This window comes from Sphaeramia orbicularis, chromosome 10 (assembly GCF_902148855.1).
Source record: "Sphaeramia orbicularis chromosome 10, fSphaOr1.1, whole genome shotgun sequence".
NCBI lineage: Eukaryota > Metazoa > Chordata > Actinopteri > Kurtiformes > Apogonidae > Sphaeramia > Sphaeramia orbicularis.
This window is the reverse complement of record NC_043966.1, coordinates 14,885,626-15,173,983: the sequence shown is the minus strand read 5'-3', so window position 1 is coordinate 15,173,983 and position 288,358 is coordinate 14,885,626. Positions and strand designations below refer to the sequence as shown.

General features: G+C 37.5%; 4 protein-coding genes and 2 long non-coding RNA genes across 6 annotated transcripts; 3 read left to right on the top strand and 3 right to left on the bottom strand.

Moving 5' to 3' along the window:
- Positions 1-38,606: 38,606 nt before the first annotated feature.
- Positions 38,607-42,674, bottom strand: spry1 (sprouty homolog 1, antagonist of FGF signaling (Drosophila)). The gene is made up of 2 exons (XM_030145999.1): positions 42,037-42,674; positions 38,607-40,634 (listed from the first exon to the last, which is right to left on the bottom strand). Exon 2 carries the CDS (start codon positions 40,577-40,579, stop codon positions 39,491-39,493), a length of 1,089 nt encoding a protein of 362 aa, XP_030001859.1. The 5' UTR covers positions 40,580-40,634; positions 42,037-42,674; the 3' UTR covers positions 38,607-39,490.
- Positions 42,675-48,801: 6,127 nt separating this feature from the next.
- afg2a (AAA ATPase AFG2A) lies at positions 48,802-238,593 on the bottom strand. The gene is made up of 17 exons (XM_030145122.1): positions 238,361-238,593; positions 236,308-236,429; positions 235,983-236,140; positions 234,274-234,332; positions 233,105-233,752; positions 232,044-232,173; positions 229,072-229,128; positions 228,627-228,750; positions 225,762-225,863; positions 224,394-224,547; positions 204,424-204,578; positions 193,122-193,331; positions 185,737-185,790; positions 185,388-185,467; positions 177,608-177,734; positions 89,546-89,710; positions 48,802-49,174 (listed from the first exon to the last, which is right to left on the bottom strand). Exons 1-17 carry the CDS (start codon positions 238,536-238,538, stop codon positions 48,995-48,997), a joined length of 2,703 nt encoding a protein of 900 aa, XP_030000982.1. The 5' UTR covers positions 238,539-238,593; the 3' UTR covers positions 48,802-48,994.
- Positions 59,572-75,134, top strand: LOC115426893 (uncharacterized). The gene is made up of 3 exons (XR_003936398.1): positions 59,572-59,585; positions 68,068-68,071; positions 75,038-75,134. It is a non-coding gene; the product is annotated as an uncharacterized LOC115426893 (long non-coding RNA).
- Positions 238,594-241,071: 2,478 nt separating the features above from the next.
- Positions 241,072-270,329, top strand: nudt6 (nudix (nucleoside diphosphate linked moiety X)-type motif 6). The gene is made up of 5 exons (XM_030145124.1): positions 241,072-241,378; positions 246,024-246,227; positions 259,601-259,656; positions 266,424-266,478; positions 269,094-270,329. The coding sequence occupies exons 1-5, from the start codon at positions 241,126-241,128 to the stop codon at positions 269,474-269,476; spliced, it is 951 nt and encodes a 316-aa protein (XP_030000984.1). The 5' UTR covers positions 241,072-241,125; the 3' UTR covers positions 269,477-270,329.
- Positions 270,330-270,522: 193 nt separating this feature from the next.
- LOC115426892 (uncharacterized) lies at positions 270,523-270,784 on the top strand. Its single transcript, XR_003936397.1, has 2 exons — positions 270,523-270,575; positions 270,626-270,784. It is a non-coding gene; the product is annotated as an uncharacterized LOC115426892 (long non-coding RNA).
- fgf2 (fibroblast growth factor 2) lies at positions 270,609-285,080 on the bottom strand. The gene is made up of 3 exons (XM_030145126.1): positions 284,404-285,080; positions 277,812-277,915; positions 270,609-271,568 (listed from the first exon to the last, which is right to left on the bottom strand). Exons 1-3 carry the CDS (start codon positions 284,579-284,581, stop codon positions 271,383-271,385), a joined length of 468 nt encoding a protein of 155 aa, XP_030000986.1. The 5' UTR covers positions 284,582-285,080; the 3' UTR covers positions 270,609-271,382.
- Positions 285,081-288,358: the final 3,278 nt, after the last annotated feature.

Genomic DNA, 288,358 nt, shown 5'->3' with positions numbered 1-288,358 from the left:
TTTGTTTGTTTTGTTTAATTTTGAATGTTGAAACTTTTATGTCTTGCTTTTTCCCCCCCCTTTCTTATTATGGTGTCCTTTTTATTTTCTTATTTGTGATTATTACGTCATATTTTGGGCACCTCTTTTGTAATCCTTTCATAATTAAGAGAATCAAGTCCTCCTTGTAGATTTGAACTCGGTAGTACTAGTGGGATAATTGGGGGGGTAAGGCGAGGTGGTTGGGTGGGTGGGAAAAGGGCATATTCTCCTTATAGTTGTCTTCATTTAAATAATGTATGTATCATATATTATATTATATTATAAGAGACAGATAGAGATAGAGAGATAGAGAGATAGATAGAGAGAGAGATAGAGAGAGAGATAGATAGAGAGATAGAGAGATAGAGAGATAGATAGATAGATAGATAGATAGATAGATAGATAGATAGATAGATAGATAGATAGATAGATAGATAGATAGATAGATAGATAGATAGATAGATAGATAGATAGATAGATAGATAGATAGATAGATAGATAGATAGATAGATAGATAGACGTACACACACACAGGGTGGGGAAGCAAAATTTACAATATTTTGAGGCAGGGATTGAAAGACAGTGTATGACCAATTAGTTTACTGAAACTCATGAGAATTTATTTGCCACAAGAAAATTGACATAATAGAAAATGTTTTTATTCATGTGTCCTCCTTCTTTCTCAATAACTGCCTTCACACGCTTCCTGAAACTTGCGCAAGTGTTCCTCAAATATTCGGGTGACCACTTCTCCCATTCTTCTTTAATAGTATCTTCCAGACTTTCTCCTAACAGTTTTGCTCATAGTCATTCTCTTCTTTACATTATAAACAGTCTTTATGGACACTCCAACTATTTTTGAAATCTCCTTTGGTGTGACGAGTGCATTCAGCAAATCACACACTCTTTGACGTTTGCTTTCCTGATTATTCATATGGGCAAAAGTTTCTGAAAAGGTATGGATAATAGTGTTAGGTATGATTATGACATCAATATATGTTTGGTTTCAAAACAACTGACGTAGTGCCTGCTGAGAAAAAACAAGTAAATGTTCATTGTAAATTTTGCTTCCCCACCCTGTATATATGTATGTATATATATATATAATTTTTTTTATTTACAGAAACACTGTTACTGTATATGTTCATTGAAAACTTTAATAAAAACTGTTAAACTTAAATGTATTAACCCTTTCATGCATAGCGGTCACTACAGTGAACAGCTATTCAAAGCTGTTCTCTTGTATATTCATGAATTTTATTGTTGTTGTTTTTTTTGTTCCATATCAGCCAACACAGTGGATCATCCCATACACTGACATTCATATCATTACTGTAACTTTACTGTTCTTCATAAACCTCATCTGCACTGACGTGTTTTAATGTAAATCAGTTGCTTGTTCTTATTATTAGACTGTGTTTAACAGTTTTTTTTTCTTTTTAAACCAAAAGTTATTTTTTTGCCTATTATCTCCATAAAGTGATTAATAACTAGTATTAGAGTATGTTCAAATGTGACATCAGAAAACATCAGATTAGCAGCATTTAAAAAAGAAAAAGTTCATAGTTTTCACACAGTATGCCAGTAAATACATGTTTGTTTCAAAAATTAAACGCATGGTGTCCAGCTGAGTGGACATTTTTGCAACTCCATGAAAAATAGGTTCATAAAAAAATGTTCAATCGCATTGTCTTTTTCATACCTAAAGAGGAATAAAAACACTCAGGAACAAAATCTTGATTAAGGTTCTCATAAATCATGAATGAAAGGATTGAATGATCTTTCCCTATTTGTCACAAAGATCATCCACTGTCATGTGTTTTAATGGGATTCTTTCATATCTAGTAGCCCTTGATGTTTTGCCATTTTAAACAGGAATGAGGAATTTCTGAATTGAAAGAATCAGATAAGGTCTGCACAACTTATGAGCTCCAAAAAAGTTTTATTCACCACAAGTAGTGATGTTTTGGGCCACAGCCCTTCATCAGACATGTTGTTGTTGTTGTTGTCTGATGAAGGGCTGTGGCCTACAACATCACTACTTGTGGTGAATTACACTTGTTTGGAGCTCACAGGTTGTGCGGACTTTATCTGATTCTTTCATCCACTGTTTCTTTGGGTTCCTGCACACCTGTTAGTGACTGGATGTGTGTGTCATGACCCCTTTTCATGAATTTCTGAATTGACCTTTTCTTCTTTGCAAATTTGAGCCAACTTACTAGGATTCTTGAGAAGTTAGAAATGAATCAAGCATAACATTCAACCGCTACAAGTAATTTTCTATTCAGGACTGCAAGTAAATAACTGTAATTTTACATTTTAGTCAAGAAATATTAATGTACTTTACTCTTTTTTCAGGGTTTTTTTTTTTGCCAAACAGTAAATTTGAACATTCACAGATCATAATAATAATTATTGTTTAGCATTAAAAACTATTTCAGTCAAAGAGCTTCTGCATATTATTAGCATGTATTAACCATTACAAAAACATTACACATATTTTTGCTATTTAGTAATAAATCAGAGCAGCTGTGGCAAAAACCTTACATTGGGTGGTGGTCAAATAAATGTAAGCATGTAATTATGATTTACATTGATCATTGTGTTTTAAAACCCAAACATATCAATGTTATTTCAGGTTTTATTATATCTATAATAAATAAGGTTATAAACTTTAGATAAAATATTGACAGTGATCATTGTTGAACTTTATTATTAGTTTTAGAATCCCTGTTTTGGGCCTTTTCAGCCTTTTTATCCCAATTTAAACAAACAAACAAACAAACAAACAAAAAAACAATCAAAAAGTAATGAAATACAATGTGAATTCATAATTCATATGATTATTGACATCGTCACATTTTAACAGGGGAACGAGTAATTTGCATTCTGATACATTTCAGTAGTTTATTTCTCTACATTACAAATAACTAACCTCCCTACATTTTAAAGGGGAAAACAATAATCATGTATCATACCAGTTTAGATATGATCCCACTCGTCTAAACTTCAAAGCAGAACAGTTGGATTCAGGCCTTAAGTAGTAAATGATGGTCAGTTGGTTCTTGTCCTTGCCAGAGCTTTAAACCTGTCTAGGACCACCAGGTGGCGTCCTGCAGATTCCACTGCATTTGGTGCCATTTGGCAGGATACCACCAACAGTGGCTTACCAGCACAGATAGGATGAAAGTTTGGCTTAGTGCTGATCGCTGGCAAGATACACAGCTGCTTAGCAAATGGCCCATTCTACAGAGAAAAACTGCAGCAACTGTGTATTTCTGCCAAAGCGTGAAACTACAGCATTTTTTTTTCCTCTTTTCTTTTTGGTCAATTTCTTTCATCTGTTGATCAAAACCATGGTGGGCTCCTGATATGAGGAGGCTGAAGGACTTGGTTTGGTTTCAAAGGGTTTTGTGGATAAAGTTGGACTCCTGTGCAAAACACAGTAACAAAGTGGCTTAAATTGTTGAGTTCACAACACAAATTTGCTACAGACAGAGGGGATAGATTGGAACAACAACATATAGCCTTTAAAAATAAGCGAGAGTAAACAAATAAGATTGATTAAAACAGGATAAATGTTGGATAAGCACTCATTCTTTGGAACTGTCGCCCAAAAACAACCAAATCAGTGACAAAAGTATAATAATTTTTGCTTAAAGTGAGGTAAAAAGCAGCTGCAGACACTATAACAGCCATATGGATGCAGCAGACACATGCTGCTTGTATTGAGAAATAATCAGGCTGCACTTTTTTTCTGCTCTTACTGACATGAGATATGATCTGCAGGATGGAGAGGAAAAGCAGAGGGAATGGTTGAGAGCCAGAAATTAAATGTGCATGTGTGCCTGTGTGTGTGCGTCCACAGAGTCCCACAGTTTACTAGGTTTTTTTGTCCCGTTTTCCCCGTAGACTGAAAAAAAAAAAAAAGGACATTGAAAACTAAGGGAATAATACTGCAGGTTCTGTACTTCTCCACCAGCCTATCAAATATACAAAGTAGTTAAATCAAATGACTGGAAAGTGCACTTTGAACTCAGCCCCTGGCAAAAGTCCCATTCAAGCAGAAATGTAAAAGTTCCTGTCCTCTGTGCGGCCCCCTGTTCTGGGGTGTCCCCATAAAAAGACTTATAGCTGGTTACAGCAGCTTGGAAAGCAGCCCGTGGATGGCCCAACAAGCCTCAACTGGCATTATTTCCTACCGGCCTCTTTGTTTGGTGAAGTCTTTTTTTGGCAGGGTTCCTATTGCAGTGCTCGACTTCCCATTGAGAAAACAAGCCCCCCCTTCTTCACCGCCCTGCAACCACCACTGAGCATGGCACTCGCAATTCAGCTTCGAGCTGCAAACCCCAGGCCTTGTTTTCTTTAACAAATTACTCAAAGCTCGTTTATGCAGGTTGTATTTGTTTCATTTTTTTTAAAGCATCACATGCAACTTCCCTACATGCAAACCGCATATTTATTATTGATTCTTTTATTACAGGGCTTGCCCCCCTCTTGTTCAGTGTAAATGAGGTAGCGCCTCTTGGTTATTGTTTTCACTGCTTTTTATGAATGGGCCATGCAATCAAAGTTCACTATTGTTTTATTATGGGGGTAATTTATCAGTGTTCCAAGAGTTAATGGTTTCCTTGCCTGTCTCAACAGCTTGTAAAAAAAAACCGGAGCTCTTAATGAAGTTTGAGCAAAACTTAGAGTTAACTGATAATATAAAGTTACACTCTATTACCATACAAATTACCTTTAAAAAGGTCTGTAAACAATTATATTCAATCAAGTTTATTCATCCCCCATGAACATTTCGGAGTAAAAATGACTCTTGGACGTTGGACTCAGTCATTTGAAGTAAATGAGCCGCGGGGTTAAAACAGGTTGGCATGGTTTGGCATGTCAGCCACAGTCCACAAGCAAAGCACAGTAGCACCTTTCCATGTTGCTCGGCTGCCTGTCAGCAGCTACATTAAGCCATTACACAAGTGTGGAAACCGCCCCCGTGGCTGGCCCACACCGGCGCACATCCGCTCAGGGATACATACCATAATTATCCCCCCACTTCATACTCATCTCCCCTGGCAACAGCAATCATACAGCCCAAATAGCTCGGGCTAATTCATTACTTTGGTGGAGGGAAGTTGGCTGCCTGTAATGACACCAATTGCCCTGACCTAAACGCTGTAATAGGACCTCTCGGTACACTGGCGAGGAAATGGCTGCAATTGAGGCTCTTCCACTTCCTAGCAACCGAGGCTTGGGCCTACAATTTGAAGGGGGAAATGCTTTGCATTACCTGTGCCCCGCAGCTTGAAATGCAGCCTAATGAAGGCGAAATTGTACGAATTAAGCAGACTTCAGTGGGGGAGGCAACAAACAGAAAAGTGGAAGCATGTGTGTCAAATGGGTTTTCTCGTTAATTCGGTGGCTGTCTAACGGCTAGATTAGAGACGGCCGGAATTTGCCTGGTCGCGCAATCAGGAAAGACCAGAGGGGAAACAAACACAGGCCGTCTGTATACTGGACACAGAAGGAGAGAGGAGGAGGAAGGGAAAAGGTGGCAGAGGAGGCGAGGGGGGGGGGGGGGGGGGGGGCTGAGGTGAGGGGGGTGCTCTCACCAAGTTCCAAAGAGTAGAGTCCAATATTTAACAGCAAACTGCAAGGGTTAGTGTTTCGCAAGACTGACCTGGGTCAAATAATATTAGCAAATAGTTTTTATGATGTGTTATATACTGCTTAGGTGCCAGATGGAGAGGGTGCACCACACTGGACAATACAGGGGGTGAGGGAAAGTTTACACAAGCAGTTCAGTCAATGTTTTGAAAATTCTCAACATAAAATAAACAGCGTTTCCATGAGAGATGAAAATATATTTAAGTTCCGTAAACTGTCTTTTTTTTTTAATTCCTCACCCACTGTGGGATGAACGACTTTTTACTTGTTGTCCTTTTCTATCATGAGTCTGAAAACACAACTTCAATCCCTGTCTCTTTGCATTTGTTTTCATTTGTATCTGGTGTTATTTATTATTTTTTAAATGTAACTCCATTTCAAAATCTCAAATATATACATATGAAACTAAGTTGTTAGCTGCAGTAGAGCGTATTGCATCCATCAAATCAGAAAAAAACTCCCCGCTCCTTTGTTGCATAACATTATTATGTCAGGCTTTATCAGCTTCAGTGCCACCTTTAAACTGAGAACCTAAATAAGCAGAGTCAGAACAGGGCAAATGTGCAAAAACAGCATCTGTGTCCACTAAGGCAAAGGTGCAGCACAGAAAAGTAAACTAAGCTCATGGCCTCTGTGTGCAAACTCAACACAGACACCTTATCCCCACAACAACATGACTTCAACAAACAGCACAAAGCACAGGTTGGCCCCATTTTAGTACTGGATCACATCTCAGCGCTCCTATTGGTTGGCTCACAATAAAAGCAACGCTCTTTCTACAGGCTCATCTGTTGGAAAGACTACCTGTCGGATGAGGTATGGATCCAGCCGTTTGATTGGTCGGGAGATAATGTTATCTGGCTGATCTTCAGTCGGCGAAGATGGGGCCAAGAGATCGACGGGGCCAGAAGAGCGTTCCAAAGGTGGACTGGTGAGCAGATGGAGACCAGGAGAGTTCATCTTTCTCCCTGCAGTCTAGATGGAGGTCCAGGTAGACTGAATCCCCATCCAGAAACCTGTCAAGGACACCTGGTTAGAACCGCAACCCAAATCACTGAATTTACTCATTTGTCATTTAAATGGACGCAATAGAGTCTAAACTGGGCCAACATGTGTAAATTATCTGTTTATCTGACAGGGAAACATTTTTATTGAACGTCAGTGAATTTATTTTCTTCTGTGTAACATGAACAATACACTCACAACCTGACCTGTAGAAAACTACATTTTTTTATTGTAATTCTTTTAGAATTGTAAGTATTTTCATAATTTTGTTTTTATTGCACTAAAACCAATAAAAAAATTATACATATAAATACCAGATTTCTTATTTTTCTGTTTATATTTAAATTTGTTCACTGGTTTGTGTTTTTTTCTACCTGTCTTTTTCTCTGCATTTGTTTGTTGTACACTACAAACAAGAATATTTCTTTTTTGTGTCTTTTTTTTTTGTCATTTTGGCCATTTGTAAATAAAACCACATCTGGTCATTAAAAAAAGGTGTTTCAATTCAATTCACACAAAAAAAGTAAAAAGCACTGTGCAAGAATCCCAACTGAAAAAAATAGGTCAAAAATTTAAAAAATATCCTTAACTTTTTGTTTGTAGTGTATGTTGCTGCTGCTAACTGTGAAATTTCCCCTTATCTTATCTTATCTTATTTTATCTTAAACAACAATTTTCTTTTCAAAGTTACTCATGTTCATTAGCGAAATAAACAAAAGATGAAATTATTTTAGGGCTTACTTGCAGTTGTCTGGGTGTTTCCACTCCCCAAACACTCCAAACTGGGAAGAAATTGTCCTTAAAACCTCAGCAGGTGAAACTAATACTCATTTCAACCCATGGCCAGAAAAACAGCAACTGATTGACTGTTGAGTTCAGATAATTAACATAATATTGTTCATTACTCAGCTCAATTGATTGACTTCTACAGACTCTGTGCCACCTGTGAGAAAGAGACAATTTCTTCTTCTTCTTCTTCTGTTTTTCATGGTGGTTGCAACTATCTTGAAGGTGCATTATTGCCACCTACTGGACTGGAGTGTGAGCAGTAAATTGGCAGATAAATTAAAAGTAAAATGGACTCTATGCACAGCCTCACTACTTCCTGAACTTCAGGTGCGTCCTTCATTTCCTCTTTTTCATTACACTGGTCAACAACAAATTTATTGTTTAAGTTTTTTGAGCTGATTTAGGGTAATTTTGGTGTGCTGAATCCAAAAATCCCATTAATTTTGCTCAATCAGGTCAACTTTCTGAACTATGCTACATATTGGCTTTTTAACATTTTTGCTTACATTTATGGGCATTTTCACATCATATGATACAAAATTCTTTCATATTTCTTGCAATAAACGAGTTCTGAAAATTTTACTTTTGCCAATTTATGATTAAGGGATTTTTTAATATTACAGGTGAATGAAATGGCTTCGACTAGAAGATCTTGCAAAAATAAGCCTGACATATTCTGCTACCTCTGCGGTGAATACACCATTGTACCTAACAGGAATCAAGTCACAAGTTTTATAAAGTGTGCTTGTGAAAATGATTTTTTTTCTCTTAAAACCTATTTTGGGTGAGAACTATATAAAAAAATCAACTGATAAAGTCACAAAAATGTAATCAATTTTGTGAGAAGATCAAATTTTTCAAAATCAAATTAGCAAAAAAAAACCTGACCTGATTGAGAAAAACAGATGTAATTTTTGGATTTAGCGGTGCAAAATGGTCCTAATTCAGTTGAAAAAACCTAGACAACTTGCAAAAAACATTTTTTTTGTTACCCAGTGTTATTGGACACACTGCCCAGATAGCAAATATTTTGGCAGTATTATTGCATACATTTGGCATTTTTGTCTTTCTTTTGGCATTATGAAAACCTTTAGGCTTAACTGTGGTATGATTAAGGTTATCCATAACAGATATGGAGGCACCAGCAATATATGGCTGAGTTATGGCATATGTGTGGTTAACCAAAAGACTGGGCAAAGAGCGGGATCAAGTATAGGGATGGTATGGCATGTTTAAGGCAAGCCAGAAGATTGACTAAAGAGCGGCAACATCTTATTCCATATATGGATATGTTTTGGCATATTTCTGTAAAGCCAAAACACTGCGCAAAGAGCGGGAATTTCTGCCCAGAAGAAAACCCCACTTCATTTTAAAAGCACGGTCAACACAAATTTTGGGTGAAATTTGGCCTCTCTTTGGGTCCGTTTTGACTACTTTTTGGCTGGATTATGGGGATTTGGGGCTTTTCTGGGACAATTATGGCTATATTTTGGAAGTCCGCAATTAGTTTTGGGTGAATTTTGCCTTCCTTCTGGTTTGATTTTGGCTTGCCTATTTAGGGCCCATACATCTTTTGCCAAACTGGCATGCCAGATTTAAGCCATAATGATTTTGCTATCTGGGTGCTTAATCCAGGTGTGTCTGCTACTTCTTGTTGTGACTACTGATTAATTAGGCACACCTGGATTAATCAGTGTGTCCAATAATCAAAAACAGGAAATAAAGGACCCACCTGAAGTTCAGGAAGTAGTAAGGCTGTGCATAGAGTCCATTAGAAAATAATTAACGACCTAAATCCTGTCAAACAGAGAAAGAAACTTCCTGGATATGATGTATTTCCTGTTGAGAAAGGATGTTGGGGGCGGGGCATAACTCAGGTCTCAGGTGTCAACAGGTGTGAGCAAAAGCAATCAGTTTAATTAACACCTGATGTTTTTCTAAAGGAAAAACATCTAAGAAAAAAAAAGAAACTGTTTTGGTACAGCTTGAACTGTCCTGTTTCTGGTTGGAGACAGACATGAATACTTTATGGATAATGTGTGAACCAGTGTGTTTTTAACTGTAATTATATACAGGGTTACACATTATCAAATCTATGTATTGTAAACACAAACCACTTTGAAAAGCAGACGCAACTTATAAAATTAAACTGCAAACTTACAAATTCTTCACTCTATTGTCAATAATATAAACAAACTGAATATTATATGCAGATACATAGACATTTACTGCTTTACAGCTGATGTAATCATGGAAAAAATATAATAAATGAATAGAAACACAGTTTATTATTTTTTAAAATCACTGACTTTCAGGAAGAATCTGCAAAAAATTATAAGTGTGTTTCCATTAACATACATATGCGTTTGGCAATTGTTTAAGGAAACAAAATCTGAAAAATCTGTGTGAGATTAGTAGATTTTTTTTTTTTTTTTTTAACATTCTTGGTTAAAGTGGCTTTTGCCTTTTTTGGAAACAACACCACACAGTCTACTTCTCACCAAGCCATTTTATAACGATGCTATGTAATTTATATATCCTTTTCGTGCAACTTTTCATGTTTGCTTCAAATTCACATGACATTTTATTGAAATAGGTTAATGTGGCAGAGCTGCTCACTGAAAATAACTCCTCAGTCAGAATCGTTCATTCAGTCTCATCGTCGCTGGATATTTCCAGCATTTACTTTATTGAAATATTTCTCTCCTCATTTGTCAACAATTATAAATACAATAAAACCACATCACATTGCATATTATAATCCCAGTTTTCTGTTTTTTGACATTTGGTGCCACAGGTTAGATTGACTGAATGTTACCATAGTAACACTGGGGCCTTTGGTCTTAGGTCTAAGCTTCAGGTTAGGGTGGTAACTTTTTAGACTTAAAGTAAATCAAGCATTTACTTTTTTAAGCTGTCTGATTTTAAACTTTTAGCAAATCTAAGAGTGTTCTGACTCTGAATCACCTGTTTAAGACATATGAAAAAAATCCTTCTGTTACAATTACATTACTATTATTTACCTCTATTATAGTATTCAAGTTAACCTCTGCATCACAATATTGTAGCAGAACAAAAAAAAAAAGCACCAGTTAGGAGTTTTCCACCTTCAGGTCGAGTGTTTTATGCCACTGTGAGAAGTGGGTCAGAGCAGAGGAGCCCACCACCAGTCACTTTTGGCCGCTTCAAGTCACGTCACATAAACAATGGCACTTCATGGGGAGAGGCTCGTCTTCCTTCCTGCCTGGCTTCCTGTCGATCGTTCTGCCTGACTTGGCAAACTGAATGTGTCTCTTCCCCTCCCTCGGCCCTGCACCACCACCACCACCCTGCACCCACTCCCACCAGACTGCCCCCCCCCACACACACACACACACACACACACACACTCCCTCCCTCCTGAATTAGAACAGGCCAACTTGGTGGAAACTGTGGAAGGGAGGGTAAGAACAGAATGACAAAAAAAAGAGATGATAAACGACAACGAAGCTACAAGAAGCCTCTGTGGAAGTGCAACATGCTAAGAAAACAAGAAAAGTCCATTGACATGTAGATGTCAGTGGTGGGGGTGTGAAGGTATTGAAAGTACCGTTTGGCACCTACAGTGCACTAAACTTTTAACCCCGCCCACGACCTCCAGCTCCTTTCTCATGCAGACCCTCAGACCAGATTGATGATAGCGGTGCACTTCCTCTGCAGGGAGCGCGACCTCTGGTTGAATAATAGCTGACTGTTGATTAGCCCGTCTCATTAACATTCAAGGCTAGTTGGCTCTTTTTTTTTTTTTACTGTGCTTCCAGTCTGGAAAATGATAAATTGCTAAATCATTAATGTCAGCATGAGGTAAGAATTCACACAAAAGAGTGTAGGAAATAGGTTTCCTTCTGATCACACAGGTGTCCATTTCCAGCAACAAGTTTAGTTGGTTATTCACCCAAAAATCTGTATTCATCAGTATATGAGGTGACATTAAAATGCAGCCTTTTCACAGTGATACATATAATTTATCACAGAAGGACCTGCTACTTTTCAGCCTTTTTGCAAAAGGTTAGCCTATGGTTAGGAGTGAATTGTAGATATAAAAAAAAAAAAAAAAAAAGGTAGGGCTTTTCCAGCAGAAACTAAAGTTCACATCATGATGCCTGTAAGTTTTTAGTTTAGTCAGCCAAAAAAATTGGTTGAGTGTTTTGTCACGTAATGTCATACATTTTTATCATATATTTGCTTAGACAGACTTTTCTGTATTAAACCAAGACCTTGTATCTTTCCCTAAACATACAATTACCTCATCATAAAAATCATGAAATAGTTAAATATGTAAATTCTAAGAGACGTGGTTGAAAAGCAACAGAGGAAATAACTCTGACATACACAGAAATGTTGATATAAAACATATTTCTGGTTCAAAAACATTGATATTATGTAGCTGTGGGTGAAATGTACATGTACTACTGAAAGAAAACCAATGTTAGTCTTTTACAAAATCATCCAAATAATCTGACACTTTACTCATCATGACCTGTGTAAGTGTGTCATTCACTCTGAGGGGCTATAAACACTTACAGTGTTTATGGGGTGTACTTCCTGAGGATGTAAGAAAGCCTTATCTGTTTTATAGACCTATTTAGGTCAATACTGGATCAACACATCTGGTACATAGTTAGAGAAGCAGAGCAACCTTTAGCATGAGGAGTTACATTTTCACCTAATCAGGCCTGTTTATTGCCGCCTTAATGGCATCCGTACAACTTTGTTATCTATGACTTGGATCCCAGATAGTGGATGACAAGTCTTCAAGTCCAAAGAATACCTGAGAACAGCAGGACTGACATCATCGTCCCACATGTTCTCAGACAAGGGGAAAGCCGAAGAGCACACTGAAGAGGAGACAGGTGGTAATTTATGAGTCTGTGCAGTGTTGGAGCCATTCAGGGGCTTCACCTGTAGCGGACATTCATTCAAGAAAAGCCTTTTGTCAAGCAAAATGTCCCCTGTCTGCTCCTCTGCCTCTGTCATTGTCCTTCTCACATTGTCTCTGTGTGTCTCTTAACTAATGACAGAATGTCTGTTTTTAGGCCGAGGTCGCTTCTGAAATATCACTTTTTCAGCCACTGACCTTACACTTTACATTTACCCTCTAGAAAAACATCCTGCAGACTCAATTTGAAGAACATCCAGGAGTAAATCACAATGTTTTAACCCATAAAAACCCAAACAGCCACCAGTGACCAAACCCATCTACTGATCTATACTGTTCAATACCTGTCGACCCACTAATTCTATCAATACATGTACATAATTGGTGTAAAATACAGTTTGTCAACTTTCCATGGCCATATGACCCATTTGGACGTTCAGACAACCTGTAGTGAACGTGGAAACACTGTTATGTTCTGCAACACTGATTCACCAGTAAAACCCACGGAGTTGGATCAATGACAGTGGATGGACGCACTTTGTTTATGTTCAGTTATTGATACCTATGCTGAAGAAGTCACTTTTTCTTCAGTTTTCTCTGTTTCTGATATAATAACCCTCAACTTTAATCTGAAATTTTATGAATATCTGCATGATCAGTAAATTAATACAGGAAAATGCATGATTTACACTGAAAAAATACAGAAATACAAACACAGAATATTGTAATGAATGGTGATAAATTACTTAAGAAAGGTTAAATCTACAGACAAATTCATTTGGAAACTGCCACAAAAGTACCACTGGGTCTTTATGGGTTAATATTGTTATTTTTAGCCAATACTAATGCTTTATACTGAGGCTGTCGTTCCTGTAAAGTGTAAACTCCATAGCAGTTACAACAGCAACTTAATATAAACTTAAATATCATTTAACCTGCATATTAATATTGTTATTATTATTACTTTGTTATTACAGCCTTGCTACTTGTTATTTCTACTAGTACTTTACAATGTGCAATTACGTGTTTTTTTTCTATACTGTTTTCTTTTTTTCTTTTATTGTTTTGTTATTTTCTTGTTGTATTTCTTGTGTGTATACTTGGTGTTGTGCTGCTATTGGAACCTCAATATCCTGAGGGCTCTGCCCAAAGGATCAATAAAGTTCTATCTAATCTAATCTAATCTAATCTAATCTAATATAATATAATATAATATAATATAATCTTTTACATTTCAGTCAGAGGATGTTTTACCTTCACTTTACTTACCTGTAGGAATTCACAGAATTACTGCAGATAAGGTGCATTCAGGGATGCTGGATCTGATGGGACATTTCAGTTTTGGTTAATTGATGTCTAATGAGAATAAAAATGAGAATAAAATGACACATTGGATCATCTATTCTAATATTTCAACACCCAAATGCAAGCTCTAAAAGTACCTTTTTACCCAGCGTAATACAAATGATCAAATAATCTAAAATCAAGTAATTAAATGAGTGTTTTTGATGCTAAAAACTGCTTTTTTATAATTAGAATGTACTTTTTAGTGTCTCAAATCCACTGGTGCACCTTTAAATGTTACCTTAAACCAACCAAGTAGTGTCGCTCAGACTTTTTCATTCTCTTTTACACCCTTGTTTCCTGAATTATAAGTATCTCTGTCAAGTATAAAACACAAAAAAACCTTCATCCATCAGTCATTAAAACAGTCAGCCAACAGTACACAGAGTCAAAGCGCCCTGGCATCAGATGCAATAAATACTTCCCTGATCTGAAAGTGATCACATGAGAGAGAGGAGTGCTGGGAAAAGAACAGGGAAAAAACATAGAGGGGGGAGCTGTACTTTTTTTTTTTTTTTCCTTTTAACTGCAGGCGTCCAGCCAGCCTTAAATAAGAGCTCTTTTAAAGTTGCACCTGTACTGTATATGGTGGGGGTAAGTCTGGAGGCTTGATGTGGGCTCAGTGTGCTCCCTACCCCTAGGAGAGGAAAGAATTAGAGGGGTCTTTGTTGTCTCCACGAGCTACACCTCATATATATTTTAAAGGCACAAATACAAGAGAGCAGCCTGACTTAACCCCCTTTACAAAAAAAAAAAAAAAAAATATTGACCATGGCGGAACATCCCTGATCTTTCTGTAAAGGTAAATTGAGCGTTTGATTGTTGCCAAACTTGAACATGATTGTGAGCATGCGCTGCTGCGGAGTCGTAAAGATGAGGTACTTCCAGACAGCTGGTTTCACTTTTTTGTTCCGTCTCTCTTCCTCGTTCACTTCGCCTCACTTTCCTTTTGTTCGAGCAAAGTGTTCCTCTTTTGATTCATCCTGAGTAATGGTGTGAGATTCACAGGGCAGCTGAAGTTTCCTTTCAACTTCTCACACGACCTCCGCAGCTGGCCGTCTAACGGAGCAAGACCCTGGAACCTGGAACAGATGCAGGCGAAAAGCTTTAGGCCCCTGCGTGACGGCTATTTTTTTTTCCATCTGCTATGCATCCCCATTCATCTGACTGAAGTACGTATATGAGTAGGAAACAGTATCATTGAAAACGCAGGAACTGACAAGAAGTTATGCAAAATAATGCAGCCACGTACAACTTGGCCTCCAAATTTCAGACTTGATATCCAAAAATCTGCTTCATAAGACCACTGGTAGAAGAAGGATCCAGATTAGAAGGAATATCCACTAATAACACACTGTGAAAATGTTCCATTACACATAAAATCCAAGTAAAAATTTGGATTATCAGCAAAGTATGACAGTAAAAGCTGTCACATTAAGATCCTTGTCAGTGTTTTACTGTTATATATATGATTTCTTTTTATTTATATCAGTTTATATGTTGATACACTGTTGCCCATGAAGTTGGAATAAAATGTTTTTACCCTTTCTCATGATTATGACAATGTGATTTATTTCTAATTGATAAAGTGTAACTGGGACTCAGTCAAAGGTGATTATTGAAGTGTATAAATAGGAATAAAAAGGGCCTAAAAACTAAATTATTCCAACGTTATGGGCAACAATGTATGTTAATATCGAACTCAGTCCATTTAACTACTTCATGTATTTTATGCATGTTAGTTTAATCTACAGAAAAGCATAATAATCCATAAGATGAATGTGTTTACGTCCTGCTACAGGTGTTTCCTGATACTTGCCAGGCTGAAAATGAATAAAAACCTTTTCTAAATATTTCACCGTCACATCATAGGTCATCATAGGTTGAACTACAAATCTCTACGAACTCAACTTTTCATAAGTTCAGAAAGATGTTTGTGATGCATTTTCTAGCCAAACCAGGCTTTGTAAAGACTGAATTTAGCTTAAGAAGTTTCTCAACCCACACAAGAACACGTACTTTATCCCAAACATTGAAAATAAACACTGTTAAAAATATGTTTACACTGGGCAGGAAGGCTAAAGCTGTCAAATATAGTGTAAAAAGTAGGGTAAAAAATGTACCTGAGAAATTAGTACATGTTGGTTCAAAGTTTCAGTGAGGTAAGTTAGTAAGGGACTTTTCACAGATAAAAATCACAAAGGGCTGTTCATAAAATGGATGCAATAAAACAACATATGAATAATTTAATAAAATGAATATTTAAAAAAAAGGTATTTGCTGAGTGATTTATACTGTTCTGATGTAAAACAGTAGTTGTTAACACACCCGCACACAGCACGACGATGTCACCCCCCCCCAGCTGAGAACATTTCTTCTAAATCAACAACGATATTGGATCAGTATCAGGTACTGACTGATACGCACACCCCCAGCATCCCCACTGAAAAAGTCAGATCGGTGAGTCCCTGAACTATCTTATATACAGGCATGGAAAAAATTATTAGACCATCAAAATGAATCAAAAACAATGGTTATGCAAACAAGTACTAACTCCTGTGTGTATCATGTGACTAAAACAGACAGAAAAGAAAACATGGAATTCCTAAAAGCACTGTTTTTGTCAGTACGATGCCATAGATATTGATGTAAGAACTGAAGTGATTTTGGTTATTATCAAGAAAACCATGGAAAATGGCTAGATATCAGCTCTGAAATTCAACTCTTATGAGCTATTTTTGTTGTTATCATTATATTTGTCCAAACAAATGTACCTTTAGTTGTACCAGGCATGAAAATGAACAAGAAACTGAAGAAAACAAGGGTGGTCTAATAATTTTTTCCGCAACTGTATATTGAAGTAGCATTTTCATTGTATCAACATCTGCACTATGTACAGTCAACGAAGAATCAAAGGAGGAAATTTATAATTCAATGTCATTCCAACATTTACAGGGTGGGGAAGCAAAATTTACAATGAACATTTAGTTGTTTTTTCTCAGCAGGCACTACGTCAGTTGTTTTGAAACCAAACATATATTGATGTCATAATCATACCTAACACTATTATCCATACCTTTTCAGAAACTTTTGCCCATATGAGTAATCAGGAAAGCAAACGTCAAAGAGTGTGTGATTTGCTGAATGCACTCGTCACACCAAAGGAGATTTCAAAATAGTTGGAGTGTCCATAAAGACTGTTTATAATGGAAAGAAGAGAATGACTATGAGCAAAACTATTACGAGAAAGTCTGGAAGATACTATTAAAGAAGAATAGGAGAAGTTGTCACCCGAATATTTGAGGAACACTTGCGTAAGTTTCAGGAAGCGTGTGAAGGCAGTTATTGAGAAAGAAGGAGGACACATAGAATAAAAACATTTTCTATTATGTACATTTTCTTGTGGCAAATAAATTCTCATGACTTTCAATAAACTAATTGGTCATACACTGTCTTTCAATCCCTGCCTCAAAATATTGTAAATTTTGTTTCCCCACCCTGTATTTTTAGTCCAACTCTGGACTTTTCAGTTGTCCAAAACTTCCTCATATCCTGCTGTCAGAAACAGAGAATAAAACACTATTTGTCGCTGATTTACTCCGTTAAAACCTTGAGACCTGTACACAGTAGTCTACAAAAACAATTTTGGGTTTGCAGGGAAAATTACTTTGGAAATTTCTGTCCGCAGAGACAATTTGGGAACCGCTGAAGCGTTGTATCTGTTCCACAGGCTGGTGTGCAAGATTGCATATCTGCATACTAAGACTGAATACATAATGGTCAACGTCAAGCCTCACTTCTCGACACTGGAGCTGCTTTGTGCGTCCGACAGCAGCTTCCAGACCTCAGCAACTTAACACATGCACACACAACACTCTGGTTAAGCAGTGATGTGGAAAAGAATTTCTCCCGGTGGTACACCAGCATTTCTTTATACTCCCTCAGAGCCTGCACACATCCTACGAGATGCCAATCATGCCACAGTTGACCATGTCAGAGCCTTCCCAGAGGCGGTGATTGACAGGTCTTTTTCTATGAAGGGGTGTGGTTTTGAAGAGTCAAGCTGGGTTGTATTATAGAAGGACATAGTTAATAAGATCTACAGCAGGGAAAGTGCCTGCCCTTAAGGTGCAATTTCCCCTTTGGCATAATACCTCCATTGAAGAACACTGAGATAGGATCATACCACTCGCAGAGTTTGGAATTGAAATGTTAAAGACAAGGTTGAGAGGGAATAGAAATGATCCAAATCTAAGGGAGTTTCATTTGAGCAAAACAGGAAGAAAAAAAAAAAAGAAGCAAACTTGCATCGCAACATCAGAGAAGATGACAATCCTTGATCAAAAAGAATTTTCCTCACACTTATTCAGAACATTTATTTTCATTTTGCCACTTAAACACTCTTTTTTTTTACCCTACTTTCACTTTTAAAGCTATGATCTAAACTGTAAAACACCCTTTCCCCCTGCCCCCCCTTCGCTTTAAGTCCTGGAAGAACAAACGTATTAAAAAGGAAAAAAAAAAAAAAAGATGAAAAGGTTGAGATTCAATGATCCAACTCTGTAATTCCTTGACACATTTTTAGAATCCTGTGCTTGAGTGTAAGCCTAAAATCAACAACAGATAAGCCTTTTCTGTGTCCTTTCTCTTTGATCTGAAGCTCCCCACTCCCAAAGCATGGGGGTGGTATAAGGGGAAGGGGAGGGGGGGTTCTCCTCAGCTTCCTGTTCAGGACTCCCCCCTCCCCTTCTGTGGATTTGAGGCTGGAGACCCTGCTGGAGGGTGCAAAAGGAGGAGTGTATGGGCTCTGACATCAAAATTTCCACTGAGTATGATTCGTTTACAGTAATAGGTTAACTGTAAACACTCACTAATATGATTATTAAAGCATTTTGAAGGAATCCGATACAGAAGTGCCGTCATATGCTCTGGATGACGTCCATTTAGCTGAGAAACTGGGTGAAATATTACCACATGATGCTTTGGTGTGATTGTCTTTAGACAGGTAAGATTTGGAACAAATATCATGGGGTCAGATGTTAAGTCGAGATAATAAAGTTTATAAAATGACCCACTTTGAATGTAAATATGTTGTTTTTCTGATGACAGGAAGAGTTCCCACTTAACTTCTGCGCTCAAAAATACAGGAAAGGCTACGTTCAGACAGCAGGTCTTAATGCACAATTCGGATGTTTTTGTGAAATCCGATTTTTTGTGTGCTTGTTCATATTACACTTTAAATGCGACTTCTATCAGGTTTGAGTATGAACTGAACGCAACCCTGAAGTGATGTAATACGTGACCACACAGGTGTGTGTTTATGGAAGTAACACTCCTGGGACGCAGAATTGTGATGTTTGTCACATTTCAATGACGTAAAGGTCAGATAAATGCCATTCATATTGAAGTTTTATTGCAAAATATTGGATATGTATCAGATTTAGGACCACATATGAAGGTGGCCTGAGTCGGGTTTAAAAAACATCTGATTTGTGCTGGTCAAACTGTCTTTAACAGATCGGATACAGGTCACATATGGGCAAAAAACATCACATTTACCTGCAGTCAAACACAGCCTAAGTCACATTAGTTGGCTGGAAACATACACCTTAACATTTTCTATTTAAGCTACATAGCTCTAAAATGTATATCATGTTTATGCTCTGAATGGTGTCCATTTAGCTGAGAAGGTGGGTGAGATATTACCACATGATGCTTTGGTGTGATTGTCTTTAGGCAGGTAAGATTTGGAACAAATATTATGGGGTCAGATGTTAAGTCGAGATAATAAAGTTTATAGTATGACCCACTTTGAATGTAAATATGTTGTTTTTCTGATGCCAGGAAAAGTTCCCACCTAACTTTTGCACTCAAAAACACAAGTCGCATTAGTTTGCTGGAAACATACACCTTAGCGTTTCCTATTTAAGCCATATAGCTGTAAAATGTATATCCTGTTTGTGAGAGGTAGAAAAAGTAGAAGAGGGAGCGACATGAGGTCAGCTCCTTTATGGAGGTAATCAGAGTTGTCTTCCTGTCTATTCTCTCCTATTCACTCAGCCTGGCCTTCATTCCCAAAGTGAAACTGGACACCGAGGGTTTTGTTATGGGTTTACAGCTCCAGAGGACGAAGAGACAAACAAGACGGCACAGAAAGAAAAAGACTGTGTTTCCCCTGGAGTTGTTGCACCGCTGTAAAACTGACACTAAACTTAGAAAAACAGTTTACATAAAAGTTGGACTGGAGTTTTCTCTTTGTTGCTGCTCTGGTTCAGATAGTACTTTAATTACTGAGTCTGGAGCTATAAGTAATTAAGTTAGATTGTACAACCTTGGCGTGCAACCATAAAATAAAAAGAGACATCTGTGTACTATCAGAGTTCTTCAGCGTGAATCTAAACACTGAGGAAGTTTGATTCTCACATATAAATCACTCAGATAAGGACATCGAGTACATGCAGTGCAACTAATAGCAGACTAACCAAGTATGTTAAGCAAAGCACATCTTGCTTGGAACTGGAATTAATTTAAGTGTGTGACTCGTCGGTTAGTCTCCTGTTGTTTTAGTTTATATGTCTTATTTGTGTTGCAAGAAAATACCCATAAATGCATCCCAGGCTTCTTTTGAATTGAATTGAAAAATCTTTAATGTCCCTGAAGGTCAATTTGATTTGCAACAGAAGTGTACATATCTCATCACCAAAACAATCAATCTCATACAATACAATAAATGCAGTAAATAAGTCATAGTTAACGGTTCATTGTTCCCATTGAGCTTGCCTACAGGCTATTTAAAAACTCTTTTCTTTTTTCTTTTTTTTTAATTGAAAAATCTGGGTTGTTTTTTTTTTTGCAAAAACCTTGCTGTGAATTCAGCTCTAATATTTAATTACACTGGGTTACAAAAAAATGTTTTTTGCAAGTTGTCTAGGTTTTTTCAACTGAATTAGGACCATTTTGCACCGCTAAATCCAAAAATGACATCTGTTTTTCTCAATCAGGTCAGGGTTTTTTTGCTAATTTGATTTTGAAAAATTTGATCTTCTCACAAAATAAAATAATTAATACCAAAATAAGATTGGTAAGCACACTTTATGAAACTTGTGACTTGATTCCTGTTAGGTACAATGGTGTATTCACCGCAGCTGTAGCAGAATACGTCAGGCTTATTTTTGCAAGATCTTCTAGTCGAAGCCATTTCATTCACCTGTAATATTAAAAAAAAACATTAATCATAAATTGGCAAAAGTAAAATCTTCAGAACTCGTTTATTGCAAGAAATATGAAAGAATTTTGTATTATATGATGTGAAAATGCCCATAAATGTAAGCAAAAATGTTAAAAAGCCAATATGTTGCATAGTTCAGAAAGTTGACCTGATTGAGCAAAATGAATGTGATTTTTGGATTCAGCACACCAAAATTATCCTAAATCAGCTCAAAAAACTTAAACAATAAATTTGTTGTTGACCAGTGTAATTAACCCATAAAGACCCAGAGCTACCTTTGTGGCAGTTCCCAAATGAATTTTTCTCCAGATATAATTTTTTCTTAAGTGATTTATCACCATTTAGTACAATATTAGCCTCTGCATATTGTGTTTCAGTGTAAATCATGTATTTTCCTGTATTTAACCCTTTCATGCATAGTGGTCACTACAGTGGACAGCTGTTCTACTGATGTTCTCTTGTATATTCATGGATTTTGTTGTTTTAGCTCCGTATCAGCCAACATGCATCATCCCATACACTGCAATTCTTACCATTACTGTAACTTTGCTGTTCTTGATAAACCTGATCTGCACTAAAATGTTTGAGTGTAAATCAAATGCTTGTTATTGTTATTAGACTGCAATTTTTTTAAACAAAATGTGTTTCTTTTTGCATATTATCTCCATGACGTGACTAATGACTAGTATTGGAGTATGTTAAAATGTGAGAAAACATCAGATTAGCAGCTTTAAAAAAGCCTTTATTTCATAGATTTCACACAGTATATCAGTAAATACACGTTTATTTGCTTCAAAAATTAAACCCATGGTGTGCAGCTGCAACTCCATGAAAAATAGGTCCATAAAAAATTTTCAATCACATTTTTTTTAATGCCTAAAGAAGAATGTCTCTTGTTTAACTATTTCATGCGTGAATTATGAGAACCTTAGTCAAGATTTTTTATCTGAGTGCTTTTATTCCTCTTTAGGCATGAAAATAACAATGCGATTGGATGTCTTTTAATGAACCTTTTTTTTTTTTTTTTTGGAGTTACATAAATGCCCATTAAGCTGGACACTATTTGTTTAATTTTTGAAGCAAAGAAACACAAATCTAAATTGCAATATCAGAAAGTGATAAACTGTGTGAAAACAATGAAATAAAAACATTTTTATGCAGCTAATCTGATGTTTTCTCACATTTTAACATATTCTAATACTAGTTCTTACTTCATGGAGATCATTTTTTTTTTTTTAAATTGTTTAAGAAAACTGTTAATTACAGTCTAAAAACAATTAGCAATTGATTTCCACTCAAACATGTCACTGCAGATCAGGTTTATCAAGAATATAAAGTTACAGTAATGGTATGAATGTCTGTGTATTATGGGATGGTGCGATGTCGGCTGATATGGAACTAAAACAACAAAACCCAGGAATAAACAAGAGAACAGCTGTAGAATAACTGTCCACTGGAGTGACCAATACGCATGAAAGGGTTAAGGCTCTCGTAATTCATGCATGAAAGGGTTAATTAACTTTTCATGTAGATGTTCATAAAAGATCAGATTAAAGTTGAGGAAAACTGAAGAAAAAGAGACTTTTTCAGCAAAATCTATCATTAACTGATAGATCGATCCAACTCCATGGGTTTTACTGGTGAATCAATGCTGTAGAAGATGACAGTGTTTCCATGTTCACTACGGAGCCTCTGAACGTCCAAATGGGTCATATTTGATGACCATGAAAAGATGACAAACTGCATTTTACACCAATTATTTACACATAATGATAGGATTAATGGTTCAGAAGTTATTAAATATTTTATACCAGTAGGTGGTTTTGGTCACCAGTGGATGTGTGGGTCATTATGGGTTAATCTGAAGTTAATTCAGATCATGTGAACAGCATAGTCCATCTATTCATTATTCCTAATCAGATTCTGAATGTAAAATTTTATATGTAATAAGTGGAATTTACTGGTATCCAGTTAAAAGTTTCCATTTGGAATATGCATTTCAGTTGGGTTTTTACGGCAGTTTGTGACACATGAACTCATGTCTGTTTAGAGTCATTTCTGTGCCTTCTGTACATAAACAAACTAGCTGACAGATTTTCAGGCTCAGGCAGAAATGCATCCCCAAAACAAAAGCCTATCCGGGAAAACTCAGATATCAACATGTCTTAGGACGTGCATGAGTCAGTGGACGCCCTTTCAAACAAATCAGCCACTGGTGTAAAACACTAAGAAAACTATATTTTGATTCAAATATTCATTAATCAGAATGTGCATGATCACATGTAAAAAGCAAAATCAGTGGAGCATTTATTTTCATTTGTCAAGTACTCATATTGTCTTTTTTTTTTTTTATAAAGTCTTTTTTACATCCTCCTGAGACCCCGAAAAGTGAAAATTTCAGCTTTTTTACATTAAACAATTGTCTTGATTGGAAACTGCATAATGCAACAGTTTTTCCTGATACATTTTTAAAAATATTTTATTATTTATTTACTTATTTTTTAATGGAATGCCCCTTGCAATGGACAGCTTTTTTTTTTTTTTTTTAAGTAAAACTGTCAAGCTTTTGTCCCCTACAGAGGACGAAAATTCATTGCTGGGTTTCAGGAGCATATACAGTCACGGAAAAAATTATTAGACCATCAAAAGTCATCAAAAACAACGGTTATGCAATCAAGCACTAACTCCTGTGTGTATCATGTGACTAAAACAGACAGAAAAGAAAACATGGAATGTCTAAAAGCACTGTTTTTGTCAGTACAATGCCATAGCTCAGTGGTTCTCAAATGGGGGTACGCGTACCCCTGGGGGTACATGAAGGCACTCCGGGGGGTACGTGAGATTTTAAAATATATTTAAAAAGTAGCATCCATGCAAAAATCCTTAAAAATAATTACTGAATTAATGAAATATTTCTGGAAAATATATAAGTTCATAAAATGAATTTTATATTCAGTAGGCTATTCAATTTCATCATCCTAAAAACCCAGAGTCTCCCCCATACCAGAATGGTTCGACCCAACCTGTCATACGCCACCTACCATCACCTGTCAATCACTTGAAAACTCTAACAATGGAGTCGTGGTTGAAGCGTAATTCTTTTTGAGAACAGATCTTTACTATGAACCCAAAGAAGGACACTTTATGTTGATAATTATTTTTATGTGCACAAATCTTTATTTATAATTAAGTTAATTGTTTCTTTCTTTTTTTAGTTATATCATTTTATTTCCAAATAGTTCCAGAGAGACCACAACAAATGGAGTTCCAAAGTTTAATAAATCAGACACTGATGGCACAGCGCTCTGTTTTAAGTCATTTTTTTCAACCAAAAATGTTTTGTGCTGGTTAGGGGGTACTTGGCTGAAAAAATATTTCACAGGGGTACATCACTGAAAAAAGGTTGAGAACCACTGCCATAGCTATTGATGTAAGAACTTAAAGGTAAGTGGCTACATTTTGAAAATACACACTTCAAAAGTCCAAACCCCTTTCTTCAGACTTCCCCCTGAAGCCACGCCTCCATTGTATTGATTGTACTCAAAGAAGGGGAGGGACAAATGGCAGTTGAATTTGACAGACATGTCAACATTCAATCATTTCGATGGGCCAGTTAAAATGATTGGATGGTGTTTTTTTCAGTCCTGTCTGTTCCACAGGTGACTAAAATTTTTTATTTTTGCGTTAGAGCATTTAACTGATTGGTTGTAATTGGGGTGTGAAGGGGATTTTAAGCAGTATAGTAAAAATGCTCCAGGAAAACATCTCCTACCCTACTTTTAAGTGATTATCAAGCAAAACCATGGAAAATGGACAGATATCAGCTCTGAAATTAAACTTTTATGAGCTATTTTTGTTATCATTATATTTGTCCAAAGAAATGTACCTTTAGTTGTACCAGGTATTAGAATGAACAAGAAACTGAAGAAAACAAGGGTTGTCTTATAACTTTTTTTCGCAATTGTATGTATGTATATATACATATATATATATATATATATATATATATATATATATATATATATATATATATATATATATATATATATATATATATATATATATATACACACATACATACAGGGTGGGGAAGCAAAATTTACACTGAACATTTAGTTGTTTTTTCTCAGCAGGCACTACGTCAATTGTTTTGAAACCAAACATATATTGATGTCATAATCATACCTAACACTATTATCCATACCTTTTCAGAAACTTTTGCCCATATGAGTAATCAGGAAAGCAAACGTCAAAGAGTGTGTGATTTGCTGAATGCACTCGTCACACCAAAGGAGATTTCAAAAATAGTTGGAGTGTCCATAAAGACTGTTTCTAATGGAAAGAAGAGAATGACTATGAGCAAAACTATTACGAGAAAGTCTGGAAGATACTATTAAAGAAGAATGGGAGAAGTTGTCACCCGAATATTTGAGGAACACTTGCGCAAGTTTCAGGAAGCGTGTGAAGGCAGTTATTGAGAAAGAAGCAGGACACATAGCATAAAACATTTTCTATTATGTAAATTTTCTTGTGGCAAATAAATTCTCATGACTTCAATAAACTAATTGGTCATACACTGTCTTTCAATCCCTGCCTCAAAATATTGTACATTTTGCTTCCCCACCCTGTATATATATATATATATATATATATATATATATATATATATATATATATATATATATATATATATACACATGTATATATAGATTTTTCTTTTTTTTTTTTTTTTTTACATTTTGACAGCTTTGCCTGAAACATAAGAAATAAGGGGAGCCACAGTTCCATCTGTTTCACCACTGCACTGTAACGCTATGCTCAGCTTGTATCAACATACACATTCTATACATCCACCACAACAATGTCAGATAAAACCTCTACAAAACCAATTGTCACACAACAGAACACAATCTAAACAGCAAGCTCTTAAAGGGGCAAATATCTAAAATAACCTAACAGTCCAAGACCAGCGTATGTCACAAATAATTTCATAAAACAACAGACAAATACAATTAACCAAGCTAACACTAAGCAAATCCAACAGTACAACAGTACACTCTGAACGAGACACAGATGAGTAAAGATAAAATTTGTATTAAGACGATTATGGATTTTGTCTTACCTTTGCTGTTTTAACTTAAGGAATGAAGTTTCTGCTATTGTCAGTTGTTTTGTGTTACGCTGAAATGATTCCCACTAGAAACAAATGGCCCAGGGTTTAACAGGTTCCTGTCTTGATTAAAAATGATTTGGAAAAATGCATAAGTCTGCTTTGTGACTATCATTGAGCTTCAACAACTCTCCAGTAAGCTTACATATTTACATTAAAGACAGTCATTAAAACCCTCATCATCTCTCATCACATGTACGTCATATTTATATCTAGTTGTCATGTGTTTCTTTCAACATGCTTCGACGTCGCCGACTGTCTCTGCTGGCAACCAAAAGCATCTACTGATCCATCCATTCTCTTCCGCTTATCCGGGGCCGGGTCGCGGGGGTAACAGTCTAAGCAGGGATGCCCAGACTTCCCTCTCCCCAGACACCTCCTCCAGCTCTTCCGGGGGGATCCCGAGGCGTTCCCAGGCCAGCCGAGAGACATAGTCTCTCCAACGTGTCCTGGGTCTTCCCCGAGGTCTCCTCCCGGTGGGACATGCCCGGAACACCTCCCCAGGGAGGCGTCCAGGAGGCATCCGAAACAGATGCCCGAGCCACCTCAGCTGGCCCCTCTCAACGCGGAGGAGCAGCGGCTCTACTCCGAGCTCCTCCCTGGTGACTGAGCTCCTCACCCTATCCCTAAGGGTGCGCCCAGCCACCCGACGGAGGAAACTCATTTCGACCGCTTGTATCCGGGATCTGGTCCTTTCGGTCATGACCCAAAGCTCATGACCATAGGTGAGGGTAGGAACGTAGATTGACCGGTAAATTGAGAGCTTCGCCTCTCGGCTCAGCTCCTTCTTTACCACAACCGACCGGTACAGCGACTGCATCACTGCAGACGCTGCACCGATCCGTCTGTCAATCTCACGCTCCATCCTTCCCTCACTCGTGAACAAGACCCCGAGATACTTAAACTCCTCCACTTGGGGCAAAGACTCCCCACCGACCCGGAGAGGGCAAACCACCTTTTTCCGGTCGAGAACCATGGCCTCGGATTTGGAGGTGCTGATCCTCATCCCGCTCGCTTCACACTCGGCTGCAAACCGCTCCAGTGCACGCTGAAGGTCCAGGTTCGATGAGGCCAACAGGACAACATCATCTGCAAAAAGCAGAGATGAAATCCTTTGGTCCCCAAACCGGACCCCCTCCGGCCCTTGGCTGCGCCTAGAAATTCTGTCCATAAAAATTATGAACAGAACCGGTGACAAAGGGCAGCCCTGCCGGAGACCAACATGCACCTGGAACAGGTCTGACTTACTGCCGGCAATGCGAACCAGGCTCCTGCTTCGGTCATACAGGGACCGGACTGCCCTTAGCAAAGGGCCCCGGACCCCATACTCCCGAAGCACCTCCCACAAGATACCACGAGGGACACGGTCGAACGCCTTCTCCAGATCCACAAAACACATGTGGACTGGTTGGGCGCAAGGTGAATCTACTGATCAGAAATGGTTAATAACTTTTGAACCACTAATCCTATCAATATGCTCAAATAATTCCAGTAAAATGCAGTTTCTCAGTATTTCAGTGGGACCAGATATGACCTATTTGGACGTTCGGACATTCCACAGTGAACATGGAAACACCATCATCTTCAACAACATGGATTCACCGGTAAAACCCATGGACGTTGACAAATGACAGCGGCAGCACATACTTGTTTTTATGTTCAGTGAATGATGTAGTTAGTAAAAAAAATCAACTTTGCTTCAGTTTTATCTGTTGTGATATTGTTAGTCAAGTAAATAAGGGAAAATACTTACTTTTTGAAGAAAATTGCGATTAATAGTAAAGCATGTAGAAAAGGTTAGATGTAGATGAAAATTCATTTGGCAGTTAGCACAGAAATAGTTCTAGGTGTTTAAGGTGTTTAAGCTTATGGTAGTTGGTGCTTTTATTTCTGATGCATTTTGTAGAAACATGAGTCTTTAACCCTATATCGGGCAAGTGACTATTTTTGGTAATTTCCACATACATTACAAGACAGTGACAGCACCAGTTATAGAGAGGACAGTGAGTCAACAATCTCAGGTCCAATGTGGTCTACAGCACAGGTGTCATACATACGGCCTGGGGGCCAAAACCAGCCCGCCAAAGGGTCCAACCTGGCCCACAAGATGAATTTGCAAAATGCAAGTTAGGACATCAAACTCAAAAATAATATCATAACAACCTATAAATAATGACAACACCAATTTTTTTCATTTAACATTAAATTATGAAAATATTTACATTAACACACTATCCTTTAACAATAAAATGTGAATAACCTTAAACGTCTGAAGTAAATGAAGTGCAGTTTTAACAATATTCTGCCTGTTACTGAATGTTTTGTGCCTTTGTAGATCTGCTCTGTGATGCATATGTAGAAATGATAAGTCGAGGCAGAATATTGATAAAACTGTATTTTATATTTCTTAATGAATTTAATTTTTTCAGGTTGTTCCCATCCTTTTTGTTTGGATAGTTTGTAAATGTACATATTGGCATAATTGAATGTTATTTTTTGTGCTAAAATAATTTGGAGTTGTCATTATTTATTGGCTGTCATGCTATTATTGTACTGGTCCGGCCCACTTCAGATTAAATTGGGCTGAATGTGGCCCCCAGACAAAAATGAGTTTGATTCCCCTGATCTACAGGGTCTGTAAGGTCCACCTCTGCATGAACAGTGAGTGGACCTGCTTTGTTAGGTACCATGAAGTAATGGTACTAATGTAAGGAATGATGTTCAAAGGGATCATGTGGATGTGGACAGGGGTCTGGATCAGCACTTATGTTGGTCTAATGTTCTAAAATACATGTTCCAGTGCTCTAAAATACATGCTCTTTTTGTGTTTTTCTTGTGTTTTTAATATATACTGTATAAATAATTCTGGCATTTTTAGTAAAATTTTTGCCACTTATGGGTAAGGAACCAAATATGGTAACTTCATTGATTTTCTACATGACAAAAATTATACATAAGGAATAAAGTCTTGTTATGTCCTCCAATAAGACACTAAAGTTGGAATTTTGAATTTCAGAGTATTTCTGTGAGTGCCCTGTAAAGAGTTAACTATGGAAGCAAATCTGTCTCATTAGATTTTGAAGTACAAAAGCCACTGAATTTCTAGCACTGAAATTAAGTATGTGAATTGTTTGTCTCTGAATTCAACTATGTTCATAAATTTAGAATAAAAAAAATTCAGATGTACAATTTCAGTGCAAAAAAAAATACAGATATTTAATTTCAGAGCAAAAAAAATCAGTGCTAAAATTCAATGGCTTTTGTAATTCAAAATCTGATGAGACAGATTTGTTTCCATATTTAACTGGATAAAAAAATCTGTCTGATCTGAAACTGAATATAGGCCAAAACATTTGACCAGGAGCTGACAGAGAAGCAGATAAAAGCCTGTGTCTGTGTCCCTGGCAGATCATAAGAGTGGTGGTAGTGGTGGTGGTGGTGGTGGTGGTGGTGTGGGTTGGGGGGGGGGGGGGGTCATCATGAGGGCTTGGAGGGTTGAAGGGTGACCAAACCAGCAACTGGGAGGTTAACCATCCCATAGTGGGCATGGGATGGAAGCTCTGGAGGGCAGGGAGAGAGGGAGGGAGGAGGGGTTGCAACTTCCACCCGGTGACTGGCTGACTGATGGAAAGAAAAAAAAAAAAAAAAAAAAAAGAAAGTCCCTCATGACCCCCACCTCGTTGCCCCCCAGCCGAGAAGAGCCGGACGGGACTAAAGCCCCCCATTGTTGTCGCCTCACACAGGATCACCAAGGCCCTGACAGCGAGAGAGGGACAGGGGGTTGGAGAAGGGATGGGGCTGGTGTAGGGGGTTAGGATGGGGTGTGTGTGTGTGTGTGTGTGTGTGTGTGTGTGTGTGTGAGGGCGGGTGGGAGGGGGGCGGCAGTGATGGCGGTAGGGGGGGTGGAGGGGGAGTGTGTGGGGGGGGGGGGGGGTCAGCCTGCCAGCTCAAACACAATCGTGTGATAGGACTTGGCCCTATCTAATCAAGGGCAGGAGGTCACTTCCGAACAACTGGGCAATAAAAGATTATTTCCAGCCACATAACAGAGGAGCCGTTGGAAGGGGGAGGGGGGAGAAGGAGAGAGGGAGGGAGGGAGTTAGAGAGAGAGAGAGAGAGAGAGGGAGCGGGGGGAGGGGTGGCTGTCTGTGAGGAGAGGAAGTGAATTGAAAAAAGCCAGCAGACGGGAACCATCTGTCTGGATGCATAGTCTAATCTCAAAAAAGAAAAAAAAAAAAAAAAAAAGATGAAGAAGAAGAAGAAGAAGAAGAAGAAGAAGAGAGGGAACGGGAAGAAAACAACAAGTTTTCCCCGGTCTACCCTTCAAACCAAAACACCCTCGAGTCCCTCGAACTCACCACCAATCGATCTATCTTTCTAGCAATCTACCTCATGTGCATATGCGATGCTTTTTGTTGTCTTTGGTTGAGATATCAAAGGGGAAAACAGAACAAAAGTAGTTGTAGGGGGGCTGGAATGCAGCAAACACACAAAACTGTCCCCCGGGGCTGTTAAAAGAGGAACAAGGACGTGATCTTGTCAGAGTTAGGCTATGGGAGAAAAAGACTAAAAGGCTGCTCTGGGGTAACAGGGATACAACAGTATTGGCAGGGTTGTTTTTGACGCGTAATGTAAGGATTCAGTTTGTATTCTGTTAAAATATTATATATAATGTGTTTTTTTTTCTTTGCTGTTTTTTTACATTTGATTTTCAGAGTTTTATTGACATATTTTCTTATAACTATATCCTGTTGTATCAGTAGTCGCTTTTCCATTGGACATCTGCGCAAAACTTTAACAATATTTTCTAAATGTCGAAAAAACAGAAGTGCGTAATGTCGGTTTTTCCATTAAATCACAAATGTGACGATTTGTTTATTTATTATCGCGAGATGACACTAGAAGTCATGCCATAACATTGGTGACAAACGTAACTAGGGTGTTTATTTACAGATATATTCATTATTATTATATATTACCCCTCTATCTCGTACTAAATCAAAAAATGATTGGGTTTCCTGGTGAGTCCACACATAACGCAACATGTTTCTTCTTCTTCTTTGCTTGTTGTAACATCTGTTAATATCCATTTTTTAATTCACCTGACTCTAGTTGCAAAAAAAGGTCTTTCCATTGCAGTTTTGCATGATATACCAATTTTGCTACACCTGAAAAACCACCTCTTGCCAGCACAAAAACTTTTAATCGAAAAATGCGACTTTTGGTTAGTTATTTGGTAAGTTATTTTTGCGCCATTTGAGGGTCAGTGGAAAAGTGACTACTGTAAAATGTTTAATGGGTGAAAAGAAAGAAAAAGCAATCATAAAAAGTGAGTTACAAAAATATTATACTTAATGTGCTTTTTTTTATTATTTAACCCATGAGCAAAACCATCTACTGATATAAAATGTTTAATAACTTCTGATCCATTAATCCTATCAAAACATGTAAATAACTGGTGTAAAATACAGTTTGTCGTCTTTTCATGGTCATCAGATAAGACCCATTTGGACGTTCAGAGGCTCTGTAGTTACCATGGAAACACTGTCATCTTCTATAACATTGATTCACCAGTAAAACCCATGGAGTTTGACAAATGACAGTGGTGTTAAATGCTTATTTTTGTGTTCCATTATTGATATCTTCGCTTAAAAAGTCACAGTTTTTCAGTTTTCTTTGTTTTTTTAACGATACGTCTTAACTTTAATTTGAACTTTTATGAACATTTACTCGAAATACGGGAAAATACCAGATTTTCGCTAAAGAAAAATATATAATAAACGGTGAAAAATCATTTAAGAAAGGTTAACTCTAGAGGAAAATTCATTTTGAACTGACACAAAAGTAACACTGGGTCTTTATGGGTTAATATAACTTTTTTCATTTCAGTCCGATGATTTGAAAAGTTGAAAAGTCCAAACCCCCCCCTCAAAAAAAAAACATTAGATCTCTTTTCATGCAATAAAAAGCTTATCCAGTCCCATTGTTAGTCACCGCTTTTCTTCTCCATAATCATCTTCTACCCTGCAAATGTATTGTAACAGTTCTCACTTACATTTACTTTAGTATTTAATTGCATAACTACTCCCCACCACTTAACTACGCATCATAAGTGCCGTATTTCTGTCAAGTTTCTCCTTTAAGAGGTGTTTGTTGTGTATTCTGTTGCCGTTTTCCATGCCAACGCTTGTTTTAAAGTATCCAAGGTTATAAAAACTGTAATTTGGTATCTTCTGAACCACTCTGAGCATATTTGAGGATCAAATCTAATGACTCTTGACAGCTGGCTGTTTGCGGCAACAGTCTCAAATAAGAGAAACACTGAGACAAACACCCCTCTGATTTAATTAGCCAGCAGAATACAAAATCAAGCTTGTCTATTGGGTTCTGTGAGAGCTGGCAGAGGCTTTGCGCGAACTTTTTTTTTTTTTTTTTGCAAGAAGGAAGTGATACTTTGAATACAGATGAGTCAATTGCACTGATGAAACAGGGGCCATTGATCAAATCTGGTCTATAAACCAAAATAACGCCCGGCCATTAACTACAAAAGGAGCCTGAATGATTGCCAAGGTTCGTGTATTGTATTGATCCCCCTGGCTGAACCCCCCCCCCCCCACATACACACCCCCCCTCACCCCACCTCATGATCATCATCAGCCCCTCCAACGGCCTTTGTCCATATAATGTGAGACAAAAGAAAGAGACAGGAAGGGGGTTTTTGAGAAGAATGTGGTATCAGATAGCTGGTAATGCTGCATAGACAGAGCAGGTTAAGGAAGGGGGTGTGAAAGATTTACACTGGGTTCCTGTGGGTGGGTGTGTACCCAGGAGCAAATGCTTAAGAAGCTGGAGTCCCAATGAAACACCTCCATCTTGAATAGCCCTCAACACCTGATAAAACACCGGGTCGTCCCTACAGGCTCTTTACGGCCACTAAATGACCGTCTTCTGACACGCCACTCATCTGACAAACAGGAAGCGACTGCAAGCAAATTAAAGCGGTTTTCTTCTTTCCACTTTTTTTTTTTTTTTTTTTAACTTTAGCTGTGTGAATTACTTTGCTAAAGTTAAATCTGTCACATAGTAAGGCTCAAATACTGAAAAATCATCAGCCTTTATTCACCCTTACTGGTGGAAATATTAGATTTTCTCTCATTTTTTAGGTGAAATCATTTATATACAGGTAATGTGCTGCTATTTATTTATTCATTCATTATTAGATTTTTAACCCATGAAGATCCACTGGCGACCAAAATTATTCACTTATATAAAATCTTCAATACCTGTTGATCCACTAATCCTATCAATCCATGTAAATAATTGGTGTAAAATGCGTTTTTTCATCTTTTCATGGTCATCAGATATGACCCATTTGGAAGTTCAGAGGCTCCGTAGTTACCATGGAAACACCATTATCTTCTACAACATTGATTCACCAGTAAAACCCATAGAGTCTAACAAATGACAGTGGATGGAAACACTTATTTTATATTCAACTAACTGTATATTTTGCAGAAAAAAAAATGTTTTTCTTCAGTTTTCTCTGTTTTTGATATAATAACCCTCGACTTTAGACTGAGTTTTAATGAAGATCTACATAATTAGTACATTAAATATAGGAAAATATAGGGTGTCCCATAAGTCTCCATACATAGGAAAAATAAACGTTTCTTGACATAAACCATTTTTATTTATATAATATGCTCTATATGACTGCCGTTTTGTCGGGAACAAACTGATCCAAAACACTTCCTGTTTTTTTGAACTTGACATTAAGTTTTGCCACAGCGTCGTGTGTGATACTCGTCCCATGTTTTCTGTTAAATGCGCTTGCAACCATATGACTGCTTGCTGAACCAGCCATCAGGATGATTTCAATTCATTGCTCTTTATTCAAATGCATTCTTTGGGTTATCTGAAATATAAAGAAATACGTGTTAGAACCATATATGTATGGAATGTATTATGTCTTCTATGTATGGAGACTTATGGGACACCCTGTACTTAATTTTCACTTAAACTACTCACTTATAGTAAGTGGTGATAAATCACTTCAGAAAGGTTAAAAATAGAGGAAAAATTCATTTGGGAACTAACATAAAAGCAGCACTGAGTCTTTACGGGTTAATAGTTGAGGGTTGGGTAACAATTTTCATGGGCCCTCCAAACTGTCAAAATGTGTTCTATGTCTGTTATTAAGAGTGGTTGTGAAGCAGGGGTGTCAAACATATGGCCCATGGACCAAAACCAAACTGCCAAAGGTTCCAATCTGGCCCGTGGGATTAATTGATTTTAGTTCAGGGGCCACATACAGACTAATTTAATCTCAAGTAGGTCAGACCAGTTAGATCAGAACACAACAGCCTTTAAATATTGTTTTTTGCCTTTGTAGAACCCCTGAGATCTGTAATGCACAAGTATCACTGATAATTTGAGGCATAATGTTGTATTTGTCTTAAGAAATTTCAGGTTGTTCACATTTTTTTTTTTGATAGGATAGTTTATAAATGTAAATATTTTCATAATTTAATTTGGATTCTTCAACTGGGAATAGTGCAAATTTAAAACATAAGCAATGTACTTCCTTTGTTATGTAAAAAAAAAAAAAAAAAAAAAAGCATCAATATTTGAGCGTTATAGCTGTGATTAGAGAGAAAAAAAAAATAAAAAAATTTCCCTTTCTACTTGACACAATGTTTTTGGGTTTTTGGAGTTTTTCCTTGCTGAGAAGGAGGGTCTAAGAATGGGGGATGCCTGGGACATTAACCCATTTCCAACTGTTGTTTATTTTCTTATTCAACCAATTCTGTAAAAGCCCTGTGAGGCAACCTTGTTGTGATACAGGGCTCTACAAATAAAACTGAATACAATTGAACTGAATGTACTGTGTAGCTTAAGCTTTGCTTCTACTTGAGCCTTTTTCAGTCAAATTGTGTTATTTCTCTTTTCTTCTGTTGTTTTAAAATGCATATTTGACTGAAATAAACTCAGTAAAAAATGTTCATAATTTTACTGCTCCAGCCTTCTTGAGATCAAATTAGGTTATATGTAGCCCCTGAACTTAACTGAGTTTGATACTCCATAAAGTTTTAAGAATGTGTTACTCTTTTGTTTTGTTTTTTACATTTTCTGTACTTACACTGTTTTGACGTGAAGGCAGCAAGCACTAAAGATCAGTATCTGAAGCCACGACAAGTCATGTTTTTGCGGTGAAAAATAGAATTCAGTTTGTTTTATTTGTCAAAAGCTACTTGTGAGATGAATTGCTAGGATATTATTTTGGCTTTAAAGAAAGTTCTCTCTGAGATTTCCTGGAAAGGAACACAATCTTGTTCTGTAAACACTGGTGGAATAAGTACTGTGATAATATCCTTCAGTTGTAATATTGCAAAAGAAAAGAACACTGCACTGAAACGACTGCACTAAAAGGTGTGTATTTTGCGCAGTAAAATGCTCTTGGATGCATATTACTGGTGCATGAATGTGTGTGTTGTAGTTTAGTTTTTATACTTGCAGCATATCATAGCAGCTTTGTTTTCCTGTTTGTGTATGAGTATGTGAGAGAAGTATTTAGTTACATTCCACTACTTTTTTTTTTTAACACTACAAAAGTCAGCCAGGGTTATTTCCTTCAACTGATGACAGATGGATAGGAGAGCCTTTCCTGTTGTTGAGCCAAAAAAAGGTCTTAATAATATCATCTTTTGGGGTGAAAATATATCTCCAAGTTGGGAAGATTTTCATGTTTCAAGTGGAATTGAAGGATCACATGTTCCTCTGTGGGCTGAGGAAATTCTCCAAACCAGACCCCTTCAAAACCTGCAATGTAAACTCTTCAGGCACACGGTGGTGGAGGCAAACTCAAGGCTGTTTTTTCTTATTTACTAAGATATTTAGATTTGACATGCTCAGTACTTGTATAAGAGCTCCATCCAACAACAGCAGTGCAGTGTATTTTTCTAGCATTTTGGACATATTGAATTATAGCAGTGACTTTATCAAGACCTGTAGTGGAATGTTTTATGGCTATCTAATATTTTTTTAATGTCATTTTAATCCTGCGGAGGCCGAGTGTGGATGTTGGAGGAGTTTCCCGAACATGCAACTCTCACATGTTGCTCCAGAACCTTGGACAAAACCAAATATCTGAGGAGATAACTTCCATAAACTTTGGTCATCACGCCGAAAGTCCAAAAAAGCCATCTTTCGCTCCAAAATCCACCACCCCCACATTTCCCCTGATTGCTAATTTCTATTTATATGCCATGAGCGGAAATAATGAAAACCAGATGAGGAGGCGGAGGAAAGCTGAAGCAGACCTTTTGGTGATGAATGTTCTGGAGGAGGATGACTGTTTATAGAGTATCCTGCTCCATCGAGGCCGGGCCGGTAGCGGTGCCCTGGCTAAGAAAAGGACTGCCCCGGTAGGATGTGTGGGTTGGAGGTTCCACCATGACTCACTTGGTAGTCATGCATGTTTGCACAAAAAAAAAAAAAAAAAGGGAAAAAAACCCAAAAGCTGCAGCAGGGGACCCGCCAAGCCTGACAACTCCAAATAGCATTACGTGGGTGTGTGGAGCTGCTAAATTTACTCTGAAACAAGTGCAAAGAGGAGGAGGAGGGGGAGGTTGTGACCATTTATACCACTGAATTACTTAATACTGACTCAGATTTCATGTCTTCTTCTTTTTTTTTTTTTTTTTACAGCTTAATGGTAGCCCCGTGATGAGTAAAATGTGACGCAGTTACCGAGAAGTTCACGTGGCAGGGTGACTGAAAAATGAAAGACACCATTCAGACTTCAGAAATGTTATTTTAGACACCTCCGGAGATTAGATCAGAGATTTTAAGAGACATGTTAAGGATTGAACTGAGCCAAGTTCTGGAAATGGTGGGAGTAGGATCTGTTTCCTTATTTGGCTTAGGCTGGAAAATATCAAGTAAACACTGTCTTCCTGTTCACCGCCTCCTGAATACGGTTTAGATCTCCTCCACCCCCCCTCATCCGTACAGGGGAACTATAGTGAAACCTGAAAAAAAAAGAGGCCTCCTATTGTTTGCTATCATCCAGGAGCTAGGAGCAAATGGGGCTCGAATTGCAGCTCTGAAAGGTAACAGGAAATTGACAAATCGCTAATCCACTCTCAACTATTCAGGGCAACAAAAGGTACATTCCACCAAAAAGGGAAAGAAAAGCACATTAAGTGCAGACGGCCCATTTGGAGAGATGGTTCATTTAATGCAAACTGCTGACAAACTGGAATAAGTCTGCATACGAGTCAGTCTAAGTGAAGGCCTGGTTAGCTAATGACAAAAGCAACGAGAAACCCCCTTTGTGCTCGTGTTTACCATTAGCTTCTTATATGTGACGTATGTAAACCAAATCTTTTACAACCCCAAATTACTGCAGCAGTTTTTTGAAGAACCCGTGGCTCTTATAACTTCTAATTCAAAGATCCCAGGCCTGTTGCACATAGCACCTGAGGGCACTACCATCACATGTAGCTGATTATAGACACGGTTGTTTTGTTTTCTTGCTAACGCTGCAGCTTTCCAACCCTAAGCCACAGTATGTTTTTTCCTTTGTCCTAGCGAATTTCCTGGTCACAGTTTGCGTTTCCCCAACTGTTGGCATTTCTGGCTGACCAACCAACTTTCAAAGTGATGATCTCATCCCCTGGGGGCCCGGAGGTGGAGGTGGTGGGGTGGGTGTGTGTCAGTGGTGGTGGGGGTCAGCGGACTTCCCAAGTGATAAATTCACTGACAAAAAGAGGCGGCCAAATGGAGGGAGTGTAGGTCAGGGTGGGGGCTGCATTTGCCCCTGTCGTTGCCTTTAGTGCAGGAACCACACCATAAAAGCCCAGCATTGATAGCCCCGGTTTATTATCTTTGAACAGGTGGCCCCGGCTACTCGTAATGGCCGCTCTCATTTCTTAAGGCACACACTGTTGGGCTCCACAATATGGAGACCATTTGGGAGTTTGGGAACATCCCGATCTAGCCACGTTAAAGCCCAGGGAATAAACTACAGCGCATAGTTTTGTGGTGACTCGTTGGCAGTTCGCTGGAGTGGGGGGTTTAGAAGTAGACTTACTTCCTGTGAGCATAACTCATGGAAATGTGGAGGCTCTGTTGATGCTAGCAGCTTCGGGGCTAATCGTGTCAATGACCTGTATTGTTTAGCTTTCAAGGTTACCGAGGAGAATCGCAGCAAAGAAGCCCTCTAAGAATGTAAACAGTCACATTCGGAGCTACAAGCTGTTTCTACTCACTGCTGAAAATTTCAACCAGGAATTCCACACCCATACACACTCACACAGAAAACAGTGATTTGCTCTTGTCCAATAAACTCAGGACTTGGGGAAAACAGACCTGCATTCCCTGAAAATCAGCCACCACTCAGATCTTTCACTCCTCAAGCCAGTTACTGCTGCTCAACAGCACAATCAAGACACCAGACAGCACTATTTTTTCATTAATTAATATATTTTCTGCATTAAAGTTAACATAGTTTTCTTTTGTGCCACCCTTTAATTTTTCAGTAAGTATTTGATATTGTTATATTCAGACATGAGTAAATTTAAGACTGTCTCTTGCAATAAATATCATAAAATAATAGAGCTTCACATAATAAATATTTTTTACAACAAAAAAATGTTTTAACAGACATTTTTTCTTTTAAAAAATAGCCAGAATTCCTCTTATGGATTTTGAGCATACAATTTACACAAAAAAGAAAATAAAACAAACAAACAAACAAAAAAACATGGGAGAATGCCACAGAATGTGTATGAAAAGTTCAGATGGGTGGAAGAAGAGAAACATATCCAAGTGGAGGCAAAATACTATGAGATGGATGTGCTTTCATTAATGAAACATGGAACCACAGTTTTAATGTGGCAGCAACCGATAATTCAAACATACCTGCTTGCTATGAATACCAGGTAACAGCTACATAATTGCCCTATAATAGATCGTCCTTCACAGATTTGGTGAGAGGCAGCTCCCACCGGGCTCAGAGAGCCAGTGGAAACCACCTACCTAAAAACGGAAGAAAAACTTTTGATATATAAAAAATAGTGTTAATGAGGAGCTGAGGATAGACATAGAAACAGTTAAGGCAAACACTGGTCTGTAAAACATGGTCCTGATCCAGAAAAAAAAATAAAAATAATTGAGTGGTTTTCGTTACTCCTTTGCTTAGCTCCTTAGGGTTCCACAGTGAGGAGGGGAGGCTGGTGGGAGGTGCTTAAAATGTTTGATAAACATTAATTTGTGACTATCATCATTATTATTGTCATCATATCCAAGAGTCTCCCACGCACACGCATTCACAAACACACAGGGCCGATCAGGAGGGCTTCTCCTGGCTCTGTGGGGCCCAGCTCTCCAGTTTGCAAAAGACAGTGTTGGAGTTCTTGCAGCGACAGCCGGGCCTGTTAACCCGGTCGTAGCAGCCCTGGCATGCCTTCAGACAGCCCTTGACAGGAGGGTAGCATAGCAGACATGGAAAGAGTACCGACATTAATCCCATGCACAGGAACCGAGAGCAGCAGTGGGAGTGTGACAGTGAGCAGGGGTGGTCAGCACACGAGTCCCCCTCATCGTCATTCGAGCAGTGGTAGAAAATGCCCTTGACCAGGCACATGCACGTGCCGTGCTCCAGTGCGTTCTCAGCCGAGCAGAGGCACTGGCGGTTGCACGCCAGACACGAGGGCAGGCTCCTGGGAGCCGTGCACTCGCTGCACTTGCACTTCCCACAACGCTCACAGATAAACTGGTGCCCGGCTGCAGCCACCATCCCCTTACCAGAGCCCGGAAAGTCTGATTTCCCTTTGCCCTGAGGCTTGAGTGGTGCCTCTGGCGGAGGCTGGTGGAAGTGAGGTCCCTGCTGGGGCTGTAAAAAGGCCTTAGGCTTGGGCTGAGTCCGAACAGGCCGCTCTGCTCTGTGGTGGTGCTGTAAGCTCATGCCGGGCCTGGTGGGAGGTGAGCATGCCAAGAGTCCCTGCTCAGAAGAGGCACTGCTGTTGCTCCCTGAACTGGCAGCACTTCCTGTGCTAGTGGAGCGGCTGAGACCCGGGGCCCGGGACCCACCATACTGCTGTCCCCCAGGTACGACCACTACACTACCGCCAATGTGATGGTGGTGACCCGAGGGCTGATGCTCATAGTTGTTGTTCACATTGACGAGGATGACCTCGTGAGTCCTCTCCTGCTTGTCCTGGGGTCTGGGGGCCATGCGGGGCGCAGGGGGCCTTCGTACCACTGAGGGCCCCTCAGTGTACTCGTTGCTGGAGCGGATGGCCTTGATTTGCTCCAGGGAGAGAATGGCGGCATGCTGGAGCTCCCGCTCGTAATCCGACCTCTGCCGGCTCTCTAGGGAAGGCTGCTGGATCACCACTAATGAACCGCCGGGGCCATGTTGACTTTGGAGCTCCATCTGGGGGTATCACCACTTCCGACATTCACCGTGGACTTGGCATGCATCGGAAAACCTGCAAGAGGGGGGAGAGAGGCCAGGGAGACAAAGAGGCAGAGAGGGAGGGGACATGATCAGAGACAGCCAAAACATGGCATAACTGGCAAACAGACAGGGTGCAGAGAGAAGAGGGGCCCAGCACTCACTAAACACACCATGTGTACAGACTGTCACAGTAAAGCACAAGATCTACCACATACAGAACAGCAAACACCCAGAAAAAAGAAATGAGCAACAGTTGGAATTTATATTTTGGGCTGTATTCACAGTTTGGACAGACTCACTGTTTTCATCTTGTCAACGTGACAATATGTCACTTTTGATCCCTTTAAATGAGGCAATCCCGGAAAAAACGTTGACTATTAACAAGACTTTTTGTACCTTCCTCTCCAATCCGCACACATCTAAACTTAAGAAGGCCCTACAAATACTTCCCCTCCTCATTTACATTTGTATGACTAGTTAACATTTAAATGCACCGCGGCGACGAAATGAGGACACGATCCAAAGGAACTAAATGAGCTGCCTCACTTAGTATTCTATTACTACACCAAAAGGATTTCAGGGAAATGAGGACAAAAGTAGAGCAGAGAAACTAAGGTCAGAGCAAGTTCCGACAAAATCCAGACTTTAGTTGCGTAGAAAAACCCAAACCAGTGCATAAACATTGTCAGATGAAAACTTCAGTTTATGCTTTCAGATGAAATAAAGTGTAAAGTGTGATCCAAACACCATGGGCACTTTCAGAAGGAGCCTTTGGGGGATGTTATGAAGCAACTCCGACTTCCACGAGGCCAAAAAAACTACACGGTTTGCACAAACCAAACGTAGTTAGTGCGCAAAAACACACGTTAACGCTCCAAGGAAGAAAGTCTGCACACAAGTTTAGAGTTTGGTGCTTTGTGCGTTTTAGAAAAAGCTGCAAAACTCTTCATATTCTAAAGGTCTTGCGCGACAAAAGGACGCACTATAAATAGGATTATCCGCAGATAGCGCGATCAAAGGGGAAGACGTCCGCAATAAGAAATCCACGATCCTCTAAAACCCACAGAGCCGGAGATCAACAGACATTAGAGGACGCATCCAAACAGACAGGGAAAAACTTATGAATGAAAACAACCGCCGTGGGGGAGGGGTGTTTGTTACAGAAGAGCCACGGAAGGACACAGGCGTGATCATCCATCAATTTCATCTATTAATGGCGATGATCAGAACCCGCTGCGTATTTTTTTTTTATGTCGTGACAAATAAAACCACACGGAAAGAAGTGAGCTTCGTGCACCAGTAAAACAAAAACACTTCTAGGAGCACAGCGGCGCATACTACGGCGCTACGGACGCACTATCGGGGTTAGACGTAGCGTAAAAAGCCGATTAATGCGCGTAAAACAAGCGTAAAACAATCAAGAGGATACGTACCTATATGCAACCGTCCATAATGTCGAATCCATCAACCAAACAGCCTAGGAAAACTCCATTCAAGAGGAAGGGGCAATGTCCAGAGAGACTGGAAGTTCTAATGCATAACATTCACAGTCTGTTAATCCAAGTGCGAGTGTGTATCCCTTTGCGTAATTCCCTTTTCTTGGTCAGTTTTAGGAAAAAGTTTAGTGCGCGCGTTACGCATGCATTTGTCCCGTGATAAAAACGAAGTAAATCCACGTTGGAGTTTTGATGGAGAAGGAAAAGAGGGATGGAAGGCACCCCCGGAGAACTGCTGCGCACTTGGAGGCCGATTTGAACGTAAAGACAACCCAGTTAATAGTAGAAGTCCCGAAGGAATGGATGTGGAGTCAAAGGGAAAAAATGCGTAAAATATCTTGACGCGACGAAGAGGTTTATATCCAAGAGTTTCTTTGCTCGTCTGGGTGTCTGCGGAGAGTTCAGTGTGGGTTCTGGCTGTTACTATTGTTGCGTGGGGGACTCTGCGCTCTTGTGCGAAAAAAAAAAAAAAACAGCGTCGTGGGGTCGCAGACGGCGGTGCGCTCTGTCCTGCTCTGAGAGCCAGTTCTGCACTGAATGAATGGGAACGCAGAGCTCAGTGTTTGCTCGACAAGCCAACTCCCATTGGCCATTCACTCCACTGAAAAAGGATACATCGCATCCGCTCCTGATTCATTGGGCAGATGTGGAAGGCCGGGCGATAGAGATGTGTGCACTAGTTAAGGTGGACCGACTTTTTTTTTCATGTGCGTAAACTCAACGAAGGGCTGAGGAGAAAAAAGAAAAAAAAAAAAAGAAAGAAAAGAAAAACCCGACTTGTTTCCGTTCTTGTGGGTTATGAATAATGATGTGAATAAGGTTAATGTGACTAATAGTGACGCAACAAAAACCTGATTGTTTTTTTTTTTTTTTTTTTTTTGCGCATTTGTCAGAATTTAAAGACAACTCTCATTTAATAAACCAGTTAGAAGAATAAGGAGTGTTTTTGTTCTATTTCTGGATTATACACCAGTTTATAAAAGTTACAGACAACTTATATTCAAGTAACTAAGGACATTTTTATGTTTCTTTTCTTTTTTTTTTTACTAACCTGTCAGTTGTATCAAAATAAAATTATTTGTCTTATGTTTCTGGATTATACATTAAAACAGACCACTAATTAACATATGACACATGCTACAGGTAACTGATAGTGAAGTAAATAAGACTTTTTGCAATATATAAGTAAAAAATAAGTAAATGTAAACATACTCACTGTGACCTTAAATCACTACAGACACATTTTTGCTGGTAAAAAAGGGTTTAGAAACTCAAGTTAAAGTTTTCTTCTGAGCTCATTTGGCTCATTTCTGTGTTTATTATGACATATTGAGCCTTATCCCTAATAGTTTTCAGACTCAGATGAAAACACCTCTAAGATTCGTTCATAAAGTGAGTAAATTTAACATCCTCTCCTTAAGTTTTTAATCTGAATTCTTGTCATCCACACTTTTTGTCTTTGTGTGCGTAAACTTCTGTGCGTAAAAGCTGTGACTTGTGACCATTACGCAGGACATCAGAGGAAATAAAAGGATAAGCGCACATCTAGTCCCCCCCCCCCCCCCCCCCCGACACACACACACACACACACACACACACACACACACACGGACTCCTGGTCATACAGTTGAATGTGTGGACTTGAGGATGGAGCGGTGGTGGTGGTGGTGGTGGTGGTGGGAGTCACTGGTGTAGTCCCAGACCACCTTAAGAAAAAAGCAGCCCCGCAGCCAGGGGAAAGACTCCCCCCCTCCCCTCCCCTCCTCCCTGCCTCCCTCCCTCCCCCCCTCACTGCTGCCACCCCCTCCCCTCTGTTCCTGACTGTCTGGTTTGATTGGTGTCGCGGATGCGCTACATCCGGATCCATGAGAAAAGGAAGTTCAATACAAAGTCAATTTATCCCATTCAAATGGAAAAATCAATAGATGAATGACCCCCAGTGCCATTTCGGGTCAGCAAATGTTAAAAAAAAAGACACACACCCACACACACACACACACACAAAAAAAAAAAAAAAACTAAGTAGAGTTAACAGACTGTTAAAGGGAGTCTGTGGCGCAGATTTTAAAGCTGGATGCAGAAGTGGAGTTTGATGGTGATAAAGACAATCGTGTCAGGCCGACAGATGGCCGCCTGGATCCGCAGTCTTAGTGGTCGGAAGTGCGGACGGAAATCTCACGATTACAGCAATTAGCTGATTTTCCACGGATGGTTGTGATGAATTTACCAGCCGTGGCTGTTTTTTCTCCCCGTGGATCCAGAACAGCGGCTCTGCAAAACTTGGGGTCTAGGAACCATCAGGGGTCCGTGAGGGGGGTTCATGTTCTCATTAGAGGGTCCAGCTCTCAGATAACACTAGAATGAGTTAGAACACTTCCCCAAGTGTCTGAATGTGGCTCTAACTAAATGCAGTCATTATGTAGATATATAACCCATTGTAGAATAGAATAAAATAGAATAGAACAGAATAGAATAGAACAGAATAGAATAGAACATAATAGAACATAATAGAACATAATAGAATAGAATAGACTATAGGGTGTCCCATAAGTCTCCATACATAGGAAAAATAAACGTTTCTTGACATAAACCATTTTTATTTATATAATATGCTCTATATGACTGCCATTTTGTCGAGAACACATTTCAATGCGTGTCCTCCACTGCTGAAGAACTATAAAGAAGAAATATAAAGAAATACATGTTAGAACCATATATGTATGGAATGTATTATGTCTCCTATGTATGGAGACTTATGGGACACCCTGTAGAATAGAATAGAATAGAATAGAATAGAATAGACTCTCAAAAATAGAGGTACCAGCTTGTACTTAAAAGGGTACAAATGCTTGTCACTGGGGGTGTATTTTTTTGAGAGACATTTCTGTACCCTTTCGAAATGGTCCATTTTTGTACCTTAAGTACTTTACATAGAAAGAAAACTCTTGTATAGTTGATAATGCCATGATGTTTAAAGTTTGAACCGGTGGCCTAATTGAGAAAAAAAAAAAAATGGCATAGGCAAGCTACGACATCAAGACATGGAGGTGTGAATGAAAACTTGATAAAACAGAGATTATGGCAATAATCAGAGGTTCGAATAAGATATATAAATTATTAGGCTATTATCGTTGAGCTAATTGGGCTATTAAATTAAAACACAAATTATTACCTCCGCCAAGGAGGTTATGTTTTTGCCAGGGTTTGTTTGTTTGTATGTTTGTTTGTTTGTTTGTTTGTCTGTCCGTTAGTGTGCAACATAACTCAAAAAGTTATGGACAGATTTGGATGAAATTTTCAGGGTTTGTTGGAAGTGGGATAAGGAAGAAATGATTAAATTTTGGTGGTGATCGGGGGTGGGGGGGCCCACGGGGGGGGGGGCACTGATCAGCCTTGGCGGAGGTCTGCGCTCTCCGAGTGCTTCTAGTTATTAAATATAATATAAAGTAATTACAGTATGATATATAATAAATAATGCGCTAAGCCTAATGTTTGAACTCTAATTAGGCCTACAGTTCAGTTATCGTAGCCTATAGCCTATTCTCATGGTCTACACACATTTTTGACTGCTGCAGGGTACCTTATAGTACAAATTTGTACTTTACATAACTTTGGACCCTTTTTCATAGTCTAAAGGTGCAATTCTGGCCTCCTAAAGACCAATATTGTACTTTTGAGAGAACATTCTTAAAAAATGTACTTATAGGTACATAAATGTTCTGATCTCGTACCTCTATTTTTGAGTGTAGAATAGAAAAGAATAGAATGCCCTTCATTGTCATTATACTGAATGTACGAGATTGGAGAGTTTTTCCTTTTTCAGTGCAAACAGGTAATTATAGATAAAATATAAGGAGCAAAATATATACAAGATAAAGTCCTATACCCTCCTGAGACCCAGCAATGCATCTTTGTGCTCTGTAGGGGATAAGAGATTAACAGCTTTATTTATAAAAAATAAATAAACACAGTCCACTGCAAAGGACATTCCGTAAAAAATACAAAACCTATCTGAAGAAACTGTTGCATCATGTTTCTAACCATGACACTTATTTAATGTAAAAAAACAAAACAAAACAAAAAAAAAAGCCAAAACTTTTCCTTTCTTGGTTCTCATTAGGATATGCAAGTTAAAGTCCTAGGGTTAGGGTTTTCTTCTAAGTATAAACCATAAACCAGGGGTGTCAAACCGCCCCTCCAAAGGGTCCAATCCGGCTCACAGGATGAATTTCAGAAGTGCAAAAATTACAGTGTAAATATTTCTAGTCATGGTGTTCAGGGGTCACACAAAACTCAATGTGATAGGAAGTAAAATAATAATAACATAATAACCTATAAAATAATGACAACTCCAAATGTTCTCCTTGGTCGAATGTGAAAAAAGTGAAATTACATTATGAAAATTTTGATATTTGCAAACTAAAATGTACATAACCTGAACAAATTTAAAAAACCTGGAATTTCTCGAGAAAAATAAGTGCAATTTTAACAATATTCTGCCTTTTACTAAATGTTTTCTGTGTTTGTAATTGTGTTAATAATAAGCTGTGACACAATTTTGTTGGAATTGCAAATACTTTTCCAAAACATATCTCAGAGTATACATGCTTGTTGAGGTTATTCACATTTTTATAAAGTAATTTAACTTTCACACTAAAACAACTAAAATATTTTTGATTATTCTTTATTGGTTATTATGTCTATTATTGTATTGGTCCGACCCACTTGAGATCACATTGGGCTGAATGTGGTCCCTTAGACTAAAATTATTTTGACACCTCTGCAATAGATGTTTAAGAAGTTGCACTGAAATAAAAAAGACAGGTTTTGTTGTCATGTAGGGGACGGTAACTCCAAAAAGTCAGAATTAAACAGCTCCATTAAACTTGGATAATGCAAGAAGTTTTGTGCCTTTTTTTTTTTTCTCTTTTCTGGTGATTTTTACCTCTGCCAAGGAGGTTATGTTTTTGCCAGGGTTTGTTTGTTTGTTTGTCTGTCCGTTAGTGTGCAACATAACTCAAAAAGTTATGGACAGATTTGGATGAAATTTTCAGGGTTTGTTGGAAATGGGATAAGGAAGAAATGATTAAATTTTGGTGGTGATCGGGGGTGGGGGGGCCCACGGGGGGGGGGGGGCACTGATCAGCCTTGGCGGAGGTCTGCGCTCTCCGAGTGCTTCTAGTTCTTCATTCTTTCCTGTGCATGAATCTGCCTGTGTTTTACATGTCACACATTCACTGATGATTATAAGTCTGTTATTAGCATATAATGAGATCTGCATGGTGTAAAAAGACACAAAATGAAAATGAGTCTAGAAATAATGCATTTAATACATTATTATTATTCTTTCTGATACAATAAAACGTGGTACCTTTTCCTTTAAAACCTTCAAAATCAGAAATATCAACAAGTTGTCAGCTGCTATTGAAAAAATAATCTTTTCACCAAAATCAAACTTCATTCTTTTAATCATGTGACTCAAACATGAGACACATGACGTATGAAAGTTAACCCATAAAGACCCAGTGCTACTTTTGTGTCAGTTCCCAAATGAATTTTCCTCTCTGTTTAACCTTTCTTAAGTGATTTATTACCATTTTTTACAATATTATCCTTTGCATTTTGCATTTTTTTGCAGTGAAAATCAGGTATTTTCTATACTTAATTCACTGATCATGTAAATGTTCATAAAACCTCAGATTAAAGTTGGGGGTTATTATATCAAAAACCGAGAAAACTTAAGAAAAAGTTACTTTTTTTAGTGACTGAACATGAACCAAGTGTCTCCATCCACTGTCATTGATCCTACTCCATGGGTTTTACTGTTGAATCAATGTTGTAGAAGATGACGGTGTTTCTACGGTAACTACGGAGCCTCTGAACTAAATGGGTTAAATGGGTCATATCTGATGATGATTTAAAGCTGAAAAACTGCAATTTACGGCAATTATTCACATGTATTGACAGGATTAGTGGATCAACAGGTATTAAACAGTTTAGATCAGTAGATAGTTTTGGTCGAAAGTGGTTGTTTGGGTTTTTATGGGATAAAAAAGTTAAATTACACGACATTGTTTAGATCCACAAACTATCCTTTTACAAAAAATGTGAATAAACTGAACAAATATGACCATAAAATGTCTAAAGAGAAGCCAGTTTTAACAATATTCTGCCTGTTGTTAAATGTTTTGTGTATCTGTAGATCCACTGTGATCTGTAAATTGTAATACACTTGTGCATTGCTAGGATTAGTGGATCAACAGGTATTAAACAGTTTAGATCAGTGGATAGTTTTGGTGGAAAGTGGTTGTTTGGGTTTTTATGGGATAAAAAAGTTAAATTACACGACATTGTTTAGATCCACAAACTATCCTTTTACAAAAAATGTGAATAAACTGAACAAATATGACCAGAAAATGTCTAAAGAGATGCCAGTTTTAACAATATTCTGCCTGTTATTAAATGTTTTGTGTATCTGTAGATCCACTGTGATCTGTAAGTTGTAATACACACGTGCATTGCTAAGATTAGTGGATGAACAGGTATTAAACAGTTTAGATCAGTAGACGGTTTTAGTTGACAGTGGTTGTTTGGGTTTAAATGGGATAAAAAAATGAAAATCATATGAAAAATGTGAATAATCTGAACAAATATGAACACAAAAGGTCTAAAGAGAAGCCAGTTTTAACAATATTCTGCCTGTTGTTAAATGTTTTGTGTATTTGTAGATCCACTGTGATCTGTAAGTTCTAAAGCACATGTGTATTGAAATGTATTGATAGGATTAGTGGATCAACAGGATGTTTCTGGTCACCAGTGGCTGTCTGGGGCTTTATGGGGTAAATACTGTCAGACGTACAAAGAGAAAAGAACATCTTAGGTTTGAGAGTCGCGTTCAGAAGAAGCACAGGCCGCTGTGTCGCTGCTGATAGCTGATATACGACTGGATGAGAGAGTCGGGGATCCGGGGCTTCACAGTGTTCAGGGCACTTTCAAAGTGTCTGGCCTCGATGTGCCGGGCTTTGATGTCCTCTTGTAGGGCCAGGAGGGCAGCCTCTCTGCATACTGCTGTTATCTGGGACAGGAAACAGACACAGATATTCAGCTGTCAGGCAGAGTGCTCCGTCCACCCAACACCACCGAATCATGTGAGCAGCGGCAGCGGCTAAAGGCTGATCGACTTAAATGACAGGCTGTTCCGGGCAGATGTGTTACAGTAATGAAAGAGAGCTTTATATATTCCCGTCTGAGAAATGCCTTTATCGCACTGACATCAAAAGCACTGCAGAACTAAAGGCCAGTCACAAGCAGGACACACACACACACGCTGAAATATATCACGTTTAGAAGCATTTGTGTCCGTAATGAAAAGATTCATGGGTCAAAACTTCTACTTACCATTACAATGCAATCTGCAGTGTAATCTACTCTGGTAAAAGTACTAATACAACACTGAAAATGAACGACTACAAGTAAAAGTCCTGCATTCAAACCTTATTTAACCTGTTTAACCCTGACCATATTTTCAGGGGAAAAACACCTAAAAAGACATACCCAAAGTAAATGAAGAATTACTCCACAATAATAAGGTTCATATGAATGTTCTTGGTGTCTATGGACATTTAGAGACCTCACAGAATCTATTCCCATTGTCTAAAATATTGTATCTATTACTATGCCTGGGTAAACTGCAACAAACTAAAAGAGAAATTGGAATTTTTTATCCTCACCTGTTTTTTTTCGGCTGGATTGACGATGATATGCATAAATTAAGTGTTTGTGTCAGAGATTTTTAATAGCGTATATTTCACCCCACAAAGATTAAAAATCATGTTTGAACATTAAAGTTTGCACTAAAATACACCTTTGATGTACTTTTATTAACATTAGGGTCTAAACTTGGAGCAAAAGTTGAAAAAAACATCCATTGTCCTGATTTATTATATTTTTATAGTAGATGAATATTAATATAATTTTTTTGGCCCACGGGCAGGCCGATAGGGCTAAAGGGGTTTTAAAGGAGTGATATTTTGTTTTTTTTTTTCTTTTTTAAAGAATTATGCATTTTAAAACTTTTCCCTGTTGTCTATATAAACTGTAAATGCTATGCTTGGGTCGGAATTCTTCATTAATTAATATCCACTGGTCCATCTTCAACACTATTTCTGACTAATCACACCAGAAAGGTCATTTTTGAGCGCTGGCCCTTTAAATGCAAATGAGCCACTTCATGCCCCGCCCCTGACAGGTTGTTGACCATGCTTTCTGTCCCATTCAGCCACTTGTGTTTGTAAATACACCCAACAACTGAACATTTTAGGTAATTGGCTCGAAGTTCAGACATATTTTCAGTATGGACTACAACCGCTGCTGCTGCTAACAATTATGTCGTACTCGGAGAAATGTTTGTCGGAAGCTTTGACCGTATATGTGCAAATGTGACGTAACTAGTTATAAAACATAACAAATTAAGCAGGAATTGAAATGGGTTGTAGAAATCCACCCAGTTTTTTGCCTAAATGAATATAAAGATAGCTTTGCAGCACCTGGAGGGTTCAAATTCAAACTTTTGGAACTATTAGGTTCCAAATACACAAATAAATGAACCAAAGACTAATAAAAGTGGGTTGAGCAAAATATGACCCCTTTCAGTTAAAGTAGATTCAGATTCCTTATTTGTCATTTAAACATATCCATTACAGATGTAATGTAAAAACAAAATGACCATGCATTGGTCTCTAAAAACACAGATAAAACACGTGTAGACAGAATAAAATAGTCAGTATAAAAATATATGAACTGACTATTCAACAGATGAATGATGGAATGCCTAAAAGCACTGTTTTTGTCAGTACAATGCCATAGATATTGATGTAAGAACTGAAGTGATTTTGGTTTTTATCAAGAAAACCATGGAAAATGGATCGATATCAGCTCTGAAATTAAACTCTTATGAGCTGTTTTTGTTGTTATCATTATATTTGTCCAAACAAATGTACCTTTAGTTGTACCAGGCATTAAAATGAACAAGAAATTGAAGAAAACAAGGATGGTCTAATAACTTTTTCCGCGACTGTATAATACTCATAGAGAAGCTGAAATTGACAGGGTTCTACCATTAGGAGTCCCCTATGTTGGTTATCAAGGGAGAAGAAATCCAACCAAATCTGTCCTGGTTATCGCGTTCACACCAAGGATATCTGGTGGCGGTCGGGGTAAAACCATTATATCCCCAAAACTCGATTTTGGGAATATAATTATGAGCTTTTCACTGGAAATGCAGTAGAATTATAAATGCAGTATTTTACTCTGAGGTCCAGTGGAGTAGACGAACTGTTGAGTTGCTTAAAATGGAAATACTCTTATTTAGAACCGATATCACCCCTGTAAAACTACACTGTTTTAATCCTAACATTCCTGACATTTTAACTAAGTGTAATAAGGAAATAGGCACTTTGTTTCACTGTACGTAGACCTGTGAGAAACTTCAGAATTTTTGGACAGAGACTCTTAAGTTAATTTATTTATAGATTTATAGTATGTATTATCCCTGTGGATCCAAAATTGTGTATTTTGCACATCTTCCCTGAGCAGTTTCAAGTAATTGGGAAGAAAAAGGAAACTGTTAAATATTTGTTCATTACAAGTCAAATGAGTTATTTCTTTGAGATGGGAAGATATTCAAGGACCCACGGTGAACCAATGAATTAAAGAAATGTCTTCTTTAATTCATTTCTTTAATTCATTGGTTCACCGAATTAAAGAAATGTCTTCTCTCCCCTTCTTCTACCCCCCCAGCCCCACCCCCCATGTCAGGTCCGGCATCGAAATGTGGTTCAATAAAACTCATAATAAACAGTAGAATATCAAAGGGTGCTTCATATACTTTATGAAGTTACCCTTGGCAAAGCAAATTTGTTCAGCACCAAAAGGAGCCAGACTACCATCTGCAAAAAAAAAAGTAGTGTGAGATACAGGGTGGGGAAGCAAAATTTACAATATTTTGAGGCAGGGATTGAAAGACAGTGTATGACCAATTAGTTTATTGAAAGTCATGAGAATTTATTTGCCACAAGAACATTGACATAATAGAAAATGTTTTTATTCTATGTGTCCTCCTTCTTTCTCAATAACTGCCTTCACACGCTTCCTGAAGCTTGCGCAAGTGTTCCTCAAATATTCGGGTGACAACTTCTCCCATTCTTCTTTAATAGTATCTTCCAGACTTTCTCCTAATAGTTTTGCTCATAGTCATTCTCTTCTTTCCATTATAAACAGTCTTTATGGACACTCCAACTATTTTTGAAATCTCCTTTGGTGTGACGAGTGCATTCAGCAAATCACACACTCTTTGACGTTTGCTTTCCTGATTACTCATATGGGCAAAAGTTTCTGAAAAGGTATGGATAATAGTGTTAGGTATGATTATGACATCAATATATGTTTGGTTTCAAAACAACTGACGTAGTGCCTGCTGAGAAAAAACAACTAAATGTTCATTGTAAATTTTGCTTCCCCACCCTGTACTCCCTGGTAAAATGTCCAAATACAAGAGGATACACAAGCAAAGGTGTTAGAAAAATGGGCAATGATGACTGGGAGTACAGTTGGTGTCGGCTGCTGCCTTATGGGTACAGACAGCTGCCTGTCAGCCAGCTGAGCCCATAAAAAGAAAAAAGAAAAAAAAGAGGAAGAAAAAAAAGAGGAAGAAAAAAAGAAACAAAAATAAATAAATAAATAAATAAATATCTTCTACCCTGGCACTGGAAAAGCTGACGTACCTGGTTAAAGGAAAGGTCAAAGACTTTTCTAAGATCTGGACACCTTTTTTGCAACTTTTAAGTTTGTCAGGTATGTTTTGTTGCACTGGGAGTAGGTGCTATTGTGTGGGTGGGGAGTGGTGGTAGGGATTGTTTTGATTTATTTTTGTTTTTGCCTGTTCTTATAAAAATATGAACATAACAATAAATATATTTATGAAAAAAAAGGAAATACTCCAGTGAAGTATAAGTATTTGTCCATGAGTCCAGCACTAGAGTGAATGTTCTGTTCTGGAAGGAGCTGAACTTCAACTTAGACTGAGCCGAACAGATGACACTAACCTTTTTATGATGCCTTCTGCCTGGTCTAAAATGTAAATACTGCATACTCTCCTCTACAGTCCTGACAGAATTATGCAACGCTGACATGGAGGAGCGCTGCAGTCGCTGTGGGTGACCTTTGGGAGAGATTCTGCACACGCCAGAGCAGTGACTCACTTCCGAATCGGTGGCGATGGCTGATGAAGGCCAGGCACCTTTCCCAGCAGTGCCACCCTCCTCCCTTTCTAGAAGCACGGCTTTGTTCTGAGCCAGGCCGGCTTATACAACTCCCACCGACGAGGATCTCGCAGGAAGCTATTGGCCTGTAAAGCCACTGATAACGTCTGGTGGGAGGTTAGTGGGACATGGTCATGTGATGCAGTAGAGCTGTGGAATATTGAGCAAAGTATGCACGTCGAGCCATTTGAGTGGACGGAAATTGTGCACTGGAGCAAAAAGCTGATGGTCACCGCCCCTTATCGGCTGCACCGTGTTCTACGCTGCGTGACATGAAAGTAGATACTGAATACTCATACACAGTGTGTTTGGATCACTTTACAACTCTGCTGTGGCTTCACACTGAACGCAAAAACAGATTCGAAGATTTACACAGGACAAAATTATGAGCTTTTTTAATGCTTTTCCCTCTTCTCTTATTATGTTACATCTGTCTGACCTCACACTATCTGTATTTCCCTCATTGTGGACAGTGTTAAAGGCCATCGGGGTAATGTTCACATGTTCACTCGTCACTCTGTGGTGTTCACAGCCACGCCACTGTCTAAGGCCACAACTTTATCACATGTTCATTTACTTGAATTGTTTAACCCTTTAACAACTGCAGTGTCTCCGGCGCTGCATTTTACACTTCATAGCATTCAAATGACTGTAACTCCTGAACTGTTTGCACTGAGATCTGGAGCTTTCTGACACTACAGTAGAGGAAAAAATTATTAGACCATCTTTGTTTTCTTCAATTTCTTGTTCATTTTAATGCCTGGTACAACTAAAAGTACATTTGTTTGGACAAATATAATGATAACAACAAAAATAGCTCGTAAGAGTTTAATTTCAGAGCTGATATCTATCCATTTTCCATGGTTTACTTGATAAAAAACAAAATAATTTCAGTTCTTACATCAATAGCTATGGCCAAAAACAGTGCTTTTAGGCATTCCATGTTTTCTGTCTGTTTTAGTTAATACTGATGTCTAGGGACTGAAGTTAGTAAATGCGTCGCTCCTGTTTTTGACTTCATTTCCCATCATGCAGCGTGGTACTGCGCTTCCCGTCAACTGTCATGGGCAACCCAACGTGATTGTAAGGCTGTTGGATTCCAAAATTACCAATATCTCCCAAAATATTGGTCCCATCAACTTGGGAAACAGTAAAGACATGAAACCAATGTATGAAAAGCTGCAGAGAGCTAGGGGTGCTGGAGGATGTGTGGGGGGGTTGATGATGTCCTCCCCTCCTCAGGCTCTGTGTGCTGGGCTCCACCCCCCCACCCCCCATAGCCATATTAATTTAAATTAATTCATATAAACTCAAACGTATTGTAACTGATACAAACACATTATTACAAATATTAAATTCTTTAACTCATTGTTGTATTGTGGCTGCCTCCACCGCTAACGCCACCACAATAATACTAGCAAATTAGGCTACTGGTATTATTATTATTATTATTATTATTTTTTTTTTGCATATTATAATTATAATACAATTAGTTTTTTTTAACCCCTCTCTCTTTCTCACTTTCATTCACACTCCCATCTCTGCTCTTTACATTTACGATCTTTTTCATTGTAATATGATGTTGTCGTTGTTTGTCATTACTCTGTCATTGTTGTTGTTTTTGGTTTGTTTGTTTGATTTTCCCTTTGTTTATGTGTTGTTGTTGTTTTTCTGTCCACAATGTCTTGTTAACTATCACTAATTAAAAAATAAATAAATAAATAAGCTGCAGAGAAAGATACATTTTCAGCAGTATTTAAAAGTGAAGAACAAATGTTGTCGATAAAAAGCATCAAACATCTACCATCAGGTCAGAGCAAAGCTAGCATCAGCTTTTTGGAAAAAATAGATTAAATTCAGGATTAATGACCGATGGTTTCAATTATCATCTCCTTATCATCAGTTCAGGGACCATTATTATATAAGATAATTCATCTAATAAGTAAAATGGTGAAAATAGACTTTAAACTGCATTTAAGAAATAATGAACGAACTATTGTTTCAGTCTTTGCTTTGGCCTTTTTCAGTCAAATGCTGACTTATATAAAATATGCAACAGCTGCTCATCTCAGTGAATCAGCACCGATTTGAAGTGGTGCACGGAAAAACTTACACAATTTGCATTTTCTTGCGCTGACATTTGGATGGAAACCCAACTATTAGCAAATTCAGCACATAACGTAATGCAGAGCTGCAAGAGTCTTAATGAAAAACTTCACGATACTAAGTCTATTTATCAATATGTGGGAAATAACATCATATCTATGAAGGAGCAGGAATGAAAACAAGTAGCCGGGAGTATTTGTGATATTACCCAAGTGACGAACATGATGTTTTCCAAGGCCGGAGAGTAAAAATGAAGTGCGATAGCTGTTGGAGTGTGCTCTGGCTCCGTTAGCATGCACGACTCGGAACAGGTGCTTTGCAGATGTCAGGATGTGAACCCCCCCCACACACACACACTTCTTCTGTTTCAAGCCAATGAGCAACATGATTTAGGCAGGGTAAACACACGGGGCCGGGTTAATTTTGTATGAGGGTTTCCCATCATTCAAGTAATTTAGGCCTGTCAGTAATAATGATGCAAAACAATGAGGCCATGTATCCTGGTTCCCTGTTTACAAACGGATCGAGGGCAAGTGAGCGAGGGAGAGAGTAAGAGATATGCCACATGTTGAACAATGTGATGTAGTGTTGTTTCCAAGCAACATCCCTAAACAGGAACAGACAAACTGTGCAACACAATCAAACTGTAATTTCTTATTTACATTTAAAGCTGACAAGCAGGGCATGTTAGCCGCACCGTATCTCAATCTCATGATTCAACGGTTAATAATTATTTGGTTGTTTACTTCCACAACACCCCTTGGGTTTATAAAAAAAAAAAAAAAAAAAAAGAAATTTAAAAAAAGGGTAAGAAATGTCCGGAGCTGCTCTGAAGTACACAAACGACACACACACAGGCCCCCACATTCATACTTGTTGGGTTTATGAGCTGGTCTGTGAAGGCAATCAACAAGCCAGTGTTTCCCGCTGTGTGTTTGCCCGTACAGGCCTTGAAAAAAAAAAAAAAAAAAAAAAAAAAAAAAGCCACAAAGGCAAATAGGGCGAGCGAAAGAGCCAGTTTGTTTGTAAACGTGAAGGCATTCCTAGACCGGAGCCAAAAGTCCAGAGCCAACCCCCCTCCAGCACCACCTTGATACCCCTGAACACCCTCCCCCCCCCTTTCTACAACCACCACCACTACTGCCGCCCGTCCAACCCCCCAAAAAGGCAACCCACCACCCCTTAAAAATGGGCCCCCTGCGCTCATGAGAGGGGAAAAAAGAGGAGGAGAGGAAGGAGAAAACTGCAAATGCAAAGAAAATGAGATGTGTGCGGAGGGGGTCGGTGGCGAAGAGTGCTGACTTGTGGCAGGCCAAATAAATTATAGATCTCTTTTTTTAAATTTTATTGCAATGCAGACTTTATTTTTCATTCCCTTCATAAATTATGTCAGCAATCACTTAAATATATGGGGAGAGGGCCGAGCTGATGCATTGCAGTGGCTGCTCTCTGGTGATGTGGGCGAGCGTCGAGTTCCTGGAGGTGGCGCGTAGCCAGTCGTAAAAGGCAAAGCAAATGAAGACCGAAAAAAAAAAAAAAGAAAAAAGTAATCATCAAAAGCCTCTCAGTTTGGAGACCGGCTAAAAGTTGCTGACTCAAGATGACCCAAAAGTTGGCCTGATAGTGAGTCAAATTAGAGGTTCTGATGACGAAGCAAAAACTGTAAAGACGTGAAACAGTGAGTTTTTTCAGAAAGGCCTCGGACGAAATATTCTCTGAATCATCGTCTTCGCTCTGTTTATTTAATAGACGTTTGCAAACACAATCAGTGACAACTTATTCACCTTGACCGACAGGCGACTACTGGGCTTACAGCAGCCCTGAGGCCTTGCTCAAAGGCACAGTGGTCAGTGGGAGAGATCACTCCATAACCTGTTACCTTTTACTATCCTTATTGATCCATTATGTACATTATGTCATGAAATGGACAGAGTTTTTTTTTAATGTGTAATAATGTCACAAAATGGACAGAGTTTATTTTTAATGTGTAATAATGTCACAAAATGGACAGAGTTTATTTTTAATGTGTAATAATGTCACAAAATGGACAGAGTTTTTTTTTTTGATGTGTAACACTGTCATGAAATGGAAAGAGTTTATTTTTAATGTGTAATAATGTCACAAAATGGACAGAGTTTATTTTTAATGTGTAATAATGTCACAAAATGGACAGTTTTTTTTATGTGTAACACTGTCATGAAATGGACAGAGTTTATTTTTAATGTGTAATAATGTCACAAAATGGACAGAGTTTATTTTTGATATGTAAAACATTTTTGTGTTTTATACAGGCTTGGTCAGAATTTATGCTATGTATAAGATTTGTTGAGTTACTTTGGGGAGCTGACATTGGAATTTATGGTTAGTAAAAAAGAAAAGATAGGGTAAGGGGCAGGAGTATAGAAGTTGAACTTCACCCTGCTCCTTTTTGAATATGTTTTTCCTTTTTTTTATATGTTGTTTCTACTTGTATTTGGTTTTAAATGTTGATATTTAAGATAAAAACAAAAACAAAAAAAACTTTGTCCAGTGGAACAGTACAGGGATTCAGAGAAACCTGTCAATTCAATTAATTTCAATTCAGCTCTGGTCAATATAATAATAATGAATATATCTGTAAATCAACACGATATTTATGTTTGTTGCCACAATTTCGCCAAAAGTCTCATTTTTCGATTAAAAGTTTTTGCGCTGGCAAGAGGTGGTTTTTCAGGTGTAGTGCAAATGTTATATCACGCAAAACTGCAATGGAAAGACCTTTTTTTGCAACTAGAGTCACGTGAATAAAAAAAAAAAAAAACAGATGTTGACGGACGTTACAACAAGTGAAGAAGAAGAAACGTGTTACGGTATGTGTGGACACACCAGGAAACCCAAACATTTTTTAATTTAGTACAAGATAGAGGGGTAATATATAATAATAACACTGGGTTACAAAAAAATGTTTTTTGCAAGTTGTCTAAGTTTTTTCAACTGAATTAGGACCATTTTGCACCGCTAAATCAAAAATTACATGTGTTTGTCTCAATTAGGTCAGGTTTTTTTGCTAATTTGATTTTGAAAAATGTGATCTTCTCACAAAATATAATAATTAATACCAAAATAAGATTGGTAAGCACACTTTATGAAACTTGTGACTTGATTCCTGTTAGGTACAATGGTGTATTCACCGCAGATGTAGCAGAATACGTCAGGCTTATTTTTGCAAGATCTTCTAGTCGAAGCCATTTCATTCACCTGTAATATTAAAAAAAAACATTAATCATAAATTGGCAAAAGTAAAATCTTCAGAACTCGTTTATTGCAAGAACTATGAAAGAATTTTGTATTATATGATGTGAAAATGCCCATAAATGTAAGCAAAAATGTTAAAAAGCCAATATGTAGCATAGTTCAGAAAGTTGACCTGATTGAGCAAAATTAATCTGATTTTTGGATTCAGCACACCGAAATTATCCTAAATCAGCTCAAAAAACTTAAACAATAAATTTGTTGTTGACCAGTGTTATGAATATATCTGTAAATCAACACCATATTTACGCCATGTTTATGGAATGACTTCTCGTGTCATCTCGCGATAATAAATAAACAAATCATCGCATTTGTGATTTAATGGAAAACCTGACATTATGCACTTCTGTTTTTTCAACATTTAGTAAATATCGGTAAAGTTTTGCGCAGATGTCCAATGGAAAAGCGACTAATGAGAAGTAAATATGTATACTCATTTCAATGCTGCAAAAACAACAAACCTAGAGGTGGTCTTAGACTTTTACACAGTACTGCATGTTTGAATTTCCTTTAAGACTTGGTCATTAGTATCGTACTTTGTATTGGCATCCGGGGTAAAATTCTAGCGGTGCTGAAGGCAGAAGATTTCGGTCAGTGAAGTTGCTTTAATGGGGTAACGACATGAGGATTGGCACATGCAGGGCTCATTTGGCTCAGGGCTGCAGGCCTGCTCGCCTCCCATGCTTCCAGCCATTAGGGTGCCACAACATGAAACCCTGGATACAACAGCAGCCTTTATGCTCTATTGGTCACTGCACTGCACTTTCCTCTGTAGCCACAACTACAGCCTATATCACACTGCTTCAGCGCACACAGCTACGTATATCAAGTTGGATGTATATACTGTAAGTGCAGTGATATACTACAGCACGTCAAAGACTGTATGTGCGGTCCTGTTGTCCTTGTAAGATAAGACAACACGAAACTTTAATGACCCCAGAGAGGAAATTAGGCTGTTGTAGCAGCAAATGGTAACAAGATACAGCAAAGAATAACAGAATATAAATAAGAACATAGCAAAGTGGGGGTCAAATAAACACACCCGACACTTTTTAGCACTAGAACATGTTAAGCAGAAATATATGAGTGAAATAAAAACTTATGAGTTCTAACATTTAGACTGGGATGCAAAGAAGCTGCGGTAATAACCCTAAACGCTACAGAGGTCAAGGAAAATAAAGGAAAAATGTATTAAATGCATGTGTGGCATGGAAAAGTGACAAAGAACTGAAATGCACATAGATGTATATAATATAGAAAGCACATAAGAGAAAAAACTGAATATACGACATAAAAATGTGAGAAAGCATCCACAGGTGTAAAGAGAAATAGACCACATATACCATAAATAAATAAGCAAAATATATAATGAAGTGTCCACTCATTCTATATTTTTATACAAACACTTGTTGCTAAAAAGGAATTTAAAGAAAGTAGAGAGCTCTTGTTTCTTGTTTATAGGATATGAGGATGTCAAACATGTATTTTATTAGAAAACGAATCTCATTCTGAGAAATTATAATTTAATAAGATTTCAGGCTGAAACTGAGCTAAACAGGTTAAAACAATAATTTGCATAATATTCCAGTAGAGGAAGAGGACTTATTGTAAGAGTGAGACCACTTACACGGCTTTTAAGAGAAAGAATATTAAATCAGTTTTAAATAATTGTGTTTTTGGTGATGGTACTAAGCTAGCCTTATTTGATTCCTCTCCCCCAGAAGGCCTATTACGCTCTTTCAGTGCATAGACTGTTATTCTAATTTTGAGAAATCAAGTCAAACAGGATTTGCCTACCCCACGTTGCTTGATACAAAACTAATATGTGGCTGTTTTTTCAGGGTGCACACAAACATAACTACACACTCCAAAAGCTTTACATGTATCTTACACATTGACGGCAAAATAACCGTATAATTCCATATTTTTGCCAGTGCATTCCCTCAGAGTAGGTGTGCGTGCTATGAGACAACCTGTTCAGTGCGACGAAAATAAACCCTTCTGAGAGGTGGAGGGGGAGGAAAAAAAAAAAGCGCTTGCTGGCAGTGCATACCAACGTTCTCAGGTCAAATCTGTCTGGTGTACTTTTCGCTTCCTACTTCAACAAAGGCGCTCAGTGAGTGTATCAGACGGCCTTAATGAAGGGCTTGTTAGCCCGGCTACCGGCAGCAGATCCACTAGACCCAGAGTGTGTGTTTACTATCAATCCGCCCTTGTGTCTACAGCGGACTACATCCAGTCCTCCCCTTCCTCCTCCTTCCTCTCCTCACCTCACCCCCTCCCTCACACACAAATGGCCACATTTACAGGAGCGAGTCCCGATCCCGAAACTGCCCCCACCTCACTAAAAACCTCTCCTCCATCGCTGCACAATGCCAGCACACATATTCTACAGTGCACCGGCATGCACTGCACTTGCCCATGTAAAGTACATAATGCACTGAGCACACACTCACAACACAGTTCACTTGCAGGAACACATACTGTCGGAATAGGTTTAAGGGGCCGAGTTTAGAACTTTGGTGGGATTTCAAAGCTTCAACTGTAGGTAGAAGTGAGAATAATAATTATAATGCATTAGATTTCTATATTGTTTTTCAAGGCACCCAAAGCGCTTAACATCACAGATCCATCACTGGTTGCTTTTCCATTGGACATCTGCGCAAAACTTTACTGATATTTACTAAATGTTGAAAAAACAGAAGCGTGTAATGTCAGTTTTTCCATTAAATCACAAATGCGATGATTTGTTTATTTATTATCGCGAGATGACACGAGAAGTCATTCCATAAACATGGCGTAAATATGGTGTTGATTTACAGATATATTCATTATTATTATATATTACCCCTCAATCCTGTACTAAATTAAAAAATGATTGGGTTTCCTGGTATGTCCATAATTACCGTCACATGTTTCTTCTTCTTCTTCTTCGTCGCTTGTTGTAACGTCCGTCAACATCCGTTTTTTTTAAATTCACATGACTAGTTGCAAAAATGGTCTTTCCATTGCAGTTTTGCGTGATATAACATTTGTGGTACACCTGAAAAACCACCTCTTACCAGCGCAAAAACTTTTAATTAAAAAATGAGACTTTTGGCGAAATTGTCATTTTTCATTAGGTAAATTTTTATGCGCAAGTTTTGCGCAATTTGAGAGTCAATGGAAAAGCGACTACTCATACTCTGGTGGTGGTACTGTCAGTAGTAGGAGGTAAACTTTGGAATAGACTGCCCCTCCCTGTAACATACAACACTTTTAAAACTCACTTAAAACAGTGGCTCCTACACTGAAAAATTCTTCACCACTTGGCAGCCATTCATATGCTTTGTAGACGGTATGGTAGCTACCGACCTATCTGCATAACTCCAATATCTGTGTATCTTTTTGCTTTATTTATTTATTTAAACCTTGACCTGTACAAGCACCCTGTACAAGTGTCACTGTGTTTTAATCATTCGGAAAATGTAGCAAAAGAAGGAAAGCTACGAGAAGTGGATGGAAGGCAATGTCCATTTGCTGAGTACAGTCTTTTGAGTGTTTAAAGTCGTTCCTTTGAGTGTATTCATCTCGCAATCATCTGTCTGTCTGTCCGAATAAGCCGGGACCTCATCGAACATATTTGCTGAATACAATCTTTTTTGCGCCATTTCCCAAATAAGTACGCTCTTTTGAGTGTATCTGGCTGGAGCTGAGATGAGCATATTTGTCTCATTCCTACAAGTGCTTTACAATCGTCTGTCCATCTGAATACATTAAAAAGTGTATTCAAATATATGTAAATATGCTTAAAATATGCTTAAAACAAAAGCGCACAGGGTGCGCCCAGGGTGGCTGGGCGCACCCTTAGGGATAGGGTGAGGAGCTCAGTCACCAGGGAGGAGCTCCGAGTAGAGCCGCTACTCCTCCGCGTCGAGAGGGGCCAGCTGAGGTGGCTCGGGCATCTGCTTCGGATGCTTCCTGGACGCCTCCCTGGGGAAGTGTTCCAGGTATGTCCCACCGGGAGGAGACCTCAGGGAAGACCCAGGACACGTTGGAGAGACTATGTCTCTCGGCTGGCCTGGGAACGCCTCGGGGTCCCTCTGGAAGAGCTGGAGGAGGTGTCTGGGGAGAGGGAAGTCTGGGCATCCCTGCTTAGACTGTTACCCCCGCGACCCGGCCCCGGATAAGCGGTGGATAATGGATGGATGGATGGATGCTTAAAACAACCTGGATCTCGTTGAACGTATTCTGAATGCGCTCACAAGACATTCAGCGGGACTTCGAGCAGTCGGCGACTCTGAGTGACCGAGCCTCATTTGAATACATTTACAGGAACTTTCAGTTACCATGGAAACACAAAGCATGCAGATTACCAAGAATTCTTTTACACAGGTAAATAAATTCTTGATAATAAAAGTTCCCGGGTTGTATGGTGGAAAAGGAGCTATTGTACATCTCTGACATACCAGTTTTCTGTTAGCATATCTATTATTCAATGTTTTGGAGGTTTGGAGGGTTTTTCCAGATACTTGACTTTATCGACATCTAACTAACCTGTGGTCACATTAGATGTGAGCCATGACATCCAAAATTATCACTTAGTTTAAACATCTTTGTCTGAAAATTACTAATAATAACAATTAATGATGATGGAGAATGAACTCACAGGTCATTCTGAGGGCACAGAGCTCTGCCAAAGCCCAAAGTCCATTATTCTACTTGTTCCACAATATTATTAAACCACAAACAAACCACAAATTATGATTTATGTTTTCCTCCTTTTAGTCTTTCGGTGTCACTGATTAGAGTGACCGAGTTAGTGCAACCAAATGGAAATGAAGTCCAGGTTTTGTCCCTTTTCATGGATCTACTTTGCAGACCTACATTTCCACCAAGTTTTAATTAAATCTGCAAAGACATGGACAAATGAAAATGATCACATAATTTCTTTGTTGCGGTTCATAAAAACAAAACCAAAGAATAAGCAATAACTATATGATCAATCAATAAATCACTGTTTGTGCAGTTTTCTCTTCTACGTACAGCTTGTGTTTCATGAGGCCACAGTTACTTTGACCTCTGACTTTTGGAAACCAACATTTAATCAGTTCATCCTTCAATCCAAGTGAAAGTTTGTGCCAAATAAGAAAAATAATCCCATCATGTGATATTGCACTCACAGGAATGGACAGATCCTCTATTGTGCCACAGTGACCTTTGACCTTTAGACACCTTATCCTTGAGTCAAAATGAATTCTCCTCCAGAAATATTATGTTTTAAAGGTAACAAGGACAGACCGGTTTACAGACGTAAAATGCTGATATGGATGTTGATATTGTATATTTTGAAAAATTAGATAGTCCACTATAATGCTGTCCTACTTGTTTATTCTTTATCTTACTTGTTTATTTTATTTTATTTTTTACTGCATGCTTCTTACCCACTTCATATTCTATGTATGCACCAAACCACTGAAGTAAACTCCTAACAATGTGAACCCTGTTTACATACATGGTAATGAACATGATTCTGATTCTGACACTAAAGGTAGAGGATAAAGGTTAGAAGCTGTGAGGCATTCAGGTCCTGGTACAACGCTTGAACACATACCTTAAAAACAAGCAACACTGCTTTCTGCAAAAGCACAAACAGTTCACCTACATCTGCCTGTTTGTTTAATGAACAACATCCTGACAGTTCAGATAAATGTCTTAGTTTTTATGTTCCTTCTACAGACTCTGAAGGTAACAGAAATTTTTTTTAAGCTAAGAAGAAGCTTTCGACGCAGAGTGAAGTGACAAAACTGCTGTGTGAGTATGTTGAATCACACATATTCAACATGCCAGATTATACAGATTTGCAAAAAAAAAAAAAAGAAAATCTGCATTTGAGCTGGAAAATTCATTCATTCTTTTGTTTATTTGTTTATTTCGAGCATTTACAGAATACATGTAAGTTCAAAATTCCAAAATCATTCATTTACACTCAAAAAGGAGTGAGAAGAAGAAAAACTTATTTAATCCAAACCCCATTCTCATCATCAAATAACTTAATATAATATCATTTTAAATACTCACTCCTGTCCTTAGACTTCAAGCCAGAACAATGAACAAAATAGGCCTATACCAAATTAGAACAGACTCATTCAACAGTATTTACATTATATGAATGATTATATGAAAAATATAAACAAAGTACATTCCTGGTGGTGTTACCATGGGTAACAGTTAACTGTCAACTTTCATAATAATAATTACATACCAACAATGGTGAGAAAAAAACTACACTACCACAAATGGCAAATTCTGTCCTTCAAAAGAGACAAGTCATTTCTAGGTAGAAAAGAAACACTGAGAAAACTTTTGGACACTTGACATCTAATGTCATAGATGATATTGGCTCTAAAAGGAGCTCTTATGCAAATGGAAACCACACCAGAGCACTGCCACCATCCTTCTAACGCCATCAGTGGGAGAGGGAAAAAAAAGGCCATGCTGCACCCAATTTTCAGAGAGGAAATTAAATAATATATAAATCAAACGACATCGGGGGTGTAGAGCTCAAACTCTCAACCAGAAATAAAATGTTTCATCCTCCGAGAAGGCAAAGAGGAAGTGTCTGCAGTGACATGCCTCCGCCAAGAGAAACAAGGCCTGACCACAGCTCCATGTGAAACCTATTTAAAATTACAAGGCGAGAGAGTGACAGAGAGGGAGAGAGAGAGGGTTAAAGAGAGGGAGGTGAGGTTAAGCATGGAGGGAGGAGAGTCACGTGGGGGAAAAGGGGGGAGAACGGAAACATGGCACATGATCATAAATAGCAGAGAAGAGGCTGGATGTGTGTGTGAGCCGTGGATGAACGTGCACATGCTTGTGCTCTGAGCAGAGGAATTTAGATTCCACAGAAAACTCTGATGATGAAAGTGTGAGCGTGTCGGCTTTTCTTCGTCATATGTAACAGCTGAAACAATAGAGGCAAAGGGAAGATATTACACACGGACACAGGAACTCTCATATACCAGAGCAGAAATACTGCAAAAAAGGACCATCTGACCCCATTCAACTGGAAATGGAACACCTATACCTGTGAGACAGAGGTGGTAACCGCTGGAGCCACCCATACGAACTGACACAGCATCGAACCAGACTGAACTGAACGACGTCTGATCTGCATCGTATCAGAAGCAGAAAACTTTATCTGTCATGACCGAAAATCATCTTCAATGTGGCTCATTCACAATCAGACAAAAACAAATAATAAAAAAAACAAAACACAGCAGGCCTACACAGATACAGGGGTTGGACAAAATAATGGAAACACCTTGAAACATCAACAAAATATAATTTAATATGGTGTAGGTCCGCCTTTTGCAGCAATTACAGCCTCAATTCTCCGAGGTATTGATTCATACAACTTGTGAATTGTTTCCAAAGGAATTTTAAGCCATTCTTCAGTTAGAATACCCTCCAACTCTTTTAGAGACGATGGCGGTGGAAATCGACGTCTTACTTGAATCTCTAAAACTGACCATAAATGCTCAATAATGTTGAGGTCTGGGGACTGTGCCGGCCATACGAGATGCTCAACTTCATTAGAATGTTCCTTATGCCATTCTTTAACAATTCTAGCTGTATGGATTGGGGCATTATCATCTTGAGGTGAAGGTGTTTCCATTATTTTGTCCAACCCCTGTACATTACAGTATAAAAACATGATAAGACTGATTCATGATTAAAAATATAAATTAACCCATAAAGACCCAGCGTTACTTTTGTAGTAGTTCCCAAATTAGTTTTTCTCTCAAATTAACCTTTCTTAAATGATTTATCACTATTTATTATAATATCATCCTCTCTATTTTCCTTTTTTTTCCAGTGAAAATCCGGTATTTTTTATATATTTAATTCACGGATTGTGTAGTTGAGTCATCATGCTGAGATTATATTTGGACACAGTCAGGGGACTATGAACATGTTGGGTGAAATAAAAGCTTTAAGATAGACTTAGTTTGTCATTTGTAGCTGATACATAACTGTTAGGGAGGCCTCAAACCAACTTTACTGTTTCTAAATGATGTCTACAAAAAAAAAAAAGCCAATTGATTTTCATTGTTTTAAAAGACTATATTTGACATCCACATTGATATTTTTTTTTCTTATACTTTACTTGCCCACGAGAGTACTGGTTTATATCTCAACCTTAATGACTATAGGTTTTAAACATTACTGATCATGATTATGATTATTCACTCCAAGCATGATAATATTAACCCTTTCATGCATGAGAACCTTAGTCAATACTTTTTTTCTTGAGTGATTTTATTCCTCTTTAGGCATGAAAAAAACAATGCAATTGAAATTTTCTTATGAACCTATTTTTCATGGAGTTACAAAAAAGTCCACTCAGCTGGACACCATGTGTTCAGTTTTTGAAGCAAAGAAATGTGTGTTTAAAACACAATAACAGAAAGTGATATACTGTCTGAAAACAATGAAATTAAAACATTTTTAATGCAGCTAATCTGATGTTTTGTCACATTTGAACATACTCTAATTCTAGTTATTACTAATTTTGTGGAGATAGTATGCAAAAAAAAAAAAAAAAAAAAACTGGTTTAAGAAAACTGTTAATTACAGCCTAAGAACAACTAGCAATTGATTTGCACTCAAACATGTCACTGCAGATCAGGTTTATCAAGAACAGCAAAGTTACAGTAATGGTATGAATTGCAGTGTATGAGATGATGCATAAGTATCCACTGTGTTGGCTGATATGGAACTAAAACAACAAAACGCATGAATATACAAGAGAACAGCTGTAGAATAACCGTCCACTGTAGTGACCACTATGCATGAAAGGGTTAAATCATTTGTGCTTGACAGATCATTTTGATTACCAGCCTCGAGGACTTGAGAATTTACTTTACATGACCAGACTTCCCTTCATATTCATATCCTCCAATCCTTGACTGATAAATTTTTTTCACCAAAATTGATGGCGTTTCAATCAAATATATACCCGACACTATGGTAATGTTAATTTTGGCAACGTCAGGTGAAAACAGCAACTTTTGATGTTTTTCACAAAGAATTCAGTGAAAATGGCTGAAATTGACAAATGTCTTTGCATGGCCTCAAAGTACTAGAAATACCCTTTCCATTCATGTCTTTCACTTATAGACCAACTCATTATCATTGAAACAAACCTTTTTTTACCCTACGTAACTGCTTGACCATGCCCATTCGATGGTTCTTATATTAAAAAACGGAGAAAAGTCAAGAAAAGTGACTTTTTCAGTAAAATGAATCAGTAACTGAACATAAACCCAGTGTCTCCATCCACTGTCATTGATCCAACTGCACGGGTTTTACTGGTGAATTAATGTTGTAGAAGATGACGGTGTTTCCACGTTCACTCCGGAGCCTCTGAACGTCCAAATGGGTCATATCTGATGGCCATGAAAAGATGTCAAACTGTATTTTACACCAATTATTGACATGTATTGATAGAATTAATGGATCAACAGGTATTAAACAGTTTAGATCAGTAGATGCTTCTGGTCGCTGGCGGTTGTTTGGGTCTTTACGGGTTAACATTAGGGCTGAAAGACATATCGTTATCGTATCTACAGGGTGGGGAAGCAAAATTTACAATGAACATTTAGTTGTTTTTTCTCAGCAGGCACTACGTCAATTGTTTTGAAACCAAACATATATTGATGTCATAATCATACCTAACACTATTATCCATACCTTTTCAGAAACTTTTGTCCATATGAGTAATCAGGAAAGCAAACGTCAAAGAGTGTGTGATTTGCTGAATGCACTCGTCACACCAAAGGAGATTTCAAAAATAGTTGGAGTGTCCATAAAGACTGTTTATAATGGAAAGAAGAGAATGACTATGAGCAAAACTATTACGAGAAAGTCTGGAAGATACTATTAAAGAAGAATGGGAGAAGTTGTCACCCGAATATTTGAGGAACACTTGCGTGAGTTTCAGGAAGCGTGTGAAGGCAGTTATTGAGAAAGAAGGAGGACACATAGAATAAAAACATTTTCTATTATGTCAATTTTCTTGTGGCAAATAAATTCTCATGACTTTCAATAAACTAATTGGTCATACACTGTCTTTCAATCCCTGCCTCAAAATATTGTAAATTTTGCTTCCCCACCCTGTATATCGAGATATGAACATTCAAGATATTAATGTCGAAAATTTAGAAAATTAGATTTCCCCCGCGCTCGTCCTGCATGTACAGCTCTGGAAGTCACAACTAATTTCATTTTAATTTATTTATTCGTACTTTATGATAATGTTGATGACTGGCAGTGAGTTCTTATAAATAAAACTCCACTTTCTACATTCGTTTGTATTATGACGTTTGTATTTTTCTGAAAAATGCTTGGTTTTCACCGAACCCGTAGTCATATCGTATCATATCGATATCGAGATATCTGGCATGAATATATCGAGATATGAAATTTTGTCCATATCGTTCAGCCCTAGTTAACATAAAATCTCCATTATACTTAACTAACTAATGAATGATTGAGTAAACAGAAAAAATACAGGTGGATAGTATCTCATCAGCTCACTTGGACCTGGGGTGAAGGTGGAACTAAAAACAGTACCTAATAGTACCTGATAGTACCTTCCCTTATGTAATGGAAGTGCAAAGAGGCGAGTCAGTGGAAAAGCAGCATTAGTAAAGTGTTGGCTGCCAGTAAAACGTCAAATACACCCTGGTTTCAAAGCCTACACGTCTGAGATCTCTAGTGGAGGGATGAACACCATTCTTCCAAAACCTATTCCCTCATTTGGTGTTTTGACGCCGGTGTTGGAGGTGAAATTACAGAACAGAAACTGAAAAACCCAGTGCGCTGCGTGCTAATGGTAAAGCCTCATCATCAGATCACACGGGAAATGTTGATCAAGAAAGTGGAGGATGCTGCCGTGTTGTGACTCACAGGTGATTACAACGCTGTGACAAATAGTTTTCACATGGAAACCTCCTACAAAAGGTACCGGTACACTTCCATGCCAGGGTTTGACTGTTATCGTCTCAGGCCCCCATACTCACACTATGTTTTGGAAAGTGCCATGTGGGATAGCACCTGTGTTGGGGCTACACAGTGTCAAGGTTGTCTGTGTGTCTGTGTGAGTGTGTGTTAAAGGTGGGGGGATGGGGGGGGGGGGGGGGGGGGGGGGTATAGCTGGGCCTCGCCTTTAAGGGCATATTTGTCCTCGCCCCTTAATCAGGCGAATGAAAGCTCCACATTCTCCCTAGACTCGGGAAGGCAGGGATGGCATATTTACCAAACACACCCACACTGAAGTGACCTGGAGACTCAGCTGTGTGTGTGTGTGTGTGTGTGTGTGTACGTGATGAGTGTGCGTTTGGTAATGTCAAGGTAGGTAAAACTCCACCTGTGTGATGTGCTGCACTGAAATGTTCGTTTTCCTGTTTGCTTCACCTTTCATAAGATACAGTGCGTGCATACATGCGGTGAACATATACATGTATTAGGGGCATAAATGTACACGTATTGGATTTTTAACTGGTACAATTCAAGTCAGCTCCATTCAGTCTATTTACATACCTTTAGTAGGAGCTCAAGGATATTTACCTTTGCTTACCTAACTTTTCCTTGCTCTTTTCGCTTGATTTAGATCTGTGAATTATGTCAAATAAAAGGGACATTTTTCTTAGCACAGACACGATGGTGAGTTTTTCAGATTCAATACATCACTGATTTAGCGCCAAAAATGACCATTTTCGCTCAAATATACTCAAAAGTCGGTAAATCTATTAAGACCTAGAAGCATTTTTATGGTGACTTTAAAATGAGTAGTTCTGTTTTTGTGCTGTCCATTCATATATTATTCTCAGCCTTTTTTTTAATCGATTCTTGTATTTTATTCTTTTATTTAGGTTTTATTTGTTTGTCTGTACAGCACTGTTTTTTTTGTTTTTGTACAGTTGTTCTATGTCTTTTAATCTATTATTCTTATATTTATTTATTTATTTATTTTATTTATTCTTCTGTACAGCTCTTTGGTCCACTTATACTTTTCTTTTGTTCAGAAAAGGTATAGTTTTTAGATGTTACCTGCTTGACAGTCACTCCAGTCTTCCTCAGTCGAAACTGTCAAGCAGGTAACATCTAAAAACTATACCTTCTCTGAACAAAAGAAAAAAAAGAAAAGTATAATTACATTAAAAGAAGACAAAATGAACATCATTAGACTTTGGTCCACTGCGGTTGTTTTAACCCTATAACGCCGAACGTATCATATTTGATACATGAGTTTTGAAGCCCTCTACATGATCAGAATGATATTTTTTTCTTGAAAAACCTGATGTATACAATTAGATACATGCAATACATGGATAATCCACCAGGGGGGAGGAATTTGTTCACCAGAGGCCTTTCCAGTGACACTACAAGATTGTCACTGATGAGGAAGGAGGCCGAACTTTGCCAATTTTGTAAAGGAGTTACCAATTTGTTAGACATGTTTGTGTTATATTATGTTTTTGTTTGTTCAAAAAAACTATTTTTGAGCATTGAGACCCGATGTATCAAATATGACACAAAATTGAAACTCATACATGGAAATTGATGTTTGAAACAATTTTTTTTGGTTGTTCAGAAGGACCAATAAAGGCTCCGGTTTCAAAGAACTAGAACTTTCTGTCAGTGATTTAATGGTTCAGACTTTACAGGGTTTAAGTGCTTTATAAATAAAGTTGGATTGGATTTTTCAGTGAAAAGCAGGTATTTTTTCCTATATTCAATTTACTGATTATGAAGACGTTCACCAAAACTCAAAGGTTATTATATCAAAAACAGAGAAAACTGAAGAAAAAGTGATATTTTATGCAAAACATGTTAACTGAACATAAAAGCAATCATCTACAATCACTGTCATTTGTTCAACTACATGGGTTTTACTGGTGAATCTGGTGAGTGTTTATGGGTTAAACAGAAGGACTTAAAAACATCTTTATATCTCCTATAATTCAGGCAGAAATAAATTCAATTCACTGTTATATCAATGTATATTTTGAGCAGATTTTCTCTCAAATCATGAAATTGAATGCCACTATATCACTACGCCAAGGTTAATGGTGTTAATAGTGAATCTACAGTATGTTTTACCTACTTGAACAAAACTCGACTTTCATTCTCATAGGCTTTTCTACGGACCCCCATTAGACCCGATCAAGTCGTCAACTAACGAAAGGGTCAGAACTGACATGTTGAAGGCAATACATTATAAACTGCGCTAAAAACGTCCAAGCCTATGACTGAAAATTTTGGCGTGGCATTCTCTGACTGATGATCCGCCACCGACTTCAGCTTCTTTTTCCTCAAATCACAGTGTATTTCACAGCTCCACACAGAGGAAACCCGCTGCCATTTCTGCTCAGCCTTTCAAGAGTAATATATCACAGTTTATGAGCAAATTCCCTTTTATAGAACTGAAACGGAGCTAGCGGTGTATCCCTGTCTCTATGTATTTGTATGGTTTGTAATCTGTAACCTTCATCTCCTCTCTTAACTCCACATTTTGGCACCGTCTCCGTCTACCTTTTCTCCCACTTTGCTTCCACTCCATTCCTTACCTTCCTACTCCTCCTCTCCTGCTCCATTTCTTTCCTTTTTGGCTTTTGCTACCCAGTTCCTGTCTCCTCGTCTGGCCAAGGGAAACAGCGCGACTGGTACGCTCGAGGGCTCACATTTCCCAGGAAAAATTCAATTTGTGCTCACCATGTCCTCACACATAAACCACAGTGAAGGCTTTATATATAAAATGTAAAATTAGGCCCGATTGGAACCCATTCCCTCTCAATGATGTCTGTTTTTTTTTTTTTTTTTTTTTTTTTTTTTTTGCAGGCCACAAGGCTGGCTCACTGCTGCTACAATCAATGCGGGAAATGTTTTGTTTTTAGCCTGCAGTGTCGACTAAGAAAACAAATTAACAAAGACAAGAAGCAAAAGGCTTGTTGAAGAGGAAGTCAAGCGAGGTGTTTCACTTTTACACAGAGTCACGGAGGTGTGAAAAGCTTTTTCCTCGCGGCCTTTGTTGAGCTGCTGGCTGTGTTTTCCGTGTCGACTGTGTTTTTGTGAGTGGCAGCGTGACCGCTAACGTGGTCAGCCGCACAGAAAATAAAACACACACACACACACACACACACACATAGATATACACACTGGATTAGAGGTTAAACCATATTTTGGAAAATCACTGCCAGCTTCAGTCCCCATCAACCACGCATTCCACCCAAGTTGACATGTTTATTTGATAATGATTACAGATCTGGCTTCTTCTTTGACTGTCTCGGACTGATGGCATTTATCAGATTCATACTGTTATTCAAACAGCAACACGTTTGTTGATGCTTTTTTTTTTTTGTTCCTGTGTCCTTGGAGATAAAAATCTTTGCAACAACAAATACCGGGTCGTAAATCAGACAGACAAGACACCGAGCCAGAAGAGGAACAGTCACAACCACAACAGGTGTTAAGAGGAAACCATTTGTCTTCCTGTGAGGGAGGTTTGTACGTGTCTCTCAGTGTTATTGTACAAAGTCTCGTTTGTGATTAAAACAGCTTTTTTTTTTTTTTTTTTTTTTTTAAGACGGTATAATTGTTCCAAATATGAATCTTGTTTGCACAGGCTTCAGAAAAATACCCACAGTGTTAGATTTCAATTTAGATTCACAAATGTATAGATAGTGGCTTCATTTGTTTATTTGTTTTTTGTGGAACTGACTACTTGATATTCAGTTTTCATGCACTTTGAGGTAAGCTTTGATTGATAGAAGCTGAAAAAGAATGTGAACACAATATATACAGGACTTTCCAAACGCCAAAGGCATTTTATTCTTGTACACGATGAACCTTTAACATTAGAGGAAAATGAAAATGAAACTGATTTTATCTGTCACATCACTCGTGGTATTTTATATTTAGTTTTTGCATTTTTAAAAGCTTATAATTATTTGTTAATGCACTTTTTAAATAGTTTTAGGTACTTTTATGCTGTTTTTTGATAACTGTACTGTTTTTCCTCAAAAATATTACAACTTTATTCTCTGTTTTTATATTTTTATTGAAGTGTATACAAGAGAAACAAAGGCACTTGCATATACCAGGGCACACTGATGTCAACATTAACCATATTTGTATACATCATTAGATTAAGATTAGCATATTTTTACGAACAAATAACAATGAAACCTGACAAATAATACAATGAATAGAATACTGAGACATAGCACAACTTCATTCTAGTAATATTGTGATTTTTTTTTTTCTTTATTGTGTGTTTTTGTTCTTTGTTTTTTTTTTTGAACCTTCAGTGTGGCCCTAAATGTTCTTTGTAATGATGAATGAACCAGATTATTGTTTTTTTTTCACATTACTGTTTCATCCATTTAGCTTGAAATCAGTCTTGATGCTGGGAAGTTGCACAGTGTCACAAAATAACATAATAGTAAATTACCTTCAAATGTGTTAAAACCAATTTACTGAGCCCTATTTACATCTAAACATCTAAAATGTGGAAATTACTGATATTTGTGTTAAAATATAGGGAGTAACAGCAAAATATTATACAAAATAAATACTCAAGGTAAGTGCAGATACCTGAAAAGTCCACCCAAGTACAGTAATAAAGTAAAGTGGTGGAAAAACATTTTTGGACACTCATTTGTGCATTTGTGACATATTGCATTACGAATCACTCATTGTCACTGAGCTCAAAACTGGATGTTTCAGCATGATAATAAAACACATCCACAACATGATATGATGAAATTGTCAAGAATTTAGTTTTGTTATATTTTCTTGTTCAAAATAAACAAAAAAATCCTTTACATTTGTTTGCGTCTGTCTAATGCAGCCCCTTTTGAAACACAAAAAAGACATTTCTGCCTCAAACTGCCTGATTTTAGACGTACCAAATACACATCTGAAGACAAAAGGTGACAGATGTGTATTCTGTAGGAGGTCTAAGGCTCTGGAATGTTCTGCCTCATCGTATCACATGAGCACTTTAAATCTCTTTTAAAGATGCACCTATTTGCACTGGTTTTTAATACAAGTATGTGACTTTTTTTTTTGTTGTATCTTCTGTTTATGTTTTCAGATACTAAAGATAAGATTCAGATACCAATAAAAACCCTTGAAATAAATGACGAGATAAATACCTCATTATTTATTTCAAGTGTTTTTATTGGAGCACATTGTCATACAGTTACATGTTTACTGCATACACATTGCGTGCAAAATTTTTACATCCATAAAGACAAATGTGCAGTTAGGTCCTATTTGTCTTATTATTGTGTGTCTGTTTTATCAGTTTTAGTATATCTGGTCTTCTATATCCATATATTTTCATTAGTTTTACTATATCTTTTATTTTTACCTATATCTTTTTACAGCACTTTGCATTGTTGTAAATGTGCTTTATAAATAAACTTGATAATATTTAGACTGTGTCAAATTTTTTAACTTTTTTTCCCCATTACTGTATTTGTACAAACCTGCGGATATAACAACCCACCGACCTAATCATTACTGTAAAAATCATCAAATAACCCATTCCTTCTTGCTTAACTGAGTTGTCAGGGAGCTGCAGAGATGCTCAGTAATCTAGGAAAGGGCGTCACAGAGTAAAACTGACATGAAGACAGAGTGTTGATCTGCTTGATTTGTACATCCTGCTCTGGAACAGACTAGCTCCTGCCAGTGTGAAGAAAAAAAAAAAAAAAAAAAAGAGTTAAGAAAACAATTGCACTAGTGAGTTTGAATGGCTGTCAGCCAAGCATCTCAGACACCTGGGCTCGGACCAAACACCACCCCCTGCCCAACCCCACTCACCCCCCCCCCCCCCCCCCTCCCCTGTTGGAGGGAACAGACCCACCGCTACGGAGGTCGCGGTCGGTCAAAGGCATCTGTGACTGAACACAAAGATATTCTGATACGGCTGAACGCTGCAGCTCCAGGTTTTATTAAAATGCCTGAACAAGCGCCCCCCCACCTTCTAGTGAAATGGGTGTTATGACACTGTGGGATCCAAAGGGTGGTGGTGGTGGTGGTGGTGGGGGGGGGGGCAGCCGGCTTGGCACTGCCTGATGCTTGTCACCTCTACGTGTTTTGCATCTGAACAAAAACCCTCCAGCTCCGTCCTCACTGTGCTCACGCAGAGAAATCCAGACTTTTTTTTTTTTTTCTTTCATGTTGAAAACTTGTCAACATGCGCTAAGTGCTCATTGCTGCGGTGTTTTCGCATTGCGCCTCCCGGAGGTCACCTGTCAATCACGCTCTGCAGGGAGGGGAACGTTAATGAACGTGGTGTATGGAGAACACCTTCTATCACTAAATACTCCAGTCATTCTTGTTTGTTTCAAAACAAACTGTGAACTTCAGAAAACACATAAATCTTGAATTACAGAGGAATTTTCCAGTGAAAGGAGAAACACAAACGCTTTCATCAGCCGTGTATATGTTAGAAAGGCAGTATCAAAATAAATCATCATGTATGGAATGACACATACTTCTGCTCTGTGGTCCATTACTTTGACTAAAATTAACACAAGAAAACCTCCTTACTTTATTTTTGTCTCTTTTCACTATTTCTCCTGTGCTGCTTTTTGTTTTATATATGTTTAACATGCGACATTGATTTTTTTTTTATGTGCTATTTTGTGTTAAATTGTGCATTATGTGTTGTTTATGTAATGTGTTATGTTGTGTTGCATTTTGTTATATTATGTGTTATGTTACATTATATTATGTGTTATATATTTTGTTATGTGTTATGCTATGGTATATGTTATGTTGCATTTTGTTATGTGTTGTGTTATATTATACTATATTATGTGTTAAATGTTATGTTGTGTTATGTTATATTATGCATTATAGTATGTGCTATATGTTTTGTTGTCTTATGTGTTAAGTTGTGTCATATTATGTGTTATGTTATATTATGTGTTATATGTCATGTTGTATTTTGTGTTATGTTACGTTGCATTTTGTTATGTTATGTGTTATGATATACTATATTATATGTTAAATGTTATGTTGCGTTATGTTATATTATGTGTTATAGTATGTGTTATATGTTATGTTGTCTTATGTGTCATGTTGTGTCATATTATGTGCTATGTGTTGTGTTGCATTTTGTTATGTTATGTATTATCTTATTTTATATTATAATATGTGTTATGTGGTGTTGCGTTTTGTTATATGTTGTGTTTTGTTATACTATATTATGTGTTAAATATTATGCTGTTATGTTATATTTTGCATTATAGCATACGTTATGTCGTGTTGCGTTTTGTTATGTTACGTGTTACAAGTTATGTTGCGTTACTTTACATTATGGTATGTTACACTATGCGTTGTGTTGTACTGACTAAAAGATTTACTAAATAAAGTAAAAATGTGTTAAAAATCATAAAACCAAACCAGTATGAGCTTCATTTGAACAACACATATAAAGCATGTGGTGCTAACATTAACAACTATACACTAACAAGAAATTAAAAAAAAAAAAAAGTCTGACATGTTTAAAGTAGTGGAAATATCTGTACAAAATCCATTATTTTTCAGTGGTTTTGCTGTCAGTCTTGAGTAAATAAAGCTGTTCCATTTCCTGCTGGTGTTAATTTGTATGAAGTTATCACAGAGGAGATGGTAAAACACCAAAGACTTTCTGCAGATTCAATACTTCTGTTTTTCAGCACCAGATTCAATGTGTCCCAAATGTTTAAAGATGATCTAGATTTAATCTTTTCCTTAAACAGACAAAGACTGGTACATTTATTTATTTTAAATAAATCATATCAAAAATCTTTATGAAATATTTATGTCACAGTCAGTCTCAGTGATGTGTTATTTTAATCTTTTCATGCTGCGAATTTATAAGTGCTTGTCTCTGTGATGTTTTTGCATTGCACATCCTGAAGGTCATCTACCAAACAATAAAATAATACACGTTACATGTTATCAGTCAAGTATTTTGTGAAAATGCAAAGCCCTAAGTCAGTCTTACATACGTTATCAATAAAATGTGTTTAAAAAAGCTGTAAAAAACTAACTTCTTGAATTTATCTTTATTATGCAGTGACATTTTTGATACTTCCAATAAAAAGTTTGTATTGGAACCTGATAGGGCTTCATCTTTTCAGCGAGGCTACAAACAAGGCCTGGAACTGACTCAGTGTATGTGACAGGGTGCAATAAATCCTCCAGGTCTTTTCCTGTCAGGACTTGATCATCAGCAGAAAAGGAGAGTGAAGTGGAGTAGCATCGCACCTTCCTCCAGGAGCCAGTTAAGCCCTTCTTCTTCGTGACAACACTGCGATTACAGTATCAAATGTTGCTTCTGTTTTTGGAGGAGTGATTGCAGAGGTAAGGAAGCAGAGCCGCCAGCGATTTTCTGGGTTGTGTGCGAGTTAAAGCTGTGTGCCTTGTCAGTCGAGGGTTTAGTGGGAAGGTGAGGGTTGGGAAACCAGATGTCACTCTGGGCAGGTAGGAAGAAAGGTGATTTTAACAAGCCTCTAGCTCCGAGCTGACAAACACTGCGTCCTCTTGCGTGACCCCCACCCCCCAATACCACCACCACCAGCAGCACCACCACCTCCTCATCCTCGACCAAGCCTTTGTCTCCTCTCGAACAAGTCTGAAATCCCAGGAATGTAATTAAAGTCAAAGCTTCAGGTAGTCAGACCTCCGAGACTGAGGGCTGAATCGTGCTCAGGGCATCTGCTCATATCACCACAGGATCAACGCTGTTACGGCACCCAACAACATGAGACATGTATCAGGTGCAACAAATTTTGAACTAATGCCGTTTTTTCCACTGGCGCTATCAGATCAACTCGCCTCAACTCGGCACAGTTTCCATTTCGTGAGAGCGGGGGACCACCTGGTACTATCAGATACTACGTTTAATAACACCTTTGCAGAGGCTCCAAGCAGATACAGCCACACTAAACATGGTGTACGGTCATGCAGATCACCGCTGTGTTACTAGGAATGCACGTCTTTATGTTTTGGTTTGGGACACCAAGCCAAGAAAGAAACTTTAAAGCAAATGTTCAAGTCGGCTCGACCCAGATGAACTGACCAGAGGTTTGGATCTAAACTATCATACTGACTTTTTCCAGAAAATCAAAGTTACGTTTGTAAGTTTCCTCCTGTATAGTCTGTCATCGCAGTAAACCCATTGAAGATGTAGTCAGAAAATGTTTGCGCAATGTTGCTATGACGACCAGGGAAGTACCATACCTGCAGTGAAAATGTTACACATACAGTTGTGGAAAAAATTATTAGACCATCTTTGTTTTCTTCAATTTCTTGTTCATTTTAATGCCTGGTACAACTAAAGGTACATTTGTTTGGACAAGTATAATGATAACAACAAAAATAGCTCATAAGAGTTGAATTTCAGAGCTGATATCTCCACATTTTTCATAGTTTTCTCGATAATAACCAAACTCACTTCAGTTCTTACATCAATATCTATGGCATTGTACTGACAAAAACAGTGCTTTTAAGCATTCCGTGTTTTCTTTTCTGTCTGTTTTTGTCACATGATACACACAGGAGTTAGTACTTGATTGCATAACCATTGTTTCTGATGACTTTTGATGGTCTCATAATTTTTTTTTCGTGACTGTAAGACTGTTTTACGTAAAAAGTCCAATATTTACTGCATTGTGATTACTTTGTTGTCTTATTTCGCACTAAACAGATAGTATCTAATTTCTGCATCTCTCAATTAGTAGCACATTCGTTTATGATGTCATAAAATAGCAAGGGATCATGGGAGTTGTTTTCACCAGCATCGCCAATTAAAATCTATGGAGCATAATTCAGGCAGAATTGATGTGTACAGACAAGGTAATGTATTAATTTAATACATTTAATGTTAAATAAGACAATTAAGTAATCACAATGCAGTAAATATTGAACTTTTCACATAATATATTCTTGCACTTCTTTTAACATCTACAAATTTAAGCCCCAGACATGGATGGTGCAGCCAGTAACCATAACTCGGACCAAACCAATCTATATATCGGCACAAGTTTTTTGATTTTAGAGGCACAGTTAAGCACCTCTTCACTGACACCTGACAGTCTCCCATGGAAATGATGTCAGTGTCAACTGTGTGGTTCATAAAAGTCCACCTGCAATACTGAAAACAAGGAACATACATTTGAAATATTATTTCAATTCAGATATTGAAGTATTACAACACGTTAACACATTAATAATATTGTTAAAATCCATTAACTGTTGCTCGATAGCATATGACAAAAGACCTAACAGACAGTCCTCACACACCAACCTAAAAACTAAAGACTGCCCACCATTTTTAGTCGCTTACCCTAAATTCTACAAAAGTTGGTCATTAACACTTTCATTTCTCCATCCCTTAATATTTTTCTCTTCTTAAACTTCTTCATTAAGTGCTCTCTGGATTTGTTTGTATGTTTTTTGTGGCTTGTGCAATGCTGTTTGCAATGCTAATTCACTTAGACTACGTTCAGACAGCAGGTCTTAATGCACAATTTGGATTTGATCGTGAAATCCGATGTTTTTGTGTACTCGTTCATATTACACATTAAATGTGACTTCTATCAGTTTTGAATATGAACCGAATGCGACCCTGAAGTGACCTACATAAGCAAAAGAGGTCCTGATGTAATACGTGACCAGTGACCGCGCAGACATGCACTGTGTTTACAAAAGTAAATATATTTTCCGCCGCTCCTCCTCCTGGGATGCACAATTGTGACGTTTGTCACATTTCAATGATATAAAGGTTGTCCAGACTGAAGTCACATTGCAAAATATCAGATATCTATCCGATTTAGGACCACATATGAAAGTGGCCTGGATCAGATTTGAAAAAATTGGATTTGTGCTGTTCAAACTGTCTTCAACAGATCGGATACAGGTCACATATGGCCAAAAAAATTGGATTTGGGCCACATTTGCCTGCAGTCTGAACGTGGCCTATTTTTTGTCTTATTTACATGCATATCGTATCTCATCAGTCCTCTGTATAGTACTTGGTTAACATTACTTATTTTTGTAATGTGTTCTATAAATAACCTGGTTTAAGTATCTTTACTGATGGTGACACCAGCTGCAATAGACAGATGATTTGTGACAAATTGCTAAGCCCTGATAAGATAGACGGATTGCAAGAGATTGAAACACAACGCAAAAAAGGGAGATGATTAAAAGAAAGATCAAGAAAGTCGAGTGTGTATGCATTTAAAATGGAAACTGGACTCTGCTTAGCAGCCTCCCATTTCAATAAGCATTTGGCTGTTGATTTACGAGCTCCCCTCTTTCATACAATTCACTCCCTGGCAGCGGTGTCTTGACGCACGGTTGACCGATGATCGTCCGTTGCAGCTCACCCAGCTGCCTACTGCATTACCAGTGAGCATGCCAAGTCAAATATAATGCCTTAGTGCTCTGTCACGCTGACACAGAGAATCCAGCTACCCTCCACGGCCACACCAAGGAAAAAAACATCAGCAGTCGCAGTAGGGTTACAACTGAGGAGATGTTCTTGAAACAACACCAAACTAAATATTCTACTGGATACTGCATGATATAAATAATCTGTAATGCTTAGTCTTACATAAAAGTATTGGCATCATCATGTGCTGCGTTAACAGAAAATTGAACACATGAAAGAATATTATCAAAATGAAACCGATATTACTAGAACTGCATAAAAATTACGTTTGAAAGGTTGATTTATTTGGCATGTTAACCACATTTGCTACTGTTCCTTCAGACATGGTTTCTAAAAGCCTCAACAAGGTCGATTTAAGACCATTATTAATGCAATTTAACACGCATTTCATGTCAATACTGGCAAAAGGAGAAAAAAAACAGCATAAAGGAGTATCTTCTTGCAAAAGATGCAGTAGATTTCAGATTAGCATCCATTTAATGTCCTGTTGAGCCGCATTTCATTGAACACTCACTAAGTATAAGCAAAACATATGTAATTTATTATTTCTATCATCTAAGAATATTTTTTGATGACAGGATGTGCCATGTTAGCTTCATGGATCAACAAACAGCAACTTTGCAAAGATAACAATAACATATCATAATTTTATACCTTTATAAGCTTTAGAATCAAACTCACCCATGTAGAAGAAACACTGATTTCAGCATCAAACTCCATTTTTTTCATTTACAGCTGCGTCCAGTGGTGAAAACAACAACAGTGCTTCTAACTTTTATCAGTTTGTTAATTTCTTTGACTCTTAAAGTTGTTTCTTAGTGGTTCTCACCCTATCTGGTCACTTTCTGATGCTTTGGTCAAAGGTCCTGTGGTGTTCCTTTTCCTCACCATAGGAGACTCACTACTCCCTCTAGTGGTCACAGAAACCCCCAGAAGTTGAAATACTATATGTAGGTCCTTTTTAAATTTCTTATTTCTGGATGACACTAGAGTTTATAAGAACCTGCGAAAACCATACTCAGCGATGTTCACACTTTGTAACTATACTAAATTTAGCTAGTAACTCTCAAGGGGGCTTTTTTGAGTGGTCAGCATTGCACGATGACACGCTAAAAAATGCCATTGCAAGGGTATAAAATCCAAATGAAATTATCCGTTTCCTCACAAGAATCATGATTTGACAATGCATCTAGTATCCTTGAATCGGCTACATCTAAATTACAAGAACCTATCTACAATTGTCAAATAAATCTCACTTTAAAGAGCTGAGAAAATTGATTTTAATTATGATGCGAACTACAAGACATGGGTGCTTCTATGAAACTGGTCCCTGAAAACAGGACATGGGGGCTCAAAATTCTAACCAGATGTAGACTAATGTTACAAAGAACTTTGGGTCTATTTTGAAATTAAATATTTACTGAGATAACACAGAAACTATTTTTCAGTTAAAATATATTTTTCTATTATTGTTCTATAATTTTTATACAAAAATCTGCATGTAACATGGTAAAAAGGACCCGAAAATTATGCGCTGCTATTTTTTCGAATTTTTTAAAAATCTCTCACGGGTACATTTTGGAAATCAAACTAATTATGCAAGGCAGAGTGTTTCACAAAAATGACTGCTGTTGCAAAATCACTCAAGATTTATTTGTGTTTAAATGGGCAGGTTCTGCATGTAACACGAGAGGACACGATGGGTTACACGCGAAACCTGGAATGAGACTGAGATTCATGAAAAACCCACATGTCTGGATTAGAAAAACCACTAGGATTGTCAAATTTAACAGTGTCTTTATTTCTAGCGGTATATAAGACCATTTCAAGACATATTTTCCAAATCAAATGCACTGACACCTAGGAAGCTTTTCCTGTCCCAATTTTGGTCCTATTTTTGGCTCCAATAGTTGATTAAAAATTCATTGATTTTAGGATGGCTCGGAGCAAGAGTACAATTTTGTTGCATTTATCTGAGGTCATCATTAGGTACATCCCGGGGGGAAATATGTCTAAATTTGTATTTTATTATCGGGTCTAAAAAGCTGGTAAAGTGCCAGATATAAAAATAAACCCAGTTTCTTAGAAGCACCCACATGCAAACCTTCTTACACAGATGCATGGAGACACCAAAAAAAGAATAACACAAGGTGTGTGGGGGGTTTTTGTACTGTGGTTTAATCCTCCAAAATTACTGTTAGTCAAGATGTGTCCTATCAAGTCTAATCCGCTGTGTTTGGACATTTACCTGTCTATTTACCAGTTGATTTGTTGTGTACTTTTCCCATAAACACAACAGTATCTTTGGTGCATTATTATCTGTATCCTATTTTCTCTCAAACTTTCCCTCTGTGATCAGCAAAGTTTAGAGTTTCATCTAATCTAACTTGATCTATAGCGTTGGTATGTAAAATACAATATGTGCGCAGGTGTAACTTGGCTTTTCTTCTTCTCATGAACTCTTATCAGTCTGATTGTGGCACGTCTTTGAATTTTTGTGGAGGTTCAAGAAACTCAATGGCAAGTGACTGCAAAACTCCATTCCGCAGATGAGACTCTACACCAGAAACCCCGGTGTCAAACACAACACCCGATAGCCGAGGATTGGTTTCGAAGTGCATACCTGCTCCAGGTGTACGCCTGCTTTAGGCTGCCTTTTGGGAGGGGGGCTGCCTAGTCAGGAATCAGGCAGATATGTGTACGTTCAGGATATGAGGAGGCCCTATAGATAACCTCACACTGCCCTCACGTCAAAAGAAACAAGGACAGAAACGCCCTGACACCTCGCTTTCCTGATCAGACTTGACTGTACAGCTGATAACAGGTTTGAATGCAGGGTTATGTTCCCGGTCAAGGTAGTTCTAGTCAAACATTTCCACTTATGTTCAGCCATCATCAATTAAAAATAACAATCACTGTGCAAAACTGCATTAAATATGTTAAAACTCCGCTTTAGACTCTTTAGACTGTGTGTGTGTATGTCATGTGTTTATTCAGCAACACAATCAATTATAATCCACAGGTTTTTACAAGTTTTATTATATTTTTTAAAGGATGTTCTGATTGCAAATTTTTAACTGATACCAATAACAATATTTAATGTGACATTTTTCCAGATAGCCAATGCTGTTACTGATGTTACTTCCTGTTTTTTTATTACCCCACCCCCCGAAAGGAGGCAAAGGATATTGTTTTTGGTTCGGTTTGTTTGCTTGTTAACACTTTAGCAGAAAAACTATTAATTGAATTGAACTCAGCTTCAGATAAGAGGCCACATGTCCCAAACTGCTGTAAAAACTACAAGGTAGATGATATTCTGTAAGTATAAATGTCCAGATAATGCTCCTAAAACTAGAATGAGTACGTGCTCACATTTTGATTATTACTCTTCAGAGTCAATAGAAAATAACTAATAACTAACCTCTCTGGGACTGTGATTCACTGCACTTCATTTGCACATCTGCTATCTTATTTGCACACAATATTGCACACAATTGCATTCTTACTGTGCATGCTATTTACTGCACCGGACTATACATACTGTGTTTTACATTTTTTTCTATAAATAATGTACATAGTCTTGACATACACATTCTTGAGTGTTTATTTTGGGTTTCTGCAGGTGTCACCAAATCTAATTTAATGCTTTTCAATGCCACTTTAAACAGATTTAATGCCCATGTCCAACTGCAGATACAGTTTTATATATAGTTTTATGTCAGTTTACCTTCGACAGGCTTTAACCAGGTTCTGAATAGTTCCTCCTCCAATCACTTCTGCTGAAACTTACATTTTCCCATTTTTTCGACATTTGCTAATATTCCCTCCGCTCTCTGACCACAGCATGAGCACGCTCACAGCACGTTGCATTCCAAGCATCTGGTGTTGTGACTTCATGTATCAGCCATAAACAATAGCCAATAAAAGGGTTCCACCTGTCAATCATCACACTATACTTCAGATCAAAATGATTAAATGTTTATATAACCAAAGTAAGGCGTGAATAACAATGCTTTTTTTTTCTCCATCAAGTGTATTTGATGTAATTTAATGCCTCTGGACATCAAATCGAATACTTTTTAATGTCATTTAAGGGCTTAATTTTCACAAAATCGATTTAATGCTTTTTAATGACCTGCAGAAACCCTGTTTTATCTATCTATCTATCTATCTATCTATCTATCTATCTATCTATCTATCTATCTATCTATCTATCTATCTATCTATCTATCTATCTATCTATCTATCTATCTATCTATCTATCTATCTATCTATCTATCTATCTATCTATCTATCTTTTATCTAACCAAGAACTACCTCTACGCACGATTTCGTTATGTGCACATAATGACAATAAACATTCTTGAATCTTGAATACTGAAATAAAAAATAGAAAAAGGCCCCATTTGGAATATGCTGCTTATATTATATATTACATTCAGAATATTGTATATATATATATGGAATAATAGTGGAATATGAGTATACATGCAAAAAGATGATACAAGAGAGAAATACAGGATCTGTTGACCATCTAAATGATCCAGCTGCTGTCAGATTCTTATCCTCATACTGATAAACACTGACCATTTTGCGTTCACTTAAAACTAGGTCTTCTGGATCATCTCAAACCTAGTGACCGAGTTGTGACCCACAACTGGGATCGAGCTGAATTAAATTCACTACAATCAGGTCAAGCAGGGTGCAGTTGTGTAGTTTTAAGTTCAGGTTTGTGTGTCAACATGTCAAATACACAAGTGAATTTAAGTTGCCGCCCCACTCAGCTTTGTTCAGATTTTGGATGCGTTACAACTGTCCCAACAAAACCTGCAAGATGAGCGCAGACAGACAACAAAAAGAGATCTATGATGGGAAAGGATCTGCTACATCAAAACCAACCTGCCTCCCCAGGCAAACCAATGACAGAAAACAACACATCACAGATTCTTCTGTGCTCTGCAGAACTCACAAACATGTCACACAGAAGGCATGAGTGGGACAACAATGAAATCTGTGTATTTGCAGCTTGCCAAGGCACGCAAGCATCTGAACTGTTTAAAAACGCCTGTTTTCTGAGCCCGTCAGAAGAACAGCAGGATATTTCTATCATGTTCGCAACCTCTTGAAGTGTAAATATACGGGAAACATTTACATTCAGACAGAAACATATGCTGCATTTTACGGGAATGTTTTCATTTGTGTTGAATGATGTGCAGTCGCAGAAAAAATTATTAGACCACTCCTTGTTTTCTTCAATTTCTTGTTCATTTTAATGCCTGGTACAACTAAAGGTACATTTGTTTGGACAAATATAATGATGACAACAAAAATAGCTCATAAGAGTTTAATTTCAGAGCTGATATCTATTCATTTTCCATATTTTCTTGATAATAACCAAAATCATTTCAGTTCTTACATCAACAGTATCCATTACAGGATACTACCAACTTTAGAGTACCTGGACGTCATAGCAATGTTGTGCGTAACTTTCGTGACGTCTGCTCAGAGAGTTGATGATAAACTCGGTTGTTGTGTTGCCCCGTCAAGCTCACATTAATCTTTCCATCAGCCACCAAGGACAGAAATGTTTGAACCTCCTCGACCGACTATCGTGTTGTTTTGTGGGCTTACAGACCTATAATTACTTTTGTGGCAACTTGCAAATGATTTTTTCTCTACATTTAACCTGTCTTAAGTGATTTATTACCAGTTATTGTCAAATTTTCCTCTGCATTTTACATTTTTCTATGAAAATCAAGTACTTCATACACTGAATTCACTGATCACATTAATGTTCATAAAACCTCAGAGTAAATTCAAAGATTATATAAAAACAGAGAAAACTGAAGCAAAAGTGACTATTTGAGCAAAAATATATCATTAACTGAACATAAGAAAAGCCTCTGCAACCACTGTCATATGTGAAACTACACAATGTTGCAGAAGAACGTCTCTGAACGTCCAAATGGGTCATATGTGACGACCATGAAAAGCTAAGAAACTGCATTTTACCTGAATTATTTATATGTATTGATAGGATTAGCGGATCAGAGGTTTTTAAACATTTTATATCAGTTGATGCTTTTGGTCGCTGGGGGCTAGTTCTGTCTTTAAAGGTTAAGTACAGTACATGAGTAAAAGTACTCAGTTACATCTACTGGACATTAGACATGATTAGATTAGATTAGACTTAATTGATCCCACAATGGGGAAATTCAACAGTCAATGCAGCAGCAGAATAAAGTGCAAGAAAAAAATGTGCATATAGTGCAGATAATGTGGTCTTTTCGTGCACTATTTCTTAGTTTCTGTGTCTTGGAGACTGCTGTTCCTCAGGACAATGTGAATCACGCGGCAGACAAACGCTCTGAGACAAATCTGTCACACAAAGAAGTGTTTGTACGATTACTCCCAGTGCAGCGTGAGATCACGAGGGCGCTCCGTGACATAGTGCAGACACAACACACACATCATGGAAAAGCACAGTAACATCTCTCTGCAACGCAACGCAATTCGATGAAGGAATTACAGGGAGATGTGGAAGACATAGGCTTATGAGCTCAGGTCACTTTATATGTCCACTGGGATGATAAAATACTGGACAGTGAAGGGTGGAGAGTGGATGAGGATCTTCCTTCACAATTCAACAAAAATGGGACATATTTGTGGAAAGCATTGATCCCCTCAGTTCCTGATTTGATTCTCTGGAGACACAGATGCAGACTGTTAAAGCTTTTTATGGTAAAACAATAATACAGGGAAGAACTTTTCATTAAAGTAAAAGGGTGGGATGTGCAAATGGGGGTTTTATATTTCTTACTAAATGTATATTTTGTTAGTATTACTCAAGCTGAAACCAACTCTGAGAAAATGATTTCAGATGTAAAATGACTGTTACCACAAATATCTGTCTACACACTGTAGCGCTACTGATGGATAATTTAATTTTATAATATCTTCTTATGTGGGAAACAACAACAACAACAGATTTTCATCAGGTGCGACTTTCCTAAAGATCTTCTTATATTTCTATAGCCCACTTTTATAGGTTTTTTTTTTAGACATATATCTGTATTTTACTGTGTCGTACAGTGGACTGTCGCTGGCAGAGACCACCTGTAATTTCATTGCACAACCTGTGTAATAACAATAAAGCCTATTCTATTCTATTCTATTCTATTCTATTCTATTCTATTCTATTCTATTCTATTCTATTCTATTCTAATTTTAATGATGTTTTTGGCTGAAATGTTGCAGATAAAACAGACAATATTAAAATAAAAAATGACTCTAAATTCTTCTCTTGTTCTTTACCTCAGACAAGAAACTGTGCCTAAAGGAGATCGACGTCTTGTCAAGATCCTCCTGGTGGCCGAGGAAGAAGGCCATAACAAAGAACTGGTTTAAGACTGATGCTCTGTCTTACAAACAATGGCTTTCAATCATAGATGATACACATGTCATGGAACATCTGACATATAAACTGAAGTTGAAAGAAAATCTCTATATAAAAAACTACGGAAAATGGCTGACATTCAGGGAAAAATGTGTCTATTAAGGGACCTAAACATATTTTGACACAAACACAAGCTGTTCTGTTCATTTGTTTGTTTTCTGTTCTTTTTTTTTTCTTTTCCTGTGACTCAATCTGAGGAGATTGGATTGTATTATACTAATGAAAAATGAGAGATAAATAAAAATTGCAAAAAAAAGTATATACATATACATACATACATACATATATATATATATATATATATACATACATATATATATATATATACATACATACATATATATACATATATATATATATATACACATACATACATATATATATATACACATATATATATATATATATATATATATATATATATATATATATATATGTACATATATATACATATATATATATATATATATATATATATATATATATATATATATATATATATATATATATATATATATATATATAAATGACGACCTTGGAGGCAGAGATCTGTTTTTACAACCTTTTGGCGTGCACCTGCATACTTCAGTCTGGACGTGCACACCTTTGCATTCTCTTTTGTAATGTGATTATCCCAAGATGCTAGTAAGAGAAAAAAAAAACTTACAGGCTTAATTCTTTTTTACGATTCAGACTAATCTTAAAATATATGCCACGGGACAGAGAGATGATTTCACACGGGTACGGTTACTTGTAAATGTAACTCACCTCTGCTCCAGAATATTTGTCGGTCTGAGACACCAGGTCGTCGAGGGATACATTTGCAGCCACAGGCATGTTACGGAACTGAAGGGAAAATATTTCCCGCCGGGTTGGAGCATCTGGAAGAGGCACGTAGACAATTCGGTCAAGGCGACCTGGACGCATCAGAGCCTGTGTGATACAAGACAAACAGCTTCATTAATGATTATATTCGAGAAAATATTCAACACAAGTCTCCCAGTTGAGGAGTACAAATCAGTATTGAATAACAGATTTAAAAAATGCTGGAAATACATAGATTCAACAATGAAAAAAATTGATTTAATGCCTCTTGAAAAAAGTGCGTAAAAAACAAACTGTGAAATTTAAGTTTTCCACTTCTAGCAGTAAGTGTGGAGACAACGTTGACGTTATCTGATAGACCTTCCACTTCCTACAGATCACATCTCTGTGACCCCAAAACAGTCCTTGAACACCCAAAGCCTCTGCTGTCTCGCCTGTCAGACGTCATTAAGTGGCAGGCGCCTCTCAGACACAGACAGGCAGACGGACAGACAAATACGCCCTGTCTCCACTTGCTGTCCTCAGCCGAGCTGTGACAAGCTGTGTGATGGTATGGGACTGTTTGGTTTGGGTTGTAAATCCATTTGACCAGCCAGCCCAAAGACCAGCACGACTTGAAAATTAAAAAAAAAAAAAAAAAAATCCATTTCACCCGCCATGCACCAACTTTTAATTCCAGCACTGACGCAGAATAGAAGAATCAATAGAAAAACAACCAGATCTGACAGTTTCATTGTTGTTCTTCAGGACTCAGTGAAGCCTGGTTGTAAAGACACTGGAGCCCCTGGCTTTGGTCCAGACGGGACACAGTGGGGCTAAACCCCGTCCGGCAGGAGACACACGCAGACGCAAGCCATGCAGGAGGTCACGTCAGTAGTGATCAGTGAAGGCTGGAAGGACCAGACCAGCAGCCTTTGAACTGTTGTTTACATAGTCATCACACTGCAGGCCCAGCTCCTCTGCTCATACCATGTATCTCCTAAACCTCCTTAGTCCTCCTAAATAACCAAATGTTCAGCTTTAGAAGTAATTAGACAGCTGACAAAACCCATCAAGTTGCAAGTAAATGTGACAAATTAAACTGCAGACTGTAATGTATGTAAATGTCCATCAAAATCTGGCAAAACCCACATGAAATGTTGACTTTACAAAGTTAAGAAAGAAATGAGGTGTATCTGTAGCATAGAATGTATATAATTAGTGGACAGAGGATGTATGTTGTCACCCACTGGTTTCTGAGCTGCTCTTTTTTGCAATTTGGTTGTTGCCAAATTGGTGTTTGAAGGCATAAGTGACCATATTTGGACAGATGAGAATCAAGTCAGAAGTGAGCTAAATGCTAACTTACTAACAATAAAACAGCAAACTTTATAAACCATAATATAGTACGGTCATTTTACAGTCTCACTCATGGAACCTATGAACCACAACTACAACTGAGGTGCCTTTCAGGAAAAAATGTGTTTTATTAAATAAAAAGAAACTCTGCACACATCAAACATTAAGGATTATATTTGATGAAAGTTCTGATTAATGGAGTAAAAAACTTAAGATGAATACCAGATCATTTATTAGAGGTTCCAAATAAAAAGAATGAAACTGGAATGACTCCATTTATAGACTCAGTGCATTAGTATGTTTGGAGTCCAGTGGAAGTCTGGCTTTTTGTAGCCAACCCCATTGGCCTTCAGCGGTTTTACAACTTTAAGATATGTCATCATTTGCTTTATTTTGGAGCTGAAGTCCTTTCCTCTTGTTTAAAGTAATAACAAATTCTCAAAAACAACTAAAATATAAAAATAATAAAGATACAACTAGAGCTGCAACCGATTAATCGAGTAGGTGCTTTAAGTCAATGCAAAAAGTCCCGATTCGATTAATTGACTCGAATTGACTGAAGGGAGATACTCTATTACAGTTTTCCTGAATTGAAGTTTCTTTGTGTGTCACAATAAGCGTCTGTGTGAAACACAAGAGTGGAACCAATGTTTAACAGCAGAAAAATGAAAGAAACAAAGCTTTGATTCAGGAGAATTGTGGTTGAATGATTTTTTTGGATCACTTTGAGTAGATTAATCGGTTGCAGCTCTAGATACAACTGATGATTTGATGTTAAAAAACAATCTAGATCCGATTTTTATTCTAAAAACAGAAACCGAAAAGATCATTTAGCGCATATTATTAATATTATTGTACATTTTAAGACTTTTTTAAAGGACTCATAAAGATTGTAAGGTGGTCATCCTGTTTACTTGATGTATACAAGTTTGAATGTAAGTTAGCGTCTGTTGCACATAAACATCCACACTGGACAAAATCAAAATCTTACCAAGAGGATTTTTGCTTGTTCCATTGGAAGATTGTTTTGCTTGAATTAACCCAAAAAAAAATCTTGAATTAAGCAAAAAAACATCTGCCAATGGAACAAGTCAAAATTATCTTGGGATGATTTCTTGAAATAAGATTTTCAAGATCTATTGTCTAAAAATAAGTTCTTATATCTCACTGAAAAGTTACTCTTTAGGTGATTATGTGTTAATTTAAGTGTGATGAGATATTTTGACAAGAAATGAGGAAAAATACACTTGGTAAGATTTTGATTTTTGCAGTGCATAATCTCCTGGACATCTGTAAATGGAGAAATTCATGTCACCAAATCCCTTATGGATCCATGTGCAAAGGAAAATTAAGGAAATATTATTTTACTCAAACTGTAGTGACAATTAAAAGTATTGCTGCAATAATCCAAAATGCACTGAAATGAGTGAAGTAGTGAAGAAATAACAGACAATCTCAACATAATGAAAAAATAATTGTACTTCGCTTTGATGAAAACCATCAAATGGTCTCGCTGTTTTACATTTTATGTCCATCTGTTTGCAAAGTGTGCCGGATGCAATTTTAAGAGTGTTTTTTATAGTTGTCTTTATTTCTCCTCTGGATAACCAATTCCCGTTTACTGGGGCGATGGACAGTTTTCCTGCCTTTTATCTGTTGCTTTTTTGTGTTCCTGTGCATGAGTATGGAACATGAGAGGATGGAAACTGGAGACAAACATTAGTAGCTACCCTGAGGTAACCACAACAGAGCCATGGCCGACAAAGGAGCAATGGATCATGAGAGGAAATGTTCTTGTTTTTCAGGTCTCTGGATTCTTCCACTCGTCTGCAGAAGAGAGTCCGGCTGTGGAAGACGAACTGCTGTTAAATATGGATAAATAGGTAAAAGCGTCAGCGTGATTCAAAGTCAGGAAATGGTGGCGGCTGAACAGACCCACTGAGAGATAGATGGATGGTATGTTTGAAGGATGAGGCTGAAAATTTGACTCATGATGGTTCCAGCCTTGGGAAAAGTTGATAAGACTGGCAAGACAACAAAGCAGCATATGAAAGTTTGACGTCATGGTTATTATGATGTAGATGTATATGACGGTAGGAGATGGATGCTGTGTGCATAACAGCGGGGTTACTGTAGTTGAAGAAAGCCAACAGGAAAATGTAATATTGTGAAATGAAATGAAATAAAAACAAAAATGCCAATAAAATAGGGACATTGACATGGCTCAGATTGGAATGCATATACCTACCGAGCCTATTCTATTCTATTCTATTCTATTCTATTCTATTCTATTCTATTCTATTCTATTCTATTCTATTCTATTCTATTCTATTCAAATGACAGTTTTGTAAAACATTAAAACGACATAGACACCAGCAACTGACGACTTTCCACCAACACCAACAGTCCATCCTTCTATTTGTTCCTCAATCTTATTAAAATCACAAAGTAAACATAAATCACACCCATTGTTTTCACGTCTGTCAGCTGGTTTCAGTTAAATTCTGATTCTAATTCTGTGGTTAGTTTTCATATACTTTATAAAGGCCTTCACACAATGCGGGCATGGCAAATAACATGCACCTAACATGCAACACATGCACCTTATTTTTCTGAATCTACAGTCGCGGAAAAAATTATTAGACCACCCTTGTTTTCTTCCATTTCTTGTTCAGCCTTTGCATCTCCATCCATCTAATCCTCTGGTCCTCTACTCCTCTGGGTCTACGTCCAATATCCAGGTAAAAGACCCACATGGTGCAAACTGTACGTGATGCATATTATGTTACTGAACCTCATTAATCGCTTTTCCATTGGACATCTGCACAAAACTTTACCGATACTGACTAAATGTCGAAAAAAAAGGAGTGCATAATTTCGATTTTTCCATTAAATCACAAATTCAATGATTTGTTTATTTATTATCGCAAAATGACACGAGAAGTCATTCCATAAACATGGTGACAAACATACATACTGTGTTGTTTTACAGATATATTCATGATTATTGTATATTACCCCTCTATCCCGTACTATATTAAAAAATGATTCAGTTTCCTGGTGTGTCCACACATACGGCGCCGTGTTTCTGTTAAAACTCTTCTTCTTTGCTTGTTGTAATGTCCGTCGACATCCATTTTTGTGGTTCAAGTGACTCTAGTTGCGGAAAAACGTCTTTCCATTGCAGTTTTGAGTGATACACCAATTTCGCTACGCCCGAAAAACCACCTCTTGCCAGGGCAAAAAATGTTAAATCAAAAAACAAGAGTTTTGGTGAAATTGACATTTTTTCATTGGGTAAATTTTTTATGCGCAAGTTATATTTGTGCAATTTGAGGGTCAATGGAAAAATGACTACTATCCGGGGCAATATTTGACCTAGTTTGGTCTCAACTGTGCCGGACCAGTAAAATAATAGCACGATAGCTGATGCATAATGACAATTACAAACTTTTCCACAACTCTAAATAATTTTTTTGAACTAAAACAATCAGAAAAATTTGAGGTTGTCATTATTTATATGCAAAATGTAATATATTTTTTTTCACTTTAAACCAAGAAGAATATTTGGAGTCATCATTTATAAGTTATTATGCTATTATTTTACTTGAAAATTCATCTTGCAGGCAAGATCAGAACCTTTGGTGGGCCAGTTTTGGCCCTCGGGCTGCATGTTTGACACCAGTGCTCTAGTTGTTTAATGATGCTGCTCCTCCTGTGTCATTAACTTTATTATTCTTATCATCTGTGTCTTTTATACTAAATATTAAGGCTACAAATGAACAGATCCTGGTGCGTCATTGTTCTCACCTGACGTCTGTATCACATTAGTTATCCAGAAAAAAATGTCCTTGTTCCAAAATACTAAAATGTTGCTTTTTCACTGCATAATATTCATGCTCTGTGCAACATAAACAATAAAAAATAATGATGCGTGGAAAAAAAGAAAAAAAAAAAACAGCCCCAGTGTGCAGTTTTCTGTCAGTATATGGCTCCCACTGGTAGACCCAGTTCAGAGCAAAGAGGTTTGGATATTTAATTTGCAGTGCAGGTAAGGAACATTCTGCAAACATGGCATTTCAGACCAAACTACTTCTGGAATCAGATGCTTAATTGTTTCCATAGGAATGACTCTTTGTACTTTGGTTCTAACTGCTGTGTTTTCAGGCTTCTTTTGTGGCTGGATATAATATGAAGCATATTAAACTATGATGGAGGATTGTAAGGATGTTATTTACTCCAGTTTCATTCCTGGTATTAATAAAACAGTGCTAGATCTGTTGTAGACCGAATCTGCTGTTTAGTGGAGTGTCGACTCCAATAAGCAAACATGAACATTATGTAGACGGGTCTTCACCAGAGGAAGAGCTGATAATAACAGCACTTTGAGGTACAGCCCCTAAATAGTGTAAAAAAAAAACCCCAAAAACAAACAAACAAAAAAAAACTCTAAATGACCTTATGAGCTAAAACCAGCCATGAGCAATTCTATCAGCCAAGATGCATCAGTTCACATTACTACAACCTTTACCTGAAATGTTCTTTAATCATTTAGTCTCATCAGAAACAAGTATTAAAGAAAAACACTGCTTCAAAATTTAGAGTGTATGCTCTTTGCCCATGCCTCATCCCTCCGCCCAGTTTCATGAAAATCGGTTGGTACTCACGTAATACTTCTACGAGATGTATCAACAAATAAATGGGTGTGATCACATCACAGGAGGAGGCACAGGTAAGACAAACAAAAAGTAGATCTGCAGATGTGCTAGCTTTGTTTTTTCCACCTTCATTTGCATTTCCATATTGTTAAAACATGGTGCAGTTGAACACTGCTTTGCATAAAGTGGACTCATAATAAACAAAGCCTTTAACATATTACATACATTTCCTTATACCTGAAAATGTAAAACTAATGCTACAACTAAAAAAAAACCCCAAAAAACTGGACTATAACTTCTCAGTTCCTTAAAAATAACACTAAAACTACTTGTGCGCTCATAAAACTAATGGTAATTTCACAACTATAATAACTCTGCATTGCAGTCTGCAGTTTAATTTGTCACAGCAGGTTGAGCCAGTAGCAGCAGTGAATATTCCACTATACAGAGGACGTGCCAGGGACACTTCCTGAGTTAGTCTCCTTAGGAAGTATCTGGCGGCTGCATGCCAACACAAACCTGCTGACCCTCGGCTTAATAACACACACAGACGCTCACAATGACAAACAAATACACGTCGGCAAGTGTTCATGTAAGCACGCATAAAACGCACAGTTTTGGAGATTCAGCACAAATTGTGCACTTTTTTTTTTTGCTTTTTTCCGGTGCAAAGTAGCCACCCGCCACTTTATCAGCCTTTAATTCTCTCCGCACACATTATGGAGGAGTGCCCATAGCTTTCAGGCACTCAGGCTCCAAGGGTTCCAAGGCACTCCCAAAAAGCAGAGCCGACCCTCAGCTTTGAGACTGCTAAACTCATCTGACTGCCCTGGAGGGAAAGAAAGGCTTTTTTTCTTTCCTCTCAGCAAGAGCAGGGGGCCCATCCATCACTTAACAAGATACACTTCCTGTTCTCAAGGATCCAGAGGTGGGGGTGGGAGAGGTGGAGGAGAAGGATGGGGGGGGTATAGAAAAGGAGGAGGTAAAGGGGGACCCCCGAAAGACAAATACTTGGCTTGGCATGTCGGGCAAGCGTTGACGGGCTCTTTTCGTAACGGCATCATTCCACCTGAAGTTTTGGCACGACTGGCAGAAGGCAAGGGGAAAAGGAGGGAGGAAAGGAAGGAAGGGAATTCAGAGGAGAGGACGAAAAAGAGCAAGAGCAAGAAACAAGCCACTTTAAAAGGACTACAGGGCTAAAACCCTACAAACAAACACAGATAAGAGGCGTGGGAGACAGCAAAGCACCAGCAGCAAAATGCAGCTGGATTAATTATGTGTTTTTCTTACACGAGTCTGCATGACGGATTGCATCCACCTTGTTGCACATGATAGGCATCATTACACAAGAGCCATTAGTAATTAGAAATGCCCCTAGGTAAGAAATACCAACTGGCTTTAAGTCAACACCGAGCCATTTATATTCCGCAAAAACTGTGCACTGCAAGGCAAAACTACACACAATGCAATGGTGAGAAAGCTTTGAAAAACAAGTGGGGTCTACACTGAATCAGTCAAGCTGATCAAAACACACAACGAGAGAAAACAGAGAGACAGAAGAAGAGAGGAAAAAAAAAAAAAAAAATCTCATCCGCTCTCTGCGCCAAGTTTCACCACCGATAACAACAGTAATCATTCCAGGCATTGCAATCCTCCTCAAGAAGTGATTACCCCCTAATGACAGACGACTTCCTATCTGCGAAGGCCGGTACCTCTCCCTAACCAGTGAGGAATGCCGGGAATCTTCTCCTTGGAGTGTTGGTGCTGAGTGCATTCTTGGCCAGCTTCAATCTGACCTGCTCTCAGCTACAAACTGTTTACAAACGGATGCCCACGCAACTCAGGTGTCTTATTCTTAGATGGAAGTTTAGACAGTGCTTAGAGTGCAGCGGAGTTGAGATCAGGTCTACGGTGACTCACGCTCTCTTCAGATCAAATGAAAAACGATAGGAAGGATTTGGTCCGTTACACTGAACACGATGACTAACTTCATCCCTGCACAGCTGCTAAAATCTCTCTTTTCGTTTAGAGCTGTTTTTGTTGGTGCATTTTCCAATGTGCGGGGTGTCTGGCTCAATAAGTGCCTTGCCTGGGGAGACATGAGTTGACTTTGTTCCCTGCCTTAAGGCATTTGTTGTATGTGGTTTCCTAACCTGTCAGTCCACAATCCTCAGAGGCCGTGGTGAGTCATACTGACTGTAAGATGGGCCACCCTGACTTTATGCACATCACACACCAAACAAAACATGCACAAGCACAATAGGAACCAAAAGATCACAAAGAGGTCAGAATGTTCTTGATTTTGTTTTTGGGAAATTAATACTAAGTACTGACTGAGGCCAGGAAATGTTGACATTTGCAGGTGAACAACAGTCAACAGTCTGGTGGTTCAAATAGTCCGAAAAGCAGAAAATCAGAGGAAATGGCTGCTCGAAGGTCAGATATGATGGATGGATGGATGACAAAGTTATGACCTGTTAGGTACGTGCTTAAGGAGGCTTAATATGAAGGACAAAGGTGTAGAGAAAACAGTAAAAGCTTAAATCCAGGCACTTGTTTTGACGTTTGTTTTTTCCTGTGTAACACCTGTGAAATGCACACTTCAAACACGCTATTATTTTCCTTTCTCGTCTTCTATTTACCACCTAAAGTGCAATCTAGGTGATTCCATAACATTCAGCCAGACAACGATTTGAACATACTTCCTGTTCATTGTGTTTTTAATTACAGCTTCCACTACATAATATGACTGCTTACAACACCTGATATAGACCCAGTATATACGTATACACACACAAAAACCATTCAACACATAAACTGCAATTTATAAAAGAACGTGAAGCAAGAAGGTGCTTGCATCGCATTTCACCTGCAGAACCGACAGATGTTTTGTTTTTTTTTTTGCTGCCTTTTGTCTTTGTGGAAGTGAGATGTAAATAGCCAGAGTGTTACATAATTGCTTCTTATACTAACAACACTGCAAGCATGTGTGGTACAAAAGCAAGCAAGCCAAACTTTATTTATGTAGTGTAATCCATTCTAGATGGAAGCAAAATATGCTGCACAAAGTGTGAGGTACAAGGTGTAGCCTGAGAAAACTACAGAAAACCAATCAACAAAACATATAAATGAACAAGTGAATTCAAAAGAGCTAATAAAGTAAAAGACCAGCGGAAGACGATGGCTTGGAGCATAAAACCTAAAGGCCATATCGTGAGCATTCACAGACACCTTGGTAATAACCAGTGTTGGGAGTAATGTCTTACAAAAGTAATGTATTACAGTAACAGATTACTTTTTGCTCTAATGCAGTAGTGTAAGGTTGGTGCGCCACTACCAATTCTGGCCACCATGAAAGGTAAACATTGTGGACCCTTCATAAAATTCAGTATCTTGTCGATCTGTCTGAGTGGGGAGGGGGTATATACATGGGGGTGTGATCCATAACTAGCGTAACTTATGCTAGTGTAAAACAAAAATGAAACTTTACATGCTTTCAACGTCTGACTCTCGACTTCTATGCCTCTCTTATACACTGGACCTTTTACGAAATATTCACAACTTCTAACCTGTATCCACTGAACCCCTTCCACTGCTCTATGGGCCCCCCCACAAATGCTGGGCCCCATGAATTTGTCATGTTTACCCCCCCCCCCCCCCCCCCTTAACGGTACCCCAGGTGTAAGGCATTACTAATCAATTTTCAGTAATATTTTACTCGGTACATGTTCTATAGCGCATGCGTTACAACACACTTTTCACCCATAATTTAATTGCTCAAATAAAAAAAACAAAACAAAAACCGCAAGACCGTGAGACCTTAAGGAATCAAAAATGCGGCAGGAAAGTTCTATTTCCTGTTGGTGTTCAGCCACTGGGTGAAGACGGCAGAAGGCTCATGACTAACCCTAACCCTGCTTTCAAGAAGCTAGTTAGTCTATCCTGATCACCTATCTGTTTATATCTGTAAATTATATTGTCTTTCATCTACAGGGTGGGGAAGCAAAATTTACAATATTTTGAGGCAGGGATTGAAAGACAGTGTATGACCAATTAGTTTATTGAAAGTCATGAGAATTTATTTGCCACAAGAAAATTGACATAATAGAAAATGTTTTTATTCTATGTGTCCTCCTTCTTTCTCAATAACTGCCTTCACACGCTTCCTGAAACTTGCGCAAGTGTTCCTCAGATATTCGGGTGACAACTTCTCCCATTCTTCTTTAATAGTATCTTCCAGACTTTCTCGTAATAGTTTTGCTCATAGTCATTCTCTTCTTTCCATTATAAACAGTCTTTATGGACACTCCAACTATTTTTGAAATCTCCTTTGGTGTGACGAGTGCATTCAGCAAATCACACACTCTTTGACGTTTGCTTTCCTGATTACTCATATGGGCAAAAGTTTCTGAAAAGGTATGGATAATAGTGTTAGGTATGATTATGACATCAATATGTTTGGTTTCAAAACATTTGACGTAGTGCCTGCTGAGAAAAAACAACTAAATGTTCATTGTAAATTTTGCTTCCCCACCCTGTATATACGTGTATTTGTTTTTATTAGTGGTTCTCGTATTTTGAGATCCAGGTTGGGTTGGTATGGTGGTCACAGTTGGTTCGGGGGGGAGTTATACTTTGTGTGCCACAAAATCCTGTATCATAAAATGTGAATTTCTTTCTTTTTTTGTATTGTACTTTTGGAGATGCACAATGAAAATAAATAAAGAATTGATGACAAAAAGTAAAAAGAAGCTAGTTAGCATGATCCCTGTGATCAGCAATGACAAGGTAAGCAAACGTTTCCATGACTAATTACAATTCTTTAACTATTGTGGAGTTATCTGCTGGCATCCTCGGTGGCATGCCCCCTGTTTGAACATGTAAAACATTGAAAAAAAGGCAAGCGTTCCTGCTGGGATTTGAACATCATAGACCGTAGTGTTACTTACTGAGCTATCCATCCACATGTACTCCAGGGCACAGACTTACGCGTCCCAAGGCTCTCCTATGTCTTGTATTGGGGGGGCATTTATGATGAGACTCTTTATGTCACTCAAAAGTAGGTTACGATTCTGAGACAGTAATATTGTAAGGTAAGGAATTACTTTTAAATAACAGTAAGAAGTAATCTGTAATGGATTACAGTTTGGAAGTAACTTGCATAGCACTGGTAATAACCAGATGACTTGAGCGTTGTAGCTGTTTCGAAGCTAAAAAGCATGTCAGAAACATATTGAGGTGCCATGAAAGCCATGCAAAGCCTTAAAAGGTAAAAATCACACTTTTCCCTTGTATTCATTCTTGTCATTGAACCTTTCTAACTCAGGAGCAAGAAAAAGTCCTGCAAATGTGCATTGGAGTGCTGTGTATATCCATTTTTGGCTAGCTGTAGGGTGGAAAAGAGGATTGAGCACATGTGGCCAGTCCCACAACACTTGGGATTCATTAAAATCTGAATCTAAACAAAGTATTATGCATTTGTCCCCCAAACCTTATGGGAGACAAACTTCTAAGGTGCAAACTCTTTTGAGGTGAACCAGAGATGGATTATGCTGCATCCAAATTTGACAGCGGCTTTGATGCTTAAAATGTCCCAAACTCCTGGAGAAAATAGCTCGGTGAAGAAAAACCTCTAAAAATTCAAATATCATTTCATCTCAGCGGTTGTATGTCAGAGAGCAGAAACAGGCTGCAGTCCCTTCAAATTCCACATTATATTGACTCGCAACTAAAACAGATTTATATCCTCTACTGAAGAATTCTGCACACCACATCCCTGTAAAAACATGACATAATTCTGGAGGAGGCTGCGCTGTGTTCAGAGGGACACTGGACCTGCTTTATGTCAGTCCTGATTTTGATATGGGAGAGGATCAGAGGAGGAACAGAGTGTGGAGAAACAGGGAGTAAACCAGAGAGGGAAGGGAGGGGACAAGAGAAAGAGTGAAAGAGATGAGAATGACAGCGAGAGAGAGAGAGAGAGAGAGAGCGGAGTTGGCAACCAGTCAAAAACATGAGAGGCTTTCACTCTGGATTTTGCCCTTGAGTCAAACTTACATCCGGCAGGCGAGGCCACCGTGTCCAAGAACCAAATAACTCTAGCGCTGTTAACCCCCTACTGTCCCGCATAGCCTGCACAGCGAGGAGGAAGTCATGATTTGTACGTTCAAAATCAGGAATAAACCATTTGAACAGGTGCTATGTGTGCTTATAGGAATGCTCCTTCTATTCAAGATAAAGCACAAACAAAGACAGTGTCGCTAAAAATTAAAGAACTCGACGGAAAAATGGCGCACCCAGACATAAAACCCTAACGTTTATGAACCAAAAACATGTTTCCAGGGTTTGTACAAGTTAAATTTAAGACTTTTTACGACCGTTTTAAAACTGCTTAGAATAGAATTTAATACCTATTTCACAGCCATACTGGCAAAAATTTGTGACTTCTAGAATTTTGGAAAATGTATTTATTGACTCCAAAGCTTTGATTTCCACCATTCCGAGTCAATTCTCACCGAGGGCTGCAAAGTTAGCGATAATTGGTTCCTAAATTCAGAATAAATTGAACTGGAACAGGTGGAACTGAGGATATTGCAGCTTGGACATTTCCCATTCACATTTTGAACACAATACAGCAAACAAGTTTATGGCAACATAAGTTAAGACCTACCATATCAAATTTGATAACTTTAAATACTTTTTTAAGGTGTCAAAGGCAAATTTGTAAATTTAAAACTTTCAATATTTTTCAAGGCCCCGCAGGAACCCTAGTATCATATCAACATTGCAGTGTTTTAACGGCTAATGGGGCTTTTAAGATTTAAAGATTTAAGATTTTAAGATTTTTTATCGTCAATTCATTAGATGCACAAGACAGAGAGAATTTTAGTTGCTGTTTCTTGCTCACCTTAATACAAAAATACCATGCAATTTACAAAACAAAGGTAAAAATATAAGAATAAATAAGTAATTTAAAAAATAATCTATAATATATAACTATAATAATAGAAAATATATAAATAAATACGCTTTTTTCTGTTTTATTAGTGTATTCTATATTATTTATTGCTTTTATTTCTTCACACTTACTTTCCTTTTTGTTTTTTCAAGAGTGTTTTTGTATGCAACTGAGCTATTGTGACTAAGTAATTCCCCTTGTGGATCAATAAAGTTTGTCTAAGTCTAATCAAACCTATATACAATAATGGTGGTAGTGCAATACAGTAAGAGTTATAAAGTGAGGATAATGGAACAAAATAGCAGCAGATATTAAAATTACATCAACCGTGTCTTGCAGGAATGACCCACATATGTGTTTATTAATATTTAACCCAAACTAGAGACGCACTGTTGCACATTTTTCAGCCTGATCGGATTTTCATACCTGACTTTGGATATCTGCCGACACCGACACGAGAACAAATTACGCTGGAGGGCTTGACTGCTGAGACGGCATTATCAACAGCTACACTTTGCAGAAGGGATCTAATAAACTTGGGTAAATATACAAGTGGACTGTGAGATGATAAAATCTACTGAATCTCCGGCTACGGCACAAGTAAAGAAATAGTAATTTAATGTCATCAGTGCACGTCATCTACCTGTGTTGGAATAGTGGTAAGATAAGGTACTGATCGGCTTGTTCTAAAAATGGTATTTGTGGGAAAAGATGGTAACATGTAGAGCTGCATAATAAATCGTTTGAGCATCGTCATCGCATTGTACGTGTGCGCAATAGTCACATCGCAGGTCCTGCAATGTAGGAGGTAAATGAACTCAACATGTTCTCATCTAATTTCAACCTGGGTACCTGACACACACTGCACACAGCGATCCACCAATCACAATCATTCTTAATCAGTTTGCTGAAGCAGACCACGCCCCTGCACATGGAGTCGCTGGTAACAACATAGAAAAATAGGACTTGGTGCCAAAAAGAAAAGCAACGTCAGTTATCTGGAATTATTTCAGCTATAAGAAGGATGATATTAAAACACGAGTTCTGTGTTGACAGTGCCTTCCACCTCTTGACACAACGAGAGGAAATACAGCTAATTTGTTTGACCATTTACGTCGGCATCACACAGATATTATGTAGTCCTGGGTATTTTTTCATATCGTAATATATATCGCAGGGTTAAAAACAATCGCAATGTCAGTTTTTTCCAATGTCGTGCAGCCCTAATAACATAATAATAATTTTGCAAAGTCAGTTTAAGATTAATCGTTTCAGCGACATAAATATACATGTTGTGTTGATAAATATGTAATTTCTTGGTGTGTTCCTATTGGTTGTTAAGTAGACAGTAAGCATCTTTGGATACTTAGAAAAGCACTATATGAAACCAATGTATTATTATTATTATTATTATTATTATTATTATTATTATTATTATCATTATTTGACATACAGTAGTGGAAAAAAGTTTTCGGACACCCTTAAATTTTGTATAATGTCAAATATTATCATGAAATATTTACGAAAAAAATCTTTTTTGTGTTTCAAAAGGTATGGTTGCATCAGACACAAACAAATTCTTTTTTTACCTCCGCCAAGGAAGTTATGTTTTTGCCGGTGTTGGTTTGTCTGTCTGTCTGTCCGTGTGCAAGATAACTCAAAAAGTTATGGACGGATTTGGATGAAAATTTCAGGAAATGTTGATACTGGCACAAGGAACAAATGATTAAATTTTGGTGGTGATTGGGGGGGCACTTTTCTGCCTTGGTAGAGGTCTGTGCTCTCCGAGTGCTTTTCTAGTTTGGTTTATTGTTAACAAGAAAAAAATAACAAAACAAAATTCTTTACAGTTTCAATAGGTCATGCCCTGGATGTTTTTCTTTATCTTGCTGAAACATCCAGTTTTGACCGCGATGGAACAGAGCATGTGCAGAATATATCACAGATGCATCGGGTGTCCAAAAACTTTTTTCCAGAAGCCGTTACACTGCGAGATGGTCATCCTGACTCTCTAAAACTGTCTGAATTTTGTCTCAGTCTTTCATCACAAGACCAGAACGGCTGTGAAAATCCCTCACTGCGCAACACAGGACCACTATTTTTTTTTTTTTTTTTTGACACAATCAAAGATATACCCAATGTTTTCTTATCTTTCATCTAGGACAGAACCAGCTAAAACACTCTAAATAAAAAGCTTGTCTTTGCAGAATTACTGTTACTTATAGACAGCACGATGGCATAATGTTTATAACATCACATGGCAGTCATAAAAAAAAAAAAAAAAAAAAAAAAAAAAGAGCCGACACAAGCTGTTTTACTTTTCAAAGTTCTGTGCATAACAACACTAGCTCACGCAGTTGCAGACTGTTTCACATTCATGTCACAGCAGGTTCAGACTAAGGAATCTGGACCGGTACAAGAATCAGTAACATCAGTCCAATATCCGATGAGTGAATTAAATTAGCATTGGCAACCGGTACCAGCATTGGATCACGTCAGCCCCGACTCTAATCCAAATAACAATCTTTTCCTGACCCTAAGAGCTTGTATTACCTAAACCTAAGAACCTACAGGAGTCAGGATGTGAACTCTGCTCTTTTCTGTCAAATTTATGGGTTTTCTATGTCCATCATCCACCTCAATCAACTACTGACTATTGTTAAAATCCAAAAAATGCCTGTCAGTTAAGATTATTCATGTCTGCTGTTGACAAACATGTTCAACTGCAACACTTTCTAAAGCCTGGTAATGCTGCCTAAATCTGGAAATGAATAGAATCTTAAATACTTAGCACATTTTGTCCATATGATCGTATATTTTCAGTTTCAACCACATCATGTAGCTCTGTTGCTGTGCTCCCAGACCTCATCAACACAGCTCCAGGAGTTAACGTCACACAGTCAGTCAAAATCAAAGCCCAACATATTGGCAGGAAAGCATCTGCATGTTACATCCATGTAGGTACCAGATGTGCTTGGCCTGCCAGATCTGTAAAGGCAGGACCCTGAGCACATCTGGTACCTACTCCAGCTTCTCTTTTCATCTGCTGCAGTTATCCAAAGTGAACACAGTCAACAGTTGCTGTGGTCCATTCCTGAACGCAGCCTCGATGTGTGTCTTGTGGTGTGTAACGTCAATGTTTCAAGGACTCAAGGCATGGAAATTTTACTGCGGGTGGTGAATTAGATGAATTTTAGAAAAAACAATGCATGAATATACATTTTGTCGGACAAGTTTTAGTGGCTTCTACAAATGTATCCACACTTTAATACTGTAGTTAACTCTATATATAGTGAATTTACATAGCTGGGGCAGTTGTGACTACCGTAATTTCCAGGCTATAAGACACTATACTTTTTTTTCCAAATGCTGTGAACCCGCTGATCAAAAAGGATGCGGCTAATTTATGTTTTCTGGGCTAACAATTGATCCGGCTGTTGAAGAAAGAAACAGAGCTGCTGCACGTAAGCTTAGCATCAATGAGTCGATGGTGAGACGTTGGAAATGGGGTGGATGTGGCTTATAGTCAGGTGCGGCCAATAGTCCGGAAAGTACGGTAGCTACATACAAGTTAGCATGTATTTACTTTATCGTAGCACTTACCATTGCTTATGCCGATGAGCTAGCTTTTAAATGCCAGTGACAGATTTGTGATAATACTACAAAGCTAACTATGTATGCTAACACTTGATTTTCCATTCAGAGGGTCCCTATGTTTATTCTGTTCAAGGTTAAGTTTGTAAGATTTGTGTACACTTGTGTGGTGAAAAGAAGTTTACCATTTGTTGACATCTATTTCTGCGCTAATGACATCCATTTCTACGCTAATGATGAGGTGATTTCTACGAAGAAGAATCAAGTTCTTCAGTACCTGAAGGTAAAAACCTTTAAGACTCAGAATGTAAACTCCACTCTCTGGTGTCTAAAACCTGGATTTGTGTGTCCACCATGCAACTACAATTAACCAGTGTCTATTGTTAAAGCCAAAAATGTAACTTAAATTTTAATGCCAGAATCCACTCAGCTGACACACAGTCTACAATGCTAATTATTTACACTAAAAGTTGATTTTACTTCCATGGGAAATGTTGAATGTATGTAAGACTCAACGTGATATCATGGAATTTCGTAAATATACACGCCACATTTAATTGGCGTGTTATTTATACGCATAAGTTTTCTGCTTGTATGTTCATGCTGTATCAAATACCGTGCACTGAGGGCCAGGATTGGGGTTATGTGAACCGGAGATCTTGGCGTAAATTGACACGCGATCAGTTGGTGCTGAATAACACGTGAAAGAACGAAAATGCGTACTTATAGCACGCCAAATGCCATAAGAACTGGTGTGACATATAACACGATTTCATGAGATCAGTCTCATAAGATTTGTGAAACTGTTTGCAAAGGAAATTTGGCTTGTTATTAGATTTGAGCAACGAGACAGTTTTTTGTCTATTTCTAAGCTAATGATTTCTATGATTTTTATGTTTTGTTTTTGTTTTTTTTAATCCTCATGTTCATGCCCAGGTTCTTCATTTCCGTGCTTTCTGCTCCTCTACAGTGGTAACAGTGTGCAATACACGCTACCATTAGCTTAGAAATAGACAGACAACACAGACTCCAACACAAACCTCGCATAAAAACACTCAAATCTTACACATTGAATTTTAATTTTTTTTTATAATATAGCTTTTAATGGCTTTGGCTGCACTGCTTTCATTTGAGCTTGTCTTCCAACATGGTGGTATGAGTAAAATAAGCCATGTGATGTCTGGAGCTTTGTTCACTAGAGTACAATGTTATTATGACTTAAGGGAATAAGGGGGGAAATAAATAAATACACACGTTAAAAAAAAAAAAAAACTCATATATTTCTTGGTGCTTGTTTTCATCTTCAAGTGTTCTGAGTTAACACATTATATTTTTAATATGTGGAGCCCCAGCAGGAGTCAGACTCCAACCTGGCAGGAACACAGAGGTGTGAGCGTAGGGTCATTACAGAATTAGATGTCACACCTCTTTTACCTTTTATGGTGTGTATGTGTGTGTGTGTGTGTGTTTGAGGGTCACGATCATATGGCGACCAGGTGAAGGGGGCTGCGACGAGGGAGGGGAGGTGGGTGGAGGAGAAAAAGTAGTAGCAGCTGTGTTGCTTTCCTTTTGGGGCTGGGGTAGAGGGTGAGGAGGTGGGAGCTCACACCACTCAGCTGCCCTGGGGGTCACAATAAAGTTCCTGAATCTGTCAAAACAACCCCAACTGCCTGCTCCTCATGCCCGTGTAAAAAGGGGAAAAAAAAAATAAAAAATGGCCGCTGAGATAGGAATAGGTGGGCAGAGAACTGTACGTGAGTGGGGTGGTCGGACTTCCAGAAAAAAAGGTGAAGAAAAGCAGAGGAAATTAGACTGAGGCCATGCTGAAATGTCGACTCATTGGAGCCCAAAATAAAAAAAAAGCAGTAAAGCGGCTGCCATAAAATACATGTATGTTTGCTTTACAAAGAGGCGTTTCCTGTGAGCTGTCCACAGTTCGCAGTTTAATTCTACGGGGCCTTGCATTCGGTGTAAACTCGCCAGGTCTGGTTTCCATAATCTGCCCCAGAGCCCGTGGGCACCCTCCACGCTCCCTGGTTGATGTGCTGCCATGAACTAAACAGTAGTAACGAACAGCAAATCTTCTGATTCTATTGCAGGATTTCAGCAGGTTTCAACAAGTTACGATTGAGACACAGTAAGACCCTTTTAAGACGGTCATGAATCCAGTTTAAGACCCAACTCAAATCCAGTTGGGCTGTAGCTGAACTTTGGCGATACTTGTGATATGACGGCAGACCATGCATTTTCTGTTGTTTTTTTGTTTTTTTTTGGTTTGTTTTATTTTCACGTGATTTTTTTTTTCCTGATTTCCCATTTAACTTACATGCTTTTATTTATTTTATTTTAATAATGAAAGCTCAGAATTGCTGTGCTCTATCTATCTATCTATCTATCTATCTATCTATCTATCTATCTATCTATCTATCTATCTATCTATCTATCTATCTATCTATCTATCTATCTATCTATCTATCTATCCATCCATCCATCCATCCATCCATCCATCCATCCATCCATCCATCCATCCATCCATCCATCCATCCATCCATCCATCCATCTTAGCTAATTATTATAGTATAATTAATTGCATATAGTAAAACAATGGTAATTAGCCATTGTTTGCTTAAACTTCAATGTTTACTTGCAAACAAATGTTGTATAAGATTAGTATGAAAGGTTCTGTGCATAAGATTTAAAGGGATTAGGAAAATGTAACAGGAGAAGTGCAGTAGGATTTGGAAATAACAAAAGACCAGCCCTTTGCTTTCTTCTTTCTTCTTCTTCTTTTTTTTTTTTTTTTAGATCATTTTTTACAAAGTAGCATCCAGCCTTACAGTCCATTACTGTAACCTACTATGTTCGAGTGTGGATCAGACTTAAAAGTCCACAAAAAACAAAACAAACACTGGCTCTAAATGAAAGCTTTTTGCACACAAACACAAACATTACATTGAAGTTACAGTTTCATGAGTGGACAATCATTGGCATTTACATACAGACATATTTTGGCTTGAAGCACTCAGAAACACACGCATAAACACTCCCCTCTTACACACTCCCAGACATACGCTGCCCCCCCACACACACATACACACCCTCTCACCCCTCCTTTCCCCCAGAGACAGACTGCAGGTGCCAGGCCCACCTCGGGGTCCCTGCCGGGCTCTCGTTAGGTCTGGTGCCATTCAGACGGCTCCTAACACGCAACCCTGAGTGCTTTGTGTTTCTCTGACAGCCCTTGTCGTACTTGATAGAAAAAGTAGAAAGAAAAGAGGGGGACGTTGAGGATTGTGCTCTGAAAACTTTGATATTGCAACAGGACTGAGAAGCAGTGAAGTTTTAAGCACTGGTTTTTTTTTTTCTTTTTTGCATATCTAATTAATTTTTGCTAAATTACTGCTCTCACTAAGACTTATGTATGCATTTTAAATCTAAAGACTAAACATGACAAAGGTTTGCATTAATAAATGAAATTATTATTGTTGTAACAGAATTATTAAGTAGAAATACTGATTCAACTTGTTTACTGCAGTAGAAGTATAAGTACAGGTTCTAAAATGTACTTGGTGTAAAAAACAGGGTTCTTACACATTTTTCAAGGTCAAATTCAAGCCCTTTTAAGGGTCATTTTCAAATTTACCTTATCACCGGGGTGAAATACATATCTACAGGAATACATATACTCATGATTATTTTTTTCCTCCCTTTTTATCACAATGATGTACAATGTATTTTGCAATAAATCTCATACTGTCTGAACAAAAGGGTTAAAGAGACATGTTAAGTGCAAAGGGAGATCACACTAAATACGATCACGTAGGTTTATAGAACTTTTTTCCCTGAAATTTTTGTTTTTACTGCTGAACAGACTTCACATATATCAGATTGAATTTTAATACAGGGACCGAGAAATGCATGTGTGGTCATTAAAACTTCACTAATGCAACAAAAGTAAGGTCGGCCTAAGACTTTTGTACAGTACTGTATATATTTTAAAGGTTAAAGTCTTAACCCTTTAACCCCTGACGTGTCTGTGGTGAGTGTTCTGAATGTATGATTTATTTTAAATATTCATAAAAATTCCAGCATTTACTCAATAAGAAAAATTTTCAAACATGCTAATAGAATATATGTTGTTCTTCATAAACATCTGAGCATGCTCAGTTCACCCCCTATCACCTGTTGAATGGGGAATAAAACACAGAGCAGTGAATGAGACTGACTCACTATAAAAATAGATAATTTTGAGCTTTTGTTTTTTTTTAACACCATTTTCCTTGTGTTTTTTGTTTTTACTGTTGTTTGCAGTGTAGTGGTGATTTTGCTTATTTATTTATTTAGGAGTTTTGACCATGTAACTGCTTTTTGGAGTTCAACCAGGTGCTAAAAATCAGCTGATTTAGAAAAAAAGAGCCCAAAACAAAAACTACTGGGCCAAAACTCAAATAATTGTTGTTCAGTGTGCTCCAGTTCACAGTTCAGGTTCAACCTCCTAAATCTCTTATTGATGTACATTCTGAGTGTCTAATTTGGTAAAAAACCTGTAAAACTCCAATTCCTTTTTGTCTTTTCTGTTATTCCACCTTGATTTGATCCTAAAACACACAGTAAAGCAAAAGCACTGAAGAAAATAAACATAAACACATACTCACAGCAGCTTTTATGACACTGACCCAACAATAATTCACAGCAGCGCATTTACCTGGAATGACGTCTCAGGGGTTAAAGGGTTAAAACATCAAAAAACACAAGAAATCTGATAGATTTTAAGATCCTAGATCCAAGTTCAACTGCAGTTTTTGGTTCTCTAGTACAACAGGGCACCTCTATGTCCTCCATCAAACCAGTTTTACCATCACTGACATTATCACCTGCACTATTTTCACTACCTCCATCATCTCTATGGACACCGACAGTATCTTCACCATCTTTATGAACCCTGAGTAAATGTCTGTGAAGGACACCACCACCATCATGCCGACCTATGTGCACATCCCTCAGCCTCACACACAAGGACCTCATATTAAGGCATGTGTGCACGTGCAGCAACACACACACACACCCCCACACGGCCTTTAATGCTCACATATGCTGCCACTCACAGATACTTACCAAAGAGACAAACATAAACAGGCACGTTGCTGAGTGACAGAGCCGACTCGGCCGGATCAGTTTCCACTTCCGTGAAATCTAAACATTAGCTTGTTTACCCTCATCCTGAGCTGAGACCGGGACTGAGTTAAAGCGAGGAGAGTGTGTCTCTATATGCTAGGGTGTGTATGTGTCCAAAGAGGCAAATAAAAGTAGATGTGTTAATAGAGGAAGGTAACAACACAAGCTGGGGTAAGACAAAGATGGCACAGATTGGTACATTTTTGGGTAAATCATTCAATCATCATCATATATTTGGGCTGGTGGACAACAGCCAAAACCAACTTGTTGTATAAAACATACCCTGGTACATTTCACAAACCTCTTTATTTAAATGAGTCAAAGGCTACGTTCAGACTGCAGGCAAATGTGGCCCAAATCCGATGTTTTTTGCCCATATGTGACCTGTACCAGATCTGTTAAAGACAGTTTGAACAGCACAAAACTGATTTTTTCAAATCCGACCCAGGCCACTTTCATACGTGGTCGTAAATCTGATACATAGCTAATATGTTGCAATGTGACTTCCGATCTGAATGGCCAGGTCACATTTATCCAACATGCGTCAAACGTTACAATTCTGCGTCCCAGGAAGAGGAGCGGCAGGAAAAATGTATTTACATCCGTAAACAGTGCATGCCTGCATGGTCACATATTACGTCAGGACCTCTTTTGCTCATGCGGGTCACTTCAGGGTCGTTTTCAGTTCATACTAAAAATTAATAGAGGTTGATTTAATTTCTAATATGAACGAGCACACAAAAAAAATCAGATCTCACCAAAAAATCTGAATTGTGCATTAAGACCTGCTGTCTGAACATAACCAAAGTGTCTGACCCTCAAACTTGAGCGTGAGCAAATCTACGGCATCAATAAACAATAAGTAGTTTCTGCCAGTAAGGATCTTTGAATCAGAACAGTAATAAAACAAGGTTTAAGAGGTGATGCTGTAAAGTAGGAATATGGGAGTTGTTGTTCTTGCCATCTCTGCTGATGAAAATGTATTAGATGTGACTCAATCAGAAGTCATCATTAGGTGTTTTTTATTCTGATAATTGGCACATATTTGCGTCATTGAATTCTAATGAAATACCTGCAAACTATAGCCACTTTCACACAGAGATCCTGGAAAAAAGGTGAGATGGTAATCCCGCCTTTTTTCCACCATTAACCGATTTCCACAGCCAAAGGAGTAACAGAGGTGAGACAGGCTGGACTTTTACACAGTGGGCCTGCGTCCTGGAATCAAAGGGGCGGTGACGCAGCGCAGCGTATAGTGTGATGTATAACTTGCGCCTCGGAAATACACTAAGCATAGTGGTGTTGCTAACCTCTCCAGAATCACTCCATCTTTTACCGTTCCACAAATGTTAGCATGGACAAAATCCTCCACCTGAAGTGACAACAGCTTACGGATCTCGGCGTCTCCCCAGTTCGACATCTTTCTGGTCGTGTTGATATGTTTGTTTACTGTACACGGCCCATGCTCATTTTTAAATCCCCCCAGTGCAGGGGTCACACACAGAATACGTCATCAAAATGTCACATCTTAGTTGCAGAACAAGAGGCATTCCGGGATCAAGATTCTACCTTTATCACAGCTCTGTTACTACCTCCAGAGGCATTACAGAGCTGTGACAGAGGTGGGACCAAATGATCCCACCATTTCGTTTACACAGACGTCGTTTCGGAATAAAGGCGAAATATTCCTGTAATAGAAGTGCTGTGGAAAAGAAACTTATGTAACATTTCTTGCTTGTACATGATCAGACTCCTTTTCTCTATTCAGCAAACGAGGCAGATTCAAGCAACAACAGACTAAATGGGGAAAGCAAGTGCTGTTCATGTCAAAAAAGGCTGTTAAATGGAAAAATAAAATGTTTTCTGATTGTTTCACATTGGTTATGTTCTAACGTAAATAAACTCACATAAGCACACCTGACAATGCATAACTCTACGGGAATGTTCTCAAGGGAATATCGTCATCTGTCTGCTGTGTTTTAGGAGGCGACAGGACTGGGGTTTTCAGAATTTTTGCTTTGCCCACAGTTTTGTCTCTCACTTAAGTGATAACTGAATAATTGAGAGGGATTATTACTGTATGAGTGTATATATTGTTTGCTTTTTAATAGAACTTATTTTCCCTATAGGGATGACAGAAGTGATAAGACCAGGAACCAAATAAAACAGGCTTTTACATTACATATAATTATGGATTTGTCTGAATTGGAACAATCTGATATAATGTAACTAGACAAGTAGGCAAAATACAAAAGTTTAGTTGTTATTAGATATTTTAATGCACAAATGTTACATGATACAGTTTTCCTACACTCCACAAAACCAATATGAGCCGAGCTAAATGTAATCTACAACATCAGTGCAATTAGCCACCTACTGCAGGAGATAACAAGGCAGAGAAAGAGAGAGGGAGGGAGGAAGAAGGAAAAACCCCCCACCCAGCATGTGAAAACCTGTGTCAGATTTCGCCACAGACAAGGTCACCCTCTCATGGTCTCGCCTCAATTCCCTGGCTTGGTAACCGGATCTGGCGCAGGATGGTGACAAACCTGTTTTTGTCACAGCAGAGGTGCCCACTTTTACAAGTCCACTGTGTTTACAATACATTTATATTTTATTTTTTCCCCATTTGTCTTCTTCACCTTAAACGAGGCTTTCCTTCACCTGTGGAGGAAGTCTGTGCACAGCTGCGAACTCCCCTCCAAACTTTACGCTCGCACACACAAAGACATCAAAAAAGGAGGCCTGTCCCAATTCAAGAGCCAAAGCATCATCATTGGTGTTATGCTACACAGCCAAGTTAACACTTGGTATGTTTGTAATTGTCCTGCCTATGAAACTGCACAGTAATCCCTTCCAGCTGCCTCCCTCACTCACCCATCCACCCTCCTCTTCTTCCTCCTCTCTCCCCTTTTAGAGAAACTGTAGCTGCAGCTCTGAGTATGTTTTCCATGGACCCTGGTGGATTCATCCTGTTGACAGCGCCAAGCCTTTTATGCATCGAAAACACAGTATTCCCTTTCAGGTGGAGAGACGATGGAAAGGAGAAGGGGACCTGGGTTTGGGGAGGTGGTGGGGGTGGAGGTGGGGGGGCCAAGGACGGTCTCCTCAGCAGACTTCAAACTTTAAAATCTTGGTCCTCATCTCTTTACAAAAAAAGAGAGTGAGCGACAGACAGTGAGAAGGGAGGGGATGAGGGATCAAGAGAAGAAGAAGGGGAGGCAGAAGAGGAGGAGGGAAGGAAGAAAAAAACAACAGCGGCACAAAGGAGTGCGTAATTAAGACAGGAAATGGGAGAAGAGAGGAGGGCTCTGGGGGCTTTCAGAAAGAGGCTGGCTGGGGTCGCTTTTCCAGAGAGCGGAGGAGTGGGGCCGATACCCGAGCCGTCTGAATGGAAATCAGATAATCTGTTAACACAAGGCATGGCCCAGATCCTGCCTGCAGACTGACATGGATAGGCCAGTTCCTGTTCCAATCCGCTGCGGTGGCACAAAGTGTTTCCAAGGCAACCAGCTGTTCCAGCCAAACTTTGCCTCTCTCTTCAAGCCGGCGGCAAAAACGACAGGTGGGGCTGCGAGGCGGGTAGAAGCAGTACTGAGGTGCTTGACAAAACAAAAAGCTAGTTCAATGCTGGGACGACACATAGGTGGGAAGTTAACACCAGCAGCCATGCAAACAAAACGCTGCTGGCAGTGATCAATAAACTGGTCTCCATCTGAACATAAATGTTTGGACATGTTTTTATTGGACTAGAGCAGCATAGAGTCATCTCAGCCAAAATATATTAGAAAACAAGGTGCAGCACCTGAGCCCTGTGAGCACCAAAAACTAATTAATTTAAGATCAATGTGGTGAGCATCAACAAAAACCACATGACTTTTCCCAAATCAGATAGTTACAGTTGATTACCGCTGGAATTCTGTCAGTTCTCCAAATTTTGCCCTTAAGTTGCTCACTGATTATCTTCTACCTTTTCCAGACTTTCGTGATAATAGTAATGGTCCAAGATGATGACACATTATGTATCGTGCACACAGGTTTTCACATAAGCTTCAAGAAAACATTGCATTTGTCTAAAATTATGTGCAAATAAAAGCAAAGTCTTTAGTCCAATGATATTAAATTTTTTTGGGATTGATCTCTATATTCATTATTCAGTCTACTCTCGTTAAACCGCCCGCCGTTATACCGCCATTTTCGCTCACCGCCGACCAAAACCATTGCACAAAAATCCCCAATGCATTATTCCATTAGCTACCGCCATTTCCGCCTATCACCATCCGCCAGCCCAGTTCCATGCACAAACAACACTTATACCACTGATTTCCCGACCGTTATACCGCCAGCGTGATTGCCATCGAGTACACATAAATTTTAACAATGCACTGAAACAAACGCGCCAGACGCTGATCGCGACAAGCTACGAGTAGGTCTATGGAACGGCCACCATTCATTTATCGCAGAACACTCAGTAGGTCAGGATGTCGGGAAGAGGACGTGGGATTAAGCCAAAGCCTCAAGATGATGGGGTGTCATTTCCCGACACGGTATAATAATGCTTAAAATGTTTCCCCACTTTAAATGATCCCTTACAACATAACAGAATCAAGATTTATTTAGAAACGCAATTAGAATGGGTTAACGGAGGCAGCATAGACATCATATCGTAAAGACATGCACATTATGGACGCAACCCGTTGTAACGCCATTTTCGCTATACCGCCAATTTGGCCGCGAACGGAAGTTGGCGGTATAACGAGAGTAGACTATATCATATTCTGACTTAAAATACAGCACCGTATCGTATTATAAAAGACCATACGTTTTTAGTAGGAATGTGTTTATTAGCCAAAATGGTAAGCAGAGTAAAAAGTCTGAAAATGTGTTTAACCCAGTGGTTTACCCACTCTTTTGTTGGTCAGTTTTTCATTGCTTCTATAATTATTATTTTGGTTAGGGTGGGGGGCACTTGTAAACTATGAGAACACAACAGATCAACCAATCCACTTCTACTGGTTTGATCATTCAACAAAAAATTACTAAAATGCCCATCTATAGGGTTTAACATTGCTCTTGTGAGAAGTGAATATCTCTAAAAAGCCGACTTTCTCATTCACTGACTATTTGGAGATAAGTGGTTTTCACTGGATATCAAAGTGTCAATGTGTGGAAATATTAAATAGCTGCAAAGTACCTCAAAGGTTTGCTTAAGAACAGTCCAGTGCTGCAGATTCTCCAGTTATCGTACACCTTTTACTACAAATACTTCATCAAATAAGTCATCTTGAAACCTGATAACTTCTGATTGATTGATTGATGTATTTATTTCGAACATGAATGTCAAACAGAAGAAAACAAATAAACAAAACACTTAAACATAAGACAAATAATACATATTCGAAAAAGAGTGAGAAGAAGTACAACTTATAAATTCCCACCCCTTCTCCTTATATAATTAATAACAATAATAACCTTCCTAGTCTAATCATATCTATACACTATGCCATAATATGACTGATACTTACTAGTAAATAATTAGGTTCTCGCTTGATCTTGATTTCTTGATTTTCATAACTTTTTCTGTGGATTATCACAGGGAAGCAGATGAACATTTTCCATTTTCACATTTCACATTTAAAATCCTGAAGAGATACTGCTAAGAACGAAAAAGCTATTTTGTGATTTTGGAAGCAACAAAAATAAACATCGTCTTTCCTTCCATTCTAACAAAATATAGGCCCGATCAATAGCGGTCTGCTACTGCTGCTAACTAGCTGTATTATCCCCATCTGGCTATGTGATCACATTTTTAACACTTCTTCTATGATCTAACCCAAACACGTTCTACATTTACATGGCGAAACACTAAAAACAGCTTCTTCAGCCAAATCCAACAGTCTCCCTTTTTCACACTTCCCCAAATCGTAGATTTTACAACTTTATGCTCATTTACATTTTTGTGTGCTTTGTCACAGTATCATTTGCTCCTACGCAAAAAAGGGCCAAACCAACTGATGTACCTAACAGTGATCCCAACGAGGTGTTAGGATCAAACTCTCCCCGTTGTACCATAAAAGTGTTATTTACAATGGCCCGAACAACTTTATAGATTCTCGTGAAGGTGAACAGAAGGCCACGGCTCTAAATCAAGGCTGGTTAAACATGGCTATTTCAACCTTTTTTTTTTTTTTTTTTACAATTTAAACTACATTCATATTTTAAGAGCAGCGACTTCACAAGACTAAACAAATCTCTGGCAATAAAGGCCCACCACTTGACCCGAGTCGTTTCCCAGACTCCTCTGATTATCAAATATCTGAACGGGGGGTGAGATGAGAGAGAAGGAGGGGGGGGCTACACCTCCTACAGGACCTCCACCTCTGCTCCCACTTCAAGAGCGAGGCGGTGCGACATGCAGCGGCGTACCGCAGCTCAAACTTCCCCTTCCTCTTGAGGGGAAGCCATTTTATTGTGTTCCACTGAGATAATTGCCAATCCTTTAAATGAAAGGGTTTTCTCGGTGCTCTGGTAATTACTAGATACGCAGCAAGGGTCTGGTGAAGGAGGGGGGAGGTAAAGGGGTGGGGGGGGGAGAAGAAAACATGACAGGCAGGTATTAAAATTCAATGGGTGGGGCAGGAAGGAAGTCGAGAGGGATGTGTTGAAACAGAGAGAATGAGGGAGGGCTGGAGGGTGCTGCTGCAGCCTCCGTTTGGGGTTGAGGAAGGACATGTTTATGGTCTGAGGGCTGGTCCTTTTTTTTTTTTTTTTTTTTTTTGATCCGAGAAAGCAACCTTGTGCCAAGTGCCAAAGACACATCTGCTCCTGGGCAATCTTCTACCGTGGTAAGGTGATTTATGTGGTGTTCACTGACCTCTTTTCCTACATCACTGATCTTTTTTTAGGAACTTCCCATCATTTTTGGAGCAGCTGAGCCGAGCTGAATAATTCTTTCAGACAGCGCAAATTACATACTGCGCTTCCTACTCGGTGCGTTGAGGAATGTCTCTCAGTGATGATGGAGAGATTGGAAACCAAAGCAAACTGTAAATGCACATGCAGTTCCCCCTCAAAGCTTTCTAGATGCACTGGCCAAGTTTCAGAGAGCACTTCTGTGAATCACCTCAGGTAAACACACACACAGGCCGTGGAATAATTGTGGGGTGTGACTGTGAAGATAACATGTTCAAATATTACTGTTTAAAGTTTTAGAGATAAAAGGCAAACTTCAGCGTATAAGTTGCCACGGTATAGCAGAATACGACAAGCTGATTTTTAAGTGTTTGCTCTCCAAGAATTTAACCTTAATGACAGGTCTGAAGAGTGAACCTGTTAGCACATTTATTCTCGTTGCTCTGTTTAATTATTTGAAGGAACAGAAGAACAGTTACACAAATGACGAGCAAGACAAACAAAATGGATGTAAAATGAGAAAAGGTCTTGTAGCGCCATAAAAATTATTTTAAGATGTCAATGACAACAGTGCAGCTTATCATCATGCAAAAGTACAAATGAAAAATCTTACGTTAAGACTGGATTGACTGGGAAATTATTAATTATAATAGTTTTAATATGCAGGACTCTGTTGTGCAATTCAGAAATAATCTTAGGTTACGTTCACACTGCAGCCAAAAGTGGTCAAAATCTAACTTTTTTTGCCCATATGTGATCCATATCTGAGCTTTTATGATAGTCTGAACAGCTCATATCAGACTCAGGCCACTTTAATTTGTGGTCCAAAATGAGATACAGCTAATATTTTGCAAACCAACTTCAGTCTGAATGGTTATGTCGCATTTCATCTGACTTTTAAGTCACTGAAATGTGACAGATGTCACAATTCTGCGCTGGATGACGCAGAACCCAGCAAAATCTAGATTTAGTTCCGTAAACACACGTGGTGCATGTCAATATGAACCACCATGCCAAAAAATCTAACTGGAAAATAAATAAATAAATAAATAAATAGAGCAATAAGACCTGCAGTGTGAACAAAACATTGGTTGAATAAAGAAATTAAATAAATGAGGAAGAAGACCATATTCACTGTTCATATAAACATTAACATATAAACTTAATTTGCTGATTTTTTATTGGAATTAAAGACTGTCTATACATATGAATGAGTGTAAACTACAAGCTATTTTAAAGAGTAATCTCTGAATGAAAAGCTCAGATTGACACACAGTCACACAGTGCATATTTAGTATTTTTATTCTAAAAGGTTTTTTTTACTTATTAATTTGTATGTTTTGTTGCTTGTTTCTTTGTATTTGTGTTTGTATTTGCGTTCATGGTAGGACAGTAATACAGTCGCGGAAAAAATTATTAGACCACCCTTGTTTCCCTCAGTCTCTTGTTCATTTTAATGCCTGGTACAACTAAAGGTACATTTGTTTGGACAAATATAATGATAACAACACAAATATCTCATAAGACTTTAATTTCAGAGCTCTCTCTCTCTCTTCATTTTCCATGTTTTTTTTTTTGTAATAATAACAAAACTCACTTCAGTTCTTACATCAATAGCTATGGCATTGTACTGCCAAAAACAGTGCTTTTAGGCATTCCACGTTTTCTTTTCTGTCTGTTTTAGTTACATGATACACACAGGAGTTAGTACTTGATTGCATAAAAATTGTTTTTGATGGTCTAATAATTTTTTCCGCGACTGTATGACAAAGGGGGGTATTTAACTTCGCTTTAGGGATGAATGAAGTCTGCTGTTATGTTTATTGAGTGTGTTCTAGTGAAAGGAAATACATAATATGCATTACAGGTTTAGAGCAAAAACTAAAATAAAATGTATAGAGGGGTTTAAATTTAATAACTTAACATGAAATGGGGTTAATATTTGGGTTGAAATAATCCTCATCGGTGCAACAGAAACAAAGTGTAGTAGTTTTATAAGATAATGGATTTGCAAGATGTGCCAAACTGACAGTATATGGGCCTTTTATCTGCTGTATCCCACTGAGCCTGTCTGAGTTAATGTACCCCCCACTCCCACCTCCACCCCTTCCCCTCATGCTCTGCAATTGTCCTGTAGTGTTGACAGGCATGTCTTTCTATCTAGACCTATCAAATGATCTTTTTACATGCCATCAGGTATCATTTACACACTTTCCCCTGTGGTCCCTGACCTCAGAGAATGGTCCTTTAGATGCCCAGAGAGGCCCAGTGCTTGTCAAAGGACTTCCTGTTAAGGGCCTGCTGGCCTGGTGGAAAAAGGTGTGCTCTTAGCTTGTTATGTGACACGGAGGGGAGACAGGCCAGAGGAAGGTGAGGGGAGGAGTGAGGAACGGGGGAGGGGGCAAGGTACACAACAATGGCCCCTCTCAAGTTGGGAGGGCCCATCAGTTAAGTGTGTTTTCCTGCAATTTGAGAAAGTTGAATCTGGTCAAATAGGTGTCCTCTTGAGTTCCGATTGCATTTCTGTGTCCGGGGGGGGGGGGCAGAGGAGGGATGGGTGAGTTGGGGGGGTGGGGGGTGCTAGTACCTAATTGATACTTTCAGCTCCCCTGAAAGAGTGAAACCCTCAGTAGTGCTGAACAGTGGCATTCCAGGTCAGACTGGCTGTCTCCATGGCGACGACCAAGGGAGGAGGGCAAGCTTTGCCATTTGTGGATGAGATTGGATGCTGTAAATGGATACGGAGTGACAGGTCAGCGCCGTGAGCCACATAACAGGCCGCAGCCACAAGGTCACTGGGCGACTTAGACATCTTTCACTCAGGCAGGAAAAATTGATAGGGGGGTTTATCCAGGGGGTCAAGGGCCATCACAGCATCAGTCAGGGATATGCTGTATACGCTGAAAGCCACCACGGCAGACGCTTATGGTTAATCAATGCTGCTTGAGGGTGGCTCAGACAAACGATATCCTGAGCCAGGCAGATATTTATTAGAATTAGATCTGGGAAAATATGCATTTGTTCGGAGAATGTTCATCTCTTGGAAGGATGCTAATCTGATTAACTGCAGCTAAAAAGTGGATATGTAGGTAGAAAACTTAAATTCCAGGATCAGTTCACACTAATAAGGACATCTATTAACAGATATTTCCCCTTGCTTTTGTTCAGACAACCTTATATAATATCTCCATATGCATAGATGTTTTGTCTGTGTTTTTAACCTGTTTTTTAAAATGTATTTTATTTGTTGCTTGTTTGTATGTTTTTTTTTTAAATGGACTCCCGAGTCCCGAGATGATGATGATGACGATACTGTATATAAGAACATGAAAATAAATAAATAAATAAATAAATAAATAAATAAATAAATAAAAACTTGAAAGAGGTTGCAAAAGCATTTTATGTTGTTGGAGAAACTTGGACAAGAAAGAAAATATATTTTACAAAGATAAAGTAAAACTAAACTATTGAACTACAGTATTTCTTACAGTTATAACATTCTGTTTAATCGGGAGGGTAAATAAGTTCAATAAAAGACTGTTTCTCATAATTTATTTCATTATTCATTTTAGTGAGCGAGGCTTAGTCAGAGTTTGAGGTCTGTGGTAGTAGTTATTATTAAAGCAGAAAGACGTAGCATTTGCATGGCTAGTACGAACAATTCAGTGTTTACCACAACTCATATCATCAGTGCAATATTTAAAAAATTTTCACATCTTTTTTAGATTCATAATTTGGGTGTATTCCCTCATCCAGCTGTTTAGATTAACCCCTAAAGACCAAAATAGCTACTGTGGACCTAAGTCATCTACTGATCTAAAATGCTCAATAACTTCTGATTCAATAATCTTGCACGTAAATAATTGGTGTAAAATGCAGTTTGTCATTCGTGCTCATCAGATATGAGCCATTTGGACGTTGAGAGGCTCTGTAGTGAACACCGTCATCTTCTAAAACATTGATTCCCCAGTAAAAACCCATGGATCTGGATCAATGACGGGATGGATGCACTTGTTTTTACGTATCTTTGCTGAAATAGCCACTTTTTCTTCAGTTTTGTCTGTTTTGAAATAATAACCCTCAACTTTAATCTGAGTTTTTATGAACATCTATATAATCAGTCAATTAAATACAGGAAAATACATAATTTCAACAGAAAAAGCACAAAATACAAAGGATAATATTATAATAAATGAAGATAAATCAGTTAAAAAAAAGGTTAAATCTAGATCTTCACCCATAAAGACCCAGTGTTACTTTTGTGTCAGTTCCCAAATGATTTTTTCTCTCTATCAATCCTTTCTAAGTGATTTATCATCATTTATAATAATATTATTTCTCATATTTAGTATTTTTTCTGTGAAAATCTGGTATTTTCGCATTTTTTAAATTCTTGATCATGTACATTTTTATAAAAGTTCAGATTAAAATTGAGGGTTATTATATCACAAACAGAGAAAACTGAGGAAAAATTGACTTTTTTTGCAAAATACATCATTAACTGAACAGAAAAACAAGTGTCTACATCCAGTGTCATTTGTCAAACTCCATGGGTTTTACTGGTGATTCAGTGTTGTAGAAGATGATGGTGTTTCCACAGTCTTTATAGCGCCATATCTGATGACCATGAAAAGATGACAAACTGCATTTTACACCAATTATTTACATAGATTGATAGGATTAATGGATCAACAAATATTAAGCATTTTAGATGTGTTTGATTGCCAGTGACTGTTGGGGTCTTTATAGGTTAAATCGGCCATAAAGGTAGCACTGGGTGTTTATGGGTTAAACATTTAAGACTGACACATCAGATATTTTCAAATGCACACATGGTTTAGGACAAAAAACAAGAAAAAAAGAAAAGAAACATGCACCCACTCAAATCTAAACTCTGTCAGTATTGGTACTCAGTACACACATTAGAAACTGCACACTTGCACCTACTTGCCTTGCACCTACTTGTACTGAGTAATAAGAGCTGTAACTAGTGTTTCATGTCCTATAGACCAATACAATAGAACAAGATAACACTTGTTCTATGTGTATAGCCTGGGAACTACAACAGTGTACTTTGTGTTGTATCACAGTTTGTTGAGGAATATTATCACATGATGTACAAATAACTTGTGGGCTTATGTGGGTGTGGCGGCTGGAGCGCGTGATGCTGACTTAATATCAATCAATCAAACAGGAGCTGACCCATCGACAGGAGGCATTTAGAGATCTCCAAGTAATAATCGCGTCACACACGGTGCTATCTATTCAGTCAACTCAGCAACGCCCTGTTTGCAGAGACATATATCCTTCCTTTTACAAGAGGATATTATTTTACAGTCTCCTGACCTTGGGTACACGGAGTGAAACACAACACTGCCCACCAGTAAGACAAATACAGTCTATTTCTGTATTTGTCTTACAGTAAGCTACCGGTAATTGAATCATACTCTGCAGGACTATGAGACATGAATGGTGCTGTGGACGCGTACAGACTTAGTCACAGTGGTTAGGAAGTAGACATAATCTTGTGGCTCATGTGTTTAGCTTGTGTGACTCTAATTACATTTGGTTTCCCTTCGCTTTGTTTTTAATACTTAAAGTGCAAGGCTTTACATGCAGTTACGTTTTTGATCCTGGAAATCAAGTAATGTCTGTAAAAACGTTGTCATTGTCACGTTTGTTAATAAGCTCTTCGAGTGTAGTTCTTTATGATCAGATGCGCCTTACTGATAGCGTGTTCTGGGTGTAAATTACCAGGTAAACATGAGAAAAGTCCATGTCAGGTGAAAAATTTGGCATCTGTTTTATTTTTTCATGACTCACACCTTCTGAATGCAGCTTCATTTGAATGATGATGCCAAAATGGTGCAATATTAACCCTTTATAGGGCACTCATTGATATACTCTGTAGTTCAATATTTCAACTTTAGTGTGTTATTAGTCGCTTTTCCATTGGACATCTACGCAAAACTTCACCGATATTTACTAAATGTCGAAAAAACAGAAGTCAGTTTTTCCATTAAATCACAAATGCGATGATTTGTTTCTTTATTATCGCGAGATGACATGAGAAGTCATTCCATAAACATAGCGATGAACGTAAATATGGTGTTGATTTACAGATATAGTCATTATTATTATATATTACCCCTCTATCTCGTACTAAATTAAAAAATGATCGGGTTTCCTGGTGTGTCCACACATACCGTGACATGTTTCTTCTTCTTCTTCACTTGTTGTAACGTACGTAAACATCTGATTTTTTAATTCACCTGACTCTAGTAGCGAAAAAGGTCTTTCCATTACAGTTTTGCGTGATATACCATTTGCACTACACCCGAAAAACCACTTCTTGCCAGCGCAAAAACTTTTAATCGAAAAATGAGACTTTTGGTGAAATTGTCATTTTTCCATAATTTTTATTAATTTTATTAATTTTTATGCGCAAGTTACATTTGCGCAATTTCAGGGTCAATGGAAAAGCGACTAGTGATATCCTCATCTACCTCCTCATCAGTTAGCATTGACAAAAGCCTCCCTCCTCCTGCCATTAAACATCCAAGTAGCACTTGCTAAAAAGTAAACACATGCAATAAAACAACTGCTATAATAATAATAATAATAATAATAATAATAATAATAATAATAATGATAATACTACTACTACTACTACTACTACTAATAATAATAATAATGATAATAATAATAATAATAATAATAATAATAATAATGATGGATTAGATTTCTATAGTGCTTTTCAAAGCACCCAAAGCACTTTACATTAGTAATCCATTATTCATTCACTCTCACGTTCACACTCTGGTGGTGGTAAACTACATATTATAAAGCAGTGGTTCCCAACTTTTTTTGGCTCGTGACCCCATTTTGACATCACAAATTTCTGGTGACCCCAGAACGGAGACTTTTTTTTTTTGGTTTTTGATCATGTAATAGTTTGCTATACTATGTTGCAAATAAACGTTAATTTCAGACAACGTTTAGTCTATATAATGTCTATTATTATGGATGGAGGCAGAAAAGCCAGGTGTAGATTACTGCACAAAATGAGAATTTTATTTTCCTTGGTCAGGATATGTACAGTCAGTCCAGCTTGGATTTACAAGCCTGACTATTGATACTGAACAAACAAGAACTCAAACTACTAATTATGAAAGAGCTGCAGCATCTGAAACTGACCACAATGAACATTTGAAAGATAAACAGTACCACAGTGCTTCAGTTTCAGCTTCAGAGTTTGTCATGACTTTTAGATATTGTGATTGTCTCTCTCAACTCACAATATATTTTTTTATTAGTAAGTTTTTCTTAATTTTTTCAATTACTTGAAATTTCAGGCGACCCCATTTGAATTCCAGGCAACCCCACGGTTCAAAAACACTACTATAAGGTCATTAACTGACAAAAATCACTCATATTCCTTTTGTATAGCTTCCAAATTTCCTTAAAACCTCTCTGAATTACTGTACAATGTTATAAAAACAACAAGCTTCTTGACCTCACTGAGGCACAGGATTGGCCCCATATTTAATGTTAGCAGAATTACCAAAAGCAGTCACTTGCCTCATACAGGAAAAAAATAAAACAACTAAAATGTTAACTTGCAATACAAAAAGCAACCTTTTTAAAAAAAATTGTATTTCAATATGCATATGCACTTGAAATTGACAAATAAAGAATCGTTTCTCTACCTCAACTTATGTCATGTCTACTCTGTAAGAAATCCACAAACTAACCGCACCTCTGGTTGTGTAACGACTCCGGATCTAGGTGATTCCCTTTGGCAAGAAAACAACAACCCTCAGTTTCTAAAGATAGATAAACTGGTCTATTCGCATGCTGTCAACTGCTTAATCTTAAAACTAACAAACCGCAAACTGAAAGTCACTGCGCCTCCACCTTAGGTCAGTTTAAGAGCAACTAATTCAGCTAAGTATGCGTTTGAAATAACCTACCAAACAGGCTGATTCTGCTATTGGAGCGTGGAAAACAAAAGCGCCCATCAAAGAGGAATGATAACACCTTCATGGGGAATAAAAATAATTGTTATTATTCCCTGAGGAGGTTATGCTATTGTAGCTTTCACACTTTCTTACTTGTCAGTGAAGTTCATATTGAGATGTTTGCAAGAGCGATACTTATTTTAAAGGGGTCATATTTTACTTTTTTTTTTTTTTTAAATGGAATTATGCATTTTAAAACACTTCCCCATGCATGGTTTCAGTCCCCAAACCTGGATGAAGGAAGGGATGTTGGAATCCGGCTCAAAGGACCAAGTTGGTAGAAAAATTCTGAGATAGCATCTAAGACTCAAGACAGAGTCACTGGATTCTGGAATCAGAAGACTTTACTTGCGGCAAGGAGTCAAGTACATACAACAAGATGCAGCAGTTGACTGACTAACACCACTAAGTCTGAGTTCTTATGAAAGAATATGGATAATACAACCATTGGTCCAAGTGTCCAAACATAATGACGTTGATCAAGTTCACCATTGGCTTAGGTATCTAAAACATGGTGATGCATGACCGCGTTTGCACTCTTCTCCCACCTACACTATGGCCTGATCTCCCCATGCGTAACCACGAGACAGAAAACATGTAGATAGAGAAGAAATGGTAGACATATCCTGGGTGCTTTCTCATAGGATATGTCATCACGACCCATCCATGACTCGTGCTCTGGACACCTGGTATTTACAGAGAATAGTCTAGTCTCATATTTCTCTAACATCTGCATAAACTGTAAATGCTCTGCTTGGGTCTGAATTCTTCAGTAATTCAACTCCACAGGTCCATCTTCAACCCTATGTCTGAGTAATGACACCAGAAAGGTCGTTTTGAGTGCTGGCCCTTTAAATACAAATGAGCCACTTCATGCCCCGCCCCCTTCAAGGTTGTTGGCTGCGCTGCTCTGTCCTGTTCAACCAACAACTGAACATTTTAGGTAATCTGCTCGAAGTTTGGACATATTTTCAGTATGGACTACAACCGCTGTTGCTGACAAACAATTATAACGAGAAATGTTCGTCAGAAGTCTTGACCTTATTTGTGCAAATGTCGTGACGTAACTAGTTATAGACGTAACAAATTAAGTAGAAATTAAAACAGGTTGTAGAAATCCACGCGATTTTTGCCAAAATGAATATAAAGATAGCTTTGCAGCACCTGGAGGGTTCAAATTCAAACTTTTGGAACTATTAGGGTCCAAATACACAAATAAATGTACCAAAGACTAATAAAAGTGGGTTTAGCAAAATATGACCCCTTTAAAATAAAAATGTACCTGGAGTCACCATGAGAGCACTTGCTAATTTCTTTTGATATAAAGATTTATTTTTCAAAATATATCACCTCTCTGTTAGTAGTATTGGTTCAAGCTCTTAAACTAAAATTCAAGCACTTTTCAGACCTTGAAAACACAACATTGAAATTCAAGCATTTTCAAGGATTTCAAGCACCTGCACGAACCCTGAAAAAGTAAAAAAGTCATCTCTGACGGACCTGTTTTTGCAACATCACAACATTCTGACATAATGCAGAGTCGACTCTAACTTGAAATAAAATATAAAACAATGCACTGAACTTCAGTTTAACTTTCCACTGATATGTAAATCAGTTTTCAACATCAGAAACAGAACTTAAAATATTATCACACCTTAGACTCTGTGATCTACTTTCTGTTTTCTCTTCTTTGACTTGTTGCATACTTTAACGTAACTTTCATCATGTTATGTGTTCAAACTTTTGGAACTATTAGGGTCCAAATACACAAATAAATGTACCAAAGACGAATGAAAGTGGGTTTAGCAAAATATGACCCCTTTAAAATAAAAATCTACCTGGAGTCAACATGAGAGCACTTGCTAATTTTCTTTTTTGACATAAAGTTTGATTTTTCAAAATACATCACCTCTCTGTAGGTAGTATTGTTTATAATTGCCAGCACTTTCAAGCTCTTCTACTAAAATTCAACCATTTTTCAGACCTTGAAAACACAACATTGAAATTCAAGCATTTTCAAGGATTTCAAGCACCCGTACGAACCCTGAAAAAGTAAAAAAGTCCTCTCTGACGGACCTGTTTTTGCAACATCACAACATTCTGACTTAATGCAGTGACGATTCTAACTTGAAATAAAATATAAAACAATGCACTGAACTTCAGTTTAACTTTCCACTGATATGTAAATCAGTTTTCAACATCAGAAACAGAACTTAAAATATTATCATACCTTAGACTCTGTGATCTACTCTCTCTGTTTTCTCTTCTTTGACTTGTTGCATACTTTAACATAACTTTCATCATGTTATGTCTTCAAACTTGTGGAACTATTAGGGTCAAAATACACAAATAAATGTACCACAGACGAATAAAAGTGGGTTTAGCAAACTTTGACCCCTTTAAAATAAAAATCTACCTGGAGTCAACATGAGAGCACTTCCTAATTTTCTTTTTTGACATAAAGTTTGATTTTTCAAAATACATCACCTCTCTGTAGGTAGTATTGTTAATAATTGCAAGCACTTTCAAGCTCTTCAACTAAAATTCAACCATTTTTCAGACCTTGAAAACACAACATTGAAATTCAAGCATTTTCAAGGATTTCAAGCACCCGTACGAACCCTGAAAAAAGTAAAAAAGTCCTCTCTGACGGACCTGTTTTTGCAACATCACAACATTCTGACTTAATGCAGTGACGATTCTAACTTGAAATAAAATATAAAACAATGCACTGAACTTTAGTTTAACTTTCCTCTGATGCGTAAATCAGTTTTCAACATCAGAAACAGAACTTAAAATATTATCATACCTTAGACTCTGTGATCTACTCTCTCTGTTTTCTCTTCTTTGACTTGTTGCATACTTTAACATCATTGTCATCATGTTATGTCTTCAAACTTTTGGAACTATTAGGGTTCAAATACACAAATAAATGTACCAAAGACGAATGAAAGTGGGTTTAGCAAAATATGACCCCTTTAAAATAAAAACGTACCTGGAGTCAACATGAGAGCCCTTGCTAATTTTCTTTTTTGACATAAAGTTTTATTTTTCAAAATGCATCACCTCTCTTTAAGAAGTATTTGTTATAATTGCAAGCACTTTTCAGACCTTGAAAACACAACATTGAAATTCAAGCATTTTCAAGGATTTCAAGCACCCGTAGAAACCCTGAGAAAAGTAAAAAAGTCATCTCTGAAAGACAAATTTACTACCTGTCCTATCTACCTTTACTACCTGGCATAATGCAGAGTTGATTCTAACTTGAAATAAAACAAAAAAAATAATACACTGAACATTACTTTAACTTTCCTCTGATGCAGAAATCAGTTTTCAACATCAGAAACAGAACTTAAAATATTATCACACCTTAGTCTCTGGAATCTACTCTCTCTGTTTTCTCTTCTTTGACCTGTTGCATACTTCAACATCATTTTCATCATGTTATGTGTTCAAACTTTTGGAACTATTAGGGTCCAAATACACAAATAAATGTACCAAAAAACTAATAAAAGTGGGTTTAGCAAAATATGACCCCTTTAAAACATACATTACAGGGATGTTTTAGCTTCAAGCTGGAGAAAGTGAATATAAAAATATGTCCAGCAAAGCATTTCCAGCCCATTTTTGGAGCTTGAGAACGTCTAATTTGGACAATGCTGTTTTCCAATTGCTGCAACTACCCCCAAGATTATTGCTCCAGGATGGCTACAGCAGTTCCTATTACGGTTTGGTAAGAATACAGCTGCAGCGGTGCACCAATCACAAAGAAGTCAAACTTATTTGTTTGCTGGCTGCCATCTGCTTGCAATTTCAAGTAAAATCCAATGTCAGAGCAAAAGTCTTCTGAGATAAGCATCTTTTGGGGGGGGGACTTTCTCAGATGGGGGTCTCCAGTCTAATTTATGCCCATTATCTATATTTACATCCTCTGTAGTGCAGTTAAGTTAAAAAAAAAAAGAAAAAAGAAAACCTGCCTGATAATAGCATTTACAGTAATAGATAAATTCTGAGTTCACTTCTCTTGGGGGGTCCTCGCAATGTGAATGACTGAAAAAAAAAACAAAAAAAACCCAAAACGGTGCTATCAGTGTGCGTTCAGGTTTTGCAGGCTGTTGCAGCTCGGGTTGTGATTAGGGCTTTTGATAAGGCATTGTTGATGGGCTGTGGAAAAGCGTTTTATCACTGGTGCATAAAAGCGTGCATAAAAGCCATGAACCTGCGCTGAATAAATACCAAGCACACACCCACAGAAAAGACAAATGTGTGTGCATGCGGATACACACACGTGTTCGCAGCACCTTTCCTGCAGATTATCTCTGTGGAAGAATGGCGGGATCTAAGGGCTTATTTCCCCTCCCTGGATTTCTTTTTCTTTCTCTTTATGTGTGTTTGTGTGTCATGTGCCCCCCCCCCCCCCCCAACACACACACACACACACACACACACACACACACACACACCTCCTCCTCTTCCTCCTCCTTCTTCTTCCTCTCCCTTTCCTATCTCTTTCTACCCTTCTCTTGGCATGACCCTTCCTCTCTCTGTCTGTTTCTCCCTCCATGCTTCAGTGCAAGGTGAGGATCACAAAAGGAACACCTGGCAAACACGGATGTGGTCCTCCTCGTCTCATTGTCACCCTCCCTCCCTCCCTCTCCCTCCCCCCCTCCTCCCTCCATCGACTCCCTTTTCAGAAGAGCCGCTTGCAAGAATGGCAAACAAGGCTTTGAGCGGGAGGAGGAAGGAGGAAGAAGAAGAGGAGGAGGAGGGAATAGGAGGAGATGGTGCCCCTCACCCCCACCCCCCCACTACTACCTCCCTCCCTCCCTCCACAGCTTGCCTTTCACACGCCAGGAAGTGCTATTCAGACCAGGAGCTGCATGTACATGTCCCTCTTCACCAGTAACACCTCACTTCTTTTCTTCCTCACTCTGTATGAGCATGTTTGTTTGTGTGTCGAGGAATTACTGGGAGAAAAAAAAAAAAAAGAGTTAAAAAAATGGAAAACTAAGAGTAAAGCACAAAATTACACCTTCATTTTTATTTCAATTAATTTTAAAGAGCCTTTTATACTCGGAAATGCTTAGTTAATGTTAAATTGTATCCGTTTTAATGCTTGTTTTAGTCTTTTCCTGTGTTTGGGAACAGACAAAAAGGTCAGAAGAAGTGTTTGACTCGACAAACATTTTACCACTTAAAACGCCAACAGGACTCCGAGGCGTTCTCTTTTAAACAATTAAAATGCCTGTGTTGTCACGGCATCCTCACACTAAAACCATTAATTTCCTCAATTTAGTTTAGTATGGCCACGTCAATGCCGACTATAAAGTTTAAAAGAGAATGCCATGGAGTTTTAAGTCTAAGTAAGAGCACCTAAAATTAACTCAATATGAGTCCAGGAAATGTTTTTTTTTTTTTTTACAATATTTACCATTTTAAAAAGTGTGTTCACTCAGGGGAGTCAATCTGTTGGCGTTATAAAAAAAACAACTGGAGAATGAATTTCATATCCAAACAAAATATGCCACATTTAAAGTATTTTCTCTCAATTCTAGGCTTTTTTCTGTTTCTATTTCCATCTTTGGTGGAAGGTAATCAATGCAGAATAACGCTTTGCAGTTTATCTTGCATTTTCATAGTTTCAATAGCATAGCGTAGCAACTGCTGTACAACTTCTGCAGCGTTCAACTAATTTTTCTGGTATTTTGCGGTCTACGCTGTTACAAACTGAAAACCAGCAGAAGCAGGAAAACTCTAGATCTTTTCATTTCTGTCTCTTCTCTGGCCTGAAGAACAACCTTCACTGTGAATTCACTGTGTATGGCAACCTTATTATGACTGTAATATATCTGATAAACCTTTAAAGTGCACACAAGTCTCACTGATTTATGTTTAGACTGGGTTACATAGGGCCTTGGATAAAGGACTGACTCCATGCAGACTTTGCAGGGTCATATAAACTTGCAAATAGATATGATAATAAGAAACAGAAGATCAGACTAATATTTGGGATTTTGTTTGGTATTCACAATGTTTTGTCTGCAGAAAATGTTCTTCTGTATCTTGTTATGGACACAAGGTTATTATCGTTTGCCATTAACAAATAATAAAATTAAAAAAAAAAAAACTTGTGGATTATCATCAGTCTGGTGCTCATAAAGTGAAAACATTTGCAAAAAACAAGATTAAAGTGATGTAAACACTCAATGGGAGTTTCATCAGTCTGGCTTCTACGATATGAATGTGTCAAATATAGACATACTGATCCAAGAAAATAAAGTATATTTAAGAAAACCAAGAACTGCTTCGCTCTAAATCAACCAAATAAATATTCAGTGCACAAACATTCGTAACCTGAATGGATTTATGAGTTTGCTGCTTTTTCAAGAAAGTACACTGTAAAAAATGACTGTAGAATTAACACCAAAAAGTTGCAAAACAGCAACGTAAAAAAAACTGTAAGTGAAATACAATGCAAAGTTGTTTATGTGAAAGATTTTTGTGTTAATGATTAAATCAAATACAGCTGTAGTTTTTACAGGAAGAGTACATTAACAAAACCAGATTTGTATGTAGAAATGATGTATTTCTATTGTTTTGAGAAAATAAAACTGTAAATTTAAAAACAGCGTGGTGCTGTTTAAATTGCAAAACCATCATGTCGAAATAACAGCCTGTTTTCATGCTTTTTTTTTTTTAATATAAAAGTAATGAAAAAGTAAATTTAATATTTCAAAACATGTAAATATCACAGAAATCCAATGTTAAATATACATAAATATGGTTATGGTTTGATGTGTTTATTTGACAGTATTATTCTGGTAAACACAGGTACCAGTTTTTTTCCGTAAAAACGATGGGATTTTTTTTAAACAGTGTAATATCTCATGGTTAACTCAGAAAGTTTATTTGCTATTCTCTGAGACGCATGTTTGACACCCCTGGTGTAAAGGGTTGGGTATATTTAAGTCTAAAATTTCCAGATCTTCCAACCACAATGAGCATATAAGTTGTTTGTTCCTCAATGATATGATTCATAGGAGAATTTCTATCATCAGTAAAAGGAAATACCGCAGAAAAAAAAACGACAAATAAAGTAATATTTTAAAAAACACTGTTGCATTTAGCTTTTAACAGCACTACAGTTACAGTTTAGTTTGATATAAATGTACACAACCTGTAGATTTAAAGATAATTTCCTGGGTTTTGTTAATATTAGAACACCTTCATCATCATTATTACAATAATAAAGAGAAGTTTGGGTTTCACAGTGATCACAGTTCAAAGAAACCATGCATACTTTATGTTTAACAACGGCCGACCACGGTCTAAGTCCAAGCTTTGTTGATCCAATCCTTCACCTAAATGTTCTCAAAAACGTACACTTTGTTGCTATACATCTAAGGCATGTCACCCAGCTTCCTCTGTTTTACCACTTAAAATAAAAATATGATAGTTTACAACATCCTGCTAAGTAACAACATGTAATTATGTGTCGCAACAGGCTGGTTGGTTAAATGACGAATGGTTAAACTTGCTCCAGGAGGACGACTTTAAAACTGGATATGTACATGATGCGATTATCTTGTATACAATGATGGTGTGCACAGTGACCTTTGGGTATTAAAGGAAAATGGTGAAATGTTTTACCATCTATATTTTCTGAACAGTTAAAATGGCTTTAAGACAGGGGTGTCAAACTCCGGTTAGTTCAGGGGTCACATACTGTACAGTCCAATACGATCTGAAATGAGCTGGACCAGTAAAATAATAACAAAATTACCTATAAATAATGTTCACTCCAAACTTTTCTCAATGTTATAGAGTGAAAAAATAAAATTACACTATGAAAATGTCTATATCAACAAAGTATCCTTTATAAAAATGTAAATAACATGAATAACCTGACACTTCCGAAGAAAAATAAGTGCAATTTTAACAATATTATGTTTCAGTTTAAAAACTTATACATGTACATTACAACTTGCAGATCACAGTGGACACAAAGGTACAAAACACTCAGTAACAGGCAGAATATTGCTAAAACTCCACTTATTTTTCCTTAAACATTAAGGTTGTTCACATTTGTTCAGATTATTTGCATTTTTTGTGAAAGGACAGTTTGTAAATGTAAATATTTCCATATAATTTTACTTTTTTTACCCTAAAAAAAAAAAGAGAAAAATATGGATTTTTGAGTCATTAATTATAGATTATTACAATAGTAATGACAGGTTCAACTGTCAGTGCAGACTAAGCTCAATTCTACGAAGTAAACTCTGCACACAGAGGAACAGACCGGGATCTTTCATCCATTCATCAAACTGCCTGATTGGTGTTTCAGTAGTCTCTCAACTTGTTGGTGTTTCCTTTCAAGCAACTGATTTGTTCTTTATAATATTCACATTTCATCCTGGAATCTGAATCAGGAAGTTAGTTTAAAAAAAAAAGGATTGTGACAGTATTTCACTTGTCCGCCCACTTCAGAGATTCATCCTACAAGCCGGATCAAACACCTTCGCAGGCCAGTTTTGGGTTACGAGTAGGGATGGGAATCGTTAAGAATTTAATGATTCCGATTCCATTATCAATATTGCTTATCGATCCGATTCCTTATCAATTCTCTTATCGATTCTCCTTGGGTGAGGGAATAAAAGAGTACAAAGGGGTGTGTTTGCATTAACTGTTCATATTTCCATCTCTGCATAGAAAATCTACCATATACAGTATATACAAATAATAATAACAGATGACGCCGGGCCGGGTTCGGGGGGGGGGGGGGGGGGGGTACAGTGAAAGTGAAACTAAAGACGCTTTACTAATTCCTCTATTGCTGCATTTCTACTACGTGGAACCAGTTCAACTCAGCTCGGCTTGTCTCCTGTTGTTGTGCACCTCATTTCCTTTCCCTTCTTACCTTTGGAAACTTGTATTTGAGGAGTTACGACGTTTGTTGCCCACACCGGAACCGGCCCGGCATTCACTCTGCCACTACATTCACAAGCGCCGCTAAGTAGCATATCAAATATATACGATAATAACGATTCCAAGGAATCAAGCTACTGGGAACCGGTTCTCGATTTCCATCCCTCGTTACGAGCCATACATTTGACACTCGTTTTAACAGTTGATTCTTTCCAATTCTACTGTCAAGTACAAGATTTCTGGTGAGTTTTCTGTGGAAACTCCCAAGAAGGCACCCCCACATCGGTATCCTTTTTACAACCCTTCCATCTTTTGTAAAATCACAATAATAAAAGAAAAGGAGCAGACAGAACACTTGAGAAAAAAGAGCTTTTGTTCCTCAGTTTTCAAAGCCTGAGACATCAGAGCCCGAACATGAGCACCTCGGTGTGAAGTGGTCGACATGATTAAACTCTTTTCACACTTAAATACAGGTACCGCTATGTTTGTCTAATTTTCTTTAAAGGCTGTTTCCTTCCTCTGAGGACATCCGACCCCTCTCCGACCAACGATATTAAAGCTATCGGGGTGACTCATCTGCAGCACACAACCTGCATGTGCTGGCTTCCATGCAGGCCAATTGTGTGAGAGTGTGACAGGTTAGAGGACAGGTGTGTATACTGTATAATGATGGATTGTGTGTGTGGGTGAATATGCTTTCTTATATTTGACTGGTATGCACACACACACAGGAGGTTCAACTGTCAGTGGAGATGAAGCTTAATTCTACTAAGCAAACTTTGCAAACAGAGGAACATACTGGGATATTTCGCCCATTCATCAAACTGCCTGATTGGTGTTTCATTACTCTGCTGTCTACGCATCTCAACTTGGTTGTTTTTTTTACCCCTCGGTCAAGGGGCATTGTAATCGTTTTGTCATCTGTCTGTCCATTCGATGACATAATCACATTATCTGAAGAATGCATAGCACCAAATTTATACTGTGGATGCATCTTGGCATGGAGCAGAAGCCTTTTGAAAATAGGTGACCTTGACCTCCTTTTTCAAGGTCGAATGGCCTTGTGCAGTTATAATCAGGGTGCGATTTGTTGGGGCGGGGGCGGGGGCGGGGGCGGGGGGGAGGTATAGCAACAAAGTGTACATTTGTGAAAACATTTAGGTGAAGGATTGGATCAACAAAGCTTGGACTTGGACTGTGGTTGACCGTTGTTAAACATAAAGTATGTGTGGTTTCTTTGAACTGTGATCACTGTGAAACCCAAAGAGCTCTTTATTATTGTAATAATGATGATGAAGGTGTTGTAATTAGTGCTGGGCAAGTTAATGCGTTATTACCGCGTTAACGCATTCATTAAATTACGCCGATAATTTTTTCATCTCACGTTAATGTCATTTTATTCTAACTCCTATTCTTCTGCCTCTGCTTGTGTGCATGTAGCGATTAGCTCGGCAGATAGACAACAGGTTTCCCAAGAAAAGCTGGACGCCGAAAACTTCTCTCCAAATCTTTTACTTGACACTCACTGTAAAACTGCAACATACATACAGAATATGTCTCAGTTCTGCTCATTTCCTTAGTACATTTACATGTCATTATACATTTAAATGAATGGGAAAAAGATCGCTAGCTCGAGGCTAACTTGAATGGGAAAATCCATAGACACGCTAACAATTAGCATTAACAGATGAACTTAAGATTTACGTCTTTTTATCCAGCAACAAAGGTTCACATCAAAGATATTTTATACTATTCGTTCTTATAACAACTGAACATAAAATACTCCCAGGCAAACGTTTTTGGGGCCATACAAACAGAGTGAAAGAAACGTGTCTGTTAGTTCCTTCTTATGCCCGAACTGGCTACGGGAACACCGCAAGGACAAAACATACGTTACTGCAACTTATTCCGACCACTAGAGGGCCCCCTTTGCTTGCTTTTAACAACTGAGCATCACATATTCATTCATTCATTCATTTTCTGAACCCGCTTTATCCTCACTAGGGTCACGGGGAGCATCACATATTATTGGGCTTATTAGTATTAGTACTTATTAGTGGACTTAAGACTCCTGTCAATCACTCACAAGCGGAAATAAATTGGTGGGGACAAAAACATGGAGAAAAGTATTGGTCTTTTCCATGGACGTTTTCATTCTAAATGTCTTCGGATGGTGGGGTTGAGAAGGTCAAAGTTGTTTGTAAGCACTGCAATGTGGAATTATTTTTTATCCCTGGAGTACTTCGAGTCTGAAATATCACTTAAAGGCAATACACGCTGTTGATGCCAGCAACCCCCCATATAACTATGCAATTAATCGTGATTAATCACAGAAATCCACACGATTAATTGCGATTAAAAATTTTAATCGCTGCCCAGCACTAGTTCTAATATTAACAAAACCCAGGAAATTATCTTTAAATCTACAGGTTGTGTACATTTATATCGAACTAAACTGTAACTGTAGTGCTGTTAAAAGCTAAATGCAACAGTGTTTTTTAAAAATATTTGTAGTTTTTTTCTGCTGTATTTCCTTTTACTGCTGATGAAAATTCTCCTATGAATCATATCATTGAGGAACATAAACTTATATGCTCATTGTGGTTGGAAAACTTGGAAATTTTAGACTTAAATATACCCAATCCTTTATATCTGGGGTGTCAAACATGCGGCTCAGGGGCCAAAACCGGCCCACCAAAGGTTCCAATCCGGCCTATGGAATGAATTGCAAGATATTAACAGTCAATGGTGTTGAACTTACTTTAGTTCAGGTTCCACATACATTCTCAAGTAAAATAATAGCATTGTAACCTATAAATAATGACTACAAATTTTCTTCTTGGTTTAATGTGAAAAAAACAAACAAACATTACACTATGAAAATGTTGATATTTACAAACTATCCTTTAACAATATAATGTGAATAACCTGAACTGTCTAAAGAAAATTAAATTCAGTTTTACCAATATTCTGCCTATTATTAAATGTATAAAGAATATTACATCTTTACTGAAAAAGACAAAAACACTAAATTTGCTGTCCTCAATAAACATATTCTAATGCAGTGGTTCCCAAACTTTTTTGGCTTGTGACCCCATTTTAACATCATAAATTTCTGGCGACCCCAGACATTCAAAATGGTGACATTTTTTTGCATAAATTTATTTGTTTTTGATCTTGTAATAGTTTGTTAGACTATGTTGAAAAATAAACATTAATTTTAGACAACATTTAGGCTATATAATGTATATAATGCACCTTTTTTAAAATTTTTAAAAGGAAAAGTGTGTGGTGTTTTAATTATAATGACATATATATTAAATCATTACAACATACTTTTTGTAAGTATTTTTTTTTATCAATTACTAGAAATTTCAGGCGACCCCATTTGAATTCCAGGCAACCCCATGTAGGGTCCCGACCCCAAGGTTGAAAAACACTGTTCTAATGTGATACATAAGATTAGATTAGATTAAACTTTATTTATTAGATTAAACATTATTGTAATTACACATGTAAAAGGTAACGAAATGCAGTTTAGTATCTAACCAGAAGTGCAATCAGTAGACAGTATGTATATGGAAACATGGTTAATGGTGGTGCTCAGAAAAATGATAGAAGGATAATTCAGGGATTTTTCAAAGTAACTTTCCACTATCCATCTCAGTGAAGACTTACTGGAAACTCAACTCCACAACACAAAAAACACATTGGAGTAAACAAGACTTACATCATTTAATTCTAAATGAAATTGTTTATTCAGGAAGCTTTAGGCAGCTTTTATGGCTCATTCTAATATAAGTTTGTTGTCTACATTTCTCTAAAGTTAGCAAGACCCATTATTCAGACTAAAAACAAAAAACCACAGTAACCAAACTATATTTCCTGTTGTGTTTCTGTCCATTACTGAAGCTGTTTTAGACTTAGTCGAGTCTTGGGCCCAACTGAAGCTAATAAAAGTCAGAAGTAAATTAATGGCATATACGCAGCAAATGTATGATTACACTATAAAACTAATGCTTTCAAAATCTATTTGTGGCATGCAATAAAGCGTACATTACGGTCAAACAAGAGCCACCCATTCAACTTCCTGTTTACAAAGGAAAAGAAAACACTGTTTGGAAAATAGGTAAGAGGGGGCGGGTCCACAGTAGAGGGGGGATGGCTTGTTTGTGTGCGTATATACGTGCGTATTTTCATATGTGAGTACATGCTTGCTTCAGGAAGACTGTGACAGCTTTACTGCGCTGTCAAGTATTTATAACCTACAACCTTTTTCGAGCCCCTAACCCGGGACCCAGGCTGCCTCGCTGTGTCTGAGGCCCTCGCCACCACAGCGGGCCCCCACTGCACTGTAACTCCACAGCACTCTGGGCCCTGTAAATCTCTCAGTGCGGAGACTTGCAGTGTGTGTTATGTGTCTATGAGGTTCTAACTCCTGCTATGACAACAGACGAGCCATCACAGCCTTAAGAGCGGCTATTTGCCTGTCAGACTTAATCTTGGCTCGCAGTTCGACTCGAGGTGGCTTTTACTGTCTGTCAAGAAAAAGAAAAAGAGGAAAAAAAAAAAAAAAAAAAGGAATGTAGTGGATATTTCAGGGGTGGGGAGCAGTGCATACCATAAATAGCTTGACTTTCACAGCTAGGAATCCCATTTTTAGAGGGAGGCGAGTTTTTTTTTTTTTTTTTTTTTTTTTTTTTGGTCTGTGCGGAAATGATTATTTATGTACCAAACACTGTGATGTGTAATTTGGGAGATCTTGTTTCAAGCCATGAGTTCTTGCAGTTTGGATAATATAATACTTACTGTCTTATATCCTGTGGGTTTCTTACTTTCACTAACATACACACACACACAGAAAAAAAAAAAAAAAAAAGCGCACCCTCCCTCCTTCATTCCCTGGAGAACACAAAGTGCCGTAACTGCATTCAATGGCTTTATCTAACAAATAACTACCAAACATCACAGCATTTATGTTCTATAGTAGCAGCACAACAGAGATATTTATCATTATCAACTCTATTTACATCCAGAGGGGGCAAAAATATATACAGATTATACAAGCAAAAGCACAGGTATGTGTTCAAGTAAGCATTTTAGTGTTGGTCAAACTTCATCACTCAAGTAAAAATGGAAAGTACAACATATGGAAGTGTTAAAATAAAATGTATCCTCGTGAAGAACATTTCTAGCTGCTGTTTTAACGATAAGCAAGCAAAACCTCACGTATTAAAATACTGCAAAAATGATTAAATAAACAAAGTTGAACATAAAAAGCAAAACAAAAACAATATACTGTTGAAAATTAACATCATAATCACTGCAAATCAGCCTTTTACAGTTTCATCAGTTATTTTCTGTCTATTGCTATTTCTCTTTATATATTAATTATTTGTCTGTTAAATTAAAGATAAAAAATGAAAATGTTGATCACTGTTTCCTGAGTGTTTTGTTTCACAACCCAAATATTTTTTTATTTATTTATTTTTTAAATAAAGACGTAGTAAAGAAACCAAAAAAAAACACTTTTAAAAGCATTACGAAGCTAGAGGCACAGAATTTCTCTTGTACTCTTGTATTCAAACTGGCATCTAATCAATAAATAAACTAATTGTTACAGCTTTAATGTATTCACTATCTGTTTCAACAACTTACATTTGTCATGTATGACGTCCACCAAAAGATACTCGTCCGTTTATGGTGAAATTGGTCTTAATGTTAGAAAGGCATGTTGTGATGCAAAATAAAACTACTTGATAAACCCCCAAGCAGGACTAGGAAGTAAAGATACCCCTGTTAAAACATAGGGAAAATAGATAATCATGGACAGATTCCTGAAAATTTGCACTTCATTGCTTCCCACCTTTGTTTACACTCTGCATGACAAAATATGTTTGTGCAGCCTTATGTATGTGTAAGAGGACTTGATTAAAATGACCACTATGTGCTGTTTAAGACATTTTCTCTTCTATCTATGTACCAGACTTAAAGTTGACATTTTCCCTGCGTCACCTCCTTCCATTCAATGCTCCCTGAGCAAAATAACTTACACTTTTAGCCAAAAGTCCTTAGTCAAAGGTGTGCACTGTGTAAAGAGGAGCATGCAAACTGCTTTTCCAGCTATCTTGTGCATCTCAGTACTTCTCTGAGGGACGGCTCACAGTAACTCACCCGTGCTGACAGCCATATGGTATACTGCTCTGCTCGACACTCTGAAAACGTGGAGCCACCAACCAGGGGAAAAGAGGAAAAAAAAGAAAACCATATCCTGATGGGGCCTCTTTCCTGCTATCTCAATAAGAATTTGAATATTTTCAGACATGTTGGCAGCGACACACACATTAATATTAGAACCCTGAGTGAAATACAGTTTCACAAATCCACCCCTTTCCTCAAAACTGAAAGTGGTCTATGCATCTATAATTTGACCATACATCTATAATTTGTACCTATCGGGTAACATTTGTTTATCTAACCATTGGTTTCAACTGTGTTTGGGCATATAGGGACGATAATTGTATATTTGGTTAAGTGACTGTTTCAGGAAAATGGAACGGCATGCGCCGCTGCTAACAGAGGTGGAATGCAAAGTACATATTTGCCAGTTGAAATAACTGTAATATGGCTGGGGGGGGGGTCAGCTCAGTCAATCAAATTACTGAGTTTAGTCAGGAGAGGACAGAAAAGAGAAGTACAGCTTTAATTCAATTTGGATGGCATGCCGCCTCAGTGGGTTGTAAGGCAAAAGAAAAAAATTATACTATATGATTTAGGATGGCTTGTGCAGAAATGACCACTTTTGAGACTGGAAATATCAAATGTACACTGCTTCAACTATAACCTTGTACAGGACTCATCAACATGAGTCTGATTTTGTTTATATTTCTGAAAAAATACCCCGATCAAGTCAATAATTTGGTTCATGTTGGTCCTATGCACCTTGTTTTCCAAAACTTGCGCAAGAAAGTCGGTCTAATAGGAATATTTGTAACCTAGCGGTGTCAAGCTCTGCTACTTGTTAGGTTTTCACATGCTAAACAGATCCAATGGTTTTTACCTTGGGGTCATGGGAGTGTCATATGTCAAACTAAGTGCTTCCTGAGGTTAGCCATGTGCACACACCAAGTCAGTGTCACCTGTAAATCATACTTCACCGAATACCGAAAAGCATTCCATTGTAATCTGAGAGGAACAGGAGCAAATAAAAACCTGAAAACATGACACTACTGTACTTTTCAGACATTAAATTAAATTAATTAAACTGCACAAAAAGTATCAAATATGTTTAGATGAAGGAAGTTATTTTTAACATTTCCTTGACAAACAATTGTATTGCTGACAACTGAAAACTGACATGAAAATACGGGGTCTGACTTGATTATAAACATGCGTAATTAAGAACGCTATGTGCAGATGGAGATTTCTTATCCTGAAGCTACAATGTCGACATTCTGCACTAGTCAATATGCGGAGGCTTGAACCACAAATACGTGTATAACGTCACTTGAGGCAAAACCAACCAATAATGGCATGCTCAAAACTGAAGGACGTATTCCATCACAGAAAACCACTTGGCCAAAAGAGGATTTGTTATTCTCCACAAGTTTTGGTGTCTGTTTTCCAGCAGTTCATATTTTAAGTGCAGTGTCAGGACACAATCCAGGATAAATTGTAGTCAAAACTAACAAGGGGGTGTGCAAAATGTTGAAAATAGTGGTTGGTTTATGTTTAGCAACAGATTTACAGTGATAATATTCAAAGTCGTGTGTGTTTAAGTCATGGGTAAGTAAAAGTTAAAATCTAAGGAGTCACTTTTAAACTAAAAATTCACGGACATATTAAGACCCATTAAATGCAGGAAACACATCTTATTACCCCGCCCCCCAAAGGGGAGGCAAGGGGTATTGTTTTTGGTTCTGTTTGTTAACACTTTAGCAGCAAAACTATTAGTTAAATTCATACCAAATTGGGTTTATAGATTGAGAGTGACCCAGAATAGATGTGATTATACTTTAGGAAAAGTAAGTCAAAGTTCAAATTGTTTATGAATTAAAAAAAATATATATAAAAAAATCTCCATTTACTTATAATGGCCGAAATTTGTCTATGCTGTCTATGTCTATGATGACCTCAGTTGGATCGATGCCAAAATGAGCTACTATACATGCGAGGGGTGGGGTTTGTTGTGCCTGGTACCACTTGTTTATTTTGAATTTGCCAAGATGAGCAACAGCTCCAATAGGTCATCTCAGACTATGGCGGGGGACCAAATCCAGATCTATGACTGTACCTTGGTCAGGAACACCGACAGGAGAAATAACCTACATGTTTTTTTTTCACATTTTTAGGTTCAACAATCATGTTTATTATGTTTTTTTCACTACATTCTTTTTAACTGAATATTAAAGAGACTGGAGTATGTTTGCAGCATTGTATATTTATCAAAAGTGTAAAATTTCTACATTTTACTATTGAGGAATTCATGATTTTGCACAGGTATAGTAACACATATAAAGCCTCCTTGTTGCCATGGTAAAGTAATCACCTTCAACCCTATAATGCCAAACGTATCATATTTGATACATGAGTTTTGAAGTCCTCTACATGATCAGTGTGATACTTTTTTCTTGAAAAACCTGATGTATACATGAATAATCCACCGGGGGAAGGAATTCGTTCACGAGAGGCCTTTCCAGTGACACTACAGGATTGTCATTAATGAGGAAGGAGGCAGAACTTTGCCAGTTCTGAAAAAAAATTACCAATTTGTTAGACAGATTTGTGTTATACTGTGGTTTTGTTTGTTCAAAAATAATATTTGAGCAGTGAGACCCCATGTATCAAATATGATACGAAAATGAAACTCATACATGGAAATTGATATTAGAAAAAAAATGTATTTGGTTATTTAGAAGGACCAATAAAGGCTCCTGTTTCGAAGAATAGGAATTTTTTGTCAATGATTTAGTGGTTCAGGCTTTACAGGGTTAATTTCTGCCTGTTTTGCTGTTCTGCTTCATCTCATAAATATATTATATTCTGTCAATGATGTCTTTTTACATCTCAAAGCTCTCAGTTCTTAAGATATTTTTCATTTCATTTTTCAAAATGGAAATCTGGTGTGAGAGTCGGCAGCTGTTTTACATTGTTAAAATGTGAAACTGAGCAGAATCAAAGTAGGTTAAAGTGAGTTCATATTTTCAGAGGTTAGTGATTCAGTGTTTTGTCTGGTTGTGTATTTTATTGTGTAACAGACAGCTGATGTGCCTGTATGTATGTGTTTAGGTAGTTTAATCTTCATCACTGTGCACTGCAGTATCAATAATTTCAAGTGGAAATCTCCCAACTCTGGTCACCACAATATTTTCAAGTCATTACAAGACGATAGCGATCCAAAGCAGAGTCTACTATATATCATTAAACACTGTATATGTTTTACCACAAGGTGACAACTGTGGATTTATGATTATTATAGAGCTATAATTAAGAAAACGGTTGGCATTTCAGATGTCTTTATTGGCTTATAAATGGAGCGAGTAAAACTAGCTATGTGGGGATGGTTTGAAGTCTTCAACGTGAAAGTGCAACTTAAATACTGTAGTTATGTGTCATAAACTAAAAAGTAGTCAACCTTGAAAATACACAGAACATAGCTAGCTACAACAATAGCTAGGCTGTAATGTACATTTACATCAACAGTTTTTGTATTCAGTGTACTACCTACACATTTGTAATCATGATATTATTTGTGTTAAGTAAATAAACAAACATAGTAGTTGGCACAAAATTTAAACCAATCAATCTGAGGGTAGGTGACACTATCTGATTGTCCGAATGGTGTACGTGCATTGACCAAGCGAGAATACCTTCATTGTTACTGTCTTGCTAAAATATCATACAATGTAATTTGCTGTGCTACTCCAGTTCCTGTAAAAAGCCACAAGTTAAAAATGCAGCCTCCATACATTCATTCAGTCATCCACTGTTTAATTAGTAAGTAAATGCATGTATAAAATCATTCATATTTTACATTAATACATTTTTACCTTTCTTTTGTAACTCACTTTTTATTGTTTTTTTTTTTCTCTTTTCACCCATTAAACATTTTCCAGTGATACAACAGGATAGAATTATATGAAAATAGATCAATAAAAATAGGAAAATCAAATGTTAAAAAAAAGAAGAAAAAACAGCAACAACAATAGAGTACTGTCAATTTTGTTATACAGGATACGCTGTTACATTATAACTCTTTCCAGGTAAAATAAGGCCTGGTCAGGACAATAATATATTTACCATAATACATTGTGGTATTAGAATACCAATCCCTTAAGTTATTATAGGAATACCCTTTAAAAAAAAAAAAAAAAAAGGGATTCATTAGAGAGGAACATAAAAACTGCATTTTGCCTACCCATAGTCTAAGCCATTGTTACAGCTTACCAAAAATGGCCTTAGTCAAAGTCTTGCAGTAATGTCATAGCCATGCCAAACAGAAAAAAAAAGAGTAGAAGTCAATGTATCAAGTATCAAATCAAGCATACAACCCATAATCCATGCTGACCGGCTTGAATGTAATAACAAATTGGAGTGATTTTCAGCCAATCCTTGTGTGCTTCAAGATTTTTACTGTGCCTGGGAATTTTATTTGTTCGTTTATTTGTAAGCCTGGCGCCCCTACTGTCACCTCTAACCCCCCTCTAACCCATAGTTTCTGTCCATTTTTTGGCAGCAGTGCAGTGGCAAAGATGCAGGGGGCAGGAGTTGCTCTGCAGTTGCAGGGCTCAGTCCATGAAGTCCTAATTGGTGCCCCCACCTCCATCACTACTAAACCCCCAACCACCCACCCCTACCCGAAAACCCCAACCCCTCCCCCTTCCCCATCTTCTCCATGGTGTTTATCCACTAATTGGGCCACTTCCTGAGACAGAGGCCAAACAGAGGAGGGAGGAATGCATGGCAAAAGGCCACTCAGACAAGCTAGCGTCAGGGTTGGGTGGGGGGGTGGTGATGGGAAAGAGGCGGGAAGATGAGAGGGATCCACTGAGATAGAGAATACAATAGCTAGATGTTTTTCTTCATCTTTTTCCCCTTTTTTTTATGGGGGGCGAGCCCCTGTTCATGACATAACATTTCACAGGATTCCTGGAAAAGCAGATCCAAGGCTCATGCAGCCTATAATGTGTTCACTCTTAACTGTGATACATGTAAAGCCTTCGCCTTGACCACCACCATCGCATTTCCTCGACAAAACACCAGTTTCAATGGGGAGAAAATGCATATAAGTCATTGGACTGACAAATGGGAGGGTTCATGCTCATTTTTATCCCAGCTGACCATCTATGCGCTCGGTTTCGTTTGATGTGCAGGCCCTTTGAAGTTGGCCTACAGGGTCTATTGGTGTTTTCCTGGGGTTAGAAGTTGAGCCCCCACAGCATTTAGGGGTTTTCAGGCCAGTTAAGGGATGCCATATGAGTATTTTGCAGTCCCATGACACCGGTGTGTTTGTTTGTGTATGCTAAAGTGTGTGTGCCATGCATAGTCAAAAGAATGTACTCCATTTAAAAAAAAAAAAATATGTAAAATGCCTTAAAACAGAAACATTTGAAGGCATGAGAACACTGGCCCTTACTTTAATTAACGACCAAATGTCTACATCAGTCATAAAGCCCAGTGGGCAGAGTTGTTAGATGCTAAAGGTATTCCGCATTCCCATAAAAGCATTGTGTTTAAAAGTATTTAAGTGACTGTACTCATTAAATACAGATTAGTCCTTGCACAAAAAAAAGAAAAAAATACTTAAAAAATCATGCAAATCCCCTAAAATACAGATCTTGGGAAATTTCAATAATGATATTGGTGTGATACATTAGAGTAATACACAAAAATGTCTTAGAACAGTCCTGCCTTGGTTTATCATCTGTCTATTTCATTAGTGACAAAATACTTGAATGGCTCATGTAACATAAACACAACAACACATTATGTTTAGGATCTCTTTACTAATTTTTCATCAGTTCTTAATTGCTGATATCTTTCTGCCAGACATTAAGTCTTACAGAATAAGCAGCACTGAGAAAAAGCCTCACTGATAGCAAGTAGGCCTGAAAAAGGTCACATGGTGGCCATTTGGACAGGGAAGACTAAAATGCAGCTGGACTGGTGAGAATGACTCTGAATAAACAGACTAGGCCAATCAAGGAAGGAGAAGGGGGGGTTGGTCGAGACAGACACAAACCCTTTCCTGTTGTCCTAAATAGCAACAACCAAGTAAGCGCTATCTCCACCGAACTTCCTGCCCTATCAGCTCTTGGGAACTCTTGAGAACAGGGAGGGTCTGGCTGATCAAAAAGCGAACACTGTGTGACAGCACTTAATAAAAATGGATGAAGGGTGAGTTTGTGAGATGTTCAGTTTGATATGCTATAAAACATCAGGAAGGAAGAACGTAGTGTACTTGACAAACATCTGCAAAAATAAAATTATCATTGAAGAGTATATAGGAATACATAAATCTTAAAACAAACCATAATTTCCCAAACTCAAGAAGGGATTCCTGCTACATTTCTCAGATTTCAAAGTCCATAAAATGTTATGGCAGATATTTCAGCTCACATAATCTTTTTCTATGTACTTCATGTACTATTCCTTCAACAAAAGACACATTCCTCAAGGATTATATAATGTTCTACAAAAAGAAATGGATAACCATTGCAAGAATGGAGATACAAGTGGGGCCATAAAAAAAAAGAAAGTGTTGTTTTTTTCATGCAAGACGGTTGTTTGTGAAGCAATATTTAGGTTTCATGATGATCTGACAAAGGAGGTGGTAACTAGTAAGACAAAGAGTCATTATGAGTCGAACTACAGGAGGTCTGTGACGTTCAGATGCAGTCCCTGTTGGCAGATGTGATCCTACAGTCTGCAGGTGGCGTGCAACAGCCCTGATCCTGGCCGATGGTGCTCCATAACAGGATGTCTGAAACTCCCCAGGCTTGGGACTTCCTCTCCCGGAGCGCCATGGCCCAGAGTTCAGCCAGCTCCCAGCCCGGAGGAACGCATTACAGATCTGGCACGTGAAACAGTCTGCTGCTCGCAACTGAACACCACCCCCTCCCTTTCTTTGGCCCAATCCCCTCTTTAACAATTTAAAACTACAGAAATAGCCCCCCTGGTGCTTTTCCAGAGGAAAGAGCTCTTTTTTTACTTGCTTGGTTTTGCGTCAGCGAGGGCATTGAGAGTGCACCCTCCGCACCGTTAATGAAACTGGGCCTCCATGGCCAACGTGCCAAATTAAATCCAATGCAGCCTTTCCAAAAAAGAAAAAGGAGACGCAGCCTTGACATGGCCTACAAACAACAGTACAGTTCACATAGAGGAAGTGCGTATCTTTTATGACTGAACTGAACAGACAGAGCTCCCCAATGACAAAACTGTTGATGATCCACATTTATCTGCATCACAAAGTGTTCCGGATCGCAAAAGGATGCACTGAAGGGTTTTACTATCTTGCTATACAGTCACAACTACTTCTTTTTAAGATAACTCTGAAACAACTTGAGCTTATAAACTGGAAATACGTGGAAAAGGTTGAAATACGTAAATACCCCACCCTACACAAAAAGTTTTACTTTTTCTCTGAAGCTGTTTAGGCCTCATACTTGTGCAGGCTGTGTTCACAAGCATGAGCTGTGTTAATACCATCAGCAAAGACACATGAAAGATATATTTGTCTTTGAAGGAGTGGATGAAGCAGAGATGAGGAGATTCAAGAACAAAACTGACCACATTAGAGTAAAGAAGAACGTCTGCTGGGGGCGAAAGGGTTTGCAGTGTCTTCTGGCCTTTTAAAGGCAAACAGAGCTGCATGAATTATACCCCTTTACTACCCACCCACCCATCCATTTGGATCACAGTGACTTCATTAAGATGGCACGCTGTTTTGCCAATGTGGTTCCAATCGGGCCCAAACTGTACATAAACCCTGCAGGAAATGCAGCTGGGTGACAGACTGTCCAAAAATAAGGAGAGAGAGGCAGGGAAACAAGGAGTAGGGGTGTGTGGGGTAAAGGCTAGGGAAAATAAAACACATGTGAGGCGACGCAAAGGAGGTGGGGGCATGATTAACGATGCCGACACTTTGAAGACAGGAAGACACCTGGCGACCATCTTGTCTCCGTGGGCTCTGGACAGGCGGTAATGCTTTAGTGTGTAGGAATTAGGCCCTACGCATCTCCCAGCTTTAGCACGGAACCGCTGGCCAGATGGGGACTAAGCCGGGGGGATTGTAGGAGACTCAAGGAATGAGACACTACTTCTGACTCGACCAACTGCAGCAGAGTCTCCATTGACTTGGGAGCATGCTTAGAAAGTGATGGATTGTACGCTAACTGGTGAGCAAGTGTGCTTCCCTTATTGACTATGATTGTGTTAAATCCCTCCCATACGACCGTGTTTGGGAAGACTAATGAAGTGACTGGGCTATGTGTATTTTCCAGAAGGGATACTGTACACTTCCTGCCTTTGCTGATCCACAAACAGCCATTGTTTTGAAACAATAAACATCAGGCGCCTCCAAAGCCTCCTGTCTGCATGACCCTAAATATACAATATTAAAACCCAGGCTGGTGAATGACACACTGACAGCTAATATGAGCAAAGTTTGGAAGTAAACATCCTATACTTTCGGAAAAGCACCAACTATATTAACAGGACTGTTTCCTATTTGTGACTGCTGCCTTCCCTTGAGCTTTTAAGTTCAAACCGTATGGTTATATACAATTACTTTCCTCCTATTTTTTCCCATGAAACAGAAAAAAAAAAGACCCTGAAAACTATATTTGACAAATAAATTCATTGTAAAGTGTCAGCTTCCTCACACAGAGATGGCAAAAACAAAGTCTTAACAGGAAAAGTGGCGACACAGAGCTAGACTTGGGGCTGTGGAAGGCTTTAGCCAACTGTGGGTCAAGCTTTGGGGTTAGAGCCATTATGGTAAAAGGGCGGGTGGATGCAGAGGAACCGGGATTGTTCCTGTGGCTGCAGCATTGAGTGTCTCTTCCTTAGGTCGTCTTTGTAAGTAATTGGTCTGGTAGTTAGCCGCAATTAAGCATCTCCACAGTGGACCCTAAGGCCTAAACCACTAGCAACACTGTCATTACCAGAATCCCTTTGAAGATGCCAAAGATTAAGTCTAACTATTTGTTATGCTCTTTATGATGGTTCTGGAGAAGCCAGTATTGCTGCCGGTGACAAACCCCTAATAACAAATAACTCCAGCATGTTTGACAGATGCCTGGAGTATTAGAGTTTGACATGCAGCAGCTCTGGACCACATGTACACATTGCCTCATTGTCTTGATTTAAAAAAAAAAAAAAGACGGAGAGAGAGAATTCATTTTGTGTTAAATATAACTTGTGTGTAAATGACTGCAAATAGAAAAAAGCCATGTTGCCAATAATCCACAATAACTACACAACTGAAAAAGAACTGAGAAAAAAGTGACAATCATAATATAAAAATAAAGTGAGGATTAAGGTGCACACCATGAAATCCTCAAGTGTGAAACAGATATTTTATATATCATTTTAATACAATTCAGAGACAATCTAGATTAATAAACAAAAGGAAATATACTTTATAAAGCATGGTTTCAGTTGACCATTATATTGATTAGTAGGGTTAGGTTTAATGGCTATCAAACAACAACTGAATTTATTCTACTGTCCATCTATTTCGAGATAGCGCTGAATCATGCAAGGGTTGTATATGGAATGAAGCTTACTATTAAATTTACAAAGCAACTTTTATTTCCTTATATTTTGTTTTTGGCAGGGTTCTTGTGTACTTTAATTTCAGTAAAGCTTGAGTCTAACACCCTGGAAATGAATACCGCTACAGTACAATGTCTACACTAACATTTGGAAAAACAGTGAGCACTGGCAAGCAACAGCCTCATGTCCTTAAGAAAGAACAAGTAGTCCGTGTACATGTGTCATGACCCAGGCTCTATAAATATACACATGGTGGGCCAATACCCACAAAACATGCCACAAGAAAGAATGGTCCCTTGCAACGGGTGCAGCAGAGAAAGCAACAGGCCTTGAGCTCCGCTTCAAGCAGGTCTCAAATCAGCACTTGGGGAGAGCAAAACATATGTTAGCTATGTTATGGTTAGAATTAGCATCCCTGGTTTTCAACGGATGTGGGTTTGATCCCTTTGGCCTCCAGGCTCAATCAAGTCAATCTAAAATTAGTGGGCTGCCTCTTTTTTTCCGGAAGACAGATAATTTCCCCTTGATTGTGGAGAAGCAAAACATTGGGAAAAGCAAACATGGTGTGGAACGTGGAGAGTGGGTGAGTTTAGAGAGGCTCGCAACAGAGTTATGGTGTTGCCGAATATAGTGGCAGGTGCAATTACCAGCAGTTGCCAATAAACACATATATACTAAAAATACACTCGGGACAGGAACGAGAAAGCTTTGTGTGAGCTTCTAAAGCAGCAACTGGTTGTCACTGCGGGTGTACGGTTTTGTGCCACAGAGCTAAATATTTAAACCAATTATATGAGTCACAATGTTTTTTAGGAGAAAGTAGAGTTAATAAAATATATGGGGAAAGGGAGGTTGTTACCACAAGAAGTAGAATCTGCAAGGGTTTTCTTTGTATTTGGGAAACTAAAATTCTAGGAAAAAAGGTAAAAATACATTTGAAAAAATGCTGTTGCAATTACGAGAGCACTGGTAGCATAAATAGGCATCTCAATGCTCATTTTAAACGGGAAGTTGGTAGTAATAACAGCACTCAACATTTTATAAGGTTAAAAAAGTAGGGATACTTTTGGAGCAGTGGCCAAGAGCATGCATTCCCCGAACAATGTAGCAAAGCCAGTACAGAGTTTTTTTGCACACAGAAATTACAGATGTGCTCCCAGACCGACATTTCCAACAAGAAAACTAAATCTGACCCAGGGACAGTGAGACACAAGTGGAATACATTACTTTTTATGCTTGCATTGGAGTTTTCTTTCTCTTTGCTCCTTTGAAACTGGGATAAAATGAATCATTTTTTTTAGAGCAAATGCAAATCACAAATTTATGACAGAACAATCACAGGTTAAAGAGGATAAACTGTAATTAGAAATATCATATTAAAAACCAAAAAAACCAAAAAACAAAGTACCTAGAGAATTAGGAAAAACGTTGTAGCCTTGGTTGCTGATGTCACTGTGTTTTACTGTTTTTTTGTCTCTTAATAAAAAAAAAAAAAAAAAAAAAAAAAAAAAGGAAAACTGACACAAGAAATATGTTGTGCTGTGTTATCCTGTTTTGTACATTTCCTGAAATCCAAGGTGTAGGGTACAGGAAAAAATCCAGTTTGAGAGGGAAGGTCAGCCTTCAATGTTTAAGGTCTGGAAAAACCATTAGGTGGAATGGAAAGGGAAGAGACAAGGTCTAAGTTATTTCCTCTCTTTTTTTTCATTTCTCTCCATCATTTAAGAAAGGTTTTAAGTTTGGGGCTACTTTATCCTCTTTGGAGTGTCACAGCGGCCATTTCTAGGAGGGAAGTAATGACAAGAGGATCCAGGATACATTTGTGTATTTGCTACAGAGCAGGAAAACTGCTCATAGATGTGGAGCCACAGGGTCATGGGGTCATACCTGTTGTTTACCTGCCTTTTAGTCAGTATTTGTGCCATGCTGTAGTCAACTGATTACCTATGTTTTGCATTTAATATAATTAATCACTGGAATGACCAACTTACACAGATAACACACCTCCAGGAGTTTAGTTAATTCTGTAAATAGAAAATTAGATCATATGGGATGCCGGAGGCTGTTAGGAGTTTATGTACAATGGTTATGCAACAGCTTAAGGTGAAAAGTTGCCAGGAGGTGTTAGGTAATCAGCTGTAAAACAATGAAGAAGAAATAGATTCAGGAAGTAGAGCTTTATATAAAAGGGGAAAAGACATTTTTTTTGAAGCATTATGTCAGACTGACCCTTTTCATGTGTGAATAAATAAATAAAATACTTCTAGGCTCTTCATCATGGAAACTATGTCAAAAAGAGCTGTTTTAATTATGTAAGAACATCACCTCTGAAATGAAAAGTTATGGAGCAGGGGATCAGGCCAAGGGATCAAATAGTACAAGACTTGGTTTTATATGATTGAAGCATCTGCTATTGGCTAATCCATTGTTTTGTGTTACATTGAAATGAGTCTAACAAGAAACAAATGACCCAGAGTTTAATAGGTTAAAGTCTTCCCATATTAGCTAAATTATGGCATTGTTTTCCCTTAGCTTCCTTAGGGTTTAGGTAATGTGATAGCTTTTTTGGCTGTCACTATTTGCCCAAAAAGCATAAGCTCTGTGTCATAATAACTCAATATTTAGATAACAGCAAAAAGAAACACAAAATACCTCATTGATGTAAGACACAATTTTAATATTTTCATAATTGTGCACCCTACATGCATCTGTGACAAATGCAGTGTTACTCAGTTTCATAATGAGTTGTTCTGAGACCATTTCAACTCGTTTTCAGTCATCAACATGTCTCGGGCCCTGTATAAATGTAGCTGGGAGTTTATAAAAAACGATATTTTCCCACCTCTGTCTTCAATAACAACGCCATACACATGGTTACACAAGTTTTCATCTACACAAACTTGCTGTAGAGAGCTATCACGGTGTTAGGGTTTGGGTAAACAAAGGTCACAAAAATGAGGCGAACACCTTTTTTTGTTACATGCTGTGATGTTTGGGATGCTAAAACTCCATTTCCTCCTGTTCACATGCATGCACGAAAAGTATGTTTTCCAAAATGTCCAATTTGACCCGAGTCTTCAGAAATAATCCTTTTCTATGATCTATACCAGAGTTTTCATGTGGATAAAAGGCAAAAACACATGAAAAATAGATCTGTCTATGCATTTACATGACATCAGTGACAGTACCACGTAACACAAACTCGAATCAGGATTAAAGTGACGAAATTGGACACTTTGAGTGTTGACAGATGCTAGAATCTCTATCGATGGCCTAAAAATACTTCCTGGAATTGCAGTGTAAATGTTACAAACAACAAGATGCAAATGTTTTTATTGACTGGTACGTTGCACTTTTCATATAAATAATAGTGAAGTAGGAAAGTGTGGACTGTTGCTGTTAATTTAATAAATAATAAAACCCTAGTTTGAGTGCATGATTGCAAAAAACAGCTCTAAAACTGGTACATTCTTGTAGGAGCAGTATAAAGACAGTATTCATATAACATTCAACAAATGTTATATTGTAGGATCAACATCACTCATGTATTTTGAGTTCTGGGGCTCACCTATATAATGGAATACTATTTATCACATTTGTTGAAAGCTGCAGAATTATGTATCCTCGTCTTACAGTAAGAGGATGGAGACCAACATTCTGGGTCAGTCAGCCAAATCCACACTATTCCTCCTGGAACTTCTCAAGAATACAGGTCCCGGTCTTTTGTGAGCCCACTGATCAGAGCAACCCTGTGGCTTTCCTCAGGTGCTCAGCGTTTCCCTGCAGCTTTCCAAAGCAAGCGTATTGGTTAACCACCCAAACCACTCGAGCATAATGCAATCTCCGATTCACAACACACAAAATGTATTGGCAGCTATCCATGGAACCTAATCCAGGAAGGGGAAACATTTCTGCAAAGAGACTCTCGTTGAAAAAGTCTAATGAATGGTTTCTCGTCTATTCTGACTGTTGCGGAGTATCCAGGATTTTTCCAAATTTCCAAAGTTTGTGCTTTTTTGTTTTCCTCATTCCTGTACCAACAAGGGACAGAGGAAGGACAGTGCTGCCTCTGTGCACAAGGACTTTCCAAACACAGAAGGCAGCTGTCCTGGAATGTGCACTGGCGTACAAGCAAGCTCTGAAATTATGGCTCTGGCCATTGCTAAAGAAAATAAAATTGATGCAATCTGTAGAGCATGCAGCTTTTAATTAGTGGCTTCCGTCTCCTAATTGGTTTCTCTCCATTTCCCTCCGCCTTAATTCGGGATTGGACCAATTGGCCGTGCTGCATTTAGTGCGCTTTGTTTGTCTTGACAGAAACAGTACACCGTAATCAAGGCTCAAAATGAGCGTTTTTAAGGGCAGCACGAGTATATCGCCGCAGTGAACACTCAACCTCATTCTTTTTTTAGTTTCCTCCACTTTTTTTTAAGGGAAATAAATCAGCGTGGGGTGTGGGATGGACCATAGGAAAAGATTTCTATGTTGTAAACACATGCTCAGAAGATATGGAAGCATGAGGAGATCATACAGGGAAACATACTGTGGTTACATTCATGGCATTTTGAGGTTTAAGAAAGAGCAGGACCAAAAGTTCTAGCATCCAGAGCAGTAATATCAAGTTACATGTACAGTGATTTCATGATTTTAGAAGCAATATATTTTGATATTTAATGTTTTTAGCTTTTTAACTTGCATGTTCTACCAGTCTGTACATGGGTTGTTTCCTTCCAAAGACATGTGCTGTTAAAAGTTAACTGGTCAATCTAGACTCCCCATTGTGGGAATGGTATGTTCCATCCATCCATCCATCTGTCTGTCCATCCGTCTGTCCGTCCATCCATCCACCCATCCATCCGTCCGTCCGTCCGTCCACCCGCCAATCCATCCGTCCGTCCGTCCGTCCATCCACCCACCCACCTAGGCACCAATCCATCCATCCATCCGTCCGTCCGTCTGTCTGTCCACCCACCCGCCAATCCGTCCATCCGTCCATCCGTCCATCCACCCACCCACCCACCCACCCATCCACCCATCTACCTGCCAATCCATCCATCCATCCATCCATCCATCCAAACAGGTTTCATGCATAAAGAAAAAAACAACAGGTAAACATCAACACAACTCCTACATTGCATTTATACTGTCTCAATAAGCAAAGCAAACACTGGCTTCTGTAACTATTGAAAATGTTTTTTTTGTGCTACATTTGTTATAAAAAAACCTGTTCCATTTTAACAATAGAAAGCATTCCATTAAGCCACCCCTTAAAACACGAAGGTACTCAGCTTCTCCTTTTAAATAATGTTATTTTTTCCGGTGCAAACAAACTGGCATTGAGAACCTGTTTTGATAGGATGGAACGGTCTTTGTCCTATCAAAGCAACCCCAAAAAAAAAATCAGCAACAGCCTTTCTAAAGAAAAGGTTAATAAATCTTAATTACGACTCAAGTCATTCTTTGTTTGTAAAAGTTTTTATGTGTGCAGCACATGTTGTAAAACTATTTAGAGACTAAATAATGCCCCATTCATGTGGAAGCCAGTTTTTTTGTATATGTAATAAGCGTTCCCTATAATGGCTTGTGGAAAGTGCATTATCTGAACACAAATGTTTACCCGTGACCTAACGACTGAGTCATGTTTATTGCACGCAACAAAAGCTAACTGTGAGTGAAAACACACAGGAGATCACAAAGCTAAAGATTACTGTGGTATGTTTATAGCCAGGTATGTGGTCTTTTAGTGGTTTTGTGTCAAGGCGCAGATGAGTAAACACTCCCATGTAGCTTTCCATTCAAGGTGTGTGTGCATTGCATGGGATGCAGGTAAATGGACATCTGTCAGTTGGCAAACCAGGTGACTTCACTCTGACTTAGAGGAAAACAGCTGGAGATCAAGAGGGGTTCAAGGAGACGAGAGAGGATGGTACTGGTTCAGTGTGTTTCCAAAAAGCTGCCAGAGAGAGTGTGGGAATAAATGACCTAAAAGGAGATGGAAGTAGAAGTAGAAGCAGCGATCGTTTGAGGTCGACGGCAGGTTTGGTTGCCTGGCACAACTGGACTCTCACTTAGACACACACACTTACCGTTTCCACCAGCCAATAAAACATTTCCGAGTTACTGAGGCAACTTGAAGAAATTCACTCTTACGTAAAAATCACACCACAGCAATGAACGAACCTGAACTGCAATTAATGGTATGACTTTAACTGATACAGAGAATAGGAATAATAACGTTAAATGAATACATGTTGAGACGCACGGGGAGGTGAAAAAGGCATACTGGGTTGATTCCATTTAATCTTTATATATACACATATATGTGTAAAACCCACTGCACTGGTCTACACTTTCAGAACATCCTACATATGGTGTTTCTCAGAGTCAGATTGGAGTTTGGGAATGCATCTCGTCGATACGCTGCTTCTTCTTAATGGAATGATTTACTAAAGGACCTGAAACTGTCACAACTTGTTACTTTGGGAGAATTTACTGTAAGTGTATTTGAAAGGATCGAGAAGACAATACACTTGGTTGGTGTGAATTGGCTCTAAAATTGTTGTACATAACCATATACTGTATCAAATTTGTTTGAGTATGTAAGTATGTAAGTATGAAAGTTTATTCTTTCTAAAACAGATGTAATCACAACAAAGATTTCACTTGGTTAAATAAAGAACATAAATGAAACTAGTTTATAAATACACATACTGGGGCTGCACCTAATGATTATTACTGTTGATTACTGTTACTTAAACCATCTGAAAAGTAAAAGAGTCTGATTAAACAATCAATTATTTTCTCATTCATTCAATTAATTAGTAATTTGCTCCATAAAATGTCACACAACAGTGAAAAATGATGATTATTCCCAAAGGTCAGTAGGTCTCATCCCTTCAGTTTAATATGGCATGATTTAACAAAAGTTGATGACTATTATTAACAGTGTGTTATTTCTTGAAGTGGTCACCCTTTTCACATAATGATCAGACAGAACAACAAAGACTTTAAATTTTGGATGATTCACATTAATTTCAGGACAACTTGAAATTGTTTTTCAGGACAACTCTGGTTCAAGATGATTCAGAATGGTGAAAAAATATGATTGAAAGTCCTGTGAAAATAGACTAGAAACGAGTAAGTCAATTTTTTGCATAGAATTCCGATTTTTAAATCTGAGACTCAGACTTTTAATCAGCTATTAAAATACTTGCTGATAAATTTTATGTTAAAGCTGCATATGACTTTCACCACCAATTTTTCATCAAATCTGTAAAACCTGAGTCATAGCCTAAGTATCATGAATCCACAAGTCTTTCCATGCAAACACACCTGAATCACTCCCCTTGCGGTGAACAACTTCGAAGTGTACTCCATCACAAGTCGTCTGTTTGTGTACATACCATGGTTTTACAAATTTGATGAAAAATTGGTGACAAAAGTCATACGCAGCTTTAACAACTAATTACGTTAATCATTGAAGCTGCAAGTAAAGATTAAGAAACCTTCAAATCTCACATATTTAAACAACAATAACAAAAATGTATTTCTGAAAATAGCAACTGTGATCACATTATTATTGCGGTGGTGTATGTTTCATTAGACTTCTTAAAGCCAAATGTTTCACATATGAGCCTCTTTTCAGTGCTAATAATTTAGCTGTAATGACTTAAACTTAATAATAGCTACTTAAAACTATAAATAATATAGTTCAGATCACTTATGTTCAGCCTAACTCTACTCTGCTTAGCGTTTTCAATGCTATAAAATGAACCAAAAGACTAAAGTGAGTGTTGAAGGGTCAGGAACCCTGTGGCTGATGTACAAACATCTACCTCCATTTCTGGAAAGCAAAACAACATAACAAGCGTGTATCTGGGCTCTATTAAGTATTCAAGGGCGTAACATAATTCCATGCAACATTTAGCAGTGAAACAAGACACAGATCACCCATGGATGCAAGTACTGCCTGAATTATGAGGGGCAGAAAATAGGAAAGGCAGAGAGGGAGAGACACTACGTGGAGGTGGGTGAGTGGTGGTAGTGGTGGCGGTGGGGGGCAACCGGATGACTAATAAAGATGATGGAGATTATGAGAAGGAGAAGAAAAGGAGGAGAGAAGAGTCCAAAAAAAGACATGGCGTTAAGAGCTGCTCCATTCTGCGTTCTGTCTGCAACCAGTAGGTTTAATACTCGAATGTCCCACTCTCTCTCTCTTTCTCTCTCTCTCTCTTTTTCTGTCTGTTTACAATTACCGTGCTGCGAATGAATCTTCCACGAATGACCGCTCAACTGGCAGCCCTGACTAGTCAGGAACAAGGGAGCTATTAGTGGAGGAACTGAGGAAGGAAGGAAGAGGGGAAAGCCAAAGGGAAGGCAGTCCAGCTCAGAGGCCCAAGGGGGGGGTGGAGGGGAGGAATGAGGGGAGCAAGTGGGACGGCTACGAGGAGAGAGGGAACAAGGGAGGTCGGGGAACAGAACGGAGGGATCAGTGAAGGAATACGGCATAAGCGGGAAGGCCGAACGAGAAGGAGGGCTCGGCCACATCTCCCTGAGGTGAAAGAACCCTGAGGAGGAGGAGGAGGACTGTAGCATCCCCTCACCCACCTCCACCCCCGCAAGCAAGAAGAGGAGATGAAAGAGATTAGTTCTGGGGTCTGGCCCGGAGGACAGTGGACCAGGCAACCTCTGAAATTCTTTCATTTATCAGGCAACAGGATTTAGGCTGGGACCCCCCTGTGGCCCTTTGACACAAGAAATACATGAGAGCATTTTGTAGGTGTGACACATCCCCCATCTGACCCAAGTCAAGGCCTTTTTAGGTATGAGAGCGCTTCTGGGGACTTCCTGACAGCCGTAAATTACTCCGACTTCAGAGATGACAGGCAGTAAAATTTTCTTCAACACTTTCATACACCAACACACAAGCGCGCCATCCCGGGCCTAAAGAAACAGCCGCCTTTCACACGGTCATTCATCAAGAGGAGCCTGTGAAAGAGGAAATGAAATGACACTGCACCATCCTCTTTCTGATCTATCTGCCAAATCCCTGTAGCCTCAAAGACATCTGACTTTTTTTTTTTTTCCTCATTTCTTTCACTCCACATTAATATTCAAATATTACTCTCAATAGAAAAGAATCATGCACTTCTGTTTGGATATTACACAATAGGCATCATTTTGTATGTGAGGGAAATTCAACCTCTGTATTTATACTCACAAGCATCAGTGCATTAAACTGTGCTGATAGTATGCAGGTTTGGGTTCAGAATATGCATCTCAGTTGAGGTTTTTAACTGCTGACTTATGCCTTTTTACATTTATATGCATTGTACAGAAACTAACTAATACTTTGCAAGAATGAGGTCGAGATGAATGACTTGCTGGGGTACCTACAAGGGTTGGACAAAATAATGGAAACACCTTAAAAAATCAACAAAATATAATTTAATATGGTGTAGGTCCGCCTTTTGCGGCGATTACAGCCTCAATTCTCCGAGGTATTGATTCATACAACTTGTGAATTGTTTCCAAAGGAATTTTAAGCCATTCTTCAGTTAGAATACCCTCCAACTCTTTTAGAGACGATGGCGGTGGAAATCGACGTCTTACTTGAATCTCTAAAACTGACCATAAATGCTCAATAATGTTGAGGTCTGGGGACTGTGCCGGCCATACGAGATGCTCAACTTCATTAGAATGTTCCTCATGCCATTCTTTAACAATTCTACCTGTATGGATTGGGGCATTATCATCTTGAGGTGAAGGTGTTTCCATTATTTTGTCCAACCCCTGTAGATCCATACATAACATTATGTTAGCATGCTAAGCTAGCCCCACTTCTATTCTGAGCCTGCTATAAGGTCTTGTGCATTTAAGCTTATTTATTTATTTATTTATTTATTTATTCATCGATTTATTTCAAACATGCAAAGAAACAAAATTAAAAAAACAAAGCAAATTAAGACAAAAACAAAATAACATTTAAATGAACAGAATCTACCTTCAAGTACGTGCAAGTCTGAATTTTGCATGACTTTGTTTATTAGCATTACGGTTCTCACTGCAATAAGGAGTTAAGAATTTACGGTGTTGAAAAAAGCCAACCTTTCTGGTTTATATATTTATTACAAGTCGTACATATTTTAATTCAATGTACATTTGGGTGCTTCTATGAAACTGGTCTCGAAAAACAGAACATGTTGGCTAAAAAATCAAACCAGATGAAGACTAATGTTATGAAGCAGGTTTGGAAGCACTTTGGGTCTATTTCAGAAATAAATACTTACTGAGATAAAAGAGAACCTATTTTTCCGATAAAACACATTTTTATATTATTCTACATCATATTTAATACAAAAATCTGCATGTAACACGGTCAAAAGGATATGAAAATTACACACTATTTTTTTTTTTTAATATCTCTTTATTCTTTCACAGGTACATTTTGGGAATTGAACTAATTATGCAAGGCAGAGTGTTTCATAAAAATGACCTCTGTTGCAAAATCAGTCACGATACATATGCGTTTAAATGGCCAGGTTCTGTATGTAATGCAAGTGGACACAATGGGTTGCATACAAAACCTGGAATGAGACAGAGGATTCATGAAAAACCCGTATGTCTGGGTTAGAAAAACCACTAGGATTATCAAATTTAACACAGTGTCTTTATTTATAGTGCTATGTAAGACCATTTACAGCCCTGTGGTTGAGATCAAATGCACTGACACCTAGGTAGTTTTTCTTGTCCCAATTTTGGTCCCAATATTTTATTAAAAATTCAATAATATTGTGATGGCTCAAAGCAAGAGTATAATTGTTTGGCATTCATCTGAGGTCATCATTAGGTACATCCTGGGAGGAAATATGTCTAAATTTCTCTTATATAATTGGGTCTAAAAAGCTGGCAAAGTGCCAGATACCAAAATGAATCCAGTTTCATAGAAGCATCCATATCAATAGCTGCATATAATCAGAACTATTAGTGGAATATTCTTTTTTTTTTATCAGCCATGTAAACAGCTTCCTTAGAATATTATCTCCTTCAAAATAAGGGCAAAAAGCTGAAATATCTGCAAGGAAACACAGTCAATGTAATATCTCAACATGATTGCAGAATCGTTCCAAATTCATGGACCAAATCATGTTATTTTTTCTTACACTCTTCTTTACTACTGCATTTTGTGAAGTGGATTGGACACATGACATTAGCCAACAAGTGTTAGCAAGTTGAAGGCTTTCCTTTGTTGTGTAAATGACATACATCATGGTGCTGTGTCATACTGTAAAGTGGCACAAAGCTTTCAAGTGGAATCACATATCTGAGTCAAACATCTGTGATGGTGTGATTTATGATTTAGAAAGTGTAGAAAAATTCCAGCAGTACTTAGATACTTGGATTGTGGGGTATAATTGTGCAGAGTCAAAGGACGTTTAAACATTCATTTTGCATTAAAAGATGAGGTGAGGAAAAAAAACAGCTCTTAAAAGCAGCCTCAGTTACCAGTTTTAAACAGATTTTTATAATAGTTCAATTCTTATAGACTTTCCTTATTCTTTAAAAAGGAAATAAAGCAATGCAGGTGACAGCAGATTAACAAAACCAAGTATTTTGATGATAATGCTTTAAAACAAATGTTATCATCTGCTGTTTCGGTTTCTCAGATAAGGAGATTTCCAGTTTTTTGTTGTTTTTTTTTTCAGTTATATTAAGTTTTATTCAAAGATGTCACCTCAAGCTCCAAGAAACATCTGCTTATATTTTTGTTCATAAGTTTAGCATCGAAAACAAAAGATTAATCAGAAAATAAAGATAACTATCAATAAGGTAAATACTCTTTAGCTGTAATCTGTAAATTATTTTCCGCTCTCTCTAAACTTAAGACTACTTAACCCTATGTTTAACTAACACTGATGTATATACTGTACATATAGCTTCAGCTCATAGAAACCCAACTCCTACACTGACAGCCAAATGGTGTTCGTCACAGAAGGCCTGGTGGGATTGATTTCATTTCAGCTTCGAGTAACTTAAATCTTGATGAAGACGACTGAAGCCGGCAGAGGATATACGTTGGGATACCATTACTCCCCCGGACTGTCCAGTACGCCTCTGAAATGACTGCAGCAAATAATAGCCCATTTGTCTAGCCATTCTCCAAACATGGCACTGGCTCTTGTTGAAATGAACAAAAAAAAAAAAAAAAAAAAAAAACCCGAACAAACCTTTTCTATATCGCACACTCCAGTTCCCTTTGCGACATAACTGAAACCCCCTCCTCCTTCTCCCACTCCCATTTCAAATCCCCCCCAAAACTTACACCTTATCCACTTGTAAGCAGCTCTTAATGTGGTGTTGGGATCCCCGAGCAGAGAGCCAGGCTCAGGGGGCTTCAGCAGGGGATATTTGGAACATACAAAGGGGGTATTATTTGTTGCCCTCCCTCCACACCCCACCCCACCTCCTAGCTGCCCCTACCAGCTTCCATTCTGTATGTGGGTCTGACTGGATGCTGGCGGTGGCGAATGATGACTCCTTCCCTCGCGTTTAACCAATACTAAATTTAAAATATGCGGTAAACATGCTTCCGAGATTGAATCATGATGTCAAAATACTGTGTTTTTATCACAGCAATGAAGCATTTAGTGGTTCTCAAAATTCGGATGCAGTTATTCATAAAACTTCTGCCTCTGTGCTGTTGACTCATGGTAATAGTGTCCCAGCAACAGCACACTGAACACAGTGAAGCTTACATTAAACTAGAATATAACAGTATGAAAGGCTGGATATTGGATTTTTGCAGATATTAAGAAGAGGTATTCATATCCTACAAATTGCAGACTGTAATAACACTCCACTACAAGTAAAGGTTTCAAAACTTTGCCAGTAAAAGTATGTATTATCAGCAAACTATACATCAAGGATAAACAGTACAAGTAGTCATTGTGCAATAAAACAGTACCTATTAGTGTTTTGTTATTGTATATATTAGCATTTTAGTTTCATGAATGTTGCCTTTTACTGCTTTTTAAAGGAGTGATATTTTGCTTTTTTAAGTGGAATTAGACATTTTAAAACATTTCCCTGTGATCTACATAAACTGTAAATGCTATGCTTGGGTCTGAATTCTTCATTAATTCAACCCTATTTTTGAGTAATGACACGAATAAGGTCATTTTGAGTTCTGGCCCTTTAAATGTAAATGACTCCACCTCCTTCCGGGTTGTTGACTGCGCGCTCTGTCCCGTTCAGCCACTTGTGTTCATCAGTACAACCAACAACTAAACATTTTAGGTAATCGGCTCGAAGTTTGGACATATTTTCAGTATGAACTACAACTGCTGCTGCTGACAAACAGTTATGTCGTACTCTGAGAAATGTTTGTCGGAAGTCTTGACCTTATATGTGCAAATGTCATGACATAACTAGTTATAAAACAACAAATTAAGTAGGAATTAAAATGGGTTGTAGAAATCCACTCAATTTTTGCCGGAATGAAAGTAAAGATAGCTTTGCAGCACCTGGAGGGTTCAAATTCTAACTTTATGAACTATTAGGGTCCAAATACACAAATAAATGAGCCAAAGACTAATAAAAGTGGGTTGAGCAAAATATGACCCCTTTAAGGCTGAGCTCATTTGCATCATATTAGATTCTGTTGAGTAGTTTAGCTAGAGCACTGACCACCTAAAGGCTCAGAGCCTAGTAAAACTAATAGAAACTTAAAGTGTTCCGCTTTTCGGTGATGCAATGTGAATGGTGGTCAGTGGTGAAAAATACAGGATTTTTTGCAGTTGTTTGAATTGTGGCATTATTTATACAGATGATATCTGTTGATACCCCTGTTAATCTGGCAGTTGGTCAGTCAGTTGGTAGCTAAGTAGGTTGGTAGGTAGATAAGTAGGTTGGTAGGTAAGTAGGTAGGTTGGTCAAATGGATGGAAAAATGGACAAATGGATGATGGATGGTTTTGACTGATGACCATATGCCTAAATATTGGCAAAATTTGAACAGGAACCAAAAAAAAAAAACTTTTCCCGATTGACTGTAATACCATTATTCTCTGAAATAGGAATTAGGTTCCCTACTTCATGTCTCCTCAGGGCTCTTTTTTAAAAAACTGCACCATAAACTGCCATGATGTCTGCATTTTTACTGCTTCTTCCATCATCAAAAGCATGTCGAGTAAAATACATATTTGCATCTTGTTAGTTCTTTTGCAGTCTTTTTGTATTGTTACATCTTTAACACCATTTTTGTCTTGCTATATCTCTTGATTTTGTAACTTTACACTTTTTTAATATACGGTTTATGACATCTTGTTATGTCTTTAAAACTGATCCTATCCTTTGCTGTTCATGTGGCCTTAGTGAAATCTTCTTAGACAAACTTCTCCTGGGAACAATCTTCTTCCACTTTCATAAAGAAAATCAATAATCATCTCATTTCTGATATGATTATACTTCTTACTTTCATACAATGAACTTTGCGAAGTTTAGGAATATGTGTCATATTCTATAAGATCTTCAGATGTTTGTAGAATCGCTGTCCAGTGAGAACCAAGTATCTCTAAATCGTCAAATTGTCATGAGCTCATAAAAACAGCTGCATGAAATGAAAATAAGCAAAAAAGCAAGTAACAGCTGTCATTTGGGTGACAGTACTTAGTTCAGTCACTGCATTAAAAAAACGGCCTTGTAATATTTCCATTAAAATTATGTTTGGTGATTTGTAACGTTATCACCACTTTAAACTTATAGTCACCTCCGTATGGACAATAAAGTGACTGACAAGGCTATTTCTATTACACCTAGTGGTATAGTAAACAACATAGACTACAAATACACTTTAAAAATCATAACATGCACTATTAGGGATAAACAGGACGAGAGCGGAATAATTTCAGTAAAGACAGACACCCAGAGAGCAGCTCTCCAGCAGCTCTGCAGCAGAGGGGTTAGGAGCAGCATTTATGAGAATAAACGAGATTTCCTGAACTGAGAGCATTCCAAGGGCGCCGGTGGTCTCAGCTTGCCAAGAGGCAAGACGACACATGCTGGAGATGTCTGCCAGGTAGCAGAGCACAAAGAGCCCTCATTTCCTCCCTATCCCTCCCTAACTCCCCCCCCCGACACACACCTCCCTCCATCATCCTCATCTTTTTTTTTCCCCTCTCTCTCTCTTTCTTGCTCACCAAAACAGAGGAGGAGCTGACGGAAGTGCAATCCATCTATTTACTTATAAATGGTAGGTCTTACTCTTATTATGGACATCTTAACACAGAGAGGATGTGTGGAGGATACTTGGACCTTGATCAAAAGCTACGATAACACAAAAAGACTTCTATTAGAACACATAATTTATTCCAAAAGTTTAAAGTTGATTAATCAGGTTGCACATGTCCCCAGACTGAGTTAGATGGTTTTTATGGATAGATAACCTGTCTAAAGTGTGGTTGTGCAGGTTTTTTGTGCGTCTGGTCAGATTGGAGGCTTTTGCGGTGGTATTCTTGGATGCACACATGTGTAAGCTGATACTAATACAGCCCTTGAAGTTTGATACTTGCCTGGGGATCCAGCTCCCCCAGTGCTCACAAACAGACACACACATGCACACAGCTTCCCAGAGCTCATCTATCCCTAGGTGGTATCCCATTACTTGCTTGGAAAGACACACACACACACATATATACATATATGTGTGTGTGTGTGTGTGTGTGTGTGTGTGTGTGTATATATATATATATATATATATATATATATATATATACATATATATATATATACACACACACACACACACACACACACACACTTTTTGTTTTCTTTTGCCACTGTAGCTTCACTAAGCCACAAGCCAGAGCTCTCACTGTGCCTTCTCATTACTGCATCGAAGAAACACAACGAGAGTAGGACATGCTTTGACTACTCTCAAAACAGTGGAAGAAAAAAAGAAAAGATTAAAACTGTGCCTTGTGGTTTACACTGGGAGCTTAAAACAGTGTGGTCTGGATTAAAACGCTCAAAAAGTTCCATTTAGTGTGACGATATGAATGCAGCAGTTAAGTTGAGAGGGACAATTAGCTGGAGTGTTGATGATATTGACAGCTCAGCTCAGTTTCAGCAGGACGCCCTGTACTGTGGCAGCGGGGCCCTATTCAGAACTGTGCAGTCAGGAAAAAACACTGAATAAGCTCTAATCCTTTAAGACAGCACCAATAGAGATTCCATCATGCTTGGCTCATCACGAGAGGAGAGCAAAGCTTGGGAGATGATAATGTCAGTCCAACACAAAATAAAATATGGCCTGTTTTGACTGGCTGGCTTATAGGCGCTCTTTTAGCTAAGGGTTGTTTCCTGTTGAGAGGAGGCACGGCTCAGGTGCCAAAGAAAAGGTAAAACAAAAATGCATTCACAAAGTGAAACTCCTGCAAGGACAAATAACAAAGACTGAAATGTTTTGAAGCTTATTAAAGTCGGGACGAAGAGGTATTTGTAGAGACTTACACAGATTCCTGTCAGATACATGTATTTACTTTAGGCCAAATATTCAGTGGATTCAGCCAAAAAGTGAGGATTTGGTTTTGCTTTTCACTGTTTTATCTCTGTTTAAGTTGAAAATCTTTGGTTTTTGGGTTGACAGTTTGACACAAAGTACTTTGGAAAAAGTTCAATGTGTAAAATGTACTTACATTTGTGTGCACGGAAGAAAACGGAAGCAAACCCCCTACAGAAATCAGTTACAGAATATCACAGAATACTGTGACTGTTCTTAGCTTCAAAGTGGAATTAGCTAAAGTTAGTAAAATAACAAAACAAAACAGACTTCATCCCAAACTTAATGTGAGCACATGCATACCTTACATATAGTGCTTTTTAAAAGATTCCAAAAGTGCATCTGACAGGTAAATTATCCCTGAAATTAACAGCTAGGTGTAGGGTAAATCACGACAATGAGTTCCAATCACAATGGAATACATAAAAGTTTCCTGTATGTGATTTATAAGTTGTCTGTCACTTCTTCAATAGTGCACGAGGAGGGAAATCCCACCATCCTGGCTGAGCAGGCAGGTGAAAACAAAAGCATAAATCATTTACTGAACAACGCTGATTAAAATCTGGGACACAACCATGCAGGCATACATGACTGGAAAGTGACGACATGCACACATAAACACACACAAACACAGGCAAACACAGGCACTGAATGCAAGGGCAAGAGAGAGAATCAAAGCTTCACTTAGCTAATGCCTGAATATTTACCGAGTGGCCCACTAATTACAGTCTGCAGGAATTCAACTGTGATTACAATTAGCAACATCCAGACTGGCTAGGAAAACACTGGCAGATGTTCAGGCTGGCCTGATGTCGGGTATTTACTTTATATGACTCCTGCTGCAGCCCAGTAGGCTACAGAGGGACATTCGGAATTAATGCACTTTTATCAACATGCACCAAACATTTGCTGGAAAGAGGACACGGGGCCAGATGCACCGAAGTCATGTGCATGAAATTATAGTGTACAGTAGAGGAGGTGGTTTTGGTTGAGTTAATGCAGTTCTTTGGACAGTCACAATCAGTGGGTCCGAAATTAAAAGTTATAAAAGCAGCACTGACTCTGTGAAGACAAGCATGACCTGCAATTATGAAAAGTGACCGTGAAATGGTCACATGTTGCACAATAACTGCTTCACTTTGTGTTATTAGATGAAGTATGTGTCAGGACAGAAGATCCCCAGACCATAGAGGTTGATGAAATATCTCAGAAGGTTGATAAGTTCATGTCAAATCACAAAGAGCTTCATTTTAGCAAATCCTAGGAAAAAAAAATGGGCATAGATAAATTTAGGACACCCTTGTAAAGTTTCTCACAATAGTTCAGCCTGTTTTTATGCAACAGTAATTGGTTTAGTTAGCTTAAAAGTGCTTCACACAAAGGGTTTCTATCTTTATCCAACAACCAGGTTAGGTCATCAGGTTGCACAGTGTAAGTTTTCATTTATATGGTAGTTTTGAGAGCATCACTTTGTCTGGCACTGTTAAAAAATGTTCAAAATATCTGACCCATGTCAAGTTTGGCACCATCTCCTGTTAGGAAGCCACACTACAGTGTATGAGGCAGATTTTCTAAGGGAGGAGCCATGGACATGAGGAGAAGGAGAAGGAGAAGTCAAATCCACAACATCAGAGGATAAAGACAAGACACTCTGATTGCAGCTTGTGGTAAAACAAGCTGCAAGCCATAAATTTGGTACATTACAGCAGACTCTGGCAAAGTTGTTTTGTTTTTTTTTTCCTTTGAAAGAAGGCAGCTGAATTAATTTTACAGTCCTTAAGTTGTTGTCAAATTTCCAATATGGTAGCATGCCCGGGGAACTGTAATGTGACTCAAAAGGCATTCTGACACAATTTCACCCAAAACATAGTGTGTAAAAGTGGGAGGTAACACCAAAGGGAAAGAAAATTAGGTCAGTGTTCTGCAAGTTACTTCCAAACTGTAATGCATTACAGATTACTTGTTACTGTTATTCAAAAGTAATTCCTTCCCTTACAATATTACTGTCTCAGAATTGTAATGCATTACATGACTCCTATATTACTTTTGAGTTACATACAGACTCTCATCATAAATGCCCCCCAATGCAAGAGATAGGAGAGTCTTGGGATGCATAAATTTGCACTCTGAAGTACATGTAGATGGATAGCTTGGTAAGTAATGCTATGGTTTACAATGTTTGAATCCCAGTGGGAACGCTCGTATCTTTTTTCCAACATTTTACATGTTCAAACTGGGGGTGCAACTATGAGGATGCCAGTAGATGAATCTGCAATTGATAAAGAATTCTAACTAGTCACAGAAATGTTAACTTACTTTGCCATTGCTGATCACAGGGATCATGCTAACTGGCTTCTTGAAAGCAAGGTTAGGGTTAGTAATGAGCATACGTCCATGTGGCCAGTGTCCTGTTTTCTGCTGTCTTCCCCCATTGGCTGAACACCAACAGGAAATAGAACTTTCATCCCAAAATTTTGATTCCTTAGTCTCGCGGTCTTGCTGTTTTTTTTTTTATTTTTTATTTGAGCAATTAAATTATGGGCAAAAAGTGTGTTGTAACGCAAGTGCTACTGAGTAAAATATTACTGAAAATTAATTAGGAATACCTTACACTTCTGCATTACAAAAAGCAAAAAGTAATCCTTAACTGTAATGCATTACTTTTGTAAGACGTTACTCCCAACACTGGTCTTGATGCGTCAGGACATGATCTGCCAGAATAAATATACCTAAAAATATCCAAATCCTAAATATTAAAGCAAGAACATTTGCTCTTATCAGTTATCTGAGAGGGAAGTAATCTTGTGCTCTCAGCAGAATGTTTATTACGATGATGTTTTTTCAAAGAATAAACCGCAATATATCATATTCCAAAAGTCAACGGTGTGAGGAAACACACAGCATCCTGAAGTCATATTAACTTTGAACTGTTAAACGTAGCCGTGTTATTTGTACCTGTTGAGAGCAGCAGGGTAGACTTTACTGTCCCTTCAGCTCTAACTGTGTTGCTTCTGTTTTCTTTTCACCTCTTGATCTGATAAGAACCCAGTTGGTGACTTCTGGTCCCAAACAAAGACCCATCTGCAAGTAATCTCTTCCACTGTAAGCGCACCTACCTCCTGATAGCACGGATGAAGCCCAGTGTACGTTAAAGGTAAACACGAAGGCCATTCAGTCAAATATAAAACACAAACCCACGCTACAGTATGTTCGTCTGCAGGCAGATCTGTGGAGTCACTGCACGCTCTCTGCAAATGCTAATAAGTGACTTCCTGTTTGTTGGATGGACAGCTGCTCGACAAACAAGACTGACAGGGGAGTGTACTGACTGAACAGCCTGTATAAATATTCCCGGTGGCGCAAATCAATCACCGCCGCCCGGTCACAGAGGGTCAGAGGTGGGCTTGGGTGATTGGTGTAATACAAAGGAAAGAGGAAGTGTACAAAGTTTTTCTAAGCTGGGGGGCAGTTGGAGGTCTGAGAGGGGGGTTATTTGGTGGCATGTCATCATGCAGATAAAGGGTCTAAACCAAGGTTAGAGCATTTTACAAATATGTAGGATTATCTGGAATGGTGGAACTCAATACCACAATATACTGAATAAAATAAAAGTTCTGCATTGAAAATCTTCATTCAGGATGATGTATTTTAGGTATTAAAAGTCAAAGTAGTAGTTTTATATGTAATGTCACTGTTTTACTATAATAGCAATACAATATGTTGGTGTTTTTAGACTCATTTTACTGTTGTAAAGCTCATGCACTGCTTGAATTAAGCAAAAAAAAAATTGAATTAAGCAAAAAAAAAAAAAATCTGCCAATGGAACAACTGAAAATTCTTGAAATAAAATTTTCAAGACCTATTTTGTAAAATTAAGTTCTTATATCACACTGAAAAGTTACTCTGTAGGTGATTATGTCTTATTTTAAGTGTGATGAAATATTTTGACTAGAAAAGAGAAAAAATACACTTGGTAAGATTTTGATTTTTGCAGTTTACTGTTGGTAATTGAACACAAAGCAATGTCTCATATTCTTAAAAAAAAAAAAAAAAAAAAAATCATCATGTTTGTCGTGTTGCTGTACTGTGAGAACCATCCACTGGTAAAAACTTTTCACAAGGTCAGAAAAACAGCTCTGTTTTCAGTTTCCAGACTATACATTGCCATCTGATTTGAGAGTGCTTCAAAAAGTTTATTTAATTTAGGGAGGAGAATTTCTTAACACATGAAAGAACATCTCATTGTGCAATGTACTGCAAATTCAATAGATTCAAAAATACAGGGAATGCTGAAAGGCAACTGAAGGTGTCCAGTGTGGAGTAAAAAGTATATTTTCTGCTCAGATGCAGTAGAGTTGAAATGTACAATGTATCAAATGGGAACAGTGAAGTAACGTGTCTCCAACAGTGATTGAGTAGCAGCAGTTATTTACATTCTATCAAAGGTTATTTGTACAATTGTGGAAAAAATTATTAGACCACCCTTGTTTTCTTCAATTTCTCATTCATTTTAATGCCTGGTACAACTAAAGGTACATTTGTTTGGACAAGTATAATGATAACAACAAAAATAGATCATAACAGTTTAATTTCAGAGCTGATATCTGTCCATTTTCCATGGTTTTCTTGATAATAACCAAGATCACTTCAGTTCTTTCATCAATATCTATGGCATTGTACTGACAAAAATAGTGCTTTTAGGCATTCCATGTTTTCTTTTCTGTCTGTTTTAGTCACATGACACACACAGGAATTAGTACTTGATTGCAGAACCATTGTTTCTGATGACTTTTGATGGTATAATCATTTTTTCCACGACTGTTTTTGGATCTGTATCGTCTACAGATACAATAAAGCAGTTTACTGTGATTTTCATTTATCTCTGTTGCAACGAACAATTCCAGGAAACAGTGGGACTTGGTGTACCTGGACGAAAATGATCCATTTTTTATCTTTTGTTATTTGTTATTAGTTGGTTCGGATGTGATTCAGCTACTGTCGTCACGTTATGTCATTATGTGCTGCTGCACATCCACCGGTATTCATATTTGTCACCGATGTAACAAAAAAGCAACAGGAAGCTGGACGACAGGATGTGTTAGTAATACACGACGCATTGCTGCAAGTTCCTTTTTTGTATAAATAAAAGAAAAAGTCTAGTCCAGTCAAAATCAGCAGAGCAAAGAAGATAAATGACCACATTTTTTATACTAAGCTCATATTGTAACTGACATACAATCATACGGTCCGTGACAAGGATGTTTCTGTTCTACTTCATATTCATGAGTCTATGAAATAAAAATGTACTGTGATGATTTTTGCAACGTGTAAAAAGTACTTCCGCAGTGAAAAAAGCTTCATTGTGGTGCACAAAAAGGACTTGATAAGCGGAAACCGTCCTGTATTAGTGGCTCACAGATGGACAACAAACCAGCTCCTTTCAAGCTAAAGTAAAGGGCATTTTCCATCCTCTTCCTCCATCCATCCCTCCCACTCTGTCTGTCAAACAGCTGAGGCCCCCAGGAGCGTCTTCTGCTCCACCAAAGGCCGACAATGACTTCATTGACACCCAAGCGTCCCATTAATCTTCATTTGTCCCATCATATCCTGCTATTGGTATGGAAATGGCTGCCCATCTCCGGTGTAAAGTGACAGTGGCAACGAAGGAGTGGTAAAGGCAAGATGGGTGCTTCAAACTACCATGGGTGGGTGGGGGGGCGTACGGGGGCCGCCTATCTATCCATTTGGCAGCTTCCGTTCCCAATGTACCTCCTGGGTTTCTTATTCAAATGGTCTTAACCACACACACACACACACATACACTCAGTAGGGGTTGTGGGCAGGAGGTAATCTGATTTCTCAGCTGCCCGGGACACCACTTCCTGAGAGGGAGGCCAGACTGTGGAAGGATGCCTAGGGTTTCCCATCTGTCCACCCAGGGGCCTGACCCCCTACTTACTGTTAATAGAGTCCCTTTGTCTCCCTCTTTATATGCATCTTTTGTAAATACACATATGCAAATACCCACATGGACTGGCTGTTTCTTCGCTGCCATACGGCTAATGGAGTTTGAAATGAGATGGCAACCAGTTGAGGGGTAGAGGAAGTTGCTGTCATTTCCCCACCGCAGCCATGGATCAATTCTCAACAAGTGGGCTGGGAACTGAGACGAGGGGGTGGCGGTTGGTGGTATGTGTGTGTTAGTGTGTGGGGTAAGGAGGTGGGAGGTGGGGGGGTAAACCCAAAATTTGTATGTGAAGGATTTCTCACAGGATTATCTCCAAGTGCCGATGGATTTTCAGCTACCAGTTTACATATGGGTCATCTACGCTCTTTCCAAACCATTAGCCAGGGTAAAATGTTGCCGCAGTATATTTCTGTAAACCACAGATATGTATTATGTCAACGTGTTTTGTCGCTGAGGGATCTGACACTTTTCCTCAATAGTAAAAAAAGAAAAAAATTGTAGCGAATAATCCAGGACTTTGCATCCTGACTCCGGTAGGTTTTTAGGTCTGGGCAATAAAACTGCTTTTGTTAGAATGAGGAAAAATCAGTGGTTTACTTTAAATATTAACAGTGTGAGTCATTTTTTCCTCATATATTTGCAGACTTTTTCCTGTATTAAATCAAACCCTGGTATCTTTCCCTAAAAAAGTCTTGTCATTGCCCGAACATGAACACAAGAAGGTTAATAATACTGTTGTTGCCAAGTGGTGAACTTTTATTGCAAACCAGACATTTCAAGAAAGAAAAATGGCTTGTTTCTGGGAGTCTTTTTCTGGACATCAAAATAATTGTGTCTCAGTTGTTGTGTTGCGCCATGTTGTTCATTTTATATCTAACTTTGTCTTTGTAAGCTAATCCAGCCAATATTGAGTCAAACTGAACCATTAACCACTTACAACAATGGTTTGCATAATATCCCACTGAAGAAAAAGATTGTTGTCCTTATTTTAACAGAGAGCCCACTTGCGTAACTTCCTAATTTAATAATATAAAGTCCATCTTAAATCACTGTGCACTTGCATTGCTTCAAATAAGCACCATTTACGTCAATCTGCTAAATTTGCTTACCTCAATGACAATTTTTTTTTTAGCTCAATACAAAACAATTTGGTTACATTTAAGAATATTGCCAGGCTTTACTTTAAGGATGATTTTGTGGTGCATGTGACTTTATTCCTTCAAAAGTGCCATGAGTGATTAAAACATTGATGTATATCATTCACAAATGCTGATATGAAATTTCTTTGTGCTGTATAAATGTGGACTTTGCATATCCATTGTTTGCAGAATGCATAACAGCAACATTTTATTCAGGGAAATGAATAAACGGTAAGATAATTTGTAAAAAAAAAAAAAAAAGTAAAAATTAGCACATGAGATTATATTTTAGAGGAGTAAAAACATTTCAGCTCTGCACATGCAATAGGGGATGGAGACTTGGAGACAAAACGTAGAAAAAAGACAGAGACAGACGTCTGCCTGAATGAGCAGAAGCTTAAGGAGCGCTGGGACCTTCTCCTTTCCTGTGTCCTTTTTGACAAGGCACAGACCGTGTCTTTGATCAGCACTCAGGAAATTTCATTAAGACGGAGATGGGTGGATAAGAGACCAAAGAAAGCTTTAGTAGATGGGAAGAGGAAGAGAATGGGATAAAAGGGGCAGAAAAAGAGAAAAATGGAGGGGGCTGAGAAAGAAAGATGCCTGATAGCAGGATCTTCGAGGAGGGCCGGAAGAAAAAAGAACTGTTTAAGTTGCACCTTTAATGCATTTTTAATGGACGGAAGGAGGTAAGAAGTGTTTCTGTTGGTTTTCACTTCTAGGAAAAAAAAAAAAAAATCCCAGGACTGTTGATAACTCATGCAATCGTTATAAAAATTGACAATTTATACACAAAACACCTACAATTTCAGGAAATCTCCATATATGAATATATAAAATATTCTGCAGAATTCCTATTCTGAAACAGCACTACCATGACATTTATTTTCAGTCTCTTATTTTTGCAGTTATTTCTCACAAACCATAATGAACTTACTTGTGCTATAACACCTAGATGTCCATGAAAACAACACATTTAAGTCTGCAGTATGCATTTTCTACCATTAAGCATCTCTCAAGTTAAACGACATCAAAATATGTCAACTGTCATGCATTGTGGATATAACATTTCCATAATTCCCTTTCATAATAAAAGCCCTGATCATATGCACTGTGTGACTGAACTTGACATGTAACTCAATAAAATATCTTACAGCTTCACTCAAAACATACACTGCCAAAAACAGAGCCAGAGGTACAATATTTTGTCAGAAGGCAATAAATGTTACAATAAATGTTACAAAATTTTTTCCATCCAGAGTTGCGTTGTTTTTTTGCACGTCTTGTATCGATGATGGGAGAGTTGGCCCACTGCATGAAGTCCAGACTCTGTAGTCTGTGATGTCTCATGCTCCTGGAACTATAATTTCATGAGTGTGATAAATCCTGGCATTGTCACCGTGGAAAATCCTGGTTATTCTGTATATTCAGGTAGTCCACTGACATCATATTTTGGACACGTAACGTTGTGAAAATAGACATGACCAACTGAAGCAACCTCAGATCATAACACTGCCCCTGCAGGCTTGTACTGTAGGCACTGGGCATGATGGGTAATCACTTCATCATTCTGGAACAAGCTCACTGTGGACTTAGAAGACCACACGACCTTTTCCCATTAAAACACAGTCCAGTTTTTATGCTCTATAGTAAATTGATGGTTGTTTAAGAAATGAGAAGCCACTCACTGTATTAGGATGAAAGAATTTCTTACCAGATGAAACATAAATATCACTGCAGTCCTTATCCAATGGAAAGATCTGACCTATTTACTTTGTTTTTTTTGTCAGGCAGTGTATATTCATATTGTCTTTCCTTCTAGTGACATAGACTTTGTTGTTTTTAGACTCAGCGATATACAGGGTTCCTACAGCTTTCTACAAGTTAAATTTAAGACTTTAAGACAGGGATGTCCAATCCTGGTCCTCGAGGGCCGGTATCCTGCATGTTTTAGATGTATCCCTCTTCCAACACACCTAATTCACATGATAAGCCAATCATCAAGCTCTGCAGAAGCCTGATAATAACCATCAGGTGTGGTGGAAGAGGGAAACATCTAAAACATGCAGGACACCGGCCCTCGAGGACCAGGATTGGACACCCCTATTTTAAGACCTTTTTAAGACTACTTTGAACAGAATTTAATGCCCATTTCACAGCCGTTCCTCTCCACTCGTGTCAACCAGGTCGACAACGATCTTTTCTCTAACCAGGCATTATTCAATTTGCACTTCCCCATGCTTACTTTTTCCTTGCGAGCCGTCCCTTAAAGTTCCCAAAGTCAGCTCATGTGCACGTGTGTTGGGCTGAATATTCTGCGATCATTTCTCACTGGGGGCTACAAAGTTATCAATAATTGGTTCCTAATTCCAATATAAATTGTCAGGTTGGAACAGGCGGAACTGACTCGACTAACATTACTTTCTTTGCAGTTTGGACATTTCCCAGACACATTTAAACACAATACCGAGAACAAGTTTATGGCAACATAACTAAAGACCTACCACATCAAATTTAACACATTTTAAAAATTTTGTTATGGTATAAAATGCAGATTTGTAAATTCAAGACTTTTAAGACCTCGCATTTAGTGTACCACCAGAAGTCAACATCTTTCTCCAACTTTTTTAAAGCGGATACACATGATATTCAGAGGTTCGCATGTGAAATTTGGTACCAGTTAACCAAACAAGTACAGCAGTAAAAGCTGGACTCCAAACATGCATGACATGATTGTAGCCCCTACAAAACAAAGCATCTAGCATGATTGAATGGACTGATGGTGTGACAACATCCAAGCAGTGAAGAGAGAGTCGAGGATGACAGACCGAAGCAGGGGACCTTTAACCTCATCAATCATGTACAACAGAGGAAGGGAGGTAGAGGAGACATGTGAGACACAGGCAACATCTCCTCAGCCTTATCAATCATGAACCAAAGAGGAAGAAGGAGAGATAAAGACAGAGAGCTTGCATCTGTTTACCTTATCGATCATGTCGGGCCGGTTGGTGGCGGCCAGCACAGTGACGTCTCGGAGCTGCTCGATGCCGTCCATCTCTGTCAGGAGCTGAGCCAGGACCCGGTCGCCTACGCCACCAGAGCCTGAGGAGCTAAACGAGTGGATGAGAACATAAGACAGATGAGTGGACGGAGAGTGAAAAGGGGATGAAATTGATGCATGGACGGACAGCCGAATGTAAGGATGGATGATAGTGAGAGAAAGGGAACCATGAAGTGGCTGCAGAGAAAATATTGAGGTGTGAAGTAATTAATTAGAGTTGGATAATTGATGGGAGTTTAGAGGAATGGATGGATGAGCTAATGGATGAGAGGAAGAACACTGTAAAAGGAATGAAGTGGATGAGGATGGAGAAAAACTGTAAAGGAAGATAATAAAATAAGAGTATCAAAGCACAAAGGTCAAATTCCTGTTAGTGATACTGTATTAGAAGCTTCTTTCAATAGCACAGTTCATCATAAAAGCTCGAGCAGCAAATCCCACCAACGATAACCAACAAAGTAAAGTCCATTGATTTGTTACATTTGATAAAACCTCTAAAAGACGAACACAGAAGATTTATTGTGGAGGTAGAAAAAAGTAATCTGACAAATGTTTGTAGTATCTTATATGACCTTGTAATGTGGGGTGGTTGTAGGTGGAGAACGCTGGCAGCAGGTAGTTAGCATGGAGGTCTGGTTTGTTAAACTTAGAGTTAGGAGATGTTTGATGTTTCCCTGGGAGAAGTTTGATCATAGTGGGTCTACACAGTGCTCATGTCATATAATCACCTATATCCACTCGTTAGCACGCATAGATCTGATGTGGAGCACTGCTGCTACAATCTGGTATATTTACAGCTGCAATTGTTGGAGATATTCATTAATATGCACTGTCCCTAATAAATAAATAAATAAATGGCACTGTGTTCTTAATTCTGGTATTTTAGCACAATCCACAGGCAGCACCACCTTGCGGTATGATATGGTATTACAGTATCATCACATTAAGGCCATATATACAGGGTGGGGAAGCAAAATTTACAATGAACATTTAGTTGTTTTTTCTCAGCAGGCACTACGTCAATTGTTTTGAAACCAAACATATATTGATGTCATAATCATACCTAACACTATTATCCATACCTTTTCAGAAACTTTTGCCCATATGAGTAATCAGGAAAGCAAACGTCAAAGAGTGTGTGATTTGCTGAATGCACTCGTCACACCAAAGGAGATTTCAAAAATAGTTGGAGTGTCCATAAAGACTGTTTATAATGGAAAGAAGAGAATGACTATGAGCAAAACTATTACGAGAAAGTCTGGAAGATACTATTAAAGAAGAATGGGAGAAGTTGTCACCCGAATATTTGAGGAACACTTGCGCAAGTTTCAGGAAGTGTGTGAAGGCAGTTATTGAGAAAGAAGGAGGACACATAGAAAAACATTTTCCATTATGTCAGTTTTCTTGTGGCAAATAAATTCTCATGACTTTCAATAAACTAAATGGTCATACACTGTCTTTCAATCCCTGCCTCAAAATATTGTAAATTTTGCTTCCCCACCCTGTACAGGTAGCCAGGTATTTGTAGAAAGGAATATTTCACTACCTCTGCTTTGAATAATAATATTTTACACACCAGATCATTTTCAGAAAAGTTTTCATTTACATAAACTCCCATAAATACATCTGTCAAGCGCTATCATGGGGTTAAGGTTAGGAAAAACAAAGGTCGCACACAACATTGATGCATTTTTGTCACGCACTGTGACATTCGGGACCCTATGACTCTGTGATAAAAATGGAGTTTTCCAAAATCTCCAGAGGTTTCATGAGAAAATTTCAGTTTTTCCAGACTTGGCTATGTGTATACATGCCATAACAAGACACTGGCTGCTCCAATCTGGTTTCAGAGGAATCATACATTATATCTTTAAAAAGGTAAACCTGTGTACATTTTGCAGCATGTGTCATTTGTAGCATTGATGCTAGCAAGTATAACAATGTGTGTTTAGAGTCTTCCGAGACCCTCAGTACTAGGAGTGTTTCTTTGCTCATTTTAACCTTCAGGAGTTTACGTAATATGCTTTGCTGGGGGAAGTAAAGTCAGGATGACTGAAAAGCTCAGATCGTCTTACTACAGGAAGGAACTGAGATAAATTTGTCAGCTGTCATATCCAGTACGATGAGCTCAGGAAGACGGTGTGATATCTGAGAAAAGAACTTTAAGAGAAACTGACTCACTACAGTAACTCAATGAGCTGCTGGTGGCTTCAGGTAACCAGTGCCAACATCACTGGAATTTGTTTGGTGTTTTTTTCCAGCTTTTGTTCAAATGTTGTAAAACTACCAATAAAAAAAAATTACAGTTTTTAGGGAAAGTTAAGAGAAATTGGCAGGAAAAAGCCCTCATACCAAAAATGTTGATGCTTGATATACAGAGTTATTACAAAGAATGAACCAATTTCATGATGCGTTGCTTCAGTTCTCAAGCATCGTCACGGAATGAGTCAGTGACCATTTGAAAGAGGAGTTTTCTAAGTTTTGAATTTCTACCTCGATGACCTTAAACATCGAATAACAACAGCGATCAACTCAGTGGATCATGATATGCTGATACGCGTCTGGGAGGAATTCTCTGATTGCATTGATGTTGTCCGTGCTGCAGGTGGTGGCCACATTGAACACTTGTAAGACAGGAAATAAAAATTGTGAGTAGACTACTTGTGACTTGGCTGGAGTTTTCTATTGCTTTTCCTTATTAAAATATTGCGTAATGAAATTGGTTCATTCTTTCTGAATAACCCTGTACATTAGAGATGTCTGAGATTACGCATTTATCATGTTGAACTGAGCGTCAAACTCAGAATGATTAATAGATAGGAAACTAAACAGAACACAATTTTTTAAATCTTTTAATTATTTTCCATATTCCCAATTTAGAACTTGAATACCAGCCACTATTGAAGCCACATTCTACAAATACTGATAGTTTGTAAATCGCTTGATCAATACCATTAAATTAGCCAAGCATTGATCGGTCTATCTCTAGTTTTAAGCCAAATAACAACCATGAACAACAACCACCTCATCACCTACAGGGTGGGGAAGCAAAATTTACAATGAACATTTAGTTGTTTTTTCTCAGCAGGCGCGACGTCAATTGTTTTGAAACCAAACATATATTGATGTCATAATCATACCTAACACTATTATCCATACCTTTTCAGAAACTTTTGCCCATATGAGTAATCAGGAAAGCAAACATCAAAGAGTGTGTGATTTGCTGAATGCACTTGTCACACCAAAGGAGATTTCAAAAATAGTTGGAGTGTCCATAAAGACTGTTTATAATGGAAAGAAGAGAATGACTATGAGCAAAACTATTACGAGAAAGTCTGGAAGTGGAGGAAGCAACAAAAAACGTACCAAAGCTTTTTATTAAAGCTCTCAAATTCAAAATCCTAAAGGATTCAATCAAATCTATGAGAAAAATGGCAACTGAACTTGAGGTAGACAACAAGACCGTTAGAAATGCAGTAAAATATGATTTGAAGATTTAAATTCTCATGATTTTCAATAAACTAATTGGTCATACACTGTCTTTCCATCCCTGCCTCAAAACATTGTAAATTTTGCTTCCCCACCCTGTAAGCCCTCAGGAAGGTCTATGAAAAAGACCTTTTATAGTTTGGTTGTAACAAGGCTACAAGACCGGAGAAAAATGGCGATGCAGATCCCAGGAGATGATCATATGATGTTTTTGGCTTAAGTGAAGAGATGGTGACTCATATAAACTATATTTTCCATGTTCGTTAAAATGAAGACATTACACAGAGCAGAGGCTCTCTGATGTGTGTTATGGACAACAATGAGGTTCTATGGTGCAAGTTAAACAAGTTCAACCTCATCTTTAGATTTCTAGTCTTTATTTTATATGCTATAAGTGCATAGTGATAGTTGAATATATAAGGATATTTGTTTCCAGGTTCGATGTGAAGAATTATTTGACTTGAGATGTAAAATAGGAAACTCATCGGCGTGTTTGAGTGCATCAGAAGGTGGTTATTTTCCACAGCGCCGTGCAGACAGCTACCCTTCCAGCTCAAACACACAGACAGACACAGTCTCTGTTGACAGGGCCAGCGGAAGTGCCAGACGTTATTAGCAGAGACAAGGCCGCGGAGGAACACAAAGGAGCTCTGTCACTGAGATATGGAGGGAGAGACAGAGAGGCAGAGGGACAGAAAGTTTGGCTGAGGCCAGATAGCATGTGAGGAAGAGATGGAGAGAAAAGAGGGAGAAGGGGTGGAGAGTGAATGCAGAAACAAGAAAAGAGTGAAAGGAAAACAGAGGGAATGGAGACAGTAAAAGGAAAGATGACATGAAGAAATAAAGAGAGAAAGAGCGCTTCTGGTCATGAAAACATTCCGATTAATTTTATTTATTGTCCTTTTCAAATGTAATGATCCTTCTTTCTTAACCTCTGTTTTATACTCTCCGCCTGGACCGGAGTCAGTTTATTTTCATTTCAGTCAATCCTGCTGAAAATCCTGTAACTAGAAAACATTTTGTCTTTCGTAACCATCAATCTCTGCCTCTATTTAACGTTCTTTGGCTCCCTTGCTCGTCCTGTCTTCTTCATTTCATTCCGCCAGTTTGGACTCGTGGCAGGTAGGCTGACAGATTTACAGGTGCTTCTCATCTCCTGCCTCGAGAGGGAAGAAAACACATACACTATAAGGCAGAGGCTGTCTGGTTGTGTCAACAGTTTTGAATTCTTGCCGGTGTGCGTGAGCCACTTCATTGATTAAACATGGCAGGAAGTGAACACCAATAAATAACCTCAGTAGATCAGCGCTAAGTGCATTTTTAAAATGGCTAGTGGGTTCAGTGCCTCGCGTCCCTCACAGCGATCTGACAAACTCCCTCTGCAGTGCATTAGAAGTCAGAGCTGCCAGCAGAACCTTTACTAAACATGACAGAAAACAAATCCAAGACTGTGAGACATTTTAAAAGGGGTTTGTGTCTGTTTCACTCTAATATAGTGTTGGTCGAGAGCATTTTATTCAAAAGAAGAAATTCCGTATTTTTTTGTTTTTTATAATTTAGGTGAAATAAAGCTGATAAGTGAGACTGAATGGTTGTTCATTTGTACATATTAGACTTGAGATGAACTGGCCATGCATCCAGGATATCCCTGCCTTCACCTTATGAACCCACCAGACCCCTCAGGTCATCTGGATCCAGTCTGTTGTCAGTTCCCAGAGTCAGAACCAGACACAGAGAAGCTGTGTTCGGCTTCTATGCTCCACATGTCTGGAACAAACTGCCAGAAAGCCTCAGATCAGCTGAAACACCCAATTTATTTAAATCCAGGTTGAAGACCCACCTGTTCTCAGCTGCATTTGAAAAGAGTTTTTATTCATCAGTTCAGATCTGCAAGGGAATAACCCTCATCTCATGCTCCCTAATGGTGTCAGCTCATAACACTGGGTTACAAAAAAATGTTTTTTGCAAGTTTTCTAGTTTTTTTCAGCTGAATTAGGACCATTTTGCACCGTTAAATCAAAAAATGACATCTGTTTTTCTCAATCAGGTCAGGTTTTTTTTGCTAATTTGATTTTGAAAAATTTGATCTTCTCACAAAATATAATAATTAATACCAAAATAAGATTGGTAAGCACACTTTATGAAACCTGTGACTTGATTCCTGTTAGGTACAATGGTGTATTCAACGCAGATGTAGCAGAGTACGTCAAGCTTATTTTTGCAAGATCTTCTAGTCGAAGCCATTTCATTCACCTGTAATATTAAAAAAACATTAATCATAAATTGGCAAAAGTAAAATCTTCAGAACTCGTTTATTGCAAGAAATATGAAAGAATTTTGTATCATATGATGTGAAAATGCCCATAAATGTAAGCAAAAATGTTAAAAAGCCAATATGTAGCATAGTTCAGAAAGTTGACCTGATTGAGCAAAATGAATGTGATTTTTGGATTCAGCACACCAAAATTATCCTAAATCAGCTCAAAAAACTTAAACAATAAATTTGTTGTTGACCAGTGTAATGCAAAAAACAAGTGACTCTTATTAGATCCAGCTGTTGACTTGTCCATACTTGGTCCACACTTAAACATAGTAGGTGAAGGTCAAACAGCATCTCTTAAATTAATCTTAAATCAGTTCAATTAAATCAAGTCTCAGTGTCATCTTCCTTTAAGCCTTGTTTTGACCTCCACTACCTTTTTTTTCTCTCTCATTGCTAACTTTTTTACAGTTTTCTTTTGCAGCAGTAGTGCAGTTTTATTGCTAAAAAGACCATGTGCTGCGGAAAACTAAGTTAATAAAAGATGTGATGTTTTTGTTTTAAATCTTACAACTAAAATGATGATCTTAAAGATATTAAAACTATAAGTTTGTCACCAAATGCTACATATTTAACAAAACACTGTCACTGGTGTTGTAAAAAATATATCAGTGAAGCTTTAACGATTGGTTAAAGACCGCCCAAACCAATACTGGCAGAATATGTTCGATGTTTTCCGCTGCATTGGGTTTTGGAGCGTCTGACCGCGGGCCAACAGCATGGCCTTTCGGTGCGCCGTCCTACAACCTTTATTTTCATCAACAGCTTTACCAGGAAGCATGCTGCATATTTGGCCTTTGCCATCTGCTGTGGCAGGGCACAATGAAGTGTCTGTGCGCCTCCGGTCTGTGTCCTCTGTCCGCCCCCCCGTCCTCTTTTCCTTTAAGCCACAGATGTTCCCAGTGCCATCCCACTAAAGCGCCTCGGGACAAGCCTGTGCTCTGTGTTCACCGGTAGCGAAAAGCCACAGAAGTCTAAGAGGACACCATGGGAACCCAGAGGCTGGCTTTGATAACGCAGTCATGCAGACTTTTTCGGGATGTTTTTGCCACTGATTCATAAGTGAATCATTGTGAGGCATACGGCGACACACGCTGGAAAACTGTGCAGAATGCAGCAGTGACTATACGTTTACCATCCTTTAACAATGAGTGACTTCAGGGCTGAAAATAGCACAAAATGGACTGAAAATCTGCAGTGAAGAGACCAGTTAATTTGTATTTAGCACCTCATATGGGCTGAATCTACTACTTAATTATACTTTCAATTTCATAAGAACTGGAGAGACTTAGACCAGTGTTAATAATTTAATTGGACTTGACCCCTTATTATTGTCCACTTCCAGCTCAAATGTAGTAATGTAATGTAATGCAGTTTGTCTGCACGTTATTGAAGGATAACTAATACCACTGAACTCTTTTATGTCTTTGTTTTAATTTATATCCTTTTGCATATCAGACAAGCCGACTCAATTTATATTTTTAAATCCTCTCTTAAACCAGATTTTATCTTTTTGGTTTTTAACTCAGTGAGAGAGGTTGGCTTTTATTGTGTTTTTTTAATTTTAATTTTTATTTAATACATTTTTTGTATTTATTTATTTTTATTTATTTTATCTTTTTATTGTTTTAATGTATAATTACTTTTATTGTTTTTATAATTTTTTTTCCATGTTTTACTTGTTTTTATGTCTGTGTACAGCACTTTGGCCAAGTGCTTTATAAATAAAGTTGACTTATTTTTATTAATATTTTATCTAGTTATTGAGATGTTTACGGTATTAAGTCAAGTTTGATTAACTCAGTTTTTGGTTTGAAAGGATGTGAAAAAATGCCAAAATACAAAAACTGACATTAGTGCATTTCCCGAAATTAAAAAAGTAACTTCCCGTACCTTCCTCTTTCACTGGCGAGAGCATCAATCTCATCAAAAAAGACGATGGAGGGTGCGACAGCCCTTGCCTTCCGAAACACCTGCGAGCAGCGTAAGCAACAATGGCCGGGAGGAAAAACAGGACAAATCTTTAACAGCGCAAATGAATCATTCTCTACCAGCACACACAAACATACACAGGAAATACTGAACTCATTAAAGCCATAAATTACACCACGGCTCATCCGTCGATTATATAAACAACTAAAAATAATCACAGCTTCTCAATTTTTACACTTCAGCCTGGATAAAGAGGCCAAAGAAAGAAAGAATAACAACACATATGAACAAACCGTTGACCTGCACTCACCTCTCTCACTGCCCTTTCAGACTCTCCGACGTACTTGCTCAGTAGTTCTGGCCCCTGAAAAAAAGTTAAAATACTTATCATTTGTTATTTGGACTCTAATTTAGCATGCTGACAACTTGAAATATTACGGCACTCCATTATATTAATAATCTGGCCACTGCGCAGAGTTTTGCTTCAACTGATCAACTGCTGATGTCAAGAAAAATGTTGCAGCAAATCAATACCATTCCAAGAGAGGATATGTAAAGCCAAACCCATGCGGAGCTTCACGTAGCTGATTTCGAACCTTATTATCAATTTTTGTAAAGTACCACCTGGTAATTTTGCTCTGAATTGTGTTGCCAGTATGGGTGTGACTACTACATGAACAGTATTACTGCCACTGAATGGCAGTGTAGGTTTTGGTGCCTTATTTTCATGGTTCTAAAATACCTGAGGTGTTGAAATATTTGCCCTTCAAGGCTCTGAAACAGCCATAACTGCCAAAAGAAACATCACAGTTGCCATCGCTAGTTAAGATACACTTGCTCAGGGAGAAGGTAGCTGAAGGTACAGAAATTATGCATTATGACATTAAAATAAGATGTTTTCTACTGTTGTTAGACATAGATATAGATATAAGTACAAATATAGATATATAGATAGACATATAGATCGACTTTATTTCGAACATAAGTGGGAAAAATAAATTCCAGATTTAAAAGGACACTCCAATATATGGAAATAAAGTATTTTTTCGTGTATTACCAATATTTTTCAGTATTTTGTAATTATTTTTGCACTTCAAGTGTTTGCTGCTGAACAGATTTTCATTGTTCCTGTAAAAGTGACAATAAGGAAGCATTCTATTCTATTCTATTCTATTCTATTCTATTCTGTTCTATTCTAATGTTCTCCTTCAGTCCTTCAGAATGTTTTCAGCCAACCCTTGTTGTGTTTGAGTCAGGACTAGACTTTCAATCAGGCTTTAAATGTAAACGTCAATGTCAAAGGAAGGCCTGAGTCCCAACAATGCCTTGAAATGACTTGTGTTGTGAAACCATCAGTCCACACCCCGAAGATATGCAATTCATAAGAGAGAACAGCTGTAAATGCTTACACTTAAAATGCAGCACCAAGCAAGTATTGAGTTTCGTTTTTGTCACTTAAATTCCTAATTGATTAGCAAAATGTTAGCGTTACTGCTCCCAAAACAGTCATAAACACCTCTTTTTCATCTACTTCTCTACCACTATTGATCTTATTGGTAGCGGTGGTGCGACTGAACCTCCTCTACCCTGTCACTCTCTTCTGTCTCAGCCTCTCCACTCCTTTCCCCCCTCGCTCAGAAGCAGATAAACATCCACTCAACCCTCAGAAGAACTTCCTCTCCCTGCAATCCACCCTTTCAACACCTCTGGGTTGACGGAGGAGACGACACTTAACTCCCAGCCCTTTTGTCTCCTTTAGTAAGTGTGGAGGTTGACTCATTAATCCCAGGTTCCTCTCTCTGTGGCAGAGCCAAGGCCTGGACATGGTGAGTTTAAAACCATTGACACTGTAGAGACACAAGCTGTGTTTGTGTGCACGTATGCATCTGCGGATGTGTGTGCGTTTGAGTGGCTGCAGTGGGAGGAAACTAAAATTGACAAGATGATAATAGGGCTTTTTCACACAGAGGAAACAGGCTGAGCCTTAAAGTATCCACATTTAAATCTGGATAACGTATCTATGTCAAAGCAACCGCGGCACTGGAAAAACCTGATACTGTTATTGCAGATGCTGGAGAGCCAGCTTTCAGCAGGAGGGGCAGGATGTTTTTTACCCTCTTCATAGAGCAGACAGCTTTACTGATGACTTGAGAACTGCTGCAAAGATTTGACCTTTGTAACAAACACAAAACATACATCATCAAAGAATTATGATGTCTTTAGAAATATACTTGAGGAGAAACTTTTAGAGTATTAAAAATATAATGGCAGGAATTAAATGCATGACAAAAATGTACTGCAAATAATACAATCTACATGAAAATCTTCACTTGATTGTAACAGTATAAATAATGTCTGAATTCTTTCCATGATGTAATCTTTTGATTGTCGTTATTCTCTAATTACATGTTTTCAGTCATGAAATAGACATTAACTACATGTTGTTTGTATTGTATGAGTATACATTTGAGGTATTTGTACTTTACTAGGGTATTTCCCTTATATGCTAAATAATCTTCCAACTCCGTCGCATTTCAACTTTTAAAATTACAATGTTTCATCACTTTCTGTCCAGTGAAAATCACTGAATCACTGAAGAATATAAACTTCTCTTCCTTCTCATGTTAAATAAATTCTTGAAAGAAAATCCTTTTGGATTCACAGGAAGATCCGTACTCACAAAAACAGGAAACAGACCTGAAGAGTTGACTTTTTAAAGATACTTAGTTCTCACAGGACAGCGATATAATAAATTTATGATGATCTTAGGAAATAGTATATAAAGTTGTTCAAATGAGCTCAACATTGAACATCTACAGCAGTGTGAATCCAATAGGGTTTTGTACAGTTTTTTTTTTTTTTTTGCTTAATTCGAGATTTTTTTTTGCTTAATTCAAACAAAAAAGTCTGCCAGTGGAACAAGTGAAAATTACCTTGGTAAGATTTCTTGAAATAACATTTTCAAGATCCATTGTCTAAAAATAAGTTCTTATATCTCACTGAAAAGTTACTCTTTAGGTTATTACGTCTTATTTTACGTGTGATGCAATATTTTGACTAGAAATGAGAGAAGAACACTTGGTAAGATTTTGACTTTTTGCAGTTTAGTAAAATACTGGTAGAATCCATTTCACTGTTCAATGACTACTTGTTATACTTGAAGTACATTTTGCTGATAATAGTCATAGTATTACTTAAATTATCACATGTAGTATTTGTACTTTTACTGAAGTAATGGATCTGAATATTTCTTTCACTACTGCATGCTCTAAGCTGCAAAATGAGCCAGTGATAAATTAAAGCAAAATTTGGGGACAATTCTAACTTTTTTTTTTCGCTATAGGAGTGACTCAGAGATACTATGTGTGTGTTTTGGCGTAGATGTAACAGAAACAGATGATCCATTTATTTCACAGCCTTAGTTACTTTGCCCCCATGCATACCACTGGTGAAAAAAACAAAGCTCGCCGCACTGATACTGACATTTGCCGCTGACTTAATGACACCGGTTGAGAGCTTCTGTCGCAGCTTTCTGTCTCACATGGCAACAGCTCTCAAAATATTCACTGATCGACAATTCAACGAGCTGATCAATCAATCTCTGTCGAGCGAGGCTGGACAGGCGGGTCGAGGGTGACGGCGGGGGTGGCGGAAAGGATGGGGTGATGAATGAGAGGGGACAAACACGGGGTCAAAGGTCAGCGAGAGAGCCCTCTAAAGAGGAAGTTGGACAGTCAGGCTGTCTCCAGGTCATTAGGCAAACATGCCCACTACTTTAACACTGATGTCATTTGTGTTGTATGTAACGTTGATCAGTTGTTGTGTGTGGGTGACATGTGAGTGATGTGCTAAACAAAGGTTTAACAGCAAAAACTAACAAAACAAAGACCCATTTTAAGCCAGAAAAAGACAAACACGTTTCATCCTCTATTTTCCTTCAGTTCCTTGACATTTTTTCTAGTCATCTGTTGGTTATTGCAGTAGAAAATGACAATGCAATTAACAGAAGTCTGTCGGTTATTTAAAAATGGTAGCTAAAGAACTTCCTTGGAGAAAAAAAATCAGATTAACCCTTTAATCCCTAACATGTCTGTGGTGAGCATTCTAAATGTATGATTTCTTTTAAATAGTCACAAAAATTCAACCATTTGCTCAATAGTTAAAATTTCCAAATGTGCTGATAGAATAGACCTTGTTCTTGCCATAGACATCTGAGCATGCTCTATGCACCCCCCATTGCCTGTGGAATGGGGGGTAAAACACAGATGGGTTGGGCTTTTTTTTTTTTTGCACCGTTTTCCTTTTTTTTGGGTTTTTTTTTGTGTTTTTTTTTTTTACTATTGTTTGCAGTGTGGTGATTTTCCTTTTTCTTTTTTTTTTTGGCTGTGTTTTTACTGAATTTTGACCGTCTAACAAGAAAAGCTAAACAATCCACAAAATCAACAAATGTTATCAGAATATTTCATAAATATAAGAAATTAAACACAAGTAATCAACATATGAATTTAAAAAACCCACAATGAGTGAAAATGAACAAAATATTCAGGAAAATTATTAAATAAAAAGCAAAAATAATCAACAAAACTGACAGAAATGAGTGAAAAGAACAAAAATTCAGAAAAAATAACACTGGGTTACAAAAAAATATGTTTTGCAAGTTGTCTAGGTTTTTTCAACTGAATTAGGACCATTTTGCACCGCTAAATCCAAAAATGACATCTGTTTTTCTCAATCAGGTCAGGGTTTTTTTTGCTAATTTGATTTTGAAAAATATGATCTTCTCACAAAATTGATAACATTTTTGTGACTTTATCAGTTGATTTTTTCTATAGTTCTCACCCAAAATAGGTTTTAAGAGAAAAAAAATCATTTTCTAACAGGATTCCTGTTAGGTACAATGGTGTATTCACCGCAGATGTAGCAGAATACGTCAGGCTTATTTTTGCAAGATCTTCTAGTCGAAGCCATTTCATTCACCTGTAATATTAAAAAAACCACTAATCATAAACTGGCAAAAGTAAAATCTTCAGAACTCGTTTAGTGCAAGAAATATGAAAGAATTTTATATCGTATGATGTGAAAATGCCCAAAAATGTAAGCAAAAATGTTAAAAAGCCAATATTTAGCATAGTTCAGAAAGTTGACCTGATTGAGCAAAATGAATGTGATTTTTGGATTCAGCACACCAAAATTATCCTAAATCAGCTCAAAAAACTTAAACAATAAATTTGTTGTTGACCAGTGTAATGAACAAAAGTAACAGAAATGAACAATTACAGGTATGTTCCAGCAAATTAAACTCTATGAAATTAAACTCTTATGAACTACTTTTGTTGTTATCATTATATTTGTCCAAACAAACATACCTTTAGTTGTACCAGGCATTAAAATGAACAAGAAATTGAAGAAAACAAGGAGTGGTCTAATAATTATTTCCACGACTGTATAATGGCTGAAATTTGTCTACGCTGTCTATGTCTATGTTGACGTCACCACACGCATAGACATGATGACATCAGCTGGATCGATGCCAAAATAAGCTACAATATGTGCGAGGGGCGGGGTTTGTTGTGCCTGGCACCACTTGTTCCACCCTGTTTTGTCCCTAAAACAAAAAGTAAAGCAAAACCACTGAAGAAAAGGAACACAAACACATACTCACAGCATCATTTATGATACTGAAACAGACTCAGATTCACAGCAGCACATTTACCTGGAATAATGTCTCAGGAGCTAAAGGGTTAACAAGCAATCAATCCTGCAGCTTTAAGGCAGTGTTTAAAGTTTGTTAGCCATCAGCGAAGCAGTATCAGAACTGAAATTGTATCATATTGTTTGAGTAACGTTTTGGAAAAGCTCCCATGTTTTTCTTCACTGAGTCATCTGAAAGTTTGTGGGGTTTGGCAGATCAATCAGCCGTGATACAAAGAGGCACACCTGTAGTACATTATCTGTTCGCATATGATGGTTGAGAACAATAACCTCTTTCCCAGCACCTGTTTCATCCAAACTCATCTTCCACTGCAACACAAAAACTAAGGTGTTTTTATATCTTGTTTAGAAATAGAAAACTACATATTATCTACTACTTGCATACTGATTTTGACAAAGTACTAACTAATAAATGAAAATATCCATTATGGCAAATACACACAGATGGCTATATTGGTTAAATGCATTTATCTTTGTGATGCAGTACATTACACAGATAAAAAAAAGTATTTATGTGATGTACTCCATTTTGAGTAGTCGATTTTCAATTTTTTCCGTTTTTGTGTGTATTATTTTTTGCTTCTTTGAATTTTCATTTCTATATTATGTTGTGTAAATAAGTCAGTTAGTCGCAATCAGGAAGCCTGTACCATTTCCATATTCAAAATAAATCAATAAAATTTTTTTTTTTTACCCTTTCATGCATAGTGGTCACTACAGTGGACAGCTATTCTACAGCTATTCTCTTATATATTCATGGGTTTTGTCATTTCAGTTTCATATCAGCCAACACATTGGACACTTATGCATCATCCCATACACTACAATTGATAACATTACTGTTACTTTGCTGTTCGAGATAAACTTGATCTAACATATTTGAGTGTAAATCAATTCCTTGTTAATGTTATTAGACTGTCATTAACAACAAAAGTTTTTTTTTTTTTGCATGTTATCTCAATGAAGTGAGTAATGACTAGTATTAGAGTATGCTAAAATGTGAGAAAACATCAGATTAGCAACATAAAAATGTTTTTATTTCATAGTTTTTACAGTAAATACATGTTTGTTTTTTGCTTCAAAAATTAAACGCATGGTGTCCAGCTGAGTGGACATTTTTGCAACTCCATGAAAAATAGCTAAATTTAAAAAAATATATCGCATTGTTCTTTTAAAAAAAACGCCTAAAGGGGAATAAAATCACTCAAGAAAAAAAAAATTGATTAAGGTTCTTGTAATTCATGCATGAAAGGGTTAAAAACTAAAAAATTTTAAATTAAACAATAGCAATACATATTGCAATATAACTCTAAATCAATATAGCATATTTTACATATAACATCAGTGTTTAGATAGAGCTCTGAAGACTGTATGATACATTTGCAAACCATTTTGTTAATGACATAATAAAAAACCTCTGCTAAGTATGTGATTTCATCAGCTTTTACTCAGGAGAAGAAATAAAGACATGACATTTATTGTGATAATTATTGATATCCACGGATATAAAAACTGTCCTAGTAATAACGTTTTTGGCTACACCACCAAACCGTTTACTGCATCCAACAATGCATTACAGTCATTCCCAGGCTCAGGAAATGTAGGAAAACGTGCCAGATGCCTTAAAGTAAATGCGGATGTGGGGAAATGAATAAAAGTTTAAGTATATGATTGATATGGCATGATTTACTACGGTATATTTTTATATGAATGATGATTTGCAGCAAGAAATTGTATACTTCTGTCGTGTAAAATGTTGAAATGACTAAAATAATCTAATATGGAGCAACTGACAGTGATTGATATGAAGAATAACATATCTATTTAAAGAGTTCTACTTCTATTTACATGAAAAACTCACATAAAACTTCCAGGTGACTGACCCTTGGTCATTTTTTTAAGGTGGATGGTCATGTGACTATGTAATATACAATAGTGACTTTCACATATGGAATACTGCATATACAGGTACATATAACTTACTTTAATAGCCAGGAAGTTGAGTCCACTTTCATTGGCCAGGGCCTTGGCGATCATGGTCTTGGAGCAGCCTGGGGGTCCGTAGAGCAGGACTCCTTTAGGGGGCTGGATCCCCATGCGGGTGAAGGCCTCGGGGTGCCTCAGGGGCCACTCCACAGCCTGCTTCAGTTTCAACTTCACCTCCTCCATCCCGCCTACGTCGGACCATCGGACCTGGACAGAAGGGAAATGCTGGCATGTTTTTAGAGTCAAACTTCAGTTATTTTCCCTGTGTTTTTATTTACAGTAAACTACCAATGGATGGATCATGGGCTGCAGTGTAAAATCTAACATCACATATCTTGAAAATTCATGTAACATAGACATTTTCCTCTCAGTGTAGCAGTTTTTATTACTTGTATGTCTGCATTAGTCTTTTTTTGTGCTTTACTATGCATTACGACAACATTTTCATTCAGATATGCAAACTCAAGGTTTATTTTTTTAGCATTATGATAAAATCATAACTGTCTGTGTTATGGGTGATTTACCTTTTCTTTCTTTAATGAACTCAAAGATGACTCAAGAATAAGTTTCTTTATTTAAACTGTACACAGTGTATGTGTAAAATGAACAACAACAAAAAAGTGCATTTGCTCAAAATGGACGAACTATGTAAAACCTGTGATTGATGTGAATTGAATACATCAATTATGTGAAAACATTTATATGATACATATTTCTGTTTAGGTTACTGTACACATACACACATCAGTGTGTTTTATCTTGTTGATGAAGTAGTGGAGTAAGCCCTCTCCACCAGCTCAATTTTCTTTCATTCAAATTTGATGTGTGGATATGGAATTGTACCCGCAAGGGAAGTTTTGTATGACATGCTTTTCCAAATAAACAAAGAATGAAAAAAAAAAAAAAGTGCATTTGCGATGTGTCAGTTTACGTTAATAATTAAAACGTACAAATAATTATAAAATAAAGCACCATTGTTTGGTAATGACTGGATAAACATATTTAACAATTTTGGCACTTTTTCACATCCTTCAACCCAAAAACTCAATTAATCTAAGTTAAATTAATACCATAAACTTCTCAATTAGTATATAAAATATTAACAAAATTAAACTAAAGTAATAAATAAAGAAGCAGAAAGACGTAGATCCACTCAAAATTTGAAATGATAAACATCAGGTTCAGTGGTATTAGTTATCCACGCAATAACATTTAGACAAACGGCATTGTATGTTTGAAGCTGGAGGTGGACAACGATAAGGGGCCAAGTCCTAATAAATGATCAACAATGGTCCAAGTGTCTCCAGTTCTTCTAAAGGATCATACAGCCATAATCTCCAGTTCAAACACAAACACATCGCCAACAATAAATGCAACAGACCAAACAAACTCTGATTGCATGCTGATGTCACTCATGTTCTCATGTAACCGGTGCAGAGGACCTTTTTAACTTTCTGACCGCCAAAGCAAATTGCAAAAAGAACTGAGAGTTCTTCCAGAGTGATGACGGGAGCCGGGGGAAAGGAGAAGTGAAATATAAAAGCATATTTGGACGGAGGTGGAGAAACGGAGAGGTCGGGTTGGATCAGGGAGACGCTGGACGGAGAACGCAACAACTGTGGGAGTCGGCCAACAGCTGTCTGTCTGACAGATGGAGGGAGGGAGGGAGGGAGGGAAGGAGAGAGGGAGGGAGGGAGGGAGGGAAAGGGGGGGTTCGGTAGTGATCAACCGGAGGAAATAAATCAGATAAGCAAAGAGAAACCTCCATCTGTTACCTACCTACCTACCTGATAAAGATAAAAATTAAGGTAAGGTAAGGTAAGAAAAAATCTAAGGTAAGATAAGATAAGATAAGATAAGAAGACACGACAAGATAAGATAAGATAATCCAATCCAACTTTATTTGTATAAAGATAAGATAAGATAAGATACATTTATTTACTATTTGTACACATTCAGGTGCATAGGAATTATTGAATTTTGAAGTTGTTGGGGGTTTTTTTCTACAGAGGAATACCTCATATTAATAAACACAATATTTGCCAATACACAAGATTACAGCCAAGGCTAATTTCCATCTTTAGTTCCGACATAAAACAACACAGTTCACATAAAACAGAAGAAGGGGCAGGATTAAATACATTACATTTCTTCCCACCCCTTTTCGGGCACATAAATGAAACTATTGTCCTGTTTTTTTTTTTCCTAAGATTGTCTTAATTGTTGATTTTTGTATTGTTTAGTTCTGTTTTACTTGTTCACATATATGCTAAATTTCATGGCATATTCGGAATAAATCACTAAATCTAATCTAATCTACAATACAATCTAGTGTACTCTTTCAACAGACAAGTAAAACACATTATACATTTATGCTAAATTGAACACAGCATACAAACTAACAGTATTTTCCTATCTGCCTAATACCTATATATCCAGTATCTACATGGCACTGATGATAATAGCATGCATTTCCATCTTGACTAGATATAAAATGAAGACAGGTGAACTGTGACTCCTCTACTCGCAACACGGAAAGTTCTACAATCCAGAATCCCATCGTATCACCACTGTAAACTACAACACAATTTATTATCTTAGTCATATGCCATCAGATGGGCAACAGAAAGCAGGTTTTTAATCCCAAACACAAACAGTTTCTTATGTATACAACTGTATATATGGCAATGAAGACGTGGGGTGTTTTACCACTATCTCTGATCAAATTAACAAAGGAATAAATCAACTGAAAACCAAACAAGGAGCTTCCCTGGAACACCATATTTGTAGCATATGTGACTCCTTTTCTGTGTTTTGTTCAAGACATGTTTACATGCACTGACTGTAATATTTCATGGATTATCTCAGTCGTAGGGTGTGTTGAATTTGAATGTGTTTAGTTGAAACACACATGAACACTATCTAATGTTCTTAATGCAATTTTCTGGGATATGCATCTACGACAGGGTTGCCAAACATATGGCCTGAGGGCCAAAACCGGCCCACCAAAGGGTCCAATCCAGCCCGAGATGAATTTGTGAAATGAAAATTACACTGAAGATATTAACAATCAAGGATGTTCAAATCATTTTAGTTCAGGTTCCACATACAGACCAATATGATCTAAAGTGGATCAGACCAGTAAATTACTATCATAATGACCTGTAAATAATGACAACTCCAATTTTTTTCTTTTTGTTTTAGTTTAAAAAAGTAAAATTATATGAAAATGTTCACATTTACAAACTGTCTAACCTGAAATAATATGAACAACCTGAAATGAAGAAGTGCAATTTTAACAATATTCTGCCTGTTAGTAAATGTTTGGTGCTTTAGTAAATCCACTGTGATCTGTAAGTTATAATTCACATGTATAAATGATAAACTGCATAATGTTGTTAAAATTGCACTTTTTCTTTAATAATTTTAGGTTGTTAAAAATTATACAGAAGATATTAAAAGTCAAGGGTGTCATAATTATTTTAGTTCAGGGGCCAATTTGCAACCCAATTTGATCTCAAGTGGGTCGGACCAGTAAAATACGATCATAATAACCTATAAATACTGACAGGTGAACATGACTACAGTGTGGTCTTTGGCAATTCTGAACAGATGATGGACAGAGACCGTTACAATTACATGATATCGACAAATTCGGGTGTGTAGTCTTTATATTTACATATTTTCAGTTTGATAATTCAACAATTTTACCATAAACTGCAACTTTCTAGTACTTAAAATGATCTTTTAAAAACAAACTAAAAATGAGTGGCACTTTAATTCATAAATGTGATCTAACAAAGGCAAAAGGCAAAAATTAAACATATATGCATTTTATTTTGCTTGTAATTGGGATGAAGTAAACATCTGTTGAGTATTTTAATGTAAAATTGTTTGATTATGTTGAAGTAAAAACCCACAAATGCAGCGGGTCCACCAGACCCATGAACCCTGGCTAAGTAACATAAATATGAACACCACACAAGGGTTAAATTGATAAACATTATACTGTGAAGCTATTATTAATTTTTTCTGAAATATGGTCCAATGGGACACAACCAGAAGGGGCGGGACTCCAGCTTTCTACAGTACTGTCTATCAAATATGGACACTTGTCACTCCAAAAACCAGATGTTCATGACCGCGATGCCAACCGTCAAATCATCAAAACAGTCATGTTTCTTTTCTGCAGGTATAAAATCAGGTTATAAAGTAAATCATCCAGACTCACATCTACTGCACTAACCTGGTTACAGTAAAGTACATGTATGCATACAGGTCACTAATCCAATTTCTTGCTGGCACACAACCTTATTTTGTGATTTTTTTTTTCCCCATTTTCTTATTTTAAGTTAGTGCAGACTTCTAGAAGCCATGCTGTTAGAACTCAAGTCACGCTGGTTTTATCACGTGCGTTCTCACTTGTGCAATGTAGCTCAGAAATGTGTTGATGAGGCCAGAAAAAGCTGGAGAAATTAGTCATACCGGTAAATGATGAACGCGATATCAAAAAGAAGGCAGAAAGCGAACAGCTGCCAATGAACACGTAAATATAATGCTCATCTGTCTCGCTGCCCTCTCCTCCTCTTTCTGTTTCCTGTCTGTTTTATTTCTACAGCACTCCCTTTCTCCCTTTATTCTCTCACTATCACCCCATCTCTTGCTCTCTGCAAACTGCTCCTTCCTTTTCACTCCCTCCTTCCTTCTCCCTTTCACTCCCTTTCTACCTCCTCCCCTCCCCTCCCCTCCCCTCCCCTCCCCTCCCTCCCTGGCCTCTCTCCATCCAGAGGTAACACATCCCAGGCCACCGGCGCCGTCTCCGGGGAACGAAGCACCTAATGGAAACCTGGCGTCTGGCCACATACTGTAAATACCGAACAATTTATGGACAGCGCCAAGCTCAAGAGAGGAAAAGGACGGATGGAGTGGAGTGGAGGGGAGTGGAGTGGAGGAAGAAGGGAGAGCGAGAGGAGTGTTGCAAAGATGAGGAGATAGGTCGGAAGCAGAAGATCGAGCCAGAACACTTATTCAGAGGACCGAGGAGAAATGAACTGAAATAAAGAGGGCAGGGAGGTAAAAACAATGGTAACACAGGCATCAGTGAACAGAGGGATAGAGGAAACAGGTGAAAGAGACCATGAAGTGTGAAGACATAGGAAATATCAGTTATGACATGATGTTTAAAGCTGTGTAAAAGTCCAAAAGTTGTCCAAAAGTTTGTGAAACTTTTCTGGGTAGACTTTTTTAATTGAATCTGCCATTAGATTGATGGTAAAGACATAGTGTTTTCCAGGAAGTCGTAGTGTATCACTGTATTTTAGATTATGGTTGAACGAATATCAAATTATATGCATGAGTAATTTTTACAATATCATCAATATTTTTTAATTTAATATCTATGTTTCCATTCCGTTTTTTACTATATGTAAAGTGTGGCAGGGCAGCTTCATGAAAAAGATTAGACTCTACTTTAAACACAACTCCAAGTGCTAATTCAAACTGTTAAAGTACCGTAAAAGTACAAGTAAAATTACATGCATAATCAAGTAAAATGTGCATGTATGGGGTGCAATACAAAAGGAAACAGGAAGTGTACATAGCTTTTCTATGCTGGGGAGGGGCTGTTGGAGGTGTGACAGGGGGGTTATTTGGTGACATGTCATCGTGCAGATAAAGGATTTAAACCTAGACTGCACAACTACAGTGGTTTAACACTGATTTTTCTTTTATTTATAGTGGTGGAAGACAAGTTCAGACCCTTTACTTACGTGGAAGAACGAACACCATCACGAAAAAAATTAACATTTTGCATTCAACACTTTACATTTGAAAAATTGTTTGTATTATCAGCAAAATGTACCTAAACTATAAAAAGTGAAAGATGTTATTGAGTAGTAAAATAGTTCTTATCAGTCTGTTACTATTCTACATGCTGTTTTTACTGTTGCATTCATGTGCATGTTGTGTATTAATGTAGTAGGTGTTGAGGTTAAGCTCATTTCAACTACATTATATATGGTAACTATAATCTCCAGCAATGCATCACATTCTGGATCATCATAGATCATCATATCGTTGCTGTCGGGGCTGAAACCTTGTAAGTCCATTTTTGGTCTTTTGGGGGTTTTTTGTCATAAAACGATTCTATTGGTCAGTCTTCACTCTGTCCTGGCGCCTTCAGAAACACTTAGCCAATGAAAAGTATTGAAAATGGCTTGTGACTACATCTCTTAACTCCATTCATTTATTTAGAATATGCAAAATTTTTCCAGTTTCCTGAAAAATAACCGTTTTGGACAAAAGAGTTTTTCAACGATATGCTTCTAGCAACAGATCTCTTAAAAACAACATTCATGATTTCTGAAAAACAGGCTTGTTTTCAGCTTTGTGCATTTTCCAGCAAAACCAAATCGGAATTTAAAGAGTTTAATCTAAACCAAACCTCAGGGAGCATTTCATTCCACAGTGAGGTCCATTTGGAGACACGTGATTTTCACTGGATTGGAAGGGGATGGAAAAATAATTCATATCTAAAAATTTCAGCATAATTTTCAAATAAAAATCTTCGGTATTCGCATCTAAAAGGCAGCAGATTAGAAAGCTAAAGTTGCATAAATTCCTACAAATTGCACATTACTTAAATAAAGTGTACTCTATGACTTTAATCTCTCATGTTATTTAGACTTAGACAAACTTTATTGATCAACAAGGTAAATAACTTGGTCACAACAGCTCAGTTGCATACAAAAACACTCTTGAAAAAACAAACTTGCAAAAAAGCCAAAAAAAAAAGGAAAGTAAGCGTGAAGAGATAAATGCAATAAATAATCTCTATTATAACAGCCAAGTGACCTCTGTATGTGTGTATGTGTGTCTGCTTTATATTTGATAAACTGGACAGATCTAGCCTTTGCCTTTTGGAGTACTTTATATACTTATATATTTTGGGTCAAGGATCAGACAGGTGAAAACAGCTTATTGATACGACGAATACTTTTGGAGTTAGTAGTTGTTTGTAAAATTACAATGGGTTTACAGGCGGCCTGCGGATGACTCCATTCACAGCTGCAAACGGGGGGGGGTCAACGGAACCACTGGGACAGGAGAACCGGGTCTGGCTGTGATCACACATTAACAAGATCGGTCTGATTCTTACTGTGGCCCGGTTCCATTCCACCGGCCCCCAGTCAGACCCGGCCCATTAACGTCCCCCTCCAGACCACCCCCCCAAGGCCTTGACGGTGACAGACCATTCTGCGCAGACTCCAATCAGACAGACCCAAGTTTAGCCAATCCAGACACAGGACGGCAGTGGGTCGCAGTAAACCGTCATGTTCAGTCCTGTGTCAAAGTCTACGGTCCCCGTCGATGTCAAAACAAAACTAAATGAGGGCCATTCTATTTCTTCCTAATCTGTGTTTTACATCAGTGAGATTAGTCAAATCATCAAGTAATGTGAATGTGATGAAATCATACAGTAATGATGTAAAGCCCTTTCAAACAAATATTTAAGGTAACTTTGGATTTCAATCCAAAACTAAATGAGGGCCATTCTATTTCCTCCTAATCTGTGTGTTACACCAGTAATCTTAGCTCTGTTCCCCATTTTATCAGCTGTACTGCTTCTAGAACCTGTGGATTCCCAAAGGGTAGTGCGCTAGTTTACATAGAATACACTAATAAAGCAGGGGAAAAAAATACAAGATTTGCATATGTACAAATCTACAGGAAATGGAAGTATATACTGTATACATACAATATTCCATGTTGTATAAAAAGAGCAGCAACATTTTGGGAACTAGAGCCAGTTCATTTTGACTAAAAACAAGAAGACATGGGAGTCTCATTCTGCCCCAAAGGCAGAAAAAAAACCCCTCCTAAAGATCACTAAGAAAAACGCAGCATCTTATTTGTATAATCCAACGACAAACTCAAGAGTAAAAAAGAATGTTCGGTTTTATGTGGGTTTACGTGCTGGACTATCTCTTGGATAGAACTACAAAATTGCTTTCTGTACCAGACGCAGTGGTTTTCCAGACTCAGTGGTTTTGTGGCTTTGCAGACCTACACCCTCGAGGCTGCGCTGACAAAATCCTCCGACCTGCCAATCACTTGAACACAAATCAATCACCTGCTCCTTTCCACCGTGGAAGCAGATGTGCACCGCAACCCTTCTTATTTACACTCGGCTTTTGTTTGCTTTTCTGTTAAAGTGTTGCAGACCTAATGAAGGCATTGTAAGAAACAGCTTCATAAACACACATTAATTGTAAGGTGCTTTTTGTCACAAATAAAGCGTCTGTGGAATTAGAAGGCGATGTTTTGACTCACACCTCGCTGTGCTGTGTTTTTCCCCCCTTCTTCCCTCCCTTCCTTTCTGTACGAGACCCAGTTATTATCTTTTACTGTTGTTTTCTGAACTTTACAAGGGGCCTCTCAGGCTCTGGTCCTTTGATGAGGTTGAAAGGAGGGAGTGGGGGACTTCTGAGTAGAAAAAAACTCAAAAGAAACAGAGATGAGGAGTCATTTTAATGCCAAATGAACATTAAACCCAGACTATTATACAATTAAAATGAAATCAAACGCACTGTAATGAAGCGAGATGTTAAAAAGAGGAAGAATCTTTCATCGAGTAATTGGATATAAAGAATAACCTGTTAGTATATTTCTTATTTACATAGCATCAATCAAGAAGTAGAATCTTGAAGCTCAAATCTCTAGGTACATGATTTGAGAAGCTTTCCGATGAACTTGAGGCGTGTATTCATCCGGCACCACTGGAAGTTTCTTATATAAAATGGATTAGAAACAAATGTTTGCACTCATGTGGATATAATCAAGTCCGGGCTCTGCGGCCGGCCTTTCAGCTGAGCTGCACTAGGGGGATAAAAAAAAAAAAAAAAGAATCCAAACTCAAACTCGCTCTTCTCTCGTTTCCAGGAACCAGCCGCAAGGACTGAACGTCTCTGGGTGAGCTCAGTGCAAAGTGTTGCAAAGAAAGGAGGGGAGGTGAAGAGAGAGGAAGGACATCTCTTCTTCTCTTTTTTCTTTTCCTTTCTTTTCTTTTCTTTTTTTTTTTTCTTTGGTTGCTGGCAGGAACCATCGGCGATCTGCTTTCAATTACCGGTGGAGGATGATGTTAGCCCTCTTCCTGTCCGTTATGTCTTGCACATGCAAACTCCAAAACATCCTGGAGTCTCACCACTGTCCTCTCATCCCTCCTTCCTTCCCTCCCTCCTCTCCTTCTCCCTCCATCCGTTCAGAGCTGAGCGATTCATCTTCATTTCAGCAGAGGGTAAAATGGCCACAAGGTCATTTCCACTCTTCCTCAGGCTGACCCGCTCTTTTAAGTGCTGTTGGTGATTCAGTGGTCAGTGGTCCAAAGAGTAGTTAAGGGATTTTCTGGATGTGCATTTGAGTGAAAAGGGAGGCTTGATGAACATTTTTTTTTACTCCTTTTTTCTTGTGGCAGCAAGTTGTGACTTTGTTTAGTTTATAAATTTGTTTCGTGCTTTCAGTGAAGCAAAGTCAAGATGATGTAAACCAGTCTGCTTCCTCGCGGGGCCATCGCAGGGTTGAATGCAACTGAGACACAACTAATGTTGATTACAAACACTGGATCCAATACTAAACAGTGTCATTAAGGATGATGCTGTAAACCTGGAAGGCATGTGGTGGGAGGTTCTCTGCAGACCATATGTTTCTAGATGATCATTTTTTAAGAGCATAACCTCTCCTTGAGTATTTTGTGATGTCAAGCTGAGATTGGTCAAGGTTTCAGTTCATCCTCCAAAATAAGTTGTCTGAGGTCACATGACATCAGCTTTTTTTCTAATGTTTCTCAGTCACATATTCTATAACTGTGCTGGTTTGAGTTTTTTTGTAATTCTAGTTTTGACATTCGCATTGGGTTTTATTTTTATTTAGTCCTTTGTTTTGTTTTGTTTTTTTAATTCAGTTTAGTTTTAGTTAGTGTTACAAGTGTATTTTTTCAACAGTTAAATATAGAGGGGGCAAAATGAAGCCGACGTGGACGTGTGTTAAAGCTGATAAATGACTGATAGATGTTGGGGTTGGATCCAAAACACCTTGACTTGACTTCTGTCTAAAAATACTGTGCCAATAATCTGTTTTTCCTGTAGTACTTACCTTCTCAGTCATATATTCTATAACTGCTCTGGTTGGAGCTTTTTTGTCATTCTAGTTTTGACATTTGCATTGGGTTTTATTTTTATTTAGTCCCTGGGTTTTGTTTTTTTTTGTATTCAGTTTAGTTTTAGTCAGTGTTACATGTATATTTTTTCAACAGTTAAATATAGAGGAGGCAAAATGAAGCCAATGTGGACGTATGTTAAAGCTGATAAACGACTGTGGATCCAAAACGCCTTGACTTGACTTCTCTCTAAAAATACTGTGTCAATAATTTGTGTTTCCTGTATTACTTAGAGTCTCAATCATTGTATTTCACACTTCTAAAGTCATCTGGTGGTCTATAGTTTCAGTTTATTTGATAAAGTAATTTTTTTCCTACTAGATAGCTCCATAGCAGGTGTGATTATTCGCTTCCATTAACATTGTACAGTGACTTTGTGACACAGTACAATTTCACTGAGCCAGTAAGTTAGCACTTAGCATTAGCTCATCTCTGACGCCTCAGGCTCCTGTAGTCTCATCCATTTTGTCACCGTATGGTCACTTCTGGCCCCAAAAAGCCAACATGCAATGGCCAAATCCCAAACTACTGTCTTTTAAACGGCAGTTCAGAAATGTAACAGTTCCTCCGTCGACTAATTGCATACAGTCTATGATTTTAGTGTGAGGAAAACCTTGATTCAAGCTGAAAAAGTTAAGATTAGCGAACACGTGACATCAAAAATACCAATTTTTATTAAAAAGGTCCTATATTTTACTAATCCGTTTTGAACTCACACATCATGGAGAAGACAAAATTGATTTTACTTGTATTTATTCTGATTTTACGCTATTTTTACTTCATGTTTCACTGTTTGTTGCAGTTTTCAAGTTTTCTTTTTCTTACAAATTTTCATTCACAGTTTTTGTTTTTTTTTGCATTAACATTATTTTTCTCTTCACAGTTTTTATTATTTGGTTGACTGTATGTCACTTTTAGCTCATGTTAAAGGTGACCTAGTTTGTATTAGTATGTTGTGTTTTGATGTAGTACATATACACATTAGTGACAGACACATGTGGTCGTGTGTTGTTAGGGTTAGGTAATTTATCACATCGTTCTTTACAAATCAGACAAAACTTACATTTTTTAGGCATTTGTACTTACCTTGGGGACATCAATAGCGACCTCCCTCATTGCACTGGGCTTCACTACAGACATGGCCCACTGGAGGTCCTGCAGAGTGACAGTGACTTTCCCCATCAGCTGCTGGTCGGACAGTTGGTTTGAACCCCTCAGCGCTCGCCTCAGCGCATGCAGACCTGCACAAAGAGGGTTTTCATCTGTTACAAAGTAGTTATTTCTTTGCTTTTTACTTCCAAAGTTATTATATACAAGACAGAAAAAAAATAAGATAATCCCCCAGAATGAGACAGACATGCAGAAATGTAAAATACTACTTGTACTAGACTCCCAATAAACAAAATTACAATGCCATGGCTCAGAGAGATGGAAAAAGTTATCAGTCGACAATTTTACAGAAGAAAAACAAGCTCCAGTTGTGCCGTAAAAGACATTCAGGCTCCAGCATTAGAACAGAAAAGGTGAATCATTTAGAAAATAAAAGGCTTGGAGGCATCTACCGAAAATAAAGAAAGGGGTATGGAACTGTGTTTGTTTCCCTTAAGAAGTGTCGTTGTGGCTTGAGGGTTTTCATTCCAAACCCACATGCATCCAGTCCAACATTTTACTCAAAACATTCAGGCTTGTACACGCTGTGTTGATCCACGCCTCGCAAATGCAAATCTCAAAATGGACACTAATTCCTCTTTTGAAGCTGGAAATAATTGGGTCTGCATTATTGGGGAGAAGCAGAGAGCAGGCCAAAAGGAAGTGTAATTGAAGCGCTTACAGTCTGAATACACTTGATTCTTAAGACTCCTGCATCTGCACAAAGGGAAGACTGCAAAACAAATACTTGTGTGTCAATATCAAAGTCAGCCTTTGTTTCGCCTTGTGAAAGAGGTCATAAAATGTCTCTGCAGAACGCCGAGGTGACGAGTGAGTCCAGACATACAACACGTTCCTCTAAACAACAGATTATAAAAAGATTCTCATTCATGGGGATGGTTATTAAACATACGTGCTTCCGTTGTATCATTGTAATTGAGTTGTAGAGCAATACTTGTCATTCACAGATGCAGCATTTTTGAAGTGAAAGCAACGTCACATGACTGGCATTTGGCTCGTTTCCAACACTTTGATGGACATAAAACTCGTGCAAATGACTTCAGAACAAAGCAAGTGTACTAAAGCAGTATTTATCTCTTGTATGGAAGAACATATTAATAAGCTGTGGTAACATCCAAACACGGAAGTGATAATTCTGTTGCATGCAGAGCGAACAGTAAGAGGTAGCCAAATGTTACACGCTGTAAAAAGCCTAATAATATGTTCAGCAGCGTACACTGACTTCTCTATAACATCACTGGCAGAGGGTTATGGGTAACTTAGAGACTCCAGTGGTTTTTATGCTGAGTAACACTGACAGTGATATTAAATACACACCATACACCACATAAACCAGTGCTTAATGGCGCTGTGTGATATGACCAAAATCTCATATCCTGATGTCAGTCATTTCATATCCAGAAAACAATGCACATTTATAGCACATTTTTTTGTAATGTCAATGAATGGTTTAGTCAGAAAAATCAAATGGAAAGCCCCCTTTCTTATGAGTTGTGGAATTATACACAGGACAATTTTTTTTTTTATTATTCTTTTTAGAATATTCGTGCAAAGTTTGGATACAGAATCTTACAATTATAATGTTTTAATGTAAAAAGCATAAGGAGATAAATACAAAATGTTTCAACAACAGCTAAAAACCGAAGAAACTCGCAGTGTGCCATGAGTTGTGCATAGTTGTTGAATAGGTGTGTGTTTGAGAGTGCCAGAATTTCACTGATCTACCATTTTTTTTGGTAAATTATCTGGTACGTCGTGATTCTGTTTTATAGCATGTATAAGTATGTCAGTAAGTAAGGAATCTGAAAAGTATTCTAATGTAGAGTGTTCTGAAGTAGAACTTGTAGCTCAAAAGCAAACATTTCTTGAGTAATACAGATTCTCTCATTAATACAGACTGTAGAATTTTGATCCAATACTGTATTTGAAAATTATAGGTATAGCTAGCCCAATTTGGTTAAATTTTGCTACTTTAATTCTCAATCAATCAATCAATCAAAGTTTATTCATATAGCACTTTACAACGACATGAAGAAGACCAAAGTCTAAAAGCATGATTATATTATTATTATTATTATTATTATTATTATTATTATTATTATTATTATTATAAGAAACAGTTTAGTCAAATACCATCAATATGCATAAAACAATAAGACAATACACAGTGATTAAAAAAAAAAAAATCTGGAAGTATTTTGTCTGTAGACCTGTGTTTTCAGACTCCACCTTCATACAATGACTATGATGTGGAGCAATCACGAAAAATACAACCACATACATAGATGCTTTCTTATCACCTGATATATGTTGCAGTGGGAAACAATGGGTCCTTATCTATCCTCACAGTATTTATATTATCACATGACAATCCTAACAGTAAATGTGGACCTATTATGTAAAAATGCTTCCTGTCTTATTGTAGGATGTCATTTGTCAGGCGCCGTTGCTCAAAAGAAGCTCGGCAACTGGTGGAAGGAAGATTATTTCTCCTTCACTACCAAAAAAAAAAAAAAAGCATAATTCAACCAGTGACCTTCCTGTCATAGAAATTCTGTTTCAACAACCACTTGTGTTGTTTTCTGTGTCAGGAGGGGAAATGAAGATTGATTAAGGATTTCATTCCAGACCACATTCTCATTGACAGAGGGGAGGATGTTCTTCAAATATGTTCAAGGAGAGTTAGTGGTTTTCTAAATCACTGCAAATACTTAATATGCTGGTCACAACAGAAATCTGCAAGTCTGAAAACATCTGCATGAGAGCAGCAGTCTCAAAGGGAAACTTCTCAATCTTAATCTGGTTATTTCTAAAACACCCATTACTGCAGGGACGAATGGGAATTGATCAGAATTTAGCAATTCTGGTTCCATTGGATTAAAGGGGTCATATTTTGCTAAACCCACTTTTATTCGTCTCTGGTTCATTTCTTTATGTATTTGGACCCTAAAGTTCAAAAACTCTGAATTTGAACCCTCCAAGTGCTGCAAAGCCATCTTTAATTTGTTACTTAATTTGTTACATTTTACGACTAGTTTCGTCACGACATTTGCACATATAACGTCAAGACTTCTGACGAACATTTCTCCGAGTACGCCATAATTGTTTATCAGCAGCAGCAGTTGTAGTAAAAACTGAAAATATGTCCAAACTTAGAGCCGATTACCTAAAATGTTCAGTTGTTGGTTGTATTAATGAACACAAGTGGCTGAACAGGATAGATCAGCACGGTCAACAACCTGGAGGGGGTGGGGCATGAAGTAGCTCATGTGCATTTAAAGGGCCAGCACTCAAAACGACTTGTCTTGTGTCATTAATCTGAAATAGGGTTGAAGATGGACCTGTGGAGTTGAATTAATGAAGAATTCAGACCCCAGCATTGTATTTGCAGTTTATGTAGACCACAGGGAAATGTTTTAAAATGCATAATTCCGTTTAAAAAAGCAAAATATCACTCCTTTAAGAAACAAACTATAGTATAAATGACGTTGTTTGCATTAACTTTTTAATGCCAAATATGCACAAACTCATAAAGGTGTAGTTAAAGGAGTGTGAGGAGTGTCCATGCTGCTGCCTCTGAGCCTCGTCGTCATCTAAATGTAATTATAGGACATGGAGATTATTCATAAACAATAGTGAAAGCAGGTGGACATGGTGAAACAGCGCTAGCATTAACAGTATCAACAGAACCTGGAGGAGTCTGATCTTATAAAAAATATTATATTGCTGTATGCTCTGCTTCCAGAGTCACCGCCCCCTTCACTGAGTAGCCCATCAATGATGTTACATTGGTGCGTTATAATTTCATGTTGTGCATGTTGGAGGTATTTCCACCTTTGTCATAATGAAGACTCTGCAACTGTTGGAAATGGCTCAAGTGTCATTGTTACTAACAAAATACCAATGAAATACTAACATAATTTAAAGCATTTCTGAATCGAAATATGGAAATGCCACGATGACGCATTTGATGTAATGATGTTACAAAATCAATAAGCAGAATCATTAAGCAAACAGACTAATGATTCAAAGGAACTGAGCTACTGGAACCGGTTCTCAATTCCCATCCCTAAATGCAGGTAGGTTTGGTAGTTGGTAAATTCCATGTAATATATAAATGAGGCAGAAAAGAATGTCAGAGAGGCAAAAAAAGGTGGAGCTTCAGCACCAGAAAGAAGGACATATGTGCATCAGCTTGCATCCAGCTGTGCAGATTTAACCCCTACAGGTGGGTGGGTTGGTGGGGGGTGGGGGGATCTTCTACGAGTGAATTACAAGCTAAATGTAGGCAATGATTAGTAGTTACAAAACCAGCCCACAACCGCGTTTCCAACCCAAGAGTTCGGTAACAGTATATTAAACACACAACCGTTCCCCAATGCACATGTGCACACATCACGCAGATACACACATAAACTGTTGGCTTCCGCTTCAGAGCTGAAAAGGGGGGATAGGGAGGGGGGGGGGTGGGATCTGGGCAGGAGTTGGGGTGGCGAGGGCCGGAGGGGAACGGACGTGGTCCAGGGCTGGAGGCCAGGGAGCAGACGAGAGGGGATTTACGATCAGACAAGACTGCATCCTGTTTATATTTTCCAGGACCCGTCCATCGACTGGGTGAGGGACAGACAGACGGAGAGCGAAGACGCGAGGAAGAGGAGGAGAAACACAATTAACGCAGCTGAAGTCAATGTGTTCACCAGTCCCGACTCTCTGGTGCACCGTGTCTCTCTCTTGTTCGGCCTCCTCCTCGCTCTCGATCCCTCGAGGTCCAAACATCGCATCATTCCACCTGGCCGCCTCTTCAGCTCTTCATCTGCCTTAATGCTTCAGACCGCTGCTGCTTCAACCGCATAAAAACATCTGGTCCAAGTGGAAGGGACGAGGCGAGACAGGACAGGATGTGGAAGGGCGAAGAGGGAGATGAGGAGCCACAACACCATACGTACAACCCCCAAACCCTCAGCTGCTTCCCCCCGTGAAGGTGGAGGCCTCGGCCCCCTTTACTGTATAAACATATAATAATAACCTTTATTTATGTAGCACTTAGACATGTTACTGAGTACTTCACTAAAGGTAAAATAATAAAACCATGAAAGAATAATAACAATATGGATAAAATGACAAATCCACACAGAGACGTTCTAAAAAATAAGAGAATCAGAGACAGATTCAGGCTCAAACCTCAGCAGGTGAATGTTCCAGAGTTTGGGTTCTGGACGGTCAGCCGGCGTCTACAGACTGCTGAGATGTTGGCAAAAGTTCTACTGCAGCCACACTGTGTGACATGGAATTAATAAACTAATAAAAGCAAGACAAGTTTGGAGTACATAGACCAGGGGTGTCAAACATATGGTCCGCGGGTCAAAAAAGGCCTCCCAAAGGTTCCAATCTGGGTGCAGGATGAATTTGTGACTTGCATAAATTACACTGACACCTTTGACTGTTAATATCTTCAAACTCATTTTCGTTCCAATCTAAATTTTAACAATATTACGTCGGTTATAAAATGTGTTGAGCCTTGGCAGATCCACTGTAATGCGTAAGTTGTAATGCACGTGTGTAAATAAGTTGAGGTGTAATATTGTTAAAATTATACTTATTTTTCCTTAGAAATTTCAGTTCGTTCAGGCTATTCACATTTTTTGTGAATGGATAGTTTGCAAATTTAATTTAATTTAACATTTTTGCACTAAAACACAGAGAAATTTGTTGTTGACATTACTTATAGATAATAATAATAATAATAATAATAATAATAATAATAATAATAATAATAATAATAATAATAATAATAATAATAATGTTTATTTATAAAGCACTTTTTGCAGAAAGATTTCACAGAGTGCTTACCACAAAATCAGAAGCAAAATACATAAGCAATAAAAACACACAGTTACATATACAGGTATAAAAACATACAGCTACATACACAGACACAGGCATAAAAAACTAAAAGCTTGTCTAAACAAATAGGTCTTCAGTTGCTTTTTAAAAGACCCAACTGAGTTTAAAGGGCTATTATTGCTATTATTATTACTATTATATGCTATTATTGTACTGGTCCGACCCACTCAAGATCAAATTGGGGTGTATGTGGCCTTTGAACTAAAATGCGTTTGACACCCCTGACATAGACTGTATAATGATGGTAACACAGACTGACTCACAGACACAACAGTAAAAGGTCATCGGCGTATACCGTCCATGGCCCAATATCCAATGTCTATAGCGGTACAGCGGCAAAATCATATTATAGAGTCCTGTTAGAATGGTGATGTTATGTATGTATGTAAGAATATGGAGTATTTTGTATTTTTAACACAGGTCAACATTAGTACTGTGTTGTTCAGTGCTATGTTTCACATTTTTTGCAGCAATGACACTCTCAGATGGACAAAACTGGAGCTTTATTGTAGTTTACAAGACACTGATGGCAGCCATTGTTGCACCTCTTTCACAGTACAAAATAGGACATGCAAAGGCCTTGGTCATGCCTGTGTAGAGGCTGTTACAGAAATCTAAAAACACAAACAATGATGTGAAGGTCGTGACAGCGTATGAAAGATCTGATCTGAAAGAGTGCATGTACAGGTTCTCTGAAATCATGTACTGTGCACACATGCTTTAACAATATACACTGTAATACACACAAAATATATAAAACAGCAAAACATATTAAAAGGTCTAAATTTTGGTTGTATTTGGTTAAATAAGAAATCAAATTTTCTTCCAGGTTATAGTTCATATATATTCCTAGTTCATGTAATTGAAGGTTAATTTGACCTTTTTTCATATTAACCCATAAAGACCCAGTGCTACTTTTGTGGCAAATTATTTTTTCTTTCTATTTAACCTTTCTCAAGTGAGTTATCACCATTTATCATAATAAATGTATTTTGTGTGTAATGTATCTGTATTTTGCCATTTTTTTGTGAAAATCAGGTATTTCCTTCATTTAATTTACTGCTCATGTACTTTAATGCTTATGTTGAGATCACATCTGAGGGTTATTATACTAAAAACAGAGAAAACTCAAGAAAAAGTTACTTTTTAAAACTGAGTATAACTTCCGTCACCAATTTTTCATCAAATCTGTAAAACTCAAGTCATAGCCTAAGCATCACGAATCCGTTAGTCTTGACATATGGGTTTGGTATGTAAACAAACAGATGGCTTGTGATGGAGTACACTTCGAAGTTGTTCACCGTGAGGGAAGTAATTCAGGTGTGTCACTAACAGATTTGTGACACTTAGACTATGACTCGGGTTTTAGAGATTTGATGAAAAATTGGAGATGAAAGTTATACTCAGCTTTAAGTAAAATATACCATTAACTGAACATTGACCAAGTTTCTACACCCACTGTCACTGATCAAACTCCATGGGTTTTACCGGTGAATCAATGCTGTAGAAGATGACGGTGTTTCCACGTTCACTACGGAGCCTCTGAACATCCAAATGGGTCATATCTGATGACCATGAAAAGACAACAAACTGTATTTTACACCAATTTTTTTTTTTGCATGTATCTATAGAATTAGTAGATCAATAGGTATTATTAAACAATTTTGGTCACTGGTGTATATTCGGGCCTTTATGAGTTAAATACAAGTTGCTGCTAGTTTTCAGTGTCAGGAGAGCGGTATGGATGCCCAGAGGACTGAAAAACGCATTTCCTAAGTGTTTAATAAATGTTTCACTGAAAAGCATCCATAGTGAATGTCGTGCATTGCCAGCTGTAATGACAAGCCTTGCAGAGAAGCAGCCGTACCAGAGGGGAAATCGGTTTCATAAGCCGCAGAGCTCCGAGTCCAGCCTGAACGCCCGAGGGGCAGCGGAAACTTGGTTCAATGATGTGACTTTAACATTTTGCTTCAGGGATTCTCTCTCTCCTGACTCTTCTTGGCTGACTGCGAGCACACATTTGGTTTAGTTATGAAAACATCCGATGGGAAGGGAGGAAAAAAAAAAAAAAAAGAAAAAAAAAGACGCAACACAACACAATTTAATCTGAACCTTATGTGGACTCATTTTCTCCTTTCTTTATTTCTTTCTTGCACTTCCCCTCTCCAGAATGCTTAACATTCAACAGAGATCTAGTGGGAATTGAGAGAAGAAGGGGCCCCCTAAATGTACAAGAATGCACATTTGCAAAACATCACACCAGAGCCCAAACTAGGTATGGAAGAAAACGAAGAGCTAGAGAACGGAGGGGAGAGGAGAGGGGCTATTTGTGGTTTTTAAACAGGGATGGTACTAATTATGTGGGTCTAAAACAGACCTTCCCCCAAATCAAGGCCTTCTCTTCAGGGGTCACCTGTGCTGACCCTTACACCAAACAGTCTTTAAGGAGGTTTTTAAGAACCAACAGCCTGAATGCAAAATATTATACTCACAAATGTAGGAACTCGGGAATTAGTTTCAGTCAAATACATCAGAACTGGTTTCCGTTGGTGATCAGTGTTAGGACTTTGTTGAGACATATCGACTGTGAGGAATCAGCTTCAGGCCCAGATCGAAGGTCTGATTTACTCATTTACAAACTAGAAATTATGAAAATGTTCACTTAATCATCTCAAAGTGACTCCTTTCTAAATGAGTGTGGAAAGGATCAGAGGAGTAATAAGTACTTTACTCAAGTGCTTGTACTTTACTTGAATATTTCAGTTTTATGTGACTCAACTGCATCCCAGATATATACAGTCACTAAAAAAATTATTGGACCATCAAAAGTCATCAAAAACAATGGTTATGCAATCAAGTACTAATTCCTGTGTGTATCATGTGACTAAAACAGACAAAAGAAAACATGGAATGCCTAAAAGTACTGTTTTTGTCAGAACAATGCCATAGATATTGATGTAAGAACTTAAGTGATTTTGGTTATCAAGAAAACCATGGAAAATGGATAGATATCAGCTCTGAAATTAAACTCTTAGGAGCTATTTTTGTTGTTATCATTATATTTGTCCAAACAAATGTACCTTTAGTTGTACCAGGCATTAAAATGAACAAGAAATTGAAGAAAACAAGGGTGATCTGATAATTTACTAGTTAAATCCACTTGAGAACTTAATCTCCTGAGACCCAGGAAAGTGAAAGTTTTAGCTTTTTTACATTAAACAATTGTCTTGATTGGGAACTGCTTAATGCAACAGTTTTTTTCAGATAAATTTCTAAAAATACATTTTATTTATTTATTTTTAATGGAATGACCTTTGTAATGGACAGTATTTTTAAAGTAAAACTGTAAAACTTTTGTCCCCTACAGAGGACAAAAATGCACTGCTGGGTCTCAGGAGGATACTGTTCTGAATGTGGCCCCTGAACTAAACTCATTTTGACATTCTTGGTTGTTAATATGTTCAAAGTAACTTTTTCGTTTCACAAATTCATCCCAGGGGCCGGGATTGGATCCTTTGGTGGGCCGGTTTTGGCACATGGCTGGTATGTTTGACCCCCCTGCCCTTGATTGTACCCATTTGACATTTAAGTGAATGATTTTAATACTTCTCTAAAAGAATGTGAAAAGGGATAAAACTTATAAATTAAAGCATTTGCAGTAAAATACATGTATAAGTTAATATTATCTTATTATAGATGAATATATCATTAGCATGTCATACAATTACTGACAAAATAATGCAATAATAAGTATCAAAACTACAATAGAAGTCACTTGAAAACTCGTCAGATTTACCTCATTTCTGACTAATTATGTGCAAACTGCAGCTGTGTTTTGTCGGTAAACCAAACAAATGTTTCATTCATGTGACTGCATGTACTCTCAGTGCAACGTGTGAGACCTGCCTTTCAGGGAGGAAGAAATAAAGATGAGGTAGGAAGTGAGTGGAGGTTAAAAGTTCCAGTAAGACTTCAAAAGGGAGGCCTCACAGAGCTCCATTGTCAGAGACGGCAGATCCTCACCCACAGAATGCAGGAAGGTGTGTCAAAAGAAGTCCTTCTGCACTTCAACGGCACATTCCAGATTTCAACAGGGACGACTCAGAACCGCGCGTTGTGTTGTGTTGCATTGTGTAGCGCCGCATCGAACACCCACAAGCTAAGCCACAGCTCTCCAACGTAGCTGTCCTCAGATGAATTGGGAAATAGTTTGGGCATTACACTATTACAGAACTGCAGGAACGTTTTCATTACTTGCCAGGGCTTCCGGAGCACTCTTTGCACCTGTATTTACAATACCCAACATCTGTTCTCAGAGCTGAAACACCGCAATAATATGTGCTGTTAAAGCGCACACGCACATACACACAGATGACAAATACACATGCTCACGCACACTCCAAACATGCGGAAAATGTGTGCAGACGTACACACCAATGCATGCACGTACAGTACATATTAGGGAATGAACACACACACGCGCGCACACACACACACACAGCTGTCACTGAGTAAAGGTAAGCACCGGGGTTAAGGAGTACAAGCAGCACATTTCCGGATTTTATAAACAGAGGCCTCAAATAAACTTCACATGCTGATCCTCTGATATTTATGTGACCTGTACTGAAATTCCTAAAGTGTCTTTAAAAGGACAGACGAGTTGCAAAAAGCGCTTTATAAGGCAAGGCTGCCGCTGTAAACATCACAAGCATTTAGCACTGTTTGGCCCATTTAGTCTCCAACAGCAGAATTTATGTCAAACACACAAAACTGGGCTCATTTTGCCGCTCGTTTTCCCCTCTGTTCCTACGCAGCTGGGTAGTACTTATTTCCCCGAGCTCGTCGGCCAGAAAGATCAATAGTTTGGTTTGGGGAGGCTAAAGCACCGAATATTTAGGTTTGAGGGATTTGCACTGAGCATATTAGCCAAATCACTTTGCACATTTGCAAAGTAAATCACTTAGGCCGTTTAGTCTGAGTTGGAGAAGTGGATGCTAAATACCGAGTCTGATCTTTGCAGTCAAATAACAGCGTAACCGAAAAGCTTTCAGAGGACGCAGCGCAGGGTTGTGTGTTTATTATTCCACATAATCAATTTTACTGGGCCTTTTTGTTTCAGTGGGCTTCCCCTGTTTAGAGAGGCTTGTAAACAGTGGGTCCGGATGTGGCACAAACCAAACAAGCACGCACTCGCGCAAACATGCGCACTCACACACACAATTTACACTGTTTAGATTGTGGAAATGAGTCATCTGCAGGCAGCGGGATCAGTCGAAACGCCAACAGGACGACAGCGAGACGCCCAGAGTCTGTGAGGCTCCCAGAGACCACATGATAGCTTCCAATACCACACAAAACACCTACAGGGATTCATTATGAAAAGCTGTTTTGTATAATGCACCCTGAGCTGGAAACGGGGACAATGTAATATTTGGGGGAAATAAGATCAGAAGCCATCAGCACCTACGAGGCGCTATCAGACGAAATCTGATCACTACTGCGTTTAGCCTTTTAAAAATGTTTTTCATTTTATTCAGGCTTATCTGTCATTCAATTACCATATAATTGACCTATTTTTTTCATTGTCGGCCTTCACAGTCATTTGTACATGTGAATGCGTAAGCCATAATAGTGTATAATTTATTACATTGTGCTATTATTATATGATGACACAGCTTTAAGCTAGTAAGATCTTTGGTTTCCAGATGAAATAGTTACTAATAGACATAGGATCATCCAATGTATTGCATGGAAATATCTATTGTTTTATTTCCTCTATCGTTCATTTAATTTATTTGCTGCAAATCACTCTTCACTGCAACATTATATGTCATTTGGATGAGACTTTGTACTTTCCCAGGCAGTATTTTGTCTACCTGTTTTAGTTTATTCATTTACATTCAGATTTATATTGATTACTTTCCACATGTCTGGTCTATTTGCATGTTTCATTGTTTACAAGTGTTACAGTGGGTGAGACTTGTCTCAACACCACTTTTTAAAGATCTTGGTCTCATTCCTGTCTAAATTGCATTCGTATTTAGTTTCATCACAGGATTTTATTTCAAGATCAGTCAAAACCACAACTGCAGGAATATTGCATTTTCTGATCATTAGGTAACATAAATCACTATGAGAATGATCAATCAAACATTTCTTTTGGGTGTAAAACATTTTGTCAGCTATTGATTTGTCTAAAAACTGGAAACTTAACTTTTAGATGTTCATTCACCCTTAAAATCTTGTTTTTTTTTAGTGTGATTATAAAAACTAGTTTGGCTGTAGCATACTAACCTGTGTAATAAATGAAAAGCGAGGTTACCATAATGCTCTTGCTGTGTATCTGGTCTGATCTGGTCTTGATACACCCTAGTCTCAGTCATAAACTTGGTCTTGGTTTAGGTGGTCTTGACTACAACACCAATGTTCACAATATTCACCATTTTATAAGTTATGCCTGCAGTCATTCCTGTTCTTATATTTGACCATATACACATTTTAGATCTTTAGTTTTTGCAATCATAGCTGAAAAGTGTATTTTACTTTATTTATTTATTTCATAGGGACAGTGCAAATCAATGAACATCTGTATTGAGACAAAATCAGATGTAAATATGGCGAATTATAGCTACAATACTAACTTGCATCTGTAGACGTTGGGCAAGTAATGAAAAAATATGACAATGAAACCTTACAAATAGAACAATACAAGTACAACACATTAAAAATGAGAAATGATCATGAGAATAGTTGGCTTTATGATCTGTTCTATTTGCACAAAAGTTCTCAAAAAAGGGAGAATATTAATAAGTAGTCCGTAAATCTACCTCGACCTAGGCCTAACTTAAAGGGGTCATATTTTGCTAAACCCACTTTTATTAGTCTTTGGTACTTTTATTTGTGTATTTGGACCCTAATAGTTCATGAAGTTTGAATTTGAACCCTCCAGGTGCTGCAAAGCTATCTTTATATTAATTCTGGCAAAAATCAAGTGGATTTCTACAACCTGTTTTAATTCCTGCTTGATTGGTTACATCTATAACTACTTATGTCACGACATATGCATATATAAGGTCAAGACTTCCGACGAACATTTCTCTGAGTACGCCATAATTGTTTGTCAGCAGCAGCGGTTGTAGTAAAAACTGAAAATATGTCCAAACTCTGAGCAGATTACCTAAAATGTTCAGTTGTTGGTTGAACGGGACAGAGCAGCACAGCCAACAACCTGGAGGGGGTGTGGCGTGAAGTAGCTCATGTGCATTTAAAGGGCCAGCGCTCAAAACAACCTTTCTGGTGTCATTACTCAGAAATAGGGTTGAAGATGGACCTGTGGAGTTGAATTAATGAAGAATTCAGACCCAAGCATAGCATTTACAGTTTATGTAGACCACAGGGAAATGTTTTAACCTGTTAAACCCTGACCATATTTTCAGGGGAAAAACGCCTAAAAAGACATACTCAAAGTAAATGAAGAATTACTTCACAATAATAAGGTTCATATGGATGTTCTTGGTGTCTATGGACATTTAGAGACCTCACAGAATCTATTCCCATTGTCTAAAATATTGTATCTATTACTATGCCTGAGTAAACTGTAATAAACTAAAAGAGAAATTAGAATTTTTTATCCTCGCCTGTTTTTTTTCCGGCTGGATTGACGATGATATGCATAAATTAATTGTTCGTGTCGGAGATTTTTAATAGCGTATATTTCACCCCACAAAGATTAAAAATCATGTTTGAACATTAAAGTTTGCACTAAAATACACTTTTGATGTACTTTTATTAACAGTAGGGTCTAAACTTTGAGCAAAAGTTGAAAAAAACATTCACTGTCCTGATTTATTATATTTTTATAGTAGATGAATATTAATATAATTTTTTCAGCCCGTGGGCAGGCTGATAGGTCTAAAGGGGTTAAAATGTATAATTCCAGTTAAAAAAGCAAAATATCACTCCATTAAATCAAGTCAGATGAGTGTAGTGCTGGACACGCTGTACGAATGCTGCATATTATAATATATTTATAAATCCTGGCTACAGTTTACATGTTCTGATGACTAAAATGCATTACTTTCTGAAATGTTCTGACATTATCGTTAACATTCAATAAAGCCGGAGCTTTCGACGACGGCTCCATCAGTGTCAGCCTGTGCAGTAATAGTGTGCGTGCTGACACACATCTGACATAAAGCCCAGTTGCAATGACGTGACGAGGAGCTACATCAGATACAACAGAAACGCTGTCAGGAAAATGTTTATAAATAGAGTTACTGGCGTGCAGGCAGTAAGTACATTTGTCTGCTGTGACTAACAAAGTCCAGCAGATCAGCGTAATGTGTCCATAAATCTGTCAAAAAGCAAGAAACTATGATGAAAGCCATGTCCACTTCAGACACCCAGACCGAGGAAGTTGAAAGGAGGAGCAGGTTTGATGGTTGTAGGTCAGTATTTATACCTGCACAGACACTGACAGGGACGTAGTTCATCTACTGGATCCTGACGCAGCGATAGATTTAGAAGACAAACCGATGAAACAGAGGATAAAACATCTTATACGCTCAGTTATGATAAAGACTTAAACATTATATAAGTCCCCTGGTTGTCTATGAGCTAAATTTTTCCTCAAGCTACCAATGTAAACACAGTGGTTTGGCTTTACAGTATAACATCTGCCCACTGGAGGTCCTTATTTAATGTGACCTGACCTGTCCTCCAGCAACAACAAACAATGAAAGGATGAAAATTAACTTCTGTTTAGTAAAGTTTGGGAATATCAGCATTTAAAACATAGTTTATCTAATCAGTGGAAGACGCATTAAGGTCATTTTAGCAGGTATTAAAACCAATATAGTAACAGTAATAGAATAAAATTTCGATTGCAACTGGCTCAGGAGGCAGCAGCAATAAATAAGACAGACACCATAAAGAGACGGAAGACTAAATGTGCATATAAAAAAACTATGTGTCAAGTATGAAAAAAACTATGATTCAGTGATTTTAAAAAAAAGGATTTTCAGTAGTAAAAACCATGATAAGTAATAATAAAGTAAGTAAAAGGATCTGTATTGCACGGTTATATTACACACTGCACTGCAGCAATACTGTGTAGGGGGAGCTGGGGGTGTAAGGGAGAATAAAATGGAATGGAATAGAATAGAATAGAATAGAATAGAATAGAATAGAATAGAATAGAATAGAATAGAATAGAATAGAATAGAATAGCTAAATAAAAGCACATGTCACCTCTCACCATAATCAATGTATGTATTACAGACTTCTGAGCTATAAAGCTGCACTTCTAATTCAGGGGTTTTTGTTACACTAGATTTTTGGTGAAATACATTCCCACTTTTCCTCCAAAGGCTTAAAAATTCTTTCTTTCATTAAGGGCCCATGCTGTTCAACCCCGGTCAGTGCACAAGATGTAAAGTGCACATCTCCTTCATAATTTGCGTGCTCAGTGGAGGCTTAAACGGGATTTGGGGTGACCTCAGACAGACTTTAATAGATGGGGTATGAGCGTGCTCTTGCATTACATTCACACTGGCCGATTCGTGATCAACTGTAATTAAGTGCTGATTATATAACACATGTGTCGTCAAGTTCTTTCTGAGTTTCAGTATAACTGACTGGACAAACAAAAACTTCCCTAATGACATCAAGATTTCCATCTATTCTTATGAACACACAAACTTCTACACAGTGCACACAAAACCACCACTTGGCCTCGTCATCCTGCCCTCCGGCCTTGTCCAGAGATGAAGTATTGATTTACACAGCCTTATTCTCTGATCTATAAGCAGGTTGGCATTGTGTTCAACACAGGATGTGAACCTCTGCCATAAAGTACTTCTGGTGTGCGTGTGTGTACATTTAAGGCTGATGTGATCAGTATGTATGTGTGCATGCTGGTCTGCAGCTGCACTGGGCTGTTCTGCAAGGTGGGGGATCTAGTGCGTGACCCTAGCGTGTCACAGCCGTTCTGATATTGTCCCCCCATTTTTATTTTTCAGGAAACGGTGTGTGGCAGAGTACATTCCCCCAGCAGCTCATTGTTACCTGAGCAGCAGAAGGAAACAACTGCAGTTCCTACTTGATGTGTTTTTGTGCCTCTTCGGCTTTTGTTCCTTTTAATGAAAGCAAAGAAGGAAAAAAACAGATATCAGCTTTTGGCTATGTGTGTATGTATATATATATCTGAGCAACGTGGTGGGCTGTGGGGGCTATTTAATCATGTAACCAAGCACACAATACAAACAACAGGTCAAAAGAGACATTTCTGCAACAAGTTTTATCATATTTAGTTTGTTTCTTTCACCTAATCTCAGTTACATATTAAATAATCAGCGCTTAATTCTGATTATTGTATTGTATTATCATATTTAATTGTCTATCATGTGTTTTTGCATTTTTTCTACTATCCCAGATGCCTATGGGGACATATAAAGACAACGAAGTTCATTTATTTGTCTCTTGACCCTCCGGAGAAAAATAAAACTGACTTGAAATTGCAGTTGTTAACATCTAAAGAAGACTAGAAAACACAAACAATTTAAAATATTGTTCAGGTAACTATGAATGCATTCTTATCTGTTACTTTTGATTTCAATACAAAACAAAATGGGGGCCATTATATTTTTTCCTAATCTGTGTGTTACACCAGTAAGCTTAGCTCAGCTCCCCATTTTATCACCTCTACTGCTTCTGGAACCCGTGGATTCCCTCAGGTCAACGCGCTACTTTACTTATAATGGCCGAAATTTGTCTATGCTGTCTATGTCTATGCTGACATCAGTACACACATAGACATGATGACATCAGCTGGATCAATGCCAAAATAAGCTACAATATGTCCGAGGGGCGGGGTTTGTTGTGCCTGGCACCACTTGTTTTGTTTTATTTTATTCTATTTTTTACAGCATGCTTCTTACCCACTCCATGTTCTATGTGTGCACCAAACCACTGAAGCAAATTCCTAGTAATGTGAACCCTGTTTACTTACATGGCAATAAACATGATTCTGATTCTGATCTGTGAAATACCACTAGGCTTTCTATAAGGTATACATCCCCTGTTAAGTCTCAAGTTGTCATAATATACCTGACCATATCATTTGTACATGTAAAATGCATGTAGTGGACAGTAAATATAAAGAAAAAAAGGCACAAAACTAAGCCTTGGATCACAGACTAGACTCAGTTGTTAAGTCAATGTAATTATACTTGGATTTTATTTCATTTTTTGTTTTTATTTTTTAAATTGAAATTGAAATTAATCAAAAGAGATCCACCCTATCATGCAGAGAAACTCTAAATGCTCCTTCTGTTAGTTCTCCAGTGGCGTAAAACTGACGGCTTGTGTTTGTCTAACGATTTGGGTTTGGGAGATTTTGGGGGAAATGAGCAGAGTCAAACGGGGTTGGGGAGGTTGTTGTCTCCCTCCGGGATGCGAGGAGGTTTCTCAGAAAACACTACCAGTCACGTCTGGCCCTCTGCGGACAGTAAATCACGCTCTTCACTGGAGTGCTTCCGCACAGCAGCCCCAGCTCCCTCCTCAGCTGGAAATGCAATACGCCACATACCCCAGGCACCGGGACCACCCAGGAGGCAAGTGGGGTCACACACACAAAAAAACAAATGTGCGCGTACTTGTATAATCACGTCGGCGATCAGGCACATGCAGATACACACATACGTAAGTCCTTGGGATGCATTTTCATGTGTGGTGGATGGGTTTGTGGCGCTAGGGGTGAGGGGGCAGAGGAATTTCACAACAAGCGGTGGTTTGAGTGGTTTCTCTCACTGGGATCTGAATACCACACAAACTCCCAACTTCCTCTTTGGCAAACAGCGAAAGATGGTTGACCCTCTGTGTTCAAAGGGGCTGCAGCCATGTCACATAGTCCGAGAAAACATCACATACAGCCAGAAATCATTCAGACGAACGGCTTGCAAAATACTGCGAGTGGAGGTGGGGTCGAGACGCAGGGGGAAGACGATGTGAGGCCTGGAGCTCAACAACGCTCTGCTTGTACATTAGCATTTGTTTGTTGGTTAGACGCTGAGTCCATGAAGCAAACCAAACGACTAAAAAACTGAGCGTTTCTGGGCAAGATGCCGTATGTGACTTTGTTTTGGTTTCCCAAACCCCACGGGTTTCAGGAAGTGCCAAGAGGAAAATAATGCAAAGAGCTGCTGGGATGTTTCACAACTGGTCTGTGGAGCTTCAGTGGCATCTTTATGTTGTGGATTTTAAGACTTTAACTAAATTTATGGTTGCGTTCTCGAATGGGTTTTATCAGTTTTATCAGCAAACTCCGATCTGAATACATCTGGTTACAGTCATATGTAGTTTTCCATTTGATTGACCTATTTTCCTGCCAAAACCTAACAAATAGAGCAGATCTTCTCAAATGCCGGACAGTCCACTAACAAACAGATTGGTTTGGGAATACAAAGAAACAACACATTCGTAAAAATCAAGCTTCAGAAACAAGAACAAAAAAATACATCCTTCAAATACAAAAAAAACAAAAACTAAAGCCACATGGGTTGCGGTGACAGTTTTCTCACAAGTGGCACATTGTGTTTTGTGAATTGTTGGGCATTTGTAAAGGATTTTGTATTTTGTAACTCTACGTTGTTTTTTTCTGTTTAATTTCCCATGTTTTGCATGAAATTCCCAAGAAAAAAGGGAAATTGATGACAAACATAATCTATCATGTTTAACCCATAAAGACCCAGTGTGACCTTTGTGGTATTTCTCAAATGAATTTTTCTCTCTATTTAACTTTTTTTAAGTGATTTAAGTGATTTTAGAGTGGGACACATATGGCAAGATCTGGAGAGGCTGGCACAGAACAGGATGAGGTGGAGAAATATCATCAGTGGCCTATGCTCCTTCTAGGAGTAACAGACTTAAGTACGTAAGAAGTGATGTATAGGTGTTTTGATTTTTGATTTGTCTTTATTTTTGGTTTTGCACTTCTTTTGCTCTTGTGTGCTTTTGTACTTTGCTGCTGTAAACCTGGAATTTCCCCTTGTGGCACTAATAAAAGGATATCTTATCTTATCTTATCTTATCACCATTTATTACCTCCGCCAGGAGGTATTGCAATCGCTTTGCTTTGTGTGCGTGCGTGTGTGTTTGTTTGTTTGTTTGTTAGCAAGATAACTCAAAAAGTTATGGACAGATTTTCATGAAATTTTCAGGAAATGTTGATAATGGCAAAAGGAAGAAATGATTAAATTTTGGTGGCGACCGAGGGTGGGGGGCTTGAAAATCCGTTCATAACTTTTTGAGTTATGTTGCTAACAAACAAACAAACACGCACGCACGGGAGGCAGATCTGTCTTGGCGGAGGTCTGCACTCTCCAAGTGCTTTTCTTGTTATAATATTATCCTCTGTATTTTGTGAATTTCCAGTGAAAATCAAGTATTTTCTTATATTTAATTTACTGATCATGTAGATGTTCATAAAAGCTCAGATTAAAGTTGAGGGTTATTATATCAAAAATAGAGAAAACTGATGAAAAACTGACTTTTCAGTAATCTGTCATTAACTAAACTTAAACCCAGTGCGTCCATCAACTGTCATTGATCCAACTCTATGGGTTTTACTGGTGAATCAATGTTGTAGAAGATGACAGTGTTTCCACAGTAACTACGGAGCCTCTGAACATCCAAATGGGTCATATCTGATGTCCATTTAAAAAAATGACAAACTGTATTTTAGACCAATTACTTACTTGTATTGATAGGATTAGTGAGTCAACAAGTATTAAACAATTTAGATCAGTAGATGTTTTTGGTCGGTGGTGGATGTTTGGGTCTTCATGGGTTAAGTGTCAGATGGTACCCACCTTCACATGGAATCATCCAAAACATTTTGGCTTTGTATCAGGTTCCTACAACTACAGTGAATGTTTTGAAAGCATTTGGAGTTTCTACAGAACAGAAGGGCCGTGTTTACTTACCTGCTTCTTTGCAGACAGCGGCGAGATCCGCTCCCACGTATCCGTGAGCGGCGTCCGCCAGCTGCGTCAGCTCCTCGGCGGAGGCGCTGTGCGGTACTTTGTTCAGCTGCTTTTGCAAAATATCTGCACGCTCTGCAGCACCAGGGACTCCCACCTAGAGTACAGGGCAAAGCTTTTTATTTACATTTATCGCAATGGCAGGTGTTCACAGCAGTGTGATTACTGATTATACGAACATCAGATATGGAGATATTTACAACTGAGAACGTTTATCTGGTGTTGGACCGCTCACGTCCACTACAGTTTTTGGGATGGAGGTTATTGTAATTACAAAAACTAACAAAAGGTTTGAAAGAGTGATTCCAATCAAGAAGCACAACCTTTTATAGACATGTAAAAGAAACTGACTACCTACATGAAAACAGTTCTGTACAAAAGTCTTAACCCAACATCAAGTTTATTATTATTATTATTATTATTATTATTATTATTATTATTATTATTATTATTATTATTATCTGTATTAAGATCCAGTCTGATACATGTGAATGATAGCCGTAAAAACAAAAAATTCAGGGGTAAAGCAGTCTCTATAAACCAAAGTGGTCGTATTCATTGTGACCTCCCTTTGCACTTAACATGTCTTTTAACCCTTTTGTTCAAACAATAGGAGATTTATTGCATTAATTTTCTGATGTTTTATTCCAGGTTTCATTCAACACGTCAGATGTTTCTTATTGTTTGTCCTTTTTCTTGTCATGGGGTCAGAGGTCGCACTAAATAGTGACTTTAACCTTTAGAACCCATTTTCAGGTTTTTTTGTGTGTGTTTTTTAAGGCTGTGCAGAAATTTCCTGTATTTTCTTATTTTAGCTGAAGAAAAGTGAATGAGAAATAAATGTTTATTCATTTTAACCCTGCAAAAAGCAACAAAGCTAAAGATGGACAAATACTTTTGCAAAATTATGCAGCACTTTACTGTGTGCTCTTTTTGTTATAAATTGCAAACTTTAAATAATAAAAAGAAGAAAAAAAATCATTAAATGAAATCAGATTTCAACTGAAGCTTTACGAACCTGAAACTTATATCTTTGTGTCAGTTTATTTATATGTAAGCTCAATAACACACTAAAAACACTGACTGACACACATCTACTTGTTCATATTTCCACAGTGAATACGTATATTTTGATGTTGTGAAGTTTTGTTGAGTTTTTATTACACAACCCATTTCTGAAGTTCTTAAAATACCCAACATGACAAAGAAAGATTGAAATTACCACAGAAACTAATAAAACTACCATTTTAAAAACGTGCAAATAAATGCAATGAAAAGCACAAAACTTTTAACCACAGCTGGGGTACACACCTCCAGTTCTTTGTCAAAGCGTCCGGGCCGGCGCAGGGCGGGGTCGATGGCGTGGGGCCGGTTTGTGGCCCCGAGGACCAACAACTGACCTGAGTGACTCTCCTATAAGAACCAGACAAAGAGCAGGGATTAGACACGTCCAGATGACTCGGGCTTTATATAGTTTTATGAGTTCTGAGTGTTGAAACCATAAAATGAAACCATAAAATGAACTGAAGGATGAGGATCAGATCTTTTCAAATCACCATGAACCCACATAAAGACTTAAAGCTGGAATTAGATCCTAAATTTAGCCACTGAATTATCAACATGACTTTTCTAGCTTTGTATTGAACACATATTATGATTCTCTATGTGTTTTTAACCCTTTAATCCCTGAAACATTATTCCAGGTAAATGTGCTGCTGTGAATTTGCATCTGTTTCAGGTTCATAAAAGCTGCTGTGAGTATGTGCTAGTGTTCCTTTTCTTCACCAGTTTTGCTTTACTGTGTGTTTTAGGTCAAAACAGGGTGAAATGACAGAAAAAAGAATTGAAATTTGACAGGTTTTTACTATATATGGCACTCAGAATGTACGTCAATAAAAGATTTAAGATGTTTAACCTGAACTGTGAACTGGAACACACTGAACAACAAACAACAAGTAATTGAATTTTGGCCCAGTAGTTTTTGCTTTGAGGCTGTTTCTTTCTGAATCAGACACCTGGTTGAACTCCAAAAAGCAGTTACACGGTCAAAACTTGGTAAAAACACAGTAAAAAAAAAGAAAAGAAAATCACCACAACACTGCAAATAACAGTAAAAACCAAAAAAAAAAAAAACAACACATACAAAATGGTGTAAAAAAGCCCAAACCGTCTATTTTTATAGTGAGTCGGTCTCACTCACTGGTCTGTGTTTTGATCCCCATTACACAGGTGGTGGGGGCTGCACTGAGCATGCTCAGATGTCTATGGAAAGAACAAGGTCCATTCTATCAGCACATTAAGAATTTTTCCTATTGAGCAAACGGTTGAATCTTTATGAATATTCTTAATAAATCATACATTCCAAATGCTCACCACTGACACGTCAGGGGTTAAAGGGTTAAGGCTTCGGTTTTGACCCGGTTCTGATGCTAAACTCAACTCAGTCCAGTGTTTTTCTCGGGGTGGTCTGGCAGCAAGATGAGAAATATTTTTTCCAGCTTTCTATACCGCAGGGAAAATTGAAACACAAATAAATTACAGCGCAAGAAAGAATGCTGAGGAGCAGGAAGTGCTTTCTCCGCATTCCACAAACTAATCAGTACTGATGACCTTGGATCACTGGGTCTGGAAAACACACGGAACGATGCGGGGAACAGACTGGAAGTTGGAGTATCTGTGCAACATCACCGGCTCCAATGTGAGCTCTTTTATTCCAGGGGACATGGAGTTGTTCTGCTGATGAAGTTATATCAAATTGGCAGGTCACGGCAACCTGAGGTGATTGGTTTCCCAGGCTCCCATTGGGTGTGTGTGGGGGGAATCATCTGTTTTCTCATCAGGCACTGACAGAGCACTCGCTGGAAAAACGACACCCATGAGACACAACTCGCCGTGTCTGAAGGGCGTCCAGCGGCAGAGATGGTTTCTGCATGATAATCTGCATTTCCAATGAGGCCTCATCCTCAAAGAGCCTCGTTCTGCAGCTTGGGTCTTTTATTGTAGACCTATTAAACATGAAGCTCTTACTTAATGCAACACAGAGCGGCTCGCCTTAAAGATCCTGATGTAGAAAACTTTGCTTACAATTCAGAACGTGACGAATGACTCTTACAGGTTTTCCTCTAAAGTACGGGTGTCAAACATACAGCCAAAGGGCCAAAACCAGCCCTTAAAAGGCTCCAGTCCGGCCTGTGGGATGAATTTGTGAAATGCAAAAATCACACTGAAGATATTAACAATTAACAATCAATCATTTTAGTTCAGGTTCCACATACAGACCAATATGATCTAAAGTGGATCAGACCAGTAAAATACTATCATAATAACATATAAATAATGACAAACACACATTTTTCTCTTTTAGTGTAAAAAAAGTAAAGTTGCATGAAAATGTTTACATTTACAAACTATCCTTTCCCAAAAAATGTGAATAACCTGATCCTCCTCTTTCTTCTTCTCTCCTTCTTTTTCTTTCTTGTATATCTTATTCTTATTCTAGGAAATGTTATTGTACTTTTAGAATGCAAGCCCCTTTTTATGTATTTGGCTGTAACCGTTCAGCCAGAGCAAACTCTCCTATTTCTGTCATGTTTAACGGTTTTCTTCCAGTATATTAGTACTTTGTAATCTATGTGATGTTTTATTATGTTAGTCGTTTGTCCAGGAAAAACGGAACGGGACAGAAATGAGCTTCTCTGCTAAATCTGGTGCATACATGTTGTTCTTTGCAACTAATGCCAGTACACACTGTCCTGTAACTAAATAAATAAATACAACAAAAATGAAAATCCTGAAATTTTAACAACATTCTGCTTATTATGAAATGTCTTGTGTATTTGTAGATCCACTTTGATCTGTAAGTTGTAGTACATATGTGTAAATGATGAACTGAGGGATAATATTGTTAAATTTGCACTTATTTTTCTTCATATATTTCAGTTTTCTATGGTTGTTCACTGTATTCAATTTTTTTAAAAGGATACTTTGTAGATGTACACATTTTCATGAGGTAATTTTACTTTTTCACTCTAAAACACAGAGAAAAGTTTGGAGTTGACATTATTTCTATATTACTATGTTATTATTTTACTGGTCTGGCCCGCTTCAGATCACATTGGGAGGATGTGGCTCCTGAACTAAAATGAGTTTGACAGCCCTGCTCTAAAGTGTACTTACGGAACCCATCCCATCCATCAGAGTTAGAAGAGAAGCAACGACTCTCTTCTCCACCTCATTCTGTGCTCCCTCCCGCTTTGGACACAGGGCATCCAGTTCATCGATAAAGATTATCGCAGGCTGCCTGTCAACGAGAATGGAAGACATATTTATCATACTCTAACAGTGTTTATAATGTTCAGGGTTTCTACAGGTTAAATTTCAGACCTTTTAAAGACCCTTTTAAGACTACTTAAAACATAATTTAATGCCCATTTCACAGCCTAATTCATAGTCATAGTGGCAAAAATTTGTGATTCCTAGGATTTAGGAAAATGTATTGATCTACGCCTTAATTCCCATTGAACATATTTTCACAAATTAGCAGCAAAAAATGCGTTTTGGGTGCATCAAACTAAAACATTAACAGACACATGAGGATGGTGATGATAATATTGAGCCTTACTTCTGAGAGGCTTGACTGAAAATCTCCCTCAGTCTTGCTTCTGTTTCACCATAAAACCTGTAAAAATACAAAAAACATACAAATTAAAGGAAAAACCTGAACAAAGGAGGAACAAACACAACAAATGCACGTTTCCACAAAGGTGCCACTACACTGTACCAGTGTTATCATGTATAAAACACAGGGTTCGTACACATTTTTCAAGGTCAAATTCAAGCGCTTTTATAGGTCACGTTCAAATTTTTCTACCACATCACCTTATCACTGGGGTAAAACACGAATCTACAGGAATACATATACTCCTGATTGTTTTGTTTTTCACTTTTTATCACAATAATGTACAATGTATGATCCTATAAATATCTAAATTTATATTTCATAAAAGCAAAAAGTTTAGAAGTTAAAAGAGAACATAAAGTTTTATTCAAAAAAAGGAAAGCTACTTGGCGTTCTTCAGTCACACTCACACCTCGACAAAGATTAAGATAAAAATTTACCTGGAGTCAACCTGAGAACACCTGGTAATTTTATTTTTTTGACATAAAGTTTTATTTTTCAAAATGTATCACCTCTCTGTAAATAGCTTTGGCTTGCCATCTAACCTGGCAGAATGAATATTTAACTAGAAGCACTCGGAGAGCACAGACCTCCGCCAAGGCAGATCAGTTCAATCAATTTAATCATTTGTTCCTTGTGCCAGTATCAACATTTCCTCAAATTTTCATCCAAATCCGTCCATAACTTTTTGAGTTATCTTGCACACAGACAGACAGACAGACAGACAGACAGACAGACAGACAAACCAACGCCGGCAAAAACATAACCTCCTTGGCGGAGGTAAAAAGGAACAAATAAATCAGATCACAGACAATTGCAAGCACTTAAACAAAAATTCAAGCACTTTTTAGACCTTGAAAACACAACATTGAAATTCAAGTATTTTCAAGGATTTCAAGCACCTGTACGAACCCTGAAAAAACCTGTGCAGATCCAGTTGGTTCTGAGTTTGGACCCAGAAAACAAGACGAAAAGATCGGAATGGGCTTCAGAGATGGTTCACTGTTGAGGCGCAGATGGCAGGAGCTTCAGTCACAGTGACTGAAGTGACATTTAGATCAATGGGAAAGACATCAGTGAAAGGGGACGGAAAGTGTGGTCAACAGCGCACATTTAATGACTAATGCTCGTGCATTAGTTCAGCAATTATATAGAGAAGGATAATATAGTAGGGCTGCAGGGCATAACCCCCTCATTACAAAATGGCATGAACATTTGATTTCAGTGGTCAAAAACCATCTGCACTGGTCAAGGAAGATGTGGAAAAACCTGATACGGGTACATGAGTCATAAATCCACCAAGTTCTCCACAAGTGGGTAAGTATATGTGTGGCATTCAGCAAGAAACACTGCAGGACTGAATGCTTCAACAGCGGAGGAAATCTGGTGGTTCTGTTCTGCTGTGAAAAGCATTTAGATGGCATTATGTAGGTCTATTTACACCATCAGATCAGTACAAAGTTGTTCTGAGTGACCACCCTCAAGTTTGTACACAGATTACTCTTAATGATGACTATGATTTACATGTGTACTAGGGATGTAATGATTACCGGTATAATGATAAACCACAGTAAAATTCAAAACTGTTACTATTGGTGTTTCAAATTATCATTATCATTAAAACTGTGTTCGATTACCACACTTAGAAACACTCATGGTGATACTGCTCATTTCCTGGAGAAGCAGCAGCACTCCAGGCATGTATGCATAGTTTGTAATGTTTGGCCTCTGAAAACATGGCAGAAGGCACTTGCACAGACAGCGCTTTGGAAATTTTTCCCCCACTAAAAGGACAAAGTCGGAAGTCTGGACGTATTTTGGATTTTTAAAGGATGCTGAGGGGAAACTAATTGAAAATGGTCAACCTGTCTGCAGAAAATGCAGAAAAAAGTATCAGTGAAGGGGGAGCAACACTTCACACACAAATGGAGGTGTTGCTTTTATATGTACATTTGATTTCTAGATAAGGTCCATGAAACAGTGAAAGTGTTCCTTCTGTACCAGTTTTTAAATCTATAAGATTAGATCTAGTCTTAAGCGCTAAATGTAAAGAAAAGTATTCTTGGTTCTTATCTACAGGGTGTCCCATAAGTCTCCATACATAGGAAAAATAAACGTTTCTTGACATAAACCATTTTTATTTGTATAAAATGCTCTATATGACTGCCATTTTGTCGGGAACACATTTCAATGCATGTCCTCCACTGCTGAAGAACTATAAAGAAGAAATATAAAGAAATACATGTTAGAACCATATATGTATGGAATGTATTATGTCTCCTGTGTATGGAGACTTATGGGATACCCTGTACAATTTGCACAAAGTGCAGTTCCCTCTTATGGCCATAGGGGGCCATCTTTAATGCACAATTGTATGTTTGATGTTTACATGTTAATATTTTAATGGTTTTGCCAACAGAAAGTACATTGTGTATGTTATTTTATTTGTTTGTTTTTTTTTTTCAAAATAATACTTGATTAAATTATTTCAGTGTGTGTTTAAGTACTTTTTGAACATTTTGAACACATTTCAACAATACCACGATAATAATGATAACCGTGATAATTTTGGTCACAATAACCATGATATGAAATTTCTATATCATTGCATTTCTAATGTGTACATAATAAAACTGATTTCAGATCTGTTAAAGGTCAAGTCAGCTTTAATATCTAAACTGATAGATGTTGAAATTACTGGGAAATTGCTGAAACTGACACCGATATGACCCCTATATCTAAAGGAAACACTTAAAGTTTGGGTTTTCCTTTAATTTGTCACTTGTCTGCATGTCTTCAGCGAAAGCAAATGGACGATTTGTCAGTTGTGCATTATATTTCATTTACACCATTAACTGTACTGAGTAACTGAGGGAATGAGACAGAACTGTTGCATTCGTATGACAATGACTTACTTGCTCATAATCTCTGGCCCGTTGATGACGGTCATGTGAGCTCCCACCTCATTGGCTATGGCTCGTCCTATCATGGTCTTCCCTGTTCCTGGGGGGCCGTACAGAAGGACTCCTCGTGGGGGTGGGATGCCTGAGGTCAGAAATTTACATATTTGAAGTTTATGGGGGAATTGTTCCCTCGCTTACAAAACACACTGCATCATTTCACATAATAACAGGGTTTTATAAGGCTGTTTAGAGTTAGAGTTTTATTGTTTTATTGTCTTTCTGAATTCCTGTGTGTCTAATGCCTTCATACTCAAAGTTCCTCATATAAGCATTTCCTTGTATGAGTTGTAACAGACTACATATTCACTATTTTCGATATCACCTCCAGCAATTACTCCTATTTTTTATGTCCTTTTAAGGTTCATAATACCCTATATTTACTCAACTCAAATTTAACTAGTCTTAGTTCAAGCTATTTTCCAATTATATAGACGCAGATGTAAGAAGAACAATAAAAACAACGATAAAAATATTAATAAAGACATCTGTGTGCTCTGATAAATATTGACCATGTTGCACAGGTTGATAATTACAGCAAATTTTAAGGCCTAAAAATCTGATTTCTTTTTAAAGTTTCTTTTATTGTTTTTCAGACTTCAAGTGGGCCTCTAGTGCCTTTATACCCAAAATACAATTACTATTTTCAGCAGTAACTTGTATTTTCATGTACTTTTAAGATGTTTCATATTCTTATATCCTAGGTAGTGAGCTCTGATAAATTCTTACCAGGTTGCACAGTTTTTTACTGAGTGTTTCTTTGTTTTGTTTTGTTTTATTACATACGATCACAACAGAATATTCCCAGAAACATTTAAAAATTATGCTGAAGTGAATGAAACTTAGTGAATATATCTTAAACTTCTTTTAAAAGCATACTTTAAGGCCCATCAAAACTGCAAAACTGTATGTTAAAACATTTTAAGGCATAAGTGTTGGTTTTTACACTTTTTATGGCCTCCTGAATAATCAGATCATCATCCTTTATGAGATGTTTGTGTGATCTGGTGACCTACCGTATTTGGAGAACAGCTCCGGTTGTTTCAGTGGAAGTTCAATTGTCTCTCTGATCACATCCAACTGGCTGCTGAGCCCGCCAATCATGCTGTATGTGACCTTTGACCTTTTATCCTCTGCATCTGGATCATCCTGCCCTGCTTTGTCTCTAAAACTGACTTTAGTGGAAGAGCAGAGGCGGTAGAAGGTGTCAGTACTCACACATCCACCAGGGGGAGCTGTTGGGATTTTCTCTGTCTGTTCTGAGCCCTGTGTGCTCTCCAGACTGACTGTATTCTCCCCTGACTCTCCAGGTGGATTCTGGGAGTTGTAGGAAGGCGTGGTGGGTGCAGGCGGTGAGGACAGAGAGGGGGGGTGGGTTGTTCTCTGTGGGGTGCTGTATGCAGGGCCTGGGTCTGCACATATACTCTGGTCATCGCTGTCTTCCACTGTGAGCAAACTCAGCTGCAGAGACAGGTCAGTGGGGGTCGAGTCCAGCACCGAGCGGGACAAGGAGGACTCGTCCACATCAGGACCTGGTCCCGGGGGAGGAGGGGGTCTCTGGAGGGTGACGCCGTCCTCTCCTCTTATGGTCTCAACTCGGAGGCTGCACGACCGCCCGAAGTAACTCAGGGAGATGACGTTTCCTGGCAGAATGATGTTTCCAACTGGTTCCAAACAGACGAAACAGTTGAGTTATTTCAACAAAGAAGAATTCATCACAAGTCATCCTTAGTTGAACCTCAGTTTTAATCCAAACAGAGTAAATGCACAGTATTACATAAAACAGAAATGAATAGTAGGGTCATATTTATGGAAAATACATGACAAAATAGTACCTAAAATCACTGTTATTACTGATACAAATGCAGATATTTCATTGATCCCTAGAGGAAATGTATTTTTTCACAATGTCAATTTAAAAAACAAACAAACAAACAAACAAAAACAGAATTAATGAACAAGCAATATTCAGTTTATGAATCATCAGACTGAGGTGTTGTAAAGTCTGTTGACAGTGGATATAAAGGATCCTCTATATCTCCCAATCTAATCTAATCTAATCTAATCTAATCTAATATAATATAATATAATATAATATAACAATATAATATAATATAATCAAACCCACTTGAAATGCTCTGACAATAACATTATGAATATTAAACATCAGAAGGGTGCGACTCACCTAAAGACCGCAAGAAGAAGTTCTTAAACTCATCTGTATTGAGTGTGTCATCTTTTGACCTAAAGAGAGAATGCAGAAGTTAAAAAACACACATAATTTGCCATATTCGACTCAATATGAAGTGCACTGATCAACAATAGTTCCACGATACAGCCACCAGATGGCAGCATGTATCTAAAATACACAACAGCTCGTCTACTTAAGCACATCACAAATGCATTTGTAACATTAAATACATTTAAAACTACTAAATTGAATATAACATCAGAACTCCAAAACATTACATTTAGTGCTACAAATATGAGGAAATATTTAAGATTTTATCCCTGTTAACTGTAATATTTACTTAATGAGCAGGACAGGCCTTGTACTTCAACAGAATCACACACCTGTGTCCGAAGACTCATCCCCATCAATTTAACTACGATGACCCCTGACAGTGATTATAAAAGTCATTTGGCTTCTTCTGTGAAGGAACATGATTGTGTGACATTGACAGTGAAATAGGTCTGCCTTGTTTTTTGGGATGAAAAGGACCTAAATCTCCATATGATTTTATGGCTCTATTCTACAGTTTACAGAGCAAAATGATGACTTTGTATTCAGTATTTTAATAGCCAAATAAAAAAAAACAACAAAAAAATATGAAAAAACTGTAAATATGCCAAGTGTTCTAACAATTTTGGCCACTACTATTTCTTAAAATTCCTAAACCAAGTGAGGTGTGTATGTATTATATGATGATAAATGTGTGCACACACACAAACACCCCCCCCCCACCCCCCCCAAAGTCTAATGAACAGTGCAGTACTAACAACACATGCACCTTGTTTTCCTAATCTCACCTGTATATTACCTGTACAGGGTGGGGAAGCAAAATTTACAATGAACATTTAGTTGTTTTTTCTCAGCAGGCACTACGTCAATTGTTTTGAAACCAAACATATATTGATGTCATAATCATACCTAACACTATTATCCATACCTTTTCAGAAACTTTTGCCCATATGAGTAATCAGGAAAGCAAACGTCAAAGAGTGTGTGATTTGCTGAATGCACTCGTCACACCAAAGGAGATTTCAAAAATAGTTGGAGTGTCCATAACGACTGTTTATAATGGAAAGAAGAGAATGACTATGAGCAAAACTATTACAAGAAAGTCTGGAAGATACTATTAAAGAAGAATGGGAGAAGTTGTCACCCGAATATCTGAGGAACACTTGCGCAAGTTTCAGGAAGCGTGTGAAGGCAGTTATTGAGAAAGAAGGAGGACACATAGAATAAAAACATTTTCTATTATGTACATTTTCTTGTGGCAAATAAATTGTCATGACTTTCAATAAACTAATTGGTCATACACTGTCCTTCGATCCCTGCCTCAAAATATCGTAAATTTTGCTTCCCCACCCAGTATATATCCTTACAGTTAGCTTTCGTATATTTCAGTTGTTTTTGTAGTACTTCAGCAGCGTATGTATATATAATATTTTATTCTGTAGCTTTTTGCACATGCCTACATTTCCAATATTTTGTGTGATATTTTTTACAGTCTTTTTGCACTAAGTGTGTTTGCTGCTAAATAGAACAGAGCTGCTAAACTGACTTTCATTGTTATTGTTGACAAGTGACAATAAGGATCTATTCTACTCTGTTCTATAGTGTATGACACATGATATTATGCATATGGGTTACAAATGAACTTAACTTACTTGTTAGAGAGAACCACCTCTTGAGCCTGAAGCACAGGACCCGTCAGCGGCTGCACTGTCACCTCCTCCCCCGGTTTCACTTTGAGGTTACTCTGCGCACATTTCTGAAGACCAACTCTTCCACCTGGAAATGCGGCAACAGGCCAACCCAAGCACACCTGGAAACCAGAAAAGAAAAGTCTCTGAATGCACAAAAGGATTCAGAATTACCAAATATATGCACGTGCAGTGGATGGCATGTCTGGAGGTGAAAAACCATCTGTTAACTGATGGTCTGAGCCTGGTGAGAGTCCATGAAATCCACAGAGAAGAGACAATAACATACATCTTGTCCTGTGGGACTCGTCAGTAGGACTGGTCTCCCGATACAAACGCCCGCAGACTTCATTGAATTGAGGCTCATCTGGGCTAAGGACGTTCTGCAGCTTTTGGGTGTTTTATCATCAGCTGTGGGGAAAATGTACAAAATATGAGGTGAATTTAAATGTGTGTATCCTTACATTACAGAGACCCAACAAACAGCCTTTGATTAAATATAGAGTTAATGAGACTGAATTAAAAAGAGATGTTGACCGTGACACCTGCTTAACCTATGCATCTCATTATAAACTGGTTTAAAGTAATTGATCCTGTGAACTTTAAGATTTTGGCCCAGAAAGTAGGAGTGACCAGGCCAACATTTCTGCTGAGTTTCATCATCTTAGTTCTATTTACTATCCAGTTATGGCACAAACATGATCACAACATGGTCAAGGCAGACAGCCATCCTCCAGGAGTCTGGGTCTGCTCGAGGTTTCTGCCTGTTATAGGGAAGTTTTTCCTCGCCACTGTCACCAGTCACAAGTGTTTGCTCCAGGAGGATTCTGTTGGGTTTCTGTAAATTGGCTTAGAGTCTGGTTTTGACCAACTCTATATATAAAGTGTCATGAGATAACTTTTTTGTTGTGATCTTGCGCTATATAAATAAAATTTGATTGATTGAGTGATTTGATTGGTTTTCCCCTGTAAGTCGCTTTGGAAAAAAGCATCTGCCAAATGCATAAACATAAACATAAACAAACACACTGGCAGACAGCAATGACCACCCTACCCACAGCCTGTAAGTACTGGTAATGACCATTAGCAATAATATCAAGGTTTTCCCTACAATTATGAGGCTGAGATACAGCAAGAAAAATATTTCAGACACCACCTAATCCAAATTATGCAAAATCAGCATAGACAAAATCAGAAGTTGAATGCAGTGGAGTTGAAACTTGAGTGGATTTTGAAACAAAATTAGTGAAAATAAGGGGGGAAATGTGACATCTTTTTGTTCTGATGTATGTGATTTAACAAAGTATAACAAAAAAATGGGAAAACTTATTTTAAGAGTTTTTTTTTCTAAACTTAAGTGTTTATGTTAACCCTTTCATGCATTAATTGTGAGAACCTTAGTCAAGATTTTTTTCTTCAGTGTTTTTATTCCTCCTTAGGCATGAAAAAAACAATGCGATCAAGGTGTTTTTTTTCTGTGGAGTTACAAAAATATCCATGCATTTAATTTTTGAAGTAAAGAAACGTGTTTAAAACCCAATATCGGAGAGGGATATGAAAACAATGAAATAAAAACATGTTTAATGCTGCTAATCTGACGTCTTCTCACATTTTAACATATTCTAATGCTATTAATTCCTCATTTCATCGAGATAATGTGCAAAAAAAAAAAACCTTCTTGTCTAACAAATAACAATTGATTTACACTCAAACATATTAGTGCAGATCAGGTTTATCAAGAACAGCAAAGTTACAGTAATGGTATGAATGTCGGGATATGAGATGGTGCATAAGTGTCCACTGTGTTGGCTGATATGGAACTAAAACAACAAAACACATTAATATACAAGAGAACAGCTGGAGAAGAACTGTCCACTGGAGTGACCACTGTGCATGAAAGGGTTAAATGTCATGCTTTACCATTGTTGATTTTTCAGACATGACATACAAATGTGCTTAGTTGTTTTTTTTTTTGTTTTGTTTTTTGTTTTACTACGTTGTAAAGTATCTTCCCAAATAAAAAAATACAATTATTAAAAAAAGAAACCTCCAAAGTTTAAGGTTACTTTTGCTTCTGTCATATTCCCCTGTAAATAAAATGGAGACAGTGTTTTGGGGGGATAAATCAGATGCTTGAAAACATAAGTGATTCTATTGATAATCTATGGAAACTTTACTACACCAGCATCCCTTCTCTAACAGCCTCACATCCTCCATCCATCACTGACTGACACCAGGACAATATCCGCCTCTATATAACACACACGAATAATTTGTCAACTCTACTGTGACATTAGCCCGCTTATACACCTCTAACTACTGTCTTTATGAACCAAACTCACCCTTTTCTATAAAATCCATGACAGTGAATGAGTTGCTGTTCAGACTTTTGCTGTTTCCTCCGTCGCGTGCGGGGGTTTGTAGGTTAGAGGAGTCACTCAAAACCTCCTCTTTCAGCCCCAGGGAACCGTCCCCTTCATTAGTCCTCTTCGACTTACTTTTATTTTTCTTCGAAGACATTATAACGGTAATAATATGCCTCACGTGAAAGTGCGAGCATGTGTAAACACGGACCGGTGTGGTGAACTTCCTGGTTAAAGTTTAACCACGCCCCCTTTTACCGTAAAGTGTAGAAAATGCAGTTGGTGTTAATGTTTGGTGTTTACCACAGTGTAAAACGAGAGAAACTGTTAAATAGCGTATTAGAAAGGAGATAACGTGCAAGAAAAATGTTATATATAATAACACTATAAAATGACAGTAAAACCTAATGTGACTTGTAGGAAAAGTCAAGCAGAATACCATTTTTAAAAAGCTGTATTTTTTTTTAAGTTTAATTCGTTTTCCAAGTAAAAATTAAACACTTACAGTATGAAAAAATGTGACACATCTAAACACGTCAAAGCCTTAAATTCGGCATATTTTGTAAATTACAATATATATGTTAAAGGTAGTAATAACAGTTTTTTCTTTATTTTATTTTTATTTTATTTTCACAAGTAGCTTTCAGCTTTTTAATTCTTAAATGAACAGTTGAAAAACATTTTTTTACAGGTTAATCCTTACTGATCACTGTAATTAACAACCTTCTGGGAACTCTCAAGCCAAAATGCACAAAAAATGCTGTAAAATCATAAGATATTGATATTTTTTCTGTTTTCTTCCGCTACTATTTCAGCTCTGATCAAAACTACCAAAAGTTCAATACATTTCAGTATTTTAACCATTTAAAAAAGTAGAAAAATATTGATATGATATGATACGATACGATACGATATGATATGATATGATATGATATGATACGATACGATATGATATGATGATTTTATGGCGTTTTGAGGGTACAGTTTTGACTCTAGAGTCCCCAGAGGATGCAAAAAATGTTTGTGTATAATAGACCTGTAAGAGTAAATGATATCAGATTTGATGATATCAGAGAAATTCATGCCATAAACTGTGTAAATAATAAGATGAAATGATAAAAATAAAATAATTTAGACAAAAATGTAAAGTGCATTACAAATACAATTTATCATTATTATTATTATTATTATTATTATTATTATTATTATTGTTGTTGTTGTTGTTGTTGTTGTTGTTGTTGTTGTTGTTGTTTTTGTTGTTGTTCTTGTTGTTGTTATCATAAATAATGACGACCGAATAAAAAAAACTGCACAAAAATGGTCTAGCTTCCGTAAGGCAGGGGTGTCAAACATGCGGCCCGGGGGCCAAAACCGGCCCGCCAAAGGTTCCAGTCCGGCCCGCGGGATGATTTTGAAAAAAATTAGACTTCAGATATTAACAATCAAGGATGTCAAACTCGTTTTAGTTCAGGTTCCACGTACAGGACAATGTGATCTCAACTAAAATAATAGCATAATAACCTATAAATAATGACTCCAAATTTTCTTAGTTTATTGTGAAAAACATAATATTACATTACACCTATAAATAATGACAACTCCATATTTTTCTGTTTGTTTTAGTGTAAAAAGTTACATTAAATTATGAAAATATTAACATTTACAAACTATCCTTTAACAACAAAATGTGAAAACCTGAAATTTTGTAAGTAAAATTTTAACATTATACTTCCTGTTATTAAATATTTTGTGCCTTTGTAGATCCAATCAATAATATGCATGTATAAATGGTAAGCTGAGGTGTAATATTGTTAAAATTGCACGTATTTTTCTCAAGTAATCTCAGTTTTTTCTGGATATTCATATCATTTTTGTTTGGATAGTTTGTAAATGTACATATTTTCATAATTTAATTTTGACTGCACTAAAACAAAGAGAAAAAATTTGGAGTCCTTATTATTTACAGGTTATTATGCTGTTGTTTTACTGGTCCACTTGAGATCAGTTTGGGCTTAACCTTTTCATGCATAGTGGTCACTCCAGTGGACAGCTATTCTACAGCTCTTCTCTTGTATGTTCATGGATTATGTTGTTTTGTGTTTTTGCACATATCTTTATTAAAGTTTTAACACATTACATATCTTTTCTGACATGAATTGGTAACACTGTGTAGATCTCCCCTGAGCATAATAGTTATAGGTTTCACACAATTTATCAGTAAATATGTGTTTCTTCGCTTCAAAAATTAAACACATAGCATCCAGTTGAGTGGACATTTTTGCAACTTCATGAACAATAGGTTCATGAGATTTTTTTTTTTTTTTTTTTTTTTTTTTTAATTACAATTTTTTATTTATTTATTTATTTATTTATTTATTTATAATTTATTTATTTTTTATAAGAAAATTTTCAATTACATTGTTTTTTTAATGTTTAAAGACAAATGAAAACACTCAGGGAAAAAGTCTTAAAGTTCTCATAATTCGTGCATGAAAGGGTTAATGTGGCCCCTGAACTAAAATGAGTTTGACACCCCTGCTCTCAGGGTTAAATGGTAAAAACACACATATTAAACATATCAGATGAGTTAAAATTGCCCTATTTGTGGAAGAGTCCCACAGTTTCACGTCTAACCGGTGAGTTACGGTATTTATGCAACTTCCAGGGCGGACTTTTACGTAACCTCACCGCACACACATGCCGGTTAGAAACGGCACCGTCTTCATGATCAAACACTTGGATTTATGTATTCTCCTATCATGGCTACCTGCACCTTTGTTTCCAAACTTGTTCCCCTGGTGAGAGGCGCGTCCGTGGCCGTGCGTAAAACCGTCCGTGCGTTCTCGTGCGCAGCCGCTCGTTCCCAGCTCCACCGAACGGAGGGCGCAGGGGTTCTATCCGGGAAGGTGGACCGGTTCGGTGGAGTGACAGTGAACCTGGCAGACCTCGGTTTACCTGCGGACATCAGCGAAAGTTCATTCAGCAGATTATTACAAGGTTTGTGCACCACAGTCTGGAACAAGGAGGAGGACGCACGTTTGCACCCCTTTTGTACCAATAACCTGCTCTAAACATAAAGACAGGGACTGGTGTTCAGCTAGTTTATTTACGTCTGATACAGCAAGGGTGTCAAACTCATTTTAGTTCACGGGCCAGATTCAGCCAAATTTGATCTGAAGTGGGCCGAACCAGTAAAATAATAACATAATAATATATAAATAATGTCAGCTCCACACTTTTCTCTATGTTTTAGAGCGAAAAAAGTTAATTCATGTTTACATCTACAAACTATCCTTTCGAAAGATGTGAATAACATGAACAAACTGAAAAAATAAGTATAATTTGAACAATATTCTGCCTCAGTTTATCATTTACACGTGTACATTATAACTTGCAGATCACAGTGGATCTACAAATACACAAAACATTGAGTAACGGCGAGAATATTGTTAAAATTGTACTTACTTCTCTAAAGACATTTCAGATTATTCACATTTTTTTGCAAAATTATACCTTATTTTAGTGTAAATACATGAAAATATTTACATTTACAAAGAGAAACATTTGAAGTTTAGTATTTTACTGGTCCTGCCCACTTGAGATTGAATTGTTCTGATGTGGAACCTGAGCTAAAGGGATTGTTTATATTTTAGTGTCATTTTTGCATTTCACAAGTTCATCCCAAGGGCCAGACTGGACCCTTTGGCGGGCCGGATTTGGCCCCCGGGCTGCATGTTTGACACCCGTGTTAAACAGAGTCCTTATCCATGTGTTCTAACTGTAACAGAACATGTGCATGGATGAGAAACTGTATCTGTTTCAGTGTCATGACCCTGACCCTGGAAACCAAACACCTACATTTACATGAGCGCAGCTTACATATACAGTATGTGTATAGTATTATTACACTGGGTTACAAAAAATGTTTTTTGCAAGTTGTCGAGGTTTTTTCAACTGAATTAGGACCATTTTGCACCGCTAAAATCCAAAAATGACATCTGTTTTTCTCAATCAGGTCAGGTTTTTTTTGCTAATTTGATTCTGACAAATTTGATCTTCTCACAAAATTGATTACATTTTTGTGACTTTATCAGTTGATTTTTTCTATAGTTCTCACCCAAAATAGGTTTTAAGAGAAAAAAAAAATCATTTTCTAACAGGATTCCTGTTAGGCACAATGGTGTATTCACCGCAGATGTAGCAGAATACGTCAGGCTTATTTTTGCAAGATCTTCTAGTCGAAGCCATTTCATTCACCTGTAATATTAAAAAAAACATTAATCATAAATTGGCAAAAGTAAAATCTTCAGGACTCGTTTATTGTAAGAAATATGAAAGAATTTTGTATCATATGATGTGAAAATGCCCATAAATGTAAGCAAAAATGTTAAAAAGCCAATATGTAGCATAGTTCAGAAAGCTGACCTGATTGAGCAAAATTAATGTGATTTTTGGATTCAGCACACCAAAATTATCCTAAATCAGCTCAAAAAACTTAAACAATAAATTTGTTGTTGACCAGTGTTATTTATTAACATGTCAGTAACTATCCATCACATAATAGTTAAACAAACTGCTAGCATTTAGTACATTCATAAAGATGTGATGTCATTTTAACCCATAAGGACCCACTGTGACTTTTGTAGCAGCTCCCAAATGAATTTTTCTCTCTATTTAACCTTCCCTTAGTGATTTATCAGTGTTTATTATAATATTATCCTCTGAATTTTGCTTTTTTCTCCATTGAAAATCATCTACTTTCCTATGTTTAACTGACTGATTATGTAGATGTTTATAAAAGCTCAGAGTAAAGTCAGAGGTTATTGTATCAAAACAGAGAAAACTGAAGAAAAGGTGAGTTTTTCAGTAAAATCTATCATTAACTGAACATAAACCAAGTGTCTCCATCCACTGTCATTGATCCAACTCTATGACTTTTACTGGTGAATCATTGTTGTAGAAGATGACAGTGTTTCCACGTTCACTACGGAGCCACTGAACGTCCAAATGGTTCATATCTGATGACCATGAAAAGATGAAAAACTGCATTTTACACCAATTATTTACATGTATTGATAGAATCAGTGGATCAACAGTTTAGATCAGTAGATGGTTTTGGTCGACGGCGGATGTTTGGGTCTTCTGTAACACTTATTCATATTCACATTTCATAGATAGATAGATAGATAGATAGATAGATAGATAGATAGATAGATAGATAGATAGATAGATAGATAGATAGATAGATAGATAGATAGATAGATAGATAGATAGATAGATAGATAGATAGATAGATAGATAGATAGATAGATAAAGGTTAAAAGATACAATCAAATAAGATTTCAAAGATATAAGGAATATAAAAGCATAAACATATATAATAATAATAATAAACTTTATTGCAGACACAGGTCCATAAACCACAAGCACACAACATACAGAATAAATAAAATGAAAAGGATAAAAAAAGAATAAAAAGGAGATAAAAAAAAAATTAAGCACATTTTAAAATATACAAACTATTGCACCAATGCCGTCTCAGTTTAGAGGTAAAACGATAGCAGCTTTTCAGGGGGCTAACTAGAGCTTCTATAATGTGGTTCTCTGATTTATCCAGGCGACACATAAAACTAAACATCAACTTTCTTAATAGTGCCTCACAAGTTGGCACTCCTGTGGTCACAAACAGTTGACTGGCACTATGCCACCGAGGGACGTGAAGCCGCAACCTCAATGCATCATTATAAGCTACCTTGAGCCTTTGCAAACTTATTTTCTTATAGTTTGACCACAGTTGAGTCAGTGTACAGGGTGGGGAAGCAAAATTTACAATATTTTAAGGCAGGGATTAAAAGACAGTGTATGACCAATTAGTTTATTGAAAGTCATGACAATTTATTTGCCACAAGAAAATGTACATAATAGAAAATGTTTTTATTCTATGTGTCCTCCTTCTTTCTCAATAACTGCCTTCACACGCTTCCTGAAACTTGTGCAAGTGTTCCTCAAATATTCGGGTGACAACTTCTCCCATTCTTCTTTAATAGTATCTTCCAGACTTTCTCGTAATAGTTTTGCTCATAGTCATTCTCTTCTTTCCATTATAAACAGTCTTTATGGACACTCCAACTATTTTTGAAATCTCCTTTGGTGTGACGAGTGCATTCAGCAAATCACACACTCTTTGACGTTTGCTTTCCTGATTACTCATATGGGCAAAAGTTTCTGAAAAGGTATGGATAATAGTGTTAGGTATGATTATGACATTAATATATGTTTGGTTTCTAAACAATTGACGTAGTGCCTGCTGAGAAAAAACAACTAAATGTTCATTGTAAATTTTGCTTCCCCACCCTGTACATATACCTATACATATACTGTTTATATTTTGAGATATTCCCTAAATAGAGACTAAAGGCATGACATAAACTGGACCAGTTTCATATGTTTTTATGTTCTTTAACCCAAACCTTTGGCACCGAACACTTTAGGAATGTAGAAATGACTCCCATGAGTTCAAATTCCACTCTTAGTTTATTAACAGATTTGGTAAAAGGAGAACTCTACATGTAAAATGACATTCAGAAATACACCTGTGTTAACTGTGTTCTTTCAAAGTCAGTTTTTCCAGAGTTTCCAAACATTTCAACATATTTTCCTCCTGTCACTAAGTTAAACCAACTGATTTATTTTGATGATGTGATATTTCTGTAAAAAAGTAGAGATATTTTTATTCAAACCTTTATGTATTTCACTCCCAAATGTGTAGAGGTCAACCGATATGGGTTTTTCTAAGGCTGATGCTGATTATTAAAAATTTGGTACAGCTGATGGCCAATATCTACCACCAGTTTTTGAGGCTGATATCTAAGGCTGATTTTTTTTTTCTTTAAAGCACACTGACTGTAAAATAAAATTGAAACACTCAGATAATTAAGATTTTTATGCAGCAATATAAATGAAACTATTAGTATACGTACACATAGTACTCTTCTAACATTTAGTGAACTTCAAGTGCTGCCCACACAGGTGCCTGATCAAATATCTTATAACATTTTTACTACTGATCAAATATAAGCTTTCAAACAAAAATTAAGACCGATGGCAGATATTGAAAAAAATCAATATATTGGCCACGAGACATATCAGTCTACCTCTACAAGTGACTTCCATTTATAACAATAAGCCAGTTTCAGGTTTTTAAAGTTGTGAAGTCAATATAATGAGGTTTCCAGGCTGATTAAAGACAAAGTGAACTTAATTTCACATAATTCAAATAAAGTAGTTGGACTAACTGAACTATGAAGTATTAGGAATATTGAAAAGAAATGTTCCGAACTGTGTTTCAATGCATTTAGTCAAATAAATAAAATAATTCAGTATTCATTCTCTGTCTTCATGGTTCTGTCTTGCCACTTGGTCTTGAATTGCTCAGTTTAAGTCTTGACTTTTCTACAGAACTACTTTCCACTAAGTCTGGAATCATAAATCTGTAGATCTCTAAACCCAGAGGCTACTTCCACTGTCTCTGTTAGTCGTCATTTGATCTCTTTTCGTCTCTCCAGAATCCTATTAAGTGGAAATGCAGTTTTTTATTAAAGCATCATCAGCTAAATGCATAATTTTTCCGGTTTTCTTGCAGATTCTTTGGCCCAGTGGAGAGCTGAGGGGAAGGTTGCTGTGTGGCTTCGGGTTCCCATCATGCTCAGCCGATGTGCGGCCGCCGCCTCCACCCACGGATTCACCTTCCATCACGCCAAACATGACCACACTGTCCTCGCTCTGTGGATGGGGGAAGGAGAAAGCAGGCTGCCGGGGTTTGCAACACATCAGATCGGAGTAGCAGGTACGGATCATCAGTACGGGTCAGAACAGGGGTGTCAAACATACGGCCTGTGGGCCAAAACTGCCCCGCTAAAGGGTCCAGTCTGACCTGTGGGATTAATTTGTAAAATACAAAAGTTACACTGAAGATATTAACAATCAAGGATGTTAAAATAATTTTAGATCAGGTTCCACATAAAGACCAATATGATCTAAAGTGGATCAGACCAGTGAAATACTTTCATAATAACCAGTAAATTAAGAGCTAGTGCAAAGACATGCACTTTTAAGTTCACTGGGTTAAGCTACAAAAATTGCCCATATGAATGTGAGAGTGATTGGTTGTTCATTTCTATATGTCGAGGAAAAAATTATTAGATCACCCTTGTTTTCTTCAATTTCTTGTTTATTGTTTGCCTGGTACAACTAAAGGTACATTTGTTTGGACAAATATAATGATGACAACCAAAATAGATCATAAGAGTTTAATTTCAGAGCTGATATCTATCCATTTTCCATGTTTTTCTTGATAATAACCAAAATCACTTCAGTTCTTACATCAATAGCTATGGCATTGTACTGACAAAAACAGTGTTTTTTTGGCATTCCATGTTTTCTCTTCTGTCTGTTTTAGTCACATGATACACACAGGAGTTAGGACTTATATTGCATAACCATTGTTTTTGATGACTTTTGATGGTGTAATAATTTTTTCCACGACTGTATGATCTAAAGTGGATCAGACCAGTGAAATACTTTCATAATAACCAGTAAATTAAGAGCTGGTGCAAAAACATGCACTTTTAAGTTCATTGGCTTAAGCTACAAAAATTGCCCATATGAATATGAGAGTGATTGGTTGTTCGTTTCTATATGTCAAGGAAAAAATTATTAGACCACCCTTGTTTTCTTCAATTTCTTGTTCATTTTAATGCCTGGTACAACTAAAGGTACATTTGTTTGGACAAATATAATGATAACAACAAAAATAGCTCATAAGAGATTAATTTCAGAGCTGATATCTATCCATTTTCCATGGTTTTCTTGATAATAACCAAAATCACTTCAGTTCTTACATCAATATCTATGGCATTGTACTGACAAAAACAGTGTTTTAGGCATTCCATGTTTTCTTTTCTGTCTGTTTTAGTCACATGATACACACAGGAGTTAGTACTTGATTGCATAACCATTGTTTTTGATGACATTTGATGGTCTAATAATTTTTTCCACGACTGTATGATCTAAAGTGGATCAGACCAGTGAAATTCTATCATAACCAGTAAATAAAGAGCTAGTGCAAAAACTTGCACTTTTAAGTTCATTGGCTTAAGCTAAAAAAATTGCCCATATGAATGTAAGAGTAATTGGTTGTTCGTTTCTATATGTCGAGGAAAAAATTATTAGACCACCCTTGTTTTCTTCATTTTCTTGTTTATTTTTTGCCTGGTACAACTAAAGGTACATTTGTTTGGACAAATATAATGATGACAACCAAAATAGATCATAAGAGTTTAATTTCAGAGCTGATATCTATCCATTTTCCATGTTTTTCTTGATAATAACCAAAATCACTTCAGTTCTTACATCAATATCTATGACATTGTACTGACAAAAACAGGGTTTTAGGAATTCCATGTTTTCTTTTCTGTCTGTTTTAGTCACATGATACACACAGGAGTTAGTACTTGATTGCATAACCATTGTTTTTGATGACATTTGATGGTCTAATAATTTTTTCCACGACTGTATGATCTAAAGTGGATCAGACCAGTGAAATACTATCATAATAACCAGTAAATTAAGAGCTGGTGCAAAAACATGCACTTTTAAGTTCATTGGCTTAAGCTACAAAAATTGGCCATATGGGTGTGAGAGTGATTGGTTGTTCGTCTCTATATGTCGGCCCTGTGATGAATTGGAGACATGTCCAGGATGTACCCTGGTTTCACCCATAGGTAGCTGGGATATGTTCCAGCACCACCGCAACCCTGTCAGGAGCCCATTTAAGACTGCACATCTCATGTTACACAAATAGTACACATGGGGCGTTTATATTTTTGCTCAGTGTTCATAGAGACAGGATTCCTTCAGGGCCTTAAAAAGTCTTAAAAGTCTTGAATTCACAAATATGCATTTAATACCTTAAAAAAGTCTTTAAAAGGTGTTAAATTTGATATGGTAGGCCTTATGTTACCATAAACTTGTTGGCTGTACTGTGTGTAACCCATAAAGACCCAGTGATACTTTTGTGGCAGTTCCCAAATACATTTTTCTCTATTTTTAACCTATTTATCATTAACATTTTTTCATATATTATGTGCTGTGTTTTGTAGTCTTAAGTGAAAATCAGGTATTTTCCTGTCTTTAATTTATTGATCATGTAGATGTTAAAAAAAGCTCAGATTAAACTTGATTTTTTTTTTCTATCAAAAACAGAGAAAACGGAAGAAAAAAATATTATTTTTTTTAGTGCAATAAATAATTAACTGAAAATAAACTAAGTGTGTCCATCCACTGTCATTGATCCAACTCCATGACTTTTACTGGTGAATCAATGTTGTTGAAGATGACAGTGTTTCCACGGTAACTACACTAACCTCTGAACGTCCAAATGGGTCATATGTGATGACCACGAAAAGATGACAAACTGCATTTTACACCAATTTTTTTACATGTATTGATAGGATTAATGGATCAACAGGTATTAAACAGTTTAGATCTGTAAATGATTTTGGTTGCCAGTGGATGTTTGGGTCTTTATGGGTTAAATGTGTCTGTTAAACGTTCAAACTGCAAAGAAAGTAACGTTATTCTACTCAGTTCCACTCATTCCAATCTGACAATTTATAGTGAAATTAGGAACCAATTATCACTAACTTTGCAGCCCACAGTGACAATAGACTCAGGGTCTTGGAGTGAATAAATACTTTTTTTTTTTTTTTCTAGGACTCACAAATTTTTGACAATATGGCCGTGAAAAGGGCATTAAATTCTGTTCTAAGTAGTCTTGAAAAGGTCTTAAAATGTTTTAAATGTAACTTGTAGGAAGCCTGACGGATAAAATTGACACTGCAAAAATCACAGGCATATAGGTGTAAGCTGAAATAAATTAGCAAACAAATAAACTTACACAATATAAAATAGTTAAAAATGCAGGACAAAATAAAGAAGATGAATAAAACTAAATTGCAGTAAAGCAGTGTGGCTCTGGGAGGAGCGGCTGACCTTTTCTCTTGGTGCCAGTTTTCTGATCGTCCACCAGGGGGCACAGTGCTGTGTGGACCTCCTCTGAGGAGTGGATGCACTTGAAGCATGTCAGAACATGTCCACAGCATCCCTCCGAGTGGAACGGGTCCCAAAAATTCCCCCTTTTGTTGCCAGATTGTCCCCCTCACAAACAATGATGAAACTCAGCCCAAGAACCTGAAATAAGCACATGCCAGGGTGATGGGATTGTTGTTTACGGTTATTGTCCTGAGTCATGTTCATATTATCTGTAACATCCTGATCTAAGACAGAACACACACTGTCTGTTCCCTCTGTGGACATAAACTCTACTTAAACCTTTACAACAGGGTTAAGAGTGTTTTAGTCGTAGATCTTGTCTGAGTTTCCTCAATCCAGCTGGAGGTGGATACACTTCAGAGCCCTGACGAATAGAAACTTAATACACTGACACATAAATGTACAGATTACTCTGATCACAAGAGTATTTAACCTTTGAAAGGGCACACATAGAAATACTCTAAAAGGCAAGATTTCAACCTTCGTGTGTTATTGGAGGACATAACAAGACTTTATTACTTTTGTGAAATTGTTCAACATTTTTTACTGTTATGTAGAAAATCAAGGTCAGTGAAGTTACCATATTTGATTCCTTACCTGTAAGTGGCAAAAAAATGAATAAATAAAAAAAAAAATCCAAGAATTATATATGAACTAGAAAAGTACTCTGAGAGTGCAGACCTCTGCCCAGGCAGATCACCATCAAAATTTTATCATTTGTTCCTTGTGCCAGTATCAACATTTACTGAAAATGTCATCAAATGCCTTCCATAACATTTTTTTTTTAATTATAATTTTATTTTTTTGCCTTTCATAACTTTTTGAGTTGTCTTGCTAACAGACAGACAAACAAACAAACAAACAAACAAACACCCCCCCCATCCCTGTCCCTTGATCACCACCAAAATTTATTCATTTGTTCTTTGTGCCAGTATCAACTTTTCCTGAAAATTTCATCAAAATTCATCCCTAACTTTTTGAGTTATATTGCTAAAAGACAGACAGACAGACAGACAAACCCTGATGAAAACATAACCTTCGCCGTCCTTGGTGGAGGTAAAAATACCAGAAAAACATATGTGGTGAAAGGAACATGTGTTTTAGAACATTATCACAACAGAAGTGCTGAGTAGGGATGTAACGGTACAGAAAAATTTTGGCTCGGTATGTTTTCGGTGCAGGGGTTTTCAGTTGGATACATTTTTGATTTACATATTCAGTACAGTGAAGGAGACCAGAGTCATTAAAAAAAAACTTTATTGAAGTAAAATTGGGTTACAGCGGTAATATTAACGGTTGGCTGGTGTGGTTTTAAATGCATAATGAAATTTGACAAGTTACTAGAAATATAACCCATCTTCATGAAACAATGCCGGCACACCGCTCTTGTTTTGTCGATTTGCCTCCCTCTGTTGACATAACTGACAGGGAAACCCAAATGCTCCAAAATTGGAGACCTTAGAGAAGATGGAAAATCTTCCAACTGTGGCTTTGTACCTGTGACGCTGCTCTGAGCTGCCATACTGGTTCATGTTCAGCATGTGTATGATGCATGGACCACTTAGGCGTCCATCTAGGACCCTGGTCCTCTGGTCCTCGAGAGCCACTATCCTGCATGTTTTAGATGTATCCCTCTTCCATCGTACCTGATTCAAATGATAAACCTATCATCAAGCTCTGTAGAAGCCTAATAACGACTGTCAAGCGTGCTGGCAGAGGGAAACATCTAAAACGTGCAGGATAGTGGCTCTCAAGGACAACTAACTTACCTGGTTAACTAAAGGTTAAATAAATAAAATTAAATGTATTAAGAATATGAGAATATTTCTATACAGTACTGTGCAAAAGTCTTAGGCTGCCTTTAGTTTGGTTGTTTTTGCAGGGTTTTATGGGTGTGTGTCTTTATGTCTAACAAGAAATATGCAGTAAATATGTGAAACACACACACACACACAGTATCAGTATTAGTGTGACTTCCATTTGGTTTCAGTAAATCTTCAGTTCTCTAGGGTCGACTGTTGAACGTTTTCTTCATTAATCTTGTGTTATATTACACACCCTCTGAACGTCACAGAGGCTTTTAAAGTTTTTTTTTTTATCCTTTTCTCTGTCCAGATGATCCCATATAGTTTCTACAATATTCATATATTTTTCTGAAATGCATTTTACGTTTAATGCTGTTTTCGTATTTGTTGTATCTTCCTGTTTTATTGCTACAGTTCATATGTATGGTCATAGTCTTGTTTAAAGAACAAACCTTATGCTGGCCTAAGACTTTTGCACAGTAGTGTACATGTATAACCTTTATTTTATCCCAGAATTTATTGAGGTGAAGGCTTAATTTGCAATATAACAGTGAAAAAAGGGAAATAGTGATGAAAAACAGTTGATTCTGGAAACAATAGAAAAGCTAACAAATAAAATTAGGACGTTATTACAGATAGAACATGGGAAATTAGTTGCGATAAAGGATAGAGAATCAATACAAAGAGTCAACATGACTATTAAAACCATTTAAAATATTAAAAAAAACAACTATAGTAAAATGTGACAAAATTAAAGACTGTAATCATCCTAGAGATAGAAATCATGTAGTCTTAAGCCTTTTCTGCATGCTTATTAATATTTTCTACAATGTTTTACTGTATTTTGTCTCTTGTTTACATCATTTCCTGATGAAATCTTTTGGACACTGGGATATGTTTGTTCTTCTCAATACCATCTGACTGGAGAATTCACCAGTTTTGTACCTGGTTTCGCCAAATATTTAATTTGACATAACAAAATTGGCGTTTAACTTTTGTTGATATAACATGTTTGACAAAATGAATTTCATAGTTTACTGTTCAGTCAATTTTTGATGGTTAGTAGTGAAATGTGTACAGTCACAAAATATCTTCCTTAGACCCAGAAAAGTAAAAGTTTTTTTTTTTTTTTTTTTACAGAGCATGATGCAACAGTTTTTTCAGGTACTTTTTAATTTTTTTTTTTTTTAATGGAATGCCCTTTGCAGTGGAGAGGATTTTTTTTTTTTTTTTTTTTAACCCATAAAGACCCAGTGCTACTTATGTGTCAGCTTCAAAATAGTTTTTTCTCTTTATTTAACTTTTCTTAAGTGATTTATCACCATTTATCATAATATTATTCTCTGTATTTTGTATTTTTACAGTAAAAGTAAGATATTTTCCAATATTTAATTCACTGATTATGTAGATGTTCATAAAAGCTCAGACTATAATTGAAGGTTACTATATCAGAATCAGAGAAAACTGAAGAAAAAGTTACTTCTTCAGGAAAATACTGTATATCATTAACTGAACATAATCCAAGTGTCTCCATCCACTGTCACTGATCCAACTCTATGGGTTTCACTAGTGAATCAATGTTGTAGAAGATGATGGTGTTTCCATGTTCATTACGGAGCCTCTGAACGTCCAAATGGGTCATATCTGATGACCATGAAAGATGACAAACTGTATTTTACACCAATTATTTACATGGATTGATAGAATTAGTGGATCAGCAGGTATTAAACAGTTTAAATCAGTAGATGGTTTAGGTCGACAGTGGCTGTTCAGGTCTTTACGGGTTAAGAAAAGCTGTGAACCTCTTGTCCCCTACAGAGGACAGGAGGATATTACAGTGAATCTACAATTTTTGTAAAATTGAGTATTCGGTAAAGTGACAGGATATATTTTTATTTACAGACGTTAACTGGAACCCAAAGCAATTAACCCTTTATCGAACAAGTGACTATTTTTGGCAATTTCTGCATGCATTACAAGACAGTGAGAGCAACAGTTAAAGTGAGGCCAGTGTGGCAACAATCTCAGGTCCAGTGTGGTCTCCAGGGTCTGTAAGGTCCACCTCTGCATGAACAGTGAGTGGACCTGCTTTGTTAGGTACCATGAAGTAATGGTACTAATGTAAGGACTGATGTTCAAAGGGAGAATGTGGATGTGGACAGGGGTCTGGATCAGCACTTATGATGGTCGAATGTTCTAGAATACATGTTCCTTTCACCATACATGCCTTTTTCTTGTATTTTTTAAATAGATACTTCTTGGATTTTTTTTTCTTTTTTGTAACATATGGGTAAGAAACCAAATATGGTAACTTCATTGAGCCTGATTTTCCACATGACAATAAAAAAATGTGTACAATTTCACAAAAGTAATAAAGTCTTGTTATGTCCTTTAATCAAACATTAAGGTCGTAATTTAGAATTTCAGAGTATTTCTATGTGTGTCCTATAAAGGGTTAACACTGTTTCACTACAGAAGGCTCAGTTCATTCTGAGCTTTTTGTCTTAATATTCCTGTTGCGTTTTTTTATTTATTTTTTTCTCCTACTCCTCGTGAGCATGTAGTTTCCTGGACTAAAGGCTACATAATGATAGCCTCCCTTAGCAGCGACCAGGCCTCCTCCTGTGAAGCGCCATATGGCACCGGGATCAGGGATGACATCAATTTCCACTTAGAAGTCCAAGTCGGGCCTTTAAGACGACCCATCCCTCTTTACACATCTGTGACATTCATTTAAGGAGGCCCGTCCCGGTCGCTCAGACGTACCACCGGAAAAGAAAGTGGCTTGTTTTCCCTCCTCCTCATCCTGGGCTGTCAGCAGAAGCACATAGCTGCCTTTCTTAGTCATTACCTATTGAAAGAAAAAAAAACACTCCAACAGGACAGAAAAATGTTAAATGTCGAAGTGGGATGTCCACATCATTCACAAGTACAGCTGAGTCACTCATTCTCTGTTTTGACTCAGAAAAGTGAAGAATTTGGCTTCAAACGCGACTTTTTATTTTAGCCTCCTGCTGTTTTAGCAGATTGAGTCTTCATGCATTCAGATATTAAAGAGGTGGAAAAAAAGAAAAGATACACAGGCAGTTCATACTTGTTGGAAAAGTTTGTCCGTAGTTACTGTAAAGTGCGTGGGCCGACTGCATCGAGAAGAAGTTTCAATCTCGGTTCATACGTGAAGTGTCACAAGAATGGAAAAACAGCAAGTTCAGATCATTTCAGAAATCTACACGCAGAATATTCAAAACGGTTCCAATAATAAAATGCATGCACGTACGTATAAGAAAACATTGAAATATGCACAACAAAATAAGTCAAAGTCAGCTTTATTGTCAGTTTTTTTGCCATATGTATACTGCATACAGAAAACTGAAGTTACAAGAGTGAAAGGCCCCACGGTGCAAAACGAATGTAGTAGAAAAAAATAGGGAAAAAAAAAAAAAAAAAAAAAAAAATATATATATATATATATATATATATATATATATATAACTATAAAAATAGAATATAACAATAAACAGCAGACAATAAATAGACAACAAAGGTGCAACAGTGAAGGTAAACAGATGAGGTATTGGTAATAGAAGTTATTGATTTAAAGTGACATTTGCAATATGTGCAATTATGCAATAAAGTGGTTGGAGCAGTGTCTGACATCAGTATAAATGAACATAACAAAGGTCAGTGTGTGTTCAGCCTTACAGGTAACAGCTCCAAAGTCATTTTTCCCTTTAAACGTCCCTCATGATTTAATTTCAGGAATGTTTAAATCATCCAATATTTCCCCCAAATCCAAGGATTAGAGGAAAAACGACTGAAAACAGATGTGGATCAGAACTTTTTTTTTTTTTTTTCACTTTTTTTCTCCTATTAATCATACAATGAGCCCCCAGATTGAACTGTCCGTGTGTGTCATAGTGGAAAAAGTCCAAACTAGTTCCATGTCCTGCAGAAACAACAGTAACACACTGCAACGACACTGACACTTTACTATTCACTAAAGAGGTGACATACAGTTCTCAGTAACCCCCCCCATATCACACCATGTGCATGTGCAACCATAATGTAAGTATTTAATTTTTTAATTCTATTTCTATATTTATATAAATACCAAATTTCTTATTTTTCTCTTTATATTTCATTTTTTACTCATTTGTGGTTTTTGTAAGTGTCTTTTTCTCTGCACTTACATGTTGTTTGTTGCAGCTGTAAACTGTGAAATTTACCCATGGTGAGATAAATAAAGTCTTATCTTATCTATACAAATTCAAGTAAGAAACGGAAAAAGCTCGTTAAAAATGAAAGCAGTGATAAAAAATGTACATTGACTTGTGTTTCAACACAACAGATTTCATGTTTTGCTCAGTCGACTTCATTTCATTTAGATATACATAAAATCCTCACATTCAACCAATTAATTCAAGAAAATGTTGGAACACACACAGTTTAGAGCTTGTAATGAGTTAAAATAATGAATTAAAATGGAAAAAAGTCAGCAAACCTGTTTTGCTTAGGACCGTGCAAGTTATTTACTATGGGAATTACATGACTTGGTGTTGTACTCCTGAAAATAAGAAGTAACAGTTCACTTTAAAACAGATTAATATAAACGTCATGTGGTGCAAATAAAGCATCCATGAAAGGTCTAGTCCAAGGGTGTCAAACTCATGTTAGTTCAGGGGCCACATACGACCCAATATGACCTGCAGTGGGCCAGATGATTAAAATAATAACACAATAATACAAAAATAATATCAGTTCCAAAATGTGTATGTCTAATTTCTATGTTTTAGAGTGAAAAAAGTTAAATTATATTATCAAAATTTTTACATCCTTCAAAAAATGTGGAAAAACATGAACAACCATGACCAAAATGAAATTTATTAAGAAAAAAGTGCAATTTTAACAATTTATGCCATTATTTGGCCTCAGCTTCTCATTTTTACATGTTAATTACAACATACAGATCACAGTGGATCTACAAATGCACAAAACATTTAATATCAGACAGAATATTGGTGCAATTACACTTAATTCTCTTAAGACATTTCAGGTTGTTCTTATTTGTTCAGGTTTTTCAAATTTTTTGTAAAAGGCTAGTTTGTAAATGTTAACATCTTTGTGTAATTTTACTTTTTTTTTTTTTTTTTACACTAAAACAAAGAGAAAAAATTGTGGTTTTCATTATTTATAGGTTATTATGATCGTATTTTACTGGTCTGACCCACTTTAGATTGGATTGACCTAAAATTATTTTGACATCCTTGATCGTTAATATCTTCAGTGTAAATTTTGTGTTTCACTAATTCATCCTGTGGGCCGGATTGGACCCATTGGCGGGCCAGATTTGGCCCCCGGGTCACATGTTTGACACCCCTGGTCTAGTCCTTTAGACCGGTGGTTCTCAACTGGTCTGGCTTCAGGACCTACTATCACCCATCAATGACAAACTGATCAGAGTTAAACTTCTTAAATGTATTTAATGAAAAGATGTTTTGAACCTGAGATAATATAGAACATCACAGTATGAAAACACAGAAGACAAGTTTAATGACAAACCAAACTGACCAGCAGTTGGTGATGCTAAATATGGAAATATTCCCTTTAACAACAAATTAGGTACGTTTTAACCAAAACTAAAAAGTGCACTTAGTTAAAAATTAAAAGTGCATTCAGTCACTTATTCTAGAATTACAGGGTGGGGAAGCAAAATTTACAATATTTTGAGGCAGGGATTGAAAGACAGTGTATGACCAGTTAGTTTATTGAAAGTCATGAGAATTTATTTGCCACAAGAAAATTGACATAATAGAAAATGTTTTTATTCTATGTGTCCTCCTCCTTTCTCAATAACTGCCTTCACACGCTTCCTGAAACTTGCGCAAGTGTTTCTCAAATATTGGGGTGACAACTTCTCCCATTCTTCTTTAATAGTATCTTCCAGACTTTCTCCTAATAGTTTTGCTCATAGTCATTCTCTTCTTTCCATTATAAACAGTCTTTATGGACACTCCAACTATTTTTGAAATCTCCTTTGGTGTGACGAGTGCATTCAGCAAATCACACACTCTTTGACGTTTGCTTTCCTGATTACTCATATGGGCAAAAGTTTCTGAAAAGGTATGGATAATAGTGTTAGGTATGATTATGACATCAATATATGTTTGGTTTCAAAACAACTGACGTAGTGCCTGCCGAGAAAAAACAACTAAATGTTCATTGTAAATTTTGCTTCCCCACCCTGTAAACCCACTGAGGTTTTTGTCCTCAGTGTAAGTAAAACCACATCTGATGTAGTCTTTGTCATACCAGAGTTTTGCCATGATTTGGGTCTTCTTATATGCTGTGAAATGTATGGTTTTTATTAACATTACCACACATTACCACCACCTACTGTTGGGGTGTGTGTGACTGGCCAGTGCTCAGCTCCATAAAATATAAAACACAGGATTTTTTTCTTAACATTATTTTTTTGCCCAAAGGCCTGTGACCCACTGAAAACAGATTTGTGACCCACCAGTTGAGAATCACTCCTTCAGACACAAATATGGTGAAAAGATCGGAGGTTTGTCAACAAATGTGTGAGAAAATAGTTGAAGGTGAAAATTCCACCCGTCACCCTGAGGAGGAAACTCATTTCTGCTGCTCTTATCTGCAGTGTCAGTGTTTTGGTGACAACCCGAGACCTCATGTCTGTAGGCAAGAGTAGGAACACAGAACGAAAACAAAATCAAATGAAATGGATCTAACAAAACATACAGTATAATACAATGAAACACACACTGAAATACAAGTCAGAGTAGATTTTAATATCATTCTGTCTGTTTTAATTTGCATTTTCCATACTGTCCCAAAGGCTTTTACTTTGATTACTTTACATCATATATTTTCTTGCTGGATTTTTACCCTTACATTGCTCTATTGGTATTTTTACATAGAAAATGATCTTAACTTGTCTTTTGTTAAAACTGTTACTGATTCTCTTCAGAAACTTAAATCATCGTGGATTTTTAGCTTACCAACCAACAGGCCATAAGCTATTGTTGTCATGCGTCATTTCTGTCTGTCAGTACCACAGAGCGGACCTACATTAGCTCATCTGAAACCAACAATATTAATTTTCACAATCACATACTTAGTTTTTAGCTTACCGACCAACAGGCTGTAAGCTATTGTCGTCATGCGGCGTCTGTCGTCGTCGTTTGTCGTCCGTTACAAAAATTTTCAATCGTCTTCCTCTCCGAAACTACAATTCCGATTGACTTCAAACTTGGTATACAGCTTCTTTATGATGATGTCAACAAAAATTAGTGAAAGTATTTGGATCCGGATCTGATTCTGGATTTGGTGCCACTTTGAAAAATTTCCCCATTATAAGCGATAGGAAGTGGATCAATGCAATAACTCAGTAAATATAAATGATATCAAGTGTAAATTTCTACAGTCCAGCCCTGATGGGGAGATGACCAAAACATAATGTCCACATGCTGATCAGGATCTTCTTCTGGATCCGGGAACTTACGGAAAATTTTACATGGGCTCTTATGGGGAAAAAATTTCAATAATCTTTTTCTCCCAAACTCCAGTTCTGATTGACTTCAAACTTGGCATACAGCTTCTGTATGATGATGTCAACACAAGGTATTGAAATTATTTCGATCCAGATCTGATTCTGGATTTGGTGCGACTTTGAAAAATTTTCCCATTGTAAGAGATAGGAAGTGGATTGATCCAATAAATCAGTAAATATCAATGATATCAAGTTGGAATTTTAATTTTTTACAGATCTGATTGGAATATGACCAAAACATGAGCTATTTCTGTAATAGAATAAATACACATAGCTGGGTGATAATAAATGGCATCTGGATACATTTTCCAAAGCTTTTAATTTGGCCGGTAAGCTACAGGGCCATTGGTCCTATTTTTTGTTTTGTTTTTGCTTTTCGTGTGACAAATGAATCATGACTCAATCTAAATAAATGTCCACATCCTCCCCATTATAATGAGCCCAGGTTTGTTTTGTCTGACTCTTTTTCCCTGCAGACTTGATTAATGTGTAACAGCAGAAATGTGTTAGCGACTACAAACAGAGGAGGCAGCTGTTGAGTCGCCTGCTTCGTAAACAGACTGGGCTCAAGGCAAAACACTGCAGGTTTAATGTTCAACCTAATAATTAACTCTGCACTTCACTGCCAACAGATCCCCCTTCAAATTATCTTCACACTTACTACTAATGTACTGCAACATGTCAATAAGTTGTGTATAATGTGTCAATAAAATACTTTTTTTTTCTGTTTAGGGGCAGTTGTTGATGAGTCCAGTGGGAAAGTCCTGGTTGTCCAAGACAGAAATAAGGTAAATTTGTCCCAAAAACACCCTGATACTAACTCATTCACTAAAGATGGCCTGATTTATACACTGTTGCCTGTAAATTTGGAATAATTTAGTTTTCATACACATTATGGCGTATTCCTATTCCTATTCCCTATATTCCTATATATTCCTATATTCCTATTTATACACGTCAATAATCAGCTTTGACCAAGGTTATAACAGTTTTGGATTTTTCCATTATAGTTTAGTTTTAGTTAGTTTTGACATTTTTTTTCTCTAATTCAGCTAGTTTTAATTAGTTTTTAGAGCCGATTTACTAGTTTTTATTAGTTCTTGTTTTTTTCTAAATGCTTAGTTTTAGTTTAGTATTACTTTTTTCATATCTTTTATCTTCCTCACCTCCCAATTTTAGTCTCCATGTTGCCAGGTAGAGTGGGAACGAAAAGACGACTCTAAGTGACAAGTGAGGAGAAGTGACGTCTGGTGCCAGCAGCTAAAACTGCTTGAGTGAAATAAATCGATTTCATATCAATTCGACATTGACAAAGATGAAAACGATAGGAATTTTATCCATAATTTTTATACATTTTAGCTTGTTTTGTAAGCAGACAATGCAGTTTCAGTTATTGTTTTTTGCGTTAATTATAGTTTTTATTAATTTCAGTTAACAAAAATGTTTTTTCAATTCTAGTTTTTGTCATCTCCTTAGTTTTCATTAACGATAATAACCTTGCCTTTGACCAGGTAATTACTGATGATTACACACTGAGTCCAAGTTACACTTTATCTGTTAAGACTAAATCAGTTTATCACAATCAGTTCATGAGACGAGGTGAAAATATTTTATAAGTGTATCGTGAGATGAGGATTGTCAGAATAAATTACTTTAAGATCAGGTAAGTAATCATTATTATATAAGGGCAGTTTGTTGCACAGCCAGTAGTAAATAAAACCTTCACCAACAACCAACACATAAACAGCTCACACAAAACACAGAATAGTGTTATTCAGAAGGTCTGAAGGGATAAATTACATCTTAAATCTGGTTTTGGAAGATTAAATCTGTGACCAGATGGAAACAACCTCAATTAAATGAACAGAGTTTATGAGTCTTGTATAAGTAAAGCCCGTTTTGACATAACAATTCCCCTTAAGAAACCAAACATATCCTTATAAAACAGATATTGCAGTAGGTATTGTTATATTATGTTAGATTAGATTAGATTAGACTTTATTGATCCAATCCAACTTTATTTGTACAGCACTATAAAACAACCACAGTGAACCAAAGTGCTGTACAGAAAAATAAATAAAAACCAAAATAACAGAGTAAAATACAGGAATAGATTAAAAGACATAGAACAACTGTAATAAATAAATAAATAAATAAAAAACATACATATTGATACCACAACAGGGAAATTAACTGGTCGGGGCAGCAACAGAATGAAGTGCAAGAAAAAATGTGCATGCATAAAAATAGCATAAAGGACAAAACAACATGATCATTGAAAAGATATGATCATTGATTTTAGAAAAAAACAGGACAAGCACAGAGTCACTTTAATTAAAGGTCAGACTATAGAACAAGTGCAATCGTACAAATATCTTGGGACGATAATTGATGAAAAACTGAGTTTTAATGAAAACTGTAGATCTGTGTGTAAAAAAGGCCATCAGCGCCTCCACTGCCTCAGGAAACTGGCACACTTCCACACTGACCGAACCATTTTAACTCTGTTTTATTGTTCTTTTATTGAGTCTGTTTTATCTTTTTGTCTGGTGGCGTGGTTCGATCAGACCTCAGTTGCAGAGAAAAACTCACTGAATCAAATAGTCAGATGGTCCAGTCACCTGATTGGTGAGTCCCAGTCTTGTCCCGCCTCCCTGTACACTAAACAGGTCCAGAGGATGGCTTCATCAGTTCTTATTAATGACTCCCATCCTTTACGAGGTGAATTTCAGCTCCTTTCCTCTGGACGGAGGTTCTTAGCGTTCACAGCGTTTATAAAAACAGCTTTGTTCCTGTCGCTGTCACTGAGCTCAATAAGAAATAGTGACATTGCACTTTACTAACTTATTTAGTTATTTATTCCATTTCTTTGCTCTATTTTATTATTATTGTGACTTCAAATTTTTAAATTCTTAAATTTTTTAATTGTATGTTCTTATCCTGGTTTTTATCCTGGATTGTTCTTATCTTTTCTGGTTTTTATTGTGTTTTATTGCATCTTGTTTTTATTTATTGGATCTTATTTATTTTAGTCTTTTACTTATCCATGCTGCTATACCGATGAATGATGGAACACTGAACACTTTTTGTCCTGTCTGTAAGCGTGATCCAGTGCCTGTCTTGCATGTTCAATGTATGTGTTGTTGTAATGCCAAGGCAATCACCTAGACTGCAAAACAAATCTGCCTACGGGTATAAATAAAGTAACCTTGACCTTGAATATAAGAATAGTACTAACAGTAGTAAATAATAAAACTCTATAGAATATATACAGGGTGGGGAAGCAAAATTTACAATGAACATTTAGTTGTTTTTTCTCAGCGGGCACTACGTCAATTGTTTTGAAACCAAACATATATTGATGTCATAATCATACCTAACACTATTATCCATACCTTTTCAGAAACTTTTGCCCATATGAGTAATCAGGAAAGCAAACGTCAAAGAGTGTGTGATTTGCTGAATGCACTCGTCACACCAAAGGAGATTTCAAAAATAGTTGGAGTGTCCATAAAGACTGTTTATAATGGAAAGAAGAGAATGACTATGAGCAAAACTATTACGAGAAAGTCTGGAAATGGAGGAAGCAACAAAAAAGGTACCAAAGCTTTTATTAAAGCTCTCAAATCCAAAATCCTAAAGGATCCAACCAAATCCATGAGAAAAATGGCAACTGAACTTGAGGTAGACAATAAGACCGTTAGAAATGCAGTAAAATACGATTTGAAGATTTAAATTCTCATGACTTTCAATAAACTAACTGGTCATACACTGTCTTTCAATCCCTGCCACAAAATATTGTAAATTTTGCTTCCCCACCCTGTAGATATTTACAATAGAGTGGGATTTCAAAATGTCGGACAGTACAGGTTGTTGGTTGGTAGAATGACACATTTCTTTAAAAAACAAGGGCTCGTTTTGTCTGGTAAAAGTTCATTTTTGCAGTTTCCTAAGGCAGCCCCAAGCATCCATCCATCCTCAGTGACCATTTATCTGCTGCTCAAATATCTGGGATCCGTTGTGTTTATTCAGTCACTTCTGTGTTGCCTCTGTTGATCCAGACTTGTGTGGAAATCCTCTCGGACTTCGGCTCCTCTCACACTTAACTTGGCTCCACGCTCCATCATTTGACCTCAAGTAAACAGGCTGTTTACACAAGCTAAATGCACTAAAACAACTCTGTGAGTGTGTTTCTGTGTCGGCGCTCACAGAGCTCCGCTGTAGGACTCGAGTTGTTACGAGGTCGTTTCACAACAGGCGTCTTTTAAAACACATACACACGACTCGCTTTAGACCGGGATGTGATTGCACAATGATGCTGCAAATTTAGAAAGTTTTAGACAACATTTAATCCACCTCTTCTGTTGGTCAGAAATTAAATATATTAAAACTTGGGTAAAGTGTACAATTATCTGCAGATAAATCAAACATTTGGTAATGATCACTGGTTTAAATCATTTCCAGATGCCACCCATTGGATGTAAAATACAGGCTATTTTACGACTACAACAAATACTAATTTTATTATCACGCCCCAATGTAACTGCTAATATGTAAATAATGAATCGCTCACTTTTTATTTTACCCTTATTTTTCTATTTAATTTTATTTACTGTATGTAACTCAACACCACAAACCAAACATTCACCTCAAAGGGCTTCACAGTCCGTTAAACAGTTTTATCATCTATAGACTTACTGGTCAATTGGGATTTCTCTTAAGGGATGAAACAAGTATTTTACTCATTTTTTCTAATTAAATTTTGACATGTAATAATAATTTTGGCCTTATCTGATTTGGGATTGGGAAAACCTCATTCCACCAAAATTACCAGGGGAAAACCTTTCCCTCAACTTTCCCTGGAAAGAGTTCCTGTTAGGGGGTAGGACTTCTCAGATACCCCAGAATTCTTTGGGGCAGGGGTGTGCGCTGAAGTACACTGATTGGTGGAACACACTTGTAGCGTCCCGCACTCACATTCACCCACAATGTTTAATCCCGTGGCAGCTGCAAACATATTTATTCCATTTCAACAAACTTTGTTTCCTTTATGTTTTGATCATTTGGAAATTAAAGCAAAAGAACAGAAGCTATGAGAAGAGATGGATGATGAGGTCCATTTGATGAATACGCCCAAAAGAACATGTTCATCTTGCTCCTTAGACTTTTCAGGAACTTTGAGATGCGGTAGAAACGCAAACCACACAGATTACATGGAATAATTTTACCCAGGTAAAGTTATTTACCTGGGAATAAAAGTTCCTGGGAATGTTGGTGGAAAAGGAGCTTAAAATGTCATTATTGTGACAGTTCTACTCAGCATTAGTGTTATAATCTGTACTACTTTAATATGTAAAGTCCAACAACGCAATATGAATTAAAATGATTAAAATCCTTATGTGGTCCAACATTCGTAGCTCACAGGCCATGAGCTATTGTGAAGGCACCATCTTCGTCTTCATCATCGTCTTCATTAGCAATTTCTTCAGACATCTTCTCCAACAAAACTACTGATTGCATTTATTTCAAATCTTATTTGTAGCTTCGTTGGGTCAATGTCTATAAAGTTTGTTCACGGTTTTGAGAAATTTAGATTTTGGAATTTTTGACAAGTAATTTTAAATATTCTAAATTTGCCTTTACTTATAATGGTCCATATTTTGATGGTTTATAAAATGGAAATGGTTACAAATATCAATATAGTGACTATTGAGCACTGATAGGAAGTCATATATGGAATTTTATTTAATTAGTTGAGTTCTCCTCTAGTGAAAGTACCACCCGCTTCTACTGGGAGATTGAGTTCCTGTATCAAAACCACAAGATTCTAACATAGCGGCAGAATTTGATAAGCTCGCAAATTCAACTTGTTATTGATTCTAGACAGAACATGCTGTGAGCTACAGGGCCAATGGTCCTTTTTTTTTGTCATTGTAATGTTGTCAGCTCTTTGGCACTTCTTTACATTTCACATGGCTTTGGTGGGATAAGCATTTATAAAGTATTCCAGTGGACAGTTTCCTTCTGTTTTATGTGGGAGGATCAATTCATGTATCATATTATTGATACCTACAATGGTTAGCAAAGTCATTAGAACACTTGCATTTTTAATGAGGTTTCATCTGTTTTGATGGACCCTTAAAAAGCAGAATTTGACAACCTTGCAAACTCAACTTGTTACTGATTTTTGATGGAACATGCCGGTGACATACATTGACATTGGTCCTGTTTGTATTGAATTGCAGCCTTTTCAGAAAACTTTGCTCTTCTTTCTCTTCGGTCTTGACAGTAAAACTAAAGAGAGTCTTCCTGTAAACTCTGGGTCAGATGACAATTATAGTTCACACTAGACTTGACAGTAGTGCAGCTGGCCCGTCGCCGCCCTTTCATTTGACTCTACATGTAGCGGCATCTCGGAGGCATATAATGCATCAGAGGCAGAGGGAAACAGTTAGTGGCCTGGAAGTGTGGGGAGTGTTTTATCTCTTCCTCCTCCTCCTCCTCCTCCTCCACATTGAGCTGTTTACTGGAAATGGGCTTTATAACAGTCTGGCCCTTGGCAGTGGAGTCTCTCTGACAGACCGAGCCAGTTCAGAGCTCATGAAGGGTTACGAACTTCCTGTAAAACTCTAAAACAAACCAGGACATTATCGCACTCGCATCAGTACAAAAGACAACCGACAGATTCCCAGCGGATGAAGGCAATTTCATCCATCGGGAGCTGAATGACGTAATGGGTAAGAGTGTTTAATTCAATCATCGTCCAGTGACACACAGTCAACATTTCCCTTTAAATTTAGTGTGAACAGTTTGCGTATGGCAGGCGTCCTTTCCGACAACCCACTGGCATTATTACTTTCACATTTAGCTCTGACTGCTCCTGTGAGATGAGACATTTTACCCCCGAAAAAAACAAAAAACAAACACACATTACAGTTACACAATGTCTTTATTTCTTCTTAACAGCATATTTGCAAACACAGCTCCAAAACAAATAGCAATTTGTCGACAACGCAATGAAAATAAATGCTGTAGTAGTGCATTTGTTCCTTTTTGACAAGATTTTAAAAACCCAAGAAATACTTTTCTGACAAAACAAGCGCTGCATACAAAATACTTTGAAGAACTACAAAAATATATGTACAACACTGACATCATAATTTAATCAGCAGCATATTGTAATTAAATATAAAGGATAAGTGGTGGAACAGTTCTGGTAGACGCAAACTTCACCGTATTAAAGAGTGAGGCACTAAATATAAAATATGAATGAATCAGATCAGAGCATTTAACATGTATGTATGTGTGTGTGTAGTTACATGATGTACTACTGACTGTCATTCTCTACTGCCTTACAGGAGATATTACCACTGAAGTAAAAAGTAGCTGAGAAAAAAAACACCTAAGGGAAAATATTATCTCAAGCTGTTGGCAGACAAGATGAAAACAGACTTTTTCATATGGTGTACTTGGTAACAACACTGTTCAGATGCATCTACAGCAGCGCCATCTGTCACAACCCATGTAAAAGGTTCGCTTTGCTCTTGTGTTTCAGACAAAGAATGCGTGGAAGTTCCCTGGAGGTTTGTCTGATCCAGGAGAGAATATTGGTGAGTGTGTCTGTCATGCTCAGCTCATGCAGAGCAAACAACTAATACAGTACATCTAGCTAAAACCTCCCATTTACCTTCTCTGCTTCAAAGGATACATTTACATTCATTTCAACTGTACAAAACAAAACAAACAAAAAAAGCCCACGAGTTTAAGAAATATAGACTTACTATATCTGTAACATTTTCCAAGCAGCTTTTGTACAGGGTGTCCATAAAGCGTCTTTACAGTTTAACACATTTATTACAACAACAAATGAATAGACAAATCTGAAAATTTAAAATGAAAAGTAGATATTGAAGTTTTTATTTATTTATTTATTTTTTTAACTTTCTTTAACCCTTTCATGCATACTGGTCACTCCAGTGGACAGTTATTCTACGGCTGTTCTATTGTTTATTCATGGGTTTTGTTGATTTAGTTCCATATCGAGACTCTTATGCATCATCCAAAACACTGCAATTCATACAATTACTGTAACTTTGCTGTTCTTGAAAAACCTGATCTGCAGTAACATGTTTTAGTGTAAATCAATTGCTAATTGTTATTAGACTGTAATTAACAAACAATTTTTTTTATATTTATTTATTTTTTGTTTGCATATCCTCCTGAGACCCAGCAAAGCATTTTGTCCTCTGTAGGGGACAAGACTTTGACAGTTTTACTTTAAAAATGCTGTCCATTATAAAGGACATTCCATTAAAAAAAATCTATCAATAAATAAAAATAGTTTTAAAAATGTATCTGAAAAAACTGTTGCATTATGCAGTTTCCAATCAAGACAAATTTTTAATGTAAAAAAGCTAAAACTGTCCATTTCCTGGGTCTCAGGAGGATTTTATCTCCATGAAATGAGTAATAACTAATATTAGAGTGTGATCAAATGTGAGAAAATAGTAGCAATTTAGCAATTAGTGGCATTAATAATGCTTTTATTTCATAGTTTTCACACAGTATATCACTTTCTGATGATGATTTTTAAATAAATGTTTCTTCGCTTCAAAACTTCAATGTATGGTGTCCAGCTGAGTGGACATTTTTGTAACTCCATGAAAAATATGTTCATAAAAAAAAAAAAAAATCAATTGCATTGCTTTTTTCATGCCTAAAGAGGAACAAAAACACTCAAGAAAAAAATATTGACTAAGCTTCTCATAATTCGTGCATGAAAGGGTTAACTCTTTAAACCACAGGTGTCAAACATGTGGCCCAGGGGCCAAATCCAGCCCGCCAAAGGGTCCAGCCCGTGGGATGAATTTGTGAAATGCAAAAATTACACTGAAGATATTAACAATCAGTGGTGTCAAAATCATTTTAATTCCGGTTCTACATACAGACACATACAGTCCAATTAGATTTCAAGTGGGTCAGATCAGTAAAATATTATCACAATAACCTATAAATAATGACAACCTCAAATTTTCTTTGTTTTTTGGTGTAAAAAAGAGTAAAATTGCATGAAAATGTTTTCACTACCAAACTATACTTTTACAAAAAATGTGAAAAACCTGAACAAATATGAACAAACGGAAATGTCTTAAGAAAAGTAAATGCGATTTTACCGATATTCTGCCTGTTACTAAATGTTTTTGTGCGATTGTAACACACGTGTAAATGATAAACTGATAAACAGAGGCATAATATTGTTAAAATTGCACTTGTTTTTCTTAAGACAATTCAAGTTGTTCATGTTATTCAGATTTTTAAGGAAACTTTGTAGATGTAAAACTGATAATATAATTTTACTTTTTTCACTGTTATTATTTTACTGGTCCGGCCCACTGGAGATCAAATTGGGGCGAATGTGGCCCTTGAACTAAAATGAGTTTGACACCCCTGCTTTAAACCCTAAGCCTAAAATGGTCCACCTGGACTTTTTTTTTTTTTTTTTTATTTTGACTATAAAAAGGTTAGAAAATATGCTGTGAGTGAGTCTGTTTGCCCATTTTTCCAGAGCACTTTCTTTTCTAGATCTTTCAAAATCTAGCAATCATTTACAATTTACTGCATGTTATAATACTGCTAATACAGCTTCTTCTCCAGCTTTTTTAACACTGATTCACCAGTGAAACCCATGGAGTTTAATAAATGACAGTGGATGGAGACACTTGTTTTTACATTGAGTTATTATTATCTTTGCTGAAAAAGTCACATTTTCTTCAGTTTCCTCTCTTTCTGATAGAACAACCCTCAATTTTAATCGGAGCTGTTACAAAGATCACACAATCAAAAAAATTATGTAGAAACATAACTGATTTTCACTGAAAAAACTGCAAAACACATAAGCATAATATTATAATAAAGGATGATAAATCCATTAAAGGTTAAATATGGAAAGAAATTTAGTTTTAGAACTGTCACAAAAGTAGCACTGGGGCTTTATGGGTTAGAAACTAACATATCTCATCAACTGCTTTTGTAATACATTTTTTAAACTGTAAAGAGACTTTGTGGACACCCTGTATTATGTACATGACCCAACCCAAAAAGCAGCGTCAAAAATTTATCTTTACAAAAAAATACGTATTTTCCCTTTTTTTCCCACCATTAAAAAAATCTCCGAGGTGATTCTGCCAATAACTTCCTTCTGTCTGACGTTGTTGAATACCTTCAGGTGCCACTGCAGTCCGGGAGGTCTACGAGGAGACGGGCGTTCGCTCTGAGTTCAGGTCTCTGCTCAGTATCCGGCAGCAGCACAACCACCCCGGCGCCTTCGGCATGTCGGACATGTACATCATCTGCCGACTCAGCCCGCTCACCTACGACATCAACTTCTGCACTCAGGAGTGTCTGCGCTGCGAGTGGCTGCCCCTCGCTGAGCTGGCCCAGACCAACGCCACCACGCCCATCACCACCCGGATCTCCAGGCTGCTGCTTCACGGCCTGGAGCGGGGCTTCGACAGCATCGACCTCACCATGGAGGAGCTCCCCGCCGTCTACTCAGGGATGTTTTACCAGCTGTACCACAGGCAGCTTCCGCAAACTCCCAAGTCTTAGCAACACACCGACCTGATGAGTTCTAGCGTACCGCGGCCTCTGTACTGACACTCTGTCGTCAGTTTTAATCGTATTTAAAGTGTATTTATGACTGGGTTTTGAGATTGCAGTGTGTTGACACGTTAACTGTTACAGTTTTAGAAATATGGTGCAATGGTGTATCCGGAAACACACTGATTTTACAGTTTCAAGGAAATCATCTGTGGTACAAATCAGGCTGTAGTTGTATACAGTCTCTGTAATTACACTCTTTTTTTGCAGCTGTTAGGGAATTGTAGCTGTGTACAGTTTTTAAAGACACTTAACTGGAGTGTTCACAAGGGAAAAATCTATTAATTTTATGAATTTAACGTTTATTCTACTAAGTCCCTCTTGATGTAAGATGTGTTTTTAAAGGGAGACCTGGGAGATCACATCACACAAGTGAGGGTTTTAGTTTGTTAGGTTGCTTTAACACAACTGTCTCTGCTTTTATCCAACAGACGTTAATACACTGTTGAGCATAAAGTTGGAATAAGATTTTTACCTCTTTTAATGAAATGATTTATTCTTGACAGGGACTCGGTATATAATCATTGTACCAGGTCAAAGGTTATTACTGATGTGTATAAATAGGAATAAAAAGAGCAATGGGGAAACAAAATGATTCCCACTTTATGCTCAACAGTGTATATTTGACAAACAGTGGTAGCGTTCAAATGGTTTTTCTAATAAATGGGTCCACCAGCTACGGAAAAAATTAATAGACCATCAAAAGTCATCAAAAACAACGGTTATGCAATTTAAGTACTAACTCCCGTGTGTATCATGTGACTAAAACAGACAGAAAAGAAAACATGGAATGCCTAAAAGCACTGTTTTTGTCAGTACAATGCCATAGATATTGATGGAAGAACTGAAGTGATTTTGGTTATTATCAACAAAACATGGAAAATGGTTAGATATCAGCTCTGAAATTAAACTACTATGAGCTATTTTTGTTGTTATCATTATATTTGTCCAAACAAATGTACCTTTAGTTGTACCAGGCATTAAAATGAACAAGAAACTGAAGAAAACATGGGGTGGTCTAATAATTTTTTCCGTGACTGTATGTCAAGTTCATCCTTATACTAAATCCTTATACTATGAACGTGACTGTATGTCAAGTTCATCCTTATACTAAACTTATCTGCCTGTCACTGAGCTGTACATCATTCACTATAATCATATTTAGTCAACAGAAGTTTGATTCAGAATCGTCAGTCGGCAACGCTACAAAAACATTAAATAAATTTAGATCTGTCAAAGTACGAATATTAAAAAAAAGAAGTATTCAGTAGATCTACTGAGCATAATATATATATATAGTATATGAAGTATTTCTATATAGATTATGATAATATTAGCCCATAAAGTGTGTTTGGGATTTGATCATAGTGTGTTTTCAGATGAACATTCACACCACATGATCCAGAGTAACCTCTAAGATCACAAGTTCAAACCTTTATCTTGTTTTACCAGTTATAGAAACTTATAAGTAAGAGAGTTCATTCATTTTAGTTATAGAATCTACGAGACCTAAACTAAATCTACATCTTAAACAGCGTAAATGTTAGCGTTGGGAAGCCCATCCACAAAATGAGCAACTAATATTTAGCCGTTTTCAGTCAGGCTGTGCTTGAGCAGGACACCTGGTTCTATATTTTTCCCTTGTTGTAGCCTTCAGTTGGTCCACAGTAAAAGACGTTGAAGGTTTTACTGAGAAGCAGCCAGACGCGTTCAGCAAACATCAGGATAAAAACAGCGGGAAAGCATCACAGTTGTTTTGGGCAATGTCGATGGAATATTTAGTCTTCATTGCCATCACATCTTTTTTCGTTGCCTAAGACATCATACATATATTTTTTTTAGATCAGATCGTAGATTAGCACTTGGCAGACATTGGAAGGAAGAGAATGGCCTTCTGACCCGGTCCGGTTTTGTTTCCACTCTTGTACTGGCCAGTCCGCTTCAGCGCCACGTACATGTTGGGGTACTTCCTGGAGCGGTAGGTGTTATAGTTGTTGCTCTCCAGCCGCTCTAAGAAGTAACATTCATCTGTTGCTCGTCTCTGAAGACAAAGACAGAAGAAAAAACAACGAATGAATGACAGATTTATTGTAAAGTGAATTTAACTAAAGCCTGTGTTTCTAAATTATTCTTTTCATGCATGACATTGACTGCAGTGGACAGATAGATGTTAGAGATTAACGTAGATGACTTGTTTTTCTAAATTAGTAGTCTTTTTCTAAGCCAGGGGTGTCAAACATATGGCCAGCAACCCAATAAAAGGTCCAATTAAGGGTCCAAATAAAGGGTCCAATAAAGGGTCCAATCTGGCCCATGGAATGAATTTGTGAAATGCAAAAATTATCCTGAAGATGTTAACAGTTAAGGGTGTCAAAATCGCTTTAGTTCAGGGACCACATACAGATGAATATGATCTCAAGTCGGCCGAACTAGTAAAATACTATCACGATAACCTATAAATAATGACAAATCCAAATTTTTTGCTTTGGTTTAGAGTAAAAAAGTTAAATTACATGAAAATGTTTACATTTGCACACTATCCTTTCACAAAATATGTGAATAACCTGAATAAACACAAACAACCTTAAATATATTAAGAGAAGTAAGTGGAATTTTAACAACATTCTGCCTGTTATTCAATGTTTTGTGTATTTATAGATCCACTGTGATCCATAAGTTGTAATACACATGTGTAAATGATAAACGGCGGTATAATATTGTTAAAATTGCACTTATTTTTCTTAAGAAATTTCAGGTGGTTTATAGTTGGTCATGTTTTTCACTTTTTTTTTTAATGATAAAGTGATTTTCATAAGTTAATTGCACTTTTTTCATTCTAAAACAAAGAGAAAAGTCTAGTGTTGTCATTCTATATTGGTTTATTTATTGAGTTTGGCACCCCTGGTCTAAGCCTTAAAGACTGGTTTATGGTAAAAAAAATAATACTATTTAAGTGCATTTAAAGGCCACTTTAACCTTTGTGTTGAATACAATGGACGTATTGTTCATATTCTAAGTTTTACCTGGGGGTTACTACCACTTCAGAATTACACATAATTCATGCATAAAAGGGTTAAACTGGACAGGACTGTTCACATGACATAAAGCAGATGCACTTCCACCTCAGTGTCGACTTCAGTTAATGTGCAGCTGAGGAAATGTAGGAAAACTGTGAAACTGAGAAACATGAATACTGTACTGTGAAAAACACTGTCCGATATTCAGGCTGTACATTTCACATTTTATGTTTCAATAATGTTAATTAATATGGTGTTAATTTTCTCTGCTCATGTACTGTAATCTCCCATCTGAATTAAAACTGAAGGACATCTGGGTACCTTCCTTCTGTGGCATTTTGTTTTGATGACATTTTGTGTCACTGAATTACCACATAAATCACATCAGGATTAACCCAAAAAGACCCAAACATCCACCAGTGAACAAAACTGTCGACTGATGTAAACTGTTTAATACCTGTTGATCCACTCATCCTATCAATACATGTAAATATTTGGTGTAAAATACAGTTTGTCATCTTTTCATGATCATCAGATATGACCCATTTGGCCATTCAGAGCCACCATAGTTACCATGGAAACACTCATCTTCTACAACATTGATTCATCAGTAAAATCCATGGAATTGGATCAATGCCAGTGGATGGACACACTTGGTTCATGTTCAGTTAATGATATCTTTGCTGAAAAAGTCACTTTTTCTTCAGTTTTCTCTGTTTCTTACGATGGCGTATTAGGGCCACATAAAAAAATAAAAATGCTTGTCACTATGAAAATAAAGTCATAATACTTTGAGAATGAAGTCATAATATAATGAGAATAAAGCTGTAGTTTTCAAAAAACTCATTATTTAACGAAAATAATGTTACACTTTTATGAGGTTAGAGTCATAATATTTTGAAAATAAATTCAACAGAGTTTCCAGTTACAAGCTGCAACTTTCACTTCTGTTGGAATGGACAAACCCCAAATGAAAGTATAACCAAAAAAATGAAACAAAATATTTGAAGTTCTCCATTATGTGACGACTGGGTATGAATTTATTCTCGTAAATTATGATAGTGTCCCACCTGTTTGTATTCTCATAATATTATGACTTTATTCTCGAAATATTACGACTTTAATCTTATAAAAGTGCAACATTATTTTCGTTAAATAATGAGTTTTTTTAAAACTACGAATTTATTCTGATTATATTATCACTTCATTCTTGAAATATTATGACTTTATTCTCGGCGTGACAATCGTTTTTATTTTCCTAGGTGGCCCTAATACGCTGTTATAGTTTCTGATCTAATAACCCTTGACTTTCATCTGAGTTTTAAATGAACATCTACATGATCGGTAAATTAAATATAGAAAAATACACGATTTTCATTGAAAAAAAAAGCTAAATACAGAGGATAATATTATAGTAAATGGTGATAAATCATTTAAGAAAGGTTAATTTGAGAGAAAAACAAATTTGAGAACTGTTATACAAGTAGCACTGGGTTTTTATGGGTTAAATGTCATTTATATATTATAAATAACAAAAAACAAAGTTAACAACATAAATTAAGACACCACCTAAAAATCAAATCGATATAAGTATGGCTTCAAAAAGGGCTGTGAAGGGCAGGTGATGTCACTGTATTGACCACATTTATTTTTAGTGCTTCCACTACTCTGTCTCTCCACAAAGTCCTTTGTAAAATACATGAAGAAAACATTAATTACTGAACGTCTGGCCAAAGTCTTTCTGTCTCGCTGGGCGTTAACTCCCCTACACCCTGTCCAACAACAGGCTTTTGTTTTAGTTTCTGTTTTTAGTTGACTGCACAGCTATGGAGCCAATAACCTAGCAACCACCTAGACCTGTTTGGATCACCGTATTATCCGACGCAGCAGACGTCTGTGTAAGCACCAAAGCAGTGGAGGTGTTCGTGCAGTATGTGTGATAGGGTTATGCTCACACTGGGGGCAGAAAGGGGACAAATCCTATTGGTTTCACTCAGATGGGGTTTTCATGAGTTGGTGTGAACAGCACAAATCACATGGAATCTTCTCAGTTTCCATGTGTGGTCCTAAATGATGAGTCACGCAACTTTTACATCACTCTAAAGTCGAGATCAATATTCATCATAAATCTGCGATGGGTTAATTTTAAACATCTGGACACATTAATGCAGCAGTAATATGATTCTGAAGACGTGATATAATGTTACAACACTGCAGGGATTATTTTACTGCACAGTGACTTCTGTTTATACATTTTGCTTACATATTTTCACTTGAATGTAGAAATGTTACTTGTAGTTCAGTATTTCAACTGTGGTAAAAGTACTTGTACTGAAGTAAAGAAAAAACTAAATCAAATCCAAGCACTAAATCAAAGAGTAATGTGAATTTACACTATGATATTTCTTTGGAGGTCATTGTGAACCTAAAAATAGCAATAGCATAAATAAAACAAGATGTTAAATAAGTCCTTGTTGAATGCATGTTTTGATTTATTTACTATTTTGTTTTCTGTTGTTTTCTATTGTTATACTGATGACAAAATCACATCTATTCTGCACAATTTTTATGGAAACTTACAAATGAATTTTTCTAAGTGAATTATTACCATTTATTATAATATTATCCTCTGCATTGTGCATTTTTAGTGAAAATCAGGTTTCTTCTTGTATTTTATTTATCAATCATGTAGTTGTTCATAAAATCAAGGTTATATGAAAAGGAGGAACTGAAAAAAAAGTAACTTTGTCAGCTAAATATAACATAAACTGAACATAAAAACAAGCATCACCACTGTTTTACTGGTGAATCAATGTTGCAGGAGATGTTTCCATGTTCACTACGGAGCTTCTAAATGTCCAAATGGGTCATATCTGATGACCATGAAAAGATGAATTATTTACAAGTATTAATAAGATTAATGGTACTGAGGTGATTCAACATTTTAGATCAGTGGTTGCTTTTAGTTGCTGGTGGCTGTTTAGGTCTTTGAGGGTTAATAAAATATATTTATACATACATTCAAAGGCAGATTGTAAATGGTTTGTAGCTTCTAATGATTTTCTACAAATGAGTAAAAGCAGAGCAGTGACGCCTTGGGTGGCAGCTCACTGCTGTAGCTTCTCATTAAGAGGAAATGCTCCTTGCCAGTAATATGGACTGTGGACAAGTGTTCGCAACCACCAAACCACATCAGTCGCCACGCTTCACACTCCCACTGCTGCTGTGAGCGGCAACACTGACGGGGACGGGGGCCAAACTGGTGTCGGCGATGCCTCAGTGAAACAGCAGCTTCATAGAAAGTCATTTGGCATAATATGAAGCGTCAAGGACTTCATAGTTAATAATATAAAGTCTATGAGAGTGGGAAGAGTCTGTCTTTTAGTCAGTCTGGACTTCACTGGTACAATATGTAGTTAAAATCATCCCGCTCCTTTTTCAATGGTTTACTTTCTTTTTTATATAATTCTTTTGTGGTTTGATTTTATTGCAAATATTCAAAATAAATAAATAAACAAACAAACAAAATGAAAATCAAACTCCAACTCAAACCCCAAAGTTTTTCGCTTTTACCATCAGTGTTGGGAGTAATGTGTTACAAAAGTAATGCATTACAGTAACAGATTACTTTTTGCTGTAATGCAGTAGTGTAAGGCATTAGCTACTATTTAAAGTTTTATTAATATTTTACTCAGTACATGTTCAATAACACTTGCATTACAACACACTTTTCGCCCATTATTTCTTTGTTCAAATGAAAAAACAAAACAAAAACAGCAAGACTGTGAGACCTTAAGGAATCAAAAATGCAGCAGGAACTCTACGGAAAGATTGACTTATTACCTACGGCTCAAGGAACATACAGTATCTTCATAAAGCGCTGGAGAAAATGGCTGGACTATAAACAAAAGAATACATAATTACTACTGTGTGTCATTTAAATATTTTGTGTTCAACCAGTGACCCCTAGTTTCTGTGTTGTATTATCTGTTGATAAAACAATCAAAAATAAAATATTAAAACAAAACAAGAAAGCAGCAGGAAAGTTCTATCTCCAGTGGGTGAAGACGGCAGAAGACAGTCCATTGTCCACATGGACGTATGCTCATTACAAACCCTAACCCTGCTTTAAGAAGCTAGTTAGCATTAGCATGATCCCTGTGATCAGCAATGACAAGGTAAGATAACGTTTCGAATTCTTTATCAGTTACAGATTTATCTACCAGCGTCCTCAGCACTACACCCCCTGTTTGAACATGTAAAATGTTAAAAAAAAAAAAAAAGCAAGCATTCCTGCTGGGATTCAAACATCGTAGACCGTAGTGTTACTTACTGAGCTATCCATCCACATGTACTTCAGGGCGCAAATGTATATACATATCCTTTATTTAACCTGGTAAAAAAAAAGTCTCATTGAGATTGCAAATCTCATTTTCAAGACTGACCTAGCCAAGAAAAGCAGCATAACACACAGTTTCTGACAAGACAAGACATAATCAACACATAAAAAAACAAACAACCAAAAAAAAAACATGTTCCAAGGCCCTCCTATCTCTTGGACTCACACGCATCGGAGTCTGTATGTAACTCAAAAGTAATACAAGAGTCATGTAACTCATTACGATTCTAAGACAGTAAGGTAAGGTAAGGAATTACTTTTAAATAACAGTAACAAGTAATCTGTAATGGATTACAGTTTGGAAGTAACTTGCACAACGCTGGTTACCATGTTGAATATCATTATTTTGTTTCTCACAACACTAAAAACAACAAACGTAAGAATGGAAAGAAAGACGAATGTTCGTGCTGATTGCATTTGGAGGGGAGTAACCCAACGGATATAAATTATGTCCAAAACAAACAGGAGACACATAGATACAAGACACTGTTTTGTTGTTAGGACACAACAATTAAAATCGAATGTTGCCAAGTTAAATTAAATCTGATCCACGGACAGTAATTAAAACTGTAGCCTCTGCTTCGAATCCCACACATCTATAACAGGCTTCATTTTGACCCTGACGATGTAATATCATAGCATGCCTCTTCAAAGTTCTAACAGCGCAGTGTCAGACTAATTATTTCTCTTGGTTTGATGAATGAGCCATAAATATTTAGTTTCCGAAACACTGCACCCTGAGATAACTTAAGAGCATGAGGGTCATTTCACTTTTCCCCGTCCTCCCCCAGACAGAACTGAAATGTTGGTGTAAGACTAACATGTTGGACACAAACTGCTGTTAAAGAGACACAGTGATTTGACTCACCACTCCAAACAGTCGTCCATCTCTGTTCATTGCCAGATAACGGTTCGCATAAACCCCTTTGATGACCACCTCTCCCACGGAGGTCGCCTGGAGTTGAAGCTTTACTGAAGGAAAAGAAACACAGATGAGAATAGAAATTATCTCTAGTTGCTGCAAGAAGTTTTAATCCAAGGTAAGACATGAAGTGCTTTATTTGTTCCGTCTAAAGCACGGGTGTCAAACATAAGGCCTGCAGGCCAAAACCGGCCCGCCACAGAGTTCAATCCGGCTTGTGGGATGAATTAGTGAAATGCAAAAATTACACTGAAGATATTTACAATCATTTTAGTTCAGGGGCCACATTCAGCTCAGTTTGATCTCAACAGGGTCAGACCAGTAAAATACTGTCATAATAACCTATAAATAATAACAACTACAATTTTTTTCTCTTTGTTTTACTGCAAAAAAGGTTAAATTACATAAAAATATTGACATTTACAAACTATCCTTTCATTAAAATGTGAATAACCTGAACAAATATGAACAACATTAAGTGTCTTAAGCGGGGTACACACATAAGGATTTTCTAAATCTGAAGAGATTTTTTATCAGTTACAGACCCCACACATGAAGACAAAAAATCAGGCATTGAACAGTTTTGATCGTACTGTGTGTGGTGTGCTCCAATAATCTCAACACACCACACACATAATGATTCTGTCCCACCACTGATCCACTGATTTAGAATCTAGTCCTCAAAGCCAGAAATGTCATGTTATCAATTGTGATCTAACAAAAAACGAAGAAGAAGAGACATTGCATGACTCCGGAGTAGAGCCCTGAATCGGGTTAGGTAACACCCCCCCCCCCCCCCCCCCCAAAAAAAAAGGGTCGGGTAGTAAGCTGCAAAAGCATGCGGGGACGGGGAAAAAAAAAAAAGAGAGAAGAATTTATGATTTAATATTTACAATTGTCGGCCCCAACCTGTTTCAGAGCCAATTATCGGGACAAATTCACTCTTAACACACCTCAGACCACAGGAGAATCTTATAAAACATAAAATAATCTGGTGTTTGCCATCCTTGGTCAGGAAGGGAGAAAATCTGTACAAAAACAGCCTGATTATCTTTAAGTGTGTACCCCACTTTAAGAGGAATTAGTATAATTTTAACAATATTCTGCCTATTATTAAATGTTTTGTGTATATGTAGATCAGAGCTGTTTCTTGCTATAGGCAAACTAGGCAAATGCTTAGGGCCCCAAAGCTGCATGTTCAGCCTCATCTGAGGAGAGTTCAAATGTCCTGTCTTTATCTGTAGCTATCTCATGTGTTTATTACATCCCTTATATACTTAAAAAAAAATAAACATAGGATATAAATAAAATAAACTGCAATGCTAAGCTGTGGCTGGTGTTTTTGTGTCATTATTAGGTCATATTCGTTGGACTGCACTGTCACACAGTTAATGACGTAGCAGGCCACCGACAGGTATGACGGGAATGATTGACAGCTACCCATCTACCATTCCCGTTAGCGAGAGTATTAAACAAAATAAACACTGTAATGGCATCATAAAGAGATTATCTCAGCGGATGTTGTGTTTTCTTATTTAAAGGAAACATTTTTTATAAACACTCAAAATTTGTTTTATTTATTGACGTATAGAGGATTGTTGTTTTCCTTGTATCATAGTTTTTTTTTTATTTTTTTTATCAGTTTAACTTACCTGAGTGGCTCAACTTAAGATGTTTAATTTTAACTATCGCCTGTTTTTCTCATGAATTGTAATAGATTGTGGCATCTTAGTAGACCATCTAAAGGTTTAGGAATCTCTTCATCATAGTTTGACAAACTAGGGGCCCCCAAACAGTGTCTTGCTCAGGGCCCCCACGAAGCTAAACAGCCCTGTTGTAGATCTACTGGGATCTGTAGGTTGTAATGAACATGTGTAAATGATAAACTGAGACATAACATTGTTCAAATTACACAAAAAAATTCAGGTTCATGTAATTCACATTTATTTTAAAGGATAGTTTGTAGATGTTTTCATATTATAATTTAACTTTTTTCACTCTAAAACACACAGAAATATTTGGAGTTTACATTATTTATCGATTATTATTTTATTATTTTACTGGTCCAGCCCACTTTAGATCATATTGGGAGGATGTGGCCCCTGAAATAAAATAAGTTCAACACCCTTGGTCTAAAGTAAAGTAGGTCAGAATGGAATACGAATCACAGCAGAAGTTCAGGATGTTTTACTGTTAGGTAAACTACCCAAAGCCATTAGCCTGAGTTATAAATCTCAGTTCAGGTATGTGGCATTTTAACACAAAGCACGACTGAACTAATGTGTGACAGGAAAGTTGTCAACACAAACAAAGGTGGCAGCTTGTGCAAACTCTTGGCCTCTGCAGAGAACGTCATGTGAAAGCAGATCTGTTCGTTTTGGCTTCCTTCACACCACCAGCATCAGCGCTCAGGTCAGATTTACAGCAAGGATTGGATTTATTTGTTTGACTGTTCACATTATTTTTTTTAAAATGTAGCCAATATCAACTCAACTTTTCACCATCCTGGACTAAACCTGTAGAAATAGACACGGTCAGATCATTTCCCTCAGTAAACATATGAATACAAACAGTGAAAATATTCCACTATGGGTAAAAGTCATGCATTCTACAACTCATCTTTCAGCTAAACAATATAAGTATCATCAATATTCATTGTGCGGTAAAAAGGTCCCAGCCTGTGTTTTTCTGTTACATATGATGATTCAGATTTGTTTTACTGCTGTATTTATGTATATGTTGCATTTAAACTACTTTATTGCACATAAATGACACCCTGCCGAGCTGAATCCTGCCAAATCTCCATTTAAAGGGACTACAGTTGCATTAATTCTAAATGTACTGAGGCTCAGATTTCTTGTCATTTGTGCTGTTCACACTGTCATGAAAAACAGAACTTATGAAAACATGTAAATGAAAAGATCAGATTTTTGTAGCTTTTGTGGCACAGAAAGAGGCTGATGAAACTAAGGACACTGGACTTCATAGTACATGTGCTAAAAAGCTTAAAAGCAGAAGTCGACTGATATGAGTTTTTCTAAGGCCGATGCCAGTTTTTCAAAATTTGGTCAGCTGATGGCCATTATCTACAGCTGATTTTTGTGGTCGATTTTTAAGGAGGACTATTTTTTGTTTTAAAGCACATTAATACATGTACACATTGTACTCTTTTAACATATGTGGAACTTGAAGTACTGCCCACACAGGTGCCTGATCAAATATCTTATAACATTTTTACTACTGATCAAATATCAGCCAGCCAATATATCGGTCTAGCTCTAATAAAAAAGCTGTAAATACTTAAAAAAAATTTATTTAGAAATAAAACATAGCATTACAACATTTGTGACCACTTACTGTCACTACTATTTACTTTTAAATAATGAATTATTTACTTATTTTATTGTATTACATTGTGTATTTAAAGTCTCATCTCACTTTATCGTATCATATCACATCGCATTACATTGTTTTACATCTAATCGTATTAGAAATTCAGCAGCAGCACGACGCTATTTGGCATTGATTCTGTCACTCAGAGTTTTCTGCCTCTTCTACCTTTATTTTTTGCCCTTACAATATGGCATAAAGTGAATATAAGTTAATTAATGGCATTGTGATGAAAAAAGTTTTTGCTCACCCCATGCATTTGTGATATATTGTATTAAGAATGACTCATAAGTCATTGAGTTCTGCGAAGTATCGTTCCATTCTCCAAACCCACATGCTCCTTCTGCAAACGTTCTGTTCGATCCAGGTCGAAACTGGATGTTTTGACAACACAATAAAACACATCCAGGGTGTGACATGTTGAAGCTGTGAAGAATTGAATTGTATTCTTTTTTGCATTTGTTTGTGTCTGTCTGATGCAGCCACATCTTTTGAAACACAAACAAGATTTTTCTGTAAATATTTTTCATGATAATGTTTGAAATTGTATAAAATTTTAAGGGTGTCCCAAATTTTTTTCCCTGTTACCGTCATTGCGTAAGGACATATATTAGCGATGAAAAGATGTTTGTTTTTAATAACATCTTGGAAATCTGACAAAAAAACAAAAAACAAATTCCTAACAAAACATGTCACTATTATTTTCCTCCATTATTTTGTCGGTATGATAACCAGAAGAGAATTTGTGATTCTAACATCTGACACATAACAATGTTTTGGCTTCAGCTTCTACTTCTTTTGCATTACATGAATAAATCCCTTTTGATTCAATACGCCGACTCACATCAGCCACAAATAAGAGCAGTACAACATAGAAGGAGCACACTACCTATTGGCATCCACCTCTCAGATGCATCTCCACAGACAGATTTACTTGCCAACAGAGTGTACTTGGCACAAAGTAAAACCACCAAAAAGGAAGCAGGGGGCCCCATGAGGTAAATTAGGAGATCCATCCAGAATTAATCTACAATAAAGCTTGAAATGGCCATGCATCTGTCTGCAGTTAGTCCTGCTGCTTGGATGATTCATGACCCAGATCAAAGAGGTGTCCTATCCTGAAAAAAATCTGTAATTAGTCCTCAGTGTGCTGTGGTGTGTTCGATGTTTACAGTGCATATTACATCCCACAGCTATTGTGAACTCGGTAAGACTTTCCCTCAGCTGTTCTGGTCTCTGCTCTGTGTGGTCCAGGCCTGGATGGGTCTATTATCGTTCTGGAGAAGGAGACGTCAACATGATATTACCCTGAGAAAACATGGGCATGGGAACGTAACTTTAAAGAAAGTAAAAGTTAGAAGAAACGTGTATTAATTAACAACAAAATCCCATTTGTGAATCATTGGATACTTTGATTAGTATGAACTCGGGTTTCTCCAGGTACTGTATATTACATTGTCCAGAAGGTTGGCAGGTCTATTACAGCAGTAACAAAAGATCCATTGATGACGCACAGCGCACGTCACATAAACCCAACGAAACTATTATTGTAAAAAAGCTAAATGATTAATTCAACTCCCTATTGGTGACTCATTTTGGATATAGTCCTCTCTGAACTCAAGTCATTGCCGCTTGATACCCAGAAAAATTGGAAAGTTTGTAGATTTTTTTTTTTTTAAACCTTAATAAGTCCCTGTTGCGAAATATTACAAAAAGAAAGCAGTGGAAGAAGTACTCTAAAAGAGCCAATACAGTGATAAATGTACAATTAAAGTATTAAATGCAGAAAATTGGAGTTAACACACACACTGCTTCACACAGTATTACATAATATACTACTTGGACTACTTTATGTCCAGTTTTATATCCAGGCCCACCACATAAATCTATGGGTTTAACACATGATTAACAGGACAGGAATTTTCTCAAATGTTTGATTTTTTGTGAGATATTAGATTATTGGAACACGTACTGAAATGAAACTGTGTGAGATGTTCAGAGGGGAAAAGTCACTTCCTCTAGGAGCTGTTATCTGGGTTAATTTTTACCAGTGTGTTATATTTTAAAAGCTGTTATCTATTAAACAAAATACTCATCTGAAATGTGGTGAATAAAGCCCACAGATGAATGTAGAGCACAGCAGAAAGTTAATTATTTCCTTCTGAAATGTAATGTAGTGGCGATGAAAAGCAGCAGAAAATCTAATAAAAATGTAAAATCTATTAAGATCTGAATCTGGGTTTGTGAAGTGTATGGAGATAATCAGGTAATCACTAAATAAATAAAACTGAATTGATTTAAATGGAACTGAATTGAACTTAACTGTGCTGCTCAAGTAAACTACAAAACTCTACTTAAGCTCAGTACTTGAATAAAAATACTCAGTTACTCTCCACATCCACAAAGACATCTGTCTGACTTTAATTCGAGTGCGATTGAATCTTTCTAAAAATAGCTGCTCTCTCCTGGAACTGGATCCAGATCAGTCATTTAATTGTACACACCTGCTTGAAATGTCACCGAGTATCTTGGGAAATAAACTTTCCAGCACTTGTTTTCTTAGGAAATGAGCATTTCTCGTCACCCCAGCTCCATGATGCAACTTGGGACACAAACGTATCAGTAAACTGAGTGACTGAGGAGTATTAAAATTATCCAAACAGCCATGTAAATATTTCCACTTTGGCAGCTGCTATGAATCTTAAAGTGTCAAAATGCCTAAAACTTGTTTCATCTCAGTATGTTTTGCTGGAACTGTCAATCGTAGTAGTATTCTCCAATGAATTAATGTACTCATTTGGTTAAAGTTGACTGGAAACCCACTGTTTTATGTGACATAAAGCACCCGGTGAACAAGTTCCTATTGATTAAAATTTGAGTTTAATTTCACTTGAACTGGATACTTTCTAAACTTAGACATCCACACATGCTGGTTATACTGTTTACACTTGGAGAATAAACCTCTGTGAGCTGGAAAATTCACATCGTCAGTCCATGATTTTTTTTTTTTTTTTTTTTCTTGTGCTTTACTGTTTCTTTCCTGTTGGATATTAAAAAGAACATAAAGAAGCTTTGTGTGGCCTGTGTGTTAAGCAAGAAGAAGAAGAAGAACAAGAAGAAGGAGAAGAAGGGGACTGGAAGTACTTACTGTGAGGGTCGTTCTTCTCTCGGATTCCATCCACTCCCCCGTCAGACTTTATCCTCAAGAAGAAGCCCCCGTTTTTACAGTACAGTCTTTTGGGATCCTTGAAGGTCCCAGGAGGAAAGCCGCCGCTGCCGCCGTCTTCAGGTGTGGAGGGAAGTGTTGTGATTTCTCCCGTGGCCATCTCCTCCTCTTTCCCTGCTTCACCGGCGACTGCTTCTTCGTCTGTTTCTTGATCAGTGCAGAAGCCCCACCGTGGCCTCCCACCCCTCACTAACTGCTGCCTGTTCCCTCCTCCCCTCCTCCACACAGCTTCACACAAACTGATTCTGCTTAACCCCCGGAGGTCAGTTTGCTTGAACACCCCCCCCCCTCCTCCTCCTTCTCCTCCTCCTCGCTTCCAGGGCAACAAGTGCCCTTTAAGGTCTGGAAATATGAAGCAGAAGCCTCCAACTTAAACGTAAACGTCTCAATCTACCATTTGTAGCTGTATTTTTGCTGGCAGCTGCTTTGCCGTGGCAGTCTGAGCTCTCCGTTTGGGGGGATGCATGTGGGTTCCCCCTTTTCTTCTGCTCTTCTTACAATGAAGTGCTTAAAGCAGGGCAGCTGTCTTAGATCTGTGTGGAAGGCTTTCCCCTTTGGGCCTCAGTTCGCATGCGCCTTAGGAGCACCAACGCGCACACACGCCCACTAATGCTCACTGATTTAACCAACCAACCAACCAAACAGAAGCCAAGAAAGAAGAGGAGGGCAAGGAAGGAGACGTGCAACTTGGACGGTGTCACTGAAACCCTTCAGAATGCCAAAAGCAGCAGCAGCCATGTGAACAGAACCAGTGTTTTCATTCATCCAAGCTGTTCAAGAGAAAAGAGAAAAACACAACCAGCACAACCGGCTTTTCAGTCATTCACTAAGTGCTATTCAGAGGTAAAAAGCAACAATGTGAATAGGAAATGCTTTGATGAAACAGGCTGCATCACATGTGAGAGATCTTAATTGCTATTCTCAGCTCCTTCAGAGGCCGGCGTGTGGTAGATTATAGTGAGGGGAGTTCTACTTGCAGGATTTATTTCGTTTTGAGTTTATGACCAACAAGGCCATCCGTTTGTCAAAATAGCCACATGCTGGTCTGGGCTTCTGGGTAAAGGGAACCACATCTGAAAGTTTTGCTGGATCCGGTGAAAGTCAGCTGTGCGTTGGGTTCATGTCATGTTGGTGACCCTCCCGAAATTGGTCAGCGGACACAGCTGACATCCATCCAGGCCATCTGAGCTACTGACTTGAACAGCTGTAGGATTTACTGTAAAAAAAACACACACACACACACACACCTAAGGCGAAGAACGGAAAGGTTTAAATGGTTTTGGACAAATAATATTTGGAAGTCAATGAAGTTGAATTTGCATTGAGATATTTTTTTATCTGTCAATGTTATGTGGTGGAGATTGGTCACTTAACCCATAAAGAACAAGTGCTACCTTGGTGTCAGTTCTTACATTAATTTTTCTCACTATTTAACCTTTCTTAAGTGATTTATCACCATTTATTATTGTTAAGCATATTCTGTTAATATGGTTACAAAGCCATGTTAAAATAGCGTGCGTGATGATGTCACACAAAAGCGCGTTCACCTGCGTAACTGGAATGTTATGAGCATGCGCAGAATAAACGGTCTGTGAGTTTTCCCTGACCAAAATGAATGGCGGTCTGTGTTTCTTTTCTCCCGTGAATATTAGCCTATGCTAGTGAGCCATGATTGGTAACTGACACGATAGACTGCTGCGTGATGTCGAACGCTACAATTATAATATTATGATCTGTATTTTACATTTTTTCAGTAAAAATCAGGTGTTTTCCTTTATTTAATTCACTGGTCATGTAGATGTTCATGAAAGTTCAGATTAAAGTTGAGGATTATTATTTCAAAAAGGGAGAAAAGTGACTTTTTCAGTAAAATCTATCATTAACCCTTTCATGCATGAATTATGAGAACCTTATTTTTCTCCCCTGTTTTTATTCCTCTTTAGGCATGAAAAAAAAATGTAATTGACAGCTTTTTATGAACCTATTTTTCATGGAGCTGCAAAAATGTCCACTCAAATGGATACGATGCATATAATTTTTGAAGCAAAGAAACATGTATTTACTGATATACATTGAAAACTATGAAATATAAACACTTTTAATGCTGCTAATCTGATGTTTTCTCATATTTAAACATACTCTAATACTAGTTCTTACTCACTACATGAATATACAAAAAACCCATTTTGTCAAAGAAAAAATGATAATTACAGTCTAATAACAATTGATTTACACTCAAACATGTTACTTCAGATAAGGTTTATCAAGAACAGCAAAGTTACATATGCATAAGTGTCCACTGTGTTGGCTGATATGGAACTAAAACAACAAAACCCATGAATATACAAGAGAACAGCTGGAGAAGAACTGTCCACTGTAGTGACCACTATGCATGAAAGGGTTAACTGAACATAAACCAAACATTTCCATCCACTGTCATTGATCCAACCCCATGGGTTTTACTGGTGAATCAATGTTGTAGAAGATGACAGTGTTTCCCCGTTCACTGCAGAGCCTCTGAACGTCCAAATGGGTCATATCTGATGACCATGAAAAGATGACAAACTCCATTTTACACCAATTATTTACATGTATTGATAGAATTAGTGGATCAAAAAGTATTAAACAGTTTAGATCAGCAGATGAATTTTGTCACCAATGGCAGTTTGGGTCTTTATGGGTTAATTGGGTCTTTATGTATTATCAGCAAAGAGGAACAAAAATACAAAAAGTAAAAACATAACATGCCCGCACTTCAAAACCCTTGGCCTTCAGTCCACGCCAAAGTTTTTGCACATATGGACGGACGACGAACTGATGACAGTACCCTGCAGCGAGAGTCGAGGGTACCTAGTCTTTGTGCAGTAAAATTGTGCTTGTCAGTGTTTTACAATCAGATACGATGTTTTGGGTTCATAATACTGTTGAATTAATGTATATATTGCATTTTAAAGCAGTAGATGGATAAAGTTGAGCTTGTTTAAGAAACTGCAAACCTTTCTTTCCCTTCTGTGATTCAGCCGTGGCATTTATGTGTTTTATTCTGATTTCACTCAAAGTGTTCTGACCTTTTGTACCATCTCTTGGTTTGGTAACACTGCTGAATATGTTTGTGAGAAAAAAAAAGACTGAGCAGGAGAGTAAACACAGTCAGTAAACTGTTACTCTTACTAAGTATGGTGGTAGAGAGAATGTAGAGAGAGAGGGTCATAAATAAGGAAACAAACACTGTGGGGGACATGAATATTTTCTTACTTCTTTATTTGTATTGTTGCCATGTGGGTGACGATACTGCCCTGTATATTCGAAGAAAATCTATTTTTATTTATTATTATTAAGTGATATTATTATTTAAACTTTTTTTCCCACAAGCCACTCATCTTTTACTCAGTATGTCCAGTTCATCTGAGGTGAGGTGTATGGATACCAGTATGACTATTATATAAGTGTATGTGTATGTTTATTGTAAAAGTGTGAAATGATGAAATACCTTGTAAAAATGCAACAAAAAAATTAACCCATGGGGATAAATAAAGTTTAATACTTTATGTTATTTTCTGTCACTACTGTGTTGCTTAATCTACAGTACTTCATCATATCCTGTATTTGTCCTGAGATGTAACGGAGGAGAGGTTGTATAAAAATGAAATATTTAACCCATAAGGACCAGTGCTACTTTTATGGCAGTTCCCAATTAATTTTTTTCCTCTATATTTAACCTTCTTGAAGTGATTTATCACCATTTGTTGTGATATAATCTCCTGTATTTTGTGTTTTTTCAGTGAAAATCTAATATTTTTCCTATAGTTAATTTGCAAATCATGTAGATGTTGTATGTATATATATATATACACACACACACACACACACACACACA

Coding starts and splice junctions, on each gene's coding strand:
- spry1 (XM_030145999.1), bottom strand. CDS start 40,579: ATGGAGCTCCAAAGTCAACATGGCCCCGGCGGTTCATTAGTGGTGATC.
- afg2a (XM_030145122.1), bottom strand. CDS start 238,538: ATGTCTTCGAAGAAAAATAAAAGTAAGTCGAAGAGGACTAATGAAGGG. Junction 228,751..229,071: donor TTCAGTCAAGCCTCTCAGAA/GTAAGGCTCAAT, acceptor TCTCGTTGACAG/GCAGCCTGCGATAATCTTTA. Junction 49,175..89,545: donor ACAAATATTCTGGAGCAGAG/GTGAGTTACATT, acceptor TTCCTGTCCCAG/ATAACAGCAGTATGCAGAGA.
- nudt6 (XM_030145124.1), top strand. CDS start 241,126: ATGTATTCTCCTATCATGGCTACCTGCACCTTTGTTTCCAAACTTGTT. Junction 241,379..246,023: donor ATTCAGCAGATTATTACAAG/GTTTGTGCACCA, acceptor GTTTTCTTGCAG/ATTCTTTGGCCCAGTGGAGA. Junction 246,228..259,600: donor ACATCAGATCGGAGTAGCAG/GTACGGATCATC, acceptor TTTTCTGTTTAG/GGGCAGTTGTTGATGAGTCC.
- fgf2 (XM_030145126.1), bottom strand. CDS start 284,581: ATGGCCACGGGAGAAATCACAACACTTCCCTCCACACCTGAAGACGGC. Junction 277,916..284,403: donor AGAGAAGAACGACCCTCACA/GTAAGTACTTCC, acceptor CTTTTCCTTCAG/TAAAGCTTCAACTCCAGGCG. Junction 271,569..277,811: donor ATGGACGACTGTTTGGAGTG/GTGAGTCAAATC, acceptor CTTTGTCTTCAG/AGACGAGCAACAGATGAATG.